Genomic DNA, 288358 nt, shown 5'->3' with positions numbered 1-288358 from the left:
CAGAGATAATAAAAAGTGTTGGTGAGAATGTTGAGAAAAGGAAACCCTCACACACTATTGTAAAGAATGGAAATTAGTGTAATCAAAATAGAAACTTTATGGACATTTCTCAAAACATAAAAATAAGATAGGATTACTCTATGATCTAGTTATTTCATTTTAGGTGTCTGACATAAAAATATTCAAAACTAATTAAAAATATGTATAAATCCATATACATTTATTGCAATATTTACCATAGTCAACCTAAATACACATAGATAAATGAATGAAGAAACAGGATATGTACACAATGGAATACAACTCAGCTATTAAAAAGAATCTTCTGGCTCAGTCTCTAGCCCTCATTCAGCCCGCAACTCCCTTCCCCCACATGGCCTTCGACTACAATGTAGTTGGTGATCGCTTCTCTGAGTTGACCTTTCCCCGGAACGTGAGGCCAGCCTCGAAGCCATGGAGTCAACCTCCTGGTACTTATTTCTACAGTTCTTGAGTGTTAGTCTCCCACTCTGTTATTCTATATACCATAGATGAGTGCAATCTTTCTATGTCTGTCTCTCTCTTTCTGACTCATTTCACTCAGCATGAAACTTTTCATGCCCATCCACTTGACTACAAAATTCTTGACCTCCTTTTTTCTAACAGCTGCATAGTATTCCATTGTATAGATGTACCAAAGTTTCCTCAACCAGTCATCCGTTCTGGGGCATTCGGGTTTTTTCCAGATTCTGGCTATTGTAAACAGTGCTGCGATGAACATACATGTGCAGATGTTGTTTCGATTGTACTTTTTTGCCTCTCTGGGATATATTCCCAGCAGTGGTATTGCTGAGCACAGCGGCCACTCAACACCTTTATTGCAAACCACAACAGCTAATTAGAGAGAGAAAACAGAAGGGAATGCCTTGCCACAGTGGCAGGGTGGGGTGGGGGGGAGATGGGATTGGGGAGGGTGGGAGGGACACTGGGTTTACGGGTGGTGGAGAATGGGCACTGGTGAAGGGATGGGTTCCAAACTTTGTATGAGGGAAGTATAAGCACAAAAGTGTATAAATCTGTAACTGTACCCTCACGGTGATTCTCTAATTAAAAATAAATAAATTTAAAAAAAAAAAAGAAAAAAATAAGAATTTAAGTTTATGGAAGAAAGATCAAATAAGAAGGTATTTATCAACCACAATGCCAAAAATGAAGGAGGGAGAAAGAAGGGGAGAGAGAGAGTGAGAGAGAGAGAGTGAGAAGCACCTGACATGGAGGTAGGCTGGGGCAGGGGTAATGGTGATGTAAGGGAAAACGGGGACACTGGTGCTGGGAAATGTACACTGGTGGCGGGATTGGTGTTGGAACACTGTATGACTAAAACATAATCATGAACAGCTTTGTAAGGGTCTATTTCACAATGATTCAATTAAATAAATAAATAAATGTTTTAAAAGAGGCGCTTTATCAATGGGAAAAACTTTTCAGTTATACAAGATAAGTGCTCGAGAACCACTGTACAACACTGTACCTACAGCTGATAATACTTTATTGCACATTTAAAGTTTTATTAAGCTGCATCTCATGTCAAGTAGTCTTACCACATTAAAATAAAGAATTTAAAAAAAAAAAAAAGAATCTTCTGGGGCTAGAGCCATAGCACAGCAGGTAGGGTGTTTGTCCTGCACGCGGCCACCCCGGGTTCGATTCCCAGCATCCCATATGGTCTCCCGAGCACCGCCAGGAGTAATTCCTGAGTGTATGAGCCAGGAGTAACCCCTGTGCATCGCCGGGTGTGACCCAAAAAGAAAAAAAAACAATAAAAAAGAATCTTCCCCTCCCAGTATCCCGTAGCACCTGCACCCCACTCCAGGCCGCCACCCCTCCAGCAAAGTCCCAACTTTCCCCACAGGTCTGTGGACAGACCTGGTAGGTGACCCATTCCCCAGGCATGTGCCCCAGCCCGGCTCCCAGATATCAACCCCTCCCAGCATCCCGCGGCACCTGCAGCCTGCTCCCAGACGCCGCCCGTCCAGTGCCACCCCAACTTCCCCCATCAGGTGTGTGGGCCACCCTGGCCATTGACCCATCCCCCGTACGTGTGCCCCAGCCCTGAACCCTGACACCAACTCCTCCCAGCATCCCAGCAGAAATTAATGACATGGAAACCCCGTTCCCAGCCACCACCGCCGCTATCCAGCACCACCCCAACTTACCCCACCAGGTGTTGGTCCCCTATCATCGCTCCGGCATGGACTCATCCAGAATGCCTTCTAAACCCCTAACCACATAACTACGTGGACACATGAGAACTTATTTTTTCTGCACCCCACATTTGAGGTACTAGTGATCCCAAGTCTCGCACGTACCTATCAATAAGTCACGGCAATGCTTGAAGATAGCCTGATTACAGGGGCCATAGCATACAAAAACAGGAGAAAAAAACTCTAAAACACAAAGGTCACTGTGGTAAAACAACGCAGAAACTCACCAAGCCTAATGATTGAAGTTGCTAGCCCAGATAAATCAAACAGTAGCAAAGAAATTGTATCAACGATCTTGTCAGACCATGATACTCTGAAAATCAAAGTAAATCACACCCAGAAGCAGAAATTCAAACCAAGCACCTGGAAATTAAACAGCTTGCTACTGAATAGAAAGGAAATCAAAGAGGAAATCAAAAGATTCTTGGAAATGAACCATAATGAAGACACAAGTTACCAGAACTTATGGGACACAGCAAAAGCAGTGTTAAGAGGAAAGTTTATAGCTCTACAAGCATTCCTCAGGAAGGAAGATCGAGCCCACATAAATAATTTAACCTCACAGTTTAAGGTCTTGAAGAATGACCTGCTAAAGTAGTCCAAACCAGGCAGGAGGAAAGAAATAATAAAACTTAGAGCAGAAATTAATGACATGGAAACCCAAAAAAAAATCCGAAAGATCAATGAAACCAAGATCTGGTTCTTTGAGAAAATAAACAAGATCAATAAACCACTAGCAAGACTGACAAGGAATGAGAAAGAGAGACCCCTAATAAACAGAATCAGAAATGAAAAGGTAGATATCACAAAGGAACCCACAAAAGTTCAGAGGATAATCAGAGATTACTTTATGCTATGAAACTAGACAACCTCAAAGACATGGATACATTCCTGGACTCCTATTTTCTCCCAAAGCTGACCCAAGAAGACTTGGCATACCTGAACAGATCTATCACTATCAAGGGAATCCAAATAGTAATCAAAAGCCTCCCAAAAAAAGTCCTGGCCCAGAAATATTCACTAGTGAATTCTTCCAAACCTTCAAAGAGGACCTCCTCCCAATCCTGTTCAAGCTTTTCCAAGAAATTGAAAAAACAGGAACACTTCCCAACAGTTTCTATGAGGCAAATATCACCTAATACCAAAAGCAGACAAAGAAACCACAAAATAAGAGAATTACAGACCAATATCCTGAATGAATATAGATGCAAAGATCCTCGACAAAATACTAGCACTAGAATCCAATGACTAATCAAAAATATCATGCACCATCACCAAGTATGATTCATTCTGGGGATTCAAGGATGGTTTAACATTTGCAAATCAATCAACATAATACATATCAATAAAAGGAAAGATACAAAACCATGTGATCATATCAATAGATGCAGAGAAGACATTTGACAAGATCCAGCACCCATTTATGATAAAAACTTTCAGCAAAATGGGAGTCAAAGGAACTTTCCTCAATATAGTCAAAGCCATCTATCACAAGCCCACAGCAAGCATTATTCTCAATGGGGAAGAACCAAGAGCCTTCCCTCTAAGATCTTAAAAAACCCTAAAGGCTCTACAAAAAGCTCCTAGAAATAATATGTTTGTATAGCAGAGTGCAGGTTACAAAACCAATACCCAAAAGTCCATGGCCTTCCTATACACAAATAATGAAAAAGAAGAAAGAGATATTTAAAACACAATCCTGTTCACAATAGTGCCTCAGAAAATTAAGTACCTTAGAATCAGCTTAACTAAAAGAGGTGAAGGGCCTATACAAAGAAACTACAAAACACTACTTCAAGAAATAAGAGGACACTAGGAAATGGATACAAATCCCCTACTCATGGATTGGGAGGAGTAACATCGTCAAAATGGTTATATTCCCCAAAGCATTAAACAGATTCAATGCAGACCCTATAAGGATACCCATGACATTTTTCAAAGAAATAGACAAAACATTCCCGAAATGCATATGGATTAATAAACCCCCATGATTAGCCAAAGCAACCCTTGGGAAAAAGAAAATGGGTGGCATCACCTTTCCCAATCTCAAACTGTACTAGAAAGCAGTAGTAGTTTAAGCATCCTGATACTGGAATAGAAACAAACCCTCAGACGAATGGAACAGAATATTTTCTGACACAGCCTCTCAAGTATACAATCACTTAATCTTTGATAAAGGAGAAAGAAAAGTGAAGTGGAGCAAGGAAAGCCTCTTCAACAAGTGATGCTGGGAAAACTGGACAGCTGCATGCAAAAACATGAATTCAGACCTCTGTCTAATGCCAAGCACAAATGTCAGATTAAGATGGGTTTTAGATATCAATATCAGGCCTTAATCCATAAGGTACATGGAGGAAAATGTAGGTCAAACCCTCCATGACATTGAAGCTAAAAGCATCTTCAAGGATGAAACACCACCGACCAAGCAAGTGGAAACGAATATAAACAAATGAGACTACATTAAACTAAGAAGCTTCTGCACCTAAAAAAAACAGTTAATAAAATACAGAAAGAGCCCATGGAATGGGAAAAAAATATTTACCCAATACTCATCTGATAGGGGCTTAATATCCAGGATATACAAGACACTGATAGAACTTTACAAGAAAAAAACTTCTAACCTCATCAAAAAATGGAGAGAAGAAATAAACAGAAACTTTCACATGAAAAAATGCTCTGCATTGCTAATCATCAGGGAGATGCAAATCAAAACAACAATAAGGTATCATCATACACCACAGAAATGGGAACATATCAATAAGAACAAGAAAGCCAGTGCTAGCGCAGATGCGTGGAGAAAGGGACTCTCATTCATTGTTGGTGGGAATGCCAACTGGTCCAGCTATTTTGGAAAACAATATGGGCATCCCTCCAAAAACTAGAAACTGAGATGCCATATGACCCAACAATACCACTCCTGGGAATATATCCCAGAGATGCAAAAATATATGGTAGAAATTATATCTGCAGTTGTATGTTTATTGCAACACAGTTTACAATATCCAGAATCGGGAAAAAACTCAAGTGCCTGAGAACAGATGACTGGTTAAAGAAACTCTGATACATCTACACAACGAAATACAATGCAGTTGTTAGGAGAGATGAAGTCATAAAATTCGCATATAAGTGGATGAACATGGAGAGTATCATGCTAAGTGAAATGAGTCAGAAAGAAAGGGACAGACATAGAAAGACATAGAATGACTGCACTCGTTTGTGGAATATAAAGTAGCATAATATGAGACTAACACCTAGGAACATTAGCGATAAAGGCCAGGAGGATCATCCCATGGTTTAGAAGCAGGCCCCCCGAGCTAGGGAAAAAAAGGCAGTTGGAATGGAGAAGGAACCACTAACTAAGTGATGATTGGAGGAATCACCCGGGGTGAAAGATGTGTGCTAAAAGTAAACCAAGGACCAAACATGATGACCTCTTAGTATCTGTATTGCAAATTATAATGCCCAAGATTAGAGACAGATAAGAAGGGTTGTACCTACCATAGAGGCAGGGAGTGGTGTGGGTTGGGGATGGCAGGTGCATGCGACACTAGAAACAATGGTGGTGGAAAGTGTGCACTGGTGGGGAATGGGTGCTTGAGCATTGTGTGACTGAAACGTAACCATGCAAGTTTGTAACTGTATCTCACGGTGATCCAATAAAACTTGTTTAAAAAATTCTTCCCATTTCAGCAACATTAATGATCCTTGGGAAGTTTATTTTAAGCGAAACAAAACAGAGAAAGACAAATACTATATGATTTCATTCATATGTGGAAGATAATCAAAACAAATTAAATGTAAGCTCTTATATTCTGATAACTGAGTAGTGGTCACCAGGGATAACACAGGATGAGGAGAGGTAGGATGGACAAAGTAGGTCGATTGTATAATAGTTAGTGAAAACCAGACTCTGGATGCTGATATAATGCAATGTATACAGGTATCAAGCTATAAAGATGTGCAGCTTGAACTTATGCAATCTTAGAAATCAAAGTTGTACTTATTAGGATAAATAAATAATTACACTTTTGTGATCTTGGAAGATGAAAGCTGTCCCAGTTACTTCTGCCTTGGAACAAACCACCTGGGACATCAGGTTATAAAACAAGCAGCCTTTTTTCCCCCACAGATTGTTTTTTAAATCAAGAAGTCAGACTGTGCACAGTAGAGATGCTTCTCTCGTCCCCAGTCAAGAGTGACTCAATCAGTGGGGGTTGGGAGGGGTGAATCATATGGAGGCATCTTCACTCACACGTATGACTCAAAGACATCCCCAGCTGGTACTGTCAACTGGGGCACCCACCATGGCCCCCCTAGGTAGTTTGCTCTTCTCACAGCATGGTGGCTGGATTCCAAGAAGCGCCTCCAGAATCAGCATTTGGAGGAAAACTAATCAAAAACAAGATCTTATCCAATTCAGATATGTAAGTGCCATAACCTTTCTGCTGAAAACCCCTGTTCATCCGAGACTCCCACAAGCCTGTGCTTGCTTACCCCAGAAGCAGGAACACAGACCACCACTGCCCCCACCTCTCAGTGGAAGAGTAAAAATCACCAGAAATCAAGCAACACTGCAGTGAAGCAAAATGGAAATTTCATTTTACATAATTTTATTCTTAAAAGTGTTTGGGTTTCCCTACTCTTGTACATATTTTTCACTGGACACTTCTCTCTCTACAGGTTCCTTTCTACCCCCTTGCCATTCCCATTAACCACAAATTCCCTTTCTCTTTTTAAAGTTCAGGTATCTCTAAGTTTGTTCTTTCTTTTGAGATGGGGGTGGTACAACTGGAGATGATCTGGGGTTACTCTGGGTCTGTAGTCAGGAATCACTCCTGGTAGTGCTCTAGGGACTATATATGAAGCTGGGGATCAAACCCAGGTCAGCCACATGCAAGGCAAGTGTCTTAGCCTCTGTACTATGACTCCAACTCCTTCTAAGTTTATTCTTGCATTGCACAAATCTTTACTGAGGATCTGTATTTGCCAGGCACTTATTAAGTGCTTGGAGTGCATCAGTGAACAATATAAGTATTATTTTACTTTTGAACTTTATAATCTAGGTAGTATATTTGTAAAGATCTGAATCAGCCCAGATAGAATAATGAAGAAACCCAAATGGTAAACCTCTAATTTAGACACCAAGAATTGACAGGAATAAAAATTCAGAGGTAACCACAGGAATAAAAACTCGTCTATGAAGAAGAGTACAGGTATCTAGAAATTGGCAGAAAATGTGGGGAATTTAGGCTGCACAGATTGCATGGTAGAGGTCTGAAGTAATTCATGGTTGGTGACTTTGACGCAAGTTTTGCTGGAAAGTAGAGAGCCTTTACATGGTGATTATGATTGTAATTTGGTTATCAACTAGAATTCAATGCATAAGATGTCAGATAGTCACTTCCTAAATCACAAATTATCTTAGTATTATAAATCATGGATGCCTAAAATGAAATTTCATGAAAAGTGAACTGTATCTACCAATTATATTTACCTTAAACTTCAAACCAGTGATCTGGGATTTTTCCTGGTTATTCTTTCTTCCTCACACTTACATCTGATACAGAAAGACAAAAGGACAGAAATAAATCAGGTCTACAAAAACTCACAGTATTTTCCTGAGCACTATAAATGTTTTTGAAATCATTTGTTTATGTGGTAGTAACAGAATCATGTCATTGTTTTATACAAACAGAGCTGTTACACCACGCTCACCAGAGTGCCTGAGTCCCCATACCTGTATCCCAAAATATTCTCTCTCATCCCTTTCCCAGTATATCTTTATACCACAGAGCTATTGACTGTATCTCAGGGAACTGTTTAATCTATTGTTTTGGTTTTTTATATTGTGTGAGTTAATATGTTAAAAAAAAAAATGGGGGTATGGTGCCACCAACAGGTCAACTTGTACGGGCAAGCTTCAGCATCCTGATGGTGACTTCAGGCTTCCTGTTACCACAAAATTGCCCCTGTGCCTTTGGTCCCTAACAACTTGGGACCAAGTTTACCAATAAATTAAACGGCCAAAGCTAGCTATGTGGGAGCCACACCCACAAACCACCTCTGGCACAGCTATACAAGCTCATTTATTGGCTTTATTTCAGAGACCCCTAAATAAATCTCGAAAGAGATCAAAAGCCGCAGTTAAGCTCGGACCCATGCATGGCTGAACAGACCGGGGTGAACTGACAGAGGCAAGTTGGTCTGTGCCCACCCAAGCAGAGCCCCTGGCAGCTACCTGCTTCCACAATCCAAAATTTCCGCCATACCCCCAGCCTGACTCCACTGTCTCAGAATGGTCCTATCCAAGATATAATCTGAAAATTTTGTAATGTGGATCTTAGTGCACCAACAGCCCTGACTCAGAGACACTGCAGCAAGACCTGGAAGACGCCACAGTGCTGGAGATCTCTCCGGGCCGCCCCATACTGAGACAGTTACACTGGGGTACCCCAGATGGAATAAGTGCAGTCTCCCCACCTACTCCAGATGGAATCCTGGTGGCCAAGAGCTTCCACAAGCAAGTCCTCCTCCCCCCATATGCAGACTAAATCTCCGAGCTGACCCTCCCTGGGTCTCTGCCCTCCCAGCAGACTGGCTGTCATGCCCACAATTGGCTTCCAGGTACCATCTTAGTGCACCAACAGCCCTTGCCCAGAGACTCCCAATTGAATCCCAAAATGCTTTAGTTCCAGAGAGATGTGGAACCATCCATTTACAATGTAGAAATTTACATTTACAATCATGGCCATGTAAGCTCTCATGATATTCAAAATGAGCAATGGAAAATAAATTACCTGGCAGGTAGGCTTGAATGGTGGTGGGGAAACGCGAGTAAAATATAATGCCCACAATTAGAGAGAGAGAGAGAGAGAGAGAGAGAGAGAGTATTGGGGAAATTGTCTGCCATAGAAGCAGGGTGAGGACTGGGTGTGTGTGTGGAGGGGAGGGGGGAATACTGGGGACATTGGTAGTGGAAAATGTGCACTGGTGGAGGGATGGGTGTTCCATCATTATATGGCTGAATCTCAAGCATGAAAGCTTTGTAACTCTATCTCATGGTGATACAATAAAATAAAAAAAAAGTAATGAGGAGTTCATGCCAAATTCAATCAGCGTAATCAGTGGCTGAACAAATAGCAGTAGTCCTACATTATTTAAAAGAAAAAACCACTTTCATCAATGTCCAGTACACAATAATTTACAGTACATACTACCTTCTCACTTAATCAGTGATAACCTTCCACTAAATATGTTTATTTCATATTGTAGGCAGTGATTTTCAATACCGTTAATAATAAGATTTAATGCATAAAACTTCACACTATAATATTTACCAACATTATCTCAGAGTCCCCTTTACACGCCCCCTCCCCCATACCCCAATCACATCTCCCCACCATGGGTAAGCTCAGTTTAGTAGATTTTTCCTCAGGTTCTGTTGCCTTTAACTATTTGTTACTCCCCTCTGTGCTTCTTTCTTTCTCACATAGGAGAGATATCATACTGTGTCTGTCCTTCTCCTCTGATTACTTTCCTCAGCTTTATAAGCCTTTGTCACATACATGTGGCAGCAACTTGAATGATTTCATCTTTTCATGTAACTGAGCACTATTCTACTGCATATGTAAACCATAACTTCTTTATCCATTTGTCCTTGGGGTTTTTTTTTTTTTGATACTTGAGTTGTTTCCAGATTTTGGTTATTGTGAATCCTGCTGCAGTGAAAATAGAAATGCAATTATTTTTTCCTAAAGAGAGTTCTGAGGCCCTTGGGGTAGATGTCTAGAATTAAAATTCCTGGATCATATGGAATCTCAAATTTCTAACTTTTGAGACCTGTCCAAATTGTTTGCCCCAAAATATCCTAAAACAATTAACTTGTACGGTAAGATGTCAGACTAAAAATCAACATGGAGACATACTTGTCATTCTTATATGAAAACTCATGTGAAAGGAGAAAAGTTTTTCAAAAATTCTCTTCGCAATTGTGTCTCAAAAAAGTCAAATATGGAAATAAGTTTTAACAAAAGAGGTAAAAGATTTTTATTAAAATATTATATAAATCTCTGCTTGAAAGACATAAAAGAAGATACTCGGAAATAGAAATGCATTCTCTTCATAGATTTGTGATTAATATTCTCATAATAATAATCCTACCCAAAGCACTTTAGAGATTCAATATAGTTCCTATGAACATGATTACAACACTTTAAAAAGTTATAGACTAAATACGCTGAATATTTAAGAGATAATAGAACTCCCAAATAGCTAAAAAATAAAATCCTCATAAAAACAAAATGAGAGGCTTTATCTTCCCTTTAAATTGTATAACTTTAAATTATACTCTAAAGTTATAGAAATCAAGTCAATGCTGTACTAAAGCATAGAATTGAGAACTCGAAGGAAATCATTAACAAAAGAGCTAAAATTCTAAAAATGGTGTAGGGAAAAGTTCTCAGTCAGATATAAAAATAAACTCAGACCCCAATCTCACACTTTGCACAGATGTCAATTCAAAGTAGATTAAAGACCATACCTCAGACCTGAGCCCATAAATATATTGAGAAAAACAGGCAGAACACTTCATAACATTTAAATCTAGAAGCAGTTTCAATGATTCAATGTTGACATTATATTCCAGTGTCATAAGAGGATCAGCTTGTTTTCCTCAAAATTAATGGATTCAGGAGAGGGCATGAAAGAAAATTCATATCAATAAGCTAGTTTATATGTAATTACTTAAAACTGTTTCTGATCAGTACTAGGGAGACCATATAGGGAGCAAGGAACATGCCTTGCATGCACACAACCCCATTCAATCCCCAGCACCATGTGGTCCCATAAGCATCACAAGACAGATCTAGGGGACAGGAAGGGGAACTGGGGTACTCCCAGGCATTGCAGGAACCAGCAGTATCACAGCATCTCTGGGCTCTGGCATTGACGTGTCCATCCCACTTGGCTGAGAATCAGCCCGTGGAAATGGCCTCTGGACTCCTGAGCACTGCTCAGAAGCCACCTTTCAAAAGTTGATTTCTTATCATGTAAGTAATACTTATTAGGAAAATTTTCAATGCTCTTTGGTATTTATCAGAAATAAGCATCCTACATAGCTTTCTTGAAATTGTTTCTAGGTATGTTACATCTATATGTCAATGTATATTTGCATATACTACTAAATAGTTAAATAGACACTATAGAATACTCTCTTGGGCTGGTACTACAGTATACATGCCTTCAAGAAGCAGAATTGTGTATAAGAATAATAGACTTGTGCTCTCTGACTCCTTATTGATTTGCTGAACAGCCATGATCCCAGAGATTCAGAAACAAATACCAGAACCCAGCAGCTTTGGGCAGAAATGCATCCGGACTCTGAATTAAGTTTTCGGCACCGGGCCTCCCCAGGTTGGAAAAGGTGCCAATCCACCGCCTTTTCCCCCTGGCGACTCGAAGGGCTTCCATCTTCCAGAGGCCAATGGACAGACAGGTTTGGGCCCACAGTGAGGAGGTGTGTGTGGGGGGGGGAGGGAAAACCTCACGGGATGAGGGTGGGGCCATCCATTTCCTACCTGCCCCAACGAGACCCCCAGTCGCCCCCACAAATGGCCTCGTTGACTCCTGATTGAGTTGCTTAATGGCCATGATCCCAGAGACTCAGAAGCAAATACTGGAACCCAGTGGCTTTTGGCATAAATCCCTCCAGGTTTAATTATTAAAATTCCAGAATTCCAAAATTGTGACATCCTATGTTATTCATAATCAGGAATAGAAAACGTAGTGCCTAATGTTTCCTTTTCGGCAGATCTAAGTGTTGGGGAAAATCTCAAATGACAATGGTGGGCCCGGTGTCGAAATATTGGATGTAATCAAAGTAGAGAGACAGTAATGTGGACATCATCTGTCACACAGGTAGGGGGAGGGTGTGGGATGGGGGGTATACTGGGGTTGGTGGAGGTGGAAAATGCGCACTGGTGAAGGGATGATGTTTCATTATTGTATAACCGAGTCTTAAACCCAAAAGCTTTGTAACTGCTCTCACGGTGATTCAATAAATAAATTTTTTAAAAAAGAATAGACTTGTAGCTGAATTTTCTGTGTTTGAATCCCAGCTCTGCCACCTACTGGCCATGTAACTTGGGTGAGTTAGTAATCCCTCTGAGTTTGTATCTTTATAAGGCTGTTAGGTATAAAATCTAAAGTTTATATAGTATAAAGCTTCCAATGGCTATAAGAACAAATTACCACAAGCTGCAGATTAAAACAATGATATTAATTTTGTCACAATTATAAAGATTAGAAGTTCAACAATCAAAATGTCTGTAAAAAACTGACTTCTTTTGGAGGATCTGATGGATAATCTGTTCCTAGATTCTGGGGGCCTATTCAGAGTTGACGTTCAGCAAGTTGTTTTGAATAAGGGATTTTTCTGGTCCTTCTTCAAGAGCAGTTTATGTTGAGACTAGGCTCCTGTAGGGTTGATAACTCCTCTTTACCTCTTTTAAACTCTCAGCACATAGCAATGGAGAAAACTTTCTTTTGTAGCTTAACAACTACAAGTTCCTCTTAACAATTACAACTTTCTCTCAAATCAAATCAGAAAAAAAGGAGAATTCATTCAACAGAATGAATCATGATAATAAGCAAAATGCAACTGTCTGTTTGTCATTTCTATCCTTAGCTCCTTTACTCCTGTCCAAGTAACACCCTAACATGGAATGTGATCATTCTCTACGAAACTGTTTATGCTGTTTATGGTCTAAACCCTTCCTCCCACCAATAAATAGAAAACCCTTGTGATTTAGTTATTTTTAACTCCGTATTTTATGTAGTATATAGAATAGTGGCAACAGAGTATCTTCTCGAGAATTATTTGATGTATTAATGAATGAAACACTTAAAGGATAAAAGAAGTTCACTAAACTTGCAATAGTGGAAATGCTACTAGTCCCTTAGTATACCATCTCAAACCAGGAACTAAATATTAAATGATGTATGGATGGATGATGGATGGATAGATAGCACAGCGGGTAGGGTGTTTGCCTTGCATGCGGCCAACCCAGGTTTGATTCCTCCATCCATCTCGGAGAGCCCGGCAAGCTACTGAGAGTATCTTGCCCACACAGCAGAGCCTGGTAAGCTACCTGTGTCATATTTGATATGCCAAAAATAGTAACAAGTCTCACAATGGAGACGTTACTAGGGCCCACTCAAGCAAATTGATGAACAATGGAACGGCAGTGCTACAGTGCTACTGAAAAGTGACACTCCTGGAAGATTTGGAGTAGGGTTGGGCTGTGGGAGAAGTCTCGAAATGAATCACAAGGATGCTAGAAATTTTTGATAAATTTGAGAAAAGCTATAGGAAGAATAAAATAGGGTATAATGTAGGACAGAAATCGATAATTACAGACCCAAATTTCATAAAATTAGAGAGTTGGGGCTAGAGTGATAGGGCACTTGCCTGGTATATGACTGACCAGGTCCAATCTCCCACACCCATATGGTCTCTGAGCCCACCAATAGTGATTTCTGAGCACAGAACCAGTAGTCGTCCCTGAGTACAGTTGGGTGCTGCCAAAAGCAAAACAAAACGTGACAGAAACTTATCAGCATAAAAGTGGCAAAAAAAATTTTAGTAACAAGAAGTTATATTAAAACTGAACATAATCTCCATGTCCTGATGAAAAGAATGGGAGCACCACAGGGTATCTCGTGTAGAGGAAGACGCTTTGTCCTCGAAGACAAGATGAACAAACCACGAAGGATTTAGGAGGCCGATCTTGGAACGAGCACTGCAGAAGCAGAGGACTGATACTCACCAGTGTCCGTGTTAAGAGGAACAGAGGAACAGTGCCACCCAGTGTTCAGAAACCTCTTACGTAATGTTGAACATGTTTCCTCCTAGGAAGAATTTGAGAATATTTGAGACTAAAGGCTAAACAATTGATTCATTTCCCTTATAAAGATATCATCATTCATTTTATGTTTTAAGAGAGAGAAAGAATGTATCTGGAAAGGAAAAAAAAGAGGGTGTTGAGGTTTTCAGTAACAGGGTAAATTACAGCCCTCTAGATACTGAAAAGGGAGACGATTAAAACAAGAGTCTCCGAGTCTTCCAACATTGCAGAGGGCTGTTTTCCCTCCCCTTCCCTCCTCAACCTCCTCTCCACTTCTCTTCTCTCTCTTTCCCTTCCCTTCCTCCCCATCACACCTCTCACTGCTCAGGATTTACCTCTAGCTCGATGTGATCACTCCTGGCCAGTTCAGAAGGCCATATGGGGCGTTGGGGATTAAATCCAGATCTGCATTTTGTCCTTCCATAAGTGAGGATAAAAATAAAGAATGCACTAAGCTATCAGTTGTTTTGTATCACAGACGGGATGGGGATGGGGTGGCAAGCTAGGTAACAAGCCCATTCAAGGTCTATGTGAACAGAGCAATTAACTTGAACTGTATAAATCATGAATAAGACATGAGCAACTGCCATCCTGATCTCAGTTCTATAGTTTCCCCATTGTGGGTCCTAAAATAAATTATATTTAGTATCTCTAAGCCTCAAATGCTTTTTCCAAAATGAAGGTAACAAAAATAAACACATCAAAAACATTGATTAATAGCAATATATTTTAAAGCACCTAACACTACATACACCTACAAATATTCACTGGGTTTTTTTTCATAAAAGAGTCTTCAAGGACAACTTCATTGGAACATAACTATTGAACTAGAACTCAAAAAAAAAAAAAATAGGGGTTCCATTTCCTTGGTTGAAGAATTCCTGTGATCCTAAATTAAGGAATAGTTGAAAATGGACATACATAGAGTGGGCCTGGATTGCTGTTCCTCTGGTCAACCAGATAAAGACACGATTGTAAGAGCCCAGTGGACATTGGTGTAGGAAGGTCACCGGACCTTCTAGAGAATGTAATTCTCCCCCACCTCCCCACCTATCACAGGAGCAATGAATTCCCTGTTCCCCCCAAACAACCTTCTCTGCAGAACTGACATGAATTGGGAGTCTGGAGCCTGAGGCTGTAGTTTTTAAAACTTTTTAAAAAGCGCATCTTGAATGTGTTTGTTACAAACAGCAAGAAGGGTGATTCGTGCACGTCGGGGCTGCTCTGCCTCTAACGGATTCAGACGTTGTTAGACTCCCTCTCTCTCTCTCTAAGAGACTACGTTCCCAAATGCCAATTTTCCTGGCTGGTGGGCAACACATATTTAAATACTTCTTAGCTCTAACCCCGGAATTAGCGTATTCTTCCTGTTGAGTAACCACAAGGACGCTACAAAGCTCAGAAGGAACAGGTAGGTTCCCTTCCCTCCCTACACGCAGCCCAGTGGAGGAAACCAGTCGACTCTTCTTTACGCTTCGCTTACAGCGCCACCTAGTGTTCTAAGGCGAGTACTTTCCCAGGTAAGAGTTTCCTTTTAAGGAGACTTCCCTAACTGGTGCTTATTTGGAAATAGAGATCAGTACCCAACTAGACATCAAAATCTAACCAAAATATATAGCAAAAGAAGGGAGAATAGCATTTAGTCTAAAAATCATTTTTCTAAGTAGAAAGGCAAGGAGAAACGTAGTCGAAAGAAAGAAACGTGAGGTCAGGGAAAGAGCTCAAAGGGCTGGTGCTTAATGTCTTGCATGCAAGCGGATGTGAGGGCGATCTGGCTGCGACATCTGTCACCCACTGATCACCTCAGGGTTGATTCGGCTGATCTGGCTGGCCAGGCGGTGTCCCCTTCCTCCCTGACTGCTCCATGTGCGTCCCTCCAGAAGCTGCGAGCTCGGTCGGAGAGGACGAGGACGGCCTTCCCGGAATGTTTTGCATGCAAGGGCCAGGGTGGGATTCCTCCAATCCCATGGTCCCTGAGCACCACTCGCGAGTGAGCCCCGAGGAATGCACTAAGAACAATAGGCTGGGACCCAAAAACACACACAAAAAAGAATAAAATAAAGAAATCCTCGCACCATACTTGGTCTCTGAGCACTGCCAAGAGTGAGCACTGGGCACTGAGCAAAGAGCAAGATGTGGCCCCAAAATGAAGAGGGGAAAGATGGAGCGAGGGAAGAAGGAAGGAAGGAAGGAAGGAAGGAAGGAAGGAAGGAAGGAAGGAAGGAAGGAAGGAAGGAAGGAAGGAAGGAAGGAAGGAAGGAAAGAAGGAAAGAAGGAAGGAACTATTTCAAAATTATATTTAATTCTCTATGAAAATAATAACAGTCTGAATATGAAATATATTGTTTTGGTTGTATTTTGGGACAGGGATTGGGGTTTGGGATGGAAACATCCCAAATTTGGTGGTGGGAAGGTGTAATGGTGATGGGATTGATGTTTGAATATTAAATGTAATCAAACACTGTAAACTAACTTATCACTGTATCACTGTCATACTGTTTTTGGCATATCATATATATATATATATATATATATATATATATGCCTGTGCTGGTGAGATACTCTCTGTAGCTTGCTGGGCTCTCTGAGCAGGGTGGAGGAATCAAACCCTGGTGGGCTGCATGAGGAGGAATCGAACCAGGGTTGGCCACATGCAAGGCAAACGCCCTACCCGCTGTGCTATTGCTCCAGCCCGGGGAATACCATTATATCTTTGATCTCGCCTCCTGGCTCTGTGCTCCTGGCTCTGCGCTCAGGGATCACTCCTGGGGGGGCTTTGGGTACCATATGGGGTTCCAGAGATTGAAATTGGATCAGCCCATGCAAGGCAAACACCCTATCTGCTGTACTATTGCTCCGGTGCTCCAGTACATTTTTATCATAGCCCTGTCAGATTAATACACATCTCCGTCTTTTCTCCTTGCTTTTATACACTCCTACAATGTAACTATAAATAATCATAAATTCTGTTTGTTTTGTGAAATTTATATTATACTCATTATTTTGAAATCTGGCTTTTTTTAAGTGTGGAAACTTTATTTATTTTAAAATTTGTCCTAAGATATTAACTTCCAAACTAAATAACTGAGGGACTGAAGAGATAATATGGTAAGGTGTTTGCCTTTCATCTGCAATCTGTTTTTGTCATCAAAAAGAAAAAGCATGCATATTGCTAAAGGTTGAGAACAATCTATTTATAATTATTTTCTATTTTTAATGATGTTCATAAATATAATTTTATTTGAATGTAATCTTATACAAACTGGGACTGGGATCAAGAAATTTTTTGATAATAAATTGGATGGTCGCTCAGTTGACTTGGTTGAGTTAGGTTTTTGGGTGCCTTTTACTTTCATTGCATTGCGGTATTATCTAACTTCCTCTTCCCTCATATCCAACAGGGCAAAATTAACAACACCCATGCTTCTGTCTGATCAATGAAATCTCTTGTTACCTAAGTTTTATCATCCCAACTCATATACATACTAAGAACTGCTAGATGTACATTAATGGTAAATGTTAGATCCCATCATTTTCAAGGGTTCAGAGGTTAAAATAAAGCATGGCATTTAGTACTGTTGAAAGCAAGGACTTAGGGGGAAAATGATACCATGTAACCATTTGGATTAGTTTTGCTTTCAGGGAGGTGCTCAACAGTGCTCAGAAGCTACTCCCAAAAGAGAGCTTGGAAGAAGGGTCAGACTCCACAATTTGTGTTCAGGGGACATCATAAAGCGCCAGGAATCAAACCTGAGCCTCTTACTTACAAAGAATCTCTCTTTCTCTCTCCCTCTCCCTCTCCCTCTCCCTGTCTCTCCCCCTTCCCTCTCTCTCTCTCTCTCTCTCTCTCTCTCCTCCTCCCTCCCTCCTCCCTCCCCCACCATGTGGTCTCTGAATGATCACTGAGCATACATAAGACACCTAGAGACTCACAAATGGAAAATGAAATTGTGCTGTGGCCACTCATTACCTTGCAATAATTGCTAAGCTCTGCTAGGAATTTTTGCTTTTCCATATTTTATGCTTCCTGTTCCATAATTACAGTTAAATAATGATACAGGAACTAGGTAACTAGACAAGATGCAGGTTATGTGCATTGATAGCAATCACTTGGAAGTATGTGAGTGTGTTTGTGCGTGTGGGTAAAAGCATGGTTTAATCTCTATTGAGAGCAAAACCACAAATTCAAGAATATGTTACCCAATAAACAGTAAAATCTAAGAATAAGATAAGCAGTTTTTATTTACCTTCCCATTAAAGGGATGAGGTATTGAACCAGTTCTGCTTTAATTTTGCTCAAGATGATCCATCTTCCACAGAACAAAATGGACCAGATAGAGTTCAGATCCTGCAAAGTACTGCGAAGCAAAAAGAAAGAGGAAAGGAATTCATTCATTCATTCAACGTTTGGTTTTTGTCCACAGGGATCATGCATGATAGCCTTTCAGTAACAGTAGTGCAAATTACAGTGCCAAAAAGGAAAATAGGAGAGAAAGAGACAGACAGAGAGACAAACTGAGACAGACAAACAGGGAGTAGGCGGAGGGACAACATCTTTTCCCTTTTGGGGTGGCCCGGCAAAGGGCCTAATGCAAAATCTGGAGGCATTTCTGCCAAGAGCTGCTGGGTTATGAGACTCGTTTGTGTGTCTCTGGGATTATGACCCTTACAAAGCTTAATAAGTAGCCAGGAGGGCCATCCGTGGGCGGCCTGCACTCAGTGTTTTTAAACTCTTCTCTGACCTTTATCACCTCCCTAAACTTTACCTCTTCTCCAATTACCAGTATTTGACTCTGGTTCAAAATACTTAATGAAAGAATACCTGCATTGACAAAAAAGAACTTCATATATAGCATGGCAGCATACTTGCCTTGAATGCTGCTGAACTGGGTTTGGTCCCCAGCAAAACCTTTATTTACCTTAAGTAAAACATTTATTTTTAAGACCGAAGACACGTTACAATGTAGGGAGGTTATTCCTTTCCTTTTCCTTTTCTTACTATTCATATTTTATTGCTATAGTACCTATTAGTACATGAAATTGTCTTACATATTTTGGTAACACATCTGTCACCAATCACATGTTTTCTTTTTTTTCCACATCTGTTTCCTTTACTCCTATATATCTAATAACTTAGAAAAGTGTCTAGAATATACTTAGACACTTGTCAAAGAGAAAATACTTGGTTAGCCTGAATCAGAAAGGACCACATATACGAAAAATAATTGGGTTGCTGAATGCCTATTAAAAACCTGAAAATACGCTTTTCTGAAAATTTATTGACTGCTAGGAGTACATTAAAATCCTAACTTTTATTATAAGCAATTGATTCTAACACTGGATGATATGATCACTTTGTTCCAGTAATTTCACACAACCACCAAGTCTCCCTCTAAAGAATAAAAATACACATTTAAAACCAGGTATGATTTTACTTTTGGGGTCATACTAGGCGATGCACAGGGGTTACTCCTGGCTCTGCACTCAGGAATCACTCCTGGCGGTACTCAGGGGACCATAAGGGATGCTGGGAATGGAACCCGGGTCAGCTGCATGCAAGGCAAACACCCTACCCGGGTGTTATTGCTCCAGCCCCAAAACCAGGTATGATTTTAAAATGAAACATGGCCAAGTTCTATTTTTGTTGTTTGTAATACTATAATAGTGTAGCAGTATCTACAAAAAAAGAACCTAGAAGTATTTTGCACATAACTTGAAGAGATACCTTCAAGAGTATTCTTTTACTCTTTTACTCTGAGTATCCTAAGAGTACAGGTGCTACGGGGCTGTGTTCTCATTAATGTGGTTTTATTCATTATTCATAGTCACACAACAAGTGAGAACATATTGATGACAAAGATGCCCTGAGGTTTTGTGTTTTTACAAAGATGCTTCCTATGAGTTTAAGAACTCTTAGAAATCATCAAAGGCAAACTATTGTTTAACTTCTACCAGTATGCTAGGATGATAAAGGATTTTTCATGCCTTTTCAATATTCTAACATCACATAATGTATGAAAGCAGCATTTAGAGGAATACAGAAAAAAGTCTCTGATTCATGTAAACATTTTAAGAAGAAAATCAGTAGAAGTGAGGAAGAGACAAAAATTGCTTAATTCTCCCTTGATTATATTCTGTTTTAACCAGACACAATTCTGTTGAGCATGGTCTAGAAAGAGAATAATGAGCTTCTATTTTTGAAGCCTATGATAATCAGAAATTCTGACAAATCTAATATACTGCAAAGTCTAAGAAAGACATGGCCTCAGGTGGCAAGGTTGAAGTGCATCTAGTTTCAATCTCTTTGAAAAAGAGATTAGGTGCTTGACTAATAAACTGCATCTCTGTTCAGGAACTCACGAAATGTGCAGTCTACAGGAACACAAGTGGGAAGGATCTTTTTTGCTTTTGTTAGAATAACAAAATTAGTTATGAAAGTATTCTCTTTCTTTTAATCAAATTCTACCGCCCTACTCAATAAACGCGTTTGGTGTAGGAAAAAACTGTAACAGAAATAAGAAGGGTGGCTATTTTCCATAGATTTATGGTGAAATAGGGAGAAAGGGAGAGAAGACCTCTCTCCAGAATTCCTTGGTTCTTATCTACTCAAAGCAAAAGAAAAAAAAATGTCCAGAGGGGACACACTTATCACAACAGTCCCTGACCTCAACACAGACTGAGAGAAGATTCATTAGGAGTAGAAAAGGAAAAATAAAACTTTAGGCCAGAGAAATAATTTGATGACCGAGCACATGCTTTGCACACAGAAGGTTTTGGTTCAATTCCCAAAACCACATGGTCCCCCCTGTTCACAGTGTTCAGTGACACTGTTCACAGTGACCCCTGAGCACAGATTCAGGAAAAATACCCAAGTACCATTGAGTGCAGCCAGATAAAATAAGAACAAAGACACGAGAAAGTTTATTTTAAAAATAGAACACTCACAGGTAAAGGTGAATTGGCCTTGAATCAAAGATGTCCTTTATTTAAGGTTATACACCTTCACTGGATATGAAAGCATCCATTGTATCTACACTGTGCCCCACCCTGGGGGCCATTCTCAAACCATGAATACTGCCCAAAGTTGAGAGTCCAAGTTTACCTGATTATTCTCTGAAGCTATGGGCATATATTAATTTAGACATTTTCGTTAAGACTTCCATACCTAACTCACTGTTCCTGAAAATTTGGCTTATCCACTTGATTATTTTGCTTTCTTAATAAATCTCTCCTACCTGTTCATTATACTTTTATTTTCAAACAAGTTAGAATGGTATGGCATGGTATGGTATGGTATGGTATAGATAAGCTGTACAGTATGGTATTTTATGGTATAGTATGGTATAAAATAGTATGGTTTGGTATGGTATGGTATGGTATGGTATGGTATGGTATGGTATGGTATGGTATGGTATGGTATAGTATGGTATAGATAAGCTGTACAGTATGGTATTTTATGGTATAGTATGGTATAAAATAGTATGGTTTGGTATGGTATGGTATGGTATGGTATGGTATGGTATGGTATGGTATGGTATGGTATAGATAAGCTGTACAGTATGGTATTTTATGGTATAGTATGGTATAAAATAGTATGGTTTGGTATGGTATGGTATGGTATGGTATGGTATGGTATGGTATGGTATGGTATGGTATGGTATGGTATGGTATGGTATGGTATGGTATGGTACAGTATGGTAAGTTACAGTACGTTATGGTACGGTATGGTATAATATGATACAGTACTGCATGGTATGATTTGACAAGGTAAGATATTGTCCAAAATGTGACACGTCTAGAAACTTCAACTCCTAGATTTTATGGACTCTCCCTGTGACTTACACTACAGAAAGTAGTGGAATTCGATGAGTGACTTGCAAAGTTAAATGACAAAAATCCTTGTAGCTTCTGCCTACACTTCCTGGAGTACTTGCTCCTGGGAAGTTCAGCTTTAAAATCTCATTGTCATGTGTTGAGAAGCCTAAACACATGGAAGTTCTAAGTAGCATAGGAACCAATCAAATTTAAAAGAAGAGATTTAATTCTCTCTTCTGAAAACAAGGAGATTTCTCTCCCCTTCTCTTTCTCAGAACAGTACTTTTGTTTATGTACTTTTTCGCCCTTTGACATGTATGTGAAACCTTGGGAAACTTGTTAGCTCTTTGGTCAGCTTTGGGAGTCACTCAAGAACATGGAACTATTTCTCTTAGAAAGAAACAAAAAGAGAGTGCTCCCCTCTCCCAGTTTCTCTGAGAAGACAGAAGCTTAGCTTTAAGTGGGTACTTTGCTCCAAGTTACCAAGCAAACTCTTATACAAATACTAAAATTGCTTTTCTCTAGGAAAACAAAAATATGCCAATAAGTCAGACATATAGTCAGTCTAACAGGGAATGCTGTGAACTTTGTGTGGCAATAGTGATGTTTAATCCTCTCCCCTGAGGCCTAGTATTATGCATCTCGAAAACACAAATATGTAATGGATTGCATGCTTTACTACAGAAGAGAGTCTTCTATCCCCTTTGTAACTCCTTAACAGGTTGCCTATGATGTGCATAATATTTAGTAAAAATAATTTTTTTTTATTTAATACTAAAACTGTCTTCCTCTACTTACTACCTTGTGGAGAGGTTTTCTGAGAGAGGGCTTACTTGGTGTTCAGTTGTATTTTAAAGAGCAGGCACAGTGGTTCTCAGCCTCAGCTATGGTCCCAATCAGAGTTGGTATTAACTCCCAACTTCAAGGATAAATGCTTAGACTTTCAGCACATTAAGCCCTTCAGTTGACCATAGCCCTGAATAATACCTGACCACATTATATGCATAACAGACCTCAAACTAGAGCCACCTAACTAGCCTAATTACCCCATAACCATAAGATGTGACAATAAATAGGTTTTAATCTGCAGAGTTTGGGAAGTGGTTTAAAACAAAGGAGATCCAAGAAAAATTAGCAACTGACTCCTTTCAGTAGCTGCATTGCAAGCCATAAAGCCCAAAAGGAAAAAGAGAGGAAGACAGACAGACAGAGAGATAGAGATAGACAGAGAGAGACAGAGAGAGAGACAGAGAGAGACAGAGAGAGACAGAGAGAGAGAGAGACAGAGAGAGACAGAGAGAGAGACAGAGAGAGACAGAGAGAGACAGAGAGAGACAGAGAGAAGAAAACTGCCACAGAGGCAGGCTGGGGACATCGAGGCTTAGGGAGGGAAGCTGCAGACATTGGTGGTGGGAAATGCACACTGGTGAAGGGAAGGGTGTTGGAACATTCAATTGTGAACAACTTTGTAACTGTGCATCTTGTAGTGATTCAATAAAAAAATTAAATTAAAAATATTTTTAATTAGCTACTGACTTTTGCTCTTAAAGAAAGAACTCTGACCCATATAACCTCCTCTTTCCTTCTAGGCTATTAGTACCTTGAGATTTAGGGTACATTCTATCTCTGAACTCTTCTGTTGAAAATGGTGCTATTTTTATCAGGGAGCAATCATTTATTCATTTTCCAAAATAAATCACCTTTTGGACAGATTGTGTTTTAAATAAAGTATGAATTGGATGCAATAGTTATTTCTCAAATTGAATTGAATACTTTTGTTGAACAACAGCTTCTGAAAAGTATTTGTTTCAGTTTGTTTACACATTCCACAGATAATTACCCTATAGTCTAAAGGCAATACATACGAAATTATGTTCAATAAGTACCATGACTATTTCACTTTTTTCCCAAACTATTTCCTTTTTATTATTATTTTTATTCATTTATTTTTTTTCAATAATGTAGGACTACTGCTATTTGTTCAGCCATTGATTAAGCTGATTGAATTGGGCATGAACTCCACATTCACTGTCACTGTCGTTATCATGACAGTGAATGTCACTACCACTGTCGTCCCATTGCTCATAGATTTGCTCAAGCAGGCACCAGTAACGTTCCATTTCAAGACTTGTTACTGTTTTTGGCATATCCAATATGCCATGGGTAGTTTACCAGGCTTACCTGCCATGTGGGCAGGATACTCTTGGTAGCTTGGCGGGCTCTCCGAGAGGGGCGGAGGAATCAAATCCAGGTCAGCTGCATGTAAGGCAAATGCCCTACCCACTGTGCTATCGCTCCAGTCCAATTACTTTTTTTTTTCTTGTATCACCGTGAAATAGAGTTACAAAGCTTTTATGTTTGAGATTCAGCCTTACAATGATGGAACACCCATCCCTCCACCCATGCACATTTTCCACCACCCACATCCCAGCCCTCACCCTGCCTCTAGGGCAGACAATTTCCCCAATACACTCTCTCTAATTTGGGGCATTATATTTTGCTCAAAATTTCCCACCACCATTCAAGCTTACCTGCCAGGGGCAGATGCTAAATAATTTATTTTCCATTGTCATTTTGAGTATCATGAGCGCTCACACAACCATGATTGTGAGTGCTAATTTCTAGAATGTAAATGGTTGGGTTCCAGAGACATATCTTTATGGCACTAATCCATTTTGGGATTCAATCAGAAGTCTCTGGGCCAAGGCTGTTGGTGCACTAAGATGAAGCCCAGAGGCAAATTGTGGGCCTGACAGCCTGTCCGCTGGGCAGGCAGAGACCTGGGGAGGGACAGCCTGGGTCCTCTGCCATGATATGGCCTGCAGATTCAGTCCTAGAACCTGCATACTGAGGGCCTTGCTTGTGGAAGTTCTTGGTCACTTAGGTTCCATCTGGAGTAGGTGGGATACTGCATCTGCTCCATCTTGGGTGCCCCAGTGATATTGGCCCGGTATGGGGCCCAGAAAGATCTCCAGTGCTGTGGTATCTTTCGGGACTCACTGCTGTGTCTCTGTACCAGGGCTGTTGGTACACTAAGATGGTGCTCGGAGACAAATTGTGGCATGACAGCCAGTCTGCTGGGTGGCTGGGGACCCAGGCAGGAACAACCTGGGTCCTCTGCCACTATGCGGCCTGGAGATTTGGTCCTGGATCCCGCATACCTGGGTCTTGCTTGTGGAAGCTCTTGGTCACCAGGATTCCATCTGGAGTAGGTGGGCAGAGCGCACCTGCTCCATCTGGGGTGCCCCGGTGGAATTGGCTCAGTATAGGTCCCAGAGAGATCTCCAGCAATGTGTTGTCTTCTGGGACTTGCTGCTGTATCTCTGGGCCAGGGCTGTTGGTGTGCTAAGATCCACATTACAAAATTTTCAGCAGATTATATCTTGGTGAGGTCCATCCTGAGATGGTGGAGTCAGGCTGGGGGTATGACGGCAAATTTGGATTGTGGAAGGAAGTGGCTGCCAGGGGCTCTGCTTGGGCGGGCACAGGTCAACCCACCCCCTTCCAATTTACCTCGGTCTGTTCAGCCATGCACGGGTCCGAATTTTTATGCGGCTTTTGATCTCTTTTCGAGATTTATTTAGAGGTCTCTGAAGCATGGCCGCCATGGCTGCCAAACTCTGAAGGGTGGCGCTGGAGCTGGTTCGTGGGGGTGACTCCGGTGCTTCCATGTGTATTGGGGAGTGGGAGGAGGTAACCCACCCCAACTCTGAAAAAGCTTAGAGATTTCAGTCACAGAACCCACATACCAGAATTTTCAGCAGATTATATCTTGGTGAGGTCCCTCCTGAGACCGTGGAGTCCAGCCAGGGATGTGGCAGCGATTTTGGATTGTGGAAGCAAGCAGCAGCTGGGGGGCTCTGCTTGGGCGGGCCACCGGGCCAACCCGCCCCACCACCCTCTGATTTATCCCAGACTGTCTAGCCATGCATGGGTCAGAGATTAATTGTGGCTTTGGATCTCTTTCGAGATTTATCTATGGCCAATAAATGAGCTTGTATAGCTGAGCTGGAGGTGGTTTGTGGGTGTGACTCCCATATATCCTAACTTTTGGCCGTCTAATTTCTTGATAAACTTGATCCCAAGTTGTTGGGGTCTTGCCAAATGCACAGCAGCAATTTTGGGGTATCAGAAAGCCTGAAGGCACCATCAGGCTGCTGATGCACTCACCCCGCAGGTAAGGTTGACCTGCTGGTGGCACCATATTCTCCAAACTATTTTTGAGCTGTGCACTCAATTCACTGGGTATTTCATTCCAATGTTCAGTTGAGGTGAAACCACATTGTGTTCTGTGTTACTTTTCCTCCTTTAGGAACTTTCTATTTGTTGAGCACATAGACCTCTTTCACAAGCCTCTACCGAATATTGTCAAGACAGGGACTATTTTAGGGAACCAGATCCTTCAGTTTATAGAAATAGAAATTAAGTCTCAAAGTCAGTTTTTAAGGAAGAATGTGGTAGAACACTTGGGGCTGAGCAAAGGGTGGCAGCACAGGACAGATGACATGGCTGGACCCCAACGTAATTAGTTGTAGTTTCACTCTCACACTCAGGATTTTAAAGCACCCTTTCAACCTAGGGACTCTTTAGTCTGTTGCCAAGAGATGCTGCGTGCTTCTTCAAAAAACTGCTGCATGGACCACTGGTTTAATTGGAGCCTGCTATGGGACAAGGCATGATAGGTAGCCCATGTCTAATGAGGATCAATGGCACTTGCCGAAGTGTCAAGATGGCAGAGTTGCACATCGCCTCCACTCTATGAGTAAACAGGTGACTTGATACTGCACAATCCCAGAACTAGGAATCCTCTCCTCTCTTACTAATGAGAAAGTTTATAATCAAAAAGCCTGATCAGCTTTTGGTGAAGGAATTGATTTGGGTGGTGAAGTAGTTTACCTTGAGACATCACATTGAAAATTGTAAGTTGGACCTCTTGATTGGGGTGAGGGATCAAGTCCTGTCCTTATTCTATCTCAAAACCAACGATTAGGCACAAAGAATATATTATCAGGAGGAACTATTATTTGGAGAAATTACTTCACCATTGAAGTCTTAAATGCTTCTCTGTAAAATGGGAATACAAAGAATGCCTAACTCATAGGGGCCAACTATCAAGAATAAGCAATACAATGCACGTAAAATAATCCTACTGTTGCTAGTGATAGTTGTAAAGGGAATTCAAAAATTAAAGGAGTCATAAAGAGAGAAAGCTACTTCATACCTGCCTGGCATGCCAAGCATCTTTCCAGTTAAGGTAACTTCCCAGGAAGGTCAGGACTTGTAAAAGTCTACACAAACTTACACATTTCAGCTTCTGCTGAGATGCTCTTGATCCAAGTGGTGTGAAAACAGGTTCCAATCATCCAAATTTTTAGGTATCCATACTTTTCAGAGAAGTATCCATACTTCTCTTGCCGGCACTTCTGGCTGTCTTCCCCGGGGGCCCCTCGGGGGGGACGTGCTCCAGCTTCCCTCCCCACCCCAAGCAGAGCTCCCAGCAGCCGAAGACCACCCGAACCTAGCTACAGCTATGTTCGAGGCCCCTCTCCACACGTTCGGACAGGCCTCACGCATGAAGGTACTGGCAGAGGATCCCAGGTGTGTGTAATCCCATCAACGGCCAACATCCAGAGACTTAAAAGCAAGCTCCCAGAAGATATCTTGTAGCCTACTTCTCCCTCTGGGAGAAACTGGCAAGCTTCTGAGAGTTTCCTGCCCACATGGGACAGCCTTGTAAGCTTCCCATGGTGTATTCATATGCTAAATCCATTAACAAGCTGGATCCCATTCCCCTGACCCTGAAAGAGCCTCCAGTGCGACATCATTGGGAGGGCTGAGTCGAGAGAGACTTCTAAGATCTCAGGGAAAGCATGAATGGAGAGGTTACTAAGCCTGCTCGAGAAATCGATGATTATCGGGATTTCCTGATCTGTGATTCGTGATAATTCTCAGACTGGAGCAAAGTTATGCTCTCTTCAGATGAAAAAGGTACCACTATTTACTTGAGCTCATTTTTGTTACAGGAAAAAATTTCCAGGGAAGACAATGAAGCAAAGAGTTTTATTAAAGAAATATCACAGAAGAGAGAGAGTCAGAGACAGAGACAGAGAGACAGAGAAAGAGAAGAGTCTCCAAAAGAAAAGTAAAGGAACAATGCTGTTCAACTGAAGATATGCTAGTGACGCCAGCAAAGAGCACACTAAGTTGTTCAAGAAAGCTTATTTCATTGATCTTCCCAAACTTCCTTCACCTGGACACTATACAGATGAGAGTCCATTGCTAGGACTAAGGATACAGTACAGGGGGTAAGAAACTTGACTTGCATGCAACTGATCCTCACTCAATTTCAGCAAGGCATATGGTCCTTGGAACATGGCCAGGGCTCACTTTTGAGCACATAAGCCAGGAATAAGCTTGGACCACAAATAAACTAACATTCACAGTGTCTGTTGTTACTGTGTTGTCAAGAACCTTCAACCTTATTTCTCATCATTCAGAGTCCTACCAGGGCCTTTCCTCTTGCTAAATTTTCTCATGAGATTGGGATGGCAGTACAGGGGTTAGTAGGCATGTGCCCAACCCTGGTTGGAAATCCAATCACCATATTATCCCTACCCTGGCACTGCAAGATGTCACCTTATAGGCCCCCGAGCACCCCTAGATAGCCCCAACACCACAGGGCTTGAGTGCGCAGCATCCTTGGGCACTCTCATTGACTTACCTGCCAGGGTGGCTGAGAATCACTGGGAGTAGCTCCTGGATTCCTGAACACTGTGTGGGAGCCCCTCCACCCACATCAAAATTAATTAGTAAAATGAAAAAATAAATGTTTCCGTGCTAGAGTCCAGCCTTAGGTTTGGGATGGATTATCCTGGTTCTGGAGCCTGAAATTGTGGCAGGGTAATTCCTTTTCAGTTTATTTCTTGGTATGATAGCTTCCTGAAATTTATTTCTGAGTATCCTACCTGCCCCTAACTTACTGTGACTTTGCTCTCACAATACAGCACTCTGTAATCAAGATTTATTTTCACTCTGTAGGTAAAATAAATGTATTCCTGGTCACTCCAAAGCCCTCCTTCCTAAATCCTCTTCCTTGAAAGCTGGTTAATGGAACTTCTTTTATCTTCATACTTTGTTCAGCAAATATCTGTCTAATTCTTCATGCCTTCAAAAATTTACAGTATAGGGGCTGGAGCGATAGCACAGTAGGTAGGGCATTTGCCTTGCATGTGGTCAACACAGGTTCAATTCCCAGCATCCCATATGGTCCCCCGAGCACCATCAGGAGTAATTCCTGAGTGCATGAGCCAGGAGTAACCCCTGTGCAATGCCGGGAGTGACCCAAAAAGAAAAAAGAAAGAAAGTAAGAAAAAATTTACAGTATAGCAGAGGGAAAAAAATGAACAAATAGCCCCATTCTATCCCCTTTCAATCAGCAAAGAACAGTAATTGACTATGGGTTCACAGGTTGCTGCAAATGTCTAACCTAAATTATTCCCCAAAGTTAACATAATTCTACCTACTTCATTCATCCTGGTGGTATCTATAAGACCATGGAGTTAGAGTGTGGAACCATTATCTTTCCTGGTCCAGGGACTCAAAAACCTTCCTTTCTCCTACAACCCAGGTTCATTCTCTCCTCTATGTATCTTTTGTCTACTACTACAAATACCTTTGTCAAAATACCTCCCTGAGTCTCCTTAAAGTAAACCTTGTTGCACACAGTTGATCACTTCAAGTAACTATTTATTTCAATTCTAAGGTATTCTCTCATCTTAATATCCCTAATATGAGAATTTTATATAACCAGAGCAACTAGAGTGGCATCTTCCTCAAACTCTGGCTCCTGCCCATTTCCCAGGTCTTGTATCCAACTTCCTACCTCACTTTCTTTGCACTTTCTTTGCACTGGTCTCTCTCAGTCTTGATTCCTACTGAAGTCCACAAGCCAGTTGCTCTACTGGGCCTTCAAACTTGCAATTCCCTGTGCATGCAACACCCTTTTCTAGGTTTCCACAAACTCAATTTTTAACTTCATTTGATTTCTAGGTCCATTGAGAACATTCCAAAGATTTCTTTAACCACTGCATTTAGCAGTGGTTAAAGTTTCTCCATTAATACTGTTTGGGTTTTTCCAGGAAAGGAGGCAAGGCACTCCCAACAATGCTCAAGACTCATTTTTGATGGTGTCTGAGGACTTTATGAGGTACCTGGAATCAAACCTGGGTCAGCCACGCTCAAGTCAAGCACATTTCTCACTATACTATGCTCTAGGCCCTCCATTATTATTTTTTGATCTTCTGTTCTGGACTAGGTTGAGCCCAAGTAGTAGATAATTCATAAACATATAAGGCAAATGGCATAAACACCTAGAAAATCTTGCTAACTGCTGTGGACATAGTGTTAGAAAAACTGTAATTTTAGGCAAGTGGGTAGATGTAGGGTAACAATGGTTTGTCCTTTCTCCCTTGCCGCTGGTAACTTAGGTGGTGCACAGTGGGTGGGGCGTTTGCCTTGCACAGGCCAACCGGGGTTTGATTCCTTTGTCCCTCTCGGAAAGCCTGGCAAGCTACCAAGAGTATCCAGCCCACAGGGCAGAGCCTGGCAAGCCACCCGTGGTATATTCGATATGCCAAAAACAGTAACAAGTCTCACAATGAAGATGTTACTGGTGCCTGCGTGAGCAAATCCATGAACAATGGGATGACGATGCTACAGTGCTACCCACCACAGTGCTCCCGAGTCACTCCCATTCATCTGTGTTTATCTTTAACTTCTCTTCTGTGCTCTCTTTACCAACCTTTAGTCACCTATATCCCCAAATCAGACTCTGACTTGTAAGGTTAGATCCTTCTTAAACTATGCGAAGGACATAAGGGACTCCAGATTTTGTATTTGTAAGTGAAATATGGCTTTTCTCCTTCCCTTATGTCCTTTGCATAGTTTACTTCAGAATAATGTCTTTTTTATATAGACACAGGAAGACTATGTTATGCTTTGTAACTTGGGAGTTAACTGACTTCAAATAATATTTACTCCTGGGCATCTGTCATATGTAGTCAACTCATGCCTCAATTGCCCTTAATTTCCAGCACCCCAGAAGCAGGGTCCCAAGGAAGGGACTGGATGGATGCAGGGGAAGCTGTGAGCTACCCTGGCATCGAAACGGGACAGGCCACGCACCATATTACTTAACTATAAATTAAGAGCACAGTTGTGGACAAATTCTGTCATGACCCAAAGAGAAGAGACTGGACAAGGACCCTGCTAGGGTAAGGTAGGGCTCATCTGGCTGAGAAGTGTAGTCTGGGATCTATAGGGAGATGTCCCCAGTAGAGCCACCCTATAAGATTAATATATTTCTTACTGTGTCTATACAAAATGACTAGAAAGATAATTAAGAAGTAAGTCAATCTAAGATTGTTTATGGACTAAGGAAAGAAGAAGTATGTCCTTAGATAAAAACACGCCCTTGGGCAGATCTCCTAGCTGGAGGAGATCTTTGTCTTAGAAGAGCTTCCCCCAAGAAGGAAGGGCTTTCATGTGTTGATTATGCTCTCTGACCTAGGTGTAGTTGCTTGGAGATGGGGCTCTAGCAGAAGGCTGGAGCTCAGAGAGATTAGTGTGGGGCCTGGAGGAGACAGGAATGAGGGGCAGTTTGAGACTGAAATGGGGCGCTGAGACTGGAACAGGTATGTGGGGAGAATGGAATAAACGAAAACTGATCACCAACCAGCCCTAGTGGCCCTGTTCCATCCTTCATGTTTCTGCTGGAGGAACAGCAGGCTGGGGTGGAGAAGCGGCTCATGGCCACTGAACGCACACGGTGGGAGAGAGACCATGCCTCTCTGTGTAAAACTAAAGCTCGCCAGGGGGGCGCACGAACTCGATGGCTCTCTGGGCGGCTCTGTCTCACCGCCCACGTTTGGTACCCCGGAACCGCTGTGTGTGCCATCGGTCAAGGGCAGGCGATGGAAGGAAGAAGGCCAAACTGGTTGCTTGATCGGTTTATTTTATTCTCTCTCCCTCTGCCTCTCTCCTTGCTCTCGGTCTCTCTCTCGATCTGTGGATCTGGCCCTCAAACCACTCTTACAGCCTAGTTAAATCTCCACAGCATGAGGGGGCTGGGGCGTGCACATAGGTGTGGTCAGCAATAGGGTAAGGTTCCTTTCCCTCAGGGGATGCTTCTCCTAGAACTTAATTCTCTTTCAGTAGGAGGATCCACCCAACAGTGGAGTCCCATGAATGTGTTTCTCTTCTCTTCAGCCAGCAAACATATAAGAATTCATAATATTAATCATTTTGTATGGACACAATAAGAGATGCATTAAAGCTTATAGAATTGCTCTCCTGGGGCCATCTCAATCTCACACTACAGTGCTCAGGCCAGAACAGTCTTTCCTATCCCTAGCAGGGTCCTAGTCTCATCATTACTTTTGGATCATGACAGCATTTGTCTATGATCAAGCTCTTAACTTATAGTTAAGAATTAGGCACTTTGGCCAGGCCCATCTCGATGCCAGGGTAGCACATAACTCACCGCTTGCCCTGGATCCTTCCTGTCCCTCGTCGGGACCCTGCTTTTGGGGTGCTAGGAACTGAGGGCAACTGAGGCTTAAGTGGAGAAAGCAGATGCCCGGGAGGGAATAATATTCGAGGCCAATTAAGTCCCAAGTTACAAAAACATAATATTGTCTTCTTGTGTCTATACAAAAAAGACATAGCTTTAAAGTAAATTATTCAAAAGGCATAAAGAGGAGAGAAAGGCAATGTTATAATATTCAGTGTCCTAGGAAGTTCTGACCTTACAAATTAGCAGAGTCAGATTAGGGGAAGAGCAGATAAACTGGTAGAAGTGGTTACAGATAAACAAAGGAATGGGAGTGACTCGGGAGCACTTTGATGGGCATGACTGATAAACCTAAGCTCCTTGTGGCAAGGGGAGCAGGACAAACCAATGATATCGAACACCTCTCCTTAACTTTGTGATTTTATACAGGTTGATAGACAGATACTGTTTGACAATAACACTTCTTTGATGACAGCAAATTGCAGTAATAGCCCATATTTGAAAACTTCATGCACTGTTGTGAGGACCATTCTATAGCTGAGTAGAAAAGAGAAATGCAGCAAAAGTGGGATATAGTAACCAATATCCAAATACCATTAAGATATCAACTAACCCTCATCCATCATTCCCCCGCTGGCATAATAGGAAGAAAGAATAGCAAGTGTTAAGCAACACATGATGATAATAGAGCCCCTCTTCCATGACATTTTCTGTCTGGCCCAGTGGATCAGGAACAGCCACAGTTTGGGAGAAGACATGTAGCACCATTTAGTGATTAGCTCTCTAGTATCATTTGGGTCTATGTTATAGCCTGGCAAAGTGAATATGATGCTTAATTTGTATCTGTCAATTTAACTGGGTCACGAGGTGCTCAGAAATCTGGTCAAACATTTTGTAGTGTCAGCAATGGTGTTTTCATATTAGTTTAACAAGGGCTTTGAGAGACTGAGGAAAGCTTATTGAGCCTCTCTCATGAAGGCGGGCGAAAACCTGAATAGAACAAAAGACTGAATAAGAGGAACCTCTTGTTCAGATGTGCTGGACCAACAATCTTCTTGCCCTTTGGTTTCCTCTGGACTTACAGTGAGCGTGGGATTTGGCCAATCGTCTGTGGCTTCCTTGGCCTGTGTTCCAAGAGGGATACAGGTGACTGACTGGGATGAGTCTATGAGGCTGCATGGAGATATGCAAGAACTGCTGAGAGCCCCACTAGCCACCACTGACAGACACAACAGTAAAACACAGCAGCCAGTCACTTCATGAGCTGTTTCTCATGGCTTGGTATGAAGCTGGAATATTATCCAACACTTAATACTTGTATCCGATCTGAGGCAAAGCCTCTAATCACATTTCATTGAAGTCATTCCAGGAACATGTCCAATGTGACAGGTACATCCCTTGGACAAACTAACACCACTGAGTGCCCTGATGCACTTGTTATCCTCCTGTGCTTTAGTGAGGGACTCAGCCTGGTGGCAATGATCCGATTAAACTTCCTACATCTTTTGTCAGTGACTCAAAGGAAATGAGGTGTCTTAGTTTCAAAATTGGGAAATTTCACAGGAAATTTATATTTCCAGATTTTTGAGGGCAAAAAAAAAAAAAAAAAAACAGAAAAATCTGGCAATTCTGCTCCCACAGTCCCATATGGTGACAGTTGGCTGGAACTAAGTTACAGCTGCACTTCTGGGAAGTTTCTGCCCTTCAGTTGGTCACAGCACCAACATCCTCCCTTGCCATGTGTGTTACCTGTATGGCTCCGCAGGTTTCTCAATAGACGATCCTCCAGTTTTATTTCAGCAAAACTGTAAGATTTGCATTTTCTTCCTAATCTCAGAGTTTTTGTGCTTCCCTCCCCCTACCCCCCTGCCCTTGCCCTGCCAACCCCATTTTTTCTTTCCAATTGGAAAAGGAAGAATCATTGTACTCTTTTCAATGTTGGATTTTTATTATGTTCCAAATATGGAAGTATTTACCTGGACAGTCAAATAACACCATGTACATTATCTTCAGGGCAATTAGTCTGTTCATTCAAAAGAGGAAAAAATGGTCTTACTATTGTTAAAAGAGGAACATTTTTGTTCTGCATCTACTGTCTTCATCCACATGCAGGATGCTATCACAGGAACACATCTGATTTCTCTGAATCTTCACCCACTCTTCCCATGGGAAGAGAATATTTGGGTGAGTGTGAAAGAAAGAATTAAAAATTCACAGTCCAACAGTTTTTGTTTATTATTTTCCACTATGTACTAGTTTGATGACAAAGAGAATAATTTTGTTTTACCTGTGTTAAAAAAGAAATGTGCCATAAAAAGGGGAAATTGTATGTTCCAGATCCCAATTAAATGCAGATGGGCATACGTATAGTAGACTATTTTAAAAAATCATGGTCACAATTATGACTTGCCCTGTATCTAGTCCTGCTAAATAATCCATACATGAACAGAGAGGGTTGGGAGAGTCCTAATGAAAAAGTAGACCTGGGAGGGGAGAGAGCTCATAATTGCAAACCTCCTTTATTTCTAAACCAGTTTGCATTTTCAATGTTCCACATTTTAAATGAAGAGGAAGAGAAGCAAAGGGAGCAGTTAGGAAAAGGTGGTCTGAAGGTAACAAATGGGCAATGGTCAGGAGCTTTGGACATATAGGTGGTGTAAAAGCAAGGCATCTGTATAAATCAAAACCACCAGAATCAGCTGCTGTAAGCTTGGGACCCAAAACACATGAATTAAACCTAAAGCTGTGCCTATCAACATGGTGGGGGTGGGAGTGAGAGAGAATCTAGAGGAATATGGACAACTGTTGATGGGATTGAAAGTGGGACATTGTGTGCCTAAGACTTAGTTATCAACTTTGTAACCCGCAGTGCTTAAATTTAAAAAAATTTTAAAGTTTCTCATCCTATAGAATATGGTCTTCAATCTTTGTCCATTTGACCTCTACTCATTGGGACAGAATCAGTTTCCAACTCTGGAATCTGAAAAGTTAGATGCTTTTTCTACATTCTACCTTACAGAGAGCATCTCCTCTCCTCACCACAAGAGGGGCCACCTCTGGAGATTCACTAGGGAAGCTGAAATAAAAATTTCCCTAAACACAAAGGTTCTACCAGAAGATCCGTGGGTTTTATAAATACTGTATTGAGCATCTGAGTTACATACAGCATTGCTTCTAAACAAGGACATCATTATGCAGGAAGAAGAGAGCTTTAACACCATGGAGTTTACCAATCCTATCATATGTGCCATAATGAGAAGACTTACAGAACAGTGGGAAGGCTCTGAAAACCCAAATTATCAGCTACAGTGTCTCTTCACACTGGATGATGAGAATACATATGAAATGATATGTATTGCAAGATAATAATGCAAAGCAGTTTCTTCTATACATGAATACAATACTTTCTATTTCTAAGAAAATTTAGTGTCAAAGAGAAGAATGTTTCCTTTAGAATGTGTGGCACTATTTTCTTTCATTGAATTGTAAAGCCACTGCCTCCACACAGGCTTTTCTCCAGTAGAATAATAGGGAGGGAGAGCGCGAAGTATTGGCTAGAAAAATCCATTCTGGTTGATAGGAGAAGTTGCATTTTTTTCCCCCCACAATGGATCAGAGAAAGTTATGTCTGCATCCCGAGAGATCTCCTATAATGCCTTTAAGTATTCTTTTTGTTGTTGTTGTTATCTTTTAAAATTTTCATACAGTTGTTCACAGTAATTGATTACATTCAATATTTCAACACCAATTCCACCCCCATTAAACCATCCCATCACCATTATTTTGAATTTTACCACCACCACCACCCAAGCCTGCCCAAAAGCAGATGCTAAATAATGTATTTTGTATTTCTTATTTTTTCTTTTTGGGTCACACCTGGTGATGCTCAGGGGTTACTCCTGGCTCGTGTACTCAGGAATTACTCCTGGCGGTGCTCAGGGGACCATATGGGATGCTGGGAATTAAACCCGGGTTGGCCACGTGCAAGGCAAACGCCCTACCCGCTGTGCTATCGCTCCAGCCCATATTTTGTATTTCTTATTATGAATAATTGACTAAAAATGATCTAAAAAAGCTTTCCTTAGAGTAAAGTGTATGGAAATTGGAAATTATTATATCTCATCTTGGAGCCACTAAACCTTTATATAAGAGATCACAAACATATTGTTAGAGTTTGAGCCTTGTATGCTAATATATATATATATATATATAATCATCATACCATTGATCATTGATTTTTTCGAGCAGTCTAAGTACCATCTCCATTCATCCTAGCCCTGAGATTTTAGAAGCCTCTCTTTACTCATCCTTCCCAACGATGCCTCCAATGCGGCTAATATATATATTTGACAAAGATTGCTTTTCTTCTACCTTACACCCCATCAAAGTGTGCTACTCTTAGTATATCGGTGTCATAAAGTATGAAATGTGGCACAGCTGCAAAATCAGCCGTGCACTTCTGGAATTCTAAAATTTTAAATATGGTGCTAGATCTGGAGTTAAATTTTTTAATTGGATGGTGATTTTGAGGTCTGGAAGCATCTCTGCAGCATGTTGCTCTCTTCCAAGATTCATTTGTGAGTCTCTGGATAACGGCCATTAATGTGCTTAAGTGGCACCCAGAGGCAGTTCATGTATGTGACTGCCAGGAAACTGGAAGCACAGAGAGATGGGAGGAGAAGCCCATTCCTGATTCCATGTGAGTCTGGTCATTTCAGTCACAAGTCTCACAATAACTGGGTTTTTCAGCAGATTCATTCTCTTGTGTGTGGGGCTCAGGATGAGACTGTGAAGGTCGGCTATAAGCCTGGTGGAGATTGGGTTCTGGAGGTTTGAAACTGCTGGGATCCATTGGGTGCAGACAAAGGGACACACCTGTCCTCCGAGGTGCCCAGATGAGATCAGCCCGGTGCAGGGTGAGGAGACATCTTGCAGTGTGTTGCTCTCTTTCGAGATTCATTTGTCAGTCTTAGTATTATTCTTATCTGTAATGAAAAGAGTTCTCCTCAGGAATAAAAATGTGGGCCATTACACTAGGAACTGATTTCTAAACAGCTGAAGACCTGGAGTCAAAAGTAACAAAAAAATGTGTATGTAGAAATAACAAATGCATAAATGCCCAAAGAACCTGACATATAATTACAGTACTCAGCATGCGTTGGCACTTTCTTTCTTATTGTCTTGCATGTACACAAAAGTGTTGATAAGCGCTCTTCTTTCCTCTATATCTTGCAATATTTTAGAAGGTGTGTTGGTATTAATTAATATAATCTTTTAATAGAATATATAATATTGAAATGGATTTGTGTCCATTCTAGGACAGGCATGGAAAGCATTTGGCCACCCCACACCTAGAGTTAGACCCTTTCTGTTGTATTATTTGTGGGTGGAAATAAAAATAGTTTTTTTCATGAGGAATACTAATATTCACAGTAGAATACATTTTACTGATTTATCTAGTATTGGCACATATATGTGTGGCGTGCATGAGTTGATAGTACAGATGTGGTGGACTAACAGGGGGAAATATAGAAATGAACATAAAGTTTAGCAACTAAATGGTGAGGTTTGCCATGAGTTTGGGTCTCCCAGCATCTAAACTCCTTTTTGATATGTGGCAAGTCTACCTCTGGTAAAACCTTTCATCCTTGAAGGTGGGAATGAAATCTATTTTATCCCCCCCCGCCCACTTTGTGATGTGGTACTTGACCTACCTTACTTGTGGCTAGGTATACCCACACCAAACTTTGAGTTTTTTAATATGGTGATAGAAAAGAAATATAAGGGGAGAATCTCATTAAAAAAAAAAACTCTTGGGATGGCAACAGAACAGAGCAGCCACTCTGAGATGTCAGAAACAAAAGTTTCATTGCCTAAAATCAGTAAGCAGTACTAGTGAAGTACCGGTCCCAGTACCAGTGGTACTAACAGCGGAATGACTTGAGATGATGCTTCTAAGTATAAACTGTGAGTTGAAAGTTCAGACTATTCTGGATGTCCCGTGAGACACAAAGTTCTCTTTTTCTCTAAGTCTCTCTGTCCATCTCTGTCTGTCTCTATCTCTCCATCTCTGTCTGTCTCTATCTCTCCATCTCTGTCTGTTTGTCTGTCTGTCTGTCTGTCTCTCTCCTCTTTCAGTGTTATACTTGGTAATGCTTGAGAGTATCTACTGGTGGTGCTCAGGAAATCTTCAATGCCAGAGAGAGAATCTCATCCTCCTGCATGCAAATTATGTGCTCCAGGACTCCAAGCTATTCCCCTGGCACGTCTATCTTGTAATGAGATATTGTTTTCCTGATTAAATACTGTCTGAGGTGATTTGTGATGACTGACACTTTGAATTCTTACTGATCTTTTATGTCATTGGTTCAATAGATATTAATTAAAGTTTTATAATGTATTTGACCCTGACCTAAAGCTGTTAGATACCACAAAATCAATAGTGAGCACATTTAGGTATGGTTCCATTAATTAATTTATGTTTTTTTTCCCCTTCCCTCCCCTCCATTGGTATTGCTGCAGTGGCATCGGGTCACACATACTCTTGATTGTGGTGCTTGCACATTTAGTAGCAGTGCTCTCCAGAGGCCACTCTTCTTTTAGCTGTAGTGCTCGAGCACCTATTTATAGTATGATCAGAAATAGCCTGAGGTACTGGATCTCACACAGCAGCCTATCTCATACTTCCAGACACAAACAAGGAGACTGGCAGAATCTTGCTCGGGTACATAGCGAGTTACTTGGAATTGAACTCAAGGCCTCGGAATAGCAATGGTTCTTTATCCACTGAGACATCTTCCAGTGCTCTCTCTATCCTGCCCCTGCTTAACTCCCCCCCACTCTTGTGGTTTTTATGCCTCATAGTATTTACCTTCTAGAAAGGTGACTCAAATAACAAAAATATATTTGACATTTATTCTATTATTTTCCAAAGTATTATCTCATGACATCCATGATAGATCCCTCTCCTGGTATGAACACAAAGTGTTGCTATGAGCAAGAGCAATATGAATTAGACATGCCTGGTATTTTCTTGTTAATTCTTCTCAGCATTTTCTAGATTCTCTGTAATTGTCATCCATGGATTTTCGAAAAATTTTTTTCATTCGACATTTTGTACTGTGTTTTCTAGCTAGATTCCTTGAAACCTGAAAAGATTTGTGGTTAATATAATAATAAAAAAAACCCTGTTTTGACTACACTGCATCATTATACAAATATTTGGAAAGTGCAGTTGGTTTACATGGAACTATTAAATTTATTAGTATAATAAGTCCCACTATGGTTAGATGATGTGCATTATTTTTGTAGCACGATTATAAAACAAGCAAATCAGATCAAATTATGTTAACAACAACTTTATTAGTATCAAAATAAATAACCATGAAAAGAAATCTTTCTTAAGAGACTTCTTATTAAATTAGGCAATTTTAAAATGTACTGCTGAATCTATGAACTCTGGCATCTGTCTAGTTACATATTCAAGTACAAATTCCAGGGCTTCTACAGTGAATGAGCAGCTTTATCAATCAAAAATTAATTTTTTTTCAGGGATGGAGCGATACTACATCAGGAAGCGTGCTTGTTTTGCATGTGGCCAATCTGGAGTCAATTCCCAGCACTTTCTCAGTCCCCCAAACCCCTCAGGAGTAACCACTGATCTCAGAGCCAGAGAATAGACATGCGCAATGCCAGATCTGGTGATTTTAATTCCAAGGTAGGACCTAGAAGGTCACCCAAAGAACTCCACATTGGGACCCACAGCCTAGAATGGAATGAACAGGGTGAGAGACTGTCTGAGTTCATCATGTTGACCAAGACCATCCATGGTAACTGAAGTTCCAGAAGGCCGAATCTAAAACTTTGGACATGGGAATCTCGCGTTGTACAGTTCCACAATGAAATTGACCACATCATATTCAATTGACAGTTTTGCTTGACTGATGTGGCTGTTGTCCCAAAATTCCAAATGGGATCAGACTACCGTCTCTTTCATGAGAAATTCTACTTCACAGAGCCGGGGGGAGGGGGAAGGCTGCAAGTTTTAAGAAGAGAACTCCCAGAACGACCACCAACTGGGAGTTCTTTGGCACTATTGCAGCAATGTGAGAAGATGCTATCATTGATAGCATTGAAGAGGAATACGATCGACTGGCTCAGCAGCTCCATGATTGTGCAAGGAAAGTGCGCGAGAGAAAGCCATAAAAAGACACCTGCCTTCAGAAACTCTCAAGCTCATTCGGCAACGTGGTTTGGTGCAAGCTTCAGGCAATCACAAGCTAAGGTCAGACCTCACAAAGCTGGGCAGAGAAGCGATAAAGGAAAGCCTCAAAGAGAGAAGAGCAGCAGTGTTGGCTGATGTGGCAGAAGCCAGGAAATATATTCACAATGCCTGCCTGTCTTTTGCCAACTATAAGACCAAGATGACTGCCCTCGAACGTCCTGATGGATCTATCACATCTTCCAGAAGGGCAATGGAGAAGGTTATCCATGACTTCTACTAGGATCTCTTCAATAGCCACATCCACCTGCCCACATACCAAATTCCGAAGGATGGATATGTTGTTCCCAGCGTTCTGCCTTCCAAAATCCGACACACCATTTCATTGGTAAAGAAGCGTACAGCACCCGGTCCAGATAAGGTCAGACCCAAGCACCTGAAGAATCTGCCGCCAGTACTCGTCAATACACTGGCGTGGCTCTTCACATGCTACCTATCTGAATGCAAGGTTCCATCCCAATGGAAAACCAGCAGGACCGTCCTGTTGTACAAGAAGGGAGACATCCACGACATCAGCAAGTATCTACTGATGTGCCTGTTGTCTATCGTCTACAAGTTGTTCACTCAAGTCATCCTGAATAGGATTGGCAGAACACTAGATGAAGGACAACCACGTGAGCAAGCCAGGTTCCGAAAAGGTTTCAGCATGATTGACCATATCCACATGGTGACCCAGTTCATTGAGGTTTCGTGAGAGTTCAAGATGCTATTCTGTCTAACGTTCATTGATTTAAAGAAGGCCTTTGATTCTGTTGAGACTGAAGAGGTCATTGAAGCCCTAGTCATACAGGACATTAAAACTCAGTACATCAGGATTCTCCATGAGCTGTATTATGGATTCACCACCAGGATCTCACCATTCTATAAGGAAGTAATCATTGACGTGAAGAGAGGGGTTTGGCAGGGCGACACCATTTCACAAAAACTCTTCAGTGTTACCCTTGAGAATGTCATGCAATGACTGGAATTCGAAGGAATGGGAATGAAGATAGATAGATGGTTGGCAATTACACAATCTCCTCATTGCTGATGACATCATTCTAATAACACCAAACATTAGCCAAGCAGCATGAATGCTGGCTGACTTCTACCATGAGCGTGGAAAGGTCAGAATATAGCTGAGTCTCATGAAAACAATGTTCACGAGAAACAGACAAGTTCCTGACATACCATTTGCCCTCAATGGAATGAACATCTCTGAATGTAGCAGTTTATGTAGCTAGGTTGAGTACTCAACATGAGGAATGATCTGGCACCTGAGCTGCACAGGAGGAAGAGAGTGGCATGGAATGCCTTCAAGATCATCAAAGAAGTGGTTAAGAGGATGAAGAACCTCTGGCTCTGGGCACATCTTTCCGACTCCACCGTTCTTCCTGCACTAACATATGACTCAGAGACCTGGGCAATACGAAAACAGGATAAGAATGCTATTTGGGTCTGCCAAAGAGGAATAGAAAGAGCTATGGAATATCATGCTTCACTCAAGTGAGAGAAGGAATCCAAAGTTCTGACCTCCATCAACAATTGAAAATCAGGGACACTGTCTTGGCTGGACATGTAATGCGATGTGGAGATGACCACTGGACTAGAGCTGTTACCCACTGGATTCTATGGGATGTCAAAAGAATGCTTGGCCACCCACCTATAAGATGGTCAGACTTCTTCGTCAAAACCCTAAATGAATGGTTTGAAACTCTTCATGTTCCTGGAGTGAGCAGACGCCATTGGGCTACACTAGCACACAACAGGGATGAATGGAGACCTTACTGGCAGAACAGAAATAAATAGGTCCGTTTGAAAGCAAGTAAAGGGATATACCTGATAACCTTTCATTATCCGTATTGAAAACCAGAAGGCCCAAAAGGAGAGAGGGAGGGGGAAAGGGAAAGGTAGAGAGAGAGGTAGAGAGAGAGAGAGAGAATAAAAGTAGAGAGAGAGAGAATAAAAGTGTCTGACATAGAATCGAAGGGGGGAGGGAACTGGGATGATTGATGGTGGGAAATGTACACTTGTGAAGGCATGGGTTTGGAACATTATATGACTAAAACTCAATCGTGAAAAACTTTGTAACTGTGTATATCACTGTGATTCAATAAAAAATTAATGAATATGTAAAGAAAGAAAGAAATTTAAATAGAACTGGTCCTGTGCCCAGTTTACACTGCAGACCAAACTCTCAGAATCTTTGGAGTGGATCTGGATCTGGGCCTGTTTTTTTTTTTTCTTTTGTTTTGTTTTTTTAAAGCTTTCTTTCTTTCTTTTTTTTTTTTTTTTTTGGTGATCTCATCTCCCTTAAGTATGAGAACAATTTGAGGAGACATACAGAACCTTACAGCACACAGAACTTGCTCGAATTTTTTTTTTTTTTTTGCTTTTTGGGTCACACCCAGCGATGCTCAGGGGTTACTCCTGGCTTTGCACTCAGGAACTACTCCTGGCAGTGCTTGGGGGACCATATGGGATGCCGGGGATCGAACCCGGGTCGGCCGCGTGCAAGGCAGACGCCCTACCCGCTGTGCTATCGCTCCGGCCCCTTGCTCGAATTTTTAATGGGGGAAAATTAAGTACAGAGAGAGCAAAGACTGTCAAAAGGTTAAGTAAGAAGAAAAGCAGGATTCAAACCCGGATTTTCAAAGACATGGGTCTGTCTATTTTCAACCTTATTAAACCTGGAAAGCTCCAAGCCACTAGTAAGCAATTGCACAAATAAAACAGAATGAAATAAAACTAAAAGAGCTTTTTTATTTATGTACCCATTTATTGAGAAAGAAACTGAAGGAATGAGAACATCAAATTGGATCATGATGACCTTTGGGAAGATTTTTGGAAGAAGTCAATGACTTTATACTTATTTCCTATATACTTTCAAATTGGCTGGCAGTTTCCTTTGAACACTAAATGTGTGCTAATTAAAAGTGAATCATCTTAGGGCCTGATTTAGAAATTGGAACAAATACTGTACTAAACTGGAAACAGAGCTATTTCAGGCAATTGGGGCTAAAAGCTAATGCTTTGGGAGCAGGAGAGCTAATAAAGTGGTTAAGGTATATATGGGTTACCCCAGGTTCAATCCTTGGCATCACGTAGTTCCCTGTTATCATTTGTTGCAGCTTTGTAGGCTCCTGAGCACCTCTAGTTGTGTGTGTGTGTGGGGGGCAGGGTGTGGAGGATAATCCTCCATAACAAAGTACCCAGACAGCATTACATTCTTGGGTACTTGCATTGAACCACTTTCTCAGCTGCTCAAGAATCAGCTGGTTCCTGACAACCAAGAAAAAAATAAGTCCTACTTGGACTGGTAGGAATTGGGTTTTATTCATCTCCCTAGGACCACACACTGTCAAGTTCTTATTTTTCTTTGTTCATCCAGAAAAAAATAAATTAATAAGTGAAAGTAATCAAAATTAATGCTTTATGATATTGACAATGATTTTTCTAATATTTTTAACTGGCAATATGTAGGCATCTTTTCTCAAGAGGGACCTAATGGTCCATTTTCATGACAGTTTTTGCTGTTTTCTTGGCTCTATCTTACTGTGCTCAGGGTTTATTCCTGACTCTGTGCCCAGGAATCATTCTCAGAGGTTCTTGCAGGGATACATATGTGGTGGTGGGGATCAAACTGAATCAAGTTCAAGGCAAGTGTCTTAACTCTCTGTCATCTCTCTGGCCCCTATCTGCAAGTCAATAACAAAGAGTGAACAAAGACAAAAACTTGACAGTGTATGATCTTAGGGACAGGGTATGGCTGAGCAGATTTAAGAGAGGAGTTCTTGAACAGAGAAGATCAGGAATAGCTGCGAACAGGAACTGGGGTGGTCCAGGCAAGCTAACATACTCAGACCAGATTTCAAAGGAGATGGTGGCAAAATCAGCCCTCTCTGATTATGGTAGCTGTGGTGGCAATGTGCAGGCAATATGTGATGCAGAGGATTTAATAGATAGTGGGGGCTGGGTTCTATATGATTAACTGTGATAAAAGCTCCCCGGACAAACTAGGAAAACACGGGAAGGTGCTATGTGTGATCCAATAGCAAAGATATTACAATTCAGACTTTCAGCTACCCTTCCTCAGACTCTTAGATGATTTCATTTCTGGCAACAATGCAAAACCAAGAGACATAGAGGACTAAAATAAGAATCTAAACTCATGATGGCCCAAACTACCTCAAGGCTTTGAGATTTTCAATTTTTATTTTATTTTTTTTTTTGGTCTAATGTAAGCAGAGCTGCCTGTCCTTTGGAATCTTAGCTTCCTCTGCCTTCCAGGGGAACTGTGTCCTCTGGCTCTCCTTTATGTCTGTAGGTTTGGCTCGATACCCTTCCCCAGCAGGCTTCCTCTGACTAGTCAGCATCTGGGCCTCAGTTCCAAAATCCCAAATCTCCCCCCTTCACCCTCTACCTGCCCTCAACCTGCTATGCCCTTCAGAGTTCTTCAGTTGGATGACTCCCTTGAATGTCTCCTCAAGCTCAGCACGTCAAAGAGTAACTCACATCCTCTCTTCACACCCCCTCCTGAAAACAGCATCCCTTCCCAATTTGTCTATTGCTCTCCCAGCATCACCGGTTCCTTATTCCAAACTTGCAGTTACATAACCAGCAGATGCCGTTCCTTTGCTCTCGGGTTAGCAGCCAGCAAATTCCCAGGATTCTTCTTCTTCTGCAGGAAGTCAGTTCTTTGCATTTCGACAGCCAGCACGGAAACTAGTTACCTAACGCAGCCACCTAACACTCCCTTGTCATCAGTCTTCTCTTCACCGTTTCTGGTTATGCCCTCCACTCTGCAGAGAACGGCTTCTGATCATTTAATGAGACCTAGATGGGTTCTTAAAGGAAAGCCCCAAGCTTATTTGCAAAACTGTTTATAATCACACTATTTAATCTGTTTTGGTTTTGTAATGAATGAATACCTATTTCAGTGGTAACGGAAGTAATATGGTCTTGTTGCCCACTAGGAACCAGGAAGAGATACACACAGATGAGAAAAAAAAAATCAGTTTTAAACATTTGCTGGCATGCAGACAGTACTTAGGGAAATTTAGTGAGGATTCAGAGGGCTACAGCAGCAGCAAATCAAGACACTCTAAAAGTCTTGGGAGCAGAAAAATTTTACCAATGATAAAATTATATAACAGTGCATTGAAGGATAGTATTGGCCAAGTACTTGGTAGTTTGACCTTGATCCGTAGCCGCTATTCATGAGCCTCCCTGCAGAGCAGTCCCAAGGCTCCTCTCGCCAGCTTCTGTGACTCACTCTACAATGGCCTCCACCCTCTCCCTACCCTTCATCCCAAGGGCTACCTCAGGGTTTTCCTAGTTCTAAAAACTCAGACAAGATTCGTTCCATTTCCTGAGAATCCCTTCCTGGCTCTTATCTTTTTTTTTTTTTTTTTTTGGCTTTTTAGGTCACACCCAGTGGTTCTCAGGGGTTACTCCTGGCTTTGAACTCAGAATTACTCCTGGAGGTGCTTGGGGGACCATATGGGATCCCGGGGATCGAACCCGGGCCGGCTGCATGCAAGGCAAACGCCCTACCCGCTTTTGATTTTGTAATGTGCTGTGCTATCCCTCTGGCCCCTCCTTTGTCATCTCTTGCTGGTATAGCGCTATTGGGGTCCAGTGTCCAAAAGACCACACAAAGCAATGAGCTCCACACTTTAAGATTTTATTTGGCACAAGAGTAGTAAGCTGACTGGTCAGGGCCATCCCCTTGTAGGGAAGGGACCCCTCCCCTTGTTTCCAGGGTCCTTTTTCACTCTAGAAATGCAAGGGGCTTTCCTGACCATTTTGTGCCACTCCCTGGTGACCTTTTCTTAGATTGATTTGGTGTTTCTCTCTACTGACTTTATGCAGGAGTAGTTCTGTCTTTTCGGCTGACTCCCATAAATGGATGTTATCTGGTTCAACTGACAGTGACTGGCAAAAGCCGTGCTTTTCCGAAATGGCTTGTGCTGATGCTAAGTAAGGTTAAGCAAGGCTAAGTATCATAGGAGGGAAATAGGCCTTCACAAGTACTATATCACTTATTAACAAGAATATTTACACTGTTCTCTAGGACAAAGGCTTTCAAATTTTAAGTTGTACTTGAATTATCCTCAAGTGAGATTTAGAGGATTCTTGCTACGAACCCCTGAGGATTGTGGTTTAACAGGTTCCTAAGGTCTCTGGAGCACACAAGTATCTCTGGGAGGAATTGAACAACACTGCTTTAGATCTCTTCCTGCTTTGTCACACAGGCTGCCCCGAGTTTACAGTGTCTAGCGACGTGTACCTGTCTCGGGAGTGCCCTAAGCTCTAAGTGTCCATTCAGCTAGGTGACTAACAATGACTAATGACACTCAGAGAAAAGAGGAATGTCCCAGGCAAGGGAAAAACCACCTTCTCTTCTTAAAGTCACAGAGCTAAAAAAAAAAAAAAAAGAAAGGGAGAGAGAGACAGAGAGAGAGACAGAGAGAGAGAGAGAGAGAGAGAGAGAGAGAGAGAGAGAGAGAGAGAGAGAGAGAGAGAGAGAGAGAGAGAGAGAGAGAGAGAGAGAAGAGCAGGCTCCAGATTACCTCGAATGACCCCAGCGCCTCTGAAATGCAGCCCTGTTATTAGAGAGGACGGTGGTGCTGTGAGTTCTAGAGCTTAGAAAAAGGACATAGGGCTGGGCACTTGCCTTGCAAGGGGTGGGGGGTTCGAGAACAGGCATCCGCTCCCCAGCCCTCCACGAGTGATTCCTCCACTCAGAGCCAGGAGTAAGCCCTTCAGTACCACTTGGTGTGACAGCCCCCCACCCGCACCCCACCCCCCGAAACCAACACAACTAAACAAAACCCAGAGCGTGTGGGCAAGATGATGTGCAAACCCCCTCCACCCTCCCCCTGCCCCCAGGCTCTCGGAAGCCACACCCCCTTTACCCTCCCCCAACATCAAGCCGTGCCAGCGGGTAAGAGACACCTAGACCTGCACCCTCCGGGGAAGGGGGTGGGTGCGAGGCGCCCCGCTGGGACGCCCGGCGAGCCCCGTGCCGCCGCCGGGGGCGGGTCCCGGCCGGCCGGCCGGGAGGGACGTGCTGACGTCAGGGCGTGGGGACGCCCAGCGCGTCGTCGGGCGCGGAGCGGGGCGGGTGGCGGCCGCTGTCGCCGGCCGGGCTGCGGGAGCCGCCGCGAGGTCGCGGCGTCCAGTTCCCCCCCCCCACCCCGCCCCCGCCCGCCCTTCGCCCTTCGCCGCGGCCCGTGGCCATGGGGCCGTGGGCGCGCCTCGGGCTGCCCCGCTGAGCCGGGCTGCGCGGCGGCGGGCGCGCCTCGGGGTCACCGCCATGCCTACCCGTGAGTGACCGGCCGCGGGCGGGGGGGGGGGCGGCGTTGGGAGGCGGCGGTGTCGCAGGCGCGCAGCCCCCGCGGAGGGAGGGGTGGAGGTGGGCGGGGGGGGCTAGTTCCCCGGCGGGTACCGGCGGGGACGGACGCGGAGCCCCCACCCCGGGGTCGGCGAGAGCCCGGAAGTTGCTCCGAGTTACTTTCGTTTCGGCGGCGTCGCTGTCCCGGGCCGGGCCGGGCCGAGCCGCGCCGCGCCGCGCCGCCAGCCCGTGGCGCGGATGGGGACACTGAGGCCCGAGCGTTGGGAGACGCACGAGAATGTGGCCGAGAGTGGGGGAGTGGGGGGGTGGGGGGGAGGAGGGAGGGCGAGGGCGGGGGCGGGAGGTCCACTAAAGCCCTCCGGGACTCGAGACTCCCAACTTGTTTCCCTCGTCCTGCACTGGCACGGCGGGACCTTGACGCTGACGCTGGGAATAACTGCTTGCCCCCTCAGCCCCTTGCCGGGGGGAGGGTCGCTTCTCCCGGGGGACCCTGGTGGGGGACACAGCGGGGGCCCAGGCCCTTCCCTGGGGCGCCCGATGCTCCTGCAGCCGTGCCTTCGGGTCTGTAATAAGTTCCGGGGTGCTCAAGCAGAGGCTCTTGGCCCGAGAGGGGGGGTGTTATTATAAGCCCGGGGGAGGGTTTATTATAAGGCAAAGAAGCCGCAGAGACTTGGTCATTTGGGACCGCCTCCGTCCGGCTCACCTGGCAGGGGGCTGAAAATACCGCATTTGGGGTACGTCTTTGACACAGTGACCAGGAGTCTGCAGGGTTAGCAAACGCCTGGCCGAGGCTCTAGGGGGGTGTTGTTGGGAACCAGCAGGGTAGTGCTGTGCCACTGACGACCCCTCCCCAAAAGGCCACTCGAGAAGGCGATGCGGCTTTGACTCCAGGTGCCCTGCGGGCGGGCGGGCGCGTTTGGGGACATTGATCTTGGAAGGAGGGGACTCAGGACGGTGGTAGCTTGGAGGTCCTTTCCGCACGGGGCCCTGGGGAGCGGAGTGCACCGCAACTCGGTAATCTTACATTCCCAGTTACATTCTTGCATTTCCAGTTAGCTCTTATTTCTAAACATTCACAACTTCCCCTAATTGGCCCCTCTCCCGTGTCTCCCTCCGATGCATGCTCCGATCGGTTGTTTATTGATGTTAGAAAGATTTGTTTAATCCTGTGGCAGATCTTTAATCTTGGGGTCAAGATTACTTTCATTTCTGTAGGTGTGTGGATCCCTCGATTTTATTTTCTTAACACAGCACTCTGTGTGTGTGTGTGTCTGTGTGTGTGTAACTCCTGCGTTGGAATTTTTAATCCAGTAAATACAGCAGCAGTTATTTTAGGACATATGTGTGTGTTTAAAGTTGTGTTAACATTTGCCTGCCCTATCCCTCCAGCCGTTTATGTTTTAATTTTTTTCTGTTAGACTGGAATAATATCATTACCATCGTCATTACTGCCTTTATTATCTGAAATTCATGTTCCTGCTACTTAGTGGATATTAAGATTATCCACTCTGGCTGATCTTTTGCTTTCTGAGAAAGCAAAGGGGAATGAAATAAATCCTGCTCTTGAAAATTTAGGTTCCAGGTGAAGTTTATTGGAAAATTGTCAATCTAAACAGTGTGAAATTAGACATCTTAGTTATGTCTAGTTTCTCTAACGTCAGAGGGTGGATATAGAAATGTTATTAAAATTCATGATTTTCAATGCAGAATGGTGTTAAGGATGAGCCATGGTGTATTTTTGCATAGCGAAGAGTGTAGGTTTCATGACTAGACTGGAAGGCAAGTGAAATGCCTGTATAGCTATCGTGTTAATATTTGTTATAATCCATTTTCTCTGATCGAGAGCAACTTGGGTACTAATTGGCAATACCCAGGTGAAGTCAGTAATTGTTCACTCATAGCTAGAACTTCCAGCATTATTTGGTAAAGTGGAGAATAGGACTTCATAGAAATTCTGTTTGTAGAGTAAAATTTCGTTCATTAAATGCATAAGCAGAGAATTTCAACTTATTCTTATTATTATTATTTTAGCTCTGTTTGCTGAAGTAAAATTCTCCAAATAAGCTCTGTGTGTATGTGTGTGTGTATGTGTGTGTAAGTGTCAAGTGAGCTTCAAGTCTTAGAATTATTATAATATTGCTATTGCTTATTTGGAACATTGAAACTGGTGTTGGTAAGTAGAAATAAATGGAGCATAGTATACCCCAAAGGCTGAGCAATTGCATATCTCATTAATATACTATTAACAGCTTCTTTACTTTGTAGTTTCTTTGAAATTCTTAGTGTTTTTTTTGTTGTTGTTGTTGTTGTTTTTGCTTTTTGGGTCACACCCGGTGATGCTCAGGGGTTGCTCCTGGCTCTGCACTCAGGAATTACTCCTGGCGGTGCTCAGGGGACCATATGGGATGCTGGGAATTGAACCCGGATCGGCCACGTGCAAGGCAAACGCCCTCCCCGCTGTGCTATCGCCAGACCCCGTTTGAAGTTCTTTAGATTCTTTTTTGAGAGTGCTGTCACCTGGAAGGGTGCCTGAGCAGAAACTGATGTGACAAAGGAACCATTCTGTGGTCCGGTCCAGTAGCTCTGTGTATAGCTACTAGTTAGTGTACAACAGTGATTGAGCACAGGTGGCAAGATGGTTTCAGTAAATGATCTTTACAAACCTACACTCCTATAATTTGATATGGAATCTCTTAAAGGCCTTCATTTCATCCTTCTCCATTTCAAGGACTGTTAAGAAACATTTTGATCTTGAAACTCTGAATCAGAATTCTAGTGGAAAAACCATGAAAGTTTCTTAGTCCAGTATTTTTACTTAGTTGTGTGTATTAGGAGACTGAGAATCGGTGTTCAAATGGAGTAGATTCAGGATTTGAACACAGATCTGGCCTCCTATTCTCAAGAACCGCAGTGGACATAGATATATTTATTTCCCCTGACCTTCCATTGCTAAGAATTTACCTCTTCCCCACCCCCACGCTCCCTTCCCTGGACTTTTACTATACACATATAAACTTAGCCAGAATTTAAAAAGTGCTCACAAGAAAGTTTAGTATTTTTTTCTTTCATCCTCTTTGTTCCAGGAATTTGTGCCAAGCCTGCGTGTTTCTCTGTGTATTTCACTGCTATGTAAGTAGATGTTTGGTAGATACCCACGTAGACAAAGACTTAGACGTTTTAGTACTAGATGGTTGATATAAAAGGAACTTCCTGATTTACAGATAAATTGCCTTCATGAGGTGTGAATAGTCCTGAGCACAATGAACTTTGTTCTTTTATAGTTTATGAAAAGCGCAGGGAAAAGGAAACCCTTACCCATTGTTTGTCTGTATGTTTACAGTGATTATTTGTGGTTAATATGTTGTTTTATTTAGATTTTGGCACTGCTCTCTGGACAGATTTGTTAGGCCTATGGTTCTGTGGTCCCTCATTTTCTTTCCATGGATGAGAGGGGATTATTCCGCAGGCTATTCAGAAGGAAGAAGTGTAGCATATGAAAGCAATATGAAGTATGGATGCTGGTTAAAGTGTTTCCCTTTGGAAGTGCGTTACAATTAAGTTGTACCTATACATAAATAATAGTGACTTGTGAGACTTTGTGCTCATTCATATTCATCCTCTTCCTCCTTTAGGCCTCTTCCTCCCCAATCCCACCAGAATTCTATTACTAGAGCATACAGATACACTGTCAGAATTATGGTCGAATAATTTTCTTTCTCACAGTGGCTTTAGGTTTGACACTCTTAGTTAGTTTCTGTTCTTTTCCCTCATCCCTCAAGCTCCTTACAGGGACATAGGCTGTATAAAGATGGTGTGGGGGATAAGGCTGGAGAAGGAGGTAAGCAACTGAATTTTTTTTTTTTTTTGCTTTTTGGGTTACACCTGGTGATGCTCAGGGGTTGCTTCTGGCTCTGCACTCAGGAATTACTCCTGGCGGTGCTTGGGGGACCATATGGAATGCTGGGAATTGAACCCGGGTTGGCCGCATGCAAGGCAAACGCCCTACCTGCTGTGCTCTCGCTCCAGTCCCCCATGAAGTTATTGTTTTGAAGGCATACTAGTTCCTAACTTACCAGCTATTTTATAAGTATTATTAATGGTTATTCCTAATAACCAATAGTATTAGGAATTAATGATTAAATACTGATTGGCATCTAGTGTACTTTGTACATTTTGTGAATTATTTCTCTTCCACTTTAAGAGAGGGCCTACTTGACCCATTACAGAAATGGAGTGTACAAGGACTAAGAAGTATGCCTGATGGAGCCAGAGCGATAGCACAGTGGAGAGGGTGTTTGCCTTGTACGCAGCCAACCTGGGTTCAATCCCAAACATCCCATATGGTCCCCTGAGCACCGCTGGGAATCATTCCTTAGTGCAGAGCCAGGAGCAGCCCCTGAGCATTGCTGCCTGTGACTCAAAAAGCAAATAAATAAATAAATAAATAAATAAATAAATGGAGGACATACGCCTGATATGTAAATGAAATATAGGTGAGAATTCAAACTAAGCAGGTCTGACTCCAAAGCCCCAATTCTTTATTCATAGTGGATGCTGAAAGCCAGGCAAGAGAATATACAGATGTCAGTTCCTCTTGCTGTTTTTTGACATTGTCTCTTTTGCTTAGCACTTTGTCTGATTATATAATAGGTGCTCGGTAAACATGGAAAAAAAAAAGGATTATCTTAGCAGGACAGAAATTCATTTTTTATATATTTAGCTTAAATACCCTCCCCTCCAAATAAAAAGATTATTACTTAAGTATGTATTTTAGGATTAAATCTAAGAGACATCTGTGATATTTATAAGCCTTGAGATGAGACTAGAAGTGGAGGCCTGAAAATTAGAATCTAAATGGGGTTTTTCTACTTACGCACTATTGGTGTCTTGGACAGGAATAATTTTTTTGCTTGAGAGGTGTGGAGCTTTGTCCTTTGTTTTATAGGATGTTTTAACATCATCTTTGGTATCAACCACTAGTGATAGTCAACCACTAGTGACTGACTAGTAGTAAATCTCCTTTCCCCCAAAATTGTGATTGTCAAATTTGTCTTGAGGCATTCCTGAATGTGCCTTGGTGAGCAAATTGCCCCTGGGTTGAGAATTATTGGTGTAAATGTTTAAATGTCCTAGAGCAAGCTGGATGGTGTCTGTCCCACTTTTCCACTCAGTGTGCTTATAACCTGCGATTCTGTTCTGAATGCAGAGCACTCAGGCCTGGAGGCCTGATCCAATGAGCTCTGAGCAATTTATGAAGCCAGGATAGGGTCTTGCTTATGCCGAGACCGGAATATTTCAGGCCGTCTCCTTCAGGAGGACAGGATGGGCAGTTTCTCACATAATCCTACATTTTTATCTCGGGATTTCCAGACACAGATATTTCTAAATACTTCCCAAAATTATTTTTCAAAATAAACCCTGAAAAGAGGGTCAGGTGGGAGGAGGAAACTTGCTTGGGGCAAACTAGGTATACCTGAGTTTCTTCTTTGGATGATTTGGAATGTTCGATTTTATTTTATTTTATTTTATTTTTTGGGGGGGTCACACCCAGCGATGCTCAGGGGTTACTCCTGGCTCTGCACTCAGGAATCACCCCTGGTGGTGCTCTGGGACCATATGGGATGCTGGGAATCGAACCTGGGTCGGCCGTGTGCAAGGCAAACGCCCTACCCTCTGTGCTATGGCTGCAGCCCCCTGGAGTGTTCAATTTTAAAGAAGAAGCTGCAGTCATCTTACTTGGTTTTTAGAAGATGATTTTCAGTATCTCCACTTTGTCCCTTCCCTTGCCTACACATTCCTATAAAAGTAAAATCCCTTGTATTTCGGGAGGCAGAGGCATTTTCCTGTGAGTCAAGTGACTGTATTAACTGTTGGAATAAAACAGTATTTCCCCCAGCACAGGATCCAGTTCTGGTTTGGAATAAGCCTGTTGCCATTCATAGTGTCTGTCGTAGTGAGATGCAGTTGACAAGCCTAAATCCACGGAGACTATCATATTCTCCCTTTGACATCTTTATTTTCAACTCCCTAATTTTAGATATTATTAGCATGATTCTGAGTTTTATACCTCTGAGTCATCGTGTTTCTGTATGAACACCCCTGATGCTTGTTCTTAAAAAAACTCCATTTGTATGTCAGTAACTATGTCTCCTCTAAATGAGCCCCTGGTTGGAAGGGAGCACCCCTTTATGCTAGCCCGGTGGGCGAAAGATTTGATGATGTCACTGAAGGAAATTGGCTCCTGATGTCTCCAGAATTGAGTTCAGCACAGGAAAGTCAAGTATGATCCCCACGGTTTTAAGAAGAGAAGAGAAGACTTGAGCTTTTTAAACACTTTTGTTGTGGGCGGGGAAGGGGAGGTGTCTTAAGTGTTTTTATAAGGATAAACTCTGTTGAGAATTTGATGAGAGCCCTCCATGCGGCTCCTGTTCTCCCAGGACATAACAGGCCTGTGAGCATCTGGTGCAGCACAGCCAACGGTGCCTGAGCACTGCAGCAAGGACAGCAAAATCATATTACTAAGAACTTAATTACAGAAGAGGTAAACAACTAAGACTTATGTGCTTGGGTGTCTGTGTGTGGGTTCAGTGGGCTGGGTAGGTTTTGGAGGGAATGATTCACTGTATCAATTGTCATCCCGTTGTTCGTTGATTTACCCAAGCGGGCACCAATAATGTCTCTATTACACTGAGTCCTGAGATTTTAGCAGCCTCTTCTTACTCGTCTTTCCCAACGATTGGAGGCTCTTTCAGGGTCAGGGGAATGAAACCCATTGTTAGTGTTTTTGGCATATCGAATACGCACGAGGAGCTTGCCAGGCTCTGCCGTGTGGGCGGGATACTCTTGGTACCCTGCTGGGCTCTCTGAGAGGTATGTATATATCTGTTACTGTATTTGGGATATGAATAAGCCACGGGGAGCTTGCCAGGCTTCCTGAGCGGGTAATAGACTCTCAGTAGCTTGTCAGGTTCTCCAAGAGGGAGAACTAGGCTATGATTATGATGATTATGTGTTGGGGAGAATGATTATGTGTTGTAAAATGCACACGTTTCTAGGGAAGTATCACAAATTAGTGAAGATCCTGAAATTTCATCTCAGGATGTGGTGTAAATTGGATCTAGACTGTCCTTACAACAAAAATATCAAAGCTGCTGTGATTATGAACTCTCCCTCCCCCCATCCCCCTTTAGTTAGTTTTTCAGATATTTTAGTGACATTTATTCTGTTATCAGAAAAAGGTGCTTAAAGTGTTGTTTTTGTTTGTTTGTTTTTTTTTAAATAGCTTTAACTTTTTTTTGTTGTTTGGGGGCCTCACCCAGCCATGATCAGGGCTTACTTCTGGCTCTGTATCTTACTCAGATACAGCATCCAGGCGTCCTTAGGATGCTGGGATAAAGCCTCGGGTAGGCTGAGTGCCAGGCAAGGGCCTTCCTCACTGTATTATCTCCCTGATAGCTTTTACTTCAATCTGAAGTGAAACATTGATGCTTTCTTGAACTGATTTCCAGATAATTTTGAGTAACTGAGAAAGTAGTTTGAAACTATCCATTATTTAACTAAGAGGTACATTATATTGTAGGGAATGTAGAATTCTGTGAACGACTCTGAGCAAGGTAGACCACATTATTTCTAACAGGAAGTGAAATTAATGGGACATCTGTTCTTGTATTATTGATATTTTATCTTGAAAGGAAGGAATTCTTTTCGATTCATTAAGTGATGGTTTCAGTCATGAAAACTTGAAAGGTTCAGATGATTCATTATGTGTGGGTTCAATTGACTGGGTAGGCTTTTGGGGGAATGATTATGTGTTGTAAAATGAACACGTTTCTAGGGAAGTATCACAAAATGAATGTTGGCAATTCTTCCTGTGATTAATATGTCAAACCTGTCAAAATTCACTCATCATTTGTATTTGCCAGGTTTATTCAGTTTTTGAAGTGAGCTCTCACATATGTTCTAGAGCAAGTATGAGCTGCTATTATTTTTCCTTATTCTGTTCTATTTCTTTCCTTTTGGGGGGCCAGGGGACACACAGCTGACAGTGCTTATGACAGGGCTTATGCAGTGCTCAGAGCTTATGGCTCTGTGCTCAGGGGTCACTTCCTCTGGTACTTAGTGGATCATTTGTGATGCTAGGAATCTAACTGGTGTCAACTGTATCCTCTTTGCCCATCCTGCTGCCCACCCTCCCCCCCATTCTGTATCTCATTGTCATTCCTAATTCTTCCTTTCTCATGTTTACTTATTGTTTTCTAACTTAAGGAATTATTAGATGGAGTTATTCTGATTGGGGGGTGTGTGTGTGTGTGTGTGTGTGTGTGTGTGTGTGTGTGTGTGTGTGTGTTAATTGCTACCTTCCCCCACTCTTTTTGTAACTTTGTATTCTAAGACTTTCATTAGAACTTTTTCTCTGTAGTCTCCAGGAGGAATTCTTTCTTCCTAAATGCCATTATTCCATTTTTATTCTGGGCAAGTTGTTCAACTGCACTACTTTCTTCTTTATTACCTGAACTCTAGGGTATTTCTGCTTGCAATAGTTTTCTGGATAATGGGACATGTTCTTCACACCCCTTCTGTTTAATTAGCTTTTAGAACAGCTGTCTTGGCAATCTGCTGCAAAGTTCTTGGTTGCGTTTAACTTTAAATGGATCTTATTCCTGCTGGGCAGAGAAAATGAAATAAAGTGTATTCATCTACCAGCGTCAGTTTCTGGGATCTAAGAAACTTTGTAGAAGGTTCTGCACTAATTTGAAAGAATTGGTCTGGAAATTGACAAGAGTAATCTACTTAGGGCATCTGACTGACTGAAGTCAACTTCATGTATTTTTACCAGTGACTTCATTCATTGAGTGGAAATTGATAATACTACTCAAAGGTTTTTAGATGCAATAGAGTTTAATAGTGCTTTAAAGGCTGAAGTACTTGATAATATGTTATTAGGACCAGTATGTTTTAAGATTGTCACCGTCTACAGAGAGGATAGTTGCAAACACTTGTTTGAGGTTTTTGGTTCTTCTAAGTTGACCGGTTTTGGTTCTTCACAGTTGAGCGGTTTTTGGTTCTTCTAAGCCTCTAAGGCTCTCCTCTACTGTCTTGTCTGTTCTGGATTTCCTACGCTTCAGAGGTCTAGTTTCTTCAGTTCAGACTGGATAAGATATAACCTTAACTTACTCGTCTACTCAGTTTGATGGAGGAGACAGTTGCTGAGCACATTATTATTACAGTGAGTAGCTGAGAAAATTAGAAAAGATTTGTTTCCCCCGGTGCTGTAAATGTAGCTACTAATACAGTGCTTGACCCATGGTGTTCAGTGTGATTGTATAGAATGACTCAGATTATTAGAAGATAAATAAAAATTGCTGTACAGCTGACCCAGGTTTGAGTCTGAGCATCCCATATGGTTCCCGAAGTCCACCAGCAATGAAACCTGAGCATGGGGCCAGGAGTAAGCCCTGGGCACCACTGGGTGGACCCAAAACAAAACAAATAAACACAAATCTAAAAAGAAAAGAAACCCCGTTGTTTGAGGGCAGATCATGGATTTGGATGGATGGTAATTGCAGTGGACAAAGTCTGTAATGTTTTAGAAGGACAGTTGCTAGGATCAGTTGAATGAGGCACCAGAGAAAAGAAGTTAGGATTTATTTCCTGTTTTTCAACCTTGTTTGTTTAATAATAGGGATTTTGATAACAAGGGCAGTTTCGAATCATTGAAATAGAAGGTGAGTCCATATTAGGGTATATAAGTCCATATTAGTCCATATAAGTGCTGCCCGAGTACTTTCAAGGTATGTTTGTGGGAGCCTGAGTATTTTCAAGGCGGTTTTGATGTCTGAGTTTACTAAAGTATAGATAATATATAGAGAGAATAAAGTAACTGATGACATATCATCAAAGACCCCTGTCCTTTTAAGGACTGAATGGGTGGGGTGGGGGAACATGTAAAAATTTTTTTTAATAATACAGGTTTATCATTGCATCAAATACTTGCATGGCAAAAACTATGAGAGACTCATGACAGCCGATTCCTTGGAATTAACCTTTGAAGCATTTCAGTACAGCCAGAGAAAGGGGGAAAATACTGAACAGTCTCTTGTTCTTTGATCCTGTAACAGTGACAGTTTAGAAGTGTTTTTAAAATTTTATTTTAAAGATTGGATGACTTAAAGGTGATCACTGTGTCTTAACTTTGGTGTTGCTGTCTTGAATTTATCTGTCTTGTCACTGCTTCCTACCAGTAATTATCAAATGATACTTGGTTGACAGGCAGTAGCAAGGAATATGTCATGTTATAACTTCTGATTTAGCGTGCTTAGCAGTGCAGTTTGCAAATGGAAGTTAGGGAACCTAAGTATAATATTTCATACAGAACTAAAACTGTTAGTCTTCATCTATTGCTGTCTTGTATGACTCTCATTCTGAAGTATATTTGTGAAAGAACTGAATGATTTGCTGGGGCAGATGCAATGCTTACATAAAAGTGCTGAAGAAGTATTTTATTTAAAGGACTGAGGAGCATTTAAGAGAGTTGGGATGTCACCTGAGATCATCAGTCAACTTTTGAATTTTTTCCCCTTCTACAGTTAATATTATTTTTTTTCTTCCCTGCCTATTGTGTTTTTTTCCCCATTTCCTGTGTATAAGGCAGTTAACAGGCTCTATTTTCTCTCTTAAGCCACATAGAAATGCTGCTCTTCTTTGTCACCAGCCCTGATGGGGTAAAGCATCGTGCAGGCTAAGTGCTGAGCAGCAGTAATGGGTAATGTGTTTGTGTGGGGGGAGAGGAGGTGATGGAACCCAAGGCCGTACCCATTTAAGGCATGTACCAGTGAGCCATGAGCTAAACACTTTGAAAAGCTCTCTAACCCAAGAACCTAAGAGAGAGGTGAATATCATTTAATGATTTTTTAAAAACTTTTTTTTTTAAAATTGAATCACCGGGGTATAGACCATTATAAAGCTATTCATGAATAGATTTCAGACATAGAGTATTTCAACACCCATCCCTCCACCAGTGTACATTTCCCACATTTCCCAGCACCAGTGTCCCCAGGTTCCCTCCCATCACCCCTCAATCCCTACAGCCTGCCTGCCTTGATATTAACCCCTTGACAGAAGGGATTTGGGTGAATATCCTTTCCCATTCTATAGGTTGTCTTTGTATCCTGGTCACTGTTTCTTTTGAGGTGCAGAAGCTTCTTAGTTTAAGATAGTCCCATTGGACTGTATTGAACTAAGAAGCTTCTGCACCTCAAAAGAAACTGACCAAAATACAGAGAGAGCCCACGGAATGGGAAAGAATATTTACCCAAGACCCTTCTGATAAGGGATTAATATCCAGGATATACAAATCACTAGTAGAATTGTACAAGGAAAAAAAACTGCCAGCCTCATCAAAAAATGGGGAAAAGAAATGAACAGAAGCTTCCATAAAAAAGAAATAGGAATGGCCAAAAGGCACATGAAAAACTGCTCCACATCACTAATTGTGTAAAAACACAAAAAAGAAAAAGAAAGGGGCGAGGAGAGGGCACGGCACTGCCCATGGGCACCACCGCACCGGGCACAGGGCACAGGGCAACGACGCTGTCTCTCCCGCCGCCCGAGTTCGGTAGTCTCCAGCCGCTTCCCTAACCCTGGGGAGGTTAATGGCATTGACGAGGCAGGCAAAGGAAGGAATGGAGCCAAACTAGTTGGTCTCAATCGCAGTTTATTCCAATCTCCTCTCTATACACTCCTGTCTCTCTCTCTGCTTCTTCCCTGAACCCCCTCATACAGCCACCTTAAATCCCCCCGCATCAGGGGCCAGGGCTTACACATAGGTGTGGTTACAAGCAATAGGGGGTAAAGTTCTATCCCTTAGGGGATGCTTCTACTAGGACAGAATCTCTTTCAGCAGGACACCCACCCAAGAGCGGAATCCCATGGGTGTGTTTCTCCTCTCCTTGTCCAACTAACATATAAGTATCCATATTATAAATCATTTTGTATGGACATAGCGAGAGATGCATTAAGCTTATAGAATTGCTCTCTTGGGGTCACCTCGATCTCAGACTACAGTGCTCAGGCCAGACCAGTCTTTCCTATCCCTAGCAGGGTCCTAGTCTCATCATTGCTTTTGGATCATGACATGACATGTCTATGACCAAGCTCTTAACATATAGTTAAGATTAGGCGCTTTGGCCAGGCCCATCTCGATGCCAGGGTAGCACATAACTCACCACTTGCCCTGGGTCCGTTCCGTCCCTCATCGGGACCCTGCTTTGGGGGATGCTAGGAAGTAAGGGCAGCTGAGGCTTAAGTCAAGAAAGCAGATGCCCAGGAGTGAATAATATTTGAAGCCAATTAAATCCCATGCTACCAAAACATATTAACAACTGTCTTTCTTTGTCCATAGAAAAAGGACATTGTTAGAAAGTAAACTATTCAAAAGACATAAGAGAGGAGAAAGACAATATTAATTTACAATACAAGTTCATTGTCCTAGCAAGGTCTGACCTTACAAATTAACAGAGTCTGATTAGGGGAAGAGCTAATTAACTAGTTGGGGAAGGGAGCATAGAAGTGATTACAGAGGAATGGGAGTGACTCTGGAGCACCTTGATAGGCGTGACTGATATACCTAAGCTCCTAGTGGCAAGGGGAGCAGGACATACCAGTGTAGTCTAGAATTGTTTAAAGATTATTACCAGATAAAGCCAAAGTCTTTATAGCAAGGGAGAAAGGACAAACCAAAGTCAGGCCTAAAATATTTAGAGCTATATTCCAACAGCTAATCACCAGGCAGATGCAAATCAAAACAACAATGAGATATCATCTCACACCACAGAGACTGGAAAACATTCAAAAGAACAAAAGCAATCAGTGCTGGCGTGGATGGGGGAGAGCGGGGGAGGAGGGACTCCCATTCACTGTTGGTGGGAATGCCGACTGGTCCAGCCTTTTTTGGAAAACAATATGGACAGTCCTTCAAAAACTAGAAATTGAACTTCTATATGACTTCGAAATACCCCTTCTAGGAATATATCCCGAGGGTGCAAAAAAGCACAGTAGAAATGACATCTGCACCTGTGTGTTCATTGCAGCACTGTTCACAATAGCCAGAATCTGAAAACAACCCAAGTGCCCGAGAACAGACGACTGGTTAAAAAAACTTTGGTACATCTACACAGTGGAATACGATGCAGCTGTTTGGAGAGATGAAATCATTACATTTGCTTATAAGTGGACGGACATGGAGAGTACCATGCGAAGTGCATGAGTCAGAGAGAGACATAGAATGACTGCACTCATTTGTGGAATATTGAAAAAAAGACATAACATGAGACTGATACCCAAGGACGGTAGACACAAAGGCCAGGAATATTGCCCCGTAGTTGGAAGCCTGTCTCATGAGCTAGGGGAGAAGGCAGGTGGAATAGAGGAGGGATCACTGAGACAATGATGGTTGGAGGAATCATTTGGGATGGGAGATGTGCACTGAAAGTAGATAAAGGACCATAAGTGATAACTTCTCAGTATCTGTATTGCAAACTATAATGTCCAAAAGTAGAGAGAGAGTCTGGGGAAATTGTCCAACATAAAGGCAGGGGGAGTGTTGGCAGGGGGATACACTGGGGACATTGGTGGTGGAGAATTTGCATTGGTGGAGGGATGAGTGATCATTGTATGACTGAAACTAAAACATGGAAACTTTATAACTATCTCATGGTGATTCAATTAAAAATAAAAAGATAGTCCCATTTGTTTATCTTTGCTTTCACTTGCTTTGTCAGTGGCATTTAATCTTTGATGACACCTTTAAATGTCAATAGCGTAGTTTTGCTTCAGTGTACTTTATGGATTCTGGTCTGATGTTGAGGTCTTTAATCCATTTTGATCTGACTTTTGTGCATGGTGTTAGGTAGAAATCTAAGCTAGTTTCCTTTCATTTAGCTTTACAGTATTGCCAGCACCATTTGTTAAAGAGGTTTTCCTTCCTTCACTTCACATTTCTTGCTCTCTTTTCAAAGATCAGATGATCATATATTTGAGGGTATGTGTATGGATATTCAATACTGTTCCATTGGTCTGTGGCTCTGCCTTTGTTTCAATACCATGCTGTTTTATTTATGACCATTTTGTAGTAGAGTTTGAAATTGTGGAAGGTGATGCCTCCCATCTTTTTTCTTCCAAGAATTGCTTTAGTTATTTGTGGGGGGGAGTTGTTTTTTCCATATGAGTTTCAGGAGTGTTTGACCAATTTCTTTGAAGAATGTCATGGGTACCCTTATAGGGATTGCACTGAAACTGTATAATGCTTTGGGGAGTATTGTCATTTTGTCATTGTTAATTCTCCCAATCCATGAGCAGGGGATATGTTCCCATTTCCTTGTGTCCTCTTATATTTCTTGGAAGTATCGTTTTGTAGTTTTTTTTGTACAGGTCCTTTACTTCCTTAGGTAAGCTGATTCTGAGGTACTTGATTTTCTGAGAAATGAATGTGAATGGGATTTTTTCTTTTCATATCCCTTTCTTCTTTCTCATTATTTGCATATAGCAAAGTCAGGGACTTTTGGGTATTGATTTTATAACCTGCGACTTTACTATAAAAGTATATGGTTTCTAGGAGCTTTTGGTAGAGGCTTTAGGGTTTTCTAAGCGTAGTATCATGTCATCTGCAAATAGTGAGAGCTTGATTTCTTCCTTTCCTGTATGGGTGCCCTAAATATCTTTTTCTTGCCTAACTGCTCTGTTAAGTACTTCCTCGTACAATATTGAATAAAAGTGGTGAGAGTGGGCATCCTTGTCTTGTCCCTGATTTTAGAGGAAAGGCTTTTAGTTTTTCCCCAAGAGAATAATGCTTGCTGTGGGCTTGTGGTAGATGGCTTTGACTGTATTGAGGAAAGTTCCTTCAATTACCATTTTGGTGAGTTTTCTTTATAAATGCATGCTGGATCTTGTCAAATGCTTTCTCTGCATCTGTTTTTATGGTCAAATGGTTTTTATCTTTTTTCATTGATATGATGGATTATTGATTGATTTGCAAATACTAAATCATCCTTGCATCCCAAGATGAATCCTACTTGGTTGTGGTGCATGACCTTTTTGATGCATCGTTGGATTGTATTTGCTAATATTTTGTTGAGGATCTTTGCATCCATATTCATCAGAGATATCGGCCTTTAATTTTCTTTTTTTTTGTGGTGTCTTTGTTTGCTTTTGGTATTAGGGTGATATGTGCCTCAGAGAAACTGTTTGGGAGAATTTCTGTTTCTTCAATTTCCTGGAAAAGCTTGGAAAAGACTGGCAATAGGTTCTTTTTAAATGTTGGGAGGAATTTGTTAATGAATCCTTCTGAACCTGGGTTTTGTTTTGGGGAAGACTTTGTATTAATGTTTCAATTTCCTTGACAGTGATAGGTTTATTAAGATATCACAAATCTTCTTGGTTCAGCCTTGGGAGCTTATAGGAATCCAGCAATGTATCCATTTCTTCTAGTTTGTTTTTGGCATAGACTTTCAAAGTAATCTCTGATGATCTTTTGAATTTCTTTGCTTTCTGTTATGATGTCCCCTTTTCATTTCTGATTCAGTTTATTAGGGTTCTCTCTCTCTCTCTTCTCTCTCTCTCTTCTCTCTCTCTGTCTTTCTTTGTGATTCTTGCTAGTGGTTTATCAATCTTGTTTATTTTTTCAAAGAACCAGCTCTTGGTTTCATTGACCTTTTGGATTGTTTTTTGGGTTCCATGTCATTAATTTCTGCTCTGAATTTTGTAATTTCTTTCCTTCTACCTGGTTTGGGCTCCTTTTGTTGGCCCTTTTCTAAGGTCTTGAGCTGTGAAGTCTGATTATTTATGTGGACCCTTTCTTCCTTCCTGAGCAATGCTTGCAGAGCTATAAATTTTCCCCTTAACACGGCTTTAGCTGTGTCCCACAGGTACTGGTAACTCGTGTCTTAGTTCTCAATTGTTTCCAGGTATCTTTTGATTTCTTCCTTGATTTCCTCCCTGACCCACTCGTTGTTCCACATTGAGTTGTTTGATTTGATTCTCTGAGTCTGTGTGTTATTAACTTCTATCTTCAGTGCATCGTGGTCTGCAAAATTAGTTGATACAATTTCTATCTACCTTATTCTATTGAGGGATGTTTTGTAACTTAGCACATGGTCTATCTTGATATTAGGTTGGTATGTCTTGGAAAATTTTCTGTGTACACTGGAAAAGAATCTGTTTTTTTTTTTTCCCCCCGATGGAAGGCCCTGTATACATCTACTAGCCCTCACTCTTCTATTTCTTCCTTCAAATCCAGTACATCCTTGCTGAGTTTTAATCTTGCTGATCTGTCCCGAGGTGATAAGGCGGTGTTGACGTCTACAACTACTATTATGGATTCAGTTTTTCAATCTTTTTTGCCACTCTGTGTCTCTTAATTGGTACATTTAGACCATTGACATTGAGAGAGATTATTTTCATGGGGTTTTGTGCCATCTTTCTGAAGAAGTTTATTGTGCTTGTATGGTTTGTCTTGTCTTACAGTACCCCTGTCAGTCCTTCTTTTAAGATTGGTTTGAGTCTGAAGTTGCTGAGCTGTTCTGATTATGATACCGTATTCTGATTATGGTATTCATCGTTCTTATTATGATATGTTTTGAAGTCTTTTATTAGGGTCTTTTTTAGTTGATACCTTTCGGGCTTCTTAGATCTGGATGCCTGCATTCTCTAGCTTTGCAAACATCTCAGCAATGATATCTTTAACTGTTACTACTTCATTGGGGTTGCCTCCCTTCTGATTCTCCAGAGTCTTATATTGGTCCTCTTGAATTCATCCCGTAGATCTGCTATTCACCCTTGAGCTACTTTGAGGTCTTTTTCCATTGTTTGTTATTGCCTGTATGTTTTCTGCAGCTCATCTTCAAGCTCATTGATTCTGCCTTCGGCTGTTGCCTTTCTACTGTTGAGGGCATCCACTGAGTTTTAATTTCATCTGCCGAATCCTTTATTAGTGACACTTCTGTTTGTAGCTTTCTTATTTCTGCTCTCACTTCTTCCTGTATTTTCTTGGCTGTCTGTTCCACTGTTTCTTTCATTCCCTCCTTTAATTTGCCGGATGTCTGTCCCACCATTTCTTTGAGCTCAGTGAACATCCTCAGCATTTCATCTCTGAATTCTTTATCGGAGAGATTATATGTGTGGTTATTCCCCGTTAAGGCTTCTGGCTCTTTTCTTCATCCTCCCCATGGTGGGGATTGGTGCTGTTTCTCCCTGTTCGAGCAGGCACCAGTAACGTCTCTCATTGAGAGACTTATTGTTACTGTTTTTGGCATATCCAATACGCACGGGTAGCTTGCCAGGCTCTGCCGTGTGGGCTCCATACTCTCGGTAGCTTGCCGGGCTCTGGAGGAATCAAACACGGGTCGGCCGCGTGAAAGGCGAACGCCCAAAAGCTGTGATATGGAGGTGGATCCCCCAGCTCACTATCAGTGTCCCCCTCTGCTAGTGAGGATTCCGGATGAGCTTGATTTATGGTGGTCTCCTTTTCCCCTTCAGAAGTACTGTCTTCCTTTGGGGAGTATTTTGATAGGAGTAGGCTTGTGGAGACTATTGGCCTAATGTATTTGGGATAGCCAGGCTGTCCCCATAAGAATTACGAGGCTGAGATTGGGGTCCACTGTGCTGGACAAGGGGAATATAGCTTCCACTGCCCTGGAGGCCATGCCCCCCGCAGCCGCTGTACCTGTGTAGGAAGGGCCACGTTGGTGCAGGTGCAGAAGCTCCACTTCTAGAGCACTTCTAAGACTGCAGGGGTCTCACCTGGCCGAGGTGCTCCATGGGCATCTTAGGTGAGAAGGGGTCTTCCAGTTCCCTTGTGGCTGCTGGCTGGCACACCACTCCTGAGGCTCAGTGATGTTTGGATGCTGAACTTCTGTTGGAATAGTGATTGATGATACCGCTTCTGATTTTGCTGGGAGAGTGGGGTCCCAAGAGCCATGCCCAGTTATACTTGGTCTCTGTTCTGGCCTAAATGTTTTATGCTGTGACTCTAAACCATTCTTAATTTTAAGAAAAATTAAAGTTGCATGCAGTTTGTTCTTGCTAAAAGCCTAAGTAGTTGCTAAGTACATTTCAATTCCTAATTTACAAGAGTTTGTATTTAATAGTTAGTATGCTAGAATGAAGGCTGCAAATGTGTGCGCATGTGTATCCATTGCCACAGAGTTGTTTTTTTTTTCCTCCCAGACTATCATAAACTTGAAAAATTAAGTAATATGTCAAAATCTTATCATAGTATCTAATGTTGTTTTATGATATATTTAATAATGCTAATTAGAAATCTTGTTATCATTTTGTTAGAATTTTGGTTATGTATTTAACTGACCATAGTTTATATACTACATTAAAGTAATACATGAAAATTTGGAGATCTTTCATTTTGTTTCACCCAACTCTTACAAAGGGAGTAAATGGACCTGTGTTTATTGTAGTATAAGGATTTGGAAGGAACTAAAGTGCCGAAAAACTGATGAGTGGGTAAAGAAGCTGGGTTTATAGACACAACTACTCAGCTATTTTTTAAAAAAGGAAAAGATAAAAATCTTATAATTCACTGCACGGATGGAACTAGAGGGTTCTATCCATGTAGGAATGTTGCTCAGTGAAGTTAGATAGATGCAGAGACAAATAATAGAATTATCACCCCCACGTGTGGAATATAAAGAAACATAGTAAGGGACTAATAATTGGCCAATGGTAACAAACCCTGAGAATTGCCCTGTAGAACTGAGTTTGCCAGGGACAAGGAGTTTAGGCCAGAACAGAGACCAAGTATAACTGGGCATGGTCTTGGGACCCCACTCCCCCGGCAAAATCAGAAGTGGTGTCATCAATCACTATTCCAACAGAAATTCAGGGGGCTGGAGCTATAGCACAGCAGGTAGGGCGTTTGCCTTGCACGCGGCTGAACTGGGTTCGATTCCCAGCATCCCATATGGTCCCCTGAGTATCACCAGGGGTAATTCCTGAGTGCAGAGCCAGGAGTAACCCCTGTGTATCGCCGGGTGTGACCCAAAAAGAAAAAAAAAAACCAACAGAAGTTCAGCATCCAGACATCATTGAGCCTCAGGAGTGGTGTGCCACGCAAGCGCCCACAGGGGAACTGGAAGACCCCTTCTCGTCTAAAGTGCCCAATGAGCACCTCGGCCAGGTGAGACCCCTGCAGTCTTAGAAGTGCACTAGAAGGAACCTTGAGCCATTGATGGAGCGACACTGGACACTGGTGATTAATGTGGTGATGGGACACTGTGCTTCTGGAACCCTGTTACTAACAGTATTGCAACTTACGGTGCCTGAATAAACATTGAAGGGAAAAAAGGTACAAAATAATTGTTGAGTAAACATGGAATGTGTCTTTAATTTGAATTTTTTTAAGGCACTGATATTCCAAATCACAGAATAATACTGATATTACTTAGTTTTCCTATGCTCCCTCTCTGTCTCTCATGTTATTCTGACCTCTTTCTTCACCTAAAGTGTCAATTCCAAAATGTTAGGAACTGTGCCTTGTATTTTTCATGCATACCTTTGCCCAATAATAATCTGAGGAATAAATATCTGATGCTACGAGTTTTACTCCTGGGGGAAAAAAATTACAACAACATATGTAATGGGTAAATCTTGAACTTTTTACATAGCTTTTTTTTCCTCAGAAAATTCTGTGTATTACTTTGCTATCTTCAAGTACTGGGTAGAGAAATTGCTTAAAATTTTTATTCTGTTCAAATCCATGATGAGAATGATACCTATTTTTTCCCATCTTGTTTAATCTGAGAGTTTAATAACCTCAATTCATATTAAAATCTTTAGCATATGGCAGACACCCTGGGTGTTATGAAATCTATAAGAAGAATCAATGCTGTTGGTATACTTAATCTATTTTTAATTTTAATTTAAAATAATTTTGGAAGTTATTAATAACCTCCACAGATGTGACACTTTTGTTATTCTCTGACAAATGAGGAAATACAAATTGGTTAAATTTAATGTTGGTCGTTCCAGTGCTGTTTTGAGTTTCATCTTAAATAGCTTGTATCTTGTGATGGAGTCATAATTTTAAGATAAAAATAACTGAAACCAACTGGTTAGATGAAAAAGATCTAGCCTAGCCATTGTCTATGGTAGGTACTTATATCTTCAAAATGTTGACAGGTTACTTGTTTATTTAATGGTTTAATTTCTATAGTGGGCTGGAGCGATAGCACAGCGGTTGGGCTTTTGCCTTTCACTCGGCCAACCCTTGTTCGATTCCTCCGCCCCTCTCAGAGAGCCCAGCAAGCTACTGAGAGTATGGAGCCCGCACAGCAGAGCCTGGCAAGCTACCCGTGCATATTGGATATGCCAAAAACAGTAACAATGAGTCTTTTAATGAGAGATGTTACTGGTGCCCACTCAAACAAATCAATGAGCAACGGGATGACAGACAGACAGAATTTCTGTAGTATAGTGTATTAGTCTTCTATTTAACCAGAAGTTATATACATTGGTGCCTTTTTCGTTGTTCTTAAAGATCTTAAAGAACAGCAGAAAACCTTAGTCTTATCTTAAAAAAATTTTTTTTAAGTTTCTGATTGACCAGATCTCAGGCTTCTACTTTGTAAAAATTATAATTTGAATTATACATTGAATTATTCTATGTCTGGATTTTTGCTTGTTAAGTATATTTTTAAGTCAAGAGTTATACAGTTGGGGCTGGAGAAACAGTACAGCAGGTAGAGTACATGCCTTACAAGCGACTAATCCAGATTTGATTCCCAGCATCCCATATGGTGGCCTGAGCCGGCCACGAGTGATTCCTTAGTGCAGAGTCAGGACTGACCCCTGACTACTGCTGGGTGTAGCCTAGAAACAAGCAAAAGAAATTATAAAATCATTCATTATTAGAGTACCATAATTTAAGTACAAGCATTGTAATATTTTACAGTATATTTATTCTCATACATAGCTTTTTCCTCCATCTCTCTCGGAGAGCCTGGCAAGCTACCGAGAGTATCCCGCCCGCCTGGCAGAGCCTGGCAAGCTACCTGTGGTGTATTTGATATGCCAAAAACAGTAACAACAGATCTCACAGTGGAGACGTCATTGGTGCCCACTCGAGCTGGACGACAGTGCTACAGTGCTACAGAAATGGATATCAATAGGGAAGAGCATAAAATGCGCTTTGAGAACAACACCATTGTGTTTGCCTCTACATTGTCTTATTTTAGTCTTCCCAGATTTCCAAATCCACATGTGAAAGCATGAAGACTTATATGGTCAAACCCCTTTGATATGACCTACCTCTTGTGAGAAGCAGAGATAGGACTGGAATCCACGATTCTCTGATCTCTCTCTCTTACCCCAACTGATTGTCTTTCAAGGGACATTTTAATAGATTGTTTTGGTTTTTAATTTGTTTAATACTGATTTATTATAATACGGAATTTCAGGGTATTATATGTGTTATATATTTATAACCTCTTATTGTCTAGTTCTCCCTCTCGGAGAACCTGGCAAGCTACCGAGAGTATCCCGCCCACACAGCAGAGCCTGGCAATCTCCCAGGTGTATTCATATGCCAAAAACAGTAACAATGATGGGTCTCATTCCCCTGACCCTGAAAAAACCTCCAATGAGAAGGGAAGGACGAGTAAAGAGAGACTGCTAAAATTTCAGGGCTAGGATGAATGGAGACATTACAGGCACCCACTCGAGCAAATTGATGAACAAGTGGATGACAGTGACAATGATACAGTGTTGAAGGAGAGAATTAAGTGGATTCTTTTCTTCTACATCTTATGTATAATAAAACAAAGGATTCCCACCTGACTTCAGTATGAAGATGGACACTAACTTTGGAACTGGAACTTGGGACTGGAGAGGTTCAAGTCATAAGGTGCTTACTTTGCACTCATTTGACCTGTCTTCGATTCCTAGCACCACATAATGGCCCCTGGAGTGATCCCTGAGTGCAGAACCAGGAGTAAACCAAACCAGAATACTGGGAACTTGCTTAATTTAAATTTTACTGCTAGAAATTTGTGAGAGGTTGTATCAAAAGGCTACCATTATTTTCTTTGGGGATACTTTTGACAGCACTAATTTCATTTTTGTAAGTTGTCACAGCTTACAGCAGCTGGGAAATCTTTAGGATATCCTAGATGGAAGTGGCATTTTCCCTGTGGGCTTGTGAAGTTGCAAGTATCGCTCTCCCCCTTTTCCAGAGCCTGCGTATCCAGTACAGCCCTTCCTGTCAGCTGTGTTTGGAGTCTGCAGTAATGTTTCTGTGGCGCCATTCTAGCAGGAATGCTGCTTTCTTGTCTTTCTTCCCTCGTGCATATTGTATTCCTAGGGAAATTTTAGAGCTCAGAGTAACTATAATAGGAAAAGAAAATCATTTGTGTAAGTGGGAGGTTTTGTAATATGACAAATCCTCCGACAGGGTGCCACGTTTTTATTCTCTACCATCTGACTTTAATTTTGTGCCTCTGAAAGGCTGAGCTTAATAATAGTGTAATCTCTTGGCAGCTGCATAATATTTTGTCTTTGTTGCATAAGTCTCCAAATTAAACAGTTCAAATTAGTTTTTAAAAAATCTGTTAGGAAATGCAGTATGGTATTTTTTTTTTAAAAAAAGAGTACTTGGTTTTTATACTTTTTGAAAAATCTGTTAGAAAGTACATTGTTGTGTAAAAAACAGTGAGATAAAATCTGGAGTATGAAAGATATTCAGATATTTGTTGACTGCCTTCTGGGAGAATGTGACTGATAGGAAGTAGCTGCAAGGAGGGAATTCTTACTGTAGACGAGACCCTGTAGCTGCCCTCTGGGTGGCTTCCTGGTTTACTCAGTAGGTACAGAGCTCTCTAGCCATCGAGAGTTGTTTGAAGGTATTTGTGCTATATGGAGCTAGCATGCAATTTTTTTTTGTTTGTCTGGGACCACATCCAAGCAGTGCTCAGGGCTTATTTCTGGCTCTGCTCAGGGATATCTCCTGGGAGGTATGCTGGGGACCATATATGAGGTGCCAGGAATAGAATCCGTGTGCAAAGCAAGCACCCCATCTTACCCACTGCACTATTGCTCTCCCCCTGCGTGCGATTTTTGATATTATACCCACTTGCCGGGCTGCTGTAATAAATGATTTCAAAATGAGTGCCTTTAACAAAAGGAAGTTCCTGGCAGTGTTCTGGAGGTCAGAAGTCTGAAAGCAAGCCTTTGGCAGGCTTGGGTCTTTCCAAGGACTATGAGGAAGAGTGGACCAGGCCTCTGCCTGATAATTCACCTCGCATTCTCTCTGTATAAGTGTCTGACTCTGAATCTGCCCTGTATATGAGGGTACCAGTTGTAATGGAGTTGATTGTGCTCTAAGGACTTTATCTTAAGAGTGAATTACCTCTTTAAGGACCTGGTCATATATGGAAACCTTCTGAGGCACTGGAATTGGGAATTCGGACTTCCCATCTGTGGAGGATGGGGATGGGGTCGGGGGAGGGTCATCCCATATAATTTGAGATATAAATGTGAAATAGGATTATGGTAGGTTTGGGGTTTTTTTTTCCCCACATCCAACATAAGTGTTTTGTTTGGGACCATACTTGTTGGAGCTCCAGGTTTACTCCTGGTTTTGTCTTCAGGGCTCATTTCTGGCGATATCCATGGTAACGGTTCAATAGGAATAAACCTGGACTGCTCCCCCCTCCCCTCCCTAAAAAAGCAACCCCTGTGCTATACCTCTCTGGCCCTTTCCTTACATAAATTGATGACCTAGTCACATTTATTTTTACTAAGACCAAATTAAATTAACCCAAACTTAAATATGTCTAGCACTTGAAACAAATTGGTAGAATTCAGCAAAAATTCTTCCCATGTCTCATTTATTTTTGTGTGCCACTGTTGAGATGGGAAGGAGTGAATAGATTTGTGTGCAGTGCACCCTTCCCTACTGCCCGGCCCTGGAGCTCGGCTTGCTCACTGTGGGAAACCCTGGAGGACTGAAAAAAGTCATTTGCCACTTGAATCGATCTGATCTGTCATGGTACACTTAATAAATACAATTCATTTGTCTACTGCTATCTTGTATTTCCAAACACAGTACAGTCTGATTTTACCATTCCAAAATCTAGGAACCTGAAATCAAAAAAGGACTGGGCAATGCCACGACAATTTTAAGGAAGAATTCTTCTTTTGTTTTCTGTGTTCTTATAGTTGCTGGCATGCGTAGGCTTCCTGGGCTTGTGCAAACATAACTGATCTCCTTTGTGTCTCTCTGTGACCTTCTTCCCTGTGATCTTCTTTCCTGTCAGTGTCTCCTTAACTTTTTATAAGGATATGAGTCACTGGATTAAGGGCCTAACCTAATCCACGGTGACCTTGTCTTAGTTGACTATATGTGCAAAAAGAGTTTCCAAGTGAGGTCTCATTCACAGATACTGGAGTTGGGACTCCTTTTCTTTTGGGGTACCACAATTCAATCCACAACTGTGGTTCAATAAACTTAAAGATCACTTTAAGTTTATTTCTTTAATCCGTCAAGTATGCCTCCAAGTATTAATCCTCTAAGTCCTTGCAAGTGTTATCTTCCAAGTATTAATTAGTAAACAGACAACTTTATTATAAACAAATATACTTGAGTCTGACCACACAGAACTGTTAGTTGTCTGAATACAGAATTATACTGCATTTTGGGGGGAGGGCCCACTGGTGATAATCAGGGGTTACTGCTAGTTCTACGCTCAAGGATCACTTGTGTGGTGCTCAGGGGAGCAAGAGGGTACCAGGGATCGATCCTGTTCAGCTGGGCAAGGTAAATGCCCTTCCTGCTGTACTATCTTTCTGGCCTCAAGAATTATGCTTCATTTTTTACTAAGCACCGTTCTGCTTTAACAACTTTCTTTTGCAAATTTATTTTAATCTTCCTTTTGTGTCTTGCTTTCATTACCAACCCAGTGTTATGAGTTTTACTTGAATTTGTTGAACCTACTGTTTTATAACATTTGTTAGATTTTACTTCCAGAAACTTTTTGTAATTGGATTGCAATGATGTCACTACTGAGTACATAGCATGCATACACCACTTTTTAATGTTTCTGTTACTGAATAAAACATTCAACTAAAATTAATGATGTACCATTTTTAAAAATTCTATACTGGTAGAATCATATGAGAAAATGATTGGAGATGAAAAATTTGGTGCTGGGGCCAGAATGATAGTACAGCAGATGGGGCCTTCTTTGCCTTCCTTGCATGCACGGGCAATCCAGGTTCAATCCCAGGCATCCTAGACAGTCCTCTAATCACTGCCAAGAGTGATTTGTGAGAAATAAGCCAATTAAAAATAAATATAAAAGTAAATGAATAAATTTGCAAAATAATTAGGATTTTTAAATAGGTAAATTTAAGAATGTCTTATAAATGTCTAATGAGGTGTATTGTAACACTCATCTTCTGTTTCAGTACGTCTGACATAACAGTGCAATGTTTCCTGTACATAGTCTGTTCATTTATATCCTGCGATAAACTTCACAGCCTTTTCAAAGGCATCAGCAAATGTCAGTCCTTTTTTTTAATATTATTTTCACAAATTTGAAATGCCGCATTCAAACAACTTCTGAGTAAGAATTAAAGCTATTATGAGTGTAGGTTTGAACTATAAATGTTTGTCTGATTTTGGTATTTTTGTTTACCAAGAACTTCAGTAGATTTGTTACCTGCATAGCAAATTATTTTAGAAGGAAAATGTTTAAAACATGCAAAGGAATAAAAAACGACAGTCTGCTCTCACTGATCTCATGGTCCCCAGCATGACTTCCTTGCCAAATGCGTCCTTGGATGAACTGCTGTCCAAATCCCCAGTGTCTCAGGCTTTCCTTTCGAAGCTTGTACTGAAATCGGGAATGGTAGTGTAGATGACAAAAAGTTTGAAATTGTCATTTGTAGATGTAGTAGGAGGATTCCTTCTTGAGTATCCTTGAGTAATTAAAAGTATAAAAGCTTGGAGCACAGTGATTGGCATTTTGACTTTCAACTTGTGCTCTAATTTCCTGTTGGCTTCTTTCCCTATAATTAATGATGGCAGCTGCTCTTCCATTTTCTTGTCTAGGAACGTAGAATCTTAGTTCAATTATTTCTCTTGAGAATTCAGGAGCAGTGTAGAGATTAAATATTATGTGACTTTTAGATTTTTATACCATAGTAATCAGTTCTACATGTTGCTCTCAATATTCTGAAATAGCATCAGCATACATCTAGTTAAGTAAATTTAGGCTATTTCAAAAGGAATCGGAAAAAATGTTATTCTATTACTAAAACTTTATGCTGTTAAGTGCATTAAATGCTTTTAGATATAGTTGTTTAAAACAGACTAATTAAAAGATCTCCATGTTTGGTCTTTAATTGTTTTTTTACTTTGTGGTGGGTGGAGCAATAGCACAGTGGGGAGGGCGTTTGTCTTACACGCAGCCAACCCATGTTTGATTCCTCTGTCCCTCTCGGAGAGCCTGGCAAGCTACTGAGAGTGTCCTGCCCACACAGCAGAGCCTGGCAAACTCCATGGCGTATTCGATATGCCAAAAACAGTAACAAGTCTCACAATGGAGATGTTACTGGTGCCCGCTTGAGCAAATAAATGAACAACGGGATGGCAGTGCTACGACATTGCTACATGTGTTTGGTGTACCAGATAGTAAAAATAAATGGACTGTAATATTGTGTTAAAATTTTGGTAGAGGTTATAGACCAAGCATGATGGCCACTCAGTACCTCTTTTGCAAACTACAACACCCAACAGGAGAGAGAACAAAAGGGAATGCCCTGCCACAGAGGCAGGGTGGGGTGGTGGGGGTGGGGGTGGGGGTGGTGGGAGGGATACTGGGAACGTTGGTGGAGGAGAATGGGCACTGGTGGAGGGATGTAAATAAACCAAATGCAAACATGAACGTTCATAAGTTTTTAACTGTACCTCACGGTAATTCACTAATAAAAATTAAAAAACAAATTTTAATATTGTGTATTATAAACACATGGATCACATAAAAAATAATGACATTTATGAAAGATATGCCTCAATTTTGTATGATCATGGAATTAAAGTCTCAGAGTCATGCTATTACATGGTTATAAGTTTCTGCAAATACTTATCCAAAATGAAATGGTCTTAGTAGAGTGTTTCCTTAGGAACTAGAGTAGATTTATAGGAAATAACACAGTTCATTTCTTCTGTAATTTTATTAATGGTTGCAGTGTTTTTGATCTTACCTTTTGTGTCTTCACTTACTGGAAATTGAATTATCATTTATTATTTTCATTAAAATAAAAATGTTAGATGAGTGGGACAGTGGAAATGGTAGTCCTACTTTTTGCTGTGAAACACAGACTACCAGTTCATCCTTGGAAATAAGTGGAAGAAAGATATAGATGTGATATTGTAAATCTGTCAAAGCCTTGTAAATTCTCAGCCTTTTGGAACTTTCTGTTTATCTTAATTTTGCAGATATCACTGACAGTAATTATGCAGCCATATGTATGTATATTTTTAATATTTTTTCTCCCATTTTCTTTCCTTCTCGTTATTTCCATGATGGTTGGGTTTCTCGCACACACTGTATCCAAATGACTTTTGCAGCCATAATCTTAAACTTGTCTCAGATAATAAAAAATACAATGAATTGATAGTTTTTTTTTTGTTTTTTTTTTTTCAAAAATTCTACCTAGCTGGGAACTTCTTGGAGATGCAAATCTTGTTTATCTACTGAAACTTCATGTGTAGCAGGTACTCTATAAAACTAGATTGGTGGACTAATCATTTGAAAATAGGACCTTTTTAGAATATCTGTTTTGAAAGATCTCTTTTAATGTGGAGTTTCTGTTAAACTGCATCTATTATTAGAACAAGATCAGAGCTCCATTCTTCATCTTATTAGAAAAAGGTCTTTGCCTTTATCATAAGCTCAATACCAAATGCTTAAGGATGGGGATTCTGAAGATACTGTAAAATAAAGATTCTTCTAATCTTAAAATAAAGATTCTCCTAATCTTTATTTTAGTAGGACTTTTATTATTGTCTCATTCTAATATATTATTTTTTAAATTTAAATCTATAAGTGGAAGACTTACTGAGAACTAAAATAGTGATAAAATATATTAGCAGTTTTTTAATGGGATATATTATCCATTGTATTTATTATTGCTCTTATATTTTGTGTTAGGGTCCACATGCTGGGAATTAAATTCAGGGCCTCACACATCTAAGGAATGTTTTTTGCAGCTTGAACTACATACCAGCTCCCTAGTATTTTATGTGTTTTAGTTTTGGAGTCACACATGGCTGAGCTTTAAACTTTCTTCTGGATCTGCACTCGGGGATCACTCCTGGCAGTGCTCAGGGGACTGCAGGTTGGCCACATACTGTAAGACAAGCACCCTCCCTACTGTACTTACACTCCAGACCCACTGTTCCTGTATCTTTTTTTAAGCTTTTTGGGTCACACCCAGCGATGCACAGGGGTTACTCCTGGCTCTTGCACTCAGGAATCACTCCTGGTGGTGCTTGGGGGACCATATGGGATGCTGGGAATCGAACCCGGGTTGGCCGCGTGCAAGTCAAACACCCTACCGGCTGTGCTATCGCTTCAGCCCCAGTTCCTGTATTTTTATTAAGAACCTGCTGTGATTTTAAACAGTCATCGGTCCTTTGCCTGTCTTTAAATATTCAATCTATAGAGTAGTAATTTTCACTCTGTTATAATGGCCACCTCTTTGATGTATTTTTGGTCAAAATATTTAATACAATTTGAAATTTTAATTCCATTGCTGTGAAGTCTAAGTCATATTTACAATTCTCTTTGAGCTTTTTCTGCTTTTCCTCATGGAGTATTTTTTCAAGTCCTTATTTCTACAAAAGTATAATTAATTGGTACTTTTGTAGAAATTATAGCACTTAGAACAATTCTTTGTTTTCTTAAACAGGATTTTTGCATAGGCTTTTTTCTGTTTCTTTAGATGTCTTCTCTTTCACTTCCTTATTTGTTGCTCAAGCTTTAAATATTTGCTTTGCTCAGCATTCTTTTCCTAGTTTCTTCACATTTTCCTTTGATGACTGACCACTGCTACTCCAAGGAGTTATATTTTGCTATTACTTTAAATGCTTTGTTTCTTAAATTTTTATTTCTAATCTTGAACACTTATGGTAAGATGTTCCATATTTGGGTTTGTTACTTCAGACTAAATAGCGCAAAACAGTGCTCACATTTTTAAAAAAATTTTCACATGCAGCCCCTAAATTTATATATTTTTTGTACTTTTAGTCGTTTGCAGGAAGCAAAGGTTGTAGGTGACTTTGAGTGTTGATTTTTGTTTTTAACAGAAGTTGAGGGTAATACTAATTGTTCCTTGGAGATATGTTAGTATTAAGAATGTGGAAGGAAAAAAAAATGTGGAAGAGGAAGCTGGAGGGATTGTATAGGAAGTAGAGCCTTTGCCTTGCATATGGACAACACAGGTTCAATCCTCGGCATCCCATACAGTCCCCTGAGCCTACTAAGAGTGATTTGTGAGCGCAGAGCTAGGACTAAGCCAGAACAGTACTGGGTATGATCCCAAAACAAAAAGAATGTGGAAGGAAAATTGGCATGTAAAATTTTAGGAAGAAACAATTTTATTGATCATTATTAGTTTGTTTCTTTTAAGTAAAAAAAAAAGTTATCTTGTTCTCTGTAATCTTGATTTCTTGTATTTGTACTGTGTTTTTACTTACTGGTCGAAGACCACAATGGGTATTGATTGTATTGCCACTGTTTGTGCTGGGAAAGGACTCTGGGACTGTTTTAACAAACAGTTTGCAAAGACTTTTTTTTTTTTTTTGCAAGCACAAAATTGCTTTATTTCCTGCTGGTTATACTTAACATATATATATATATATATATTTTAAATTATTTATTTTTAATTAGAGAATCACCGTGAGGGTACAGTTACAGATTTATACACTTTTGTGCTTATACTTCCCTCATACAAAGTTCGGGAACCCATCCCTTCACCAGTGCCCATTCTCCACCACCCGTAAACCCAGTGTCCCTCCCACCCTCCCCAATCCCATCTCCCCCCCACCCCACCCTGCCACTGTGGCAAGGCATTCCCTTCTGTTCTCTCTCTCTAATTAGCTGTTGTGGTTTGCAATAAAGGTGTTGAGTGGCCGCTGTGCTCTTTTGCTGGCCCCCAGAGAGCCATCAGGGGTCTCCCTACTTGTCTTCTGTTGTGTGTATTGTCAATGTTTATTTCAGTATTTTGTTTTCCAGCCTGAGCATTCCTGGAGTCCCAAGTTTTGGTTTCCTCTAACAAGTAGTACTTGTAGCATCTTTATTTTGAATGAGAATTTTTGTTTCTTCATGTACAATTTAAAATTCATTTTAATTTTATTTTCAACATTATTGGCCACTTTAAAACGGATGCAGCTTTTTAGAACATTATCTTAAGTCTAGGCATTTATATAACAAAAACACAATTACTAAAGGATAAATAAGAGAATTCCATATTATTGTATGAAAGTTTGTATATATTGTGAATTCATTACTAGGGAGTCTAATTAATTGTAGAATCATAAGTTCACTTGCCTTTATGATATCCCAAATTAAAGAGAAGTATAACTACTAATTTGGAAATACATTGGCCTCAACTTTTATCTTCGGACAGTTTCTTTTCCTCTAAAAGTGAAAAAATACTCTTGGAATAGCCTGGTTATAATTCTCTGATTTTTTTCTGAGAGAGTTGTAAAGTAAATTTTTGTAGAATGCTCCAAAGATTGATTTGTCAAAATATATTTCAGAAACAGAAACTGTCAGACCACTTAAATGATTTGTCAAAGCTTTTTTTTAATAGGACTTAAATCTCTTTTTGAGGATCACAGTATTTTAAATTATACATTTGTTTTTCCAGGGACTGTTTTTTTTAGGCACTCATACATTAATATTTAGTTTTTATTTTTCAGTTTTATTATAAATCCTATAATCAAACTTGCTTTCTGTCTTCCCTCCATTTCCTTCCTCTTAATCATGAACCTTAATTTTTTCTTGGACCACTACACAATCCTCTTTTCAAAACATGTTAATCGTGCAAAGTAAATATTAATATGTTCCATGATTTGGATCCAAGAGGGAATTTGTTCAATAATTAAAAAAACAAAAAGCAGTTACAGTAAAAATATGATCCGTTTTAGTACTAAACAGCTGGCATTACTATGTAGAACACTTAATCTTTTTTTTTAATTTAAAAAGGAAATTACTGTTTCCGTTTTGAATTATCATATTCGCGACTTACCTCTGGTGATTGGGACGCAGGACTGATGTATCCCTCCGCCAAGAGTGCCACCTGAGCACATTTGCACACGGTCCGTGGCAGGAAGGCTGCAGAGCCACGCACTGTCTCCTAATGGCGGCGAATGGTCTCAGGCACATTAGCGACGAGCCACGGGCTTCTAGTGACGGGAGCGTCTGCGCCTGAGCATTTGTGCTGCCTGCTTGCAGCTCTGGTTTCTGCGTTTTCCAATAGATTGTTTCTTATTTGTTCCACAAACGTCAGATTAATGAGTATAGGATCAAACTTTCTGATTTTAATCTTGATGGTATTCCATATGATTCAGAATCTTTTCAGACGCAGCTTTTTATTATTATATTTTCTGAAAGTGCTCATATGCTTGAGTCTGTTTGGTGAATGATATTTAATTATTTCAGCCAAGAATAGTAGGAACATAGTGAAGTTCAATCTAGGTATAAACAAACCTATATGGATTAATTGTGAGTAGAAAGGAAAAACCTGATGCTTATTTTGCTATTAAAAATTGTCATCATGGATGGCCACTCAATACCTTTATTGCAAACTACAGCATCCAATAGGAGAGAGAACAAAAGGGAATGCCCTGCTGCAGAGGCAGGGTGGGGTGGTGGGGGTTGGGGTGGGGGTGGTGGGAGGGATCCTGGGAACATTGGTGGAGGAGAATGGGCACTGGTGGAGGGATGTAAATGAAATGCAAACATGAAAGTTCATAAGTCTGTAACTGTACCTCACGGTGATTCACTAATAAAAATTAAAAAAAATTGTCATCATGGAGCTGAAAAGTTGTTGCACATAGATTGTTAACAGACACAGGGGAAAAAGAAAAACAGTTTGTTGTTTTTTTTTCTCTGTGCAGACAGTGTGTAACAGAGGGTAGTTTGGGGGAAAAATACCAAAAGTTTGTGTTATGACTATTGTGGAGCCAAGTATTGCAAGGCATTGAAGACCATCTTTTAAAACCGAACTGAAATTTGAATTCCACATACTACGTTTGCTGTCCTGTTTTTCCATATGATTTGTGTGCCTGGGAATACAGAACCGTAGTGAAATGGAGAATGAAAGGAAAGAATGTATAGCATTACATGTGGAAATAATCATGTAATGAAATACTCCTCTAATGGATTAAAATCCTTTTAAAAGGAGCACTTTATTGAAGATAAGACCTATTTTGTTCTCATTTCTTTGACCCCCATATCTAGTTAGTCACCAAACCCTTTTGACACTTCCTTTGTGCCAGCTCTTTTTCCCTTTTAAACTCTGGGTCAGGAGAAAGTGCACTTTTGTTTTCCATGTGCCATTGTATCCTCCATGGTGGTGTGTGCATTCTTTCCTGACTGTCCCCTCCCATTCATTCCCTTCGTTAAGTCCCTCTGTTGAAGGAAGCTCTGAGTCATATCCCACCCCCCTTCAAAAAATTTCTCATCCCTTGTACTGGAAATTCTTTTTTCTCTCTTCTCCGAACTCTTGTGGGCCTTACGTTGTGTTGTCCATTTGACACTGGCTGTCTCTTGTCTTCAAATATATTCTAAATCTTGTTCGTCTTTTCAAATAGATGGTCTCCTTTTTAATCCTCTCTAGTTCTTTTGTTTGTTTGGGGCCACACCTGGGGGTGCTCAGAACTTACCTCTGGCTCTGAGTTCAAGGATCACTCTTGGTGGGGCCTGGGGGATCCTGTGAGATGAGAGGATCAGACCTGGGTAGGAAAGCCATGTGCAAGGCAAGCAAGTCTCTTTCCACTGTACCATCATTCTGGCTCCATAATCTTCAGTAGTTTGGGCCTGCACATATGTGATCTCTACATGTGAATGTACATACCCTTATTCTAAAACATGTATAGCATATGTATACACGCATTCATATATTGTGTTTGGTGTTTGTAAGGGATGTGTGTGATGGGGCTATAATATTACTTGGTCATTTTAGTCCTACGAGTTGAATATTCTGTTTTAACACTTGAGTGGCAATTTGACTTTTTTGGTTTTGGCTTACACCTAGCAATGCTCAGGGCTTACTGCTGGTTTCTTATGCTCAGGAACTGCAGTGGTGGTGCTCAAGGAATCATGGGAGGCTAGGGATTGAACCTGCAGCAGCCATGGGCAAGAGAAACACTCTACCTGGTGGGCAAGACAAATACTATGTACCCATTAAAAAGATAGCTTTATCCCACATTACTATCTCTTAGCCCCGACTTAATTTTAACCTTGAAGGAAATAAACATATACGATGTAGGCTTTCAGAAAGGGTTTGGACACCATAGAGGTAGAATCTGTGAAGTGAAATATTTTTAAAATCTCCTAAAAGAGAAGCAGTCTGTCTCTTTTCACCTTGATTACCAATGATCTTCACTAGGCCTAAAGATAAAACCTAAATTATTTAAGACAACTCAGTTGACATTGTCGTCTGTTTTTTGGAGAAACCACACTCTTCTAGTAATTAGTATTCTGTCACCAACTGTGCACTTTCTTTATCATTTCATTGAACTTCCATTGCACACTGCACATATCAGGAATGTATTCAGTTTATTTTAACAATTAGTGAAGTTGAAATCTTCATGTATTTAGTAAAGAAATTGTTTTCTGCAGGTGTCTACTACATTCCAGACTTGCCTAGTAATAAGTAATTTACATGGCCTTGTGTTGGGGGAATGAATATTGTGGTGGTAAAGAGGGCATGCACAATACAGAATAAATTGCTACAGGTACCCTGATGCAGGGGCTGGAGTGATAGCACAGTGGGTAGGGCGTTTGCCTTGCACGCGGCCGACCTGGGTTCGATTCCTCCGTCCCTCTCAGAGAGCCTGGCAAGCTACCGAGAGTATCCTGCCCTCATGGCCGAGCCTGGCAAGCTACCCGTGGCATATTCGATATGCCAAAAACAGTAACAAGTCTCACAATGGAGACGTTACTGGTGCCCGCTCGAACAAATAGGTGAGCAATGGGATGACAGTGACTATGATGCAGATACGTGGTGATGGCATAAAGGACTGCAATCCAGTAGTCACAACCAGCCCATTTCAAAATATGAAATTTAATAAGCCCTAAATATGCTAGTGAATTCCATTATATTGAGTGTAAGAATTCATTGAAATGGCAGAATTGCTATGTAGAAGGCATGGATATTTGTGTCTTCTGTTTTATCAGATTATGAAACAAATCTGAGAGTCATACAGTTGGATCCATGATACAATCTATTCTTTAGTCCTTAACCAGTGATAGTATTAGGGGACTTCTTTTTTGTTCTGGAGGAGATAGCTTTATCCCACATATCCAGTGCAGTGGTAAGTGTTTAATAGTAAAGGCATTAATAGTTTAATCATTAATTGCTTATGGAGGTTTTCCTGTTCCCAGTTAGATTAAAACATTGGGTATTGTTTGTTGAAAATACTAGTAACTTCTTTTAAAAATGGAACTTAGCAGTTATACAGTTATACTACTATAACACACTGATCAGTCAATAGCTTAGAAACTGATGACATGGCTCCTCCTTGTAAGATTATGATGAAGTATGATTCTGTTTTTCACTGTGGACTGATTTCTCTTTACCCGCTTGAATTAAATTTAAGTGAAGCATTCGTGTTGTTCAGACTTGCCATTTGTTTTAAGCATTGCCGTGATAGACTTAGTCCATTTTTTCTATGGAAAAGAGAAAGTTGAGAACGAGAGATTGAAAAGTGAATGTTTGAGGGGGCCAGAGAGATAGTATAGTAAGGTGCCCGCCTTGCATGCAGCCGACAAGGCACTCCTTATGTTCCTTTGAGCCCCCTGTGTTGATTCCTGAGCACAGAACCCGAAGTAAACCTTGAGCACCACTGGGTGTGACCCTAAACCAAAAAACATGATAGGAATGATCTTGGGATTCACGTGCAGATATTGGAAGAGATCAGAGGCTTGGATAAACCTATGTCAAAGGATACTACTCTTCCGATAAAAATAAATAAATAAAAAAGTTGAAATGATGTCTTTTGGTGCACTGTGAATGAAACTTGAAGTGATGATGCTGATGAAGGAAGTGGAAAACCATTATCAGATGATTTCACTCATCTGGGGAATATACTTAACTAGAGCAAGTGAACTAACTCCTAGACCAGTGAAACTGGATAGTAGAGGGAATGGGTTTAGGGTACGAGGATTAGCAGAGAGGAGTATAGTAGAATGGGTAATGGTTGTGGTGGGATGGAAGTGGAACATTGGTGATAAGCTCCTTGAACATATTGGGAGCACAGAGAGTCAGATGGAGTGGAAAGCTAGACCTCTGATTTTCTACATGTAGTCAGCTAAGATAGAGTGGGCAGCATGGGCCACGCCCAGCAGTGCTGGGGGCTCAGGCATTGCTCCTCATGGTGGTCAGGGACTCATATGTGATGCCTGGTGAAAAATTGGGTCAGTTTTGTGCAGGCAAGGCCTTGATCTTACATCATCTTTTGGCCCTGATGAGCATTTTTGTTTTTAAAAAGGAGCACACAGCTTAATTTATTTTGTTGTCTGAAACTCTCCCTTTATTGAACTAGTAATCTCAATATTTTCATGATATTTTGTATAAGCTACTTGGTCTTGCTAAGCAGAATTTGATATGGATATTATCGAGTTCTGGGTAGCTTTATATTTGAGGTCAACAAGTTAGATAAGTTACAGTCCATTAGTATCCTTTGCTAATTAAGTGAGAGTGAAATAAATGAGGTACTTCTTCCTGGGCAGTAGGTAAAGGGCTCTAGAAGCAGGAACATCATCTAGAAAATAGTTTCTCTTAAACCATGAAAGACTATACCCAGGTGCCAGTTGCTGACCTCGAAAAACCTTATGAATTGACTTCAACGGGAGAGTCGTCCTTATTTTTGTGCCTGAGTAGGTCCAATGGTTCTTTTCTTATTGTTGTCATTTTTGTAAGGTTGTAAGTATAGTATTTTTCTTACTTAAAATCGTTGATAGTTTCTTATGTGACTGCAATTATCTCAGTAATTTTAACCTTACTCTATCTTTAGTATGTTATTTCATGTAAACTTGAGTAAACTGAAAAGTCTAAACTTCATTTTATGTTCCTTTATATAGTTGGTAATTTTACATTTAGATTATGTGGTCAAGAAGGTGTTTTGTTTTTGTTTCATTTTAGGTCTTTTGAAGAAATTTCACTAGATAATTTCTGTTTGTGGTGGTGCATTCCTTATCTGCTAGATTCATTCCTGCAGTCATGTTCATTGGCCATGGTCTGTAGAAAACAATCATGATAAAGTAATTTAGAAATTGTCAGATACTAATTACCTAGTGGGACAGTAGCGTCCCTGTGAAATGATTAGCTCTAGATTGGAATCTCAGTCTCGTAACTGTGTGATATTAGACAAATATGCCTCCTGAAGTCAGTTTTCCCACTTATCAAAGGGAAATGATAATAGCTATATCAGTTAGTTACTGTAGGAGGAAGTGAGTAATGATGGAAAATAGAGTGCCGCACCTACCATGCTCAGAAAATGACAGTTACTCTCACTGGTACAGATAATCATTACTGAGAGTTTGTGGTGTGTCATGTAAAATTTGTTGTGATTTTTAGATGATTAGTCTGTAGCAAAGATACACTGTTGGCATATCAAGGAGTGTCATGCATCTTCTGCTTGTTCCTGTTGTAATTCTAGAACTTAGCTGTATTGCTAATAATAATTGCTCTTTTATTGAAAATTTTGGGCTGGAGCAGTAGCACGGCGGGTAGGACATTTGCCTTGCACGCGGCCGACCTGGGTTCGATTCCTCCACCCCTCTCGGAGAGCCAGGCAAGCTACTGAGAATACCTTACCCACATGGCAGAGCCTGGCAAGCTACCTGTGGCATATTCGATATCCCAAAAACGGTAACAACAAGTCTCATGATGGAGACGTTACTGATGCCTGCTCAAGCAAATTGATGAGCAACAGGATGACAGTGACAGTGACAGTGACCGAAAATTTACTATAGTTTATAGCCTTAATTTGAACCTCACATACAATTTTATTACCAATAAATCATTTGCCAACACTTTTTCTAATGAATAAGAAAAGCTCTATGGCTACTCGGCTGCGACTGATGATAGTAACAATGATGGTGGAGGAATATAAGGAAATAAGGGAAAATATTAATTGTCTACCCAGCTAGCAGGTGGGAGACCAGAGACTCACAAACCCGTCTGTCAGATTCCAAAGGCCCTGCCCTGTAACTTCATGTAGCTCTTAAGTTCCCACTCCCCAAGTTGTTTGAAGGGAGGAACTAACTACTGTATGTATTGAAAGTTTGCAATTTGGAGAAATTTCTTTAAGCCTTAAATAGGACATCATCTCAGAAAGTGTCACCGAAAGGGAAACCTACTAGCTTATTAAATAAAATGCTTTCCAGTGGGTCCAGGGACGTGGCTCACTGGTAGGGTCATGCCTTTTTTTTTTTAATATAATTATTTCAATTATTATTTTTTTTTTAATTTTATTGAATCACCATGTGGAGGGTTACATAGTTCTCAGGATTATGTCGGTTATACAATTCTCAAACACCCTTCCCTTCACCAGTGCCCATCTTCCATCACCAACCCCCCCAGTATACCTGCCGCCCCCTCCCACCTCCCCAGTCCCCACCCTTGTAAATGATGTTTCGCTTCATTTACGCCTTATCACGATTACATTCCATGTTTCAACACATAACTCACTACCGTTGTTGGGGTTTCCCCCAAAAAAGAAAAGCAGTCCTATTGCCAAGGAGGCATTTGATAGTTCTCCACTGCTAAGAATATAGAGATATTAAGTCCCGCTGTTTGTTACCTAACTTTTCTTTTTCCCCTTGCCCCGCGCCACTGAGTTCACGCCTGTTTAGTAATCGCCACGCTGCCTGACAAGGGAAAAAAAAACCGAAAAGGGTGGTTATTTCCCGTCATCAGCAGGCGTGGGGCTCTGGCTTAGTTGATAGACTAGTAGAGTGTCTGCAAGCAGTTTCTGGAACCCAAGGGTCCTGCGCTGGTATCGGCTCCGGCTCGAGATTCCACCAGCGTCCCACTGTTCCATGTACATAATTTTCCCCTTATATCCCATTTCCACGCCACCAGGTCTATTTGCTTAATGGACATCACACTATGTTTGACACCACGCCAGATTTCTTCCCGAGAAAGAAGGGTATTTCTTCTCAGCCGGCGTGGGGATATAGCTTAGTTCAGTCTAGAGAGATGGCTACCACTTTGATTGCCTTCAATATTTCAGCAACAGACTATTCTTGATAGGATCTCCCACAAAAGTCCGACCTGTTAAGGAGGAACCATTACATATTGCTGATGCTAAGATGACATTAGGTCGCGCGGCCGTGCCAGCGGCCGCGCGGTTTTGGGTTTGTGTATAAAGTCCAGGGAAAGTACAACCAGAAATAACATCACTACAAACTTTTACCCTTATATGGTGCTCATAAGATGGAGAAACCTAGAGAGAGACTCGGAGTTGAGAGAGAGAGAGGTTAGAGGAATTGGGGGATGCCCGGCTCCCACTGTTTCAGCGCCGTGAGGTCTCTGGTCCCGTGCCGGAATTAGTTCAGTGGGCAGCTTAGAGTCCAAGGGCGCTTCCTTGGGCTCTTCCATCGTGCTGGCTCCGCAGCAGGTTCCAAAAGGAGGGTCATGCCTTTGATTTGTAAGACCATGGATTTGATCCCTCGCATCACCACAGCAAACAAAAAAACCTTTCTCACCTACTGAAAAGTTTGCCGTTCTGGTTTAAACTCGTACCACTGAGACGTGGTGTTCAGTCCCATCGGCAGACTCTACCTTGGTAGTGGTTTGGATTTACTCTATTTCACTTCTCGTTAGTGTTTGCAGAGCAGTCGTCAAAATGTTCCGTTCATCATTGTAGTATGTCCCTTTTTAAAAATATTTTTATTTATTTTTTATTTTGGGGTTTTTGGGTCACACCCGGCTATGCACAGGGGTTACTCCTGGCTCTGCACTCAGGAATTACTCTTGGCGGTGCTCTGGGGACCATATGGGATGCTGGGAATCAAACCGGGTCGGCCGAGTGCAGGGCAAATGCTCTACCCGCTGTGCTATCACTCCAGCCCCTATAATATGTCCCTTACATAGTGTACTGTATAAATTGACCACTCAGTGCATCTTTGTTTTAATTTGTTCCCGTGTTTTTATATTTAGCTGGATATTTTTATCTTAGGTATAGTAGGCTCAGAAATAGTGCATTCACTTACTGCATTGTTACACCCCTGCCTCCCTTTTGTTTTCTCTTAACAATCAGTTTTGCAGTTTGCTTTTCATGATAATCTGAAAAAAAAATCCCCTAAAGAACTCTTTGGAATATTTTTCTATTTAAGTACTACAAATGCTGAACGGTGGGTGACATTTCGTGTTATCAGTACAAGCTATCTATGTATCCTGCTGAATTTATCTCCTGTCATTTTTAGTAACTGATTACATACTCCAAAAAGGAGGTATCTTATTTCTTTTATATTTTTGTGTGTCTTTGGCATCTAGCATGGTGTTAGATACATGCAGGTAAAAGTATTTGGGTGTTAATTAACTGGGTCACTAATAACTGGTCTTGTCGAGAGAGCTTAGGGTCTTATCATTAGACACTGGATTCTTACCTCAACTCTGTGGTTGAATAAGTTGTGTGGTAGTGTGCTAAGATTTCTTTTCTTGCAGAGTGACAGTGTTCATAATACCTTAGTAGTTAGCTAGGAATGTTAGCTAATATAGGAATATTTGTGGCCATCAACTGTATAATATAAGTCTCTTTCTATTGCAACTTTTAAAATTCATCCTTTCTTTCACCTCCCCACCTTCACTCATTTCTGTATGTGGTAGTGATGACTGGTGATTCACTTTTCGAGGCACATGCGTGGGGCACCTCACTCGGGACTTTGTTAGGATGCTTGGTAGGGCTTGTGCATCCTGTTGAAGCACTGAGGATCCCAAACAGCAGTGCTGTCCAGTGTTCTTGGTCACAAGTGGGAGCTGCGCCTAGGATTGAATTTCTGGTTTTTGTTTTTTTTTTTTGCTTGCTTTTTGAGTCACGCCCGGAGATGCACAGGGGTTAATCCTGGCTTACCCTGGGACTGGAGCCTACTGAATAGGGCTAGGCAGGGAGAGACAGATGGGCCTGATTCTAGTGAGTAGTAGGAGATGAGGTCAGGGAGGAGATAAAAGGTGTGGATTATTGTAGAATGAATTTGATAGGCTTTGGGGGCTGGGGCTTGCATGCACGCATGCGCGCGCACACACACACACACGCACAATTTGGTTTGGAGATTTGGAATAATTTGTTATATTCATTTTTGACCTGATACCTTTGGGGAGAAAACACCTGGAACCTTTGGGCTTTTTCGTTTCTTCATGAGTAATTAAATTTACCTTTTCCTGCTGTGTCAGCTTGGACAGTTTATGAAGAGGATCCATGTAAACCTGTTCGTGTTTAGCAGTTTGCATTGGCGGGTGGGTTTCCAGCCCCAGTAACCGGTGTCTGTGCTTGGTGCTCCACAGGAGTGTGCTGCTGCTGCTCTGCTCTGCGCCCTCGCTACAAGCGCCTGGTGGACAACATATTCCCGGAGGACCCAAAAGTAATTTGATCCACATCTACTGATCCTTCTCTTTGCTGACCCATCCTTAGCCCCTGCTGAGCACCCTCAGGTTTTCCTCATTTCATTTCTCTTCTTTTACTCCTAAATCTCATCTTGAACATAACAATTTTTTATACTTCCCTCCTTTTGTTCTAACTTTGAAATGACCCGTGCTTGCTTACTTTTCAGTCCCTTTCATTGGATTAGGCAAAGTGATGGGCAGATGGTGTTTTTTCAGTCTATACAGTTCCCAGAGTTGATGAATTGGCCATAAATCTATGCCAGATTATTTGTACAAAGTGCTAAGAATGTTACTATGAATGAAAATGTAGCTTAAAGCCTAAAAAAGGAAGGAAGGAAGGAAGGAAGGAAGGAAGGAAGGAAGGAAGGAAGGAAGGAAGGAAGGAAGGAAGGAAGGGAGAAAGAAAAAGAAAGAAAGAAAGAAAGAAAGAAAGAAAGAAAGAAAGAAAGAAAGAAAGAAAGAAAGAAAGAGAGAAAGAGAGAAAGGAAGAAGGAAAATGTGGCACTATGTTTTCACCAAGTACATAGAGAAGTAAATTGGTGATTACAGTAATTGTGTGGATACTGCCGTGATAGAGAAATCAAGCACAGGGTGCTGCTAGAGAGCAGAGCGGGATCTACATTGGATTTAGGAGGCCTTGAGGAAATGAGAAGCAAGCTAGGATCCAAAGAGTTTAATGCAGTGACCACAAATAGAAAATTGAGAAGTAATAGAAGAATATTCCAGGCAGAGTTTTCTTTGAAGTTCTTTTAGAAGAACTATTTACTTTACATAGTTAGAAAAATTTCATTGAAACTTGCGGAACATTACTGGCTTTAATGCAGCTGGATTTGCGTAATTTTGTTTGATTCGGTCTTAAATTTTCTAGCAATACTTTATAGTCTACTGTTAAATATATCTGAACAAAAAAAAGTCACATGGATTTGATTTAAAGAATTTGCTATGTCTCAGTATGCTCTGTCTCTGCTAGATATAACATTTTTAAACTTATATCAATGTCTGTCTCATAATTTTTTAATAAGATTTCAGCTATTTAAACGAGGCTGATCAGTTAAGTATACTTCACTTCCCAAAATCCTGACTAGTTTGTGGCATATTAAAAATTTATATGGTACCTGCCTTTTAAGCACTTCCAACCCATTGACATAAAACAAAAAGGATAATAAGTATTAGATCATTATATATAAAACAGTAAAATGTTAAGTATACAGATAGTACAGTTTTTGCCTCTAAGCAGAGAGTTATAGGGGTTGTCAATTCTGGGAACGTTTTTAGAGGAAATGTGTTTTCTGAGCTTTGAAGGGCGTATACCACCTGGAGCAGTGGAGATTTGTCTCTTTATTTAAGAGGTGGCAAGAGAAAAAGTTATGTGAAAGTAAGAGAGATTACATTTGAAATCAAGATCTTTCAAGTAAATATTCCTGCAGCCTAATTAATTGTAAAATATAATGGGTTGTAATTATTTTGACTGTGATTTTACATTTGAATTTTGAAGTATATTATTTGGGCGGAGGGTGGGGGGGGGGACACTGGAGCCATGGCATAGCAGATAGGGCATTTGCCGTGCACTCGGCCGACCAGGGTTTGATTCCTCCTTTCCTCTGGGAGAGCCCAGCAAGCTACTGAGAGTATCCCGCCTGCTCAGCAAAGCCTGGCAAGCTACCCATGGTGTATTGGATATGCCAAAAACAGTAACAAGTCTCACAATGGAGACGTTACTGGTGCCCGCTCCAGCGAATCAGTGAGCAATGGGATGGCAGTGACACAGTGACAGTGATCATTTAGGGGATTACATATTCAAATCATTTATCAGAGGAATAAGGGGTGTAGCACTACTGAATACAAGGTAAAGAGGAAATTCTGGAGGGATCTTAATGACACACAGGTAAACTATTTTAAAGGCAGTGAGGGAACTTTGAACTCCATTAATACTGGAATTAATGAAAGGTGAATTGGAGTGTGGTTATAGACAGAGTCTAGTTTTGCCATGTATTTAGATGGGGTTTATATAAATGGCGTAAGATTTTTTTTGTTCAAAAGGTAAAGACTTATATGAACTTGATGTATATATGGCAGCCATATCTCATAGGAGTGGCACATTTAAAATGAGACAATGAGTAGTCAGAGTGCAGAGATCTAAGGGCCGTGAGCCCTAAGAGCACAGAGTAAAGGACAAAGAGCCAGAACCATGACAGTTTATCTTAGGCGCCTTTTAAAAAATATCAGGCATGTTCAACATTGATTTAGCCATCAGTGCAAAAGGGAAATTTGAATCAAATAACTCTTAATAATCTACCCCCCTAACAAACACGGTGAAGATGGAGATGTAAATACTACCAACTTAGCTCATCTTTCTTATTCTAGGATGGCCTTGTTAAAGCTGATATGGAGAAATTGACATTCTATGCAGTATCTGCTCCAGAGAAACTAGATCGAATTGGTGCTTACCTGGCGGAAAGGTTGAGCAGGGATGTTGTCAGACATCGCTCTGGGTAAGGAGGAGTCTAATTGCTCTAAACATGTGGTATCTTTGAGAAATTTTGTCTAGGCCAAGACATTCTATAAATTATTTTGGCATCTTAGCTGGCAAAGCTCTTGAATGGAACATAGACTATTTTAGTGTTTAATGAGGGAATGTGTAACACCATAGAGGTACTGTAGCTTTCACTCTTCATTGGTGGTTAGCATTTAAGATGGAATCTACATAAATATTGCTTTTAAGCACCTGTCAAGTTTTGAAACTTTCATAATGAAAATAGTGATCAATTGACGCCTTTATCCTACTACTGTAGTACTGTAATTTAAAAACCAGTCTCCAAATTGGAAACAGTTGAATTCTATTAACCAACTGATTTTTCACTTTTGCTTATCAGAGGAGTAATAAAACAGACATATATTAAGGTTTAGAAGGTGCAAATGCAGGGGCTGGAGCAATAGATGCACAGCGGGTAGGGCATTTGCCTTGCACGCGGCCAACCCAGGTTCGATTCCCAGCATTCCGTATGGTTCCCTGAGCACTGCCAGGAGTAACCCCTGTGCATTGCCAGGTGTGACCCAAAAAGCAAAAAAAAAAACACAAAAAAACGGTGCATATGTGTGCTTTTCGGAACTCTTCTAGCTAGCCTATTATAAGTAAAGGCCTACCATAGTTCCCTGTTTTGCTTGAGCAGTAATAATTTGCAGTTTTGAATTATGCATACTTTATGTATTGGTAATTTATAACTAGTATAATTTCAAAATTTTTTATTATAGTCTAGGTAATACAGTTATAATATTGTTAAAGTTTATGGCTTTACTATACAGGAGTTTCTTAAAAATATTCCATTCTCTAAGTGGCTTTCTCTATTAACACATTGTTAGCACTTAAAACATGAATGAGTCTTTTTTATTTTATTGAATCACTGTGAGATAGTTACAAGCTTTCATGTTTGGGTTACAATCTCACAATGATCAAACACCCATCCCTCCACCAGTGCACGTTCCCCACCACCAGTATCCTAGGTATACCCCCCCTTTCCCACCCTCCCCCTGCCTCTATGGCAGACAATATTTCCCATACTTTCTCTCCACTTTTGGGTATTATGGCTTGCAGCACAGGAATGAGTCTTGATAGGGGTGATTATGTGTATAGTTGATTGTTGAAGCTAAGAAATGTATGGCATAAAAATTAAACATTTTAATATTTAATGCATGTTTCAAGATATGAATCAAACAGTTTATTTTTGAGGGTTACACCCAGGGAAGGTACTGGCTTTGTGCTCAGGGATCACTTTCACTGGGACTTAAGGGACCATATGTAGTTCCAGGGAGATTAAAACTGGATTGGCCACATGCAAGGTGAGCTTTTTACCTGCTATACTATCTGTCTCTCCCCTAATAAGGTTGATTTTTAAATTTACTTCTTCAAATTATTTAGGTGCTCATGTATATAATGTATAAATATATGACAGATTAGGTTGGAAATTCTAGGTATGTATCATATATTGCTTACAATAATAGCATTTTGGGGTCAGAAACATAAATAAAGTTAAAAGTCTGGAAAATAGAAATATGGAAACTGTTCATGCTTTTACAGAGCAGCACACACACTACACATAGACACATACACGTAATGTTTGTAAAAAAAAAAAGGAGTAAATGGAGTAGTGTTGTATAGTGTTTGCATGCATCAACACGAGCATGCTGTTGCATTTTGCCGAGCTGAGGGCTCCTCTCAGCTTGGTTATAGTTTGCTGCTGACAGAGCTGGGGAGTCCCTCCACTTCTGAGATACAACCTGGGCTTCCTCCGTGTGAATCCTGAATTCTAGCACATTGAGCTTTCCCTGGCCTGTGAGGGTTGTTCTGTACAAATCCTTAGTGCTCTATGAGAATAAAGATTTCATTTAGAGTTTACTAAATTTGCTTTTCTGTGCCCTCCACATTAAAGGAAACATGCTAATTCCAGTGAAAAGCCCTTAGGAGAATTAAGGGAGGTGCAACTGTCTTGATGTGATTTTCCTTCTACCCGTAGGTATGTTTTAATTGCTATGGAGGCCTTGGACCAGCTTCTCATGGCTTGCCATTCTCAGAGCATCAAGCCGTTTGTCGAAAGCTTCCTTCATATGGTAGCCAAGCTCCTGGAGTCAGGGGAACCAAAACTTCAAGTTCTTGGAACAAATTCAGTGAGTAAAATTATTTTCTAATTTTAAGTTTAATTAAGAAAGTTAGAATTAATCTCCCAGAGATTGCCTTACCTGGTAAAGGCAGATGTTCTCTTGGGATATTTGGAAAGTCAGTAAAGATATGAATTAATGGAAGGGCACTTTGTTTCTAGCTTTTTCTATTGCTTCTTGTGATATTTGCATTGTTAAGAAGAGCAGAAATCGAGTTGGCCATAAAGTAATATTTTCCCCTCATGTTATCTTTTACCGCTTAAGCATTTCTGTTTACCAGACTCCAGATTTCTGTGAATAGCTAACAATCACTTATCACCTGCCTATGCTTTTAGGTAATTATTTTTAGACATAGGGGAAGGAAGTATAGATGGTAACTGATGGTATTAATTCTCTGGTCAGACTTCTCTGTTCACTGCACCATTTTCTAGGGAAAGCCAGACCTAAATTCCCCTAAATTTTTCATCTGTCACATGAGGACAAATCCGTACAAATCTTACAGGATTTCTATGTCCTGTGAGCTAATGTTTAGGAATGTCTTAGACCAGATCATGGCATTATTATTGGTTGTAAGAGAATGTTAAAAATGAAAATAGAAATACAAGAAGGCTGGGATATAGCTCAGTGGTAGAGCTATGAGCACCTTTTATAAGCACTACTAACGACACAAACCACACATTTAAATAAACACAAAAATATAAGAGGGTATGAATAAAATCATCTTTAAGATTCTCTGCATTTGTTTCAGAGAGAAAATAGTGGATTTTCTAAATACAGTTAGATGTAGTGATAGGGACAGTTTTAGGTTTTGTAGCTACTAGGGCTTTCCTATTTCTAATTAGAGGAAAAGTTAAGAAAAAATGATGTAATAGCTGTCATTAGGAGTTTTAGTGTGTATCCCCAGAAGTGTCTTTACTTGCATCCTACAGTGCCATTAATGTTGTTTTAATGAGTCATTTGGGCAGAAGAACACATTCCCCAGATAACTAGTTTGATTTAAATGAATGGTACTAAATAAAAACTATATTATTTGCACCAGCTTTATTTTTCTATCATTCTCTGGAAGTCTGATTTCTGTTTCTTACTGGTGCTAAGTTATTAGAAATTGAAAAAAAACATATTGTAAAATGTAGCTGGTTGCTCATTTAAAATTTTTGTATTAAATCATCTTTATACATTTTATTTGAATGTGTAATGTGTCTGTACAGATGCTGAATATGAAAGTAGTTTATTTAGGTTCTCCTTTGCATTACAAATTGGGCAGGACACATTTAATTTTTATCCTTAATTGTGAGCTATTTCAAGTACAGAAAAGAGCATAACATGGCAAGCTATATACCTAGACTTTTGATCTAGAAAATATTTAAGCTACTATGTCAATAAATTATATATAATGATCATTATGATTAATAGCATATAATGGTAATAAGTATTAATAGTGCAGCCTTGGCTCAGGGTTTTTAAAAGAAATAATACAGTTTGTTCTAGATGCTCCTGTATATGATATCATTTTAATTTTCTCTTTATTTTTTTGCTTTTTGGGTAATACCCAGCAATGCTCAGGGGTTACTTCTGGCTGTGCACTCAGGAATTACTCCTGGCTGTGCTTGGAGGACCATAGGACTTGCCGGGGATTGAACCCTGGTGGCTGCATGCAAGGCAAACACGCTATCCACTGTATCATTTAATTTTTTTTTAAATTTTATTGAATCATCTTGAGATAGTTACAAGCTTTCATGTTTGAGTTACAATCTCACAATGATCAAACACCCATCCCTCCACCAGTGCACATTCCCCACCACCAATATTCCCAGTATACACCCCTTTTCCCACCTTTCTCCTGCCTCCATGGCAGACAATATTCCCCATACTCTCTACTTTTGGGCATTATGGCTTGCAACACAGACACTGAGAGGTCATCATGTTTGTTCCATTATCTACTTTCGGCATGCATCTCTCCTATCCCAACTGGTTCCTCCAGCCATCATTTTCTTAGTGATCCCTTCTCTATTCCATCTGCCTTCTCCCCTGCGCTCATGAAGCAGTTTTCCCGCTATGGGGTAGTCCTCCTGGCCCTTGTATCTATCTACTGTCCTTGGGTGTCAGCCTCATGTGCTGTTATTCTATACTCCACAAATGAGTGCAGTCCCTCTATGTCTGTCCCTCCTTTTCTGACTCATTTCACTTAGCATGATACTCTCCATGTCTATCCATTTATAAGCAAATTTCATGACTTCATCTCTTCTAACAGCTGCATAGTATTCCATTGTGTAGATGTACCAAAGTTTCTTTAACCACTGATCTGTTCTAGGGTGCTTGTGTTGTTTCTAGATTTTGGCTATTGTGAACAGTGCTGCAGTGAACATATAGGTACAGATGTCATTTCTACTTGTTCTTTTACATCCTCAGGATATATTCCCAGAAGTGGTATTGCGGGGTCATATGGAATCTCAATTTCTAGTTTTTTCAGGGCTGTCCATATTGTTTTCCAGAGAGGCTGGGCCAGTCGGCATTCCCACCAACAGTGAAAGAGCATCCCTTTTTCCCTACATTGATACCAGCACTGGTTGCTATTGTTCTTTTGAATGTGTGCCAGTCTCTGTGGTGTGAGATGATCTCTCATTGTTGTTTTGATTTGCATCTCCCTGATGACTAGTGATCTGGAGCATTTTTTCATGTGCCTTTTGGCCATTTGTATTTCTTTTTTGAGGAAACTTCTGTTCATTTCTTCTCCCCATTTTTTGATGGGGTTGAAGGTGTTTTTCTTGTACAATTTTGCTAATGTCTTGTATATCCTGGATATTAATCCCTTATCAGATGGGTATTGGGTAAATATTTTTTCCCATTCTGTGGGCTCTTTCTGTATTTTGGTCACTGTTTCTTTTGAAGTGCAGAAGCTTCATAGTTTGATGTAGTCCCATTTGTTTATGTTTGCTTCCACTTGCTTGGTCAGTGCTGTTTCATACTTACAGATGCTTTTGTATCATTTAATTTTCACAAAGTCCTTTCAAGTTTAGGATTGTTATTTCCACTCTACTAATGAGAAATTGAAGTTAAATAACTTGTTCTCGGGTGTGATGTAGTACTTTATATCACAGGCGTCAGTCCTAAGTCTGTCTTATTCCAAAGCATTTGTTATTTGCAGTGTACAATACACAGTTGCTAATTGTGAATTGAACTCTAGAGAAATCATTGATCACCCTCTGCTCACGTGTGTGTGTGTGTGTGTGTATGTTTGTGTGTGTGTGTATGTTTGTCTGTGTGTGTTTGTGTGTGTATGTACTTTCATGCTGTGCTCAAATAGTCCTGCGCCCCTCACGGCAATATGAGGCTGGCCTGGCTGGATGACTGTGTGCGAGGGCCTTAGAATGTGGTGTTGCTTGGGGCTCGGCTCCCTCAAGGACTGCCAGGGACCATCAGATCCAAATCAGTCATCGGGGGGTCAGGGTGAGGCACCACATAGCACAGTAGGTGGTGCTACAGAGTGATCAGGGGCATATGTGCCCCTGGCCCCTGTGCAGTCTCCTGGACCTGTACTTGACTGCTGCCCGGTAAAGCTGTCCATCCTGCTCATCTCACTGTGGCTCTTTTTCTTTAACTCTCGAGGACCTGTCATTGAGACAATTTTTATACTCAGGTGTTGATTCTCAGTGAGGAGTGATCCCTCCTACTCTTCCCTTCCCATCTAAACACTGGAAAATGTCTTTTGATTTTCTCAATTGGGGCGGGGAGTGCCAGTAATACCCTTGATGCTTGGGACGCCGCTCAGCGTTCTGCCGGTGGAAAAGCGCAACAGTCCCTAGAATAAAGAGTATCCTAAAAGATGAAGTTTCATCATCTGCTGCAGCTTGGATGGAGTCGGAGGTGTTAATGCCAAGTGAAGTGAGTCAGAAAGTAAAATATAAATACCAGATGATCTTGCACATATGTAGAATATAAAGGAACAAAGAAAGGAACTAAACAGCTCCGGATGCAAACAGGGCGCTGAGACATGATTGGAGAACTAGAAGCTGAGGTGGCTGGGGCAGGGCTGAGGGTGGGACCTGGAGATAATAATGGGGAGATCTGGGGTCACTAGAGGGGTGATTGGTGGAGTCCTCTGCAATGTCAGATAATGGCCTCCATCACTGTGTGAATGAGAACCCTCAGTAAAGTAAATGAAGACTACTAGAGAAGAGTGTCCAGGAGCTGGATTAACATGCAGCCGTGCCTGCAGCCAGCCTTCATTTGAACCTCTGTACCACGTGCCCCCGAGTATTAGCGGGGACAGCTATGGAGGCCCCAAAAGCCCTTAACAGTGATGCCTGCATAATCCCTGGCACCACCGCAAAGGTCCCACGCAGCATTGCATCGTTGGACCCGATCACTGAACTCTGTGCCTGGTTGGGTGAGTCAGAGGGCCTGATGAGCACTGTTTTGGGTGCTCTCCTCTTGCTTCCTTTCAAAGAGCGTCCAGAATTTCAGTTTTGCTGCAGGTGCGAAGAAGCTGTCTTTCATGTATCTTTTGAAACGTACTCTACAGTTAACATTTTAGGTGATGAAATGGGTACAAGGTGTATGCTTCCCGGGGTTGAGCGTTTGCCTAGCAGGTACAAAGTTTGATCCCCAGCGCCACGTACTTCCCCCATCTGTGCCCCATATTTTCTGGCTGTGACCCTGGTGAACCCCAAGCAGTGCACATTCCCAGGCAGAGAACTCAACTGTTAGGGCCCCACTTCCTCTGTTTTGTATTCTATTACCAGGAAGGACTCTTTCTTTGGGGGCTAAGAGAGTTTGGGGCCACACTCCGCAATGTCCAGGGGTTACTCCTGGCCCTGCATTCAGGAATTACCCCTGGCAGTTCTTGGGGGACCTTATGGGATGCTGGGGATGGAACCCAGGTTGGCCGTGTGCAAGGCAAATGCCCTCCCTGCTGTACTGTTTGTTGCTCTGGTCTCAAGCTGTGTTGCTCTCACCCCCACTGGGTGGGGAAAAAGAAAAAGAACTAGGGCAACTTTTACTTAAATGTATATGTGCAAGCTTTGTACTCGTTTGTTTTTCATTTGAAAACCCCAGCAATCCCATGTTAAATACTTCATTTCATATGCAGTGGCTTGTAAATAGATCCAAGGAGTAAAATCCCAGTTCCCCATTGAGACTTTTAAAACATCTCTGTAATGTACTTACCTCATTTTTCTCAATTTGTGTATGTGGTAAGATGTCTCCATACTTTTTATTGTTATGCTTTTATGGCGAGTGTGTAACTTTAGAATTTGTTCGTGAGCTCTTAGAGTCAACGATATCACGTGGACCATTCTATAAATTCAAAACGGAAGATGCGCTTTCTCATCCCGGGGAAAGCTGATCACTTTTTATTCTGTGTTTATAGTCAACATGAGTATCTGTAACTAACCATTCAGGTTGATGGCTTTCAATAGATTAATAGGTTTCTCCTTATAAATTTTTCTAGAACCTTTTACATTGTAATGGCCAGAATTTTTTATTATCCTCTTCCAAATTTTGAAAGTAGCATATTCGAAATACATGAAGATAAGAAACATGTTGTTTCTGCATTTTTGTATATTTCTTAAACTGTTAAAGGTTTGTTTTATTTTATTTTAATTTGGGGCCCACTCAGCAGTGCTCAGGACTTATTCCTGGCTCTGTGCTCAGAGATCACTCTTGGAGGGCTCTGGGGACCAGAGAGGGTGCGGGGATTGAACCTGGGTTCAGTTGCTACCTCTCAAGCCTCTCGAGGTTTATTTTAATGAATAGTGTGATCTTTTTTTATTTTCTGGAACTATTCTATAGTTAGCGTGCAGTGTAGTAGTAGCCAAACTACACTAAAGGATAAAGCAAATACCCAGGCATTATGCACCTTGACTTTAAAGTATGCTACAAATTATAATGTTAATCAAGGTAGTATGGTATGTGAATAAAAACACTCAGGTTAAGGGAAAACAACTGAGCATTCAGAAATAAGTATCTACATATATGGACAAGTCCTTCCGGTAAATGATGTTGGGAAAACTAAATCACTGTATCACTGTCATCCTGTTGCTCATCAATTTGCTTGAGCGGGCACCAGTAACGTCTCCATTATGAGACTTGTTGTTACTATTTTTGGCATTTTGAATACATACCACTGATAGCTTGCCAGGCTCTGCCGTGTGGGTGGGATACTCTTGGTAGCTTGCTGGGCTCTCCGAGAGGGATGGAAAAATTGAACCTGGGTTGGCCGCATGCAAGACAAACGCCCTACCTGCTATGCTATCACGGCTCCAGTCCTTGCTATTGCTCCAGTCCTGGGGACACTAAAGAGCCCGTGCAAATGAATAAAACTGGACTAGCAGCTTTCAGTATATACAAAAATTGAACCAGAATGTCTTAAAGACGTAAATGTAAGACTTGAAATCATAGAATAAAACATCAAAGATAAACTTCTTTATGTTGGGGCATGTAGTGTTTCATGTTTATTTGTATACAAATGTAACATGGACCTAAATGAATGAGAAAATTAATAAGAAATACATATTAAGGTATCTTAAGGGCCAGCTTTGTCAGATAGTTAAAATTTCATAAATGTAGATACTTATGTTGTTTTTGTTTTTTATTAAAAAGCAGTAGAATAATTCTTGCCATATCAGTATATTGTTGTTTTACTGTGTTTCATTCATTCCATGTCCCCTTTTATTTACGTTTTATATAGTTATGTAAGAGCTATTTATGTAGTTATATAAGAACTGTAAAAGATTTTCTGTCCACAGCTACAAAATAAAATTCCCAAGAGGTTTGGGCCCAACTTAGGTATCAGTGAAACATAGACACAGTCTCGGAAATGTTTGAGTTTTATAATAACCTTATAGAAAGTGGCTTCACTGAAAAGGAACTGAAGCAAAAAGCTTCATTTGGTGTTTTTCCTCTTATATACTTGAGTTCTGAGTTCCCTATTCGATCATCCTACGTAATGATTCTTTGCTTTTCACTTGGGCATTTCTTGTTAACTGAAACAAATGATTAAATCAAATGTGTTCCACACTTTCAAAGATTGATAATTGTTCATTTTGCTTTCCAGTTCGTTAAATTCGCCAATATTGAAGAAGATACACCGTCTTACCACAGACGTTACGACTTTTTTGTATCTCGCTTCAGTGCCATGTGTCATTCCTGTCACAGTGACCCGGAAATAAGAACAGAGTATGTACTTCTTTACTTTATGGTTCATAATTGCAGAGTAATCTGCCAGCGCTTGCCATATTATTTATTGTGTGATGACTCGCAAAGGAATTAGGAAAGTATGTCCCTAGGTTTTCATGCGTGACTACCACTTCTGTTATAACGAAGTTGTGATAACTATTTGTGGTGCTTTGGCTGGGCCACAGCAGGCGGTGCTCAGGACTTCCTCCTGGCTCTGTGCTCAGGAATTGCTCCAGGTGGAACCAGGGGACTCAGTGGGGTACCGGGGATTGAATCTGGGTTGGTCACATGTAGGGCAATAGCCCTGCCTACCTTATTATCCCTCCAGCTCCAGAAGTTTTAAGACTTGACATTGGAACATTGAGAACAGTTTTCCCAACCACTCAAAATAAAGTAAATTTTTTACTGTAACCTAGATGCTAGTGTTCTTTCAGCCCCGGTTTTGTGTCTTCTCATTCTATCCTGTCTTCCTCCATTTATTCCAGCCAGGTGCGTCTTTTCCTATTCTTGAGCAGTTTGGATTCAGTTCTTGGGGCCTTTGTACAAAGCGATGTCTCTGTCTTGAATAAATCTACAAATACTCACGTGGCGTATTCATCACTTTGGTCAGACGTCTGCTCAGATACCATCTTCCCAGGAGCATTGTCCTCCAGCCACCTTCCGATCCCAACCCAAGTTGCTCTTCATCCTTTTTTCATGTGTCTGTATCTGTGTCTCACTCTTCTGGAATTTAGACCCCAGGAGGGTGAGGCATTTCTACTAAGCACTATTGTATTCCTTGAAGAGACCTGTAAGAAGGTGTTTTTTTGTTTTTTACAGTATCTCTTTTTAATTGAGGTGAGGTACACAGTTACGAAGTTGTTCGTGATCAGGTTTCACTCATACAGTGTTCAATATTCTAACACCCTTCCCTTCACCAATATACATTTCCTAATACTTATGTCCCCAGTTTCCTTCCTGCCACTCCCTCTCCCCGCCAAGTATTTTTTAAAATAAAATACATAGATAAATTGAATGAACAAAAGTTTTACTGAATCGTTGTTGATCTGAGACAAGAGATTGAGGATATTCTAGTAAGTTGTAAACACCATCTACAGGTAGAGACCTATATAAAAATGTGAAATTTAAAATTAAAAATTAAAGTCAGAGAGACCTGGTCAGTACAGAAAAGTAGTAGTTTGAGCGTTAACTGCAGTGCACCTAACAGCAAAAAATTACAACTTGAAATCTGAGGGGTGTTGTGGGAGCTCATGGAGCCAAAATGTTGCATGTTTTGTCTCCCAGGCATGTTGCGGGGGCCAAGGCATCCCTACCGGCTATTCTTGGCCAGCGGGGCCAGCTTTTCAGTGTAAGGTCCTGAGGGTGCCAGGGATTACCCGGCTAGCCCAGTCCTGTTTGGGGGCTTCTGAGTCTGCACCTGGCAGTGCTTGGAGGACCACGTGGTACTAGAGATCAAGCCAAACCCATGAAATACATGCACCTGCCTTATTTCTCTGGTGATTTTTCACTTTTCAAATAAATTTGGAGATGTATAGAAATATATTTAGTGTTGGTATGCGAGTACCAGTGTCGGTTCTAGGTGTGGTGATCATTTTTCTGCCAAGGGCTATATAGTGCAGGCAGGTGGGCCATGGGCGGCTGCTGAGAGCCAAACATGACAGTCTTGTCTCATACCAATCCCAAGCTACTTGATTTTGTCGGCCTTACACACTGGATCTTGTGTACCAAATACGGCCGCCCCTGTACAAAGGTGTCAAATGTCTTCTAATGTGGAGAAAGCTAAGTGACTTAAATGTTTGCAGTTACTCTCTAAAATGAGTTTCTAAGATCCATTTAGGATTTTTATTAAATTCCTATTAGTTTCTCTTAGAATAGCAAAGAACATTGAACAGTCTGCTCTTGGCACAGAGAGGTGTTACAGGGGCTAAACCTGTAGCTCGTACCCTGCATACTGCTGACCCCAGGGGGGCCCCCTGTGCCCCAGAGCCCCATGAGCATCCCTGGGTACAGCCCCGAAGGCCCCTTAGCACCTTTGCTGTGACTTTGGACGCCCCTATTACAGACCACATCACCCAAAAGGAGAGAGAGAACAAAAGGGAATGCCCTGCCACAGAGGCGGGTCGGGGGGTGATGGGATACTGGGATCATCGGTGGTGGAGAATGGGCACTGGTGGAGGGATGGGCACTCATTGTATGACTGAAACACAAGCATGAAAATATGTAAGTCCGTAACTACCCTCATGGTGATTCACCAATTAAAAAAAAATTAAGAAGGAAAAAAGTTATGGATGACTGTGATACAACTTTCATCTCGATCACCACTGAAGTCTTTCCCCCCTTATAGACATTTAAACTTTATACAATTTTTTCCATTTTCAGAGACTGACTTTACTTAGTTAATGGACAAAGGGATTAAAATATGCCCAAAGAAAATAGCTATTTTTAAAACATAGACTAATATAGTATAAAAAGTATATTTTTGTATAGTATTTTAAGGATTTATAAATTACATGTACTTTTAAAAGATACTGGGTTTGACTATTTTTACATCTAAAGCAGTGTAGATTTAAAGTGTCCATTTAAAACATTTTTTTATGAATTTAAATGATTTATTACATACTTGTCTTACTTTTAGGCAGTTAGCTCCCCCTAGTGGACAAGCACATGAACATATATTTTCATGACCTTTTTCACTCGTTTACCAAAAAATACTTTAAATTTTCGATAAACACATGGAAAAAAACTTCCTTTTTCCTGATTATAGTTATTTCTAATATCATATGAAATTTAAAATTCTGTATTGTCAACATTCCATTTTAGACACTGTAGAACAAATGCAGAACTAATACGTTTGGGGTCAGGGAGATAGCACAGGGGCTAGGGGCTCATGACCCAAACTCTTCTCCTGGCACTTCAGGGACCCTTCCCGTTCCTCTTGCGCCTCAGGCTCTAGTGTTTAGGCTCCTCCAGTCCTGCTGGCTGACCCTGATGATTCCTGGGCTCGAGGACAGAATAACACTGTATGCTTAGGCATGACCTTCTATTATTATCTGACTTCTATTAACTAAATTGATGCTTTGATAAGACTCAATTCTTTCTCTCTCTCTCCCCCTTTCCTGGCAGTATTCGAATTGCTGGGATCAGGGGAATACAAGGTGTGGTTCGAAAGACAGTCAATGATGAACTTCGGGCTACCATTTGGGAACCCCAGCATATGGATAAAATTGTTCCATCTCTACTGTTCAACATGCAGAAGATAGAAGAGGTTGACAGGTAATAAATAAAATTGTTAGGGCTCTGATTGTATTGATTTTGTATGTGTGGATGTGTGCTTGCTTGCTTGGACCAAAAACTCTGGTCTTTTTTGGTATGTGCATGGCAGCCTCAACAAAAGTCTGAGTTTGAAGATGTGCCGTGGAGACAGACTTACTCATCATTAGTGGTCACATTAGGCTCAGGAGAGCACAGACTCTTACTCAAGACACCTAAGGTTTTATTTCTTTTAGAATAGATTTATACATAGCAGCTGTGCTGAGCACGCGGATCAGATGGCTTTGTAAATTACACTCAATAGTTGTATGAGAAAGATGATGGCTGAACTTCTCTGGTTCTTTAGATAGCTTCGCTTTTAGTAATGAAATTGAACTAATCACAACGGTGATAAAATTGACATGAGAATTATTGTTAATCACCTTTTTTAGCAGAAATGTTATTTATTTTTCTAAGATTTTATTTTTTGGAATGGAATATTACTTTGGAATATAGACTGATATTGTCATCTGCTTTTTTATACCTACTTTCCAAATGACTTAAGCAAGTTTTTCTTCTACACTTGTGTTTTTATACACAGAAAAATTGTACAATTAAGTTTCAGACCCAGTGCATTTCAGTTTGGCTTAGTTCCCTGATCATCCTTACTCTTAGAGTTTGAAGATAAAACTTTTACCCACATGTCTGAGATATTTTGTTTTTCTAAAATTTAAACTTTCACATTTTTTCCAGTTGTACTAATGACAAAAATTGTATTAATTTCCTAAGTGTGACTCTCTAGTTTTGGAAACTTTCTAAAGTGTGAAATGACATATTTTAGCACTTTTTATATTTTTTTCCTGCTTTTGGCACTATAGTTGAGATAAAAGCTTCTCTTCCAAATAGTTTAAATATTTTCTCTTCTAAAGATCACTTGAGAAGCTGTTCCCCATGATCATTGCTATTAAGGTCCAAGATAAGAAGCAGAGAATGTTGATTGCTGAATCATAAATCTTGATGGCTAAATCTTAAATTTTATTTTGTGGTGTTAACATAGTACTAGACAGAAGCATTTTTTTTCTTTGCACATGAATGTCATAATTTTATGTCATAATTTTAAAGTGTGAATAATGTGATAAACACATCTACTTATATAAGTGTTCTAATTAACTTTTAAATTTGTATTTTTTTAATTCACAGATTGGCATAGTTTTTTTCCGTTGTGTTTTCCCTACTTAATAGTGAGTGAAGTCAGAATGTCTAAAGATGATCTTTGGTGATTGTTATAATTAGGATTTTGTCATAAATGTGGAGTAGTTGTAGAAACTGAACAAGATTGCAGATGCTGAGTATTTTGCCTGGGGAAAGGACATTAATTAGAAATAGTGACACTTGGGCCTGAGAGACAGTCCAGTGGTTAGGGCACTTGCCTTGCATGCAGCTGACCTGAGTTCAATCTCTGGCACCTTACACCTGCCAGGAGTGATTCCCTAAGCACAGAACCAGGAGTCGGCCCTGAGTACCACTAGATATGGCCCAAAAAACCAAATGAACAACAACAAAAGATGTCCCTTCAGCGCAGATTCTACTTACTCAACTGAATTTAGTTTTTCTCTTTTGAGCGAGCCTGTGACTCACTTTGTTGCCATTGGATTCGTAAGCTAAAGTTAATGTTTAAAGTTACAGTGGGTTAAAATGACAACGCCATTTTAGCCTTCCTGAGGTGAGAACTCTTCTGTGTAACTGTGAGAACTAGTGCTCCACGTCTTGCCCTGCTCGGCTGGCTCCGTCCCCGCTTCTGCACAGTCTCCCCCCGTAGCACTGGGTGTGCCTCCCTGCTCCCCCTGCCCACACCAGCAAAAAACCCAAGGAGTGATTCTTGCATTTGATTTTCTTTATTGCTCTTCTTTTTCAGTCGCATAGGCCCTCCGTCTTCTCCTTCTGCAGCTGACAAGGAGGAAAATCCTGCCATGTTGGCTGAAAACTGTTTCAGAGAACTGCTGGGACGAGCAACTTTTGGGAACATGAATAACGCTGTTAGACCAGTTTTTGCGTATGTGGTTTCAACTGCTATATTAATCTTGTGAATCTGCTTACTGTGGACAAATGCTTTTTTACTTGTATGAAGTATTTATGGAAGCAGGATCCAGTCAGATACATGCTTGACGGCTTGCCAGTTTTCCCCCCTCTAAATATGAAATAGAGTGAAGTATATCATTGAACTTGAATTTCTCATCTAACCTTGAAAGGCAGGAGAATACTGAGACAATGCTTGATGCATTATGTTTATTTTGCCTTTCATGGCCAGGTCCTGTCTCCTGGCATCTGTTTCTTACTTTTTTTTTTTTTTTTTTCCTGTCACTGGGCTGCCTTCGATTGCTTTCAGTTCTCAGAATAAATTTTGTCTAATACCACTGACAATCAGAGATGGAATGTGAAAGATTGCACTGATACAGGTACTTTCCCCTAGATTAGGTTTGTGATCTCTGGGTTTCTGCACAGAGACATTCATTATCTCTTAAGTCCTGGCATTCAGATTCAATCATCAGGTGATGGACTTACTAATTTATTATAGAAGTTTATGTTATTTTGGACGTTTTGCAAATCTTTTGTTTATCACGTGTCTTTCTTTCCCCTTTTTAACTGCAGTAATATCTTTGCAGCATACGTGAAATCATCTGAATTCAACATCTCAAATTCTTTAACTAGGGCAAATGATTGGTTTCAATTTTCAACTTTAGTTATAAGAATCTGAAAGTCACAAAATTAAATCAAAGGGGGAAAAAACTAAATCAGAGAATTGTTAAAGTTTTCAAATGGATGAACATCTGTGTTGTGACTGTAAGCATAAGAAAATACTAAGAAATAATAATAAAAATTATGTCAAGTTTAAAGGCACAGTGATTTTTTCATACCATTATGCTGATTTGATTTTTCATTTTTTATCCTAATACTCAACCTAGGAATAATCTCTGAAACCCTAAAAGAATTAGAAATTTGTGGGCTGGAGAGGAAATAGAGTGGATAGGGCACTCTCTTTGTATGTGGTCTACCCGGGTTAAATCTTTGGAAACTCTGGTAGTTCCCCAAGCCCTGCCTGGAGTGATCCCTGAGCACAGAGCCAGGGGTAAGCCCTGAGCACTGCTGCATTTATCACTTGTATCACTTGTCATCCCGTTGCTCACCGATTTGGTCCAGCAGTGCTAGTGATGTCTCCATTCGTCCCTGTCATGTGCTAGTGTAGCCCAATGGCGTCTGCTCGCTCCAGGAACACGAAGAGCCTCAAACCGAGCATGTACCCCCAAACAGTAAATTTTAGAAACCTAGTCTGAAAGAAGCTATTTAGTTTTCTGTACTTGAGTAACTTGAAGCAGTATTCTTTTCTATATAGAAATTAATGGGATTAAATTCTGACTGCATCAATTTATTTTTGGTGCTATCTATTAGAAATGTAATTACTTAGATACTAATCAGCATCTCTAAGATAACAGATATTTCGAAGAATATATACGCAGATAAAGCTGCTAGTTCCTAATAAGATGTGGCTAATTGGTAGCATGCTGGTTGTTATATGTTGGGACCATTGCCGCCAGCGCTTGGAGCACCATGTGCAGTGCCAGAGGTCACACCGAGTCTGGAAAATACATGCAGTATATCTGGAAGTGGAAAGGCCAGCTTTCTTTTTGATAATATGATTTTTGACCATCAATCTTTACATACTATTGAGGAATCTAAGAGGAAGAAAGTATAAAAATAAGGAATGCTTAATGTAATTCTCTATCGTTAATTACAGGCATTTAGATCATCACAAACTGTGGGATCCCAATGAATTTGCAGTTCACTGCTTTAAAATTATTATGTATTCCATCCAGGTAAGATTTGCTCAGTTACTAATAAGCAGCTTTGATAGAGCTGTCCATGTTTTTGTTTCGGCACTGTGATTTATAGTACTGGTAGTGTCAGGATATTTAAGTGTCATGTGATCTTTCAAGTGCTGTGAATTCTGCCAGGATTCATTTAATTGCTTGTACATCTCTATGCCGTGTTTTGTTTCAGGCCCAGTATTCTCACCATGTGATTCAGGAGATTCTAGGACACCTTGATGCTCGTAAAAAGGATTCTCCCCGGGTCCGAGCAGGTATTATTCAGGTTCTGCTAGAGGCTGTTGCCATCGCTGCCAAAGGCTCCATAGGTGAGAGCTGGTGGGGGCGGAGGGACGGGGGGCAGTTCTGTTTCAAAATGTATTTTTTAGCCTATGGAAAGCATATGAAAATATTTGCAATGCATGAGAATATTTCTAAGATTACAAAAATGCTATAATTTCCTCTGAAATTTTAGCTTGATGTCATTCTTTAGTTCACAGCTCACTGGCTTTCTGTAGTCTTTGCTTCTGTTCTTTCCTCTCATAAAGCTTTCAAAATACCAGCTGTATGCAGAATGCTTCTGAGAATATAGATACAGAAAAAAGTTGTGTTTGTCTAAGAGTTTTGCAATTTCAACTAATTTGTAATGCAGAACAGAAAAATCACAGTTCAGAAAAGGGGCAAAGTAGAGTGTCATGATTATGTAACCTGATTGGCTGGAATGTACGGTGCAGTATGAAGACAAAAAGTAGCCAACGTCAGATGGTTCAGTGGTAGAACACCTGCTTACAGGCAGGGGACCTTGACTCTGATCCCCAGCATTGCCCGACATGCTGTGTGTGATCCCAGAGGCATTGCATATGTGGTCCCCTGTGCCACAACAATGTGTGCAGTCTCCACACACACCACAGCCGTGTGTGTACAAAAGCATGTTGACTAACATGTACAACTCCTCCAGCAAGTACCACAGCTAAGTGTTAGAGCACCAGAAGCCAGCGTGTGACCTCCCTGGTCATTGGAACAAAAATAACGGGAAAGGCAAAGGGGAACAGGGATTGCTGTTGCTTTTTTAAAAGCAAAAGTCGGGTTTCAACTAAAGGTTTATGGATTCTACGTGAATATACATAGATTATACAAATCAGGTGTAATCTCTAAGGTGTGCTCTAATCTTTATCAGAGGTAGCCCTGTGGTAATATATCAGGCATCTGTCATAGAAATGTTACGTGTGTGTGTGTGTGTGTGTGTGTGTGTGTGTGTGTGTGTGTGTTTGGTTTTGTAGGTATAAGAGAATGGGCTGTAAAGTCACCAAGATTTGATAGCTGAATGACTGTAATCATTATTACACTTATTTAAATCAAATGGAAAGTCTTTTAAATAAAATCAAGGATTTATTAGTAAAAGAAGAATGTTTATGGTTTCTTCAAAATCAGAGTAAATATGAATGAATGAAATATTCTAATACACAGTGTCACAAGAAAAGGAGGCATTTTTTAAGGTCCAAAGAGATAGTTCAGAGGACTCATGCACATGCTTTGTTTGTATGTGGGAGGCGGCATTTATCTCCTACACCACATGGCCCCTTGAGTACCACTGGAAGATCCCCTAGTAACATGCTGGGTGTGGCCCCCAAAAACAAAACAGTGGGGTTTTATGGTACAGCAACTCATGTCTCAAAGGTGAAGATAAATTATTGATTTAGAAAATTATTTAATTTGAAATATGAAGTAAAACAGAAAATACAGCCGTCTGTCACATTCACGAGTGTTTGTGTTAGCTACTGTGTAGACTCTACATTCAAAACAGGCATCCACATGGCCGCTTGTCCTAGAGAGAGTTGAGGGTGGAGGTAGAGGGCATAAGTAAAACACTGATTGAAGTATAGAGTGATGGGTATGGAGGCAGAAATACGGACTGAGCATAGAATGAAAAGCAGAGAACAAGACTTACCTGAATCTTAAAGGTTGAATTCTGTGTCATAATTGGAGACTTTTTTTTTTTCTTTTTTGGTCACACCCAGCGATGCTCAGGGATTACTCCTGGCTCATGCACTCAGGAATTACTCCTGGTGGTGCTCAGGGGACCATATGGGATGCTGGGAATCGAACCCAGGTCGGCCGAGTGCAAGTCAAATGCCCTACCTGCTGTGCTTTCGCTCCAGCCCTTTGTGTCATAATTGAAGCAACAAATTCTTCCTTTAAACTCAAGAGAACTTCCTATACTTATACTTTGAGTTGTATTTTCATGACATGAATTCTTACAAAACAGTCAGTTACTTTTCCTAATACATGTTGTTTTGAATAGGAAAGATTAGGTTGGTTGAAAAAATTTTGGTAAACTAATGCATTAATACAAATGACGTACCCTGTCATCTGTAGCATAGATTCAAATAGCAAGTTACTTACAGCTGCTAGTAAATGTGTGTTGGAATAACCAGGAGACTGCCTTGTTTTTAAATATGAGCTATATTGGTTACCTCATTGTTTCAAGCTACTGAGAAAATGTCTGAAATATCTGTGGAGAATTGTGAGAACTGATTTGCGTATATAGCACTTGTGAAGTGTGCACGATTACATCTGCGCTTCTCTGCAGGACCCACAGTGCTGGAAGTCTTTAACACTCTGCTGAAGCATTTGCGCCTCAGTGTTGAATTTGAAGCCGATGACTTACAGGAGGGAGCAGTGGGCAGAGCCAATGTAAGCACGAGTTCCAGAGATAACGATGAAAAGATTGTGCAGAATGCTATTATCCAGACAATCGGTGAGTCCTTTTGACTTTGCAAAACTGTCATTTAAAAGTAGTGATTAAAAATGCTCTACAGAGTGGAGTTCATGCCAATTCTGTCAGCATAATCAATGGCTGAATAAATAGCAGTACTCCTACATTTAAAAAAAATGCTTTACAGAAAGTCCGTAATTCTTTCGGAACATTAATCAAAGCTGAATGATTGCTTCGGCATTTTAAAAGTTTCTGTGTGGGAGCCTGAATGCCAATATAGCAGGTGTGGTGCTTGCCTTGAGTGCGGCCAATCTGAGTCTCCCAGCACCCCATATACTCCCCCAAATCTGCCACCAGTGTTACCTGAAACCCCAAGGCAAGGAGTAAACCCTGAACACTGCCAGGTGTAGCCCAAAAAGAACAGATTTTTAAAAGTTTGTATTTGAGAACATGTATCAGAGACTATGACACAGAATACTGTATACTCTTTACCCAGGTTCATCTATTGTTAATATTGTATGCTTTGTATTTTCTTATTATTGTGAATCCTTGTGTTCTCCCCTTTTGTGTATATGCATGTATTGGTATATTTACATATAGGCATGGACTGGAGCGATAGCGCAGCGGGTAGGGCATTTGCCTTGCATGCCGCCAACCCGGGCTCGATTCCTTCATCCCTCTGGGAGAGAGCCCAGCAAGCTACAGAGAGTATCCCTGCCCGCACAGCAGAGCCTGGCAAGCTATCTGGGGCATATTCGATATGTCAAAAACAGTAACAACAAGCCTCACAATGGAGATGTTACTGGTGCCCGCTCGAGCAAATCGATGAACAACGGGACAACAGTGCTATAGTGCAGTGCTACATACATGCATATATATGTACATATACATTTATCTCAAACCATAGGATAGTAAATGCACATATACATTATGGTTCTTTGCCATGGTATATTTTTCCAAAGAATGAATTTTTTTTTATGTGACCAGAGTAGTTATTATCAGTAGCAGAAAATTTTAAAATTATATAGTACCTTTATAAATTCATCCCCTATATCAGTTTTCTCATTATCTCTAGTATTATCATTAATGGCATGCTTTTCACTAGGTTCAGAATTCAGTCTGGGATCATGTATATATAAAGTCATAATATTTTCTGCTTCCTTTTTCTGAATCTTAACTATTATAAAAGATCATTCCCCCCCCCTTTTTTGACTAGTAAACACCTTCTCCACTTTTATTTAATAGAAATGTCCTCATTTGGGTATTTTGTATGGCATTTTCTTTGTGGCTTAACTTATGTTGTGCATAATATATATGTATATATGTAGGAATGCGAGTATTATTTTTTATGGGTCTGAGCTTATACATAATATTTTATGCTTTGTAATCTTTCTATCTCCTTTATTAAATATTGCTACTATTGCTAATACTCAAATTGTCCTACATTCGGTTAATGGCAGTGTTCTCCATAGTCCGTGTTTTGGTAGTATCCTCTCACCTTTGAGTAGTGCCTTACTAGTACAAGCTGTGGCAATCATTTCTCCTAAGGAGCTGCAGTTAGTTCTGTTTAAAATTCGTTCGACGAACATTTGGGCACCGATGCCTTGGGCTTTAATTCTCATATTCTATCTTGAGTTATAGCCCAATGATTGAACACAGAAGGTAAAGCACCTCCATTAAAATGCAAGCATTCTCTAGAATGATGAATTTCATGTGGATTGAGTCATGTTAAGATCAAGAGATTATTGATTGCTGATTATGTGATAATGGGAAATCACTTTGATTCAATCAAAATGACAGGCAATTTGAATTTATATAAATATTTTTAAATTTTAATAATAGAACAAAATAGTTAATTTGACAGAGTAATTTACTCTTAAATATTTAAAATCTAGGTTTCTGTAATGATTATGTTGCATTTTAAGAGATGTGCAAAATTGCCAGACTTTGATATCATTCAGATAGAGTAAGCGATAATTAAGTACTGTGAGGCTTCTAAAACCAGAAATTCAATAATCAGGGTCTACCGCATATAAATTTAATATATATACACAAAACCCAAGATTTGTGAGGAATAAAGGTTACTTTTTATATCAAGTGAGTCAAGTGTAAATTATGTGTATGTGTGTACACAGATATATATATATATAAAATTAACTCACAGGATTAGGTTATAAAACCTGATTTATTTTAATGACATTTAAAACATTCCAGCTATCAGAGAAACCAAAGTAGTAGCCTAATTATTGATTTCTTTATTAGATAGAGTAAGTATGGCTAATTATTGACTTTCTTACTAAAATTAGAATTTAAGTCCATAAAATCTGATTTTGTAATTGAAATACTACCAAAGAAGTTTTGCACCTTGCCTGAAATTCTAGTCAATTAAAATTAATGCTAGTTTGCCACCTAAATATCTTTTAAAATGCAGATAATTATTATTTTATATAAATATTTTGTATTTGTATCATTTTATACACTTTTGCACATCTTATTGTATATGATTGAATCATTTTAACAAATGAAACTACATTTAATTCTTTAGATGTAATTTTTTACATGTAATTCTAAAGAATTGTACGTAGTTTAAACACCACATTGGTTGCCACATATTGAAAACTGTGGTTAAAAATAAAATTTTATGTTAGAAAAGTAGGCTTTTCAGTTTGTACAGGTTATCATTTTTTTGTCTTAATATTTCAATAGGATTTTTTGGCAGCAACCTACCAGACTACCAGAGGTCAGAAATCATGATGTTCATTATGGGCAAAGTACCTGTTTTTGGAACAACGACCCATACTTTGGATATCAGCCAACTAGGGTATGCGTATATAATTTCGGTTTTGCAGATTTAAAGTTTGAATCTTATTTTGGGTTAACCTTTACGTTTTGGTGGAATCTGAAAATCTAGCAAATATTTTTCAAAACTGTTGGCACGTAGTTTGTATTTTGTTTCATGGCATTAGGCTGCTGAACAATAGTGTCAGCATTATATACTTTGAGAGTAAATTTCCTGATTATCAAAGCTTCATATTTTCTGTCTTACATTTATTTACTAAGTAGCAATTTTGTTTAATCTAGAGGCATTGTTTGTACAGATACGCAAAAAACATTCTTTCAAATTGTAAACCCTATATTTATTTACATTTATTGCTCAAGGTTCTTTGTTTCATAGTACTGTCAGTGATGGTTTTTCATGCACCTAATTCCAGCCTGGGGCTCGTGATGTGGACCAGTAGCACCTCCCTCTCTCCCCTTAAGTATACTCTGCTGGCCTTTCCTTTCCCACACACCCCTCCCTCATCCTGCTCCCACCTTAGTCAAGTGGATCAGTTCTCCTTTTGCACAAACATATTTTGGTTAACACTTCATCCTCTACATAAATTTTTTAACTTATGCTGTTATAGAATTCTGGAACTAAAAGTTTTTTAAAGATTTTTATTTTGATCTTTATTTTATTGATTTGATTTGCTTTGATAACATCCTGGAGCTCCAGTTTGTATTTTTGTTGTTAATTGAACAAGGAAATAGTCTTCTTTGATGTAAATGTATTTCATGTAAATTAAATGAGTTTTTTCATGTGTTCTTTTTTCAGTCATTTTTGCTTATTGATGTATATTAAATAGGTACCAGTTTTATATGTATTGAATATATTCCCCAACTGATAGTGTCTATAGTATTTGTTTTTGTATTGATGTTTTAATTTTCATGTCATATTAATACATTTTTTATTATCAGTTTTTAAAATTTTTTCACATAACTCTTTAATTCATTTGAAATTTACTAGGAAGTTTAAAATGAGCCATTACCTTAGCTAGTTTAAAAATAAAATTTACTTAGTCCATATTTAAAGGGTTATAGAATTAGTAATTGAGTGAGTGAGATAATAATCTTTAATTACTATTAAGTGAATATTAACTTTGTGTATTTTAGGGACTTGGGAACCAGACGGATTCAGATAATGTTGCTGAGATCATTACTTATGGTAAGATATTTTAGATGGGTGAAGAATACACTCAAATTATTGAAAAGATAAAGAGAGTTACTTTGTATTAGAATCTGCTTTTTTTATATTGTAAGATACAATTTTTTATGATTTTTTGGTATATATTTAAACATTATGCTTTTAATACATTGTCATTTTTACTTCCATCATTCTTAATTTTTCTTTCTTATTTGACCTTCACAATGATGAAATGGAGTACAGGCAGAATATATCGTTTCATAGATGAAGGTGTAAGTCTCAGAAACTTTTAAGTGGTATAAGTTTATTTGAGCAAAAGAAACAAATGTGAACTTAAAACTGTGCTTTCTATATTTCATGCAGTTTTGTTCATATGCTAACCAAGTACTGATTTATTTTGAAACAATATATAGCTGAACAGAAAGAACACAGCTAAAATACAAGGTCCTGTGATTACTTTGTAATAATGTAGTCATTATTGATTGAAACGCATCTCACATAATTTCGAGAACAGAATCAGAGGGATTTAGTTGGAATATGTGTCCCTTTCCACGTCATTGTTTTCAGATTTATTCTTATCTTCATTGCACATTTTTGTACATATTGTACATTTGATCTTTTTAAAAACAAATAGTTTGGAGGATAATTGCAGAAATACTTCAGTTTTTGTTGTGGTGCTTGTCAGAAGTTTTAAATGCTATCATACCTAGATTTATCAATTCTTCCCTGTGTGCTTTCTGCATTTTTATATCTTCCTTAAGAACTACTTCCCTATTTTGGTGATAGAAGCACATTTGTTATATTTCCTTCAAAATCTTGTAATATTTTGCTATTCACATTTAGAGTCTCGTTCTGAAGTTTATTTTTGTATATAGTATGAGAAATAGATATATTTTTGGACTAGTAAGGTAGATCATCCCATCAATTACCCATCAGTTATAAAATCATAAAGGTGAAAATCACACTTATAAGATCATCTCTACTTTTTAAATTCCCAAATATAAATGTCAGATGTTCTTCATAGGCTTATAATCTTGAATTAACCTCCTGAAATGTTATTGGGTCCTAAACCCTTTTTCTAAAGTTCCTTGAGCAAACCATCTTGCTTCTGGACCTATACCACATAATCAACTGAATGGATGTCTATGTGGTATGGTTAGTGTTAATTAGTATTTAAGTCATCATCATCATCATCATCATCATCATCATCCCGTTGATCGTCGATTTTCTTGAGCGATCTCAGTAATGTCTCCATTCGTCCTAGCCCTGAGATTTTAGAAGCCTCTCTTTGCTCGTCCTTCCCAGCGGTGCTGCATGGAGGCTCTCTCAGGGTCAGGGGAATGAGACCCATCATTGTTACTGTTTTTGGCATATGAATACGCCACAGGGAGTTCGCCAGGCTCTCCCATGTGGGCAGGAAACTCTCAGTAGCTTGCCAGGTTTTCCGAGAGGGAGAACTAGGTTATAAGATGTCGACAGCTTCCAGGAGCTTGGTTTATAGTCTCTGAATATTAGCTATTGATGGGATTACACGGAGCTGGGGACAGTTTCTGGGTGTGACCGCTTAGCTACTGGAAAATGGGGGATCTGGGTGGAAGAGACCAGTATTTAAGTATATATTTTGAATCTTTAAATTTAGAGGAAAGGGATGCAGTCTTAGTAAAGTAGCAAAGAACAGCTTTCCAAAATGAATATGTATTCCAGTTATCTTAAACTGCTACCTAATCCTTGTATCCACTTGGTAATAATTACATGTCCCATAAATTTTGAATCTCTAAGTCTCTTTCTCTTATAAAGTGGGAATATGCTGATGCCTACTGTACAGGGTAAATGGTGCACTTGTAGTGTTTCAGGACATGTCTGGCATGTGGTAATTGTCTGCAATAATTACTTTTGTTCTCTCTGTGAATGAATTTTTTTTTGTAAATTTGGTAAAATCCACATCACCTTAAAAATCTCTTGTTTATGCTTCAGTCTTGTGTTCATACTGGCTGTTTCCTTAAGTTTATGACTAGTCTATAACAATTTGAGGATTTTACCAAATAATTCCTTTAAAGGTTTTTTTGTTGTTATTTTCTCTTTTCTGGCGGCAGGTAACCTCTGGATATAAAGCAAAAACAATTGTTACTGCGTTGCCTGGGTCTTTTCTGGATCCTTTGTTATCACAGTCACTTATGGAAGACTATGAACTAAGACAGTTGGTATTGGAAGTGATGCACAATCTCATGGATCGCCATGACAACAGAGCAAAGCTTCGCGGGATCAGGTACTTGCTGTTTTAACATAGGCAGAATGACAATATTTTTAAAGTTCTATATGATATATTATATAAGTGTAATTTTTTTTTTTTTGGTCGCACCCAGCGATGCACAGGGGTTACTCGTGGCTCATGCACTCAGGAATTACTCCTGGCAGTGCTCAGGGGACCATATAGGATGCTGGGAATCGAACCTGGGTTGGCCGCCTGCAAGGCAAATGCCCTACCCGCTGTGCTATTGCTCCAGCCCCTATAAGTGTAATAATAACTGTGTAATAAGTGTAATAAATAACTGTGGATTGTCAAGCTTTGTTAATCCAGTGTTTCATTTAAATTTTCTCAATTAATTATAAATGCATTTAGAAAGAGCAGTGTATGAAGGTCCTGTGATGTACTTTTAAAGATCATTTAATAATCACTAGTTACATAAGTTTTACTTAGATTTTTGTTTAAGTTTAGGAATGACATTAGAAGTTAAGATTATTTTATTTTATGCAGTTTAAGCTCTGTGATTCAGTACCATTATTACCTCCACAGGTTTATTTAAAATGCTTGTGGAAGTGAGTTTGAAGTAACTCCTAAATGTAAATAGTATTTACCTTTTAAGATGTGAAATTATAAGTAAATGTGTTATTTAAAACTATTATTGATTATCTCTAGGATAATACCTGATGTAGCTGACCTAAAGATAAAAAGAGAAAAAATTTGTAGACAAGATACGAGTTTCATGAAAAAGGTAAGATTGTTTTGTAAATAAGGTCTGACTTGAATTGTTAGATAATTTCACTTTGAGCTGTGGTCTGAAAAATAAAGCCACGATATTTTGGAGCATCAGTCCTTAGAGTACCGCTTTCAGCTTCGCCCACCTTCCCGCATCAGCCAAAATGATTTCTCCTCTAGCCTGTGTACTTAAGCAGTGACTTAAGATTTTTGGACTGCTTTGGTATTCTGAATTCCATCATTTAAGTAAAATGCTCTTCCTATCATTTATGTCTTTTTAAATTATTATTATTTGAAGTTCTAAGGAAGAGAGGGAAAGAGAGAGACACGCACTCAAGAGAGAACATGCTGCGTTCTTTTTTAATCCCAAACACATGCTGATTCTGTATTTAATGGCTTTAATAGCTCCACTTTTATTTCTTTTTTCAGACTATGTATTAACAATGAATAAATATAATGCGTGCTCACTTTGTCTGAGGCATTGTTACATGCCGTACTGGGATGTAAAGATGAGAGAGGCAGACCAAGTAAAATGTAGTGGGAGGACCCTTGTGGGATGGGAGAGGCGTGCTCAGAGCAGACTATAGACCGAACACATTGGCCACCCAAGACCTCCATTGCTAACCACAACACCCAAAGGGAGAGGGAACAGAGGGGAATGCCCTGCCAAAGAGGTGGGGTGGGGAGGGGGGTAAGGTGGGAGTGGGTGGGAGGGAGGGATGATGGGGTCATCAGCGGAGGACGGGCACTGATGGAGGGATAGATACTCGAGCTGTATATGACTGAAGCACAAGCACGAGAATATGTAAACCTGTATCTGTACCCCCCAGTGATTCATTAATAAAAGAAAAAAAAAAGATGAGAGAGGCAGTCGGGATCTCAGTTTCTTTAAGACCTGCTTAACTAAATCCGTTTCCCAAAGTGGGCAATGACTTGACGTCCTGCCTCCTGCTCTTCCTAGGGGCTTACTGCAGTGGTCCAGGGGGGAGGGTATAGCTTCAGGTCCAATTGACAGGGGAGTAGGGATGCTTTCTGTTTGTTTGCTTAATAAAGGAAGATTGCTAGAGAGATGTTGAGTAATTTTTTTTTTCCATTTTCAGAATGGGCAACAACTCTATCGGCATATATATTTGGGATGTAAAGAAGAAGACAACATTCAAAAAAACTATGAGTTACTGTACACTTCTCTTGCTCTTATAACCATTGAATTAGCCAATGAGGAAGTGGTTATTGATCTGATTCGATTGGCCATAGCTTTACAGGTATACTTTCATAGCTTCATTTAAGAAAAAAAAATATTAATTAGGCACTGTCAGTATTGTAAACTTTATCAAAGAATGTTCATTTTTAAAGGGGGTTATCTAATATTAAATCTAAAATACTTAAGACAGGAATCAGATTAGTTCATTCTTTCTAACAGGTGTTCAATGAGCATTGACTTTGCTAGAAATTGTTTGGGGCCATAGAATGCTGAGGTAACAAGAAAATGGGGTGCAGTCCCATTACTTTAAACTTAGTGGGAATGATAGACGGAAAGTACATAGTTTAGTAGGAATGTAAGCATTCTTGACTGAGTACAGTGCAGGCTGTTACATACTGTGTGTGTGCACACTGGCGCATGGCACATGTTCATCCTGAGGATAGACTTTCTAACAGAGAAGCTGTTTAGGCTCAGAAATGTTTCTGCTGTTCCTCTCAGGTGACCTGTCTGGTTGCTTTCAACGTTCTAGTATCATCATTGAGAAAATGCTAAGTGCTAGTGGAATATCCAACCTTGATTTATCAGCTGTGTTTGTTTTTCATTGAAGGACAGTGCAATTATCAATGAGGATAATTTATCGATGTTCCATCGATGTGGAATCATGGCACTGGTCGCAGCATACCTCAACTTTGTTAGTCAGATGATAGCAGTCCCTGCCTTCTGCCAGCATGTTAGCAAGGTGACGTATTTAGAAAGTCTTTCGACTTGGCTTTTATACCGAAAGAACTTATTTTCTCCCACTTACAATTTTAGTTTTGATAACTGCATATTAAGATAATGTTAAAATAATACTGTAAAGTTGTACTGTGACTAATTTGAAATTTGCTTACATTTCCTTTGGTATCTTTTTTGTAACTAAGTATTTTTAATATAGTTGAGTGGAATATATGGTTTTCTTAAAATGCTTTGTGTGATTTTTAATAAAAATTTCTTTTTAAGTCATTATGAATTTAGCATCTAAATTTTATTAAATCATGCTTCTTTATTGATGCTGCTGTTGTTTTTAAATAATTTATTTGAGTCAGATCTTTTTTGTGGGGAGGTTGGTCTAACCTGTGTTCAGGGGTCCTGTACGCTATTTGGCTGATGGCAGGGCTAGAGGCTGCAATGCTGCTAGGGTCTTGAGGAACCCCCAAGGGCACCCCGACCACCCTCAAAAATCCATGTGCTCTCTTCCCCTGGCTTTTTTCTGGGATCACACCTAGCAATGCTCTCAGGGGTTACTCCTGGCTCTGCACTAAGAAATTACTCCTGGAATGCCAGGGATCGAACATGAGTCGGCTGTGTGCAAGGCAAACGCCCTACATGCTGTACTATCACTCTAGCTCTTGGCCTTGTTTGGGGGACCTCCGGAAGGACCATTGACACTTGGGGAGGGAATCCCACGTGGACAGAGCAAAACATGGGCCTTAAATCCTGCACTGTCTCTCTGTCCCCTTGAACCAGATCTTGAATGTTGAATAATTATTTCGTCTCTGAAAGGATTAGTCCTGTATCCATTATTAGCCCTCTGCAGAGGAAATTCATCACCTAGTTAGTTACTTGCTTGACTTAATAACATTCTAAAACCCAATTTCCTTGGTAGTAAAAGTACACTGAGAGCCACATTTTTATGAAATTGGAAGTACATCTTTGACCTTGCTAAAACATAGGGGTGTGTGTGTGTGTGTGTGTACATACACAGACATGTATATGTGTGTGTATTTCTTTTTTAGTGTGGTTTTATTTCACATGCATTAAACAAGTGTTGGAGTAACTGTTGAGCATTTATTTCTGTTCTTAATAGCTTTCAGAATTTTTGTAGCAAGATCCTAAGAGGTGAGGCTATTGATTTTTGTTTTGTTTTTGGATAATTTTCAGGTTATTGAAATTCGAACGATGGAAGCTCCTTATTTTCTCCCAGAGCATATTTTCAGAGATAAATGCATGTATGTTAATTCTTTACATTTTAGTTCTTTACATTCTTTACTGAATTAAGCAATCAATTCATTATAATAAAGAATATTAGATGAACTTTCTGGTTTTTCATAAAATGCAATTTTATGTTTCACCTTTCCTTTGCCATAAAATTGCTAGTATGTTGTAAATGTATAAAATCAATTTTTCATGAAAAAAAATCTTTAAAAAAACATGGAGGTGATATTGTTAAATATAGCATGTTCTCATATGCCAGTGACACGCCTTTAGAAGAATACAATATCTGTTCTAAACTTTGAACTACAGATATTACTCATAAAGTTGTAGGAGCAGAAATGTTCTAAGGAAAGCAATATTACATACCGCATTTTTCCTTCTGTTGAAACAAAAATATATATGGACAATACTTTATTAAAAAATTTTTTATTGGCTTTTTGGGTCACACCTGGTGATGCTCAGTGGTTACTCCTGGCTCTGTGCTCAGGAATCACTCCTGGCAGTGCTCAAGGGGACCATACAGGATGCCCTCATGGGCCTCTTGCAAAAACCTTTTTTGCGTTTTAAAAGCAGTCTAATATTGAGATAATATTTAACTAATGAGATAATATTTAACAATTTGAAAGGAGGGTAAACTCTTTTGTGGTTGAGCAAGTATTTTCTACATCACTTAGCTGACATATATCTTCTATTAACAGTAATGAGTTGTTGTTTTTGTTGTTTTTGGTTTTGGCTTTTTTTTGGTCTGGGTGACTTATGTATGGGACCACATACCAAGTGACTTTAAAGAGCTCAACTTAATGACTAAAATATACTGATTTTTCTGTCACTAAGTACCCTTTTAAATTTTATGATATATAGTCTTTGATCTTGATAGTTTGCATGTTAACCATTCACTAATGTGAAACAGTACTTACTGAATGAAATTTGTTTTGACCATCATGACAGGCTTCCAAAGTCTTTAGAGAAGCATGAAAAAAGTTTGTACTTCCTAACCAACAAGATCGCAGAGTCACTAGGTGGAAGTGGCTATAGTGTTGAGAGACTCTCGGTACCATACGTACCACAAGTAACAGGTAAGAGGAGAGAAATCATTAAATCTTTAATCGAGTGATGATGTGGCGGTGATTTTATTTTTCACTACCCTAGTTAGTAATGTTGCAGGGTTTTTTTCCACGTACTTAAGGACAGTGTTCTTCTGTTTAATTTCAAAGAATTTATTAAAATTTATTGTAAGTCTCCAATACTTGTATATGATTTTTCATAATCAAATTGAGCTTTGATTAATCCTCAAACATTATGATATATTATATGTCATACTTATTAATATACCTTAAATACTAGTAAGGAGATACTTTCTTATAAACAAATGTTTAGTTGTAAAAATTGTTGAAGATTATTTAATTAGTAATCTGTGGTTATTGCACTTAAAAAGTTCTAGACATCGGGGGCTGGAGCAATAGCACAGCAGGTAGGGCATTTGCCTTGCACACGGCTGACCCGGGTTTGATTCCCAGCATCCTGTATAGCCCCCTGAGCACTGCCAGTGGTAATTCCTGAGTGTACAGCCAAGAGTGACCCCTGAACATCACCAGGTTGGACCCAAAAAACAAGAAAACAAAACAAACGTTCTAGGCATGTTAAGAGTCCAATATTTGCTTTTTTAGAATTCACTTTGGAATTTGGGCCACACCTGTTTGTACTCAGGACTCACTCCTGCCTCTGCACTCAGGGTTCACTCCTAGCTGGCCCAGCCATGTTGGTGCTAAGGATCAAACTCAGGTGAACAGGGTGCAAGGCAAGCACCCTACCTAACATATTGATGCTCTGGCCCAGTCTGTTTAGTTTTTAAAGTGACTTGAGAACTACAGTAAATATGTTTTTCTCTGTACACTAGGTATTTCTTTTGGTTCTTTTCATTGCTGGAAATAATTCTGTGTGTTTTGAGTCCATGCCGCCTTGTTTAATGATTTGATAGAACTGTTCTTTTGTAGTACCTCTGTTCTGTATGATTCCTATTTGACTGTAGCTTGGTAGTTTTTTGAATTAACTATTAAAAGTGGAGTAAAAATCACAGTATGGGGTTAGAGAGGTGGTGTATTGCCATATTACAAAGATTCTAATGTGATGTTAAGTTGAAATTCTATGCCTGAGTTTTCCATTTGTTGTCGAGAATATTGCAGGTGTGTCTCTGCATTTTAATCTTAGCTCCTAAAATGGCTGGGTCACACATCCAGCAGTCAGTCTCTCTCTCTTTCTTTCTTTCTTTCTTTCTTTCTTTCTTTCTTTCTTTCTTTCTTTCTTTCTTTCTTTCTTTCTTTCTTTCTTTCTTTCTTTCTTTCTTTCTTTCTTTCTCTCTCTTTCTTTCTTTTCTTTTCTTTTCTTTCCTTCTTTCTCTTTTTGGGTCACACCAAGCGATGCTCAGGGGTTACTCCTGGCTTTGCACTCAGGAATTGCTCCTGGCAGTGCTTGGGGGACCATATGGGATGCTGTGGATCGAACCCGGGTAGGCCGCGTGCAAGGCAAACGCCCTACCCGCTGTGCTATCACTCCGGCCCCGCAGTCTCTTCCTTTAGTTTCCATGTGCCTTGCAAGTATAGGTTTCTGTAAGCACAGTGATGTGAAAACACGTGGGAAGCTCTGTGTTAGTCACACAGTTTAAAAATGTTTACTTTCAAACCACCATTAAAACTAATATTCACTTTATAACCAACTATATTGGTTAAATAGTGTATTTGACTAGTCAGGAAGTTTTACTCAAAATTTAGGTAAGAAAAGATAAAATTTTGTAACAGTAACACCCTTGGAAACTAGAAGAGTAGCATCAAGATGAAAAATGACTTATTAGAGATGTTAGCATTCAAACTGGGTTTGGAACGTCTTAAAGAAAACTGACCACGAGGAAATAGAAAATGACCTTAAGCCAAAAGAAGAAACAAAGTGTTGGAATTCTCCTGCTGGTTAGTCAGATGCTCGTCGAGTGCCGATTAAATCTCAGTACTGGAGAGCTTTCCAGGAGAATTGGAAGACCAAAACCAATATGACTGAAGTGAGCATCTCCCTTTTAGGGATAAAAGCAGAAAAGGAGCCAAGGTAGAGTGAGTACAGAGGGCCACTTGGCATCATGGCCACCCTTCTTGACTCTCTTATGTCACAGACCAAAAACTTGGAAACTATGTTACCTAGGTTTATCTTGCTCATATAGTTCAGAGTTAGGGGTGGACAGCGAAATGAACATGGAGGAAGAGAGATTTATCAGCACTTAACGGCTGTAAACATGCATCCTGGCCGCACATTTGAAATTTCTAGATATTTTCTTGAGAATTACTGATTTTAGTGCTGTAGACTTTTATGGCTCTTCTTTCACTCACCCTCTCTGAGTAAGCCTGTAAGTACTGTAAAACGCAAAGTGGCTTCTCTTTTTCTTATATGGCCAGTGATTGTTAGCTATTCCCCAGGGCCAGAGGGATACTACGGCCTGTAAGGCTCTTTTACCTTACACACAGCTGACCTGGGTTCAATTCCTGGTACCACATAAGGTCCCTCAAGCCCACCGAAAGTTACCCCGTAAAGTAGAGTCAGGAGTGAGCCCTGTGCACCACAGTTACCCAAAAATAGCCCCTCACACACAAACACACACACAAAATAGTTACTCCCCAGCGTGTTTTTATTCATCATTATACTTTATTGTTTGTCTAATTATTTTCTGTTTAGACTATAAGCTCTAAGAGGATACAGACTATATCCAGCCATCTTCCCCTGACACTTGAGACACAGCCTCAGTCCATTAATAGTTTTGTTTGAATGTTGAAAGCTGGAGCAGAAAAGAATGTATACTGGATCTTAATTAAGAAAAATCCAATTTCCGTGAAGTAGTTAAGCAGAAAATGAAGTGTGTAATAGCTCTTGAATTCAGTGGTGAGGAAAACAGTGGAGTCATATGAAAAAACTCTCTGAGAATAGTGTTCGAGGTAGAATCATAACCTTGCTTTAAAATGTATAAGTAGTGAAAGATCAGAAGGGATAGATTGTGTGACTGAAATCCAATCATGAACAACTTTGTAACTATTTCAATTAAAAAAAAATTTAAGCAGAAGAAAAGAAAGATCAGAACAGTTAGTTGAAACCAAACAACTAAACAAGTTTGCAGAAGTGGAGAACAGTAGGTTAGCCTAGAGCATTGAAGTGAACAAAATGATTTTCTGTAATAGTTGAGGTACAAAGCAAAAGATCAGGAGTTAGTCAATTGAATAATTAGAAGTGATAGAGAAGGAGTGATCACTGAAGCAGCAAATTCTTTCAGTTCCCAACTTTTAATTCATGGTAAGTGTTTGTAGTTATCAGTTCCCAACTTATCACTCTAGAACTAGGGCTAAGTGACACTTTTCACTGTTTTGGAAAATTTTGAGATAAAACGGTATTGCGAGCTTTGATGTAAATCAATACTTACAACTTATTTCTCTTGATATTATGTTGACTTTTTAAATAGTTAATGTTAACATTTTTGATGTTGTAAATGCCACATTTTGGAAATTAAATTATTGATTTTATTTTAGTTTACCCTGTCAATTTAGTTTTTTAAGTTTGCTTCATGGAATTTACAAATATGAAAGCACTCTGCTTATACATTTTAGAACAAGGAAAACATTAACAGACTCTTTATTTTCTGTAAGTTTTTGAAATTTGAAAGATCAAGGATAACCTCTTCTAACTTATAAGTAATACAGAAGAACTATTTTTATTTTAGATGAAGATCGACTTTCTAGAAGAAAAAGTATTGTGGACACTGTATCCATTCAGGTGGATATTTTACCCAACAGCATTCCTTCTGATGATGTGGTAAGTGTTGAAAGTTTATGATAGAATACATTGTGTTTAGACAGAAATTTAAAATAATTTTTCTCCCTTCATACTTTGAAAGAAAAGTTATGTTTTTACTTCAAATGATCCTCAAGTCAGTTTTCTTTTAATAGGTACTACTCTGATTTAGCCTTGAATTTCTTTGTAATTGTATTTGAATTCATTTCAGCTATTTATAAAAACATGCTTAATTTTATGTGTTATAATATCATTAGATCACACATTGTAACAAAAGAAACTAAAATAATAGTAATTTTTTGTAATTAAGAAGTGTAAGTTAGAGAAGACCTATTATTAAATCAGTCGTCTTTAGAGCTCATTTATTTTTAGGGATATGTGAAATACGAATTAAGAATAAGTGAAATTGTACGCTCATAATAGTGACCTTTTTTTCCAGTCAAGTGTTAGATTTCGTTTAGTTACAAATAATTGACTAGGGCTGGAGCAATAGCACAGTGGGTAGGACATTTGCCTGCACGTGGCCGACCTAGGTTCGATTCCTTCATCACTCTCGGAGAGCCCAGCAAGCTACCAAGAGTATCCTGCCTGCATGGCAGAGCCTGGCAAGCTACCCAAAATATGTCAAAAATAGTAACAACAAATCTCACGATGGAGACGTTAACTGGTGCCTGCTCGAGCAAATCGATGAACAGCAGGACAGCAGTGCAGCAGTGCTATAGTGACGAGACAGAGTCTGAGGATTTATATGTATCCTTCAGATCTAGAACACGGCAACTTAAAATGCCTAAGTTTGGGCCCTGAGTAGGTCGGGTGCTTGCTCTGCACATAGTCAACCTGGGCGTCTGCACCACAAAAGCCGTTTGGAGCAAGCCCTGAGGACTACCAGGCATGGCCACAGGGTAGTGGGGAGCACACTGGCACACAGAAAATAAGATTCCTAAATTTTATCTGCCTCTAGATCAGCTCGATCCGGAAGCTAATGCCTTTGTATTACAAAGGAACTAAGGGGAAAACATGAAGTCTGTTGCTTTCAGTGGTGGTATTGCCTTGCACTTAGACAAAGAAGCTCATGAGTTAAAAAATTAGGGATGACCAGAGTCCCAGGGAAGTACTCATATATCATCTCTTAATTTTTATTCAGAGAAACTATAGTAGCTATTATTTCCTCTGAAAATAAGTGCTGGTGTCATAAAAAGTAGTATGAATGCCTTTTTGTTGTTTAAACAATATATATTACACCCTTTACATATCTGAGAGCAAGTGAGGACTTAAAAGCCTTAAATTCGGGGGCACTTTTGATACGTGAGACTTGACAGTAGATTTCAGAAGATCTGAAAATGATTACCTTAAGATGTTAACTCTTCTCATTCAACACTTCCAACACTAGCAGGGACATGCTTTTAAACTATTTAAATATTTTATTTTGTTTTTGTAAGCTGTGTGTGGTACCGTGGTTCTAGAATCTAAAGTACATAGTTTCATTAATACTTAGAGTACTGTATTTTTTTTAATGGCTGAAACTGTATATGTAATCTCTGCATTGAATATGTCAAAGCATTGTTCAACTTAAAAAGCATGTATCAAGAAAGAAAGTCAGTAAAAATGTAAGTCAGTAAAAATGTAAGAGCCCTAGATGAAGAATTGAAAAACTAGAGATAATTAGCATAATAGGACCTACACCCCCCAAAGGATGAATACACATCTACACATCGTTCTTCATTGCTCATAGGACACTCTCGAGGTTAGACTACATATTCGGGCATAACTGAAAGCATACATACATCTACAAATAAAGAAATTAAGCATCCTCTCAGACTACAGTGTCATGAAGGTAGACATTAACTATAACAAGAAATTGGGGGATAAAGCTACAACACTTTTTTGTTGTTGAAAACTGAACAAAATGCTGCAGAGTAGCAACATCTGGATCAAAGAGAAAAACAAAGACTGGTCCTCGAAGCAAATGGGAATGAAGAACCTTTGGGACACAGCAGGAAGAGTAATACAGAGGGACTTAATGGTAATGTAGACTCGCATCAGGATAGAAGAAAAGGGTCAGAGCTGTGACCTAACCACACAGCAGGAAAACCAGAAAAAGAATAGCCAACAGATCCCAAAGTCAGTAGAAGAAAGGAAATTATTTTAAAAATGAGAGCAGAAATTCAGGCTGTTTCATTCAGGTTGCCCCGGAGTGTGTGTGTGTGTGTGTGGGGGGGGGGGTGTTGGGGGGTGATGTGGCGGGTGAGGCCCCTCCCCACACCAAGAGACCCAGCCCCAGCAGCCAAAATCCTCCAGAATCCAGCCGCCACCATGCTCACCTCTGCTGTCCACATGCTCGGGCTGAGCCTCACCTACAAGTAAAGCTATCCCGGGACCATGTGGCCGCAAATGAGGCGGTTCCACATCTCATACCTCACACCACTCATACTCCAAGAGTAACGCATCACATTTGATGGGGCTTAAAGTAGAAGGCAACCAATCTTAGGTGGAGATATATACATATACATATATATATATACACACACACATATTTATTTAACACATAAATATATATTATATATCAGTATGTATAGTATGTATTTATATGTATAAATATATATGTAACTATATATTTATACATTAAACTTATATATGTAAATAAATAATATATAAATAATATACATGGCATGTTATGTATGTATAAATATATATTTATATTAATATATGTGTCATATATATGTATATATGCACACTAAGCTCAACCCTTAACAACATATTAGTAATCTTATAGAAGGGCTTAATGCCCCCGGGTTAAATATAACAATCTTCACACACTGTCCTCTAAGAATAGGCTTTTTGGAGCATTTTCAGTTGTTTATTCATAACAAACAATGCAAAATAAATTATTTCGGTTCTGCTTTCAGGCAGGGGCTGGGGTTCGGGATGGGAATCAAAATTATAGTGGTGGGAGGGTGTAATGGTAGTGACATTGGTATTCAAATATTAAATGTAATCAAATATTATAAACTACTTTATAAAAATAATGTAGAAATAAAAGTGGAGCAGAAATTAGTGATAAAGAAAACTGGGGTAGGGGTTGGAGTTGGTAGGGCACTTGTCTTGCACGCACTTGACAAGGTTTTGATTCCTGGCACCCTATATGGTCTCCCCAACCTGCCTAAGGAGCACTGACCCCTGAGCAAACATCCAGGAGTAAGTTCTGAGGACAGATGGGGGTGCCTCCCCACCAACCTTCCACAAATGAAAACTCAAGAAAATAGTGCAAGAGACTCATGAAACTAGAATCTGGTTCTTGGAAAGAATGAACAAGATAGACAAACTCTTGCCTTGACTCGTGAGGGAAAAAGAAAATTTTATCAGAGATGAAAGAGGAGAGATTACAAAAGATCTCAGAAATTAAAAGATGATGACAGGTTATTAGGAGGAACTCTACGCTGATAGCTGGAGGATTTAGGAAACATGGATGGAATTTCAGAATCAAAACCAAATGAGGAGGAATTGAAAAACCTGAACAGGCCAATCACAAATGGGACATTCAGACTAATTTTAGGTCTTCCCTAAGATCACAAGCTCTCATCCAGACAGATTCACAGGTGACTTCTCTCAGACTTTCAAAAACTTTCAAAAAACTACCTGAATATCCAGGAAGCAAGTTCCTAATAAAGCTAATGTCATAGCTTCTGTGGAACCAGTATTATCAAATTAATCCGCAAAGCAAACAGCTGCTGCTTTAAAATACGTAAAGCAGACCAGTTTCCCTGATGAACATCAGTGCAAAAATCCTCAAAATCCTGGAGAACTAAATCCTGCAGCATGCCAGAGTAACCGTACTCTTGGACCAACAGTGAAGTGGGAATCATACCAGGGGCAAGGACAAGGGTGGACACATGGACGCTAGTAGAGAAACAAGGTATTTGTGTTTGTGTAAGACACTGGGACCAATACAATTCGTCGAGCTGACAGCAGGGAAAGGAGGTGAGGTGGCTAGTGGACAGCACTGAGCATTGGTGGGTGGATGCTCACTCTGGTGGTGGGCTTGGAATTAGAACAACACTGTACACCTGAAATTCTATTTTTGGCAGTTTGGTGTATCAGAGTGCCAAAAATTCCAGAGAAGCAGCATGATTCAGCCAGTCAGTTCCAGTATTCATGTCGTACCACAAGAAATGATCGAGTTCTGCCATTCGCTGGTGGTTATGCAATAGAGCTGGGATCCTTAAGCTTCGCCACTCACGACCCCTCCCCCACTGAAAAATAGAACCTAGGAGAGAGCTGTCAGGCCAGAAGCTCCTCGGGTTCATTCTGTGTTTGAGTTTTAATTGCTTTTTGGTTGTTGAGCTTCCAGAAATTCTTGCTGCCCTCTTTTCTGTTATGTGACTGGCGGTTCAAGCAGCAAGGTTGTGTAGGATGCTAATTCAGCCGGCCCAGCATTCTGTATACTTGACTGGGGAAGCACCGCTGTGCGTCTTCTGGCGCTAGCAGTGAAAAAGTGGATATGGCATTTGACAGGACAGAATATACTCACAGATTGAAGTAACTCAAGAAAAAAATTTATGAAAGATTTTATTACTAATAGAAGGTACTGTGTGTCTTTTGCTGCTCTTGCTGTTCCTTATTGTACTTAAAATCCATTTTCATTTTAGGTGAGTAATACTGAAGAAATAACCTTTGAAGCATTAAAGAAAGCAATTGGTGAGTTTTTTGAATTCTTTGACAACTCCTAATTTTTGCTAGCTTATCTTTTTCTTAGTATTTGTTTAAATGCCAGAATAGATTCAGTAAACTGCTTCTTACCAAAAAAAAGTAAAAGAGGGAAATAGACTTTTATATGTAGTTATACTGTTTATTTCAATATATAGTTGTTCTTTTAGCTACGTTGCTTGGGTTTTTCTAGTGTCATAGGTAATTCCTTTATATATAAGTGGATTTTTCTGGATTTATAAAAACACTTCAGTGTCCTTTAAAAAATCTCACCCTTGTTTGGTGGTGTAAATTTAAGAAAGAATAGTGAATATATTTCGTTTTGTCCATACAGGGATGAAAAATCTGAAAAAAAAAAAGATAGTGAATTAAAAATGTGTAAAAGTATAAGAAAGAAGTTGGCTGGAATTGTTAGCAAGCATAATGGTGTATCACAGTATCCTTGCCATCCTGATTGGTGAGAACATTGAGGCAGAGAAGTGAACAGATTTCTATAACTAATAAATTACATAGCTAACTTATATACCCAAGTCTGATTGACTGTAAATTACTTTGCATTAAATGCTACTCTCATTTGGAGCAAGAGCAGTCGTACAGCAGGTGTGATGCTTGCTTTTGTGTGGCTACCCAAGTTAGATCCCTGGAATCCCATATGGTCCACTAAGCCAGGGGTGATCCCAGAGTGCTGAGCTAGGAGTAAGCCATGAGCACTACCAGGTGTGGCCCAAAAACAAAAAAAAGAAAATGCAACTCTCCTTTGCTTATAATTATGAAAATTAACTGATCCAATACCTTATTTTTAAATAGTTCCTTTAATTACTCACAATAATTACACTAGATTAATGATTCCTGGACACTGTTTCTGATTGTAAAAGAAATACAAGGACCTCTTATTTTTTTGGAAATACTAGAATTAAGAAAAATTATGTCAAGGGCAGTAGGAAGTACCCATCACACATGAAATAAAGCTGAACTATTTCATGTTAGTCCATGAGAGGGCTTATTTCTGAATAGACCAAATTTACCTAAATAAAATGAGTTTGATCTGGTAAGCAATATGTGCAAATGTTTAAATTTGAATTAGTTAAAAATAGTAATAAGGCATAGTGAAGTCTCCTGTAGCTTAGGATATAACATTTCTCATATTACACTTTGAGAATTCCAGTAGGCACGGAAGGAGACTCTTAAAAGGGATTCAAGAAGTCATAAAAGTATTTTCTTCAGAGAAGCAAGAATTTTCTTCAGAATGAATACTCAAGACTGGAGAGATAGATCCAGGCTTTAGGCACTTAACTTGCCATAGGTGTGGCTCCTTTTGGTTCCATCTCTCGTATCACATTTGATCCCATAGGCACTACCAGGAGTGACCCCTGAGCACAGAGCCCAGACTTGGCATTAGCACCACCAAGTATGGCACAAAAACCTCAGAAAAGTTCCCTTGACAAATCAGTATAAATAGTTTATTTATATTATTTTAAACCATGAGCATATGTGCTTGGGAAGAGCGTATCACATAAAGTACGTCTTTGATTGCATTGAGTAGCAAACTGTTAACTAGCCTCTCACTGCCCCTCCCCCAATGCACAGTATTATTATTCTGGAAGTGGGGTGGGGTGTTAGGCCACACCTGACATTGTTTTGGGATTGCTACCTGACTCTGTGCTTGAGGTGCCGTGCAGTGCAGGGGATTGCACTGGGGTCAGCCACCTGTAAGGCCTTAACCCTGTACTAATCACCCTGGCTAGTCCTAGAGCACCAGTCTTCATTGGCCAAAAAATGAAAGAGGGCCTGGAGCAATGGACAGCGGATGGGGCACTTGCCTTGCATGTGGGTCACAAGGGCTCAATACAGGTACCTCCCATACAGTCCCCCTGAGCCCCACCAGGAGTGAGCCCTGAGTGCAGAGAGCCAGGAGTAAGCCTGAGCACCACTGGATATGGCCCAAAAAAGTAAAATACAGTTTTTAAAAAAGCTTATGTTATTTGGCAGTTTGGGGAAAAGAAATGGAGTGAAACTGGTACTTCAAGGGGCACGGGGGCCACTCTGACAGCACTGTTCCAAGTGTTCAAATTAGCATGGTTTATTTTGAAACGTGGAGATAGCAAGTAGAAAACAGGCATATTTCCCCTTTGAAGCCGTGGCAGGTTTAACAAAATTGAAGAACATATGTTCTGAATTATAATACAGAATTATGATCACCCCTCTCTTGTTTGTTCACCAGACCAAAGTCACAGTTCACATGTGTCCTGGACTAGATAAGAAACATGAATATTTAAATCGGGTTAGGTAAAAGCAGTTTCTTAAATGTAAATGCTAATAAAGAATTTTTGGTGGGGTTGCAGTACTAGGGATCAAACCCAGGCACTCATACATAGGAAGCATGTGTGTTACTGCTGAGTTATACCACCAACCCCTTTATATACTAAAATAATGGATATCAGTATACTTGACATTTAAAGAGGTGGTTTGGTTTTTGTAATAAATTTTTAAGAGTGTCAAAGAGCCTCAAAACCAGAAAGTTTGAGAACTGCTAGAAACAAACATTAGTGCCTATAATCAAATTTAGGTTTGAATTACCTTTATTTATTAAGGGTTTTACCTGCTTTTACTGTCAGTGGCCAACTTCTGTGAAATTCTGTGTTCTTTTTAATGTTTTTTAAAATAAATATTTTATAGATACCAGTGGAATAGAAGAACAGGAAAAGGAAAAGAGGCGTCTTGTGATAGAGAAATTCCAGAAAGCACCTTTTGAAGAAATAGCAGCACAGTGTGAATCCAAAGTAAGTGAGTGATTAATGAAGGTAGTGGAAGCAGAGTTTGAGTTTGTGGAAACTCTAGTTAATTGGTTTTGGCAGATCAACAGAATATAAAGTATCAGTTAACTTGAAGCCACATTTAACTCTGAAATAATTTTTTTGGTGTGTAAAATATGCCAATGGAAAGGGCAGATCTCAAACTGAATGTTAATGATTGTTGTTTGTTGCCTTTGTTTATATCCAGTGATTTTGCTCTGGGTATTTTATATTTTTGGTTTTGTTTTTGTTTTTAGCAGTGAGACTAGGAAAAGAATAAAGAGAAACTTTATGTTACATTTCAATATGTGAGACAAATAAAAACACATTGTTACTATCAGCTTGTTAATTAAATATTTTCTTTTAAATTTTATTTGTTATCTACATGCATTTGGAAAACAGTTCATTTATTTCTGAATTTTTCTTCTTTGTAGGCAAATCTGCTTCATGATAGACTAGCTCAAATATTGGAACTCACTATACGGTAAGAATTTTGTTACTACAAAAGCATTCAAACAATAAGGAAGCTATTAGGCCTCTGTAACTCTGAAGCTAATTATATTACAGTAATTGTGCTTTCCGTTTAGTATAAACAAAAGATCATACAAGTACCTTTATCTTGGTGATCACTCTTTTTATTGGATCACTGTCACTGTCATCCCATTGTTCATCGATTTACTCAAGCAGGCATCAGTTACGTCTCCATTCGTCCCAGCACTGAGATTTTAGCAGCCTCTCGAGGTTACTCATCTTTCCCAATGATTAGATGCTCTTTCAGGGTCAGGAGAATGAGACCTGTTATTGTTACTGTTTTTGGCATATCGAATACGCCACGGGGAGCTTGCCAAGTGTGGGCGGACACTCTAGGTAGCTTGCCGGCCTCTCCAAGAGGCATATATATATATATATATATATATATATATATGCAAGTATATATATATATTTGCCTCTTTATGTATATATAAATTAATATATATGCCTACATATATATAGTCATATATGTATTAATTTGATTAATAGGGATATTAATCAAATTAATATTAGAGGAACCATAGATAGACATTGTATTTTATTGGATAGAGTCGTATTATTTCTAGATTCCTTCTGGTATTTTATTTATTTATTGGTTTGGGGACTACACCCACAATGCTCAGAATTTACTCCTGGCTCTGTGCTCAGGATCACTCTGGTGGGCTCGAGGGATCATGTGGGGTGTCATTTATGAAACCCAGTGAGCCACAAGCAAGGCAAGTACCCTACTACCTCTATAGTGCCCCCTCGGAGCTTTTTGCCTCCCTTTTTAGTTCATTCATTTTTATTAGTGGCAGAATAAGCATATATGGGTAATTTGGAAGACTCAGGTTCAAATTAAGTAGGTACTTTCTTACATTTACTCATTTTGATTTGCAAAAATAAGATTTTGTGTTATTCGGTGTCATAGTTCTTTCCAGGGCAGTTTTGACACCAGAGGTTCCCAAACATATTTGGCCTACTGACTCCTTTCCAGAAAGAAATCACTTAGCACCTACCTCAAAATCTGCCTTCTTTAAGAAACAAACATCCGCTCCCCCTACAATTGCAGCAGGAGCTAGTACCATCGCCCCCTGTATCATTCCAGTGTCCCCCTGTGGTAGTATCCTTTGGGGGAAATGCTAAATTTTCCTCTTTCTTAAGCTGCTAATATTTTATGCTCCCAAACACATGATATCCAACATGTTTTTGTTACTGTACCTGTGTGTTATAAAGTAATAAAGCACAGAGTAGTGGGAAGGATAGACTCGGGATTCACGAAGAGGAGACGTCTGCATGTTTTTCTGTTGACTTCATCAGCAGAGGAACCATTGATAGAAGCTGTATTTCTAGAGTTTTCTATAGCAGCGGTACCTTTTATATACATAGCTAGATTAACACATACACACACATATTTATCTGTAAAAGTACATATATACATATGTATTATACCTATATAAGACATATATACATATATACACCTATGTGCATATATATACAAATGTACATATTTGTGTGTGTGTATATATAGACATACATATGTCCATATATATATTTACTTATGTAGTCTTTTGGGGTCACACCTGGCAGTGTTCAGGGCTTCCTCATGGCTCTTCACTCAGGACTTACTCCTGGCAGTGTTTTTGGGGACCATATGAGATGTTGGGGATTAAACCGGATCAGCCACATGCAAGACAAACTCCCTAACCTCTGTACTGTAACCACTACCTTTTCTATTTTTAACTTTTTTAATTTTTCAATTCCCATCCTATGAATTATTCTATAAGTTAATTTTTCTTCAGTCCACATCCTATTGTTAGAGGAAAGGAGGAGAGAGGTCAGTGCACAAGTCCTTGTGCATTATTGTTGTGCTTTTTTAAAATCTTCATATACAAGTTACACTTTTATCAGTATCATATCTTAAATTCTGTGTGTTTTTCTGCCATTTCAAATACCACTATAAGTTTAGGCTCTCTCACTTGCAAGATTTCAGAACAAAAATAATCATTTTCCAGTATACCTTAGATTCAGAGAAAGTTGCTGGAGCATAGTATTCACTTCTCACATGCCTTATTGTAACAAGTTTGACTGTGTACTCGATGTTATGCTGTGTAGTTTTTATCTGTCATTTCTGCTGATCCTCACTACAGCCTGGAAAGGTAGGTAGATGCTGATTTTTTTTCGTTTTCCAGGTGAAGAAACTGAAGCTTAGAGAAAGTAACTTGCTGAATGTCATACAGCTAGTGAGTGGCAAAGTGAAAATTTAAATCATGTTTTGAAGAGGGATATTGCTAAAGAACAACATGTTATATTTAATTTCACTCTATGGCTGATATAAGGGAACAACCTAAAAATCTAGTGCAAAGGGGCTTTCGAATAATGAGGATCTATAAAGACATTCTCAGAGATACTACATTTATAGCAGGCCTATGTATTAAAGTTTCAAAGGGTTATTTTTTTTCTCAGGCTGAAGAAAAATTAATACTTGGACATAATTTCTCAGTTTTTAAATAATATACTTAAGGTATATGTATCTTACGCTAACAGTTATCTCTAACTTAAAAAATAAAGAGCTGTTTAAATACTGGAGTGGTGATTGCAAAAATCATTTTTAGTTTTCAACAATAGGGTACCAGGAAATGTGCAAGTTTGATGGATAACTTTATGGAAAAATAATTTAAAATAATTTAAAATAAATATAATACATCATTTCTATATAGATTATTAATTGACTGCTTTTGCAATAATTTATACTAGGAAACAATAAGAATAGAGGAGATTTGTAAGTAGGAGTATCTGTGATAAAGATACATTTTTCAGGTTTTTAAAGAACAGATATTTAATAAATCTTATTTGTGCAACTGCTGAAGAATATGGAGGCAAGGAGGAAGAAAGAAGCGGTTATTTCATGTCTTCACTCAAAATAGAAAATATTAGCTATTTGTTTAAAAAGTACATAGAAATACTAAAATTGTTATGAAAATGGTTTTGTAATATTAGTCTAGAGATATTTATCTTAGCATAACACAGAAACTAGAAACATAATTTTTGGGTAAGGTTTTTACATTTGGCAAAAATATATAACTATAAACCTTATAAGGCTGAGATATAATAAATTGAGGGAAAGTACTAAAAAAAAAAACAGAAAAACAGTAGTGTAAAAATATGGGTGATGGACTCAAATAGACTCATATTTAAACATAAAATGGTTCTAAGCAACAAGTATATTTAGATTAGTAATAACCAAAAAAGTTGAAGAGAAGACAGTAATTCTCTTTCACCTTCAATATAAGAAAATATTAACTATATAAAATATATATATTATACACATATACATACATATTAAAGATTGATTTTACAAATTATTGAGTGGTCTAAATGGTTTACTCAAATACTAAATTTATTGCTGGTATTGTGGCAATATGTATCAAAGTAAAACTTGTGAATCTACTTTGATCCAAAAACACAGTAAGATTTATCAAGGAGATGGGACAAAATTATGTATGTATAAGAATAGACATATATATCACACAGTTATATATGTGTAATAAGAATATTATGTATAATAATGAAAAATGAAAATGAACCTGCATTTGACTGCTAAATCAAATCAATTACAGTGCATTCATATAATGAAATTCTTTGCTATCAAAAATATTATAGAATGGAAATTTAGATACATGGACAAAATTTCACTAGTGAAACAAAGCAAGTTTGCAAAAATAAATATATTGTAATTCCAGTATAAAAAGCTATGTGCAGTGTCTGTGTTCAAAAAACTTACATCAAAACAACTTGAAATGAGCAGGAACTATTTTCCATTAGTCTTACAGCTTGCCAGATAACACCACCTTGACCTCTGCTACCAAGGAGAGGCGTCTTCTGATGTCATTTTCGGGTGGAAGTCAGAATGCTTTCTCTAATGAGCATCTCTTAAATACATTTGTTGACCATTGCTCCTTTTTTTCCAGTCCTCCTCCCAGTCCATCAGGAACACTGACCATTACTTCTGGGCATGCCCAATACCAGTCTGTTCCAGTTTATGAAATGAAGTTTCCAGACCTGTGTGTGTACTGAGTGACTCGCGAAGACCTCAGCATAGGATTTTAAGCCTGAAAATTATAAATCCAATTCAAGTTTTGAGGGCTTATTAATATGTGTCAGCAGATTTCTGAAAATAATAATGCAATTTGTCTTTAACCAAGTGCTTGGCTGTACCATGTTAGAAAATTTGAAATAATATAATATTTAGAATACTTTTGTAGATAGTTTTATGCCATGTTCATTTCTTCTAAGATTCCTGTTGGCTCTTAAAATTGAGCATATATATGTCCCAAATCATTCCTTTGTTAAACTGTGTATTTCACAAAGATTAGTAACAGCAACAAAATAATCCTACAGAGGGTTGAATATGTATGAAATGTATGAAAATGTATAAACTGTATTTCTTAAACTTTTACACTGCTGCTTAGAAATAGAACCGCTTTTGGTTTTGTTTATGTGATAAATCAAATATGTATTCATCTATTCTCTCCTGGGGCTGCACAACTGTTGTGATCAGCATCCCACTATTTATTACTGTAATACTACAGGATAGGCATTCCTCAGTTTGTTTATGATAGTGATACCTATTGAGTACTATATCTAGAAACCAACCCTAAAGGTCGCCATATTTTAAAATGTCTTGTTCTTGAATACTGTGTTTTTTCCCAGGAGTTTTACCGTGATACTTGAGAGGCTGAGAGTTTTCTCTTAGAGTACCAAACTGTGCAATACTTTTTTACATCTTAAGATGTATTAGTTTACAGACTATGCTTTGAAATTATAGTAGTATTTTGCTGTGACTCCATTTATAAAATGATATATATTAGTGTAGGGGAAAGGACATTTTAAACAGCTATTAGTTTACTTGTGAAGAGTGTATACATTTTGATTTCTATTAAGAGCACATTAATTTATGTTGTGCATTGTTTGAAATCCTCATAGTAAAAAAAAAAAAATCCCCAAATGAACCTTTAATTAGTTTGCAGTATTTGAATCATAACTTACATGTAGCTCAGTTTGAGTTTTGTTTTAATCCATTTGGAAAGAGTGCCTATGGTTTTAGCAATCAGGTGTGCTACGGATCTTCAGTTTAGATGTCTGTTGGTTTAAGTCAGTGGCTCACGGGATTCCATGTACAGTCTGCATGTGCTGGCAGAAGCCGTACCGTTTTCTTCAATTATGTACATCTTAATGAATTCCATCACATGGCAGCAATGAACTTTTTTTTTCCAACTCTTAACAAAATTCTCATAGGAAACTTTACTAAAATTACTTGTTTAAAAATTCCACTACCTTTTCAGATTTTATTTCTTTTTACGCAGCACAATATACATCCAAAAAATTTAGCTCTAAAAATATTCAGGTTTTCAGTTTTTATCTGAAAAATTGCAGTGATGGATGGAGTCACTCTGATTAATTTGGGCACTGTGAGTAGACACACAGAAGGGAGGAAGTGTAACAGAACAAGCATATTCAAAAATGTTTGAATCCTATACATTTGATCTATAAATCAATACTCCAGCCGCCCAGGAAGTAATAATAATCAAGCATAGGTACAGCAGGCCTGTTTTCAGAGTGATGGAGCAGTCAGTGTTGGCTTCGCCCTGGCCAGTTTGCTGGCAGTTACTCTTTGTCACGGTAATTTTTTTCTCTTGATTATTTAAAATGGTTCCCCAGTTGGTGGCCAAGTTTTATGGGTTTTGTTTGGTTTTTTTCCCCCCATTTTTTCTGTATTTTTAAAAGGAGAGTATTCACTTTGCACTCTGTATTAAAAAATTTAAGCAGGGGGACATGCAAAAAACAATCATCATCCACTTGGATGTCATTTTATAGATTAACACTGTGTGCTTTTGTATGAAAAAATATAATTTAATAGTATGAGAAAGAGTATATATATTCATTTGCACTCATGCAAAACAAACTTTGCTCTACAGGAATTTTTATGTTACTCTGTGATTCAGAAATGCATGTATTGCATGTAAAGGAAAACCAGTTTAATTACTGTGTGTCACATCTTTCTTGTGTCTGTAAACCGTTGATTTGGATTTTGTGGGAGTTTTCTTTGTTTTTAAATCATAGTAGACTTCTGTATATCCTAGATTACTGAACTGGTCTTGTTAACAATGATTCTCAAGAAATGGATCTTTTCTTTGCCTTGTTCCTTTCAGGAGAGTGCCGGAGATCCTGCTGGTAATAGGTATGTATACTGTATTATGTAACCAGTTTGGAGACAAGGTTTAGGGTTTGTTGAAGTTCTCTGTATTGCTATATTTTTGTAGATATTTCAAACTCAATAAATTGTTAATCATTCTTCTTGTGGTATATACTTTATATCATTCTTTTCTTTAAACATTGAATAGTTAGTATTTAAATGTTCTTCCTATCTATGTTGTCTTTGCCTGTTTATATAGTTTTATTGGAATGTATCTAAGTATCTGTGTACACACACACACAAACACACACAAACACACACACTTCCTTAATACTTTGAATTCAATATCTGTTAGACTAGTGTTATTGAGCCAAAGTGATAGCTCAGTAGACTAAATGAATGTGTTGCATGTGGGAGACCAGGGCTCAATTCCTGGCACCCCATGGTCTCCTGAGCACAAAGCTTGTAGTAGCCCCAAATACCGCTGGGTGTGTCCTCCAAACAAACAGAAATAAAATAAAGTTGTACTATATCAGCAACTAATTTCCTCTATTCAAAATGCTGTCTTCTTGTCTGAAATTGAACTCATTTGCCTTATTCATTTCAATATATGTTATAATTGTAATGAAGTAATTTTGGGGAATGTAAAGTTCTTTGTGCAATTCCTATGTAAACAATAAAAAAGTCAAAATTATTTTGGTATAAGTAAATTTTTATAATGGCTATTACATTTATTAATTTTTCCCAGTGTTTTGCTTTAGTTTAAAAATTAAGAACTCTAGTGAAAGCAAAGTTGCTCAGTGAACTCCTCCACACACACAAACATACAGACACACACACACATGTGTGCGTGCGTCTCAGAACTGCAGTTGCTGGTTATAGCAAACAGTAAGCATAGTACAAGCTCAGTGTGTGCTCGTGAAAGCGCAGTTGCCATATCAACATCAATTTGAATGTTTGTATTTTCAACCTTACCTCCTTACTATATAAATTGTATGAGGTCTCTTAAAAAAAACAAATAAAAGCACTCCCACCTTCTCTCATTCTGGTTTGCTTGTCCTAGCACTTGTACACATCAGACACGGTGGGTTTCAAAGACTTTCTTTAGACAGGGCAGCAAAGCAGCTGTAGGTTCAAATCCAAAACTATTACCTTCTGAGCACGCCTGCAGAAAGCAGTGTACCAGGCAACACTTGAAGCTGTAACTTTGGCCTTTGAAAGTTAGCTGTGAGGAATAATTAATTGAACCGTTTCAAAGAGGTTCACTCTGCCAAGCCTGCAGGACACCAAATAGGCAGTCAATATTATTATTAAAAATCGTCATTGCATTCACAGTACTGGAGCTTCTGGAATATGACTGTGCTGTTCCTTAGTCTTAAACCAGTCACCCCACAGCTCTGAACCTGTTTCCTTATAATGGAAAGAGCCGTTTGAATGATGTGCTACCAAATGCTTGCTTGCCAACTCTTAACTTGTATCTTGTTTTCTCGTCTGACAAATTACTCATCTTAGGCATACCATGAATAAGAGAATAGGTAGGGCATCAAACATGGCTCTAAAGTTTTCTGTATCTGCCTTTTACTTACACTACACTTTGGTACAACGTATAGGCAGTCTCTCCTAAAGTTCTGAAAACAGGTTGACATACAAGGATCTTGACTTTGGGAGTAATCACACTCCAGCTGGGACAAGGAAGTGACAGATAAAAAGTTAATGAAGAAGCAATTTTTAAAAATTGACCATCACGGGGCCGGAGCGATAGCACATTGGGTAGGGCGTTTGCCTTGCATGTGGCCGACCCGGGTTCAATCCCCGGCATCCCATATGGTCCCCCAAGCACCACCAGGAGTAATTCCTGAGTATAAAGCCAGGAGTAACCCCTGAGCATCGCTGGGTTGTGACCCAAAAAGCAAAAAAAAAAAAAAAATTGACCATCACATACACGGTTTTCTCAAGATAGTCTCAAGATTTCATTTCTAGATAATGAAAGTCAGGGAAGCATCCTCTGGCTTCTGTTTATGGTCGGGGTGGGAGTGGGGGGGGTGCTGTAATTCACTCCCCAACATTTTTATTTCCCACTCATGCTCTGAGAAGGCCCATGTCAGGATGCAGGATAACTGGAAGTTCACAAAGCAGGCGTGCTCAGAACCTGTCCTGTAAATGAGGCAGGCTGAAGCTTCATGAGAGAAATCTTAAAAGATGGGTGATTTTTAAAGCATGGGTACATGCTGTTTAGAACGATTCCAAAGAAAACAGGAATTAGCAACATAGAATAATGAGAGATTTATGTACATCACACCTTGGAGAAGACACAAAAGCGTTGGACCTAGGTCACAGCTGAGAGATTGGCATTTGATGTGGCTAAGGAACACTTCCTCATAACAAGAAGAAAGAGAAAGTTTGTGCAGGTAAATTTTGTAGTTTTGCGGGCTTAAAGTGAAGAAGGATATTTCACTTGGAAAAACTGTTTTCCCAGTAGAGTTTTAGGTGAGATATTTTTGCTAGAGTGTTCATGAGTGCCTTGCATTTTTTGCATGTCTCTGAGCCAAGTCCTTCATTCTGGACTTGAAGCATTCCGTATGGCAAACCGACTTCAAAGACAGAGACGGGTCTCCCTTTGCAGCCAAAGTAGACATGCTTGCTTCCTGGACAATAAGACTTGTGTCTGCTACAGTTTGAGGTAGGCTTTCAGCCAGTTACACAAAGTCTGTATTTTCCCAAACGGAGGTTTCTGTGTAATCGCACCATGTGCAGTTGTCATCTGGTCTTTGCATTGCCTTGAAGCCTGAGGAACCATCAAAATGCTGATATGTATTCCAACTGTAGCTGTTACTCTATTAGTTTTTTGTCTCTAGCCCTAGTGTCTCCTGTGAGCACCCCTGAAAAAGACACTTCACCTTTCAGTTGCAAATAAGGTGAAACCATGGCTCCTTCATGGTTCTTGACGGTCATTAGTTGAGAATGAGGAAGTGTCTTTAGTTGAGAATGAGGGAGTGGTGGGAGGTTTGGAGAGAAGAGAGAAGGTACTGAACAATTAGCTTGAAGCCAATAAATACCAATTTTGGATGTGTGAAATTATGTGATCATGAAGTGAAGTATGTCGGTGGAGTTGATCCTTTCCTCCAGCAATTCTGAATTCCTGTGGGCTATGTGTATGTTATGGGTTTATCTTCAGAAGAGTTTGTCTTCGGTCATTGTCAACCATGGTGAGGTTATTGATGACCTGAGACTAATCTGAGACTGATCAAATATACTTGCATGGGATGAGGAAGGGAGTTTGGGGGGACCCACCTGGTAGTACTCAGGGGTCAATTCTGGTGAGCTTGGAGAACCACACGGGATACCAGGGATGGAACCCTGGTTGTGTGTAAGGCAAGCTCCTTAACTGTTGTACTGTCACTTTGGCCACACATTTTTTTTATCTCTTCATGATCATCTCACTTTTGCAGTCTACCTCACACACCAGATTGTACAGTACTTTTTGAAGAAGAGACTGGGAGACAACTCAGTGAGGTGCAGTTTATTATGTTCTGCACGTGCAAGTCATCTGGTGACCCCTAAGCACCAACACCACTGGGCCCAACTCAAACCACCATGCCCGCCCCATGGGGCTGAGGATCTTGGAGAGTGACCCTCTGTTCCCCAGGAGGCACCTCCTCATCTCCCCCCCAAAAAAGAAAACCAAAAAAGTACTGATCAGAATATTTTATTGAGCTCCCATAGTGCAGGAAGATGGAAACCAGCCCTTGCCATCCCCAAATGCACAGTCCAGTGTGATCTAGAACCAGGTCACAGTGGACACGTGCAGACATCTCTGTTCCCTCTCGGCCTCTGCTAAGGACAGAAGCACAGGCACCGTGGGGGCTCAAACAGGCTACGGGAAGGGGAGGAACAGAACTGCAGGAACAGAACGGCTTATCTGTGGATCTGCCCAGGACCGTATTGTGGTCTGGTCCCCTTGAGACCAAGTGAGTTGCCCAGAAATCTTCTCGTTCTTCTCAGGCCCTCCGCCTGGGGCCTCTCTTCTTCACTGACCTCCTCAGAGCTGGAGCCCAAGAAGGGCACAGAAGCCCCTCCGTGCACGCTGTCTGCACAGGAGAGCTGGTGGCCCTGGCACTGTTGGCGGCCCGACGACTTGAGGCTTTGGTTGAAGAAGGCAGAGGCCATGCACTGGGCCGCTGTCTCATCGCAGGCACAAAGCAGCTTCGCGCACAGGCTCTGCCCCACACCTTTGGGGGTGAGAGCAGAGTAGAGCTGAGCTGTGGCACAGTGCACGGAGGCCAGCATGGCTCTGAGGCCCCTCCATCTCTTCCCTCCCACTCTTGTCTTGGAACCACTTTCCCTCTACTGGAAATACTCAACTTTTCTCCTTCTGTGTGAGCTCCTACGTGTATCAAGATTCCACTGGGTGTCCCATCCTCGAAGCTTCACTAAGCACCCAGGCCAGAGACCCATCTTATAACACTACTCACACAGGTTCTGATCAAACCTGCCTCGCTGGCTCTTGTTTATCACTTGTGGGTTTTATATTAGTGTAATTGTACAGTAATGTTCCCGCCTTCTCTCCTGCTAGATAGAAGAATCTTGCTTGCACATAACTCAACCCCTGACAAACATCTCTTGAATTAGCCCATCAAGGAATATTTGTTGGACAGATCCACATTTACTTCTCTGAGTCAGTATTTCCCCATTTGTCAGATTAAGTAATTCTGGTCCACTCAGTTAATAGGGCCAGTTACATATGGGATTCCAAATTAACTGAATTTCACACAAAGAGGACCCAGTAAGAAGTATATTTCTTTGGGGATGTATCTTTAGTAAACTCATTTATCTGAAATTTGATACATGTACCTTTTCTTATTTCTGTCATATTTCAGTGTATTGCAGTGCAATGGGGATGGATATTATATGTGTGATTCACAAAATAATACATCCGAAGATGTTTAGACATTAATTCGCATTCTCTAAAGAGTATCTTTGTTATTTGTGGTTTTCATCTACGCTAAAGACATAGTTTGGTCTGTTCTGACCTTCAAGTATTAATCAACCAGTCTTCCTTGCCACATGCCCTTTCCCCTCTAAATCTATATTGGCCTCCACTTTAGTTTCAAATACACTTTTCTGACTTTGAGCAGCAGAAAGCAGAGAGCAGAGAGGAATTGCGGAAGAGCAGAGTCAACACTTGCATGAGCCTGATACTCAGTGCTGAGAACATGCAGAACTAGCCCCGAGATGCTCTCGTATCTCACTGCCCCAACATAGTACCCAGCACAGGGCACTGTGCTTCGGGCTCACAAAGGGTGACACTGGTTCAGACTACAAGTGCAGAGCCCCAGCATTCTATGAGTTGGAGGGGTGGGAGAGGAGCAGGCCAGGCCTGCAGGTGGGACTGAAGGATGCCAACAGTGAGCTTCTGACTCCGTGTCTCTGCCTTGGGAGAACAGAAGCTAAGTGTTTTATTTGGTTTGGGTTTTGCTTGGGGACCACACCTGCTGGTACTCAGGACTTACTCCTGACTCTGTACTCAGAGATCACTCCTGTATGTGCTCAGGGCTTGAACTTGGGGACCGCTTGTAAGACATGTAAGGCAGGTGCCATACCTCAGCAGCATCCGCATACTCTCCTTGCCATCATGATGTATCTCTCCCTCCTCACCTTGTACCTTGTACCTCGTACATTCTGGCCTCCCCTCCCTGCTCTGATGAGAACCACTAGGGCTCCTAGCCTGCCGGCAGTTCCTGTGATTGTCTTTTCTCTTTCTAGAAATACCCACTTTTGTTAATGGGGGTTTTCACAAGTCACTGGGGAGAAGGTTGCTGCTTCTTAGAAGACAGTCACTGGCAAACGGAGGCTCAGTTCTAAGTCCAAGACAACCCACTTTTCCAGGCCCAGGACCAGCGTTCTACCTTATTTATCTTTGTGCCATCTGGGGCTCCGACTTCCTCCTCTATCTCTCAGGCGAGCACATCCTTACAGGGTTGATGTTAAGAGGAACCCCTGGCCACACCCCAGGCAGACTGGCTGTGCTGACCCCGGGCTGTTTCTGTTCTTCTGTCTGCTCTCACTTTAGGCAACTGGTTAGAACTCTTGGGGAACTCCGTGGCAGCAACAGGGGTCCCACTATGTGTCTCCAAGTTACAGGAGATGAAAGGGTGCTTAGAAAAGTTGCCACCAGCACATGCTGGAGTCCCGAGGCCCACTGGTGGAAGGACTAGTGACTCACTTGCACCCCCACCACACTTACACTTGGGCGTGCTGTCCTCACACACTACCCGTGATGGAGGAAGCCTCTCTGGCAGGCATCCCAGCCTCCTCACCTGCTTCAGGCAGCAGTGGTGGGAAAAGCAGCATCTGAAAGAAAAAAAAGCCCTTCACTTGACTGATGCTCAACAACCCCGGACACTCCCTCAAGGTTTGCTTCCTTCGTGTTCCCTGGAGGCACCAGAACCTCCTTTCAGGGTACTTGGACCAGGATCATATGTGTATCAAAGACCACCACTATGGTGATTTGGGTTGTGTGCTACATACAGGGGCTGCATCAAAGATAACACATTTAAACACTGAAACACACGGCATCTTTAAAAAAGAAAAGTTAGGGGCTGGAGTGATAGCACAGCGGGTAGGGCGTTTGCCTTGCACGCGGTCAACCCGGGTTCGAATCCCAGCATCCCATATGGTCCCCTGAGCACTGCCAGGGGTAATTCCTGAGTGCAGAGCCAGGAGTAACCCCTGTGCATCGCCAGGTGTGACCCAAAAAGCAAAAAAAAAAAAAAAAAAAAAAAGTTAGGGGCCAGAGCAATAGTGCAGCAGGTAGGGTGCTTGCCTTGCACACGGTGACCTGAGTTTGATCTAGGGCATTGCACATAGTCCCTGAACATTACCAGAAGTAACCCCAGAGCATCACCAGGTGTGGTCCAGACCTCCCCGTCCCCCAAAATAAAAGAAAGAAAAATTGGGGGCCAGAGAAAGAGTACAGGAGTTAAGGTTCTTGCTTTCCACAACATCATCACCCCACTTTAATCCCTGGTACCATATTTGGTCCCTGAAGCAGTGCCAAAAGTCTGAGCACAGAGACAGGAGCAAGCCCTGAGCATAGTCAAGTGTGGACTCAAAGCAATTTAAAAGATTGTTGACAGCTAAAGTATACAATGTGTATATTCATTATTGAAAATTATTAAAGGTGGGAGCAACAGTAGAGGGTGTTGGGCATTTGCCTTGCACAGACCCAACCTGGGTTTGATTCCTGGCATCCTAAGTCCCGCCAGGAGTGACCCCTGAGCACAAATCCAGGAGTAAACAATGAGCAGTTATGGTGTGGCCATAAAGCCAAAAGGTGGGAGAATGAAAATTATTAAGATTAGTTAAATGATTTGTAAAAATCAATTTAAATTATTAAAATTATTTCCTCACATATAAAAGATAATGTGTTGAGTAAGGGATGCTATTTTTTGTTTACAGAAAAGTATCATATGAGATGAGGTGACCCCACTCCCTCCTCCTTTTGGCAAAATAGAATAGTTAATAGCTCGTCCACAGGATCCTCTCTTGGTCGTAGCCTTAGCAGAGAGCAGAGTGACTATCAAGTATAAATGTAGAACTGCATCTAGAAAGCTCCCAGCATGGAGGAAAAACTTTAGTTAAGTGAATGGAAATCAATTGATACTTTTCTTTTAATAAAATATGTCCATCTAGCCTAATAAGAGTAGTAAAATCTCTGTGTTCCCCTGTCCCACACAGGTAGACAGCCCCAAGATACATCTGACAGCGACAGCCCTAAGGATTGCTCCCTAACCCTCCCTTTATCACTCTTCTCTGTCTTTTAATGACTCACTCAGTCGTGGATACCATAGCCAGAGCAGCTCTTCGCCATCAATGGGAAGTTTGGGATAGAACGCTTGTGCTCAGCCTAGCATCTGCTTCACCGGCATTTATCAGCCTGGTTGGTGGTTCTGGGGGCCAACAGGGCTACATCCTGCAGTCATGGGGTTAGGAGTGGAGGTGTGGAGACATAGGGGAGGGATAGGCGCTACCATTTGAACTCTGTCCCCAACCTGAGCTGGTCTCTTGAACGCAGAGCTCTCCCTTATGGGGGGACTCAAATTTGGGCCACACCCAGCAGTGGCAATTCTTGGTCCAGAGCTTGGGGGTTGCTCCAGTGGTGCTCGGGGTTCACGCAGTGCTAGGAATCAAAGGCAGGACTCTCACATGCAACACCTGCAATCAGCCCTTGGAGTGCCCTCTCTCCTGGACCATGCCTGCAACATCTTCCCAGTGTCTCAACTCTCTTCTCTAAGTACTCCTCAAACTCATCTCCAAGTGGAGTTCTCGCCTTCCCTCTGATCCTTCTGCCATACAGACTCTGTTGAGTGACAGTTTTGCTGACTTGTCCAGTCTTTCACCAAACAAGTTCCTGTTAGGCTTAGGCAATTTGTTCTACGCTATTTTGTTTTGGTTTCATTTTAGTCTCAATGACTGAATCGGTAGCACAGCGGGTAGGGCGTTTGCCTTGCACGTGGCCGACTCGGGTTGGATTCCTCTGTCCCTCTCGGAGAGCCTGGAAAGCTACCGAGAGTATCCCGCCCGCACATCAGAGCCTGGCAAGCTCCCTGTGACATATTTGATATGCCAAAAACAGTAACAACAAGTCTCACAATGGAGATGTTACTGGTGCCCGCTCGAGCAAATCGATGAACAACGGGACAACAGTGCTACTGTACCCAGCGCAGCTCTCAGCACAGAGCAAAAGAACTCAGGAAATGTGGGTTGAATACATGCATGCATGAATAAGTGAATGAGGTCAATAAAAAATTTTCCCAGAGCAGCACATGGAAAGTTTAGCAGTTTCATTTTCTTGTTAATAAGCCCCTTTTCATGTGGTCTCCTGCAGGGCAACACAACTAGAAACCCCAGGTGTAGACCTGCTCACTGCAAAAGAGGCAGAATTGGGGACTTCTGAAGTGCTACCACAGATTGCTCCTCTCTGGGCAGCTGGGAAGGGGGTTATGAGGGCTAGAGAGCCAAGTCCAAAGATCAAGATTTGCTTGGCCTTATCCTTTGCATCTGGATGACTTAGATACAACAGCCTTAGTGCCTCCTCAGTTGACAAAATGGACCACTGATGACAATGAGCCCTCTTGGGAGATAAAGCTTCAACTGCTCCCTGTGAAACCTCTCTCTGGGGGCAGCATCTTCTACATCCCCGCCCCCACCCTGTACTTACCTGTCCAGAGCATCCCTGGGCTCTCCTCGTCCTTCTTGCCCACAGTAGCAGCCATAAGACTCAAATTCCTCCGGGCACCGGGACGTCAGGCAAAAGAGCATCTCTCCCAGTCGAGGGGACCCCTGCATGTTGCCCCCATTTTCCTGCTGCAGGAAGGTGAGTCGGTCACAGGCTGGTTAGAAACGAAACCGAGAAGGTGAGGACAGATTCACAGTGGACTGAGGACAGCCCTGTCCTGAGCCAGCCCTCGCTACCTTCCTAGCTGTGCCCCTGTCTGCTCCAACTGTCTTTTAAAGCCTCTCTGCCTTTCCTGAATGCACCTGCTGTGCAGCCTCCTTGTACTCACCCCCTGAGAGATGGGTGCAGGTCATGGTGAGAGATGCTCTTCGGCCCAGAAAAAAAATTCCATTTTATGAAGAGGTGCTCAAGTGCAGTGTTCAGGAGTCACTCCCAGCGAAAAGTGGTCAACTGGGTCACAGGGCTCAGTGATAGGCCCTGAGGGTATAGTGCTACTTAGCCTTGGGGTGCTAAGGACCACCAGAACCCACCTTAGGGGTGCTTAGAGGGCCATCGAATTGACAAATCCTGTCAGGGTTTGAACTCAGGTCCCAACACAAGCAGAGCATGGAACTCTGAACTGCTGAACCATCTCCCCAGATAACTCATCTAATTTCTCTTGTGTTTTGCTTTGTTTTTTGGGGTGTTTTTTTGGGGGGTCACACCTGGCGATGCTCAAGGGTTACTCCTGGCTCTGCACTCATGAATTACTCCTGGTGGTGCTTGTGGGACCATATGGGATGCCGGGGTTTAAACCCAGGTAGGCTGCATGCAAGGCAAATGCCCTACCCACTGTATTATCGCTCCAGTCTTCCCTCTTATTTCTGAGTAGAGAAACTGTGTTCCCCCCCCCTCAGGCCAGGGAGTGCCCAGCATCCTTGAGGAGTCCTTGCTGACCTCTTCAACTTCCTGGCCATCTGCAGCTTTGGTAGAATGAATCCACCATTTGTGTGAATCCACCATCATAAGTCTGGGTGAAGTGGAACCAAGGAAACGACAGAGGGCTCTAGGCACAGCCTCCCTCTCCGGGGCCCCGTATGCCATGGCTCTGCAGTGTCCACACTCCATGCTTGCTCAGTGTGAATGTGAAAGAGGAGGAAGAAGAGGATCGTGATAGCCAGTGTCTCTCCAACAAACGGTGCTGTGGACAGGGCCTGACTCTTGGCATCTGAGCCTATCAGAGGGCAAGAAAGCAAGCAACGGGGTTCTGGCCCAACATCGGAGAAGCTCCAGGCAAACCATGGACCCTGTGCACCCCCCACATGCTCATCCAGCAAGGGGACAGACAGCACCTTCTAGTAACAACCTTGGCAAAGGACATGGTGGGATGTGGTGGCCCCAGGGCTTCCTTCCTGACCCCCTGGGGGGAAAAGACAGGCATTCCCACTGCCTACCTCTGCTCACCTCTTCCAGTAGTCTTCCCAGGGCCACCTTTGACAGAAGACACGGCTGAACTCAAAGACTGGGTGCTGGTGGGGACATCAGAGACCCCTTGAACTGTGACCACAATCTCTGCTGATCCTGAAAATACACAGCATTAGAGCCTGCTTTCAAATATCAGTTCAAGAAGAAACTTGCCCATCAAGATAGGTTCAAGGCCAAAGGCACACAGATAACAACAACAACAACAAAAAAAACCACGTGGGTGTTAGTCCCCCATTCTATTACTTTATATTCCACAAATGAGTGCAATCCTTCTAACACCCAAGGATAGTAGAGATAAGGACCAGGAGGATTGCTCCATGGCTTGGAAGCCGGCCTCACATGCTGGGGGAAAAGGCAGCTCAGATAGAGAAGGGACCACCAAGTAAAGGGTGCTTAGAGGGCCCAATTCGGATGGAAGATGGGTGCTGAAAGTAGACTACAGACAGAACATGATGGCCACTTAATACCTGCATTGCAGACCACAACACCCTAAACGAGAGAGAAAGTAAAAGGGAATGTGCCTGCCACAGTGGCGGGGAGGGGGTAGGGAATGGGGTAGGGGTGGTGGGAGGGATACTGGGAACACTGGTATTGGAGAATGGGCACTGGTGGAGGGATGGGTACTCGATCATTGTATGACTGGAAGGTAAGCACGAAAGCTTTTAAGTCTGTAATTGTACCTCATGGTGATTCATTAAAAACAACAACAACAAAACAACCCAAACACTGAGTGAGATCTGCCAAAGGGAGGCGGCAGACCTCCGGGCAGAGTCTCAGGGAGCCAGGAATTCCCAAAGTATTGAATAATCACCACATTTTCTGAGATAGCCTCAAGACTGACATAAGTTGGTCAGAATATCTGAATGCCGCATGAACAGAAGTGATTACAGTCTCTCAGTCCTCTGCATGACATTTAACTCCTAGGTACTGTCGGGAGATGGCCCTTCAGGGGCTTGCAATGAAGAGACGGAGGGCATAGGGGAGAAACTAAGTCAAATCATGGTTCGTAATCAGCTAGCAAAACTCCATCCCATAGTCCGCAACAAACCACTGCAATAATTTCTGTGTTCTGGGCCCACCCTCAGCTGTGCTCAGGATTTACTCCTGGCTCTCCATTCAGGCATCGCACCCAGCAGCCTCAGGGGGCCATCTGGGGTGCAGGGAATCAAACCTGGGTCTGCCACATGAAAGGCAAACATCTCACCCACTGGCTCCCTGCTATAGTCTAGGATCTCAGGGTCAGTCTCATCTGCCCTCTTAGCCAGAGGCTGTCAAGTCTCCAGACCGAGTCCCAGCCTCCAACCCAGCCTGGTCCATACAAGGACCATTCAGTAGGTCCAAGATCTCCCTGCCACGGCTACACCACTCAACTCCCAGAGCACTCCCTGCCTGATGCCTCTGACCCATTTGCTCGCAATCTTTCCCTTCTATTGGTTTGCTAATGACCCAGGAGCAAGGCTGGAAGAATCATGCACCACTCTCCCAGCCCTGCCTTGAATATTCTGCTCATGTTCTAGGTAAACAGAAACCTGGTCTCTCTCTCCCAGGGCTCAACTGACCGAGACACTCCTTGACTCTATTTTTCTCAGCTTTTGCCTAGTCCTCATTTCAACGTGACCTCAGACTTGCCCCATGAGAATTGCAAGCTCATGCACAAACAGCCTTATCCACCCACAAATTTGTCTTCCCTCCCCACACACATATTCCTGAGATTTAAACCCTCACTTGGTTTTTTCCAGTCCGAGGGATGACCCGGCTTCTCCGGCCTCTGCAAAAGTCCTGCTTGAGAGAATGCCCATGGTAGATAGATAGAAGGAATTCCTGCTGGAGGCTTACTCTACCCTAACACCGCTTTGCATATCCCGAGCTCAGAAAACAACCCCCACTTGCTCTTTGCAATTTTCAAATCCCAGCCCTGCCAGTTGCCCCTCCCTCGGCCCCTTTTGAAAACGCCCAGTGAAGATAAAACTTAGATTCGAGGTTCAGTTTAGACCAGTTCTGCTCTACAGAAAACCAGAACAAAATCTGTCTTGCTTTCTTTAACAAATACCTGGCCATTCCTTTTGACAAAACCAGCCAAGTCCAGGTTGCAGAGCAGAAAGGACAGTGTTGGAGGGAAAGAAATCTGAGTTTAAATTTCAGCTCTGCTCCCTGCTGGAAGGATGACTCTTGGGTAAGTGTTGATCTCTAGTTTGGGGACATTAAACCACTGATACAGTTTGCGTGCTCATTGAGAGGCCTTTCTGCAAAGTGTCTGGTGATGAGGAGGCAGAGACACCATTAAAACCTTTCACATCTAGGGATGCGAAAGGGGTGTTTGTTCTCTCTTTGGGTTTGAGGTTCTGGGATAGAATGTTCTGTGAGTGCTGGTGTCCCCCAGAAGCCTACTTAGTGTCTGCTCCATGAAGTCCCTACTCCTCCTGCTAGAAGCCAGCATGCCCCGAGTAAGAACTTTCTGGATTGTTGGTGCTCATTAAACCTATGCCCCTGATGTGAGGCCACTTGAGATTGAATCCCCTGCCTACACCAGCCACTACTGGGGAAATAGATTCTTCTGGGGACAATTTCTTGCCCCTTTTCCTCCCACGTTGAGGTCACTAACCATTTGAGGGCAAAGTCAGCACCGTGTCAGCATTCTGTGCCTGACATCCAGTACCCACTTCTGCTAAGGTTCGGAAATGCTCTGCTACCAGATCCAGAGTGCAAGGCCAGCCCAGCACAGTTTCTGAACACAGGATTTTTTGGTTTTGTTTCATTTTTCTTAGAGAAGAGAAAGGAAACACTGAGCTACGCTCTTTGTCCACTTCTCTTAAAATGGAGGTTTTTTGTTCTTTGGACTGGATTGATAGCACAGCAGGTAGGGAGTTTGCCCTGCACGTAGTCGACCCAGGTTCGATTCCTCCTTCCCTCTCTGAGAGCCTGGCCAGCTACCAAGAGTATCCCGCCCACAAGGCAGAGCCTGGCAAGCTACCCATGGCATATTCGATATGCCAAAAACAGTAACAACAAGTCCCATAATGGAGACGTTACTGGTGCCTGCTCGAGCAAATCAATGAGTAATGGGATGACGGTGTAGACAGTGTTATTAAATAACAGTACCTAAGATCAGCTATAGGAATGGATAGACAAATGTTAATTGGTTCCATTTTTCTCTAAAGCAATTTGGCTACCTATTGAGAACCTTAGTCTCACAACATAGACTTTACTGGTGCCTGCTTGAGAAAATCGATGAACAATGGGATGACAGTGTGACAGTGCAGTGCAACAGATTCACTGTCACTGTCACTGTCATCCCGTTGTTCGTTGATTTACTCAAGTGGGTACGAGTAATGTCTCTGTCACACTCAGACCTGAGATTTTAACAGCCTCTCCTTACTTGTTTTTCCCAGTGATTGGAGGCTTTTACAGGGTTAGGGGAATAAGACCTATTGTTACTATTTTTGGCATATTGAATACACCACAGGTAGTTTGCCAGGGTCTGCCGTGCATGCAGGATACTCTTGTGCAACAGATTGAAAACCTTAAAATTATGATGCCCTTTATCTAGTAATTCACTTTAGAGGCATTTTTTTCTGATAAATTAATTATAAATGGAAAGGCATGAGCAAAGTACAAACCTATTATTTATAAAAACAAATGTTGGAACTAATTGATTAAATAAGTCATGGGTTCCATTATGAGAAACAGTTATCAGAAGAAATCACATTACATAAAAATATTTCATATAAAGCAACTATGAACATATGATATTAAATGATGCAGATCAGACTGAAAAATCAGGACTGCTAAGTAGTCTTAGCCATTTTATTTACATTCGTAAATGTGTGAGGGGAAGATGAGAAGTATTCAGATAGCCTAAGTGTCCGTCTTCAGCATGTGAAACTTTTAGTGGTTTAAACAGAAAATGGAGTCTACCTTTCTGTATTCTATTAATTAAGTGTGAAGTGTGTCTCTTTATTAAGGATGTTTCTTCCCCACCCCCAATTTTCAGTTTCCCACCCTCACCCCACCCTCGGAGCTATTCCTTTAAATAAAATTCCCTAATATTTGCTTTGGCACCATAAGTTGTACCCTGATTAATGACAGGATTTAACACTTACCATGTTCCAGCACCAAACCCTCCACCAGAATGTCCACTTCCCTTCGCCATAGTCCTAAGGTTCCCCCCCCCCCCGACTTGCCCGCTCAAGCTCCCTTGCACGTGGCTAACCCGGGTTCAATATCTCCATCCCTCTCGGAAAGCCCAGCAAGCTACCGAGAGTATCCCGCCCGCACAGCAAAGCCTGGTAAGCTACCCGTGGTGTATTTTATATGCCAAAAACAGTAACAACAAGTCTCACAATGGAGACGTTATTGGTGCCTACTCAAGCAAATCGATGAGCAACAGGATGCCAGTGCTACAGTGCTATCTAGGGCACAAGAGTATATACAAAGGTGGAAAGCAAATGTGCTTACCTGGAGGGGTTGTGGTCGTAGTAACTTCTGCACTTTCCCTGTCTTGGCCTGTTTCTTGTGCCAAAAAGAAGAGACAAGAGTGTGTTTGTCAACCATGGGCATCCCGCCTTGGTTTCCACAAGCTGCTTCCTTCCTACTGGGTATTGAAGGCGAGTGTGCTTAGCTCTTGGCCCTGATCATGTCCCAGGAGAAGGGGGAGGGTAGGATCACAGCTGGGCCAAAAAAGACAACCCCCGTCCCACCCCAAAATATGGGTTTGCTGACAATGCAGCTGCAACTTAGGTGGGAAGCAGCTGAATTTGTGAAATACTTTGGCATAGCGGACTTTAGAATCTGAATGAATAACAAATAAATCTTTTTAAATTTTTATTATTTTTTTGAGAGAGAAAAGAATGAGGCAACAAAATTATGTGATTGCAGTAGCTTTAGATTTGGATCAAGGCAGCCTGCTGAGTGCTGGTTTTTCAGTACCATGAATTTCTTGCTATTGTGAGATAGACTTTAAGCTCCTACTATACTACTGGCTGAATGGGTCTCCTCCCAAAGGCTTGTATGTTAAAACGCAGTCCCCAATATAATGGATTTTGGAAATAGAGCCTTTAAGGAGTGACTCAGTTCCACCCTCAGGAATGGGATTAGTGCCCCAAACAAAAGGAGACTTTAGAGAGCTGCTACTCTCTTACTACCAGGTGTGATTTTAGCAAAAAAAAAATTAAAATAAATAAATTAATTAAATAATAAAAAAATACAAATCCTTATATCTGGCTGGAGCAGTAGTACTGTCGGGAGAGCACTTACCAGTACTCAGCTAACCTGGGTTAAATTCCTCTTACCCAATATGGTCCCCTGAGCAAAGCCAGGAGAAATTCCTGAATATTGATGGATGTGACCCCACCTCCACCACCACCAAATTCATAAATCAGAGAAAGGAAAACTGAGAGAGAAACTTGACCATACAGGTCCATTATTATTGAGCTTTAAGTCTTCTGTAGACTTAAGAAATAAACTTCTGCTTACGCAGGACTTCTGCAGGAGCTGTAGAAGCTGAGTCATCCCTCGGGCTGAACAAACCAAGTGAGGGTTTAAATCTCAGGAATATGTGTGTGGAGTGGGGAGACAAATCTGTGGGTGGATAAAGTTGGTTGTGCAAGAGCTTGCAGTTCTTGTGGGGCAAGTCTGAGGTCACATTGAAATGAGGGCTAGGAAGAAGCTGAGAAAAATTGAGTCAAGGTGTGTCTTGGTCAGTTGAGCCCAGGGTGGAAAGAGACTAAGTTTCTGTTGACCTAGAGCACAAGCAGAATTCAAGTCTTCTGAAGACTTAAGAAATAAACTGCTGCTTATTATAAGCCTTTAGTCTGGGAACTTGTTATAGGAACCAGAACAGAACATTATGTGCTACTACATGGTGCTAAGTATGGTGCTAAGTACCTTATTTGTCTTAGTAGCACCCCTGTGGATTAGTGCTCTGCTCAGCCTCATTTAGAGATGAGATGATGGCACACAAAAATCTAGGTCCCTGTGCCACATCATGGAGCTTGGAAGGGGCACAGTGATAACCCAGGCCACCTGGCTGAGCTAACCACTAGACTTCTGTGCCATTTCTATTCTAAGACAGAGAAGTGGCTTTAAAATGCTTTCCAGTTTTTTAAAGGAAGGAACTTTAAGGAAGGAACTTTCTTAAACTCTATGTGTCCAAAATTAAGATTATGAAGTTTTTCTGTGAAATTCAGGTTTTTGAATATCATGTTCCAGCCAAGAGAAAAATCAGAAAAGCCTAACTTGGGACAGGTAGTTCTCTTCAAAGACACAGTGTGTAGGTTAAGAACGCACACAGTGTGTAAGTTACTGTACTATGCTACCTGAACAAAGCTCTTCCTTGGAGCTTCTCTTTTATCTATAGGATGGGAGTGAAAGGTGCTTCCAAGCCCTTGGATGAATAGCTCACACTATGATTGCAGGGTCCCAGGAACATACCAGTACATCAATTTTCTAGTCTTATGTTGGATGTAAGAACTGTGACTTCAGAGGACTGTGTGAGCATTTACTGAGATGATACATCTTAAGAAAGCCTCCCAGTTTCCTGTTTGTGATCTGATGGTAGGTACTATATTTTAACCAAAATATAGTAGATCATGTTAACAAAAGAAGTTTGGTTTACTTTTCAATCCTAGTCCTTAGCAAAGAGTCACTATGATTCATGCCTAGTAGTAAAGGAACTGTGTACCTAAATCCCCACAAGCAAAGTAAATGGCTCCTTCTAATGACATACTGACCTAGCAATTTTTAGGTGAATAGATGCTCTTCATGAATATGTTATATCATAGAAATAAAGTACATCTTTCCACTCAGTCTGGAGTTAAAGACCCTTGCAAAAAGTCAAGGAACTTTCAGCTCTTCAGAACCCTTATTCCTCAGGTAATCAGCAAAATGACTGGTATCATGAGAACAAAGTAGAGGATTTTTTATGATATTTCTACCCGGGACTCCATGCTGGCCTCCTCCACCTCCCTCTCAGGCTTACTTGTCCTGGGGGGTGTGGTCTGTCCATCAGTGCTCGTCTTAGCAAACACTGTGAAAACAAATAAACAAATAAACCCATTTCAGTTCTCCAAGCTAGCTCAGTGCCTGAAGACAGGTAGGAGTCACAAACAAACAACAGAGACCAAAGAGATCTGGGAAAATATATGCACATTGCGTCATAATTAGGTCCTGATTCAGTGGACCAGGGACAACTGGTTATGATCAGTTTTGTGTTTAGACAAAGAAACCCGAAAATGACCCCCCTTGGGAGAAATGGGCATTATTTCCCCTGCCTGCAACCGAGTGAAGCCTGAGAGCAAATCTAATTTCAATGTAAGGACAGATACATTCCAGGTATCAAATTCTAGTCCTACACCCACACTCTGGATCTTGCGCAGCCTTTCTCTTCATCTCGATTTTCCAGTCTTATGTTGGATATAAGAACTGTGATATCAGAGGGCATTGTGAGCATTTACTGAGATGATACATCTTAAGAAGGCCTCCCAGTTTCCTGTTTGTGATCTGATGGTAGGTACTATATTTTAGAGCCATACCAAAATTCCTGGAAGTTCTTTTATCTAACCCTTCTGCCACGGTATCAGATAGGCATCCTCATCCCTCTCCAGGAAATGAGATTTTATTGGCAGACAGTTCTCCCATCCAGCTGGGGTCAGCTACAGCTGTTTTCCTGCTACTTTAACAGAGGTAAGTAGTTGTTAACAGAGATCCTGTGGACCCCAAAGCAGATCCTGTGAACCCCAAAGCTTAAAAGACTTAATCTTTTCCTTAGCATAGAGCACTGCTTTATGCAAATATAGGCACTGAAGCTTAAAGGGGTTAAAAAAAAAAGCAGTATCATGCCAAATCATATAGCCAAGGGCTGGGGATGTGACCCAGAGGTAGTGCCTTGCATAAGAAGACCTGAGTTTGTGTCCCAGCACTAAAAAAAAAAATGCCACTTAAAGATATTAGGACTGGGGAGATAGCTCAAGGGACTAGAATGTGTGTCTAGTATGCATAGGACCTGGGTTCAATCCCTGGCACCCCCAGTTTCCTTAGCACTGCCTGGAAACAACTGCACTGTCAGATGGTTCCCTAGTGACTCTTGGCACTGATGGGAAGACTACCTGAAAAGATATTCAAGATCACACAACTGAGACAAGGGAGGATATGACCCCAATATCTTGTTTGATCGAGACACACACCTATTCCATCTCCTGATGATAAAAACACTACTCTATAACTTGTGTGTGATAGACAGATTTGACCCTGCTGACTGCCTCCACCTTCAGGGAAGCATTTGTATGTGTTGCTGCCCAGATGGTGGCTGTGTGTGAGTGCATGTGCGTGTGCATGTGTGTGTGTGTGTGTGTGTGTGTGTGTATGTTCTAGGAATGAAAGTATGAGTTTATCTGTTCTCTCTCATAAGGCTCATGGGAGACCGTTGGGGAACCTGATTTCCTTTGCTTGCCACCTAAGGTCAGGTCATGAGGTGATGAGAATTCAAGCTGAAGGAAAGTGGGAATGTACCAATTCAGATCATTTTGTGATTGTCTGGTAGAACATGCATTTTATCCTAAACTTAAAGTGGCAGTCACAGCTGTATTCATGCTCAGGGTGTTTGTAGCTTGGGTAGGGTTCCTGGTGGAGCTTTGGCTGCCTGTGGATTCTGTTTTCTCTTTTCTTTAACATGAACCCCACAGCACAGTCTGTCCAGAGCTGTTGGGGGTAAAGTGTTCTTGAATGTGGAAGATAACCAGGGATGAGCTACACAATGCTCCACAAAATCAGTAGAAAGAAATAATGATGATTTGGGGGGGAGGGGGTAGTATTAGTATGGAATGTACCTCTGTTCTGAGGTGTAGGGTTGCAGGTTTAGCATAAAAAAAGACAGGATTTCCAGTTAATTTTGTTTTCCACATGAGCTACTAGGAAGGAAACTCTAAGCTTAAGAATGGCTCAGGAGATAGCTGTAAGGGCTTGAGAATTGAGTGTCATGCTATAGGCAGGAAGCCCCTCCAAGCACAGCTAGGGTGATCTTGGTGGCCCCAAAACTGCTGGGCCCAGCATCACCTGGTCAGAGCATGGAACTATTCTGCCTAGTTGGTCAAGTGTTGTTCACAGTGACCCCCAGACTCCTGAGCACTGCTTGGGAGGAACACTATCCCCCCCACCCTCCACACACAAATCCCATGGAGAAAATTTCTGAGACATGTTAATATACACCTAAAAAATTATTTGTTGTTTATCTAGAGTTCACCTTCAGGGGATGGAAGGAATGAGTGGAGAAAGTCACTGTCGTAGTAAGAGGACACTGATCTTTGATATTGGATTAGGTGACTTTAGTACTCCCACACAGATGTGTGAGGGTGGACCCCAGAAACATGATCATATCATGCCACAATGACATTTGACAATGACAAAAAATGACAGTGACAAATCAACACAAATCTTATTTTCAAATAATTGAATAAAATCAATTAAATATTCTCGATGAAAAAAATATTATCGATGACAGGCTGTTGGCTGGAGCAATAGCACAGCGGGTAGGGCGTTTACCTTGCATGCGGCTGACCTGGGTTCGATTCCTCCGCCTCTCTGGGAGAGCCCAGCAAGATACCGAGAGTTTCTAGCCCGCAGGACAGAGCCTAGCAAGCTACCCGTGGCATATTCAATATGCCAAAAACAGTAACAACAAGTCTCAGAATAAAGACATTACTGGTGCCCACTTGAGCAAATCGATGAGCAATGCGATGACAGTGACAGTGACAGGCAGTTGAGGATGGGCATCCTACATTTTATCTGCCAGAGCTAGACAGGTGGGAGATGGAATGTGGGAGAAATCTGAGCAAGGAGGGGCTCAAGAAAACTTAGGAGTGACACATGAGGCAATTCTACCGCACGCAGGTAGGGGGATTTTAGGGACAAATCCCAGCAAGTAGGATGATGGCCCAAGTAAATGCGAACATGTGGGTTCAGTTCAAGTTCCCTTCTACTTACCTTCTCCTGAGAGCGCCACCAGGCTGGTGTCTGTAGGCTCCAGAGGAACCCCTGGAAGAGAGAACCCCCTGAAAGCAATGACGGAATAGTGCCCACAGTGTCATATGTGTTGGGGTAGCACAGGATGGAGACAGCTAAGCCAGCAGAGGAGTTGCTGGAGGTGTGTTGGCAGGGAAGAGCAGAGCAGATTTTGAGTCTAAGCCTCCTCTGCCTCACTCATGCCTCTAAGAACATAGTGCTTCCCCCCAGAGAGGGCCCCACTCAGGATGTACCTCAGCAATGGGCGGGGGGGGGGGAGGACAGAAGAGCACCATCAACTAGTGCAGATGAGGATGGCTGTCATACTTTGAGAAGAGCCCTGTTCAAATGGGAAGCAGGGTGAAGATTTTTAGATTTTTTTAAAAGCACAGGACTACCATAGCCCAAATCACCACTCTATCACTGATTCACTGTCCTGTTGTTTTTCGATTTACTCGAGCGGGAGCCAGTAAAGTCTCCATTCGTCCCAGCCCTGAAATGTGCCAAGCGGTACATCATAAGACACTTGATACCCATTTTCCAAAATTACCGCACCATATTTGTTGGGGTTCAAATATGATGTGAACCATGGGAACACCTGTAAGGGCAATTAGAGGCCACCCTAAAAGCCTCCATCCCTCTCGGAGAGCCTGACAAGCTACTGAGAGTACCCTGCTTGCATGGCAGAGAGTGGCAAACTACCCGTGGTGTATTCGATATGACAAAAACAGTAACAACGATGGGCCTCATTTGCCTGACACTGAAAGAGCCCCCAATATGGCAGTGTTAAGAAGGATGAGCAAGGAGAGACTTATAAAATCTCAGGAACAAACTAAAGAGCCAAAACCATACTGAAAAATAATAAACTGGAAGGCATCATTCTACCTAACTTGAATATATATTATAAAGTCACAGTGATCAAAGCAGCATGGAATAACGAAAGGTTCTCTGATCAATGGGTCAGAATAGAATATCCAAGATAACCCCCCATATATATATGGTAAGATAATTTTTGACAAAGGAACTGAGAACATGAAATGGAATAAAATTAGTCTTTTAAACAAATGGTGCTGGAAGAATTATATAACCATATGCAAGAAATTTAACCAGGATCCATATATCATACCTTACAAAAAATTCAAAGTGCACAAAGACCTTGAGAGAAAAACTAAATCTACAAAGCACACTGAAGAAAATATAGGCAGAATGCTTTAAGACCCAGACCTCAAAGTTGTCTTCAAAGGTATGATGCCATTAACAAGGGCTGAAGAATCAAAACTAAACAAATAGACTACATCAGACTAAAACATTTCTGCGTGACAAAAGAACACAGGAAAAAAATAAATAACAGTTAACTCATTAGGAGAAAATATTTGCACTAAACATATCAGATAAAGGATTGATATCCAGGATCTATAAAAAAATAACAAAGATAAAACAAAACAAAACTAAACTAATAGCCCCATAAAAAAGGGGAGGAGAGAAAATGAACAAATGCTTCTCTGAGAAAGACCACCTGATAAGTCAATAGGCACATGAAAGAATGCTCATCAACACTTTTTATTAGGGAAGTCGAAAAAAAGGACAACAATGAGATATTATTATCTGTCACCAGTGAGAATGGCATGTGTCAAAAATACTGGGAACAATCTCTATTGCGGGAATGTGGTGAAAAAGGAACCCTCATCCAATGCTGGTGGGAATGCTATATGGTCGAACCTCTGTGGAATACAGTATAAAGAGAACTTAGTAAACTAGGAACTGATTCTAAACTAATTGATTATCATTAATTCCATTTTTGTGTATCTATCCCCAGAACAGGAAAACATTTGTTCAAAAGAATGTGTGCACACCATTATTCATTGCAGCACTCAATACAATAGCTAAGATTTAGAGTCAACTTGATATTCAATGATAGACAAGCGGATTATGAAGATAGTATACATATACACAATGGAATACTACACAGCTGTAAGGAATGATGAAATCATGCAATTCATGGCATCATGGATGGAACTGGAAGATATCATGTTAAATGAAGTTAGCCAGAAGAAGAAGGATAAACTGCATGATATCACTTATATGTGGATAAGGAAATGCAATATTTTATTTTTTTAATTTTTTTTTGCTTTCTGGGTCACACCCGGCGATGCACAAGGGTTATTCCTGGCTCTGCACTCAGGAATTACCCCTGGTGGTGCTCAGGGTACCATATGGGATGTTGGGAATCGAACCCGAGTCGGTCACGTGCAAGGCAAACACCCTACCCACTGTGCTATCGCTCCAGCCCCGGAAATGCAATATTTTAAAGGGGGATGTCCTGATCAACCTTAGCCCCAGAGTATAGGGAGGAGAAGGAAAGAAAGAGTGTAGAGGAGGCGGAGAAGAGACAGATGAGAAGCAATGGGGGTCAGATCAGGTATTCGGGTATGGAATGACAGAACCAAGTGTCCAAACCAGAGAGTCAACAATACTAAAATCAAGAGACCTGAGCCTTAAGAACTAAGTTTAGAAAGGTGCCTATCAAGAGGGTAGGCATGGTGGGAGGTGGGGGGAATACTGGAGGAACACAGGAACATTGTTGGAAGGAAGTTGACACTGGTGGTGGTGCTACAAAATTGTATGTCTAAAATTCAACTATGAATAACTTTGTAAATAACAGTTCTTTAATTGAAAAAGTGTGAATAATTAATCTTTTAAAAAGCACAGGATAGTGCAAGAGATAAAGCACCACAGCCACAAAAACACATGTACACACATACTTATACCAATGCATGCTCACATCCATACACCCATAACTCATCCAGGAATTTTCACATTTATATGCTCACATTCAAACACATATATGCATCCTTATACTCACATACACATGCACATGCCCATGGGTGCTCAACCTACCACATTATGCACTATTCATGTATGCCCACATGCATATCACATCTCCATATCCACTCAGTTTAACAAATACGTTAGGTTAGTTCTAGCTCTTATCCCAGAAGGGTGCTCTGCTGAGGTGCTGGCCCCACTCCAGTCCTCAAGGTGTTAAAAGAGATTCTGGGGACTTTGTTGAACTAGGAGTGACAGGCATATACTAAGCACTTGCATTTTTCACAGGATGCACTTTTCTTTGTTTTGCTTTTGGACCACACTCAGTGGTGCTCAGGGCTTACTCCTCACTCTGTGCTCAGGAATCATTCCCAGTTGTACTTAGTGACCCCTATAAAGTGTCAGGAATCAAACCCTGGTCAGCTTCATGAACGGCAAGTGCCCTATACACTGTACTATCGATACTCCCACCCAAGGCTGCATGCTCTAGAGCAAGAGTAATACTTGCTTGGCTCAGTAGACAGATATAACAGCCTGTATTGCCCTGAAAAGAGAAAAAAGTCCAGCCTTGATCTTGAGAGATACTACAGCTGACTAGGTGCTTGCCATGCACGTGGCTCACCCAGGTTCGATCCACAAAGCATCCCATACGGTCCCCCGAGCACCATCAGGAGTAATTCCTAAGTGCAGACCTGGGAGTAAATCCTGACTACCACTGGGTGTGGCTTCAAAGCAAAAAAAAAAGTTATTCTCTTTTTAAGAGTCTCCATCTGGATCCAGGCTGTACTTTTTACTACAGTCTCTGGATGGTGAGTGGGAAAAGGAGGAGAAGCAGGAGGAAAGGTAGTAAATGTGTTTCCGGGAGGCCTTAATCACCAGGAGCTCAGCCAAATGGAAGGGGTCTTGCTCAATCTGAACATTTAACCCTGTCCTGGGCACCCTGCATACTGGACAGCTGACTCGAGAGTTAAGAGAGAGACAGACATAGAAAGATCATACTCATCTATGGAATATAAAGTAACAGAGTGGGAGACTAACCCACAAGAGTAGTAGAGGTAAGGACCAAAAGGTCTTATCCACAGCTTGGAAACTGGCCTCACATGCTGAGGGAAAAGGCAGCTGAGATAGAGAAGGGAACACCAAGTAGAAGATGTTGGGAGGACCCATTTGGGTTGAAAGATGCATGCTTAAAGTAGACCCTAGACCGAACATGATGGCCACTCAGTATCTTTATTGCAAACTACAACACCCCAAAGGAGAGAGAACAAAAGGGAATGCCCTGCCACAGAGGCAGGGTGGGGTGGTGGGGGATGGGGTGGGGTGGTGGGTGGGAAACTGGGAACATTGGTGGAGGAGAATGGGCACTGGTGGAAGGATGTAAACAATCACTGTATGACTGAGATGCAAAAGTGAAAGTTCATAAGTTTGTAACTGTACCTCATGGTGATTCACTGATAAAAAATTTTTAAAAAAGAAAGGAGAGCAACAATTTGAACCTTATGCCCACATGGGTAAGCACCACTCCTATACATGTAGTGGAGAAGCAGTGTATATGCACTCAGGTCTTTTAATGTTGGGTTTATCAGAAGGAATGGTATCTCCTGGCCAGTGGAGGGAATATGACATCTCCAGTGCCAAGGGTTACTAAGATTCTATGAGGAAAGCTGGGTGGAGGAGGCAGTGCTGTGGGCTCTTCTTTGTAACAACCATAAACCATCAGTAGAGTCCAGTGGTGCTCCATAATTTCTCAGTCAGTCATGGAGCACATGTATGATGGGTGGCCCAGTAGGCTATACCCTGCAGCCTAGGTATACAGTAGTCCATACTTTCTAGATTTGTATAATCACATTATTATATTTGCACAATGGGGGGAAAAAGTCCCCTGACAATGCTTTCCTCAGAAAATAGCCCTGCTGGTAAGAGAGGCATGAGTGTTGTTTGACCCCTGTAGTCTGAAGAAGAGCCATCTTCACCTAGACGGCCTTACCTTTGGACAGAAGTGTGGTCAATTCTTTGCTGCTAGTTGTCTCTGGGAACAAAAACACATATGAGTCTGTCTAACTCAATGATTTGGAAGAATGTTAGAAGGTACAAGGCTTGACAAGTGAATAGCTCATTGGTTCCATGCCAATATGATCATCAACCCCACCACCTGTGTGCGACCCCATTCTTCCTACCTGGAGGCTGAAGCAGACAAAGAGAGGTGTCCAGAAGATTCAGGGAAGCATTGACATTGGACTGAGCCAAGCACTCGATGGCAGCTTTGTCACAGGTACAGAGCAAACGTTCACAAGGGTCCTTGGACTCTGCACAGAATCAGGCCAGAATGGGTTGGAAGACCTTACTGATATCTTAGGAGGTAATGCCAACTCTACAATCCTGTCCCCATCTCTGACAGACTTCTTCATTCCAATCCTATCAAATCTATCATTTCCTCTGAATTTACCCAGCCTGGGAGACATACCCACTATTTTTTTTTCCCACCCAACCCAACCCATCAGGCCAACTGCTTGGCTCTATAACCCCCCCCCCCCCGACTATGTTAGAATCTTATTGTATCTTCCTATTTCCTTTCTATTCCAGAGCTAAGCCCCATTCACCTCCCCTCCCCCGATCATATTTTCATTACTAATACCGGGGTCCTCCTGACCAATCTCCTTGGTTCTTCCCCTGCTTCCTACTCTATTCTCATTGAAGAACCAGAATAATCCTTTTAAACTTAAAGTAATTCATGTCTTTTTGTCTGTTTAGAATACTCCTATAACTTCCTAATTTAGTAAAATCTTGATGGCCTACACACAGTTCCCTCTCAGATCTCTTCCCCTTCTATTTCTCTCTCATCACCTCATCTCTGATTCATTGCTCCCCATTCACTAGCACTCCAGGCTCCGAGAGCCTTTTTTTTTTTTTTTTTTTTGCTTTTTGGGTCACACCCGGCGATGCACAGGGGTCATTCCTGGCTCATGCACTCAGGAATTACCCCTGGCGGTGCTCAGGGGACCATATGGGATGCTGGGATTCGAACCCGGGTTGGCCGCGTGCAAGGCAAATGCCCTACCCGCTGTGCTATCACTCCAGCCCTCCATGAGCCTTGTTCTGTGTCCTCCACCATCTACACCAGTCTTCAACTGAGCCTTGGGCTCACTTCTCAACATAGTGTTTACGTCACTGATATCTCTTCTTAAAAGTTCCTCCTGAGGGGCTGGAGCGATAGCACAGCGGGTAGGGCGTTTGCCTTGCATGCGGCCAACCCAGGTTCGAATCCCAGCATCCCATATGGTCCCCTGAGCACCGCCAGGGGTAATTCCTGAGTGCAGAGCCAGGAGTAACCCCTGTGCATCACCGGGTGTGACCCAAAAAGCAAAAAAAAAAAAAAAGTTCCTCCTGACCTTTTCCCCCACCAAGTGCTCCTTCTGCCTTTTTTTTTCTCTAGAGTTTTTTTTTTTCTTTTTTCTTTTTTCTTTTTGGGTCATACCTGACAATGCACAGAGGTTTCTCCTGGCTCATGCACTCAGGAGTTACTCCTGGCAGTGTTTGGGGGACCAGATGGGATGCTGAAAATCTTACCCGGGTTGGTCGCGTGCAAGGCAAATGCCCTATTCGCTGTACTATGGCTCCAGCCCTCCTCTAGAGTGTTTGACCTTAACTAACTTACAACATCACTTGTTTTTCATAGATACATTGTCTGGCAATCATAAGGTAATTTTAGAAAGCTAGGATAGACTCGACCCTGGATGATCATCTTACACCTATTTTGTCTCTGTTGAGTGAATGAAAGAGTTAATGGAATTTAGTGAGTTCACCATGTATCTCACCTAGTGACCTATGTCATTCCTCTATTTACAGGGCATAAATCTACACATTTGAGAAAGCTTGACTCTTACTTGGCATCTATATGACTTAGGCAAGTTACTCAATCTCTGAGTTTCCTTCTCTGAAAACTTTTATTAAACACTATCATTTTATAGGGGTTGTTAGGAAGACCAGAGTTTCTGTGGATCAAATCTATGATACAGAGTATGCACTCATAAAGAATGACTCCTTTATCCCCAAATAACACATTCCTCTTTCCACTGTGATGTTCTATAATCTGAGTCTTCTCAGACACATCAGGTGAAAGTCCTGGAGTGATGTAATGTGCAAGCTGGAGAAGTGAGATTTGAAATGACATATATTTGATTCTGATAAACACCAACAATCACACACGCAGCCCTCTACATCTACCTCCACTTCCATCATTGTAGTCTTAGCCAATTTCACTCATTAAGCGAATCATAATCTCTGAGGCAGAATTTATTCTGCCTTTGGTGTTCTGAAAAAGTAATCACTTTAATGTCACCAAATGCACAACTCGCAAACAATTTGCCCTTCTTAAGCTCTGGTCATTGCTACAAATAAAAGAAACAAAAACAGATTAAATAATATGCTGACCAGCTATTACTTCAATATAAAGTAATATTCATTCAATATATTCAATATTCAATATATTTAATATTCAATATAAATAAAAATCACTGTCACTGTCACTGTCATCCCGTTGCTCAAGCGGGCACCAGTAATGTCTCCACTGTGAGATTTGTTATTACTGTGTTTGGCACATCAGATAAACCACAGGTAGCTTGCCAGGCTTTACCGTGTGGGTGAGATACTCTCGGTAGCTTGCTGGGCTCTCTGAGAGGGGCGAAGAAATCAAACCTGGGTCAGCTGGTGCAAGGCAAACACCTTATCCGCTGTGCTATCGCTCATATAATATAAATATATAAATAAATATAAATATATTCAATATAAAGAAATATATCTGGAAGTTCAGAGATGAGGGTTCATTTCTTGATCCTCAACCCGCTACAAAATATCAATGCTGCCTGTGCAGGGTTCTATTATTTTGATGACGCTTCCCATGACCATGGTGAACCCTAGAAGTTGTCAGTCTGAACTGACTCTTATTTCTCAGCAGCCTTCAGGACCTCGGGGAAAGGCTCACCACATGTGATCGTCTTGCTGATGCAGTTGACATTTGTGCGGAGCTTGGCAGACTCTTGGAGACAATCCATCTCAGCAGCCTCCTCATAACACCTGCGGTGCTGGAAGCAACATCTGTGCAGGATGTGGAAGAGTCAGGGTGAGAAGGAAGCTTAGAGGAGAGGCAGGTAGACTGTGATAATTCTATGTCTCTGAAGAGTTTCTGTCAGTGCTCTGATTATAATACCTGGCATGCATGTCATATTTAAATCACTTATATATGCAGCAGTGCCATTATTATCATGAGAGTTTACATTTGTGGAGGCACTCACACAGGCTGTATAACTCATCAAGTTTTAGTTAGTCATACAAGGCTGTATAACTCATCAAGTTTTAGTTATCAAGTTATGCTCATCAAATGACACTAGATGTCATTTACCAAACCCAGTAACTGATGGATTTAGGTAAGCTATGAGATTTCATACACTATCTAACTCATAATTTGGGGGATTCAACTAAAGATTTGTATAGATTCTCCTAAAAGGTAGACACTCAATACAGGTCAGCAATTATCCTTGAGATCTAGCTGTGCAAACTCGAGATGAAAATCACGTGTTCTCCAAAAGTCTAAAAATTCACAGCTTCATGTGCTGAACTGTGTAAAATAGTGAAGTAGGCTTGGAGTGCCCAAACACTCAGCCATAGGTGTTTCAAGGATTCCTTTGGGATTGGAACCAGTGATGAACTACCATTGTGTTTCTTTGATTTCTAGATTTACAAGGTGTTTTAATAATAAAAGGAAGTAGTTAGGGAGTACCTGAAAGAAAAACACATCCCAAGAATCGATACTGGAACATGTATTGTATAGAACTAGCTTCTTCCTTTCTGAATGTCGATGATCTGGTTCCTGGGCTGGGAAATGGCCAACTTCCCACTTGGTCCATAGGCAGTTACAAATTTTATTTTGGATATCTGGAGATAATATCCCATTTGCTGTTAAATTCCAAAGCTATTATTCCCTGAGTATCAAGGAAAATAACCTATTAATTAGTTAATTTATAATCACTAAAAAGCAAATGGAGTTTGGTCACCTAGAAAATGAGTTCATTTACTTAGTTCTTTTATGTTCCAGCTGGTGTGGGCTACCCCAGGTCTGTGATGGAAAAGAAAGAAATGATATGGTGCAAAGCCTCCCTGGGGATATTGAATAGAGCAGGGATATTGTGTCTTGAGTCTGCCACAGACTGTCTCATGTGGCAGGTTCAAGATAGGAAAGCAGATGTTTGGGGAACACAGAGGTTACCCTGGCAATTATAAGGTAAGGCATTTAAAGAGAGAGCTTTCAGAAAGAGATGCTGTGCAGCAATAATGTCCCCCATATTTCAGAAGGGAATCCTTCTCTCTTTCCCATCGGTCTTTGAAAGCAAATTCCTTCACGCTGAATCTAGGCACAGGTATAATCTTAGTGGGATGGGGAGATGTGCTCAGTTTCCTGCTTCCAGATCATTGCTGCTGCTGCTGCTACTGTCCTAGCAGTCCTAGTTGTAGCAGTATTGATACTCTAATTGCTATTAACAATTATAAAATTGTTACCACTAAAACTACTACAATAATTAAGTCTACTATTACTATTGTTGCAACTACCACTGTAACAACTACTACTGTCACACTACCATGGCACCCCACCATGACAAAAACTCTACTGCTCTAATCATGTAACGATGATTGCTATCACTGCTACTCCTAGAAGTAGAGTCATACTTCTATTATTGATAGCAATGTCTAATACTCTTGAATACTTAATAATCCATACAGTATTTCAGTCACCTTAACTTAAATTTGGTCATTTAATTTTTTTTTTTTTTTGGTTTTTGGGTCACACCTGGCGATGCACAGGGGTTACTCCTGGCTCTGCACTCAGGAATTACTCCTGGCGGTGCTCAGGGGACCATATGGGATGCTGGGATTTGAACCGGGGTCGGCCGCGTGCAAGGCAAAGGCCCTACCCGCTGTGCTATCGCTCCAGCCCCTGGTCATTTAATTTTTTTTTTTCATTTTCAATTACAGCTGTTTTATTTTATTTTTTTTTGGTCATTTAATTTTTAAAAAAGTTTATGAACCTCCATTTTATACATGAAGAAAGAAAGTGTAACACAAACCATGCAATACAAGTTTCCCAATAGCCCAAAAGCCCCAAGTCCACAAGGAGGTGAGAATTAGAATGACTGTGTCCTAGATTATATGACACAACTCTAAGAGATATTAAGTAATGTTTCTCCCTGATACTGTTATTGATAACTGTTTGTCATATTTTTATATAAATTGATGCTTCTAGGTCACTAATGCCAATCTGGCAAGTAGAAGTTGGTGTCATGTTTTAACTTGCACTTCCAGTTGAAGGAGTAGCTTTGTATCAATAACTTGAACTTTCTTTAAATTCTGCATTTGACATTTGTCTTTTTGAGCACAAATTGTATTTTATTGATATGAATCATAGTGCTCATAAGAGTACTGGTATTTGGTGCACATTTGCTGAAAATTGGACAGAAATGGCTGTCATTGCTTGACCTCTCATGGTTAGGACTGTTTCAAATTAAAAATAACTCAAATGTTTTCCTGCTAAAGAGTAACCTGGGAAGGCCTTATTAAAAATATATTGTAGGTTTTTACCTAATAGTAATTGAAATCAATAAGTCTAGAGTGGGTTCCAGGAATTTGTATTTTATAAGCATCTAAGTTGTTGTGGTACAAAATGGTTTTGGAGAGAAACTTTGAGAACCACTACAGTGAAGTTACCTGTGGGGCATAGAGGATCTTGATAACATCCTAAACACATCACAGATTACATAGCAAATCAAAGGTGAGGAAAACAGTCACCTCACTGCTTAGTAAAATTAAGGCACCTTTTGAGACAACATTCCAGGAGACTCAGGTTCTACGCTCTGCACACGTGGCAGGCAGGACTCACCTGTCAGTCTCATCCACGGGCAACCCTTCCATCTCAAACCTGCAGGCACAGCCATAGTCCTCGAAGTCTCTGGGGCAGAGACCAGCCACACACCTCATGCCATTCACAAACTGTAGCAGCACGGGAAAGTTGGTGAAGACAGCCTGCAGCCAGGTGAAGTGGGAGCCCAGGCAGTCTAGAGGGAGGGAAGGCAGGTGGACAGTGGGAGCCCCAGCTGAAGCAGCTCTCATTCCCGAGACTTCAGACTTGGAGCTGGGGCTGCCTCCTCAACCTGCTGTCCACTCAGAATTGCCCTAGGTAGTTGAAAGGAGTCAGGATTACAAGTCATGGTCCCTGTGGATTGCCCAATACCTGAGTGGTCTTGTTGTGATCTTTTTCCTTACAAACAAAACAGAAACATATCCCAGGCAAGTGAACCTTCTCCACAAGTCCTGGGGATATTCCAGATTCATTTTCAGCTGGTCAAGATGATTCCATGTTTCTATGACAGTTGGTTGATCTAGGGCCAAGCCTCCCCAAAATAACTGATCCTTTGTTTGAAGCTTTTGGGAAATACTTTTTTTCTAATAAAAAGCATGTCAGAGATCCCTTTGATCTACACTTTTCTCCTTCTTTGGATGTAGATGAGGATGTGCTGACTGTAACTGCAGTGAGCATCTCATAACTGTGATACCCTCAAGTCGAAAGCTGAAAACCAAGATTCCTGTTGTAGCAGTGGAGAGAAATAGAATGAAACTACCTGTGTTGAGTTACTGTACCCATCCTGATGCCTTTAGATAGCTGATATGTGATAGTGAGTGTCTACTATTTTAAGGTCACTATTAGTTTGCTAAAGGTATCCCAGCTAATAAAGTCCTAGGCATTTGAGAACCATAGACTGGTACAGATAAGGGTTCAAACCCTTCTAATTTTGGAATACCTGTTGTATAGCAGAACTTGTCATCTTAAGTGGACAAGTGTTACAATGATAGAATGAAATATGCTTTAGAAAACATTCACTTGATCTGTTATCCCATAAAACTCATGTTCATTTTGCAAGGCAGGTGATAGTCACCTTAGTTCTATAAATTGAAGGGAAGACACATGACCAGACTATCAAACAGTGATTTGCACTAAACAAAATGCTCTTGCACAAAAAATTGTCAGGAAAACAATGGCCAGCTTTTCACTCACCTCTTTTACTTTCTGCCTTTCTGAGTGAGTGCTGTGAGTGCTAAATGAAATGATTTCCAGAGCACTCACATAAGTGTAGAAGGTCAGAGGAGGGAACTGAGGGAGGTTAAATGTTGTTTGCATTTCTATGCAAAAGAAAGGGTCAGTCAAAGAATTGTATGTCTGTGCTTAAATAAATATGTATTTTTTCATTCAGAAACTAATAATATAGACACATTATAATATAATATAGTCATAGACATTTTAGGGCAGTCCCCCAGGTCATTGGTATCTAACTCCCACTTAACTGAAAACTTTAAGGGGCTGGAGTGATAGAATAGCAAGTAGAGTGCTTGCACAATTGACCTGGATTTAATACCTGGTATCTCATACTATTTCCTGAGCACCACTGCTAGGAGTAACTTCTGAGTGCAGAACCTGAAGTAACTCCTGAGCACTGCTGGGTGTGGCCCCAAAACATACAAGAAAACTTGAGGGAATCAAGTGACTTCTTCAGCTCATTGGTACCTAATCCAGTGGAAATCCAGAGTTTTCTTGCTCGTGTCAATCATATTACATTCTTATTTGGGGGATAATCTTTCTAATTAATGACAGAAATCATAATGTTCAGCTGCTAATAGTTACATAATTATATAGTTGGTAAGTAAAATTTTGACATCCTCTGAAATGCATAATCTTTGTATATATTTATTAATCATGGGAAACTATAGAACAATGTGTTCTAAGGGCTCTAAGCTATGAACTCCAATGAAAGCTTCTCCCCTTTGACTGTAGACTTAGGCAAGTCACTTCACTCCCTCAGGCTATTTCCTCACCTATAAAATGGGACTGTCATTCCTGGCCAGAGTGTGGTCAGGACTTACGAAGTGCAGGCTGTAAAGGCTCTTGATAAACCAATGACTCACCTTGAAATAAAAGTCACCTGTACTCTGGTTAGAACCCAGATCACAAGTTTTTGGAGCTTACTAGGGGAGATCACAGAAGTCCAGGGGGTAGAGATCAAGGTCTTGATAATTCCTTGGATTTTGCACACATACCCCATGCCCTAACAACTGGTGAGTAAAGCAATTTTAGATTTATTTTACTTACCAAAAATTTCAGCCACACTCTCCACATTTTTAAACACCCCATTGAAGAATGTGACATCTACATGGAGAAAGAGCAAGTAAGTTAGCATACCGTCTCTCTTCTCCCTTTCAGTTCATCCCCCAGGTAAAGTGTAAGTTCAACCCTTTCTCTAAAGACAGGTTTGATCCTGGGACAATGTTCTTATAATATTCGTTTCTGATTCAATGATAGGGGCACTGTGTTACTATGCAAAATCGTTCATGTTTCTGAAAGACCCTAGGAGCTATGTATATGGCTCAAAAGTGGTAGAGCACAAGTCTAACATTGGGAGCCCCTGAGTTACATTCCTGGTCCTGCATGCCCTTATCTCTGGCCAGCACAACCACATCTCACTGGTGGATTCCAAATACCCTTGAATCGAAGCACTTAACCATCAGCCTTTCATTTCTGGGAGTATACCATGAGACCACTTCCCCAACAGCTGACCGTGCTCCTCCTATGTCTTATTCTCTGTATCACTGTTATCACTGTTATCCCGTTGATCATCAATTTGCTCCAGCAGGCACCAGTAACATTGCCATTTGTCCTAGCCCTAAGATTTTAGCAGCCTCTCTTTACTTGTTCTTCTAGCAGTGCCACACTAGAGGCTCTTTCATGCTAAGGGGAATGAGACCCATCATTGTTAGTGTATTTGACATATCGAATACACCACAGAGAGCTTGCCAGGCTCTGCTGTGCAGGCAGGATGCTCTCGGTACCTTGCCAGGTTCTCCGAGAGGGAGAACTAGGCTATAAGCACTATATAATAATCAAATATAAATAAAACTAACAGGGCCAGAGAGACAGCACAGGGGTTAAGGAAGTTGCCTCATAAGCAGCTGACCAGCTGAAGATTGAATCCCTGATTTTACTCTCTATTCCCCAACCCCCAAAAAAGGATTCATGAATAATCTAGTATCTGGAACTGCACATGTATTTTAAATATTTAGTGAAAGTCATTATTTTGTGTCTCCCTAGTGTGAAGAATCTTGCAATTGGGCATATCTCTCTGGTGTTCCTTATGATTTCCCCTTTCAGCTAACCTTTGTCTTGTGATGGGCAGTTTCAGTACATTGTCTCAAAGGATAGACCAATGGAGAGCTAGACATCAGGGGAGACTCCAAACAAGAAACCATTGAGTCTCACTTGAGTTCATAACCTGAAAATATTAGAGCAATGAGTTTTGTGTGTTTATTGAAAGGGGACATTTTCTGCCAATCTCTTGATAATTCACATATGTCTCCGAAGAATGTTTTTTTTTTTAAAAAAAAATCCTTACTGATATCTTTTGAGAATCCCGGCGACAGCTCCCTTGGTAGTTGGGGGGTGTCCAGAGTGTGGCCCCCTATAATTGAGGAAGAGAGAAGAGTTAGAATAAAAACCACTGCTGGTACTTGCTAGGCTAATTCTGCATGCTGTGAGGTGGTAACTAGGGAGGCAACTTGCTGGATGAAATTCAATTTTGTGCATACGTTTCTAGTACCTGCTGTGTGCCAAATCTCTGTGGAAGCTGTTAAAGGAAGAATAGAGTAGCCCACTGTTCTACATATTGGCTAAGAATATATAATAATAGTCTTTTGTTGAGGAAAATTCTGGAGATTTATTCTAAAGTTGCTTTTGCCTATGAAGTGTATTATTGCAACTTAGATCACATGCATTTTAGGGGTTTCTGGATTAGTGAAAATAGGTACAGACATGGAAAGGATGCCAATCCCTCAAGGGGGTTTTAATTGCTGACTGAGATTTCCCAGAGTCCTAGCATGAAATTAACCTGGGATGCAAGTGCAATCAAGATTCTGATTCCTATGCCCTCACTCAGGGCTGATCTAGCAGACCGGAGTAGGACTCATGAAAATATATCTTAATAATTTTCCTAGGTGCTTTTGAAGCTGATGATTTAGAAGTGCATTTTGAGGGGCTGGAGTGATAGCACAGTGGGTAGTGTATTTGCCTTGCACTCGGCAGACCCAGGTTTGATCTGCGGCATCCCATATGGTCCCCAGCATGCCAGGAGTAATTCCTGAGTGCAGAGCCAGAGTAACCCCTGAGCATCGCCGGGTGTGACCCAAAAAGCAAAGCAAAAAAAAAAGTGCATTTTGAGATGTTAATCAGGAAGAGAATGAGGATAGAATGGAGATTCTATACTAGTGCCCAAATACTGCTTCCACTTTCAGACATTTCATCATGGAAGAAACATGAGGATATTGCCTCACGGGCAGACACTGGGAGTGGGGAATTAAGTTCACCAGAGACCTACTCCCTAGAGATTCAGAGAGCTCAGAGAATTACCCATCCTTACTTCTCCCTACTGTACCTCCAGTTAGAAATACTCAGCATGTGACGAGTCTGGTTTGAAAGATTTCAGTGATCACATGGTCAATTTCACACAGTGGTCGAATAATGAATAACCAAAGACAATGGAAACAAAGAACATGAGACCGATGGGTCTTCAGTGGGAAATGTATCACTTGAGAGAGCTGGGTGACAGAAAAGGGAGGAGTTAAACAGTTCCTTCTGGTGGGAGGAGAAGGCGGGGTTGAAATTGGGTCAAGTGTTATGTATGGAAACCCTAACAGTTAGCAGTATGTAAGTCACATTACAAAAACATATAATAAATGTAGAAAGAGAGCAAGAGAGATTCTGCTTCTCTCACTGAAGCAGACTGATGGGAGGGGGAAGCAAATGGGTGGACATTGGTGGAAGGAAGTGGACACTGGTGAAGGGACTGATGTTAAAACTTTGTATGCTTGAAACCAATCATCAATAACTTTGTGATTTCACTGTGACTAAATGAAAACAAAACAAAGTAGTCACTTTCATATGGTCAATTCCTTTAACATTATCCCCCCAAATCTAAAAATCACAATGATTGGCCTTCATAGAAACATGTGAGAAGAAATCTGTTCGGGAAAGTGCTCCGTACAGATGTCTGTACCAGTCTAGCTAAACTCAGAGCAGTTTCCTTAACTGAAGAATATTGCATGTGGGCTTGGGCAAATTTATGTAAGTTGATTTTCCCGCTCGTGTATCAGAAGGCTGCATAGCAGCACCCCTGGTTTCTGACGAGACAAAATCACCTGCAGTAAGAACTGGCTCTCAGAGATAAAGAACCTACATGTAGAGCTGAAGCATCCTGGCAAAAAGAGTGACCATCTGCCTGACCTTTTTCTCTTGTGTTATTCTTTAATCTGCCAATCTCTTGATAATTCACATATGTCTCCTAAGAATGTGAGTGCAGAAAGTGCCACATTTTCTTTCTTTTGATAAAAACACTTTCTACTAATATTTTCAAGATACCCCACAAGGTACCGCGCGCTAACCGATTGCGCCACTGCAGCTCCAGCGATAGCACAGCGGTTGGGCGTTCGCCTTTCACGCGGCCGACCCGAGTTCTATTCCTCCGCCCCTCTCGGAGAGCCCGGCAAGCTACCGAGAGTATCGAGCCCCTCGAGGCAGAGCCTGGCAAGCTACCCATGTGTATTGGATATGCTAAAAACAATAACAATAAGTCTCTCAATGAGACACGTTACTGGTGCCCGCTCGAACAAATCGATGAGGAACAGGATGACAGTGACCCCACAAGGAAGAAAGGGATGGGATGGTGCTGACACCACTCTAGTGGTGAGTTAAGTCACAATGACTGGAAGCAACAATGTTGGTCGTTGTACAGTACTGACGAGCATTATGAGTATACCATTCCTACAAGTACTATATTCACCATTACGACACACTTACTATTTTATCTATATATAGATTTTTAAGTTTCCTAATTGTTTAATAAAAACGGATTTGATTCATTTTCCAATTACTGAACATTTTATCTAGGAGTGCCAGCAATGTTAAATTTGATTTACCAATGGAAAAATTATTATAAATTGCTATCATAATAGTTAGAAAAAATGTAAAAATTGCTCAAGTTAAAATAAGATTGAAATTTAAACAAGTGGGACTAGATTAAACTAAGAAGCTTCTGTACCTCAAAAGAAACAGTGACCAAAATACAGAGAGAGCCCATGGAATGAGGAATGAGAAAGAATATTTTCCCAATACCCATCTAATAAAGGGTTAATGTGCAGGATATACAAGACCCTAGTAGAATTGTACAAGAATAAAAACTTCAACCCCATCAAAAAATGGGGAGAAGAAATGAACAGAAGCTTCCTCAATAAAGAACTACAAATGGCCAAAAAGCACATAAAAAAGTGCTCTACATTGTTAATCAACAAAGAGACGCAAATCAAAACAATGAGATATCATCTCACATTACAAAGACTGGCACATATCAAAAAGAACAAGAACAACCAGTGCTGGTGTGGGTGTAGGGAGAAAGGGACTCTCTTTAATTGTTGGTAGAATGCCAACTGGTTCAGCCTTTTTGGAAAAAATTTTGGGCATTCCTTCAAAAACTAGAAATTGAGCTTCCATATGACCCTTCAATACCACTTCTGGGAATATATCCTGAGAGTGCAAAAAAGCACAGTAGAAATGACATCTGCACCTGTATGTTCATTGCAGCACTGTTCACAATAGCCAGAATCTGGAAACCCAACTGCCCAAGAACATGACTGGTTAAAGAAACTTTGGTACATCAAAGAAACATTGATGTTTGGTACATGTTTGGTACATGTAAAGAAACATTGGAATAGTATGCAGCTGTTAAGAGAGATGAAGTCATGAAATTTGCTTATAAGTGGATAGACATGGAGAGTATCATGCTATGTCAAATGAGTCAGAAAGAGAAGGACAGATATAGAAGGACTGCACTCATTTGTGGAATATAAAATAACATAATATGAGACTAACACCCAAGGACAGTAGAGACAAGGGCCAGGAAAATTGCTCCACAGTTGGAAGCCTATTTCATGAGCTGGGATAGAAGGCAGCTGGGATAGAGAAGGGATCACTAAGTCAATGATAGTTGGAGGGATCATTCAAAATGGGAGATGTGTGCTGAAAGTAGATAAAGGATCAAACATGATGGCCTCTCAGTATCTATATTGCAAACCAAAATGCCCCAAAGTAGAGAGAGAGTAGCACTGTAGCACTGTTTTTCCATAGTTCATCAATTTGCTCACGCGGGCACCAGTAATGTCTCCATTGTGAAACTTGTTACTGATTTTGGCATATCGAATACGCCATGGGTAGCTTGCCAGGCCTTGTCGTGCGGGTGGGATACTCTTGGTAGCTTGCTGGGCTCTCTGAGAGGGATGGAAGAATCGAACCTGGGTCAGCCAAGTGCAAGGCAAATGCCCTACCTGCTGTGCTCTAGCTCCAATCCAGAGAGAGAGAATATGTGGGAAATTGTCTGCCGTAAAGGAAGGGGGAGGGTTGAGATAGGGGGGGTGATACTGGGGACATTGGTGATGGAAAATGTGCATTGATGGAGGGATGGGTGTTTGATTATCATATGATGGAAATTCAAACATGAAAGCTTTGTATCTGTATCTCATGGTGATACAATAAAAATAATAAAAAAATTTAAAGACATGTAATTTGCACATTATTCACTCTTTCAATGTTGCTATGTCCTGCGCAGTCAATGTTTGCATGTGGAGGTTTTCCTAGGCTAATGAGCAATTTGGGGACACACTATGCGGTCTGATAATATAACCCAATTCTCATGCTATCAACCTAGAAACAGAGTTGGCTTCCACAGTCTCTTAAGAAGCTTATCCCTCATCCCCAAACACAAACATTTCAAACTAGCCACAAATACCAGATTCCCAATTGATAAATTCCACTTCTAGTTCCTGGGCCAAGTTGGACTTCAAATTCAGGTACTCCAAAGCCCTCCATGTCAGACACCATGAGAAGATGGTTTGGAGGGAGGTGGAGCTGGAACCAGACCTTTCATTGGAGGAAGTCAGTCCAGCACAAGCCCTTCCTTCCAGCCTGAGATGCTCTGTGTTATGACCAGATACCGTCCTTCTAGACCTCTAAGGTCTATAAAATGAGGGACTGACTGGAAACTAAAGAGCTACTTCTGGGTTTTCATATCCAAGGATAAAGACCTAGTTTGTCAGCTGTTTCTTCCATTGCAGACAGCTGATCTCTCCTAGCTCTGCTTTTCCTGGTTGATATCCCACTTCCCCCCAGGGATTGTTGTACACTAAATCTGCAAATTTGCTGGTTAGGCAATCTATTCTTTGTGGTGATCACATACTCATTCCTGTGAAATTGGGGTACCGGTTTGATACCATTAACTATGTGCATAAATGTATATTTTGCCCTTAAAATTTCTGTTGCTTTGTTTTGAACTCTAGGCATTTATGTTTGAGAGTAAAATTTCTCAGCACTAACATAAAAATGTCTAACAATTTACAATATGAGGACATGCCATTTTTATCATCATACTAGAGTAACAAACTAAGGGCACAAGAGATTGATTAAGAATGTTGAGTAGAAAGCTAATGGCTTCAATTTTATGAGAAATAAAACCATAGTTGGGGGGAGCAAAATGGTGTGATTTTGATAGAGAAATTATTGGTAAAGAAAATAAGTTACAACATTTGCAAAATGAGTTTTGCTAAGTGACATTTCACTTGAAAGAAAAAAAATCAGAAAGTGACTGGGAAACAGCATATTGCACAGTTATGTCACCAAAACTGAGGAGTCAATGTCGTAACTGGGCTTTGATCCAGTGGAGTTGAGGTCGTGGATTTGAACAGATGACCGTCTTCATTTAGGACCACAGTCACTGAAAGCATTTAATAAATTAAAAAAAAAACCACCTACAAATGAAATAAATGAGCAGTAAAAACCCAGTAATGATCTATTGATCCATGCCCTGAAGGCAAGTGGTGTTTCAATGGATGTGGACTTGCAGGAAAGACTGAATCTTGGGTAATCATAGGTTGTACTTCAGACAAGCTTCTGGGTAACATCTAAAAGTACTTTATTATCTACCAACTCAGCTCATAGTCAAGATAAATTATCAGTAATGCTTATGGATCCACTCTATTCTTGTACTCACTTGTACTCACACGATTCTACTGGAAGGGAACATGTGAGGAAGGATGTCAATGAGTTGGCCCACATTTTACATGTGAGAAAATTGCTTAGATCAATCAGTTTATTGGTCACCACAGTATCACTACAGTACCCTATCAGAAAGAGAAGAAGTTGAATGTGGTTTTTTGAAAGCTGAACAGATAATCAAATTTAAAAGAAAAAAGGACTGAGACATAAGCCTGAGAACTTTGTAACTTTCCACATGGTGATTCAATAAAATAAATTTAAAAAATAAAAGAAAAATAAAAGAAAACAGGAAGTATCCAGAAGTTTCAGCTTCATAACCAAGACTCCAGGTGAATTTGACATTACTACCCCCAATTTGGAAGATGTTGCTTTGATCACATTTAGCCTGGGGGGATATGGATTAGTAGTAGAAGTGTTTGCCCTTCTCACTGGACACTTTCCACAAAAGAGTAAAGAGAACTTCTGGAGGTCATGATAGCCAGTGCATCCGATGGAAATGAGCAGAGCAAGATCTCTTTGTAAAAAGAAGATTGCTCAAGTCTCGGGCCAGGGCCGATACTGGCTCGAGCTCTCCCGAGATTTGACCTGGGTGGCCACACTCTTGTGCAGCCACTTTGCTGCTGATCGTCCACGATCCCGAGGCCAGCTAGACTACTTTTGGTCCCAGCAACTATTTGCAGCCATGTCTCTAGACTGTGAACTAAGCCATTGCCCCATACTGCCCCAGGAAGGGAAATGAATCAATTTCTAACATAAATCTCCCTGGACTTAATTACTAAAATACAGAAATCCTAAACCGAGCAGCTGGCATATCTCTTCATTCTCAGCAAAGGAAAACTAATTATCAAATGCTTCCTTGGCAGTAGGGCTGGTTTTTTTTGGGGGGGGGGGGAACTCCAACAACAATAGTGAGTTTTGTGTTGAAATATGGAAGTAATCAAGGTAAAGAGAAAATGAAGTGAAATTTGTCAGTTACGCAGGTGGGGGTGAGGGGTTGGGGGGTGGGAGGTATACTGGGTTTTTTGGTGGTGGAATATGGGCACTGGTGAAGGGATCGGTTTTTGAGCATTGTATAACTGAGACATAAGTGTGAGAACTTTGTAACTTTCCACATAGTGATTCAATAAAATAAATAATTTAAATGAAAAAAATCAAAATAAAAAAAAAGATTGCTCACTGACCACCTTGCCCTTTGATCTTTCTATTTACCCTCCTCTCTCATATCACACAATTCCAGGCACTACCCAGTGTGCCACAAAATATCAATTAAAGGTAATTTAGATTATATTGCTAATGGTTGGTTTGTCTCCTTCCTTAAGTAAGAGGATGAATGTCAATAAGCAAATCCAATAACATTTGACACTATGTTCTCTGGTTCAAAGTAATTATAGACTAAACCAGAAATACGATGTAAATTACCTTTACTTACCAGCACGTGGGGCAGTCAGGATACTCAGGAAGAGAAGGGCAATCATAGCAGGAGAACAAAGGATGGGGAAATCCTGTCCACTGGAGCAGCTTTCTAGGGGAAAATGGTGGAAAGTAACAAGTCTTCTTTCAGCTAACCCACCATTGAGGAAACCATTGAGCCCTTTGAGCATAAGGTAAAAGACAAAGCCTTGAAAAGTTTTCTGCCCCAGGCTTGGCACTAATTAACACTATGGCATTAAGGAGAACATGTCTTTGAAACTCATTTATGCATCCTAAGGCAGAAACTGAGCTTCTTGAGAACATTTTTGGGTATCATTTGCACATTCATTTATTTTATAGTCATTGATTTGATGTTAAGCATCTGATCAATGACCATAAATATTGTAAGACTCCAAGAATGCAGAGTGAGGCAAACCCACCGATTACTTTCTGGCAGCCGGGAAGAGAGGCAATTTAACAAGTCTGATCTGTTTACTCTAGTTAATTGCATTTTAAATAACACATACTTTGTAACACACCAGCATTCCTTTTACACCCACATACTTAACATATAACTATGTTTGACAATGGCTTGATGGTGCTGCCAATTAGTAACCAATGCTTTTCCTGCTGGGGCTCCATCTTTTTTCCCCTTTTTGGCTTTTGAGCAAGTTGAATACTTTTACAATCCTATGAGTTGGAAAGAGACAGTTTAGAGGCCAATGCCAGAAGTAGCAAGGAAGATGGAGTTAGCCCTGTGCTCAGATCTTGAAATCCTTAGCTTTAAAGACACCAATGATATTGAAGCAGTAAATCAACTTGGGAAGGAGAAAAAAATAAATTTTAGAAGGATTTAGAAAACTTTTAGCTGACTGGAAATATAATACTCTAAAAACCATTAGATGGGTGGCTGTGCTTAGTCTGCTTCAGTGTGTTTTTAGGACATATTCAAATGCAATCCAGTGTCACCAATATAGTGTACCAATACCAATGGTACCACAGTCCCATCCCCGTGGGTATGTGCACATGTTATATACTCAGCAAACATGTTTTACTGAGGTGGTAAATGGGGCCAAAACATACCCAGTGTTGTACCTGTGGATTGGTGGAAGATGCATCCCAAAAGAAAATATGTTGGACTTTTAGAGTACTCCAGGAACCTGCTGTTCTTTGGAGGTTCAGATCTAAACAGCTCATTGTCAAGGGTTAGATCGAGACAGGAAATGAAGAGAGATCTCCAGATCTCCTGTGTAATCTCCAGATAGATGTGGTATGCCCTGGAAACTTAGGGGAACACCAAAGGCATTTCTGAGGTCTCTATTACTTTTTATTACTGGCTCTTAAAAGTCAGTCTCTATTAATCTTACTAAAACAGGGCTCACTTTCCAAGGAGAAATCTGTGGGTCACAAAGGTCCAGGAGTTGCCAAGGCTGCCTTTGTTAAAAGACACCACTAGAGGCCATCGTGGCAACCCGAGGCAACCCTGCAGGAAACAGTGAGACCAGCTGGTTCTTCTTAGGTCTTTGTTCCGTGTGTCTTACACTAAACCGCTATGTAGATCATTATATCCAAAGCAAGCAATGTGGGGGCTGGAGCGATAGCACAGTGGGTAGGGTGTTTGCCTTCTACGCAGCCAACCCGGGTTTGATTCCCAGCATCCCGTATGGTCTCCCGAGCACCACCAGGAGTAATTCCTGAGTGCACGAGGCAGGAGTAACCCCTGTGCTTGCCGGGTGTGACCCCAAAAGCAAAAAAACAAAAACAAAGCAAGCAATGTAACCACTATATAATGATGGTGATTTGGACTCAAACTTTTGGAAAGAGGCCCTCGGGAATGGTCAATCCCTTACTAGGGGAGAATGTCAGGGCAGTTAACTCTCACCAGTTAAGAGCCAAGAAAAAGGAAATCCAGTGTTGCCCAGTGAGTGGCAGCATTGTTCAGGCCTGAGCAATGCTGAGGGAGACCCAAATCTGGGGGACATGGATGTCAGGGGTAGGGGGGGAATAGTACAAGGCTGCGACTGAGACAGCATCCTATCGGTCATGCCAGGTGACCTTGGGTGTGGAGCTTCTACAACCTGAAGGAATTACTGACCTTTCCTAATTTCCCCAGGGAAGCCTCGCGCTGAGAGAGACCCTGGAGGAACAGAGAAACGGTCCTTTGGCTTCTCCTTGGCATGCATACTCTGTTTGGAGTCTGGCTTCATCGACTGTGCTGACAACCGATTCTACTCTACGTAGGAATTGCCAGACATCAGGGTTTTTCTACCACTCTGACTTGGGCAGAATTTGGATCGGGGGTAGTCTTTCACTTCTTGAGTTAAGCTCTTACGTTGAGTGTAACTCTGGTCAGTGAAATAATGATGGTTTCTCATTGGGTGTCATGAGAATTCAATGGGATAAGACTTGAAAAGGTGAGCACCGTGACTGGCAGGTACTTAGTGCTCAGGAAGGCTACCCTAGAGTAATAATTATTATATTTCCCTGCCAGCTGGAAGTATATTTCTCTTATTCTACATAATAATGGGGAGAATTAGTGACACCTTGCCCCCAGGTCTGCAGGACTGCATGGATACTGGAGGTGAATTTTTCCCCAGGCAAGTTTACCTACTGTTGTTTCTCTATCACTGCATTCCTTTACACAACGGCTCAGATTACTTTTGGCTTCCAGCTATGTCCTCAGATAGTGTACGGGTCTTGGACCCCTTCTTGAAAGCATCCTCCTCCTCTTCCCTCCTTCTCTTCCTTCATCCGTATCTCCCTCCATATATCCACCATGTCCTTTGTCCCTATTTCCTTTGTTCATTCTCTCCCATTCTTCTTTCTCCATTTCCCCACCCCCATTTTTCTTCCTTCCCAATATACTCCCTCCTTCTGGCTCCCCACCATCAGGAAAAGGACCACCTACCGTGACGGTCCCACTTCAAAGCAGGTGGATGGACACAGCTCGGCTTTGAACAAGATGGAGAGTGAGTTTTTATACCCCCGGGGACAGACCCTTGGTCACATGTTCTTCCTCCCCCTCTCCTCAAAAGTTCAGTCTTTCACAAAGGCTGTTAGGGGTGGGGGGCTGCCTCTGAAGGGGAGGAGGCGGCTTCATGCTATGGCTAGATGCAGGGGAGACCCCATATGAAGAGGCTCCACCTTGAGCTTCAAAGGAGACCCAGGCTTTAATTAGAGAACAATGGCTTCTTTATTCCATGCCCACCAAGTCACCTCAGATCCTCAGAGGCCCAGGGATTATGTCTCAGGTCATGGGGTAGGGAGTGGGGGTTACTCTGGGGATGAAAGACTGATGAAAGCGGGGGTGGGGGGCTCCGACAAGGAAAAGGGCTGGCTTTGTCTGGTCCAATTAATTCTTTAGCAAGGGAATTTCTAGAGTATCCTTCTTATATGTATCTGGCCTCAGGTCTTGGAATGTGATACCTCTTTCCTTTATGGGCTTCCACCCAAGCTATGAGGTAGCCTCCCTTGAATATCAGATATCCTGGACTCTGGTGCCAGGCCAGCTGACCATCAGCAAGGAGACTTGGAGCCTGTCACTGTTTCACCGTGACTCCTGCATCCATCCACTGAGGATGATACCTGGACCGTGAGTGAGCCCAGTAAAGGGTGTGGTACGACGGCAGAGGCTCCTCATATCCTCATAGTTTTGCTTTACTTTATTTGCTCTTGATGATTTGTTTCCGGTGCCTATTTTAACCAGGAAAAATAACATTTATTGACACCTCTGAGGTACCACAAAGGATTTCATAGGATTGTGTGCCTTCCTTCATGGTTGCTCTTGCCAGGATGCAAGATGGAGCACGGCTTCATTTTTCAGATGAGACAAATAATATCTTGAGATTGAGACATTTTTCTATCTCATGTGGAGTGGGGGACTGGAGCGATAGCGCAGCGGGTCCGGCGTCTGCCTTGCATGCGGCCGACCCGGGTTCAATTCTTCCGCCCTTCTCGGAGAGCCCAGCAAGCTGCTGAGAGTATCTCACCCACACAGCAGAGCCTAGCAAGCTACCTGTGGCATATTCAATATGCCAAAAATAGTAACAACAAGTCTCACAATGGAGACATTACTGGTGCCCGCTCAAGCAAATCAATGAGCAACGGGATGACAATGACAGTGACAGTAAATGTGGAGTGAGACTGTTGTTGGTTTTCAGTTTAGTCTATGAACTTAGGCTGTGGACTTACTTCTTTATTTGCCATGTGATACATCTTGTCAAATGATGGCATCTGGAGAGATCTGAACCCCTACAGAATTCAGGGTAGGGGCTTCTTAAATACATCTGGTGCCTGGAAGTTTTTGTTTACACATCATTGCTTGTTGTTCAGCATCTCATATGTGTATATGAATGAAACCCATATTTTTTCTCTATTATTAAAAATTACTGGGTTAACAGGGATGTGTGATTGTGTGACTCAGGTGGTAACATTTCCCCCTTTGCAAATCTCCGGACCACAACTCCTGCTTAATGCTAAGGCCCCCAGAAAAACCTTTGCAGTATATATTTCTGGCCATATCATGGTGACTAAAAAAAGTTAATTTTCTTCTCAAAGTCTACATCTAGATATCTCAACCTCGACTCTCTAGATATTTGGGGCTAACTGTTTCCCCCCACCACCACCATTTACCCGCGCCTTTGTAGTTTTTGTTGATGATTTTGTTGTAATAACTGGGAGTCACTCACACTCCTGACTTGGTCCTAGCACATTTAGTCACAATCATTGTTACAGATCATACATTAGGTTGTTCTGCTTGCACAGCTAAAAGGTAGCTTTTCTCCTCCATTTGGGTTGGGAGGTGGGAGGGATACTGGGAACATTGGTGGAGGAAAATGGGCACTGGTGGAGGGATGTAAACAAAATGCAAACACGAAAGTTCATAAGTTTGTAACTGTACCTCATGGTGATTCACTAATAAAAATTAAAAAAAAATCTCTCCCTTTAGCCCCCCACTTTCCATTTTATTTTTACCTACTGCTAATCCTATTGTCATTAGTTTCACTGCTTGGTACTTATTTGAACTTATATTGTTTTAAACATATAGAAAATGCCTCTCTTTCTCCTCTGTTTATAGGACTGACTTAGATACCCCTTGTTTATCAGATAAGTTCATTTTTTGCTTAATCAAACACAAATTTTTATTTTTTGGGAATTTTAATTTTTTGTTTAGTACTAGAAGGAACTGTAAATTTGAACTATTTCCAGTTATGTTGCAAAGTCTGGCTATGTATCTCAGTTTATGAAGAAAATTAAAGAACTTATTTCCTCTGTTTGGGATAAAATAAATAAAAAGTAGCTTTTTATTGTGAGGAATGTTATGTGCATTACAGGGTATTTATCAGCAGCTATTTCTTCAAGCAGCAGAGGTAAGTAGCCGGCCCCTCCCCACTACTGTAATAAACAAAAATTCTAGGCATTGCCTCATATCCCTAGAGAGGGTTCATATCTCACAGACTGAGAAACACTGGTCTATACTATGCCCAGAACTTTGGACTTTTCCTTCTGTGTTATTAGAATAGGAAGAGGTAAAATTTCATGAGAACTCAGGCATAATGGGGGGAAAAGAGGGATTGTGTGAGAGTTTAAAATTACAGGTTACATTATGATAGCTCTAGGTTCCCTCACACACACACAAACTCACAACACATGCACCTGTTCAAAAGTAATTCACATGCACACACAAGGTCATGGAAGTGAATAATGGGACTAGAAATATAAACACAAAGCCCCCCTCCAAACATTATCTCCCACTCTTGTCTTTGTCCCCTTCCTCTTTTTCTTCCTGATATCTCTTTATTTCTCTCCCCTCCCCCTCCATCCTCTCACCTTCCCTTCTCTCCCCTACCAATTTGTCTTGACTTGTATTAAATAGAAAGATGCACACTGTGTATTGAAGTCTCAAGAATATCCTGTTTAATAATGTCATATGTGTTAGTTGCCTTCATCAGCTGGGAGCAACAACAGTCCTTCTTTTTGACTATGAACAATGGTGGTTACAGATGCACAAATTAGTAGGAACTCCAGTGTCAGGGTATCCCCGGGGCTTCCTCACTGCCCAGAATAGGGCTTACTCTGCTTAGAGGGGGCAAAACTTTCCTTAATCTTCAGAAGACCATGGACTTCAGGCTCTGGTCAACTTAAACTTGGATTCCATTTTCTTTTGGCCAATGCTGCTCTTGAGGCAGCTGATGTGACCCCTGATAATTGGTCCCGTATTGTCTCTGAGCTTTTGTCCTTGCTGTGAGGTCAGACCCCCACATGGATTTCAGAGGTCTTTGTGGAAGTTACAGTTGTGCTCAGTCATTATTCCTACATCATGGGGTCGCTGATTCCCATGGGTTTTTCCCACCTGCAGAGAACTAGGGTGCTAGGACCAAATTTCCAGTCCATTCTCAGAGTGTTTTACTTGTGGGGGCATCTGAAGGATTCTCTCCTGCTCAGAGATTCTTGTTACCAATGTCATGCATCAGAAAGGGCTTAGTCAGGGTAACCTAAAAGCAAGTGAATCTTCTTTTAAAAAGACTCCTAGAGAGATACATCTCTCCTTGCCCTAGAAAGTTTATTGTATCCTTCTCAGCTTGGCAAATTAGAGATTTCTATGCATTTGCCCCCAAACCATAGCAACAGATATTTATGACCTTGATGTTTGCATAGATTTTGAAGTTTAGGCCACACCCAACAATGCTCAGGGACTGTCCATCACTATGGTTGAATAAGCTATATAGAGAAATAGGATGTGACTTTCTTTTGGTTATGGATTCAGTTTGTTGTTTCCCTAAAGTTCCAAGTTTAATCTTTCAGGGGCTGACAAGGTTTTAGTGCCTGCACTGGGCTGTTCATGTTAGTGTACCCTTTCGCATTCTCTCATCTCATAAATGCTACAGATATGACAGCAGTTTCACAAACACATATATCAGTTTCTGTGACATTATAGCAACCTCTGTCATTTGGTCTTCTATGTTCAATACTGACACAGATTCACAGGAGAGCAAGAAATGATGTTTCCAAAAAGAATTACTTTCAACCAATTGATGATCTAGCCATATTCTGGTGAATTCTGAAAATGCAGCATACTCGGACCAAGAATCAGAATGGTTATGTCACCCTACTTTTTGTTAGGGTACCATTGCATACCAGGGCCTCAAACAGACTTGCAGATATTCTCAAGGCACTTTTGTTTTAAGGCTGAAAAAGAAAGGAAAGTAAACTGAAGGAACCAAGAACTTTTAAGAAAACAGGCCCTATATGGAGTAATTACTAAACTGATACTTAATATAGTTAAGTTCAGTTTCTACTCTACTTAAACTGGTTACCTGATTATAACTAGTTAGGTGACCTACCTAGTAAACCTTTGTTATTCCCTGGAGGAAAGTTAGTATGAAATAATCAATAATCACTTGGTTTTTGATCTAGTATAACTTTCTTGTTCTAACTCCTCTTTGCTACAAACGTTGGCATTTTGCACAGTTTCTCATAGTTTCTTTATATCTGCTAGATGAGATAATGTCACTGCCCAATTCAAATAAAATTTTGCTCAAATAAACTTAAAATTTCCATATGTCTCTGTTTATCTTTTAGCAGAAGGGAACATTTTAGAGACATAAACTGACTGATGACTGAGCATTGGGTCCGTGGATTCCAGATGGCAAATATGTGGCACTGCACTGGATAGGGAGTCATCAGGGTCAATGAGGATTAAAACTAATCTAAACTCGCAATATATTGCTCAATAATGCAATATATGATTTGTGCAGAGACTTAATTATATTGTTACATTCAATTATAGGTAGTTTGTAAGATTTTCTATTAAATTTGCTCAACCCATTGCAATTTAGAGAAATTTCTATCTTTGGTGTCTGAACTTTCCGTGACACCACTCCAAATATTTATCTTTTGTGATACAGAGGCAATGATAAAAAGGGAAGACAGAAGTGTGTGGTACATTTGTGTAAGAAATAAGGAAGTTGCGTTTGAGAGGAAAAGCATAGAGGCAAAGGAAAAGCAGCAGAGTAGGTTGAGAGAAAGAAAATATGTGCAGAATGACTTTGCAGAGTTATTGAGGGGGAAAACACAGAGACTGTGAGATGCCAGTGTTTTGAGAGTAATAGATAATAGAGAAAAAACAGTTAAAAGGGTTTCTAAGAAATATTCTCATGGATTCCATACAATGTCCCTTGGGATCCACAAGAAAAGATGGTGGTTAACCTGTTGTATAAATGTAAAATATTTCCAAGTCTGGGCCAAACAACTACATAACTTAATTTTGGACTACACTACAAAGGAATTTTTACAGAGTTCATAATAATTCCATGATTTGCAGAAGATCTGAGTGCCTTGGCCAAACAGACTAAGTAGGTAGCATAATAAAATTGGGCAAACTGTTAGCTTTGGCATGGAACAGACTGGATCAGCTACTGTTGCCTGCAGGTGTGGGAGACAAAGAAAGATATCTGGCATCAAATAGCAAATGGGTTCAAGCAAATGGAAAAAAATACACACACTCTCCTGGCCCCTGTTGCCTTCTTTTTCTTCAATAATCTGAAAATAAGTTGCTTTGGTCAGGAATTTGAGTAAATTTGTCTTTGATTTAATTGGTTTTTAGGGTATTTTATAGGGACTCAGAAAGTATTGATACTTGCTGGACATTTTATTGTAAGCAATTGTGCTCAGTCAGGCTGAATCCAGCCTTTCCCCCACCAGTGCATCTCATCTTAAATATTAAACTTTTAAGTAAAGTGTAATAGATATATTCTACACTCTTTGGAATTAATTATGATTCAGTGATCTATCCCTGAATCATAACTGTATAATTATAAAAGTGTACCTGTAGTCCTCTTGGTAGGAAGCAAAATCATTCAGCGTTCTAGATCCCTGTCCGAAAATGCACCAATTTCCAAATCCCAGCACGGGAGGCCATATATACTTACTGCGAGAGTGGGGCAACCTTTGGACTTTCTGACAGACATGTGTTGCATTCTTCAGGAACCAGGAATAGTATTCAAGACAGTATCTACAGTTTTAAGTCAGAGTTGAGAACACATGTTACCCTGTGATGGCTATTAAAAGACAAATAGAAGATTTAAAGTCACAATAGTCAGTGATTCATAGAAAGATACCCCATCTCCATGGTTACCTGATGGAGGGAGTTAGAAGGTGAGGATGAGTAGGAGACAACCCAGGCTTTGGAGTCAGGAGGGCTTAGTTTTTTAATCCTAAAATCATTTTTCGGTAAGCTGTATGAATTCAGGTTGGCAACTTAATCATGGGTCTTTTTTGTTTTCATATGTAAACACAATATAGAAATAGAACCTTAGGTTATTGTGATGATTCAGTGAGAAGATTATAATAGGTGTTCAACAAATGATAATGTATACATTTATTAATTGTGTGTGTAGGAACCAGTGAGAGTTCAATTTTGTTATAGTTGGTATCGTAGCACCAACTAGTGCACTGCACTATAGCACTGTTGTCCCGTTGTTCATCGATTTGCTTGAGCGGGCAGTAATAACATCTCCATTGTGAGACTTGTTATTACTGTTTTTGGCATATCTAGTATGCCACGGGTAGCACCGACTACGTAAAACATTGTTCTGCTGTTGACTAGTGGCTTCAGGGACTACTTCAAAGGTCTGCTGTGAAAAACACAGTGTTCAGAGTGGGTGCCACAGGTTCTGTTGGGACTCTGGGAATTTACTTTCCTTTCAAGCCCACACTGCATACATAAGGAGACATGACTAAACACTCTCTGATTTCTCTTCTATTTTCATTATTCAATGATTCTGGCAAGTGCTGGGTGCTTTCACTGCTCAAGTACAGATAGATATTGAGATATCTGTTCTATGACCTCTAATTTTTAGGACACTACAAAAATAGAAGAGACTGAAACTCAAAGAGGAGCTGATTTTCCCAAGAATACACTGCTTTCTGGTGAAAGGATTGATCCAGGTGATCCAGTGATCCACTGGTGATCCACTCTATGCCAGAACACAGTCATCTACATTAGCAATTGTGCCAAAATGAGTCAGGAAACAGTTAAGCAAACAAGACCTGGGTATTTCTAAAGGACATTAAAAATTGGAAATTGTAGTGGCCAGAGAGATAGTTCAGGGGTTCATGAGCATACCTTATATGGGGTGAGTCCTGGATTCAAATCCCAGTACCACATGGTCCTGAGTAGTCTGGAGATTCAGTCTTAGAGGTCCTCAGACCACCAGGTAGGGTATAACTCTGCAAGATGTTGAGCACTGCTGGTGTAGCCAGGTGATCCCCAATATTGCAAAACCTAAGCAGCACCACATCCTTGGGCTTTAGCACTGAACTGCTGACCCAGTTAGCCACTGCTGTGGCTCCTGGACTTCCTGAGCACAGCAGGAAACCCATAGGTACATAAATGTAAAAGAAAATATCAGGGGAAATACTGCTCAAAGTAGGAAGAAAAGGAGAAAATCCTTGATTCTATCCTTGACCTCTAAATAAGCTCCTGCTAACATCTTCCGGTGGATAGTCTAGTAGGAAACTGGCTGGCAAAATTTTCTGGGATAGGTGGAGGGATGGACCTGCCAGCTTCAGTGCCCTCTAGAGAAAGAGCAGGGAGTAGGTCTGAGGGTGGCGTGGAGTAACGAGCCAACAAGGCAGCATCTGCTGTGGAGCATACTCTCCAAGCAAATCTCAAATCACACCCAAAAAAAGATGATGTTAAGTCTGATCAGTCACTGACATAGCCACTTATAAAGGTTTGGTTGTCACTGTTACAAAATGTCAAAGATGGTGAAGATGGGAGTCATATTTAGCTGTGAGAATGGGTGAGAAACCATTGCACTAACATCCACCACTGTACATGTACCAGAAACTATTGAATGTGGTTTTATAGGCATCATTATGCAGAATAATTAGATACAATATTCCATTTGCTTTCAGTTTACTCTCACAAAATTATAGTAGTAAGGCAAGACAGCTGTCACCCTTCTTCATTGATCCTGGGATTGAGTAATGTGTGGCCTGTTATTTAGACAGAATTATATCCATTTCGCAGGTAATCAAACTGAAGTTCAGAGACTTTTTTTTTAAATACCAAGTCCATGTAGCTTGCAAAGGAGGAACTTAAAGTTAAATCCCATTCTCCTTAGTTTCAACCTTACTTTCCATAGTAGGACATTAGCTATCTACTATTTTAGAACATTTCTGTTTTATGACCTAATCCAAATACTCCTCAACTCGCTTGACAATGTACCTTTTCCTAACAAGAAAACTGTTTAGAAAATTTTCAGTCACTAAGGATATCAAACTAATCTGGGATTCAATGTGTTCTGAATAAGGAGGGAATGGAAAGATGAGTGAACAGCTAAAACCCTATGGGAAAAGTCAACATTCATATGCAAGAGGTAACTGGGTGGTTGAAAAATAGGTTTCCTTGCATAGAAAGCTGCCTTTTTCACTGCCATAATAAACACTTCAGAGGTCTTAAAGTGTTTCAGGCCACATCCTGAGTCACAGAATTTTGCCTTGTAGAGTCTTTTTCTGGACTGGAGAGGTAGCACAGCAGGTAGGGCATTTGCTTTGCATGTGGCTGACCCGGGTTCGATTCCTCTGTCCCTCTTGGAGAGCCCGGCAAGCTACCGAGAGTATCCTGACCATACAGCAGAGACTGGCAAGTTACCTGTGGCGTATTGGAGACGTTACTGGTGCCTGCTCGAGCAAATTGATGAGCAACAGGAAGACAGTGCTACCATGTTACCAACAGGAGTCTCTTCCATTTTCTACCTGGAAAACTCCTTTTCCCTCCATGAAACCCTACTGGTTATTTCCTCTGGGGTCTCAGAGGACCTGATACTCAGGGTTTGATAAAGCATTTGCCAGTCTATTTTGTATTTATCTCTTTACCTGACCAAGTTTTCTACTAAATCCTCTTCTTTGTGATTCTCTTTTGTTTCTTTGTTTGGGGGGTCATACTCAGTGGTGCTCAGGCCATACTATTGGCTCAGCACTCAGGGATCACTCCTGGTGGGCTAGGGGAACCATATCAATTGCCACATGCAATGCAAGTTCCTTACTAGCTATATTATCTCTTCAGCACCATTCCCTTATGTTCGTTTGTTTTAATAACAGAGCTGTCTTAGTCAACAAATCTGTTTAGTAATACCAGATTTGCAATCTGCTAAGCGTACCCTATATTCAAATTTTCCTATATTCAATTTTTAAAGTGTAATTATGAAACATTTTAGCATTAAGTTAAAATGCGAGGAAAAGAAGGGGTAAGGTCATAATTACAATGTCTAATTTCTCTAAACTTAAACTTAAAACACTTTTTTTTCTGGAGACGTCTGCCTTGATATTGATTTTTCCAGTCAATATTTGAAATGTAGATTTTTAAATGGCATTTTCCTTCCAAATCTATAAGACTCTAAGAGTTTGCCTGCATGCATAAATTAGTTCTGTCACATTATATTTTTCATTTGCATGTGTGACCATTTATTCTACCTAACTCTGAAATCAGCTCAGTATAGCCAATACATAACTGAAGCTCAACACTTGTTTAAGTAAAGAATTCATAAGTAAATGAGTCAGAGATCTAAATGTTTACTGATTCTGCAAGAAAGAACTGTGACAAACATTTTCCTTTTCTCCTAATCATGTTCTGTCATGGAGATATGCCCTTCCTTCTTTGCTAATGCCTGGTTTGCTGGTTTTAGTGTTTTTTTCCTCCTCTGAGTTGAGGGGACATCACAATACTGAGAATATGAAACCAATCCCCCAAAGTAGTAATGATAAAAAACTGAAAACCAAATTTGAAGCTTAGAACCAATAGATAATGGATATATGAAAAACTGAATGATCATTTGTAGACTCTGAAAGCAGCATCGAAGATCTGAGACCACTTGAACGAAAGTACTCATCACTGTTGTTTGGCTCTGGCTTATAGACTATATTAAATTTTAGAAGAAAAGAAAGCATGTGAGCACTCAGGTCAAAAAAATGTCTATGTCTAGCCCTACTTAAAAGAAAACTGGGTCTGCCCTCTAATTTTCTTTTCACAACCTTCTCATTTTGCAAGAAAATAACTCTTAGGGATTTATGAAAGAACTGGAATTTAAATTGATAGACCCGTTGATTATTGTCTTCTAAAAAACCTCACCGTATTAAGGACATCTGGATTCAGGATCCATTCCAACTCCTAATACTAATGACCCTCGATGTGATATCACTCAGTTCAACTCAACTCAGTTTCACTCAGTTGCACTCACTGAGTTAGACCTTGCACTTGGTTCTGGGAATCCAGAAATGAATAAAAAACCAAACTGGCTCTGAAGAATATAAGGACACATAGAAAGCCCATTGAAGAGTTCATTCCTCAAAGACCCCTGTCACCAGTCTGTGGACACAAGATCCATCTCATTTGTATCTTGAAGACAAGCCTTTCAAAATAAAAAATGTGCAAATACTTTGCAGAAAATAAAAGTCGTAATTCACCATAGTTACCTCATGGCCGCCATTCTAGTGCTCCCCTTGTGCTTCATGCAGAGGCATTGCTGAAAATAGCGGCACAGTTCCATCAGGCAGGGTTTGAGCTTCTGAATGGCCAGGGGAAGAGGAGAAGCTGTCACAGTCCCTTCTTTGAGAAGAGGCTGAGGACACCCTAGAAGAGGTAATATCAGACCATTCAAAAACCACTGTGCTTGCCTGGTGCAGTTCTGCGTGTAGTCTAGCTGATTCAGTGGGTATTATCTAGTTTCAGAGGGTTGCACCTTTATTTGTTTTACTAACTATGTGGTACTGGAGCGATAGCACAGTGGGTAGGGTGTTTGCCTTGCATGTGGCCAACCCAGGTTTGATTCTTCTGTCCCTCTCGGAGAGCCCAGCAAGCTACCAAGAGTATCCTGCCTGCACGGCAGAGCCTGGAAAGCTGCCTGTGGTGTATTCGATATGCCAAAAACCATAACAACAAGTCTCATAATGGAGATGTTACTGGTGCCTGCTCGAGCAAATCTGATGAACAATGGACGACAGTGCTACAGTGCTACTGACTATGTGATTTTACAATTCTGAAAGGCTGGGGTCTAACTACAAGTAATATAACTGGTTTTTATTTTATTCATAAACTATATACTCTGCATAAATATACATTCCCCAAGGAATAGAAATGAAGTTGGGGCCAGAGAGAAAGGACAGGGGTTAAGATGTTTGCCATGTATAATGCCAACTCTGGTCCCATCCCTGGCTCTGCATATAATCCCCTGAGCACTTGATAGAGTGATCCCTGAGTACAGAGCCAGGGTATCCCTGAGAAATGTCAGATGTAGCACACAAAAAAGCAAACAAACCAAAGAATAGTAGTGGAACTTAAAGTTTTGAATGATACCATTGGCTTTCTAAGTCTTTTTTGGGTGGTGATATGGTTTTGGACTGGAAATTTTGCTCCTGGGAATAGTAATATGAAATGATATTGACTAAGAACAATGCAGACAATGCAGTTTGTCTAACAAAGGTGTGCAAATGATCTCTGTTCAATAGATGGGAAGAGGTTTGTGCTGTAGGGTATCAAATAGAAGATTCATTTCCAAATCTATATGACAAACTATATACAAATGCTTTCTTAAATTCCCCATTGCACCAGTCTTAATACTTTTCTAGTTTCTTCATAAATTAAATTTTCTGAGTAAATTCTTTGATATGTTTATTTCATATTTTGAGAGTTTCTATCACCCAAGATAATGATATCTATATATTTATATATATTTATTTATGAAAGGGTAAAAACGGTCCCCTAATGCTAGAGGAAGATACATAAAGATCCATAGAAATAAAAAATATTTTAAATTTTATTTTGCACCAACTACAGCAGCAACCGCCCCTAGAGTATTCATCAAGTTTTATAACTATAACTATGCATGACCTTTCCCCTTTAATGTTTGTATTGAGCACTTGCTCCATATCAGGCACTTTCTTAAGTTCTTCTCTTCCATTTTTTATTCAGTCCTCATAAAATCACATGCAGTAGATATCCAAGGTGTTATTTTATAGAAGAGCATACGGAGGGTCTGTGAATTAATGAGTTATACATAGGCAGTAAATCATCACACTTCACTTTGTTACTGACTGCAAGTAATATTCTTAATGTAACCACATTAGGAATCCACACTCTCTTCCTTTCCCAACTTCCCCAGGCTTCTCGACCTTAGTTCACTCAGCTGATCAAAGCTGGGCATTATGTTTAGTTCCCTCTTGGGCCTCACTTCACCATCATCACAATCTGTTAGCCTGTCTTGCAAATACCGTTTGTTTCCTATTTATGCACCCATCTCCTAGTTTCTGGCTATCACTAGTATAATAGTCTTTACTTTAATTGTCTGTTCCCAATCTTATTCTTGTCTTTTATGTGCAGCCAAAATAAACTGTCTGCAACACAAATTTAATGACATTGTTCCTACATCTCAAAGAGATTCATACCCCTTGATGTGGAGTTCAGTCCCTTGATCACTCTCCTTTCTGTACCAGATTCCAGCCCTAAGGACTATTTCTTAGTCATTGAGAAACAGTTTTCTGATGCCCCAGTGTCTTGGTTGAATTTGTGCCTTTGTTGGGAATTTATATTTCTAAAGGCAAACATTCACCTGCCACTTTCTCAGCCAGTAATGTCCTCTTGAGTGATGCCTGAGATGTGTCATCTCTTCCTCTCTGCATGCACATAGCATGTACTGGTTTCGTTCTTAATAACATTACCACATTTTCCTTCAAATTACAATTATTTTATACATATGAATATTCATGTGGCAGTAACATGGAAAAGTGGGATAAGCACAGATTCTGAAATTAGATGGATCTGGATTTAAAATTTACTTTTATTTTTCCTGCATGACTCATTAAAATTGTTTAATAAAGATGGCATTACCTACATAGCAGAAGGTATTGTGAAGATAACATAAAAATAAATACAAAGCAGCACCTGGAACATATTTGGAGCTGAATAAATATCCATGGAGTATATGAATGAGTGAACATTGAAGATTTTGAACTACGATATTTTTGGTGAATGTAAAAAATCTTTTACTGATATATAGCACTGTTGTCCCATTGTTCATCAATTTGCTCTAGCGGGTACCAGTAACGTCTCCATTGTGAGACTTGTTGTTACTGTTTTTGGCATATCAAATATGCCACAGGTAGCTTGCCAGGCTCTTCCATACAGGTAGGATACTCTTGGTAGCTTGCCAGGCTCTGTGAGAGGGAACGAGGAATCGAACCTGGGTTGGCTGCATGCAAGGCAAACGTCCTACCCACTGTGCAATTGCTTCAGCCCTTACTGGTATATATGAGAATTATTTTATTTTGCTATAATATTTCTTATTGGATGGGTGGATGGGTGATGGAGGTGTATAGATATAAATAGAGTTTGATATAAATATCAATTAAAGTATAGACTCAAGTTGGTTTTTAGAGCTCAGTCTGACAATTGCCCATTTGCACCACCAGTGTTTCTTCAGAATCCTTGGTGCAGGGTTTGGGTGGGGCTAGGTTTATAATTTCCTTTCCTAGAATAATCATATCTTTGTGTCTTAAAAGCCATTCACCATTCAAAGCTGAGGCAAATCTTAGTTCATATGAAAAAGAAAACTGTGCAGGTTCCAGGAATTTAATCATGTCTGTTGATATATGATTGGATGGCTTGGGAACATTCAGAAAAACGAGTATAGAATGGCATCCAAGAGTTGGAGGAGCCTGAAGTCTGATCCATATTTGAAGGATTCACTTTATATCAGCTTCTTCTTTATGGAAACTGGTTCAGCAGAAATAAGGAGAGTGAGTCATACAGAACTTGGGGAAGTTTCTCCTTACAGAAACGTGAAGTGCTGAAAATTATTCAGCATTTCTAAAGAGTCAGCGACATGCCCAGAAAATTTTCTGCCCAAGAATTCCTTAAGCATGAAATCTGCAGAGTAGGAAGGCGATGTCCTCAAAAAAAAAAAAAAAAAAAAAAGAACAAAAGTAGAGCACTCAGTGGATAAGGATTGAATTTTGTTGAATTTTATAAGCATCCTTTTTTTTCTTCCTGTGTCTCTGCTAGCAAAAATGCTCAGTATGAAAATAGAGTAAATTGACAAGATGAGGCTTATTAATAAAGAGAATATCACTCAGCTACAAAAAAGGTGAAATCTTACCATTCAGGACATGAAAGAATCTTTCACTTATGCTAAGTGAAATTTTTCAGATGCAGACTGACAGACTGGATGTGTTCATATATATGTAGAAGATGAAGAAGCAAAACAAACGAACAAAGAAACACTTTTGCACTATGTAAACACAAATGGTAGTGACCATGAGAGAAGGAAACGGGGTGGGTAAAGGATGACAGATGAAAACCAGTTGTTGATAGTATACTATAATGTATACTCACCATCAATGAATGTTGAACTACAAAGCTGCATACCTAAAACATGCAATGTTTTAATCTGACATGCAAATATCAAAACCTCATGGAAAGGTGAGTAAAGACATCTAGGTGTCCAAATAATGTATTTTACTCTAATTTTGCTTTATAGTGAAGAAACTGAATTCTGGTTGTTAAATGCTGGAGTAGTGAATAGAACTAAACGTTGAGTTCCAGCAGTTATGAATCTAAATTTCCTCAGCAATCCTCTATATGTTTCACATACAAAGACCACACTAGTGACAAGTCATTGATACCTACGTGAAACTTGGTGGGGCACTGGGACTTGGGCTGCCTCTTCTTCGGGGTTATAGGGCCAACCTGCAGGAAGGTCACATGCAAGGGGCAAGAATGGTCACTCAAAAGCAAAAAAAAAAAAAAAAACAACTTGTGTACAGATTAGATAAGTGTAGGACAAAAAGAACAAGTAGTTCTTGGAAAACTAGAGAGCTATGGGAAACTGTGTAGCCAAGAGAGAAGTGATTTAAGCACAATCCCCAGGCAAATTAAGCAGATAGCTATCTCTGGCTTTTTCCTGCTTGAACCAGTAGTGCACATCAATTAACTTAGTCGGCCTACAACGCACCCCCTCCCCCCCACCCCCGCCCCAACCAGGCCCCACTCCCAGCCCCTGCAGCATACTTTCTGCCTGTGGCATTGGGATTCTCTTTCCAATGCCCAATCTTACCTGTTTGTGAAGATTTGGGGGCTGGTGCTTTGGTTGGACTGAGTGTCTGTGTGCTGGCAGTGAAAGTCCCTGGAATGAGATAAGAGGTGTGTGAGTTCGAGTCCTCAGTTTGCCTGATTCCGTGCAGGGAACCAATGTACCAAGCTTTCTGTATCATCTGATGTTAGCTTTTAAGTTTTTAATTAATTTTTTATTTTCTCTCTCTCTCCCTCTCTCTCTGTTGTTAATGTGATGACTTTGAGGGGTCATACAGTTGTAGTGCTCTCTGCGGTCTCACTGTACACTTCCACTGAATATCTCCTAAATGTGTTCAGTGAATATTTTTACTGAATTTCACAGGAACCAGAGAATAATACAGACCCGTGAGGATAACATGGTCCTGAGGGAAGGAAGGTCAATTTCATGGACACGATGATAAGTGGTGCTATCCACAGATCTGAGTATGGACACAGCCTCTAGTTGCAGGGATTGGGGCAAATGGTTTTAAAAACAAGTTCTTTAATTTTCATTGTCTCATATTCTGTGTATATTTTTCACACACACCAATACAAATACACACATCACACATACAGTTGGAATCACACTTGTCAATTTTTCTCCTGCCTCTAAGAGCTCAGGCTTTCTTTATGTCACGGCATTGTAGACACATAATGCATCGTGTGATCAATGTCATGTGTAGTGAGTAAAATCATGATAATACTGTGCCAAACAAAAAAGAAGTGGAACTATCTAGAGTGAGTGAGAAATGTCTGCTTGGAAGAGTCACCAGCTTTTAACATTCAGTGAAGGGAAAAACGGGGACACTGTAAAGGGATTTCATAAAAGTGACAGGTGATGAGGGGTTTGTTCATTCAGTTATTCATCCAAAGGTGGGGAGACAAAGGGGAGAGTAAAGAAGAGGAGAAATAGGGGTTTCTTTGCAATCACCAAGCAGATTTTATTGTATTTATGTCTGCGATTTTATATTCCGAAACCCAGGAAAGGTTTGCAAACAGACAACACAATATCCAGTTATCCTGAGGGATGTGATGTGAGGGTGAGCACCCTCTCTCTTACCTGAGACTGAGCGGGGCTGGGCTGAGTTGTCAGGCATGGCCACCGTCACAGCCGGAGGTTCAGAAATGGTCCTGGTGCTGGAGGTTTCCTCAGCCTCTGCAGAAGATGTTAGTATGGAGGGTCCCAGAAAGATTGCTAGGAAGGTTCTCAAGGTCTTTTCTCCTGGTATGAGCCTAGGGCCCAGGTAATGCCTACTGGCTGTCACCTGTGGAGATCTAGTCACCTTTTGGTGGGTGTGCAAGTGATTAATTACAACAGAGCATATACTGCTTACAAGTTTTGACTCAGACACAGAACTGCCCAGACACTGAAATCTAAGCAAGAGCCAGTCCTAATGATGATTGACTAACTCCTCAGATGTATCAGTGCTAGGGTCTGGTGATGAAGAGCTGCGTGGTTACAGTGGTGCTCAGAATCACCAGTCACATCCAGCAGTGTTTGTGGGATCATTCAGTGCTAGGGAGAATTCAGGGAGAATTCAAGTCCTATTCATGCAAGACACTCACCCTGACCACTGAGGAATTATCCCTGACCATCAATTGTAGTTTACTTCCAAATAAGATAGGCATATCTTTGGCATCATTAGTGACAACATGACTGATGGTGACCAAAAAAATAGTGAGGATAAAGAAACCCTTCACTATGCCACTAACCTAGCATTAAGCCATTACTCTTTGTATCATTCTCTAGTCAGGTACAAATTAATTTTACCCTGCCATAAAACATGGACTTTATTTCACCATTCAGTGTGCATCTTAGGAGAGATGGGAATTAAGAGGGCCAGAAGTCAATGGTCTCAGGAACATAGGTGGAGTAGAGGTGTGGTATATGTATATACTTTTCTTTTTTTGGGGGGGTAACACCTGGCGATGCTCAGGGTTTACTCCTGGCTCTGCACTCGGGAATCACTCCTGGTGGTGCTTGGGGACTATATGGGATGTTCAGAATCGAACCCGGGTTGGCCGCATGCAAGGCAAACGCCCTACCCGCTGTGCTATCACTCCAGCCTCAGTATATGTATATATTTAAACCCAAGCACTAACAACACTGAAGGAATGAGACCCTATTACAACAACCAAACTGAAAAAAATGTGCCTATCAAGGAAGTAGGCTGGTGGGATGGAAAAGGAGACACTGGAGGAGGGAAGGTGACATTGATGGGTTGATTCTGAAGCACTGCATGTCTAAAACTCAGCTCTGAATTACTTTTTAAAATCGCAGTGCCTTATTAAAAACATCCTTATCATAAGGAACCCTCCTCTACTATTGTTATGATTGTTAACGATTTAACTTCTTTGGAAAACAATATGTATATTTCTCAAAAATCTAAGGCTTGAACTTCCATATGATCCAGAAATTGCAAGTGCCCAAAAACTATTTTGAAAAGATGTATGTGTCCCTATATTCTATACTTACTACAACACTGCACAAAAGCCAAGATCTGCAAACAACCCAAGGGCCCAAGAATAAATGACTGGATTAATAAACTCTGGTGCAGATGCACAATAGGGTACTACTTGACTACAAAAGAAGATGAAATCATGCAATTTGTAGTTACATGGATGGAACTAGTGAGTGTCTTGCTGAGGGAAGTCAGTCAGTAGGAGTGGGACATACACAGAACAATTTATTTCATATAAAGATATAGTAGGGGAAAAACAAAGGCAACAGAACTTGAGCGTTGGTCAACAGAACTGATTTTACCTAAGAGGATGAGGGGGAAAGGAGGGCCATTGGTAATTGGCAGAGGGGAGTGAGCGCTCTTGTGGTAGGTGTGGTATTAGAATGATGAACACACGAATCTATCATTGACAGTATTGTAAATCACAGTGCCTCAATAAAAAGGAGGAAAATTAAGAATGTTATAATGGTGCTGGGTGGAGAGGCTCAGGAAACCCTGTGCTGCTATTTTTGCAATTTCTTGTGAGTCTTAAGCTTTCAATATTTTGTAAAAACATTATAAAAGTAAGTCTTAGTAGATACAAGGGCCAGAAGGATTGCCCCATAGGTGGAAGCCTGCTTCATGAGGGGACGGGAGACGGCAGATGGAATAGAGAAGGAATCACTAAGAAAATGATGGCTGGAGGAACCAGTTGGGATGGGAGATGCATGCCGAAAGTAGATAATGGACCAAACATAATGACTTCTCAGTGTCTGTGTTGCAAGCTATAATGCCCAAAAGAGAGAGAGAATATGGGGAATATTGTCTGTTATGGAGGCAGGGGGAGGGTGGGAAAGGGGGGGGGTATACCAGGGATATAGTGGTGGGGAGTGTGCACTGGTGGAGGGATGGGTGTTTGATCATTGTGAGATAGTAACCCAAACATGAAAGCTTGTAGCTATCTCACAGTGATTCAATAAAATTTTTTTTAAAAAGTAAGCCTTAGAAACACATTATGTGGGGCCAGAGTGATAGCACAGCGGGTAGGGCGTTTACCTTGCATGTGGCCGACCCGGGTTCAATCTCCAGCATCCCATATGGTCCCCCAAGCACCATCAGGAGTAATTCCTGAGTGCAAAGCCAGGAGTAACCCCTGAGCATTGCTGGGTGTGACCCAAAAAGAAAAAAACGCATTATGCTGATGTCATTTGCGCCTAATCTTCCCTGTATGGAATCCATACTGGCTCTTACTAATGTGTATTTCAAGTTGACTAAAGAAGGTAAGGGTGAAAGGGAGAAAGAAGAAAGAGGGAAATTTCACTTATGCACGGGAAGTTGGAGGAAGAAACAAAAATGACGAGAGAAAAGAATTGATAAAGTTTCTTACCCAATGGTGGGCTCCAGGAGTAGGAGCTGCTTGACCTGGTGGTAGGCTGGGGAAGGTGCTTGGGGTCAGTGTGCAGGGTCCACTCTCCTTCTGAAGGAGGAGCTGTCTTTGTCCAAGAAGTGGTCCCTGGAGTAGATGTTCCAGGGCTCTGGGCTCCATGGGGGAGTCTGGTCCTTGGGAGTGTGTCTTTGCTTTGGGGGCTGAGCTTTGAAGTGCTGTCTGTTCCCCTGAGAGCTGCACCTGGAAGGTGACACTCAGTAGCAGCTTTCAGATACGTGACACTTTAAATACAAAGAAGAGTCAATCTACTGAAAGGTCATCATCAGCCAATACACAGACTCCCAAGAGTCATCCCTTACACAGAACAGTCCCATGGTTCCTAATATAGCACAGCAGGTGGGGCGTTTGCCTTGCACGTGACTGACCCAAGTTTGATTCCTCTGTCCCTCTCCGAGAGCCCAGCAAGCTACCAAGAGTATCTCGCCCGCATGGCAGAGCCTGGCAAGCTACCCACGGTGTATTCGATATGCCAAAAACAGTAACAACAAGTCTCACAATGGAGATATTACTGGTGCCCACTCCAGCAAATCAATGAGCAATGGGATGACAGTGACAAAAAATTCATAGTGACAGTGACATATTAAGTTAAAATATCAGTCTCTGAAAATGATGCTGGAAAGAAGCACTGTGAACAGAATACACAAGCTGTCAGACCTAAACGCATCTTATGTTGTCCTGTTTCCTCCTCAGATCCTGGATCCCATCAGCATCCTTGTCCTATTTGAGAGCCCTCATCACCTCTATCACTCTGGCAGTGGTCTCAGGAACAGTGTTGGTTAGATTGGCAGGACGAGATCTGCGAGTGTCTTAAGGGACCAGACCTGAAACTGGAAGGCTGGAGCTGCCAGGCGGAAGCTGCCTGAATGACAGGACCCTACTGAAAGACCAAGAAGCCTCGGTTCAGAGTAAACCGACTACTGCTCTGTCTTAGGTGTTCCACAAACATGTCTAGGAAGAGGCCCAAGTGTTAATTTTGTCCCGTCTCTCCTTATGAAGGTTTAAAAGGTGGGAGCTGGGTTTTCAGATGACGGGCTCCAGTGACCCATAGCACCCCTCCCTCTGCAAGGATGGAGACCTTCATGGCTGCTGGCAGATAGGCAGAATCCGCGTTGGGTTTTGGCCTCTGCTTGCCCCCTTGGCAGACACGGTGTGTAGAAAACAAGTCATACAACTGCAGAAAGTGGACCTGTGGCCTTGCTTCTCTCTCTTGCCTTACCTATGGTCTTATGGACAACCTACATGCTCCATTAAACCAGACATGAAATTAGGTGCCTCCTAAATCAAACTCTCAGTCAATTTATTGAGTAACAAACATATAACCTTGGTGCTACCTTGTAAATATCTTCTCTTTTCTTGAGTGTTTATACTTTTTTGAGAAGATACTTAATTGCGACTGGGGATAAAAAAAGGTTCCTTATAAGATTGACTCAGCTTTCATATTTGTTCTCAGACTTGAGTAGAGAATGAGATTCCACCAAATACCCATTTATTCCTGTCAAATATATGTGCATACATATGCAGAGGCAGAAGTGTGATACCCACAGTACAGTCACGAATTCAAATACCTACATAAGCTGGATATTTAATACAATAGAGGGAAGTCCAAGCCAAGAGGGAAGAGAGAGGGGTGTAGGAAATATGAGAGAAATATTGATCCTAGTAGGAAGAATGCGGGCAGGAATAACTTAACTCCAATAGCTTAACTCTCACCTGCCAAGGGTGAGAGGGAGAATACTGGAATAAAAGATCATTTTGGAGGGTGGGGTGAGAGAACTCAGCAATTAAAATTTTTTACACGGTTAAATCATTTTATTTTAACATAGTATAGATGAATGAAACAGCCCAAAGTAGCATTAGTTTATTAGGGCATCTTTGGTCTAGAGATTGTACAGAGAAGTTTGAGATAGCTGCACTCACCCAAAACACCAGACATGCTGCTGGTGAATGTGTAATTGATAACTGGAGATTTCTCTGCTAATTCCCAGAAGTCTGAAATATTCCTTCCTGAAAAAAATCACACGTGTGGAATCAAATCTTGGGCTCACAGACTCCTGTGAGCTGTGTTTAATTCTCAGCTCAGACACTTGTCAAAGTATCGCGGGGGGGATCACCTGCCTTTCCTGTCATGACACAGATGAAGATGCAGTCTGATTCATCCGTCTGACTCACTACAAGACAAGCAGAATACAAGATTTAACACTGGAGCTAAAGTTGGTCTGTTGGAAATAACACTTAAGATGGACATTCCTAGTTCAGGGTGCTATAGGAAAATTAGACTAACTCCTTACTTTCAGGGATCCCTCATTTTCTATTGTATCTGTTTTTGAGAAATGCAGGATGATGTAATTACTAATGGCACAGCCCATGGGATTAGTTTTCAGATTTATAGAATTATTTCTGCCAAATCTAGCTAAGTGGACGGAAGTTACTGCTTGGACTTTCTAGGATACAGATTATATATCTTTTAAATGATGACAATTTACATCCTATAGTCTCTTCTTGCATTTTCTAAGCCCACAAATATTTATAAGACAAAATATATTATTATGTGACACTTGATAACAACAGCCCATTGGTGGTAAAATATGGCTTTTCATCAGCGAGGATATTTATTATCTCTAGCCTCTGTTTTGTTCAGTAACTTTAGAACATCAGTGTGTTTGATCACAACAAACTGCCCTGGACAGTGCGAAAGGTGCTGTCTCATGTAGGGTTGTCCCTCGAGATGTTGCCAATAAATGTGTCATGGCAAGACCCTGGAAGGTCATGACATATCTGTGAAGTGCCAAGTACAGTGCCTTGGCAGATCCAATATCAAAATTCAGATCCAATATCGAATTTTCAGTTAATATTTGGAACATATTCATTACTTTAGATCTATTTGTAGATTAAAGTGGGTCCAGAGTTACATTTTCATTACTTTTACAAAGGAACGTGTGAATTGCTTGGGGATCAGATAAGCAAGACTTTTATTTCTTTTTTCCTATTGAGGCCATACCTGGGCTGGAGCGATAGTGCAGCGGGTAGCACGTTCGCCTTGAAGGCAGCTGACCCAGATTAGATTCCTCCGCCCCAGCAAGTTCCTAAGAGTATCTGGAGAGTATGCCCATACCCGCACGGCAGAGCCTGGCAAGCTACCCGTGGGGTATTCGATATGCCAGAAACAGTAACGACGAGTCTCACAATGGAGACGTTACTGGTGTCCGCTTGAGCAAATCATGAGCAAGGGGATGACAGTGGTACAGTGATACACAGTGAGGCCCTACCTAGCAGTGCCCATGCTGTGCTGGGCTTCGCACCTGCAGCTCCTGCTTGTAAAACTAAACTCCAGCCCTTTGTACAATCAACCTGGGCACAGGGGTTTTCTCTTTAATTGTGTATCAGGTATGGATTTGGATTCCATATCAATCTAAATATGAGCTCTGAATAAACCTTGATCAAAATATTCAACATCTCTGAATCTCAGTTTTCTCATCTTTAAAATGCTCTACTGGTGTACAGTATAAATAACAGAAACTATTTTCTTCAATCTGCCTGGTTTCCCCATCTTCGAGCCTTGGATTCTTTCTTCTTCTTTTTTTGGACACCAGGAAGATCTCTACTGGGCAGATGTAGTCCTCAATTACTGGCAGTTGAAACTAGAATCATGCTGATATTATAAAAAATTATGTGAAAAATTCCTGGCACTCTGGCCTTAGGAGGGAATCCAGGGGGTCTTCTAGGCCTGATTATATTCTATTACAAATATCAAATATCAAAGTTGCCAAACATTCTCAAGATGAACAGACCTGAGAGAATAGAGGTTGACTTAAAAATTTCTGTGAGGTAGCTAGTAGAATTTCCAATAATGTCCACCAGGAGAGCTGTGAAATCTGCAAAATAGATTGGAGGAATTTTAAATTTCTGACTTAGAAATGTATACTATGTGTAGAGCTTTCTGAGGACATTTTATACTTTTTATTTAGGTCAATGTTTTAAGAGATAATAACAATAACATAGAAGAATATTAATTATGAAAATTTATAATTTCAGGTATGCAAGAAACCTGATAATTTATATTTACAATTTTCTTTCTCCTCTTATTGCCTTTCCTGCCAAATCATCTCTGCCAACCCCCAAAGAACTGAGAAAGGCCACATTTCTGTGTAATGGTTTTGCTGATTTGTTTTTCTAATGATCTCTTCTGCTTTAGAGTATAGAATATCAGCTGATAGTCTTATAAACATGTAAAAGATTTACAGAATTTAGATTTTTCAAAATGGATGCCAGTTTTAACAGAGTCATAAACAATGCAATACATAAAGGACATCAATCCTATTAGAATTAGAAACTTTTACTCCTAATCCTCCTTGTTAAGAACTACTGAGAGGAGAAAGTGAGAATTCCATAATTCATACTATAATGTCCTCATGGAGTTTCTTTTTACATAGGATTTGAATAGAGCATTTGCTAAACATGGTGACCACGACTGAACCAACAAAGTTCATTAATATATTTCTAGAACAAAACTAACACCAGCCCTTTCTCTTTGGTATTCCAGATCCAACAAGTTCTTGGCGTATAAAACAAGGGGTATCTGTCAGAGGAGTCCAAAATAGTAACTTTTTTTTCCAGGCTGGAGCAATAGCACAGTGGGTAGGCATTTGCCTTGAATGCAGCTGACCCGGGTTTGATTCCTCCACCCCTTTCGGAGAGCCCCACAAGCTACCCAGAATATCTCGCCCACACGCCAGAACCTGGCAAGCTACCCGTGGCGTATTCAATATGCCAAAACCAGTAGCAACAAATCTCACAATGGAGACATTACTCTTGCCCACTTGAACAAATCAATGACAATGGGATGACAGTGACAGTGATATAGTGATACACTGGAAAATTCTCTCAGGTCTTGTGAAGATACTTTGTTCACTCATTAATGGTTCGTGACTTTGAGAAGAGTGAAGCTAACCCAGAAAGGTAGAAAATGTAACTAGTAAAATGGGCAGCATATGAGGTGAGCAGGAATTGGAAACTGCACTTTGACTTAGAGCCATAGATTTTATATATCTATGCAGATATGGGAATTTGCCCATTTTGCAGGTAGGCAAATGGGATTTTGCCTTTCTCAGGAGTGCTCCTTTCTATGTCTCATTACACACTCTGTTCTTAGTTTCAGTCACATTGTGGAAACTAAGGAGGAATACTATTTCATTACTTATTCTATCATCTTCCTTCTTACTACTCAAATATCTTCATTTATTCATTCATCTAGCAAACTTTCAGTGAAAGTTTGACGTGTGCCAAATAGCTATTCCACACTGGAAGCCTGGGTGAGACAACATCTCGACCCATAAGATATTTAGATTAGTGAGAAAGAGACACACACAGAACCCAAAACTTCAATTTGTTGCTGATAATGCATAAAATTGTAGTATGACAGCAGCATCAGAAAAAAGAAATGGAGTCCAGACTCCCCCCACAATTCAGAGAGATGGATATAGCAGAGCTTGCATCGGGGTAGAGATTTGTATTTTACTTCTTTCAATTCTCCACCGGTGCTTATCCAGCTGAGCAGCAATTTTACTCAAACTGACTCGATAAATTTTGTCAACTGTCCTTTACTTGAACAATCTGTCTACTATTCTTAGAAGAAAATTGGATATTCTTTGTCATGATGAAAATTTTATCTTACTTACTGGCTTATAGGGGAATGATTGCCTTTTACCTACATATATAAGAAGAAAGAAGGAAATATTTTACCTGTCCAATTAGTAATGCTGTAAGAATGTCTCTGGGTATACAGTGTTGACAAGAGCTTGGGAAAAGCATACACTTCCCAACACTGGTATTAAAAGCATTCATTCATGCAATATTTATACAAAATTAATAATTTTTATCACTACACAAATTATTTTCCTGCCAGCCAACATTTCAAGGATTTTATTCCACAGTGATAATTAGACAACTTTTTCAAGAGATTGTACAGGCAAATGCAAAAATATGCTTCATGTAGGTGTGATATGTAATTGTACAAAAATCATTAGAAATAAACTAGATTTTATCAAATGGCAACAAATTAAACTACAGTACATCCTTTCAATAAAAAAATCACAGAAAGAATGAAACATTTATAACTATTGTAGTGGGATGTTATCTAAATTTTACTTATATGTTTAAACACGGCATAAAACTGCATGAAAAATTATGAAAGATACAGAGGATTATCTCCCAGTTTTCATTCTGCCTTCTTTCTTTGGTAAATATGTTTTGTGTTTTGATTGAGCACATGGTGGTTTCCCATAAAGACTATAATTTAAAACCTGCTCTGCATGGAAGAGCAGCCATATGACTAAAATCTGACTGACAAGAATGTGAAAAGAAGCTAATCAATGGTTTCCAGTCTGGCACTTTAGGGTGCATGGGCATGCCTGCTAGTTGCTTTCTCCCCTTCCTGGTAGCCTCTTTGTGGATTTAGGAACCCAGTCCTGTTTCATCCTGAACTAGGAGTGCTATGGCAACATTTAATGAAAGTCATCTTAGCAGACTAGAAGTAGCCTTGAGTTCCCAAACCATCAGACCTTTGTCCAGATTGTCACACAGGAAACTAATTATCTTCTACCTCTTTAAGCTATCTTATTTTGGGCTCATTTGTTATAATGCCCTGGCTACACTGTGTTGGTAAGTATTGCATCTACGTTAAATAATAAAGAAAATGTTTATGAAGAAAATGTGGAGGAGGATGTGGATATAAGTGAGGGAGAGGGTTAGGTTCCATAAGTCATTTTGATCAGCAGCTTTCAACTTTTTTTCAACGTTGACTTCCTTTCAATCCTGTTTCTTTCTTGCGATCCCTCCTACCATGTCTTATCTGATGGCCCACTAGTCTATTTTTGTGGTACCCCGTTTATGTGAGTTCCACAGGGCCTCCAGTTGTGAAGCTCTGTTTCAGATGAAGGTAACTGCGTAGATGAATTAGAGAGGTGCATTGTCTGTGGACATTGAAATATCAGGTAATTTCCAACTTTTTATTTGTTTAGTTTGTTTAATGTCTCTGTGTTTTATAATTTTTGACAACACAGGATGTTACTTATTTTAGAAAGAGCAAACTGAAGATATTTCCATTTAGAAACATATGCAAATGCACCCTTGAAGGAAGAAACTAAGCTAGAGTTGAAGATTTTGAAATGACTTTTGAAGGTCTGAAGATTACCACCAACACCTCTCCCTCAAAAGTTTTTTTCTTTATTTGTTTTAGGGCCACACCCCACGGTGTTCAGGGCTTACTCTGACTCTGTGCTCAGGGATCACTCCTTCTGAGGACCATATATAGGGCCAGGTTCAAACCTTGCTCAACCATGTGCAAAGCAAGCACTCTGTAGTATCACTCTAGGCTCCTGCCCCAAAGGTTTTGTTCAAGCTGTAAAAAGATGTTGGCCTATGTGTGAAATCTTATAGGATGTGACTGGAGGGGACATACATCAGGCAAGAATGTTCATCCTTATGAGAATCTCTGAGACTGACAAAAAAAGGCATTTAATCCTGCGTCAGGGTTATCAACACATAAGTTCTTTAAAACTAATAATTTTAAATATGTAGAAATATGTTTGGGTTCACCAACTGAAATTATGAACATTTTTCTTCATCACATGTACTCCATTTAAAAATGTTTTATTTATCTCCTCCACAGTTAGGGCAAAGACTCCATGTCAAGCATAAAAATAACCCTCCAGGAGGAGCTAATAAGATAACGAACAAGGTGTGATTATGAAGAACGTTTTCTTCCCAAATATAATTTGGTGATAAAATTTAAAGGGTGAGTTAAATTAGGGTAGTAAATATTAAGTATCTATTACAGAACCTGGCATATAGACCTCGGTAGTTAAATATTCTCTTTTAAATATTTACAATAAATTTTAGAAATTCTACTTTGAGGAATCTGTCCACACAAAGTAACCTAAAATGGAAAAGATTTATGAACAATAACACCCAATGCAGTTTAAATAAAAGTAATAATTGAGATTTTTTACAGTATAAGTTTTTTAAAAAGCCTAGAATCTATCCAAAAGTGAAACACTACTGTTAGGAAAATACTTAACAGGGACTAGAGAGATAACACAGGGATATATAGGCACTTGCCCTGTATTTAGGCACTTGCCCTGCATGTGGTGAACCCTGGTTTTATCTCTGGCACTGTACTGTCTCCTGAGCAACTCCAGGATTAACCCCTGAGCACAGAGCCAGGAATAAGCTCCCAGCAACATTGTTACCCCACCCTTAACCCCTCAAATTAAAATGTTTACACATACAGGCTATGCAGCATATATGAATATAAATGTTGTTTTTAGTATATGGAAAAATATTTCTATGATTATTTTAAATGGCATAAAGAGAAGGAGGCTGTCTCCAACAGTCCTGCTTTCCTTATTCTTTCTTTCTTTCTTTCTTTCTTTCTTTCCTTCTTTCTTTCTTTCTTTCTTTCTTTCTTTCTTTCTTTCTTTCTTTCTTTCTTTCTTTCTTTCTTTCTTTCTTTCTTTCTTTCTTTCTTTCTTTCTTTCTTTCTTTCTTTCTTTCTTTCTTTCTTTCTTTCTTTCTTTCTTTCTTTCTTTCCTTCTTTTCTGGGTCACACCCAGCAATGCTCAGGGATTACTCCTGGCTCTGCACTCAGGAATTACTCCTGGTGGTGCCCGAAGAACCATATGGGATGCTGGGAATCAAACCCGGGTCGACCTTGTGCAAGGCAAATGCCCTATCCTCTGTGCTATCTCTCCAGCCCCCCTTAATTTTTCTTTTCTTTTCTTTTTCTTTTTTCTTTTTGGATTAGACCAGACAATGAACAGGGATTACTCATGGATCATGCACTCTGGAATTACTCCTGGCGGTGCTCAGGGGACCATATGGGATGCTGGGAATCGAACCTGGGTCAGTCGCATGCAAGGCAAATGCCCTACCTGCTGTGCTATCACTCTAGCCCCCTAACCCCCCACCTTATTGTTTCTTGAACAAATTCTTAGAGAATCCTTTTAAAATATAAGTCAGAACTTGTGGCTTCTCTGGGTGAACAATCATGCTGCCTACTTTCTTATTCAGAGTCAGAAAATAAATTCTCGCGGTAAACTATAAACCTAAGTATGATCTGCTGCATTCTCCCTGCCCTGCTCTCAATTCTGAGCCCATTTCTCGGGACTCTCTGGCTTTATCTTTTGAAGACATTCTTTAAGCATCACCTCCTAAATCAAAGACTTCTCTGATCAGCTGCCCACCCCCCGCAGCCTTTCCTACCAGCAATTCTTTTCTCAGCCTAATTTATTGTCCTCACAGTCTCCTATTTATCCAGCATGCTGTATATTCTTAGCTTTGTTTTTGTTTTCTTGTTTTGAAAACACATCTGGCTGTGTTCAGGGCCTACTGACTCTGTGATTTGATATATCTCCAATTCTTAGGGCACCATATGTGGTTCTTGGGATCAAATCTGGTCAGACACATGAAGGGCAAGTGTCTTACTGACTGTACCAGAACTTATAGCGCACAATCTCTGCTGCCTGCTTCCCAGTCTGTGATGTGTACTTTCTCTCTCTTACCTTACACTTTCCTAAACGAAACTATTTTACTTTATAGACACAAAAATAATATCGTCATACACTTTAGAATTGAAGGGGGATTGAATTCATCTTCTCATTTTAAAAAAGATTAATTCAAGAAACTCTTAATCAACACTGTTCCTTTTCAAAACACATACCCATTTTCTTTGCAGAAGTAAACCTCCCCAGCATCCATTTATATGTGCATTTTCTCACCAGTGACACTTTTTATCTACAGATTTTTTAATCTACACATTTTATTGAAAGTTTCATTTCATGGCTGAAAAATATCTCAGAGATTTTCTATGTGTTTAAACTAAATCTGCCCATTCCTATTTATGTACTTACTCTTGCTGTTTCCCAGTATTTTTAGACAGTAGACTATTCAACCATATTCTTAAATATGTCTGTTTAGGTTAGTCTCAGATTTTGCTACTAAAACACTCCATGAACATCTATTCTTTAACTTATCTAAAAAGAAACAAACAATAGAAAACTGTATGCCTTGTAGTTATTCCCACGCACCTGATAAATCGTTGGTTCTATTGTTTAAACAGTAGCAGTACCGGGAGGGGAATTTGACTGGGTCCACCGTCTTCAGGTTGGAAACTGTGGAGAGACACGATGCCATGGTAGTTCTAACAGAACCTGGTCCTGCCAGTCCATGCCCATTATCAGTTCCCAGAATACCCAGTTTCACTTACTGTTGTAAATGGCCACGGAAAACTTGTGGAAGGCAAAGGAACTGTAAGATGTGATGCTCAGCAAGGAGAAGAAAGTCCTGCTCTCTGCCAGACACACCAACATAAAGAGACAGATGCTTACTAATGATAAGAAACCAAGGGTAGTACAAATTAGTATTCATGATGGAGATTAGAAATATTGAGAACAAATATGGGCCAGAGAAATGCTTCCCACAGAAAAGTTCAATCTCCAGCTCCTTCTGTTCTCCTGAGCTCGACCAGGAGTAGTCCCCAAACACTGAGCCTGGAGTAAACCCTGAGTACCACAGGGATGGAGATGGGGGTGGGGGGTGGGAACAACTTAAACTCAGGAAACATATAAAATAAATAAATAACAGAAATGAATGACAAAAATTAGAAAACGATTGCTATACGAAAGAACAAACTCCAAATTGCGAAAGGTTAGATCACTTGTCTATTTCTAGTCTGTCCTTATGACTAGAAACATGCTTTCAAACCTTCTGCAATCTAAATGATTGCCCCCAGGTTCATCATGAGTGAGGAAGAACAATATTCTACTCTTTCAGTAGAGAGAAGCTTGGATACAGATATGACCTGCTAGCTCAGCTCAGGATGAGACCTAATCGTGGAGCTTGGACAAGACAAAAATGGAATTGGAGTGCCCTTTCAAAATAGAATAGATTACCATTTAAAGCTTTGCTCAGCATCCCATTCACGAGTTCTGTCAGGTTAAGTGCAGACAGATCAACCGACCTTGCAGGCAGTTCTGAAACGGATTAGAAGATACTGTCACTCTAGACTTGGCAAGGAACAAAGCTCATTTCCAACATTCAGGCAGTTGTGGACATTCACTGAGCATGTACCCAGTGCCTGGCACCAGGGTTCAAAGATAAGAAGTGGTAGCCTCTGACAGCATGACAAGTTAGAGAGAGGTCCAGGGAAGCATAGACAACATTTCTATTAGGTATTCTCTGCAACAAGAGAAGTAAGGAATTGGCAAGGAAAGTTCTTATACCATGGGAAGTCAAAGAACGCACAGGAGTCCTCAAAGTGCCGTCTATGGAAATACAGAAATAATTGCAATATATAGTGGAATATATGTAGGAGTTGAAAGGGAATGTTTATATATCATGGGAAATCTAACACATTTTATTTGTTCATATCTGTATTTACCTTGATTAGACCCCAACCTCAGATTTACTAGGTATGGGGTTTGCTGCAAGCAGCATCAAGAGCGAACTCAATGTGTGAGTTAATCCCCACTTGATGATAGTGTATATCTCAATTCCACTAAGCGAAAACCCCACCTCTCTTCTGAAGATTTGGAGAAAACAGTTGTGAAAAATGGCATAAGAATTTATAATCCATTTTGTATATATAAACATATATTTATATACACCATTTAAAGCCTTAAATGGTATATAATATATATAACATATATATATATATAATGCTTTTTGGGTCACACCCGGCAATGCACAGGGGTTACTCCTGGCTCTGCACTCAGGAATTACCCCTGGCGGTACTCAGGGGACCATATGGGGTGCTGGGAATCGAACCTGGGTCGGCTGCATCCAAGGCAAACGCCCTACCCGCTGTGCTATTGCTCCAGCCCCAATCCATTTTATATTTTTATAAACACTGCCTGTTTTTACTGTTGCTTGCAGAAATTTAAATCTTCTTTCCTCTGTTGATATTTCACTGAGTGTGGGTCATACTTCTGCTTGAAGGTGGGCTAGAACATGGGTCTGCAGTCCTTGCCTGGGATAGAATATCAGGTCAGATTATGAGACTTGTACACTGGATCATGGTGCTCACAGGGGGTTGCACCCGTTAGTTATAACTTATACACACCTGACTATAGTGCAGCTAGGAACAATGGTTCAGTGCTAAGACTCTTAGACAGCAGAGCTGCCAGGCACAAACTGCAAGGCTGCAAGGATTTTTCTGGATCCTTGTGAGTAAAACTGGAGATCAAACTCAGGGATGTAATGCTTATGAGACAGGTGCACTAACCACTGGATAATCTCCCAGCCCCTTAACTTTTACTTAATGTTTAGGTAGTTGTGCAGATCAAACAATATGGAGATTGCCAAAATGAACTCTGTGTTGTGTATTGGGAATGTGTTTGGTCTAGAAAAGGGAGAGAGGTCTCTCCCAGACCACCCATGGAGCACTGGGATGGGAGTATTGAGAAATGCCATCCCTTTCCTTTCTCTCTTCTGTAAGGCCAGACACTGGGGAACAAAATAGGACATTGCAATAGGATAGGAGTCTCCACTCTGACACCACATTCCTGGAGAAGGGTCAGAGGACTTTGTACTGTAGTGACCTTCTGCCTAAGTAAACGTGAGGATTATGGGGAACATCATAAAAGGGAAGACTTTTGATACCTCCCCTATAGTAGGCTCCTTGGGTTGGAAATGTATAGAAATTTTAATAAATAATCATGGTGATTCTTTGTGCAGTGGGTCTAACCCATCTCACACCTTTATTGTCATGAATCTGAGACTCTGAGAGAAGAAACTTACCTAAATGGAGACAATGAGCCCTGGTAATGAAAGAGTCAGAAACAACTTCCTAGAGTATCAGAAAACTGCTCTTCCAGTGTGGCAGGCCCCTTCTATTGGACAAAGTTCATACTATCGAGGGAGAAAATGTCAGAAGAAAACTTTGAATGTTAAAGGAATATATTCTTCAGTCACTAAAGGCCAAGCAATATGTTAGGTGTCAGGGACCTGGAGGTTTCCATCTCGATGGAGCTTATTGTCTGCGTCTTGGGTAGGAGGAAAGGACTCGTGCACACACATGCTGGCAAAGAACAGAAACAGGAACACATAGAGCTGTGAACACTTCTATTAGGGCGCCCAACCTGGGCAAAGGGAGAGGGGAAGTCTTCCTTGAGGAAGTGGCATAAAACTGAGACCCGGGAGATCCATTGTGTGGATGAATTACTTCTCTCATGTGATACTACATTATTGCTACTAATGTTGCAATGATTATTATTCATATTAGATTTTGAAAAGAGAAGTTGTTTTGTGTCAATTTTATAACAAAGGGAAAAAAAGGCCAAATACAAGAACAAGGGTCCATATTGTATCTATTGTTAACAAGCCCTGCATGCTAGAGTTTAAAAAGAGATCATCAGATTAAGAGGAGTAGGTAGACTGGAGGTGACTCAGGGGCATGGCTAAAGGCAGGGGCAGGCATCAAAATTGCCCTTTGATGGTGGTGAAGTTAGGTAATTCTGTGTTACAAAGACAATAACTCTGAATGTCTGACAAGCTTTCAAACACATAGCCTAAACTAGAAGTTTTTTTTTTTTTTTTAAAGATGTTGTTTTGTTTTCTTGCAGGTATCTATCCAGTTTTCCCAGCTCCACTTGTTGAAGAGGCTTTCCTTGTTCCACTTCACATTTCCTGCTCCTTTGTTAAAGATTAAGTGGGGGATATTGGTGGTGGGGAATGTGCACTGGTGGAGGGATGGGTGTTTGATCATTGTGTGATTGTAACCCAAATATGAAAGCTTGTAATTATCTCATGGTGATTCAATAAAATTAAAAAAAAGATGTTTTGTTTTGAAGTCTACATCCAGCAGTGCTCAGGGCTTACTCCTGTCTCTGTACTCAGTGATCAATTCTGGCAATGCTCTGAGAATCACATATAGTGCATGGATCAAATTATGGCTGTTCACATGCAAGGTAAGTGTCTTAATTGCCTTACAATCTTATCTTACCTGTAGTAAAAAAATTTTCATAATGGAAACAAATAAAAGGCCACAAGGAGGTTGAAAAACATATTACCAGAATATGATATAATAAGGTAAGTGAGGGTTAGGACTAGTCCAATTACCTGTTGCACCGAGAAAAACCCCATCTTTTTCTTTCTTCACTTCTTTATTTTCAGACACTGAAATAAAATTTTTCATAAATGATGTAGTATCATAGAATTATATGACTTTCTAGGACTTTTAATATCCTTAACACACGTCTTATATAATGGGCAGATAAAGAAATTTGTGTTATACACACACACACATTGCAGTACTACACATCTATAAGAAAAGGTAAATCCTTACCTATTGCAACAAGAATAGAATCTAGTGAAATAGGTAAGAAGGAAAGAGTCAAATACCCAGTGATCTGACTCATATAGTGGGCTATAGAGAAGCAAATAAGGGGAAAAATCAAATCCTCGGACTCTGACTATGGAAATGATGTTGCCAGCATGAAACTGGGAAGACGGTAGGAGTGGGCACGTTGGAGAGTGGGGATACAAATACTTGGTAGTAGGTATAACTAGGTTACATATTTTAAAGAAGCTTAAAATTATACCTTTAAAGCATACAACATCTTGTAAAACATGACCTACTTGAGGGACAGAAAGAAACACAGGAGGAAGTCACAAAAGGCCCAAGACAACAGAGTCTATCAGCTTCAGCTGATTTACAGAATTGAGCTTACCGTGGTGGAGGACAGGTAGGCTGATGGGGTGGAGTAGAGGAAAACCCTAGTGGAGGTTGTGGTGTTGGAACCCTATCACTAATAGTATTGCAAATCATGGTGCCTAACATAAAAACTTTAAAAATATGAAATTTCTCCATGGCTGCTCTCTGTACTGCTGTCCCAGAGAAGTGAGTCTGCCTCACTAAATGCATTGCCCACATCTACAATCGATGATGCCTGTAAATATTTGGACACAAAGTTTGTTTTACTTCCTCTTGTTTTCGCCAATTTATAATTCAACCTACACAGCTAGAATACAAGGCAATAAATATGAAAATAATCACTTATCACAATAATCATTTTCCAATAAAGTTTGGCAATGTTACATTTTTTAGAAAATATTAAGAGTTCTGGACTAAAAAATAATTTGGATGTAAAGAAAACTTTTACTATTTAAATTTTATCTCATCACCAAAAGCCTCCTTTTCATCCATCCCTATTTCCCCTTTCTTTCTCATCAGCACAATTTTTATCTCAATTTCTAAAAGTTGTTTTTAAAGCTCACTAGTATTACAGTGCATGTTTATTATACTTTTCTTTATTCATCTCTGGATGGATATTGAAATAGCTTTGCTTTTTGAACACCTGGTTAAAACTGAAATTCAGGAAGCCGTTGCTTCCATAAGTCTATTTGGTTATTTTTACTGTGATCACGCTATGAAATGAAACATTGAGGTTATCTGTAGAGTCAGTGAATCTCATCCTTATTTATAACATGGCTCCTGGTGAGACATTCAAGGGAACGATAAGCAAGTAGACATTTATTATTAATTATTCCCAAAGCTGACAAACTACTTGGTCTCTGGCTCCCTCAGGGCAAATGAATGGCTGTTTACAGGAAAATCCCACTTTGAAACAGTCACAATGGGACCTATGGAAAATGCCCAAGATCTTGCCTCTCACTTGTCCAGGAAGCAAAGACACCCCATGAGAAAGAGAGGCAAGAATTTCTAGGATCAAGGAAGATTACGGGCTTCAAGATTCCGAAAACTCTGAGCCAGAGCCATTATTGAACACCCTAGCATCTCATATGTTCCTCTGAGCACTGCCAGAAGTGATCCCCATGCACAGAACCAGGAGGCAGAACTGAGTACCACAGGTGTGGCCCAAAAATAAAACAAAAAAAGATTCTTCTTTTATATCAAAAAGTTAGGAAGAGACCTCGGGCTCTGGAATCTTAAATGCCCTTTGCGTTTCAATGCATTCATGATTTTGCTGCAGGCAGCATTTCATACCCTCAAAAGTAAACAGGCAAAGTGATTCTCAAGTGATAATGGTGAGTAGAAATACTTCCCGTTATTAAATTTATATTAACAGAAAGTCACAGTATTTGTGGATTTAATAAAAATCATGGTAATTCATAGGGTCCATGAACTATGAATCAATGAACACCTCAAAGAAGCTATAATTGTGATTTAACGCTTGCAGTTGACACAACCTCTATTTTGCAAAAGAAAAAGAAAGGTTTCTAGATGCCCAGGAATTTGCTCAAGATAGAGTGAGTTGTGGAAAGCACTTGCCAATTTACCTGTTGTAGGTAGAAACATCATATCCTTTTCCTTCTTGTTCTCCCCTTTATTGGCAGATGGTAAAGGGAAAAAGTTTTCATCAGAGAAGTTATTACCTAGATATAGATAGCATCAGAGAGAAATTCAATCCAAAACTTCCATTTTATGAAGGGGAAAATTAGTATCTGCAATGTTGAAATATCAAATGTAGGTTCATCATTCTGTTGTCTTTTAGATGATTACTAATCCACTATAATAATGTTGATAATTGATGATATTATTTTTAGACATTAATTGACAATATATGTTTTATATTCTGGAAATGATCTGATAAATGAATAAAGGCAGAATCCATTCTTCTGGAGACTATCATATGATTAGAAAAGCAGATTTAAAAGATATGAAGACCCAGGAATATTGTCATGAATGAACCCAGTTTTTTGGATGGAATTTTGAGACTGTGTAGCATATATGAGACTAATCTCATATGTGAGATCTGAATACTTGGGAAGTGTTGTTAATCTGAAAGCTGAAGGATGAATATCATAAATAGGGTAACTGACTGAGGGGCATTCAGTGTAAGGATGCCAGTATGGGTGCAGAGTAGGATGTGGGCATGAGCTCTACCTGAAATAACCTGGAAGAAGGCCAAGAGAGATGCAGATAGAGAATGAAGGATAGGGAGAACTACAGAACCTGGTGATAGTTGGTGGACAATAGCATGTTACGGTTACAAAGGATTTCTCCAAAGCCGTAGCAAGTCAGTCGTTGAACAATTTTGAGAAGAGGAGAAATGAGGAGAAAAGTAAGAACAATACTAATTTGTAAAGAGATCTTTCAGGCGGTGAAGAATGGGTCCTGAAGACAGAAGAGAGGCAGAAAATTAATTTAGAAAGCTCTCTTAGGGGCCCAGCAAAAAAGAAGATATAGTTCAAATGAAGATGGTAGTTGGGGGAACCGGTTAATTCAGTAGCATAAATAGAACTTGAGTGCAAAAAATTAAGGGACAAAACAGTGGATAGGAGGTTTATTATTGCCATTTCTGTCAAACTCATTTAGGAATCCTGCCTGAAACATCAGCTACTGTGATTCTCTAAGTGCAGCTGCTACTTCAGCCCAGTCTATTGGACAGATAGTTCTTGAACAGACTCACCTGTATTCCAAAGAGATAGGAGACACACGAGGCCCAGGCAGAGCCTCACTGGAGATCTGTAAGGCAGCAAACCCGACATGCTTGTGCCACCCTGGGACACTTGGAAATACCTGAGAAAATAGACCGTGTTACTGACATTACTAACATGCAGAATGTTTTCAAGAATAACCATGACAGGGGCTGGAGGGAAAGCACAGCGGGTAGGGCGTTTGCCTTGCACGAGGCCGACCCGGGTTCGAATCCCAGCATCCCATATGGTCCCCTGAGCACCGCCAGGGGTGATTCCTGAGTGCATGAGCCAGGAGTGACCCCTGTGCATCACCGGGTGTGACCCAAAAAGCAAAAAAAAAAAGAGAATAACCATGACAAACAGTTGGTACTAGGTTGCAGAACTGGTGAACAGAAAGGGAAGATGTAGAGGTGATATAAGGACAGTGGTGAGGCTCATGATACATTGTTGGTGGTGGGTGCAGTGACTTTGTACAGCAATACCATAAATAAATTTTATTTATTTTTTTTTGGTTTGGGGATACACCTGGAAGTATACCTGGCTCTGTCCTCAAAGATCCCTCCTAGCAGTGCTTGGGGGAACCAGAGATCCAGTGGGGTTGGCTGTATTTATGACAAGTGACTTACTTGTGACTTCTGAAATATCTCTTTGACACCAATATCAAAAACTCTAATACCATAACTTTATTGCCTAAGCTATAATTATGTATATCCAAAACAAAAATAGATATAACAAATTAAAAAGAGAAATACAATTTATGAAGTAGAACTAGGAAGTTAGACTAGGTTAGCTAATGCTATGGTTCAAATTGATTCTACCAACTCATTGCATTAATTCCATAATGAAACTTGAATTATTTGTTTACAGTCCACATTCACTGCAAATTGGTGAGGAATTCCGTTTATCACAGCCCTTTGGGGACTGTGTTAAGGGAGTCCCCACTGTCTTGTGGTTCTCTGTCTGGCCCCTCTGGCCACTTTGACATCACTTTAAAGGAGAGAGCTGGAGATTTATGCCCCAAATTCATAATTCTTTGAATTATCAAGGGAAGGAAGTGTCAATGCTCACTTTCATTTGCAGCCCATGCCAAATGATTCATGTGCCCTTATATCATTACAGGAAATCTGGGAATAATATAGAAAGAGAGGTGTATGTCAGAGCCAAGGAGCTTGAATGTCTCCTTTATAGTATCTCTGTTGTTTTTGATGGGAATTCTCTTCAAATTTAGCATAAGTGCTATTTATAAATAGGAAAATAATATTATTCTGTGAGAGAATAAGAAGACTCTGCTCTCTCTCCAGTCTGCTCAGTGTGTTGGATTTTCCCCTGGACAACTGAGTGCAGACTCAGCCTAAGATTAAAAGCTACAAAACTGGGGCTGGAGAGATAGCACAGCGGGTAGGGCATTTGCCTTGCATGCGGCCGACCCAGGTTCGATTCGCAGCATCCCGTATGGTCCCCTGAGCACTGCCAGGTGTAATTCCTGAGTGCAGAGCCAGGAGTAATCCCTGCGCATCGCCAGGTGTGACCCCCCCAAAAAAAATCGACAAAACTGAGACTACAGATAGTGGTGAAAATTTGCTAAGTGCTTTCTCTATGTCTGAAACCAGGGGGAACATTGTCTGGCACAGATTTTCACTTAGCAGCCACACAATATCTATGAGTAGAAATTAATGCCATGGCCATTACACATACCTGATTTGGAAAAAGAAGACATGACTTAGAGGTAAAGTATAGGCTTTACATATGTGTGGGCCTGGCGTCTATGCAGCATTGCAACGAAATGAAAGAATAAAAATTCTCATTGGTAGATGATGTAATAGATTTGGAAGAAAATGTGGAAGAGAAGTAAAGTGAAGACAAATGGACTGGAGTTGGCTACAAGAACTCTAAGCAACTGAGCATCTCTGTAGTCAATCTGAGACAGAATTACTTTTGGAGTTAGGAGAAAAGGCAGATTCTAGTAAGCACTTAAGTTGCTTTCCTATAGTCTTATAAGAAAGCAAAGCAACTTAAGTGCTTACTAGAATCTGCCTTTTTTGCTTTATAGGACTGCAGCGATAGCACAGCAGGTAGGGCATTTGCCTTGCACGTGGCCGATCCAGGTTTGATTCCTCTGTCCCTCTCAGAGAGCCTGGCAAGCTACCAAGAGTATCCAGCCCACAAGGCAGAACCTGGCAAGCTACCTGTGGCATATTTGATAGGCCAAAAACAATAACAATGAGCTTCACAATGGAGACATTACTGGTGCCCGCTCGAGCAAATCAATAAACGATGGGGCAACAGTGCTACTTAAGTTGCTTTATTTGTTTTTATTTTGGGGCTACACCTGACTGTGTTCAGTAAGCATCACTACTGGCAGGAATCAGAGAACCAATTCAATATGGGGAATTGAATGCTGGTTAACTGCATGCAAGGCAAAACATCCTAACAATTGTACTATTGTCTTGTACTATTTATCTGACCCTTGTTTCTCTTTAATTACATGTAGATGGATATGGAACAGTGCATCTTCTGGGTTCCACCCTGAGTAGAGACAAGAACACTCTACAGGAACACAAGAACTGGAATTTCATGTAGTTTGGTATATATTTTTTAAATATGCATACTCTCTGAATTTATTTTTGTCCCATGCAAAGTAGGTATAAGAGATCATAGATTACAGGTTCTTTGTGAGGATTTAAGACAATGAATTAAAAGTACTTCACCCAGTGTTTGACACACAGTAAATGCTCAATATCTCTATATTGGTCTGTATTTATAGATTAAAGTCAATGTATGTCTTTTTTGTGAAGGTTGATGACAAAAGACAAATTAGATATTTATTAGCTCCCTTTTAAGATACATGTACATATATGCATGTGTATGTGTGTGTGTATATATATATACATATATATATGTATGATAACATTAGTTTGTCCTTTCTGCCTTGCCACGGCAGCTTAGGTTTACTGGGTTACTCCCATCACAGTGCTCCTATTCCTCTGAGTTTATTTGTAACTTCTTTATTTGTGCCCTGTTAACTTGTAAATTTTGCTTTCTCTTCTTGTTAAGCTTTTTGCATAGTTATTTCAGAGCAATGTCCTTTTTATATAGACACAAGAGGATAGTTAATGCTCGGCTTTTATAACTTGGGAGTTAATTGACTCCAGATAATATTACCTCCTGGACATCTGTTCTCTTGACTTAAACCTTAATTGCCCTTACTTCCTAGATCTCCAAAAGCAGGGTCCCATTGAGGGACTGGATGGATCCAGGGCAAGCGGTGAACTACCTTGGTATTGAAATGGGCCTGGCCAAAGTGCCATATGCTTAACTCTAAGTTAAGAGCATGGTCATGGACAAATTCTGTCACGATCCAAAAAGTAATAACTAGATTTGAACCCTGCTAGGGTTAGGAATAATTAATCTGGCCTGAGCACTGTAGTCTGAGTCTTTGGTGAGATGTCCCCAGGAGAGCCACCCTACAAACTCAATTTATCTCTTACTGTGTCCATACAAAATACCTAATATTAAGAAGTAGAACTAAGATGTTAATTAAGATGTTAATTAAGTTATCAGACTAAGGAGCGGAGAAATGAGCCTAGCCTAGGTTGCATTTTCCTCCCTTGAGTCTGTTGGGCAATCAAGAAGGACTTTCATATGTTGATTGTGCATGCAATCAATGAGGTGTGGATGAGGTGTGGTGGCTACTCTCAATGTGAGGGAATTGGTGAGAGAAGAGAGAGAGAGAGAGAGAGAGAAAGAGAGAGAGAGAGAGAGAGAGAGAGAGACAGAGACAGAGACAGAGACAGAGACCGAGACCAGGGCAGCATGATAGAGTATAGAAAGACTAGCAAGGGGGACAGAGAGGGAGAAGAACATAGGGGAAGAATGCAGGAGCAGAGATGCAACTGTGAGAGGGAGCACGGAGCACGGTGAGATGAGCAGAGAGACAGGAGGAGACAGGAATGAGGGCAGTGTGAGAGTAGAATGGGCAGCTCAGTGAGACTGGAACAGACTCCTGGAGAGAATGGAATAAACAGCAACTCACCATCAACCAGCCTGGCCCTCGTTTCCTCCTTCATTTGCCCATAAATAACATGGGCTGCCAGGGGAAGGGGAGCAGCCCGAGTCCACCGAACTCAGACAGCGAAAGAGAGAGCCATGGGGCTCCCTAGCTTCCCAGTGATTACACACACACACACAAACACACACACACACACACACACACAGAGAGAAAGACAGACAGAGAGACAGGTAGAGAGATGGTGGTCCTATGGCTTCTATCTTCATAGAAAAATTTATAAAAGAGAAGCTTGTAGCATGAAGGGGAGAGAGAGATGATTCAGTACTGCCTAAAGGGGTAAAGGGTGTGGGTGGGTAACGTGACAAATAATGGGAGGACTCTTTCCCCTGTCACCTTTACACAGTAGAAAGATGATCTCACCTTTATGAGAATTACATGAGAAAGAGTCACAGCTGCCCTAAAAAATGTTTGTAAAGATGAAATGAGGTCACAAAAATGGAAACTAATATAATCTTTGAAATATTGTATTATGTATGTATATGTGTGTGCAATATATATGCATATGTATATTATATTTTCTGTATCCTCTCTCATCTTCATATCCAGGCCCAGCATCGGATCAAAGGCATAAGGAATGAGCAGAAATAAACTTAGGACAGAAAAATATTATCTATATAAGAATAGATGCACATTTCTCTCTCTTGATTCTTCATGTTAGTCCCTTCCATTTTCTAAAATTAAGCATGCTAACAGGGCTGGAGTGATAGCACAGTGGTAGGGCATTTGCCTTGCATGCGGCCGACCCAGGTTTGATTCCCAGCATCCCATATGGTCCCCTGAGCACTGCTAGGAGTAATTCCTGAGTGCATATCCAGGAGTAACCCTTGAGCATCGCCAGGTGGGACCCAAAAAAGGCCAAAAAAAAGCATGCTAACATTTATTATTTGAAAACCATAATTTTAACTTTTTGTTTCTATAGAGAAATACATTTTTTTTTACTTTCTTGGGTCACATCTGGTGATGCTCAGAGGTTACTCCTGGCTCTGCACTCAGGAATTACTCCTGGTGGTGCTCAGGGGACAATATGGGAGGCTGGGAATCGAACCCGGGTCGGCCGTGTGCAAGGCAAATGCCCTACCCGCCGTGCTATTGTGCTATTGCTCCAGCCCCAGAAATACATTTTTTTACTATCGTTTTTTGTGTGTGTCATTGGCCTAATCTACTATGTATTTGAAATAACATTGCCCAGATTCACAAATAATTCAGGACTACCAGTACAAATTTGAGGCAAACAATGACTAATGTTTTGGTATATCTCCGGCAATATCTGGAACTACCCTCATTGAGGTTTTTGAGGAAGAGACTTAAGAAACAGTTTTAAGAGAGTTGTGCTTGCTGCGGGTTTGAGGCAGAATTGGTATTGAAGTAGACACACAGTGAATTCTCTATTGAGCTAAGTAAAATGTCTGGACTCAGAACATGAGTTTAGGGACTATGAACATTTCAGAATAGCTCTTTCCTTTTGTCCTTGTTAAGCATTTATGCATTGCCCAGGGTCATAGTTCAGCATCCCCATTCTCACTCCCAGTCCCATTCAGTCTCTCAGGAAATCAAACTCATCTGTGGAATATAAAGTAACAGAATGGCAGACTAACACTCAAGAGCAGTAGAGATAAGGACCAGGAGGTCTTCCCCACAGCTTGGAAACCGGCCTCATGTGCTGGGGGAAAAGACAGCTCAGATAGAGAAGGGAACACCAAGTAGAGGATGTTGGGAGGACCTATTCGGGTTGAAAGATGAGTGCCAAAAGTAAACTACAGACGGAACATGATGGCCACTCAATACCTCTATTGCAAACTACAACACCCAAAAGGAAAGAGAACAAAAGGGAATGCCCTGCCACAGAGGCAGGGTGGGGTGGTGGGGGTTGGAGTGGGGGTGGTAGGAGGGATACTGGGATCGTTGGTGGAGGTGAATGGGCACTGATGGAGGGATGGGTAAACGATCATTGTATGTCTGAAATGCAAATATAAAAGTTCATAAGTTTGTAACTGTACCCACGGTGATTCACTAATAATTTTTTTAAAAAAAGAGGAGGAAGTACAGAGTTTGTGGACTGGAAGGCTCTTGGCAGTTTATTCAAGGAAACTTACTGGAATTTTGCTCCACAGCAGACTAAGAAGACTATGATTAGGCCTCCCTGCTCTCCCCTTTGATTTTGGGCCAGGTAGCATAGTCCAGGGCAGGTACGGATGGAAGGAACTGGGTTTAAGGTCAGGCAGACTTGCCTTGAATATTGATGGTTTCACTGCCTTGTGTTATTTGGTCAAGTTACTAAATATTCACTCACAATTGTGGAGTTCATGGCATTGTTGTTACCGGTAGGGCACTGGAGTCCAAATAAATGCCTGGGTTTGCTTCTACCCTGACTCTGCAAGTAACCAAACCTAAACAAAATAGATCCTTTCTACAAGAACCAAGCATGGAGCAGGAGAGGTAGCTCAGGTTCTTGTCTTGCATGCAGTCAACCCAGGTTTGTCCCATGTGGCTCCCCCGCAGCTGGTCCCCTGAGCATTGCCAGGATTGATCCCGAGTGCAGAACCAGGAATAAACCCTGAGTATTAATGGGTATGCCTCCTCAAAAAAAAATTCCACATAGACAAAATTACAATCTAGAAACCTGTTCCAGGAAGAGGAACGCAAGCCGGGAGGAGAAAGGGAGAGACGGGCGGCGCCGGAGCTGGTGGTGTTAGAAGCGCGCTTCTCCCAGACCTGCCAAGCCAGGGGCCAAGGATGCTGCTGCACCAAGTGGTTCTCGCCCGCGCTGCCTCACTGTCTCCTCTCGCTAAGTCCCAGAGAGGCATGGCATGGAGGCGTCCCCGCAGCCGGAGCACCAAGACGGCGGGACCTTTAGTTCGGGCAAGATGATTACAGCAAAGCCAGGGGAAACCACAATTCAAGTCTTGCATGAACACGGCAGGAAGACCAAGAGCATCCCGGTTTATGAGTGCAGAAGGTCTGATGTGCAGAGACACGTGCCCACGTTCACCTTCAGTGTCAGCGTGGGTGACATAACTTGCACAGATGTCAAGAAAATCTCGGATATCTAACTTAGGATTTTCCTAGGTTTCTTCCAAGGACTAGGGAGAAGAGGAAAGGTGAAGGTACAAGTAAGAAGTTAAGGGAAACAGAGCTGCAGAGGCTGCCATAAACATTTTGAAAGCCAGTACAAGTATTTGGTGAGCTAGGATTCTTTTATCCTGCAACTCAAAAATATGGCCGAGTTTTGTAGCTCCTGATCCCTCAATGCCTGGCCCTCCCAAGCAACCAAAAAACCAGCTTAATCCTCTTGGTCATTATGGAAATTGGCTATTCATCATGGTTGGAGACTTCCTGAATATATACTTTCCCAGGAGGGAGGACCTGCACCTAAGAGGGAATATACCACAATTTGCAGGTTCGAGTCATCTATAGAAACTGGAAAGGGAGCATCAAAAAAGCAAGTCAAGAGGCATGCCGCTGAGAAATTGCTTGCTAAATTCAGTACTATTTCTCCAGAGATCACTTTCCTTTAACAAATGCAGTGTGACATTCGTTAGGATGTACTTGGCATTCCTTAAGGAATTCTCGTGGTGAAAAGAGCAACTTACTGAAAAGAAGTCTCCTCAGTAGTCCAGATACAGATAATATCCAGCTTCTTAGCGAAATCACCAAGGAAGAAGGTTTTATCATCACATATTTGGATGTAGAAGAACCAAGTGCCGAGTGTCAATGCACAGTATCAGTGTCTCGCTGAACTGTCTGCTAGTCCCAGCAGAGTCTGTCAGGGCTTAGGAATCTCCTGTGGCAATGCACAGAGTGATGCAGCTCCCACTGTCACTGTCACTGTCATCCTATTGCTCATCGATTTGCTCAAGTGGGCACCAGTAATGTCTCCATCGTGACTTGTTACTGTTTTTGGCACATCAAATACGCCACGGGTTAGCTTGCCAGGCTCTGCCGTGTGTGCGGGATACTCTCGGTAGCTTGCTGAGCTCTCAGAGAGGGGTGGAGGAATCGAACCGGGGTTGGCCCCGTGCAAGGCAAATGCCCTGCCACCGTGCTATCGCTCCAGCCCAGAGTGCTTTGTATATTTAAAGATAATAGTAGGGAGAAAGTAAATGGGGAGCCGTGTGGAAAACCTGTCAGTAGCCTGCAGCAAGCTCCTCTTTTGCCCCTTCTCCAGAAAAACACTCAATGTTTCCATCTGTATATTGCTGCTAAGTCTCTTTATAGAGTCTATCCACACACCACATTCGGGTTATCCTATAGTAGTTATTAATCTTTTATTTTTTTAAAAAATGACACAACTTTGTACTGGTATACTGTATTTGTAAACTTTTTTAAAATGCCCACTACAAACTGTAGTGGGCATTTTACAATGTCACGTACATAGAAGAAAGAAACTGAAAGTTTGATGTTGGTGATGAAGAGAGTGAAGAAATAAAACCTGTTGCTAGCAAAAGTCTTACTGGTTCTTACCCTCTCTTTGCAAGCTTTGTAAAAAGGAATTCTAAGAAATCAGTACTAAAGAGAACATTCACGGACTTTTCTTGAACATGATTGTTAAATTTCAAAGGTCATGAGTGTTGTGCTGTGTATTCCAATCATTTAATAAAAGCTGTTGTAAAGAAAAAAAATAAAGGAAGAAACCTGTTATAACCAGGATTATACTTGCTGTTCAAAAATTGATCTGCATTTCCCATGGTGATTAGTGTGTAGTTATTCAATTATTGGATAAAAACAATGAATCATTTTTTCCTCAGTGATACTGGATAAAAGAAAACCATGTAATTTTATGACAGCAATAATTGAAGTACTGAGGGAAAACAGAATATTGCATTCTACAATATGTCACTTTGGTATCTTTGGCACCAAACATCATTTTTTATAACTTTATTATTGTTAAGGGAATATTGCTGACAATGGCTTTACTATTTATAGTTTTGGCATACAAAGTTTGGAGCATAGAGATAGTACATTGGAGAGGGAGCTTGCCTCACATATGAAGCTGACTTGGGTTTGATCCCTGGTAGTCTTTTAGTTCCCCTAGCTTTGCTGTTGTGATTCCTGAGCTCAGACCCAGGAGGCAAACCCCAAGCACTACTAGATGTGGCTCCAAACTAAAAAAAAACAACAATGTCACTGCAATTCCTCTACCACCAAATTGCCCCAAACTATACCACTGTTCTGAGTCTACTTAAAGCCACCCCACCTGAGTCCACTTTCCCATCTTATTAACCTTAGTTCTTTGTCAGAGTCCAAGAAATTGGGCATTATCCATTACCTTGCTTCTTTATGTACCAACTAACAGAGAGATTATCCTGCATTTGACTTTCTCCCCCCTTATTTACTTCATTTATCTTGATAGTCTTTCTTTACCTGGACTGTAGCAAAAGGGCATACTTGACCTTTTCTTATAGCTGAATAGTATTCTATTCTGTATGTTTTTCACAACTCTTTGTCGAGTTTTTGGTAATTGGGTATTTGAGTTACTACCAGATTTGAGTCAGAGTTTTAAAAAACACAATAGATGCAGAAATATTTCCCCTGAGAATGGAGACATAAGAAATGAAATCATAAATTCACTTTCCTGGCAAATGGGGTGTAGGAACCATTAAGAAAATGAGTCTGCACAAACCAACTTGACAGAAATAACTCACCCCCCATCTGTGCCCTTAATGTGTTCATCTTCTCACAACTCAGCACTGTAGATGCCGAAAACCCTTTCCTTTTTCTAATAAGTTCCCTTAAGAAACTGTGTTATCCTTCTTTTATAGTGACAGATAAGTCTCAGGTCTACTTCTTTGAATATAGTACCCCACCCATATATGTTTAAGAAATAAACCTTTTTGTCCTATTCATCTGTCTTTCATGAGTTTAACTTCAGACCCCAGGATATTACAATCTAATTTAGTGAGCCACTTAGTTTGGGATAGCACTTCTGTTATTAACTGTTTCAAGGACCCTTAGTGAAAGGAACAACTGAGATTTGATCACTGGTATCTCAGATACTCAGATATGTTTTCTCAGATACTCAGTTATGTTTTTTTTCACCATGTTCTTTCTACCCTTCTGCCCTTCAAAAAATAATAATGCAACCTAGAATGCCTTGAATGATTAGGCTGCTGAAAACAAACAGATTAAAAGTTTCAAAGCATTCCGGTGGATGAAAAGTATAAATTCAATTACACTTCTAGGAGAGAATCTTAAACATGATGTTGTCACTGATGGACCAAGAATCTAACTACGAATCTGGTGAAACATATTTCTGATAGGTCTATATTTTACTAGCAAAGGCCTTAGGATTGGGCCTGTAAGAGGAGGATGTTAGAGCCTTATAGAAACAATGTGTTACTTTCGATAAGCAAGGATAACTTGACATTAGCTACCAATCTAGGCTAGCTCTTTTACTATTTTTTGCAGGAAACTTCCCAGTTAGATTCAGAATAATTATAGTGCTTAAGGAAGAGGTAAAAACTCAAACTGAGATATCTATGTGGTCTAGCCAGTGAGCAGCACATGTCACGTGCTTCCTACTTACAATGGCTCATTAAATTAATTTCCCTCTGTGCACAAACTCCTTCTTGCTCCAGGGGACCCAAAGGCTTGGAAGTGCAGGACAACCTACCCAAAGCCCTTTGACAGGAGCTCTGGACTCCACCCAGTGTCTGGGAGGACAATCTTGTCTTACAAGAATATTTAGTGCAGAACGAGAAGCAAAAACTAAAATTTGTTGATCACCAGATGTTACAAAAATTTTACTTATGGTAATTCGTTGATCCTAAAAGCAATCCTGATCATTGTTATTATTTGCATTTTACAGTTTGATGGTATTAAGCTTCTGAATGGAGCAAAGAGAATATAACCAGGGCTAGAGTCCTTGTTCATTGAATACAAACATCCATGATTGATTGACCCCTGACTTAGGAAGTACAATATTTTACCTGCTGCCTGGCTGCCAGCAATTTTTATGGCATTTTTTCTTTTTCAAAAATTTCACTCTAATACTTTGGCTTACGGTCATGTTTCTTTTATCAAAGATACAAGGACAAGTAAAACACCCATCTGATGACTGCATTAAGATTCTAATTTTAAAAAGATTCTAATCAGGGGCTGGAGAGATAGCACAGCGGGTAGGGCGTTTGCCTTGCACGCGGCCGACCCGGGTTCGAATCCCAGCATCCCATATGGTCCCCTGAGCACGGCCAGGGATAATTCCTGAGTGCAGAGCCAGGAGTAACCCCTGTGCATCGCCGGGTGTGACCCAAAAAAAAAAAAAGATTCTAATCAATCAATTAGGGAACAAGGACTGAAAGATACCAGCTGTGATGAAGGGAGAAATCTTAGCTTATGTGCAATAAAGATATTGGAAAATAGAAACTCCTCTCTTGTCATTCAACTCCAGAAAGCCAGAGTTGGGGAATCATAGAGGATGCATTCTTGAGCTAGCTTCATGCTTTTGGAAGGAGCAGGAACCAAAGGAGCTTTAAAATATCTGCAGAATATGGCTTACCTGTCTCCCAAGCAGAAAAAAATGACTTCAAAGAAGTTAAACAGCCAGGAAGATTAACAGCTAAGACAGAGCTGTAGGGGTTTATATGAGTTCTTAGTGACAGATACAGAGGGTGGGGAGAGAGAAAGACTTGATAACTTTGCTTTGAATCTTCCGGGGTGGGGGGGCAGGGAATGGAATAATAATCCTACTAAGAAGTCAGATCCATGAAACAGGATCAACCCATCAGAGAAAAATGCCAGTGCTATGGACTGAAAAGTAATCCATGAGCAGAATGACAAAGCTTCAATTCAGGATGAGATGGGAAACTTCTGATGGTAATTATAAGTATTGAAGGAGTAGAATGAAATCACTAGGTGATGATTTCCCTTTCCTGCATTAATATGTGTGAGCCCAGCATCGCCCGGCAGACAGGTCACCAGAAGACTTCTGAAAAATGGCAAGGAGTGCGTGTCCATTGTCACAGCAGGGCCTGCAGCCAGAAAGGCAACTGGACCAGTGACCTGTTTTTATATGACTTTTACACTTTTATACTTCTTCTATTTGGGGTCGGGGTATCTTGATTTATCTCAATATGATGATATCCATATTAATGTTTTAGGCACACAAGTATTACTAGACTATTCCCATCACCACTGTCACTATACCATCACCACTGTCCCCAGATCCCTTTTTCTCTACTGTTTCTCATCCCTTCCAATCCTACCTCACCCCAACTTGGCAGACTCAATTCTGTTGGCAGAATTTTATGGCATATTCTCATTGGCCATTGTATATTCTCTTGCTTTGTTTCAATCCAAATTTCTTTATCCACTCATTTGTGGTTGCACACTTGGGTTGTTTCTAGATCATGGCTATTATAAAGAATTTCTTATCAACATTCAGAATTTTATTTATTTATTTATTTTAAATTTATTTTATTGAATCACCATGTGGAAAATTACAAAGTTCTCAGGCTTATGTCTCAGTTACACAACGCTCAAACACCTGTCTTTTCACCTGGCCCATATTCCACCACCAAAAAAAAAAAAACCAGTATACCTCCCACCCCCCACCCCCCCACCTGCATAACTGATAAATTTCACTTCATTTTCTCTTTACCTTGATTACATTCCATATTTCAAAAAGAAATAAGTAGCAGAATTATTTCAGAAAGCAGTGTGTTTTGAGTGTGAAGGTTTGGTGGAGTCTTCAAGAACATTGGTTAACTATCAAGTTTGGGGCCTCTTCCAGAGTTTCAGATTCTGGTTTGCTATAGACAAAGAATATTCAATCTGAACTGGCTCCCAAAAGTTATTTTGTAGGAGCAAAATCAAATACTATGCAAGACCTGAAGCTTTAGAACAGCAGTCCTGGTGCATAAGAAAATCGCAGATACAAGCTATCCAGAACTGTGGGAGGGGAGTGGACAGGGAATTTATGGTGGGAAAGGGAAGTAAAATAGTTTCTATAGGAATAATATGTTCTTTGTGCTCCAGACTTATTCAGGGAGTTGGGAACACAGGCTCTGATAAGCAGATCATGGACTTGGCCCTCCAAGAACTGTTTATTTCAGTCTGGGAAGATCAGCTCACTCACCTTTCTCCTCTGTAAAATGGAAATCACAATAGTAGTTACAATTGAGGTTTGTCATTGAGACTGGATGACCATGGACAAAATGTTTACAAGCTTCTGGTTCATGGTCAACACTTCTTAGTGGCTAATGTCTTATCTATCTAGAAATAAATTACTTCTGAATTTGATTGGCTCCTAAGAACATACACTTTGTGCTGAGAATAGCATTTCCAGATCAGTTAGTAGGAACAAAAGTTAATTTTGAGGTCTGGATGAAGTTGCTTAGCCTTTCTGCGCATCATTTTCCTCTTTAGAAAACTTTATAAAAGGTACAAAGATAGGGACTGAGGATATAGCTCAAATCTCATCCATCTCTCACCTGCTCTTCCCTACACCCTTCCCCCACAGCACTACCAAGAAAGTTCCATCTATATATATCACTGTATCACTCTATCACTGTCATCCCATTGCTCATCGATTTGCTTGAGCGGGCACCAGTAAGTAGTCCATTGTGAGATTTGTTGTTACTGTTTTTGGCATATTGTATACATATATATATACATATATATATACATACATATATATATATACACACACACACACACACACACAAAAGAGAATTATGGCCTGTGGTACAATGATAGAGAGATATTGGCACTGTGGTAGTGAGCAAGGTGTGGTAACATTTAGTGTCCCTAAAACATTTATGTTTTTGAAAACCAATATTACTTTAGTAAATTGCAAAAACTATTTTTTAAAAGACAAATGCTGCATTATTTACTTACATGACTACTACCCAGGGTAGTCAAACTGAAAAATTATAAAGCACAGTGGAGGTTTCCAAGGGCTAGTGAGAGAATGTTATTTAGTGTTCAGAGGGTGTGAAGTATTGGCTTTACAAGAGGAAGAGTTTTGAGATGTAGGAATGGAGCGATAGCATAGCAGATAGGACGTTTGCCTTGCACACAGCCGGCCCAGGTTCAATTCCTCATCCCTCTCAGAGAGCCTAGCAAGCTACCGAGAGTATCCTACCTGCACAGCAGAGCCTGGCAAGCTACCTGTGGCATATTCAATATGCCAAAAACAGCAACAACAAGTCTCACAATGAAGACATTACTGGTGCTCACTGGAGCAAATCGATGAACAAGAGGGCGACAGTGCTACAGTGGTATGATGGTAGTAATAATTGTACAATGTAATTTGTATATTCAACACCATTGACATCTATGTTATTTTAAAGTTACAGATTTTATGTTAGGTATTTTTAACACACACACATACATTAAGGAAGCAGGTAACAGAACCTCAAAACAATTGAGCATTTTTTTTGTTTTTGTTTTTTGGGCCATGCTCAATGGTGCTCAGAGCTTATTCTTACTCTGCCCTCAGAAACCACTAACGGTGGACTCGGGAAACCATATGGGATGCTGGGGTTGAACTGGGATTGGCCACATGCAAGGCAAGTGTCCTACCCACTGTATTATTACTCTGGCCCCACAATTGAAATTCTTTTGATCTTAAAAAGCACAGTGTTGTACCAAGAAATATTTCATGAAATCATGAAATATTAAAAGTGATCACAAATAGGTAAGAAGGTAAGGAAATAAATCATCCTGTTGGAATTGAACTGAATTGTTTATTTAAAAAAAAAAGTAGAAAAAGCACTCAAACAAGCACAGAAAGTGTCTCACCCAGGGACAGTGGGAGCAAGAGAGACACCAATGCTGTATTTGCTTTACCTCTTTTTATGGTTTTGAGCTTCTGCCTTTCATATTCCCTCCCACTGTCCTCTACAGATCAGTGGGAAAATCTGGGGGGTCTAGGATCTTTACCATATTGGTCAGTTTCATGGGTTGTCATGGTAACTATAAATTGTCATGGTGCCACCAGTGGGTCTGATTTTGATAGGTGAATGTACAAGGTTTGTATAATGTTTGTATATAATTGAGTTTGCTCAGTGGTCAGCTGGGCTTGACCTGGCCTTACTGCCCTGGAAGACATTCCTCTATCTCTGGACAGACCTCATTGAGTTAAAAATCTGACAGAAATTTGGGTGTGCGGGTTTTGTGATGTAAAACTCTAGGCTTTCTCAGAGTCAGGGTGGGCTACCTCTACCCACCTCCCTGTACTTTCAGAAGCCCTGGAAGTCATGTCCATACCCCAAAGCTGCCACCCTGTTAAAAAAAGCTACTCCAGCCTTACCTCCCTAGCTTTGTAATGGTCTATTTCATAGTGATTCAATTAAAACACAAACAAATGAACAAACAAAAACGGGGTGCAGTTTTTTCCTCAGAGTAAATCTGTCCTTGGTGTTGTTATGCCAGAAATTTAGTTAGAACACCAGGTAAATCTGTAACCCTAGCTCAGAGTGCTCTAACTTCTCATGTTCTCATGGCCTTACCCGTAATACTAACTACCTGCCTGCCAAATACTGTGATTCAAGCCACTCTTAGTTTTCACTGGCTTATTGCCTGTCAGTATTTCTCAAGAACTTATATCCCTCCTTCTGCTCTTAGACACTTGTCTATATATATGTAATACTGCAGCTACATGTTATGAACCTCTTACGCATAGCCTGGCTGTGGCATATTTTTTGACCAGAATAGAATAGTTATGTTTAAAATGACTCATGAAGACTATCAGGACTGAAGTTCTGTTACTTTCCCAATTCAGTTTCTTAGTCCTCATCTCTCTGGTACTTCCCTTGCCTTCCACTGGAATGAGACTAGAGCTGCTCAGAAGATAAACTAAGGGCATGTTTTCATACTAGTTGTGGAAGCAGGATACAGTGACAATTGGAATATCCACTGGGGAGACACCTTACACTCAAGAGTGAAAAGAACCCACTCAGTCCTAGGATAACTTCAAAGTCAGTTTCATTGTTAGAAGCTGACATTATTGGGAATAATAGGTGGCTCTCAGTCATACCTGGGATAGGAGCTTTGAATGGATTGAGCTCCATTTGTGTAGATGAAAAGGGATTTTTTTTCTCAGGGATATAATTTTTAGGCTCTTTGTCCCACAGTCGCCTGGGATTGGGGTGGATAAGAATTGTTGAGGCAAGAACACATAGCTGAAGAGAGAGTACTCTTTTCATACTCTAAAGTTGGTAATAGCCTTGGGGTTGGATAATGACCCTCTAGCAAAGAGCAGTTACCTACTCTGGTTTCTAGACAAGCTTTGTCTTAACATTGAATCATGCCCACAGGCTACATGTATTTACAAATGCTTAGTACTGTTCTAGCCCCAAGCAAGACTGAGTTGTCTGGGGCACCCAAGAGTGGGGCAGGTGAGCCCGCCACCTGCCCAAACAGAGTCCCAGCAGTAAAAACTTCCACACTCCACAGTCGCCACCAGACTCACTTCTAGACTCCACTGCTCAGGATGAACTTCATCTGGGGTTAAAACACTCAGACATGCTGACTTTGTGACTGAAATCTGGAAGCTCTCACAGAGTCGGGGATGGGTTACCTTCCCCCATATCCCTGTTCTGGAAGCCTGACAGTCATACCAATGAACTGCCTCTGGTACTAAATAAGTTCATTAATTGGCTAAGATCCAGAGACTCATAAAAATCTTGAAAGAGATCAACAAGTTGCAGAGACACTTCTGAACCCTACACCAAGCTCTGTTGTCTAGGGAATCCAAAAATCACCACCTACTTAAAAATTTAACTCCACTCAATTTAAAACCTTTGAGTTCTTGGAGCATGCAGCCACATTCCTGGCTGCACAGAATCACAAGCTCTACACTATTGATAAGTCAGAAGAAGCACATCATGTTGGATCAGATGTAAAGTAGCAGGCAATGAACCTCAATAAGAAAATACAAGTCTTACCTAAAACAATAACCTTTTCTACAAGGGATCCATGGTGAGATACAACAATATTCACACACTTTCTCCTATGGAAATATTTTTGATCATATATAGAATCAAATATAAATAAATATCAATATAAAGGAAGCTATTATGGGCCTACTATTCAGGGGCAGGCTAGCAGGATGAGGTGGTTGGGAAAATTGGAAATGGTGAAGGGAAGGTGCAACGGTGGTAGAATTGGTGTTGGAATATTGAATGTAATAAATCATGAACAACTTTTTAATAAAAAGTAATAATTTTTTAAAATTTAAAGCTTATAAACAAACAAATATGATACTTAGTACTTAGTACTAAAATACTTAGTACTAGTCAACTTTCTGCCTTACAAAGTCAATTATGGCTACCTGGCTTGGTTTTTGTTCATCTTTGTGTCTTTATGCAATTACAAATAGGCATGCATTTTAGATGACAGTAATACCCTAACCTCTATTTCTTCTTCCTGCCTCTGAGACCACCTGCAGTTGCAGTATATAGTTTGCAACATGTTGATATCTCCCCACCTCCATTGTGCGCTTCTCTGCCTTGAGACTTTGGTGCTTGGAGTTTGCCCAGTTATAGCACAGAGAAAAGTGCTGGGAGGGGAGGGGCAACCCACAAGCAGGAAAGAACAAGGGTTAGGTAATAAATGCCCCAGAATACTATGATTTTTTTGGTGCATTTGATCTAGGTTCTCGTAGGATTCCTAGTGAAACTGAACTCAGATACCAAAAAAAAAAAAAAAAAGAGCTATTTTCATGTTAACTGTGCTTTAAACTTCTGGCCATTCTTTTTCCCCACAGCCCTAGGTTTCTAGTAGTTCATTAGAAGACACGTGCTATGTGTTTCTTTGATCCTTGTTTTTGTTTCTTTTTGTTGCCAGGTGACATCTAAGTGTGCTCAAGAGTGAAAAGAACCCACTCAGTCCTATGATGCACATCTAAGTGTGCTCACGAGTGGAAAGAACCCACTCAGACCTTACTCCTGGCTCTGTATTCAGTGATCAGTCCTGGCACGGCTGGGGGATCATCTCTGATGCTGAGGATTGAATCCAGGTGAGTTGCATGCAATGCAAGAAACCCTACCTTAATATACTAACTGGCCCAGTCTTTGATCTTCATGTAAGTGGGATTTTCAAATAGGCATTTATATTAGATGATGGTGATACTTGATCTGTATTACTTTTCTCACCTTTGAGTTCACAGGCAGTTGTAGGAGGTAACTTGTAACACCTTGACATCTATCTCCATTGTCCATTCCTCTGCTTTCTTAAAACATAGTCTTTCAGCAATTCCCCATATTATATAAATTCAGTGGTCTCTTTTATGCCCCTGTCCTGCATTGCTCAACATTGATTACCTTAGTCCTCAAAGTTTCTCATCCCTTTAATTCTGTGGTGTCTTTCTCTCCCTCTACATAATGCTTTAAGACATATCTTCCCATACTTCTGAAAACCGCCTTTCCCTTGGTGGGAAAGGCATACTCACCTTAGAGACATACTCACTTAAGCCATAATTGAATCTGAATGTATTTTTTGTCAAGGTCAGTCTGGCCCAACTTAGTAAGTTTTCACACTCAAGAGAACATGAGTTCACTCATGAGAGTTAAGGGAAGAAAATTATATCTTAATATTTATTTTTTTAGCTTTATTCCTGCTGATTCCCCATGGTTGCCCTCTTCCAAGGCTATAGCTTCTGCCTTGCAAGACCAGGGATGCTAAAGGCACCATGTGGATAAAACCATCTCATTGATTTACATCTCTGTATCTCTACGCAATTCCTTTATTACATCCTCATAATTTTTTTTGGTACAAATATCCTTTTTACTTACTTGAATCCTGAGATTTTTACCCATTATGCTTTTGTGGGAAATGAATGTAAGAATATGACTTAAATGAGTAGGCTTAAAATGTAGTAGATGAGTATATGTATATACTAATATATGTTATATAAAATTATATTAAATATATATTCATATTTATATATAAATCTTAGGTATGTATATAAAATCCCTTATATGTATGTGCATATGGTCTATTAAAAGGATCTCTAGATAATTAACTGGAATTTTTATCTTCAGCACAAGGTTTTAACAAATTGGTAGCTAAGAGTAAGGGATCTGCAATTTGACTTCTAAGTTTGAATACTGACTCCACCACTTACCAGTCCTGTGAACTTGCGCAAGTATCAAAAATTTTCTGAGTATTCCAGTCTACCAAATGGGGATAGTAATAGTTCGGAACTTAGAAGTTTAGTATAAATAAGAAATAAGAGTTCATGACAAGCAGTACTTCACTGTAGCATAGTAGTCAGTAAAATTAGCTATTACTTTTATTGCGCACAAAGAATTAAATGTGGGAGAGGCTTATAAAGGCTATAAAATTTAAGAAATGAGTCAACCACTCCTTTCTGGGAAAATTATTTCAGAATTCAAATTTTCTCCTTTGTAAGTTCTTAGAATAGGACAGATTTCATCTGACTTTGAGAATTTTCTGGTTACCTGATGAAGCAGACCAACTCTAAGACAGTCCTAAAGACCTTTTATTCTTGTAGTCATGCCCCCTTGTTATCCCTCCACTTTGAGAATAATATCTTTAACTTTCTATTAATCAATACTATATGGCAAAGGTGATGGACTGTCAGTGCCACGATTACATTACATAATTGTAACATCATCTTGCCGGCAGACTCTCTCACATGTTTTGATGAAAGAAGCTGCCACTTGTGAGCTGCCCCATGAGTTCACATGTATCTTACCAGAGTGCAAGCCCAGTGATATGTCCAATATCCATGGAGAGAGAGAGGGAACCTCACCCTAACAGTCCTTAAGAAACAGAATTAATCTTTACAATATGAACTTAAAAATTAATTGTACAAGAGTCAAGTTTCAGGTAACACCACAGATTCAGATAACACTATAAATGCTAACTTGGGTACCTCCAAAGAGCAGAGAGGGACCTTTTGATTTGATCTATAAAAATGAAGATGGATATAAATGGAGAAAAAAATTTGCACTGTCTTGACCTGCTAAATGTGTGGCAATATTGTTATTCAGTGCAATAGAGAACAATGCAGGACAAGGTTCTATTCACCTGTTTAATTCTCCACTACTTAGAAGCACTGTGGCAGTTTCTGGGGAAAAAAGATGGGGACTCAATTTTAACCTTCAGGCCAATCAAAGACTAGTGGATGGGGAAGGGAACAAAAGTTGTAAAACTTCACAGAGGTAAGTGAAAAAGATCCCATGATTAAATGTCTCTGTAGTTAAGGCACCAAGTGAAAATAATTTGTTTTACTGAGAGGAGGAAGAATTCAGGAAAGATGTGTTACCTTATAAAACTTATCAAACTCTTCAGAGAGAGTGTTTCCCTAACAGAATTCTATTTATTTATTTGTTTATTTATTTAGTTATTTTTTATTTTTGGGTCTCACCTGGCGATGCACAGGGGTTACTCCTGGCTCTGCACTCAGGAATTACCCCTGGCCGTGCTCAGGGGACCATATGGGATGCTGGGATTTGAACCCGGGTCGGCTGCGTGCAAGGCAAACGCCCTACCCACTGTGCTATCTCTCCAGCCCCCCTAACAGAATTCTAAACAATCAAGACATTGTTTTTAAAAAACCTGTTGTGTTTCAAAGCAGAGAGCATTTTATCTTGAGTAGAAGCACAGAGAATGGTGGAAGGTAGTGTGTAGTGTTCATAGGTGGGTGGGAGGGGTGACACTGGCTGTAGAGACTATAGTTATGGGAAGTACTTGATCATTGAGGACTCATTGTGCTAAAGAAAACAAAAAAATTGTAAGTGATATGGAGCTATAGAAATATAAACACAGTGAAGTGATATGGTTGGGTTTCTATTTCTAAGTTGGATTTCTGGGTCACAACTGTAGAGGTAGACTAGAAGGGTTAGAAAAAATGAAAAGGGATTAAGTGCGGCTAAAGCATATTGTCCTTGGAATGAGAACAAGGCTCAGAACCCTGGACTGTGCACAGTATGAAGAGGAACGACTCAGTTTTATTTGTAGGCATTTGATATAGATGTCCATGTATGTTGGTGACTGCTGCATATCCCTAAAGTGGGGTCAGGAGAATGGAACAGAATGTATGCAGGGAGACAAGACAGAGGCGATCGCACAGTTTCCTGGTGTTGGCTATGAAGGAAAAAAAGATTAGGATTCTTTACTTTCAAGGTGAAAGATTCTTCTAGGTGGCCTGGAGACTCTTGCCAGTCTCTCAATGTAAGGGGATTCGTTCCCTTGAAGGGAAATTCCAAGATGAACCCGGAAAATGTTGGAATGGGAGGCAGAGGTAGAAAAAAAGGGAACAGTTTCAGACCTTGAAATGAGGTTTGCACATTGCTAAGTACGTTACTTGACTCAGCCCAGAAGTTTCTAAGAGAACCAGTGTACCTCCAGTACTATTTCTTTCCTCCATTTCTGGATTGCAAGCACACAGCCCCTCCCCTCCCACCCTAGCTTTATTTTACAGTCACAGTGATGGTCCATGTCCCAGAGATACAAATACCATTAAGTTGCTTACCCTAGTCAATAGACGTAAGCATAAAAGAATGTAAAAATAGAAGCAATTTTCTTCAAACAGAGCAGACATATTGAGCCTGCCTTTAAACTCATAGTCCTCCGTTGCACTATTTCCAGTGTCTGGAAACCCTTTCTATTCATTGCTAGGCTTCAATAGGCCATCCTTCCATCCTTCGATGCTTTGTTCAGACCTCATTTTCTTCAAGAGGTCTTGTCTGGTACCTCTTCACGGAAGAGCCAGGATCTCTGTATTTCTACAGAACTCCTGCCTGCATCCTTACACTTCCCGCATAATTGACATGATCACAGAGCCAACACATTTGTACCATCAGATAGCTGCATTTTTAATGCTTGGCACAAGGCAGACAAATAATTAACATTTATTTATTTATTTTTTTCTTAATATTTTTGGAGCATACAATTATACTTGTGCTCAAATAGGATGTGTATGTTTTTCTTTAAAACTGTCCTCTTCATTCCTTTTCTGCTGCTGCTGTCGGTAATACAACAACAACGCACACATTTGTTTGTCGTTCCAGCTGGGGGGGGGGTCAGTATATCTAGCTGTGGTGCTCACATATTTCACTGTGGTGCTTGCTGGAGGCTGCACACTTTTAGTTGCAGTACCTGCACAGTGCCCTTGGGCATTGCTCACCTGAATGCAGTGCTTGTACATACTTATTTTGGTGTTCACAGAGATCATGCACTTCAGTTGTGGTATTCACATACAACAGGCTGTGATGTGTCAGAGACTGCATACACAGTTGAGTGCTGGGGATCACACACAGCACACCTCTGTAACATGCAGGCACCACAGGGATTAAATGCATGATTTTGCATTTGTGTGGGGATGGGTGCTTTGACACTGAGTTGTTCCAGGACCCTTATTTAAGATTTCTTAAATAAAGAAATGTTTCTTGAATTGAGATGCACAGCATTTTGGAAGAAAAAAGACATAACCAGAGACATAACCAACTCTAAATTGTTGAAGGAGACAGATTTTTAAAACTTACCTATCAATGTATCTCACCAATAATTAAAAATAAAACCATTCAAGTTAGATTTTTGTTTGTGGTATTTGAAGTGTACATCACCAAAAAAAGGGAGGATACTTCCCAACACTGCAATTTACTGCTGCCACATATACTTCTACTGATTTTCACAGGGAGACTTGTATTTGCCAAAGTAAATTTGTCACTATTAAGGCCATGTGTGAAACAATCATAAAAGCCCTGTGGTGAAAAAGCTATATAGTCAATATATTTCTCCAGGTTGGCCATTTGTAAGACTACAATCCCCAGTCTTCCTTGCAATTTGGTAACTACCTTCTGACACAAGAGTGCAAGTGATGAGTCACTTTTGAGTCTTTAAAAGTAAGACACATAGTTTTCCCACATTTTTTCTTTCCTGGCTCTCTGGGCAGAAGAAAAGGACTCCAGCATGTCAGAGCTCTTGATGGAGACATGTCCACAGGCACCGTACTTGAAACTTAGAAAATCCACACTGAACTGTGATAGGAACAAATCTTTGTTGTATTCAGCCATCAATAATGTGATCGAAAAAAAAAATCATCACAACTACAAATGTTAGTTATCCAAAACAACACAATCTCACGAGAATTCTTTTGAAGCAAAAAACATTCTAGCCCATGATCATTAAAATGTCTATTTATTAATAAGTGGTGCAGTATTTATTTAAGATAGAACATAAAAAAATCAGGTAAGAATTGTTTGCATAATATATATGGAAATCAACCTATTAAAGTTGTTCAAATATTGGACATAGCCAGAATATAAATTACACATACAGTTTAAAAATTACAGGAAATCATATTATAAAGAGCACTAAAGGCCACTTGTGGAATAGTTGTGTTCCTGTGTAAGCCAGAATGTGAAGAAAGCCTACTCATAGCACAAAGACAAATTCAGGGAGCAAGGCACCAGAATTCTATGCCACAAAAGGAGTTAAAGAAAACACAATCCCAAATTAAATTCCGTGGGTTCATGTTACTGGAAATCTCAATTAATTCATTCCTAAGACATTGTTTTTTTTTCTACCATTGCTACTTTGGAAAGAGAAAATAGAATAGCCATATTTCATTGAAAGCAATGACTAGCAATGGGGCGCCATATGGAGAGATTTTCCTCATTAGAACAAGGAAGGAAAATGACAATGAAGTTGCTCTCTAAAGTGGTTCTCAAGATGGGGCAAGAATGTTTTGCTGTTTGCTCCACCTCTTCAACAGAAAAATCTCTGCTTTGAGAAAATGCCTTTTGCCAGTCTAGAGACTGGGATTCTCTCTCGCACTTTGAACCCTCATGGGAATTTTGGAGGCTGCATCTCTGCTTTCCCTCCTTTGAGAAAGTATTCTGAGGGGGAGAGAAGGACTCAATGACCAGAGCAGGTTGATTTCCATTGGGAACCTTGGTCTTTTCATTTCATGTTAGAGAAACATGACTGTGTTCAGAATTCGGCCTCCCAGAGGATGTTTTTGAATACTCACCTGTTTCTGCAAGATTTCAAAGTTTAGAAATGAAAGTAAAGTCTAGAGACAAATGATCGAAATCAGGAGGGGCATTTGAACTTGCTTGGTTAAAACAATCACGGGAGATAGTTAGGGGCAAGAGAACACGGGGCTCTGTGGGATTATCTGCAACCACACCAAATTCAAAGAGCTAATCAATTCCAACATGAACTAGAAAGAAAAAAAATAATGTGGCATCATTTTCTGCCTCCAACAACTGGATTATGAAACCATTTAAAGGAACAGGCAGGACTCACTAAATAGCCATGTGGAGCAGTCCATACAGAAACTACTCTTTTTATTTTTCTTTAGTGAATCAATGGGTGTGTGATTGTTTTACTCTAATATAACTGGGGAAAGGAGTTAAAGGCAAGGCAAAGGGCACTGGACATGGTTTGGGGATATTCTCATTTGAGTTGGAAGACCAGGGCATGGAAAGAATGAGTTTTGGAAGTACACAAGACTTGATTAAGATCCCATCTCTCCTTCTTCATAATGTATAACCTTTGCCAAGGTAGTTTTCCCAAAGCCTGTTTCCACATCTATAAGATGGAGAAAACAACATCTCCCTCATAGGATTATGAGAAGGGTTCCGTGTAGTGAGAAAAAAATCTCGTGCCACTCGTAAAGAGAGTGTGGGTGAAGCTTCCTTGCTCTTCTCTGGCCTCAGTCTTGTGGGCAAAAGAGAAGAAAACTCTGCAAGAGAGCATGAACTCATGTTTCATCACTCACAGGAAGCAAATGGTATTCCACTGTACAAGTATAAGAGGAATTAGAAATATATAATTAAGTACTGGTCTACACATTTCACCAGTATTATTATGAGTTGCACTGACATAGAGCTCATACTGTGCCTATTAATCTCTGAAATTATTTTATCCTCCAGACAGTGCTATTTGGAGGCTAAGAATAATTTGGTATAAGGGCAGTTTGTAAAATCTCTCAGTCAGAGATTACAATTTAAGAACTTGACTTTTCTGTTAGTACTTTCTCATTTGGCCTGACTCAAGATGACTGAAACATTTCTATCTGATTTAACAGTTTGGGGGAGCCCGATGATCAAATTCTAGCAAATATACCCCAAGTACAACATAAATATAAGTCCTTATTTGAATGAATAAAGATTCATTCACTTCCTTAAGTAACTTCCCAGTTAGACAAACATTTCTTAAGTTGAAACCTATTGGGATATTTTTAGTTTTGGATAAAGATGCTAGAATACCTAGTTGTGACCTGACTAAAAACTGCATTCTCTGTAACAAATCAGGAGGAACCAGGCTATACTCACGTGAGACCAAGAGCTCAGCACAAATGGACACTTTAGTAGTGTTGACAACATAAGTCATATAGATCCTAGAGAAAATCACATCCATTTCCTAAAATCAATCTCTTAGACATTTTTCTTCCAAGGGGAATTCCTGCTCAATTTCTGTGTAGAGCTGAATGTATTCAAGTGATGGGCCAAAGAGGACATCCATGATTGTCAAGGCAAAAAAGAGATAAAGTAGACTTAAGGAGACAAGTGCTTACAAAATCATACCATCATTTGTCTTTCCTTTTCTTAATCATGCAGAGCAGCAATCTTTTTAGTAGTTTCTTAAAATTTGAAAATAACAAGGCTTTAGGGGAAAGTAATCTGTCATCTATCAAAGCATGAGATTCTTGACAATATATTTAAAATGAGAAATCTGGGGCTGGAGTGATAGCCCTATGGGTAGGGCATTTACCTTGCACGTGGCCGACCCGGGTTTGATTCCCAGCATCCCATATAGTCCCCCAGGCACCACCAGGAGTAATTCCTGAGTGCATGAGCCAGGAGTAACCCCTGTGCATTGCTGGGTGTGACCCAAAAAGCAAAAGAAACAAAAAAGAGAAATACCACCCCCCATGTGTCTAGCTTAGCAGTTTCCTAAAGGGTCCAGGAAGTTCTAATTCATTTATTTCTGAGTACAGAAGTAGTTTTTGTTTTTCCTCATGATTTTTAGGTTTGGATCTCTGGCACCAGGATCAGGAATTAAAGTTTACAGGTAATACTAACGACAAGCATTGAGTCCACAATACTATAAGGAACATGAATTTCATTCTTAAAAATTATTTTCATGTGTTCCTTCCTGATGTATTGCAGTCTGCAACTAGGGGCCTGATGTATATAATTATGGTCTCATTGGAAAAGCACAACAAATCAGAAAAATCAGACACACTTGAATGATCTAAAGTTCAAATTTATATTTGTGCCATTACTATATCTTTTCTATTTCTTTCATATTTCTACTACTGATTTTTAAAACCACCTACTAAGTCTAGATCACCTGATTCCTAACATGTTCTCAACTGGGCATGGAGCCGGGAAAGAGTATCATGATGCCTTGTTTAGGGGGGTATTGGCTCAGTGTCTGGAATTTTGAATAGCAAATCAGTTAAAAAAAAAAAGAGAAGCTACATAGGAAATCTGGGTCTGCTAGGCAGCACTATCATATGTAGTTGACTTCTTAGATCTCTGAATGCTTTTCATCTTTTTATTTTCAGGATAATTTGATATGTCTGTTCCAACTAGCAAGAGACACCTTTCTTTTTAAGGAAGTACTTTGGTTTGGGCTGTCTGATAAGTCTCTCTTAGTGAACCTGATAAAAACGGAAAAAGCTGCCTCCTTCCCTGGCTCTGCTCTAGGGAGGGATTTGGAAAGAAGGAACACCAAGCTTTCTCTAACAATTTCTTTCTTGCACAGTTGTCTGGAGCTCTAAGGTCCAACGCGTTGAACCAAGCCATTCAACACAGCTTTCTCTAGGGTGTTGGGGTCATCGCCATTTTGATGCAGAATATTGCTCTCCTTTTCTTCCGTATTCAATGCAGATTTTAAACTAGGAAGCATCCCTGTTAAGAATAATCTTAAGGGATTTTTTTTTGCATTTATCGTAGGTTACAGTGATAACTAAAGCAGAGTCCATGGTTATGGCAGCTATGTTTTGGAGATTTTTATGCTATGAACTATAGTTTTCTTATCTCTGAATATCTAATGCATTGCCCAAGTGGTGAGCATGATGCTTTATTAATCTTGTCAAAGGAACAAACACTTTTATTATACTCTGATTATCACAGAATTATGAAAGTTTTGGCAAATTATGAACAGATTCTGTTAAAGTTTTCTATGAATACTTATTCTTATAACTTCCAATAACTAGGAGCTGAATAGGCACGGATAATTAAGACTAACTAGTTTCTCTTGTCTATAGTGAACTGTGAGTTTTCTAGTTGTTTCCATGAAAACTAAAGCAAAAAAAATCAACATCATGTCAAACAAATCTAATATCAGTTCCCATAGCAAAGGGTTAATGAAAAACTCTTAAATAATTTTTTTAATTTTTTTCTAGCATTTTTTTTTTTTAGAATTTTAGTGCTTGCTTGTGTGTTGTCAGTTGATCATCAAATCTCATGCCTGACCTTAGAACTTTCCTCTGAAATTTTCATCTCACACATTTGGAAAAGTAGTTTTAATTTCATTCATTTTGAGCCTGATGTCTTATATTTTTTACATATGACATTATAAAATTATAATAACACAATAATTATGTTAATTATTATAATCAATTATCAATTATTAATACTTATTAATAATTATATTATTATTCAGTGTTTGCACTAAATACATATAGTAAGGTCATTCTTTCACTTCAGAAAATCATTTCTGTTTTAGAGATAAAATTAATTTGTCCTATTTCATTGGATTCTCCCCAAACTATTGCAACCTCTTGGGTGAACTTTGGAACCTAGTCTGTTGGAAATTTATATTGTGTTATTCCTTTGATTGATGAAAAGCTTTGTTCAAGTATACTAGTCTCCACTTATAATTTATTTATACATAACTTGAACACAATGGACTCTTCTGTTCATGGCCTCTGATCCAGCTAGGCAGTTAGATAGACTACCCTTCTACTGCTAGAAAAATAGCACAACTTTCAATCCTTTGTAAGTTACTCAAAGACACTCTAACTTTGGATCCATGGTTTGGCTTGAGGATGAGAAAGTCTCATTCTTTCAAACAAAAACTCCATTAGGCTACAAGAAGATGCATCTAATTTTTGGGGGGGTTGGGGAAGGAACAATTGTGCGGGGTGTGAGAGCACACCCAGCTGTGCTCAGGGCTTACTCTTGGGTCTACACTCAGGAGTCATCCTGGGTGGAAGCTGAGTCAACTGCGTGCAAGGCACCGTAGCCCTCCAGCTCTGCAGATGCATCTATTTGTAAGATGTTGAGGCTATTAGAATCTGAAAGAATATCAGTTGGTGGGAAAACAATGCATGGTGGATGTGTGGAACAGTTGGTTTATTCCTGTTTTGCTTTGGGGTTTGCTTTTGTTTCAAATATCTCATTAGCATGGTAAGTAGCACAAGCACTTCTAGTGAAAAACACCAGGAGTGTCAGAAAGAAGAATGAATGCTAAGAGGCCTGGGCTCCTCAATGGCACTTTCAGTCATATTGAAGGGAGATAGAAGGAGGGAAAAACCATCTATGCCCCTTGTCCTCATTTTGTAAAGCCAACCTGCAAACCTGGTGGGGGGAAGTTTCATGTCTGACATGTGTATCCATTCTGTGAATTTGCCTCCTGGGACTTCAATGTCAATACCCATTCGCTTGTGAGACCCTCTGTGTAAAAATTCCTTTGTATATCTCATAATACTTCAGGTTTGGTTATATATTCCTAACACCAGGGCTAAATCTTCATTATCACCATTCTCTGAGTCTTTTGCACAGTAGCTGTTGACATACAGTTTGAAAGGACTTAATATCTAAGAAACCAGTTTCTCTGTTGAGCTCAAGACCCTGCATTAGGTACTGACAAGACTTTCAATTGGATGTCTGTTTCAACTACTGTGGTTCTACATCAGAGCATGAGGGAGAACAAAAGTGGCATTTTCATGTAGACATTTTGCTTAGGCTGTGTTGATCATCTTGGAAGTCACCCTAAAAACCACACAGAACCAGTGCTTAGATGTGTGAGAATAATAAGACATTAATACTATAGTATAGTCATTTAGTTAATTCAGTTCAGACCCAATAGAAACCTTTTCCATCATATATACCTGAAAGTAGAACATCTTTTAGGAGGCCATAGGATGGCTTGTGCTTAATAATAATTCTTAGACAGTAGGGCAGTGTTGTCCAGGCTTACTGCTTATTCTTTTGCTGGTCTTATGGTTACATGCATTTTTAAAAATCTGGAGGAATGAGGTCAAATGGTTCTGAAAATTTTACTAAACTGCACATTACCAAATGTTGTGGCTTATTTGAATTTTTAATCCTAAATCTAATGCATCAAACAAGCATGTTTTGCAAAAGAGCAGACAGCCCCCTCCCGCTAGATAAATTGTACTGTGATTGCTTTCCACAAAACACAGAATATAAGTATCTTGGCATGATTTATATTGACCCTGTCAATAACAGTGATATGGCAGGAAACCAACAATGGAGCAAGTCAGTTGACTGGGTTTGGTTCAGTCTCTGTGGGGACAATAGAGAGACCCCAGGCATATATCTTCACTTGAGTTGAAGGGTTCTAACTTTTATAGAGAAGGATTTGAGCCAGATAATTCATGTGCCCTTAGGATACCATACTACATTTGAAACGGATATTGTACAGAAGTGTTATAAAGAGAAATGTAGGTTGGAACCCCATTTTGAAGGCACTGAACTTAGCTCCTGCCCAGAGGGGTACCTGTCGTATGATAAATTACACTTATTTAGATGCATAAGTCGGGAGTTATTTTAAATGTAGGTGTGAATGTCTCTTCTCCATCAATTAGAATGAATTTAGAATTACTATCATCTTCTGCATTGAGGAAACTCAGGCAATGACACTGGAAATGGCAGACCACAATCAGAATTTTCAGATAGTGCTGTCAGTTGCTCCATAAAGATTTTTCTAATTTTAGGTTTTAGAGATGCATTGACTATGTTATTTCTTTCCTGACAGTCTTAGCTCAGTAGTCAACATCCTTGATTACTATGAAATACGTTTTCTGTTGGGAAAATGGTTTGCTTGTTTTGGAAAAGAGTCAATCACTGGACTCTTCTAGACCATGGGACAGTGGTTGGAATAATAACTTAAATTTCTTTCCATACTTACCTAACCAAAACCCATACCAGCCAACCAAATGGACAATTAACATAGATTATCAGTAATTTCTCCCTGTACTGGTCCAATCATGATTAAAATTAAGAACTGCAGATAAGTGTGTATCCTAGAGAGATTAGCAGTACCATTTATATAGTGTAAAGTCATGCAAACCATGCTTAAAAGGAAGCGGCTTCATTGTGGTGACATGGGGAAGAAAAAGGCCATGACAAGCCCCTGCCCAGGTGGGGTGCCACCACACACATGCATGCGTTTGATGCAGCCATTGGTGATCTGACTGGTGTCAGGTGTGAGCCATGAGCTATACAAAGTCTGTCTACATTACAAGGTGGAGTCAGTCCATGACCCCTTTAAATGGGCTTGTTAGAAGGAGTCCATATTGAATCAGAAATTCCATCCCCTGTGGACGACAGAGGCATGGAGCCACTGGGTGTGAAGGGGTCTGTGTCTGTATCTGTCTCACCCTCGGCGAGGTACCTTTTCTCCCTCATCCAGCTTGACCCACCGCTTGGGCCAAACATGTAATCATCTCTATCCTGGGAGATGCTGAAGCCACTGGGAGACCGCTCCAGCTCCTCGTGGTTGACAGACATCAGGGACAAGGGTGTGTCACTGTCCCGGGTGATGCTGCGTCTCTGCTGGGGGGAGGCCCAGTCTGGGAAAGGGCCACGCAGTTCAGCCTGGGAGTGGTAACTCACTCTGGAGTCAAGGAGAGTCAAAATAGGCAAGACAGTGGGCCTTTCTGTGTGTGTGTTTGTTGAGGTCTTTTGACCTTTTACAGAACTGGCTCCCCCATGGGGCACAGTCACAGGATCATGGGCGAAAAATCCATAGGGGCCGACCTTGTCAATGGACACCTGGTGGAAGCTGTAGGGGGCCTCTAGGAGACCTGTTTCAGAATAGTTGCACATGATGGCTTTCAGATCAGACTCCCTTTTCTCTTTGTTCTCCAATTCAGCTGGTGACAAGGTCCCCTTGGTCGGGTAGTACTCCGTAACGTGCACCTGCAACCTCTCCATGTGCTGCATGTGCATATCCACGAGAAAATCCAGTTTCTTCCCCATGTCATGAACCTAGAAGATAGAAGAAAGCAGGAATCACTACTCAGGGGCTTTGGGTGGTGGTTCTAGGTTAGGAGGAAATGCTTTTGCATTTAGAAAGGACGAGGGTTGTTGCAACAGCAGCACTATGTTGTCCTTCCTAATCTTTAAGCTCTGATCATGTGTGTCTGCGCAACTAGAATCAGCCTAGAAAGGATTTTTCAGAATGTGATGCCTGGAAGCAAAGAGATGCTTGAAAGACAGTGTTTCCAAGAAGGTGGCTTGAGGCTGTCTTCTGGGTCAAGGAGAAGTCTTGGATTTGCAAATATTCCCTTAGATGAGACATGTGGGTTCCCATTTAGTGTGCATTTCTTCTACATGGTGATATAATACCCAAAGATTACCAGGACAGTGGTAACCTAGGAATGAGCTTCTCAGGAGGTTAGAGAAAGCTGCACTGCATCTGCCTGACCCCACAAATTAAGTGAATCTTTGGGAGTACATAATACAAGTGTGCAAGAGTGCAAGCATGTATGTGTTTAACGGTCTTTTCTTGATAATTTATAACACACTGAAAAATGGTGTATGGTGCCGTTACAGACAAAGATAAGAATAGTATTACCAAGCAATGATTTATCCAAGGCTTCTGAAGGAGTAACACTTTGGGGGTAGTTAGTGTGCTTCTGACTGCTCTACAACCTAATAGACAATGATTCATTTCATTTTTATGACAATGCTATTAGGTGAAGCTATACTATTTTATAGATATAGACAGGCTTAGAAAGATGAAGCAATGGAAAAAACCACATAGCTGCTACATACAAGAGTGGATATTATACATTCAACTTTTGTTTTGTCTTGTGTTTTTTTTTTTTTTTTGCTTTTTGGGTCACACCCAGCGATGCTCAGGGGTTACTCCTGGCTTTGCACTCAGGTATTACTCCTGGCAGTGCTTGAAGGACCATATGGGATGCCGGGGATCGAACCCAGGTTGGCCGCGTGCAAGGCAAACACCCTACCCGCTGTGCTATCGCTCCGGCCCCTATACATTCAATTTTTTAATAAAAAACATTATAATGAAAAAAAATCTTCCATACAACAAAATAGTCATCCTGATGTCCTTTCTCCTCTCCTGCACAGATCCCATTTGAGGGTCTCTATATAATAAAGGATTGACAGAAATATGAGGGAAATTCACAACAGCATAGGCAAAAGAGGCTCTAAAATACACAAGGCTATTTCTCAAGTTGTCTGGTTGAACCTCTTCTACAGCTGCCCTCCTTTAGACCACTTCCGACAGGTCCCATGCTGATGTAGACTCAAAGAGAACAGAGACAAAGGACTCAGAATTGTGGGGGAGGAAAGAATCTCATAAAAGAAGCTCTCATTTGTTGAGTATATGCTGTGTGTGGGCCTCTTAAACTTTTCCTACTTGTGATCCCTTTCTCATCCGAGAAACGCTAATTGAGGAAACATGTCAGAAACAGTTCGTATTCATTACATGGTTGATTTTAAAATAATTTTTGGTCATTAGGCATTCAGAAACTTTTGACTGTCGCCAGATTTTCCAGGATTATCACATTCAGATGCATGACTCCCATATGGGGTGACAACCTAAAGTTTACAAAGCTAGGGGCTAGGTGTATCTAATCTCAGAGTCACCTTCTAAGGAACTAAAATGCCATTTTCATAGAGGAGGACATTGAATCACATGACAATTAATTTGTTTTCAGGTGCTTAATTGGGAGTTAATTTCCATTTTCTTTTCTGAAGTGTCTATGTTCATATTCATGATCTCCCTATGAAAACAAGGCACTTGGAAACAATCACTCACAGGTTTGTCTTTGGGTGAGGGAGCAGGAAATACCTACCTGTCTTTCAACTTTCACAAACTTCCCCATCATGCTTTGGTCTTCGATTTCTGATGTGGATGCTCTGGCTACATATGGTTCATTCCTAGAAGGAAAAAGGGGGCAACACTTTCATAAAGTCATTTCATTAATATCTCTTGGCAAGGTGTTTCAGCTCAATGGGCCATGTCCACAACTACCCTTCTCCACATCATGCTCTTATGGTCTTAAAAGGGCAACTTAATTCAATCTTGCCTTCCAGTGTCACAGGGGGGTCTAGCCAGAGTGGCTGAGGGTGGGAAAAGGATGATGTAATCTCTGAAAGTCTATTAAGAGTGTGCCAGTATTTCATTCAGTCTTGTTAAGAGTGTAAACACGGAGGTTTTGAATCTGGAATATGGTACAAAGGCTGGTTGGGAGAGAGCAGAGAGATAGACTGTATTTGCTCTTGGCATGCATGCTTCATGTCTGCAGACGTTAATGCCTGCTGACATTCTAGCATACTTCAACACTGTTAGTGTCTATGTAGTAAAAACCTTCAGGGAGCCCAAATATTGTTCAAAATTGTTCACTTCAGGCATTATCTAGGTCATGCTTTTATTTTTCTCACAATCTTTTCATTGCTGCTAAATTCTTGCCATCAGCAGAATGGTCTTGAATTACAGCAGATCTCAGAAACTGGAAGATCCTGAGTTCAGTAGAGTGTGCTGGTATTTCCCTCATATTGTGCAGGGTTTTACAACATTGGAACCATTTCAGAGATGGGGTTTTTCACATAAAATGTGAGTATTCAGTTCTTATTGAAAGAAAGTAGTCTATCTGGAGGCAGAAGGTGTTCATTCTTCAAACTGCAGCATCAGAACAAAGTAGGGATTGACATCACCTTTGGAAGACAAACTTTCTCTGTGTTTCCAGTCTCTCTTCCCTGAATACATTTTGAATGCTTAAGTTAGAATAGGTGTCTTATGGCATCATACTTTTATTATAAGGAATCTTAATTTATGTAGGTGCATTATGACTCCTTTCACTCTTTACTTAACTTGGAATAAAGAAAGATGAATTCAGGCAGTGTACCACTTAATGGATGGCTCTCCCATCACCAGGACCTATAAATGGAATAGTTTTAGACATTTGGGACATGGTGGAAGTGTGTAGATGCTCTGTTATGGGACAGAGTTCCACATGTGACATTGTAGGGAGGGGCCTGATATCTGATTCATGCCCTTATCTGGGGAGAAAAATAAATCACAAGTGACTATTTACAAAGGCTAAAGAACTATTTGGGCTTACTGAAAAGATGTTTCTGTGCCAACCCCCCCCCCCCCCCCCCCGAAATCTCATCTTCTTTTCCATTTAGGAAATGGTTGCTTTCATTTGCAGCATCCATAAAAGGGGGGGCTTCCCACATGGTCTATGAAGTGGGGTGGTACATCCCTCATTGTAGGATAACATAGCCTCAGGTAGTTTTAGTTTATTTGGAACTTTCCTCTGTGTTTATTTGTAACTGCTTTCTTTGTGTTCTGTTAACTTGTAAATATTGTTTTTCTCTTCTCCTTGAGTCCTTTGCATAGTTTATTTAGAGCCATGTCCTTTTGTATGGACACAGGAAGACTTAGCAAATGCTATGTTTTTGCAACCTGGGAGTCCTTTGACTCTAAGTGTTACTTTCCTTCTGGGCATCTGTTCTCTTTTGACTTAAGCCTCAGCTGCCCTTACTTCCTAGCACCCCCCAAAGCAGGGTCCCGAGGAGGGACTGGACAGACCCAGAGCAAGTGGTGAGTTATGTGCTACCCTGGCATCGAGACGGGCCTGGTCAAAATGCCTAATGCTTAACTATAAGTTAAGAGCTTGGTCATAGACAAATGCTGTCATGATCCAAAAACTAATAACCCTGTTAGGGTTAGGAATGATTAATCTGGCCTGAACACTGTAGTCTGAGTATGCAAGATATTCCCAGGAGAGCTTTACTGCAAGCTTCAATGTATCTCTTACTGTGTCCAATCTCTTACTGTGTCCATACAAAAATAACTAGTATTAAGATGTTGATGGAGTTTTTGGACTGAGGAAAGGAGAAAAACACCTTAAGAGGTATTTTGCCTGTGGGCCTTCAAGAAGGGCTTTGGGTGGTGGGTGGTGTTTCCTCTGAATCTGGCAGCCCTCAGGAAGGGCTTTCTTTTTCTTTCTTTCTTTCTTTCTTTCTTTCTTTCTTTCTTTCTTTCTTTCTTTCTTTCTTTCTTTCTTTCTTTCTTTCTTTCTTTCTTTCTTTCTTTCTTTCTTTCTTTCTTTCTTTCTTTCTTTCTTTCTTTCTTTCTTTCTTTCTTTCTTTCTTTCTTTCTTTCTTTTTTTTTTGCTTTTTGGGTCACACCCGGCAATGCACAGGGGTTACCTCTGTTTTTTGCAGTCAGGAGTTACTCCTGGCGGTGCTCAGGGGACCATATGGGATGCTGAGAATCCACTGAGTGCAAGGCAGACGCCCTACCTGCTGTGCTATTGCTCCAGCCCCTAGGAAGGGCTTTCTTATGTTGATTTTGCTACTTGACTTGCCTAGAGGGCAAGTTGGAGAGAGATAAGTAGGAGGAGAGACTAGTGGAAGAAGAGAATCCAGAGAGAGGGGATGGAGGAGTGAGGAGCTAGGAAGGAAGAGTGCAGGAGATGAGAGACAGAAGATTGAATAAACGGTAACTAATCAGCAACCAGCTTGGTCCTCGTTCTTCCCTCGCCAGTCCTCGGCCAACAGCTGTCCCAATCCAGCTCATACACAGCGACTCCACGAGCACACACCCTTTGGCATGTGTAGTTTTTTACACCTCATATATAGTATCTCAAATGCCCATAAAACAGAAGAGATATCTCCTGTCATTTTATTTCCAGAAATGGCAACTTCACCTAACTAGAAAGGCATCAATTTCAAATTTAAGATGAACGTGGTTGAACCTGGCCCCCCATCTCCTGCCGATCCGATCCCTGCCCTGAGTCACACCTGGGAGACTGCTGGGATGGGTATGTGAATGCTGCTCCTTTCTGAGACTTCTTATGTTTTGGTGTTGATGGAGGTCCTGGGGTGAAAATCATGTCTATTCTGGAAAAGGAGACACAAAGGGGAGAATGACATTATCAACAAGTTTATATGGAAATAGAAGAAATCAATTCATTCTATTTCCTTTCAGATATGTTATGGGTTTGTAATATATGAAAAGAGAAGAAGACCAAAGAAATGTGGATGGGGTAGTGATGAGGGGGCAAAAGTAGTGACAGGGATTGACGGACATAAAGAGATAATTTGTAATCTCAACACTTTCTTCTTCTTTGATCCATTGGTATGAAGAACATCTTCCTGCCCCGTGTGGGTAGAGAAAAGGGATCAAACCGCAGACAAATCCAAGATGGCATGTATTACTTCATGAAAACTATTCTGGAAATTATAATTCTGTCTGGTCTTCCAGATCTTTTATTCCCACACCCTCCCCCCCCTAATTACACACACACTAAATATTCTAGTTAAGAGCTTTTTCTGCAAAACACTAGAATCCATTTTTTGTTGTTGTTTGTACATTATGGGCTACCCAGTAATGCTCAGGGCTTACTCCTGGCTCTGTACTCAGATCACTCCTGTCAGGCTCAGGGACAATACTGGTGCCAGGAATCAAACCCAGGTTCGTCACATGAGGGCAAAAGCCTTAACCATTGTTCTATATCTCTGGCCCCTTAGGATCCATTATTAGTTGTGAAATATCTCTATAAGTCGATCTGGCCATTATAGAAGTGGATCTACCACAAACTCCTGCATATGGCTTTACTATGTGCTCCCTCCCCTCCAGAGTACAACAGGAACAAATGCCTTCTTTGTGCAGCAGAGCTGGTGCTGGGCTGGGACGTAGTCGTGAAGGCTCAATAGAAGCTCAGAAGCTCAGGATTTCTATGACCCAATAGGGCTGTGCATATAGTATAGAGTTTTGGGTAACTAGGGCACACAAGTACTCAGTAAAAATAGTGGTGATGATGAAATGAACATTGATGCTAGTTCCATATTTTCACCATCATAATTATAACATGAATTTATAAAGGTTGGTGAAAAATGTTTAGAGGGACAGGAGATAACACAGTAGTGAGATCGTTTGCCTTGCATGTGGCTGACCCGGGTTCGATCCCCGGCATCCCATGTGGTCCCCTGAGCACCTTCAGCAGTGATTCCTGATTACAGAGCCAAGAGGAACCCCTAAGCATCACCAGATGTGACCCCCAAAAAACAAAAATAAAATAAAATAAAATAGAACAGTGACATGTGGTGTCCAGGAGTGAGCAAACAGCACCAGGAAAAAAAAAAAAAGAAAAATATTTAGAATCTGCTAAGTGATCTCAATAGCAATGAATTCAGTTCTCTGTCAGCAGCTAGTCTAATATCTTCCCTTTGTCCAGGAGGCCTGATCAGGGATCTGACTTTGGCTTTGCCACTATAACAGAGTTTCTGATCTGATGTTCGTTGGCCTTGACATCTGTAATTATTTGCTATATTTGTCAGCCTTTAATACATCATATTACATTTACATTTCTCCTCAGCTCTGAAGTCTATCTGAATTTGCTCTCTTAGCATTTACAGGAGTTAAGTGCTGCAGATGTGACCATCTCACCTGGTCTGAAGGTACTTTATCCTGGAGAGCATGTCGAGGTGGCCTGCAGAGTATTGCTCAATCACATCCTTCACATCATAAGGCCTCAGAGTCTCCTTGAATTTTTTTTTATAGAGACGGAATTGTAGAATTCTGCAAGGGAAAGCTCAGATATGAATACAGAATGCAGGGAATTATGACACAAGGCAAAACCAGGGGTGAGAAGAGGAAAGAACCAAGGAGAGCATAACTTGATATAGGGTTCCAACTTTTGCTCCTTGTTCTACCCCTTCCAATGACATAGGGTTGGGCTGGCTACTCTATTTTGGCATGACTGAGTCTATTCAACACTAGAATCAGAAAATCATTGTTAATGCAGCTGTTAGGAGAGATGAAGTCATGAAATTTGCTTATAAATGGATAAACACGGAGAGTATCATGCTAAGTGAAATGAGTCAGAAAGAGAGGGACAGATATAGAGGGACTGCACTCATTTGTGGAGTATAAAATAACATCACATGAGACTGACACCAAAGGACAGTAGATACAAGGGCCAGGGGGATTGCCCCATAGCTGGAAGACTGTTTCATGAGCGGAGGGGAGAAGGCAGATGGAATAGAGAAGGGATCACTAAGAAAATGATGGCTGGAGGAACCAGTTGGGATAGGAGAGATGCATGCCTAAAGTAGATAATGGGCCAAGCATGATGACCTCTCAGTCTGTGCTGCAAGCTATAATACCCAAAAATAGAGAGAGAGTATGGGGAATATTGTCTGCAATGGAGGCAGGGGGAGGGTTGGAAAGGAGGGGTATACCCAGGATATTGGTGGTGGGGAATGTGCAATGGTGGAGGGATGGGTGTTTGATCATTGTGTGATTGTAATCCAAACATGAAATCTTGTAACTATCTCACAGTAATTCAATAAAATTTAAAAAATTTTAAAAAATAAATAAAAGATACAACATTTTTGAAAAAAAAAGGAAATCATAGTTATGGTAAGAGCTAACCATTACTGAGCATTCATTGCAGGTCAGATGTTAAGATAATTGATTTTTTGAAAAATTTGCATAGATAACCTCATGAGAACTGGGTAGGGCGTCTGCCTTGCACTCGGCCGACCTGGATTCTATTTCTCTGTCCCTCTTGGAGAGCCCGGCAAGCTACCAAAAGTATACCGCCTGCACAGCAGAGCCTGGAAAGCTACCCGTGCCATATTCGATATGCAAAAAGCAGTAACAAGTCTCACAATGGAGACGTTACTGGTGCCCACTTGAGCAAATCGATGAATAACAGGACGACAGTGCTACAGTGTAGGTAACTCATAGATGATCCAACTGTGACTCACAAGGCTTTATCTTAGGATTGAATAACTAATAAAATCAAAATTTTCCTCAAACTCAATTTTGTATGTGAAGACCCATATTACTAATCACAGTGTCACAGTGTCACCCTGCTCTGTTTGACAGCTGTTTGAGGAATTCTTTGCTTTGTTAATTCCCAGGGAAAACTATAACTTCTAATCACCCAATTTTCTCAGTTTCCCAGTAAAATGGAATATCTAGGACTCAGAAATTCATGACTCTTGGGCTTCATTTTTCTGGATGGAGCTCATTAAATCCATCATGGTTTAATCTCTGAACACAAATTCTGTTAAACCTCCAATTATAGACCAATGGCAGGAAATAGACTACCCCAGGCCTTCCCATTTCCTTCTCACAGTTATCTTTTAAAAATGATACATTTGAGGCTTTCTCTTTCAAGCCTGTGTTCTCCCTTGAACACATCTCTCTCTCTTTCGACTTTTACCACTTTGGAGAAAGTGGTGTTCTCTCTTGAACATCTATTCATCTCTTTCACTGCCCTTATGTCTTTCCAAGTAAGTTTTGTTTGGTAAAAACTACCATGCTTCATTAAGTAATAAAATAAAATAATAAAATAATGCATTGAGGTTCATACGACTGGATTTAGCCAATGAAAAACTATTATTTTTTCAAATATGATACAATGTAATTTATTTGTCAGCCTTTAATACATTATATTACAAACCAATTCCTTTTCTGTGGTTTGTGGGCCAAACCCAGATATACTCAGGGGTTCCTTCTGGCTCTGTACTCAGAGAAACTCCTGGCAGAACTCAGGTGACCATATGGGATGTTGGGAATCAAACCTTGGTTTACTGCGGCAGGCCAACACTACCTGCTGTGGTGTCTTTCCAGCTCCCAAGTCTACTCTTTTAATAGCTCTATTCATGGTAGGAATTAGCAATCCTGGCCAATAGGCCAAATCTTGCCTCTGCTATAGTGAGCTCAGCAGAGATCTCCCTAGAGGCTGACACATTCATTAGTTTTCTTTGAATAAGACCATTGGACCAGTGATGGGTCCAGATAGTTGTGTTTTCGTTCAACCATATTTTTGTGACATTTGGGTTAATGGTGTTGTCAGAAACCAAGTAAATGGCTTTGAGAAGGTCCACAAATTACAATCACTTTCTGCTCCTGTGATGTATTGTTCTGGGAATCTTACTGAAAATACTATGTACTTTGAGAATCATACTTAGTGTTTAAGCAATACATAATGCCCACAATGTTCACATCCTAATCAAATTTCTTTTGAGTTAGAAATTACAGCACATTTTTTATTTCCTTGTATAAATCTACAGCAAAACAGAAATAGCCAGGCTGGATTACAGTCCTGTATGATATAGACAATATATTCTATGATGCATTACCTTGTTGAGAATACTATTCAACAAAAACTAGATGGATAAATACTATCAAAATTAAAAAGCTAATTTGAGAAAGAACATGAACAGGAAGAAATCCCATGCTAGTATGTGTAAATAGCAGTCAAAACAAGTACATGGCAGCTGTAAATACTCTCAGGAATCTGTTGGGGCAAAAGCCATCCATGACTTGCTAGGATAGCAATCATTCTTTAAGCAGCACACTTCAGGATGACTGACATGCTGTTAGTCCTAACACAGTCCTGAGTAACTCCGAGGGATCTTCCCTTCCACATTCCTAAAGCCTGAGAGCTCTTTACGAAGCCACATGCTGTGGGAGTTAAAGTGAAAGCCCACAGGTAGGATAGAGGGGTCTCACCTTACAGCTCGGATGGCAGCCTTCAGGGTGGGGATCATGTCTTCAATGAGGAACTCATTCCCGTAGCCCCTGTCCTCTGCCATGGGATCAGCTGTCCCAGCATCTGACAGGGAGACACACATATCAAAGGCAGGTCACAGTGCTTGGAAAGACTAAAGGATGCCTGTGGACAGAGCTTTCCAAATTTAAATGCCAGAATATTAATTTTCATGCTGGGAAAACCAACAGTACCATCTAGATCTTTCCTAGAATCCTCCCAACCTAGCACCAGAAATCCGAGTCAGAAGGACCTGTGGTTCAGAAAATATAGTTACGAGAGAAAGCTAGGATGGAAGTGATGTGAGTTCTTGGATTCTGGAGGGTCATTTGTACATGTGTGTACATGTGGGCCTTATGGAAGCACTCCTGCAGTCACTATCCTGTAGGGACTGGAGGGGCATTGCTTTCTGAGCCCTGCTCCTTAGTTCCTAGGTGAAAGGGGTGAAAGATTTTTCTCTTACAGCCAATTCAGGATGTTTACAGAACACCCCTTCCGATCTCTGGGGCACTGAGTCTCCAAGGTCTCTAGATCACTTTGTTCTGGGTTTCTCTTTCCTGCAGGTTTCTCACCATGACAATACACTCTTCATGCACTCCTTAGGAACCCTGGCAACAGGTTCCAAGGCTTCTAGGCAGACATCTGTGGAAATTCTGGCACAGGAACGCATGGAACTTGATAGGGGAGAGATCCTCAGGTCTATCAATTTTAGGTTGTGGGGCTATAGCAGTTTCCTCTAATCTACAAAGGATACTTCCCAAGTCCCCAACAGGTAACCTAAAAGATAATATTAAACCCTACATGTGCTCTGTTTTCACCTTTATATACATATCTCTGGGGATCTTTAATTTATAATTTAGTCACAGTAACAGATACTAATGACAACAAACACTAAAATAGAATTATTATGATTGTATACAATAATAAAAGTCGTGTACACGTGGTCTTTCTCAAAAAAACTTATTTTACATACTATCTTGATACCACAGTTGACTGGGAATAACAAGAATGATAGAATATGAAAGTGTACCTGGGGCTGGGGAGATTATTGTAGATCACAGATGCTTGGGGTTCATTTGGTTAAGATGGTACAAGCAAAAGTTGGTTCAGGGATGGTAGGAAATGAGTTGTTTCAGAGACTAGAGAGTTCTTCAGTATGGAAGTGGGTGGAGGTATAAGGAAGGAAGGCGGACTTGGAAGAGGGAGCAGGGGGAATAGAGGCGTTACCTTCGGAACTCTGCCAGAAAGCGTAGGCTTTCATGCGGAAGGCGGTGCGGAAGCGTTCTTTATTGTTTAAGCCAACAGGCTTTGGTTCTTTAGGAGGATTTTCTTCTATAGCATCTACATTCAGAGGGGTAAATAGCTTTCCTTTAGAATTGCTACCACGAGGATTAGAAAGGCGAACCCGATCCAAGAGACCCATCTTTTGGCTACAAAATAAGCAAAAGTGAACAATTTTTGTCCTTCATTTCAGACTCTTATAATTTCCCATCCCTCTCCATAAAGACTCACACATTTTCCAACACATGTGAATGGGAAAGGCATAACTCACAATGCTAATAGAATTTAACAGTTTGGAAGGGGCCAGGTTTGGTTGGGACACAGCCAACCAAACACAGCCAACCCCACAAAATGTTGTGGGACAACATTCTTAGCATCTTTGGATTTAGTTTCCTTATTTCAATTTCCTTAATTCAATTTCCTTAAAATTCAGGGGAGGAGAAATGATCTCTGGTGCTGGACCAAATGAAAATGTTATCTTTTATTTTCTGACTTCTACTGAAAATTGTGCCTTTCATATTATTGTTGAAAAACCCCAACAATATTTTCAATGCCCTAGAGTCCGACTTTTCACCACAGAAACCACAGATTATTGCATATTATTTTATCTCCAGGTACTTCTGGGCTCATTACACTGAAAAATCATGAGAGTGTACAGCCCACCACTACATCTTATCATTAGTGTCTATGCTTAGAAGCATATACATGATTTCGGTTCAGAGGTTTAAGAATTATGATAATTATATTTCAACATAGTTTCTTTTGTAACTGCACATTTTTGATGGATTTAAACCCGTTATTCTAAGAAGGGGCACCTGTTGGGGCTGGACTGAGCTACCAGGATGAGCCCAGTGGTTTAGATGAGGTTGAACATCTTCTTTTGGCTGCCTTAGTAAATAATTTGCAAAATTATAACAAAATTGTCAGTTTTCCTTTTCTCACAGATCCGGTTCTGCTTAAGCCTATTTGTTGTCAGTATGCAGATCCTAGGTACAAAGCCTGTTTGTTGTCAGTATGTAGATCCTACATTGTTTGTTTTTCTGTATGCAGAAGAACTTTGCATCATCTTCCCATAACTCCTTTGGTGACTGTATTGCGCTCTTAATTGGTGACTGTATTGCGCCCTTAAGAGTTTCCATGATCAATAAAAGGAGATTACCGGGCTCTCTACCTTTGTCTAAGAGTCAGAGAGAACCTAGACCCTCCATGACATACATTTCTTTGGCATTCCTGTCTCAGCGCCTCTGACCGCATGAACGTTCATGCAACAAGCACCCTTCCTTACAGTACTACCTAACATGTTTTTGACATAAGAAATGATTAACACGCCGGGCGAAATATTGAATGTAATCAAAGTAAAGTGAAAGTAAAGTGAGATTTATCAGTTACACAGGCGGGGGGGAGGGGCTAGGGACGGGGTGGAGGCAGGGTGGAGCTATATTGTGATTCTTGGTGGTGGAATATGTGCACTGGTGAAGGGATGGGTGTTCGAGCATTGTATAACTGAGACTTAAACCTGAAAACTTTGTAACTTTCCATATGGTGACTCAATAAAAAAAATTTTAAAAAAAGAAATGATTAACAGGTCCATTAGAAATTGGTCCTTCATACAAAGCCATATTCTCACTGACTTGAAATTCTGCTCCATCCCTTCCACCTAGGTGACTCTTCTTAACTCAGGTGTCTCTTCTCTACAGAGAAAAACACCACCTGCTTCAAGTGGTCACAATGAAATGATATTGTCAAGGATCTGGCATAGAGCAAGGCACAGAGCAGGGGCTTAATCAATATCGATAGCCATTATCACCTTCTGCACCTCATCCTTCTGGGCAAAAGAATGCAACCTTTTATGTGATACATGCGCAAGAGCCTCTGTGTGCATTTTTGAACACTGTGTTTTGCATATTGTGATTACGTGGAACATACACTCAGGTGAGAGGGCTTCTCTCCATCCATCACCTTTTGCAGAGTTTGACATTAAGTAATAATGCTTACTCTCCTGGGATAAGTGAATGAATTCATTTGAGTTCAGCTCTGTATCCAGAGGAGACAGATTAGGATTTCTGAAGATTGATTCTGAACCCGGTGCCCAAAGCTGCTGAAATTTTGGGTTTGGTACAGTGTGGTCAAGGGTGTTAGAGATGGAGAGTAGGTTGGCCCAGGTGTCCTATGTTCTCTGGATACTTGGTTCTGCCAGGACAAGGAACTCTTGCAACAGTTGGGAGCATCTCAAATGATAAAATAATCATAATGTTTCTTGCCTTCCAGCCTGAACTAGTGACAGCACCAAAATGTATTCAATGAATAATGAATTAATGAACAGTTAGAAAAGCAGTCAGCATTCCTGATCACATGGACCTGTTTTCTATCATTCAGCACTACCCCATTAATAATCTATGTAGGGTCACTTTAGAAAATTTAGAAATACTCATAATACTCAATTTTCCCTAAGCCAAGACAAATTTTTCCTAGTGGCTTTCCTAACTGGTATTAGATGAAAGACTTAACTATCAGGGTTCATGGGCTAAATACACTGGACAAGGCAGAAAAGTCAAAGACAAAGTCTGAACACATATAGAGGCCATGAGCTCAGTGTAAGGGAGACTTTAAGGAGTAACTTCTAGGCCCTTCCTTTTTGATGACACTTACCTATCTCACCACATAACAAAAGAGATTCATCAATCCAATCACACTAAAATCCCTTACACTTCTCCATCTCTCAGTGGGATAGGTATTCAGTAAAACATTGGCTGTCATCATTATCTTGGTAAACAGTCCTCTACCCCAGAAGCAAATATGTATACACACACACAGACACACACACAATATGTAAAAAATAGATAAAATTTCCTAGGCCATTAAAATACATACTGTTTTTCTTGGGATGTATATATTATTTTACACTTAGAATTTCTTAATGTTACATTAAACACTCACCATTGACACTGAACTTGCACTCATCAAAAGATAAGTATATGAGTGTATATCTAAGCAAGACTAATGGCAGTTATATTGTCTTCACTGAAACCTCAGTCTAACAACTGACTTTTACAAAGATATGAGAGCTCTCTTGTTTCTCTTTAGTCTGGAAGTTAGGAATCAATTGTGTGGCATTTAAATGCTTCATTGCAAACTCTAATGGCCAGAATTGCTTCAGCTCTATTCACTTAAAACCCTACAACTCACAGTTTATAAGAAATAGAATTGTAACACCATCAGATGCACTGAATACAAGTCAGAAACCTCAACTGTGAATTACAGTCACTGCACTTCAGAGGCTTATAGAATTCTTCCTCTCCACCAAGTGGGAGATTGATTTACTTCTTAATCGTCTTGCCTGAAATCCAAGACCTCAAAGGATAATTAAAAGCAAAGCAAAAATTCATCCTTGAAACTCAAAACCCATGTGTGTCCTTCTCCATATAGATTTGTAGTGAATAATTTAGACCTTTTTTTCCCCATTGAGGATATTGTAGGCTCTCGCAAGAAAATGCCTCATTGGAGCTGACAGTTGGTTTCCGTATAAAATTAAAATTCCTGATTTGTTAATTACAGACAACTATTTCCAAACATAAATTGAAAAAAATTCTAGGAGATGGACTAGAAATGGGAAAGTAAAATTAGAGTTGTTCTGTTCTGGTAGATATAGCATTGACCCTGGATTCCTGACTCTGGTTTCAGTCACTTATTTTATTAAATTCCATGCAGTATCTCAAGTTCCAGACTTCCCAATATTTGCAGTACTGTGACTAATGCATCTTCATTATTTATTTCCTCTTTATACTCTTCTGGCCTAAATCTTTGTTCAAACATCAGCTCCAAGTCTCATTTCCACTCTTAGTCCAGTTAGGTATCTATGCCACGTGTCCTTAGGTTATTTTAGGTGACACTTGACCATTGTAATAAAATCTCTTCTTGGGAAGTGGGGGCTATACCTAGGGATGCTTAGGGTTTATCCTGTGCTTTCCACTCAGCAATTACTCCTAATAAATAATATTACTCATATTAGTCCTTCGCTCATGTGAAGTCCCACTAAACCCAGGTAATGTGGAACTTTGTGATCTTAGACGCTGGGCTCAATGGGACCTGGGACCAGAGATTCTCTGCCTGCTTCTCCCAGTCTCCAGCCACCCAGGGGTCACACCCATAAGCCACCTCCTGCTGGCCCCAGATAATCTTCTCATCGGTCACCCTCCAGAACTCATGGCTGCTTCTCCTGGAAGGGAGCATAAATTGAGGCTCCCATAACCATGCCACCGAACTCCATGCCAGAGGCTGTTTCCAGTTGTGGTGCCCCAGAGGGGGGGCGGGTGAGAGCCCTCCCCACCCCAAGGGACCCAGCCCTGGCAGCCGACCTCCACTACCCAACCACCATCATGCTCCAGGCCGCTTTCCACACACTTGGGCCGAGCCTCACGCATGAGTGAACATATTCCTGGACCATGTGTCATAAGACATTTTCCATAAAATCATATATATGCCTCTTGGAGAGTCCAAAAAGCTACTGAGAGTATCCTGCCCACATGGCAGAGCCTGGCAAACTCCCTGTGGTGTATTTGATATGCCAAAACCAGTAACAATAACAGGTCTCATTCCCCTGACCCTGAAAGAGCCTCCAATCGTTGGGAAAGATGAGTAAGGAGAGACTGCTAAAATCCCAGGGCTGGGACGAATGGAGATGTTACTGGTGCCTGCTTGAGTAAATTTATGAAGAATGGGATGACACTGATACAGTGATATTAGTCCTGGTAATTCATATGTCTAAGGGAACATACGGGGTGCAGAGAATTGAACTCAAGTTAGCTGCATGCAAGGCACGTGCCTTACTGCTGGCCTATCTCTTTGGCCCCCTGTAACAAAATCTTTGATATCCTAGGGACTTTCTCCCTAAAGAAATGATTCTCAGTCATAAATAATTTTCCCTCCACCAAACATTTGTCAGTGTTTGGACACAAATTGTGTAGGATGCTGCTGGCATCTAGTGGATGGAGGCCAGGGATGCTACTCAAATATTCCACACTGCAGAGTAATGCCTCAACAGCAAACCTCTAAAATACCACTCAAATTATCTTTCTGGCTGCTTTTTTCACTTGTAATATATATCTAATCTTATTTATTCAACAAAAATTCATTGCTTATCTTGCAAATGCAAGGCTCTTGGCATAATCGAATAATCACAACTCTTTGCAACGTTGGGCTCTTTCTTCCTCAAAATTTCGGACTTTCTTGAATTAAGTAAGCAAAAACAGACTAGCCTGAGACTTCTTGGTAGTTCAGAAGATATAATAACCCTACTATGGTAGAACCCACCTTATTACGTTCTTTTGACATTGATTGGCCAGATCAAGTCCTATTTATCCCTTTGAATTATAAGAAGCCTAACTTTCTGGCTTGGGCTGGAGTGACAGCACAATGTGTAGGGTGTTTGCCTTGCATGCAGCCGACTCGGGTTCAATTCCTCCATCCCTCTCGGAAAGCCCGGCAAGCTACCAAGTGTATCTCACCTGCACGGCAGAGGCTGGCAAGCTACCCGTGGTGTATTCAATATGCCAAAACCAGTAACAAGTCTCACAATGGAGACATTACTGATGCCCGCTCGAGCAAATCGATGAGCAATGGGATGACAGTGACAATGACAGTGATAGATTTCTGGCTCAGCAAAGCCAGTGAGTGGAAACTGAAGTGTAGCCCTTCTTGACACACCATCACCTTTCTGATTGTCAGGTTAAAAAACCTATCACTAAGGACTTTTTCTTCACTATTTTTATACATGAGATATGTGTCCATTGCTACTCACTTGAGCATGCCTGTCAGTTCTCCTCATAGTTATGCACAAGTCTTCTTGAAAATTCACTGAATATGTATATCTATAAATAGATTACATCACCCTAACTCTACCTGGTATAATACTAGCAATCTTCAATCTTGCTCCCACTTCACTACCCACCCACTTTTTAAAATTTGCTCTATGGTCTGAATTCGGAGACATGACTCCCAATTTAAGCTGCTTACTTTCTGTTTTTTTTTTCTTTTTGGGTCACACCCAGCGATGCACAGGGGTTACTTTTGGCTTTGCAGTCAGGAATTACTCCTGGCAGTGCTCAAGGGATGCTGGGAATCAAATCCAGATCGGCCACGTGCAAGGCAAATGCCCTACCCGCTGTGCTATTGCTCCAGTCCCTATGCTGTTTTCTTGACAATAACATTTTCTTCCCTATTCAGTTGTTCCAATAATTTTTTGGGATGACACACTAACATATCTGGGCATAGAGTGGTGTTTGAAATAATTATTTTTTCCAAACTCCAGCGAACTTACTAGGTAGAAAAAAAAAAGACAATAAGCAAACAGATACATGTGTCAATGGAAATTTGATTAAAAAATAAGTGTTGTAATGGAAGTTCATAGGAGATTGATACAGATTGTTCATAGGAAATTTGATTTAAAAATTAGTGTTATAATGGAATTTCATAGGAGATTGACATAGGTTGGGTATATCAACCTATGGGCTGGAGCGATACACAGCAGTAGGGCATTCGCCTTTCACGCTGCCGACCCGTGTTCGATTCCTCCGCCCCTCTCGGAGAGCCCGGCTAGCTACCGAGAGTATCACGCCCACACGGGAGAGCCTGGCAAGCTACCCATGGTGTATTGGATATGCCAAAAACAGTAACAATAAGTCTCACAATGAGAGATGTTATTGGTGCCCGCTCAAACAAATCGGATGAGCAATGGGATGACAGTGACAGTGACAGTGATATCAACCTATATGGGACAGCCTCTATAGTTTTCTGATTTGAAAGCCTATCAAGAAGTCTACTGCAGTAGTTCAGAACCAAATGAGGTGGTTTATGATATTGAAGATGAGAAATGAAGGTGAGAAGAATAGGAATGAGATTTCTGCAGGTAAAGGAATCATATTTGAGAATAAGGAAAATCAAGAATTAATTCATGCAACTGAAGGAAATCTTGGAGACTAAAACATTGTGAATGAGGGCAAAATGGTACAAGATAAGAATTAGATCAGTTACCCAGAGATTTTAGAAATGGAAGTTAAATTAAAAATGTGAATTTCTACTCTATTCCAGTGTACCTGGAAGGTATAATTTTTTTTGAAAAGTATATTGTTTTTCACAGCAGCACTATATAGGCAGAGAAGTGGAAATAACCTAAACATTGGTTAAATGGAAAAGCAAAATGTCTACATGTATACTGGCATATTTTTTTCAACAAAATAAAAGAAAGTAAACTGTGTAATATGGTACAATATGGGTAAATCTTGAATATATTCTCTCTATGTATATATATAGTGAGAGGGACAGAATAAGAGGATGAATGGATAGATGGATGGAAAGCATAAAGAGTGTATCACTAGCTAAATGGATAGATGAATGATAGATAAATGATGGCTAGAAAGAAAACAGATGACAGAAGGTGGCTTATGGTGACTGGTTGGATAAACAGATCCATGGATAGATGGATGGATCTCTATAGAAACTAAGAGTGCCCTCACTGCAGCCAAGAGAAGGTTGCTTAGAAATGTCTAAGAACATTTCTTGTGATAACTTAAAATGAGTATAGACTGACTAAATGGTCAATATGCATCAGCCTACAGAGGTTAGTCCTCATTTGTTCCTTCCCTGCTTCATTCTTTATCTTTCCTTCTTTGCACATAGAAATGTTTGGCCTTATGCAAGAAGTTCAGACATCCGTGTAGAGGATTTCTCATGTATCACTGCCAATCCCAAGAAAGACAATGACAACAAAAACTATCAACAGTCATTCAAACCTTTGTTGTTTTCAATAAAATGGTAATTTTTAACTGAAAGTTAATAGCTTTCCATATTTGACATCAATGTTGAAGAAAATAATGATCATTTTTTTTCATGTTCATCAATGTTCACAGGCTGGAGCAATAGTACAGCGGGTAGGGCATTTGCTTTGCACGCGGCCGACCTTGCATGCAGCCGACCTGGGTTTGATTCCTCCGTCCCTCTCAGAGAGCCTGGCAAGCTACCAAGAGTGTTCCGCCCGCACGGCAGAGCCTGGCAAGCTACCCATGGTGTATTTGATATGCCAAAAACAGTAACAAGTCTCAAAATGGAGACATTACTGTTGCCCACTCGAGCAAATTGATGAACAACGGGATGACAGTGACAGTGATAATGTTCACAGGAAAGGTAGAAATAAAACAACTAATATTTTGTTTCTAGCTACAACGTAAAATTCCATTGTAGAAAAATGGAAACTGTTTATTTAGAGAGTTTAAAAATTTTCCTTGAAACTTTACTGATCTAAGAAGCTGGCATTTCTAAAGATTTGTCATACAGAAGTAGATGTTTTATGGAGAGAGCTTTGGAACTCAATGCTTCTTAGCTTGAAGTTTGAAAGTGAGAAAGAGATCAAAAGAGGTCCTTAATGACCTCCTTAAGCCTTAATTGTCAGGTCAAAGGAAAGTTCTTCAGTGGCTCCTCTTTTGACCTTTCATTCCAGGTAGAACTTAAAGTAATTTTTATTTTGTTCATATATTCTTTTAAAATAAAAAAATTCAAGGCATTATGATTTACATAGTTATTCACAAAGGAGTTACAGCAGTACAGTTTCCAACACTGGTCCCACCACCAGCATCAACTTCCCTTCATCAATGTTCCCATGTCTTCTACTATCCAGTCTACCTCCTTCACAGGTACATTTTTAAGTTTGGTTATTGTAGTTTGGATCTCATGATTGTAGTATTGTTGGCTCTGTAGAACATAGCACACCTCTACACAGACAATGTGTCTGAGGCCCTGACACCTATATGTTACCTCTTATTCTCTTTTAAGTATCCCCTCAATTTCTTTCCTCTCCTGTCCTCGTTTCTATAATCACATATCCCCCCTTTTGACATCTTGCATTCCCTCTTCCTACTATTCTTCTATATGCAACAGAAATGTGTTAGCATCTGGTATTTGTCTTTCTTCTTTTGACTCACTTCACTTAACATGGTATACTCTTATCTCCATCTAAGTTGTATGATTTCATCCTTCCATGAAACTGCATAGTATTCCATTGTGCATATACCACACTTTCATTATCCACTCATCTATTATTGGGTACCAGATTGATTTCATATCCTAGCTATTGGGCTGAGTATTGCAATGAATAATGGTATGCTTATACTTTTGAATGATCATTTTTGTGTCCTAAGGATAAATCACAAAGGAGTGGAATTGCTGTGTCAGATGGATGATCTATTCTTAATTTTCTGAGAAATTTCTATACATTTTTCCATTAGGAGTTGAACCGGGCAACATTCCCACAAGCAGTGAATGAGAACTCCATCTCTCTACATCTTTGCCAGTACAAAGACATTCCCCAATATTTCTGCTATGTGCAATTATCACTGGTGTGTGTTGGGGAACAGTATTTCCCCAACAAGCTCAGTCACGTTGCATAATGGGCAGATGTAGGGCAAAGGATGATTGGCATGCAGAGAAACCACTCAGGGAGAGAGCCGATGCCCATTCACTTTATTGCCAAATATACACACTTTTTACAGAAGATCTTGACTTAAGAGGATGGTTCAATCATATAAAGTTTAGCATTACTGAACTATCACCTTTCCAACTCTGCTTTGAACTGGCCCAATCCCAATTTGGGTTAGATGTTGCAGTTAGGAATGACTCACCAAAAGTAGGTGACAATTCTTGGGGGGTGCTGGGTGAGACTCAAGGCCGGATATGTGGTGCTTGTAAATGCACCCAAACACTCTCTACTGGGTTGCTATGCAAGGACAGGTCTTATCTGCTATGCAGGGACAGATCTTATCTGCTATGGCATCTGTTGTATGCTCCACAGGTGTGAGATGATATATCATTGTTGTCTTGATTTTGAGACTTATTTCTCTGATAATAAGTGATGATGGCCATCCACCTGTCTTCTTCAAATCATGTGTGTTCATTTCTTCTGACTATCCCTTCACCTTTTGTTGTTGTTGTTGTTGTTAGTGGTGGTGGTGATGCTCAGGAATTACTCCTGGCTCTGCACTCACTGATTACTCCTGGTAGAGCTTTAGGAACCATACGGGGTGCCAGGGATGGAATCTGACAGCATGTATGAGGTAAGTTCCATATCCACTGTACTATCTCTCCAGCCCCCACCCCAGTTATTTCCCATTTTTGATAGATTTTTCAGATTTTTGTTATTATTTTGATCTTTATGTATTTAGAATATCAGTCCTTTATTTGATGCATTGAATGCAAATATTATCTTCCATTCAGTTGGCTGTCTTTTAGTTGCAGCATATTTAGCCACAAAGAAATTTTTTAAATTTGATGTAGTGCCATTTTGTTTATTTTGTTTCAGCCCCTGTATTCAGTGATTGTAATATCCTTGAACCAGCAGCCTCCACTCCCACAATTCTTTAGTTGTTGGCATTTCTACCTCCTCCATCATACTATGCTTCTCCCATTTCTTGCTTTAGGTTTAGTTCGAGTTCGCAAGAAATCTCCAAGCCTGAGATTAAGCAAGTCTAACAATTCTCAGTAAATGAATAAGAAAATTAGTGAAGAAGATGAGAGGAGGGAGGGTGGGAAGGGCAGAGGGAGGGATAGAAGGATGAAGCAAGCAATAAAGGGAAACTGGGAGGAAGAGCAAAGAGAAGTGTTGCAACACTAAAAGTAAGACCTAGGTAGATCTGATTTCTAAGCCAGACCTATACTGTAGGATAACATTGCCACAGGAAGCTTAGGTTTATTTGGGTTACTTCCATCACAGCGCTGCCATTTCACTGTGTTTATTTGTAACTTTTTTCTTTGTGCTCAGTTGACTTGTAAATATTGTTTTTCTCTTCCCCTTAAGTCCTTTGCATAGTTTATTCAGAGAAATGTTCTTTTTGTATGGGCACAGGAAGACAGTAAATGCTGTGCTTTTGTAATGTGGGAATGGGAATCAATTGACTCTAAATGATATTTTCCTCCTGGACATCTGTTCTCTTGATCTAAGCCTCAGCTGCACTTACTTTCTAGCACCCTCAAAAGCAGGGTCCCAGTGAGGGATGGGATGAACCCAGGGCAAGCAGTGAGCTATGTGCTACCCTGGCATCGAGATGGACCTGGCCAAAGTGTCTAATGCTTAACTCTAAGTTAAAAGCTTGGTCATGGAGAGATGCTGTCATGATCCAAAAAGGAATAACTCAATTCGGACCCTGCTAGGATTAGGAATGATTAATCTGGCCGGAGAACTGTAGTCTGAGCAATAGCACAGCAGTTGGGCGTTCGCCTTTCACGTGACTGACCCGAGTTCGATTCCTCCACCCCTCTCTGAGAGCCCGGCAAGCTACTGAGAGTATGGAGCCCGCACAGCAGAGCCTGGCAAGCTACCCGTGCATATTGTGGATATGCCAAAAACAGTAACAATAAGTCTTTCAATGAGAGACATTACTGGTGCCTGCTTGAACAAATCGATGAGCAATGGGATGACAGTGACATGACAGTGATATCACTTTTAAGCATCCAATTCTTATTGTAGTCCTAGAAGGTAGATTCTCTTACTATAACCATTTTGAGAAAAATAACTGAATGATAGAAGTTTGGCAATATGTCCAATATTGCATAGTCATTTTTTTTCCTTTTTTCTTTTTTTGGTATTTTGGACCATACCCAGTAGTGCTCAGGACTTACTCCTGGACCTGTCACCAGGGGTCACTACTGGTGGTGCTCAAGAAACCATATGCAGTGCCAGAAATCAAACCAGTGTCAGCCTTATGCAAGGCAAGCACCATATCTGCCATATCTGTCGTACTGTCTCTCCCCCCAGTTCTGCACTGTAATCACATTGTTCATTGATTTGTCAAGCAGGCACCAGTGACATCTCCATTGTGAGGCTTGTTGTTAGTGTTTTTGGCATATCAAATACGCCACAGGTAGCTTGCCAACCTCTGCTGTGCGGGCAGGATATTCTTGGTATCTTGATGGGAGAGGGACGGAGGAATCGAACCCGGGTCTACCACGTGCAAGGCAAACGCCCTACCCGTTGTGCTATTGCTCCAGTCCATTTTTTAAAAAAAATGACCTATAACTCACACTATCTGATGAGTCAAAATAACAGAATAAATTATGTTGCTGTGGCTACAATCTGAAATAATCTTGAAGTTCCTCAGTCCAAACCTGGACTTCTAACAAAAGAAGCAGAGACAGGGGGCTGTAACTAAGGCAGTGTTTAGTGAAGGAAAGGAAAAGAGCCCAGAAAGCAGAGATAAGGAAGCAGGAAGTGACAGGACTGAGTGAGGAGTTGTAAGATTAGCAGCATGACTTGAAATAACCCTGATGTATTAATCTGATTTTATCTCATGTGGATATGTTTGCAACGTTAACTGAGCTAACAGTATATTCAGTTTCCTCTGATTCAGCAAATCTATGACTCTATAGCATGATCCCAGGATATGTTCAGCCTGGTGCTGCAGTGGCAGATTCATGGATTGATATGAAAGTAATAACCGGTTATTCATGGTATTCTAAAAGTTATTTATCCCATGTATCTAATTTTCATGTACAAACAGTCAACCTATTGACCTGCACACATCTCTACTGTGAATGTTAAACACCTGGCTACAGATGCTACTCTGGTTAGGTTGACTCTATTGTTACTCCCTCTTCAGAGGGAGGGATATCAGAATACAGAGAGGCGCTGTGAGGTGCTCTAAATAACACAGCTAGTGCATGGATTGGTCAGGGTATACTGTGAGGTCTGAGAGCCTCTAGTCTAGAGTTTGTTCTCATCCTCTATTTCTATGATTCTCTCTTAATTCTATGGTTATTTTCAGTTTATTGCTAAAGAAAATACCATGAAATACCATGTATCTGCAGATAACTAAGCAGACACAAGTTTAAACCCCAACTTCTCTATGAGCAATTTCACCATCTTGATTATAGAAGAGTAAAATATAACTCTCTTAAAAGTCCATCCATCCCAAGAACACACAATCCAGACCTATTCACAGAGCCTCCACCTTGTGCAAGCCCATCATTCAGGGAGGGTTCAGTGTAGTCCCCCAAAGACACTTGTTACAGCCCCAAACCAGTGCCTATGAATACGATCTTATTTACTAGGATGTAAGATATGTCTTTACAAGAGCAAAGACAGGGAAGTTAAGGATATAGAGACAGAAACACATAGAAGGAAGGCGCTGTGTGCTAGAGGCATAATTATATCAAGGATTACCATCAATCACTACACCCTAGGAAAATGCAGGGAAAGATTCTTCCTTAGAGCTTTTGAAGGACACAATTCTGAGGATGCCTTGTCCCTAAGGATGTACAGTCAATGGAAGAGCAAGAGAATCAATTGCTATTGTCTTAACATTTTCCAATTTATAATGATTTGATATGGCAGCCCCAGTTCAGGTAATAATGAGAATGGTGGTGCATACATATTGCTTTTATTTTTATTTATTTATTTATTTATTTATTTATTTATTGGGTCACACCCGGCGATGCTCAGGGGTTACTCCTGGCTCGCATACTCAGGAATTACTCCTGGCGGTGCTTGGGGGACCATATGGGATGCTGGGAATTGAACCCGGGTTGGCCGCGTGTAAGGCAAATGCCCTACCCGCTGTGCTATTGCTCCAGCCCCACATATTGCTTTTATACTCATGGAAATAAATCAAAGATTACCACAGTTTAAGGAATAAGGTACTCCCAAGTAAAAAGGAAGCTGCATGAAGGATAGTCCCTTCTCATATTTTTGCAAAGTCGTAAAAATACAACTCCCAAACTCAGAAAAATTGAGAAGAAAACCCGTAGCCCTCTCCTGTCTTTTAGCTGTGGGAGGAGGTGAACTTGCATGGCTCATCAGGATGTGACCGACTGGGGAGTGGGGATTCCACAGTAAAGTTAGTTCTGTGTTCTCTCTCCCTAGGGCTCCCAGGAACCTTTAAGGTCAGACAGGCCAGACCCTATGTGGTGGCACTATTCTGTCTATAAACCAGTTCCAAAGGGAAACTAGTGGGACGTGTGATGAAGATCACTGTTGCTTTCTGAGTCAAATATTTTTTTTCCTAATAAATGTGGCCCATATTTTGATTCCCTCTATCTTTTTCTATTTAACAATAATTTCAAAATTCAGAGGCACAGGTTACTACAAGTAGGCAAAAAACCTACCCCCCCCTACATACATGCACACTCCAAAAGAAAAATAGAAACTAATCTCTCAGAATATGTTGGAGATCGATGTGGGTTTAAAAAAAATTAGTCCAAACTGCAGTTACTCCGTAGTCTGGGAGCAGTGTCACAGGGTCTGTGTGGCTGGAGAAATTACAAATAGCTATGGGATTGTGACTGGGGCTGCTAGACAGCTCTGAGCAATATTTTTCTCATCAGTAAAATTAAATTCCTGCACACTTTTAAAAGCCATTGATTCTAAGACATGGGGGAAATTCACTGCCAGTACTATTCATCACCCTGTGAAAAGATGTAGCTAAGAACACAAAGAGAAGAGAGCTAATGAATTACAACATCTGATCATAAAAAATCCTGTCAATTTCTCTGTTTCCACAAACTCATTTTACTGTAGGGATTATAACTACATGAACCAAGAAAAGATAGATGCAAACAAAAGAAAGAGAAATGAATGAGGTTGACTTACAGGGACTGATTAGATCCCCAACAACTCAGAGAACTAACAGAGTGGCTGGAACCATGCACGAAGGAACTAGATTATGAAGATACTAGTCCTGGTCTTGTCACTTTTTAAATTAAATAGCCACATGCAATTAACCTCTTTAAACCTCACCTTCATCATCTTCAAAACAGTGATAAAAATAGCACCTATTACATAGGGTATTTAAGAGGGCTAGATGTTCGGAACTATACCCATAGGTGTCTCTGAACCCCCTTTCCTGTGAGCCCCCAAAATAAATGAAACTATGGTTCATGGGAATAACATTCAGAACCTGAGTTTAAAAGTTGGTTTTGCTATTCACTCAAGTTGTGTGGCCCAGGGAGAATAACTCAGGGTTTCTGAACCCCAATCACCTCAATTCTCAAAAAAGAGAGATGGGCCTATATTAAATTGTGGTTGTGAGGACAAACTGGGATGAAATTTGCAGGACTCCTGGCCCAATGTACTGCTGAGAGGAAAAACATTGTTTTCTGTCATGACCCCTATTTGGGGGATCATAAAAAGGGCATAGGGATATACACATACACACACATATATATATATACACATTTATATGTGTGTATACATATACATATACAAATATGTTATTCACTAATATAATGAGTCCCTAAACTCTCTTGTGCTTCCCATGAACTGCCAGGGACCCTTCACCATGTAGAACTGAACACCTTGTTCCTGACAGTGTGGTAGAAAGAAATGGATTCATAACCAGAGACATTACGTACCTGGCTGCTGTCTCCAGTTGGTCTTTCCTATAATGGGATGAGAGCAGGAAGAAAATAAATTTATTAAAATTTTCACAGAACAGCTCCCCCTTCCCCAAAATTTGCCCCAAACTTCTCTTTGATAGAGATGAAAGAGCAACTTAGAGCTCTGGGACAAAGTAGCCAGTGAGGAAACTGAGTGTCCCAAGGCCCTATTGCTATAGTTTGACTTTCAGCAACCAAGGTTCTTCTTAGACTGAATTCACTTATTCATCCAGGAATTGCATCCAGCACCCACTCTGCTTCAGATCTTGTGCTGGGTTTACAGTGGGACAGACCAGGGAACCAGGAATTTCATTATGCAGCAGCCATACACTCCATCATTCTATGAATACCGTTATCATCATGGTCAACATCATCATCAACACTAACACTTCTTGAAGAATAATTACTAGACAGATACTACTTTAAGCACTTTTTACAGAGAGACATACTTAATTCTCATAGCAAACCTATTAGATCATTGGTAATATAATCCTCATTTTTCTGATGAGGAAACTGAGCCACAGAGCAGGATTAAACCACTAACATTACACAGTTAGAAATGTTACAGAATTAGGACATAAACTCAAGCTAGTGATCTAGCTTTAGGGATCCACACTATTAATCAGAGAACTACATGTGCTATGAATGATCACATGGTTCTGAATCTTTGTTAAAACTCTATTAGAATAAACTCTTTTTTGTCCTGCCTAATACAATATTATTCACCCTTTGAGTCTCAGTTGACTCAGTCATTCCCCAGAATGACTTCCCATTTATGTTTTTCATCTAAGAGTCAAGACTGAGCTAATTTTTTTCATGTGGGATTATTTTCAGATCACATTGTCTTAGAATTAAATGCTGGTCCATGATCTGCTTGGGGTTTGATATCTTGAGGTTTAGGTTTTATATTGTCTCTAAAACGTAAACACCCCATGGCCTGGCATGTGATAAGTGAGTATGGAGTAAATAACTGGCCTATTACTGGGGCATATGGGTGAGAGAAATAATAAAAGACTTTTCGGGGGGGCTGGAGCAATAGCACAGCAGGTTCAATTCCCAGCATCTCATATGGTCTCCTGAGCACCGCCAGGAGTAATTCCTGAGTGCAGAGCCAGGACTAACCCCTGTGCATTGCCGGGTGTGACCCAAAAAGCAAAAATTAAAAAAAAAATTTAGAAAAAGTGAAAAAAAAAAAGACTTTTTGGGAGAGAAATAGAAGAGCCAGATGGAGAGTTAAAAATGCCTACATCATGATCATCTCAACCTCCCATTTTAGTTTTTTTTTTTTTGTTGTTGTTGTTGTTGTTTTTTGTGGCTTTAAGATAAACACTTTTATGGAACCATTTCTCTTCTAAAGCACAAAAGCAGAGGAAACTCTGGCATTCCAAAACTCCCTGGGTTGGGGCCTGGAGTGATAGTACAGTGGGTAGAGCATTTGCCTTGCACGTGGCCGACCAGAGTTTGATTCCCAGCATCTCATACGGTCCTCTGAGCACCACCAGGAGTAATTCCTGAGTGCATGAGCCAGGAGTAACCTCTGTGCATTGCCGGGTGTGACTGCCCGCCCCCCCCCCCCAAAAAAAGCTCCCTGGGTCTTCAATTCCATGAAAAGAAAAGAAGGCAGGAGGAGAGAAGGAAAGGATGAAAGTACACACTAAAATTAGACACTGTAAAAGAGAAGGGTGGAGAATCAGAGGCCCCACCTCCACTAATTCATCATTCTAAAACAAGGGTTTTTTTTTTGCCTCCTTCTTCCTCCTTCCAACCTTATCACTCCTCTACCATTCTGTTATGGAATTTTGCCCCAGTGATCTGCCAGTAAATGGACAACCTCTAGTACCCAGGCCAACCTCTGAGTCTCCACTTTATGGTAAAAGATGAAGGGACCCAAGGTTAAGGCTAATCCCATACTTGTGCTCTGAAGTCACACCTTCTATCCTGCTATCTCTTCTAGGTCTTCTCTTATTCTTTTGAAATTCAACTTACATTTTTCATTAACTATTAGAATCTTCCCATCAACAAAAACCCTGCCTCCACAGACCACCTTAACCACAGCCATTACACTTAATGTCCCTACTTGCTAATTTCTATGTCACTCTTGAATCTACATAATCTGGCTCACATACTCACCCACATCTACATTGAGATTGCCATCCACTTAGCCCAAAAAATTCCAGGAAAAAACATCCCTGGGCACTTCTCTGTTCTATTTTAAATCAACCATAAGGACAATTAACTGTCATTCTTGTTTACTGGTCTGTGTCTTTTGCCAGGCACAGTATCTTGCAAATAAAAGATGCTTGGTAGTTTCTTGATAAATGAACAGTATAAATAATATAATGCAGGCAAGGAATTGTAATTTTATTGTCACTAGAAATGGTTTCCTAGAACTGTCATTTTTCCTTCCTCTCAGCCCATATTCAACTGTCAGAGACTTAAACACATTCTCTGTACCAGGTACTGTTACAAGTACTTTCACATACTTTTCTTAAATAAACCCTAATGGCAACAATTTTCAAAAATGGGTCTTGCTATTCAATAATATTGACTCATTAATTTATGCAATTTTCTCCCTAAATATCTTTTTGTTCTCAGATAAGTAAGAATTGCAAAATCTTGATTCCAATCATTTTTCTACCACTTACAATCTGGGTGATATCTGGCTATACAATTAATCTCATAAGACTAATACTTTGTTACATGTGGTTACTTTTAGTAAAGAAGAGAACAGAAGGAAAAGAATAGCTTCTTTAATAAGTGATTTTAGATAATTTTTAAATTAATTTTTAAACAATTTCACTCATTGGCTTGAAATATAAAAGTAAACAAAAATAAAATTTTATTTTTATGTGACTTTTTCAAATGAGGCAGAATAGAAACAGAAAGCAATTAGTCATTATAGGGGAAAGTGGGGAGAGTGGAAGTCAGGAGTAACTGCTAATGGATACACAGTTTCTTTTTCATGCAACAAAATGGTTAATAGATAGTGATGACCAATGCCACTTTGTGATCATATTAAAAACCATTCATAAGTGGAATCATGTAGTTCAAGATTTTGGTGTTTTAAGGTCTATTCTGATTTCACACACCATGATTTCACATACCCCTTTAAAATGGACGATTCTACTTTGAGGGATTTTCTTGGAAATAGCACAAACTTGTGGTATCAATAAAAATCACTGTCATCCCATTGCTCATCGATTTGTTCTAGCAGGCACCAATAACATCTCTCATTGAGAGACTTATTGTTATTGTTTTTGGCATATCCAATATTCACGGGTAGCTTGCCAGGCTCTGCTGTGCGGGCGGGATACTCTCAGTAGCTTGCTGGGCTCTCAGAGAGGGGCGGAGGAATCGAACACGGGTTGGCCGCATGAAAGGTGAAAGCCCAACAGCTGTGCTATCTCTCCAGCCAATCAATAAAAATAGTCAAATATTTTATGTATATTTTATCTTCATTATAAATTCCTTAAGTTTGTTTTTTCTAGACTACTTTATTATAAGGACTTTATAGTCCTTATAATATAATCATACATATAAAATGCAAAATATGTGCCGATTAACTACACATATAAAATATGTGCTGATTGAAGGACAGAAAGCTGTTAATAGTTGAAGGAGGAAGAGGAAGTTGAAAGTTATTCACAGATTCTCCTGACCATATGGAGGTAGCGGTAGTGCCCCTAATCCCCATATTTTCAATAGTCAATTGTATATCTTAATAAAGTTAATCTTTTAACTTTATTAAAAATAAATACAGACAAAAGACAAATATCTTATAGGATGTAGTTGATAACACAGTGAGAAATTCACAAATATGGAGTAGGTTGGAATTCAGGGACATTCTTTTTCAAGGGGTTACCCTGTTTCATTCAGAAGGTTGCTAAGTGAATTTCTTTATGTCCTTGAAAAAAAACAGAAAAAAAAGCTCTCTCCTTAGTTTTAAAGCCATTTCCATATCACAGCAACCATCTGTAGCACAATATATTCCTCCAAGTCTCTGACAGCTAGGACAATACCTCATTTAAAAAATAACAGCTCCCAAAAATGGGCCTACTGCCAAGACCTTGGGATGTAGAGTCTCAATTTGATTTTGATGCAGAGCCCTTGCTTTTGAGTTCAAGGTCATGCAGTTATTTTTCAAAAGGAACCACCTGCCTGTTTCAAGAAAATGTTTGCTATTTGAAAGAAGACTGATTCAATCCTACATCCACACTGATTCTAGCAAAAAAGATAATTTTGCATTAAAAAAACCCACAAGTAGGTTAATTTGAAGAAGACATAGTCAATAAATCTAAAACTTTATCATTCATTTATCAGTCTTGTTTCATGTCATTGTCTTCATTTTTAACTCATCACTCTTGAGTTTTTGTTCATTTTTCTTATTCCCTTTCAGACACTTCCTCTATTGTACTTTTTACCTGCCTTCATTTAGGTCGAACTCTTATTTTTTATAGTCCCAAACCCTGAAATTATTTTCTAACTATTCTCATTGTCTAGAACTATGGGTCTGTCCCATCATCCTCCACACTCTTTCTTGACCATACCTTATTTTCTATTTCAGAGGGTTTCACAATAGCTTCAGGATTAGGATTAGACCCTTCACAAGTCATTTATTATCTTTCCTGAACTTGTGAAAGGCTTAGCACATCAAGATTCTCATAAATATTGATGGAAAGAGTGGTTTACATAGAAAGTGGCATATACCACTAGCATTTGTTGAAAAAAGTCAGATGGAGGTGAGGTGTCAATAGTACACAAGAACCTGATCCCTCATAACCCTGTAATCATGGTCAGGTTTGGAATTTACTATCTTTGTTATGATTGCTCAATGGAAGGTTTTAGAGAGGGAAATGTTTCTGTAGACCAGGATCTCCTGAGTTTTTTTAAATTGTTACTATTGCCTTGTGGGTCTAGAGTCTTGTTGAAGGCCCCACAATAAATGTTTGGGAGGATAGAGCAAGCGACCTGTCCTGCATGAGTGATACTAAGGTATCTTGACACCAAAGATACCTGGGCATGTAGACACTCAGTTCTAGCTCCTAGTGTAAGAAAGATTGTCCCTCACTTTGTCTTTCAACTCAATTGTTAATCTTTCTCTCTATTCACTTAAAATATAATCTCAAAGTGTCTCAAAGTACTCTGGAGAACCTGTTCAAGACACTTTTATCACTCCTGTGCCTACAGCTGACTGAAAGTGAAGTGGAATCCATGTTTTCACAATCCCCTCATCCCAAAGGGTTAAAGGCACCTTAACATTTGAGAACTTCTAACTAATTTCATAGAGTGCTCAGGAAAAGTAAAATAAATATAAACTTGAATACTCAGAGCAGATTGAACATCTAAGAAACATTTTCCTATTTCTTCTCAGAACTGTTGACCATGTAAAATGGACTTTATTTTACTAAGGTCTGAAGTTTTTTAAAAAAAATCATCTACTTTATTATTATTTAAAAAATTATGCCACTGTAATTTGAAACCCAGTTAAGATGAATATTTCAACACCAAGCTGCTAAACTACAATTTCCACCAGAGTCTCAGCATTCCTTACTACTACTATCTCTAGGTCCTCTCTCATCCCAGACCCCCTATTAACAAACTTATTTCTATAGACAGAATTTTAGGGTCTATTTTTTTTTTGGCCACTGCTTTTTCTATTACTTTGTTTATACTCTGTGTTTGAGGAGATTGTATCACCTCTTTGAGAGTAACATCACGAGGTCACCAGAGAACTGCTTTTGCCACCTACCCATTCCCAGGATCCTGTGCAGTCCATGGTGAAGTTCATGGCCAGGTGAAAACGTCCGGATTTTCAGGTGACCTCTTACCTTGACTCTCTACCTCCTCAGACACTAATCCTGCTCAGATTCTTCTTATCAGCCTTTCTGTAGGTTCTACCTGGAAACCCTTGGCTACACCCAGAAGTCATCTATAAAGCTTGTTTGGTGTATTGGACCCTAAATATCCTGATTCAATCAGCCAGAGGCATAGCATGGGCACTGCAATTGTTCTATAATGATTCCGTGGTGCAGCCTGGACCTGGAACCATTGCCTTGCAGGATGTCCTCCAGGAAACAGTGAAGATCACAGGCACTGTATAGGACATGGCTGGGGAGGGGTTGCCAAACTGACCATTCAGATGGTCATCACTTGCCTGAAGAATGGAAAAGAGACAACTGATTCATAGAACCTCCATGTTGCCACAAGATCCATCCTGTTGGGATTGGTCGCATAGTACCTCCAGGCAGCCTGAAAAGGAGAAAGGAGAGGTGGGACTGACTTCCACATGGAAACTTCCAACCTGATGAAAGTTTTAGTTAAATCCTTTGGTCTTGAGTTTAAATATGCATTTGATTCACTATCCAGAAAAGCCAGGATCCCTAGCTTTTTCTAAGTCCTTTACGAACGGGCATTTTCTCAGTCCCATTATCTCAGGGTTACATGAGTATGGGGAAGTGAGAGTGACAAGGTGATCTGTGCATGTGAGAGAGAGGTGCTGAATACAAAATTCCTGAAAAGAGCTGGGACCACATTTGCCAAAATGTTCCATTTCCTAAAGTGGAACAAATAGGTGGGGAGACAAACACAATGTTTTGTTTTGTTTTTGACATTTTGAAAATTGACAACTAGGAAGATGAAATATGAATCTACTAGAGCCTGTAGGATGCAGTGATGGTTTGGGGCTATGGGGAATAATGAAGCAGACTGTAAAATGTGGAGAATTATGTTAAAAACTGTACTGTGAAATAAAGAATTACACGCTGTTCTGTGTCAAAGTCACAGGCCCCAGATACATTCACCAGCAGTGGGTCTAGGCCCAAGGGTGGGTGATCAGAGAGACATGCAATCCATATAGCTATTGCTGAATTACCGGAGTATAGTTTCCTGTACACTGTGCTCCCAGTGGCCCCTAAAACCATGAAACAAAAGTTCTTCTGAGTAGAAGGGGGAAATGTAGGCAGAACCTTTCATGATATTGAAGCTAAAAGCTTCAAGGATGAAAACCACTGAGCAAGCAAGTACAAACCAATACAAGCAAATGGGACTACATTAAACTAAGAAGTTTCTGTACCTCAAAAGAAACAGTGACTAAAATACAGAGAGAGCCCACGGAATGGGAAAAACTACCCAATATCCATCAGGTGGGGGCTTAATATCCAGGATATACTGGACACTGGTAGAACTTTACAAGAAAAAACCTCCAACCCCATCAAAAAAAGGGGAGAAGAAATGAACAGAAACTTCCTCAAAAAGGAAATACAAATGGCAAAAGGGCACATAAAAAATGCTCTACGTCACTAGTCATCAGGAAGATACAAATCAAAACAACAATAAGGTATGAGATATCATCTTACACCACAGAAAAGTGCACATATTAAAAAGAACAAGAACAACCAGTGCTGGCATGGATGTGTGGAGAAAGGGACCCTCTTTCATTGCTGGAAATGCTGACTGGTCCAGCCCTTGGGAAACAATATGGACATTCCTTAAAAAACTAGAAATTGAGTTTCCATATGACCCCTCAATACCACTTCTGAAAAGATATCCTGGAGATGCAAAAAAAAATACCGTAGAAATTACATCTGCACTTGTATGTTCATTGCAGCACTGTTTACAATAGCCAGAATATGGAAAAAAAAATAACTGAGTGCCTGAGAACAGATGACTGGTTAAAGAAACTTTGGTACATCTACACAATGGAATACTATGCAGCTGTTAGAAAAGATGAAATCATGAAACCTGCATATAAGTGGATAGACATGGAGAGTATCATGCTAAGTGAAATTAGTCAGAAAGAAAGGGAAAGACATAGAATGACCACACTCATTTGTGGAATATAAAGTAACACAATAGGAGACTAGCACCCAAGGACAGTAGAGATAAGAGCCAGGAGGATTTCACCAAAGCTTGGAGGATGGCCTCATGTGCTGGGGGTAAAGGCAGTTGGGATAAAGAAGGGACCACTAAGATGGGTGGAGGGATCTCTCGGGATGGGAGATGCATGCTGAAAGTAGGTTATGGACCAAACCTGATGGTCTCTTAGCACCTGTATTGCAAACCATATCACACAAAAGGAGAGAGAGAGAGAGAGAGAGTAAGAGAGAATGTGCCTGCCACAGAGGCAGAGGGTGGGAAGGGGTGGGCATGGCAGGAGGGATTCTGGGAACATTGGTGGTGGAGAAGGGGCACTGGTGGAGGGATGGGTGCTCGATCATTGTATGACTGAAATGTAATCAAGAAAGTTGGCAAGTCTATAACACTACCTCATGGTGAATCAGAAAATAAATAGATACATAAATAATAAATTTAAAAAATAGAATGGAACGGTGACAAAGTTGCAATTTTTAGGTCACTATTTCTATACATGAGCTGGAGCGATAGCACAGTAATAGGGCATTTGCTTTGCACTCAGCAGACCAGGGTACAATTCCTCCGCCCCTCTCAGAGAAACAGGCGAGATACCGAGAGTATCTCGCCTGCACAGCAGAACCTGGCAAGCTACCCGTGATGTATTCGATATGCCAAAAACAGTAACAGCAAGTCTCACAATGGAGACGTTACTGGTGCTTGCTCAAGCAAATCGATGATTAACGGGATGACAGTGACAGTGGTTTCTATACATAACTACAAGATACCCATGGGCATCTATCAGCAGCATTGTCCTGCCCTAATGAATCCCCAGTCCAGGAGCCTAGAGTCACCTACATAAGCACAGACACACACACACATGCGAGGAGCTGGTGCTGCCCCATGCACCCTCAAGAAGACAGACCTGAATGAGCTCAGCCGCAGGCTTCCTCCTTTTCTCAAAGTGCTTCTGACGGTGCTGCTCCTGGACCTTGAGTGCCAGCCCTGACCCCAGGATGCCCTAGAAGGAGAAACAAGGCTGAGATCAGTCAGTCCCAGATGGACTCTGGTGCTTCACGCTGACTCCTACTCCTAAAGCCCCCTGTGACAAACACTGACTCCAGGAAGAAGGGTCCGAAGACATTTTCCTTCTCTTTGAGGGAGTAGGGACCTAGGTTAAGTGGAGGCTTGAAATCAGGAAGTTCTATTTCTGATGGCAAGAGCCTGGACAAATATCTTCTGCTGCAGTAGCTTCTCTCCCAGGCAGTGTGAACAAAGTCTCCAGCACAAAATCTTTCTTTTGTTAATAGAAAGATTAGACAACATACAGGAACTATCTCTAATGGTATGACTCCTATTGTGGTTGCTTTCATATTACTTGAGAGCTGTCTTAGCTTCCAGATCAGTCTGGCAAGACAATTAAAAGGCTGGAAACACAGCTTCTTGAAGTGAAAGAGAACATAGAGGCTGGGCAGCAACTCCAGACCCCTTAACAAGCTTTACAGAGAAAGAAACAGAGACTCAGAAAGGTTTAATGTTCAAGGTCAAATAAATTAGATAACTCAGACAGGATAAAGCTGGAGCAATAGTACAGTGTGTAAGGCACTTGATTTGC

At 40.5% G+C, this 288358-nt stretch overlaps 4 protein-coding genes and 1 pseudogene across 5 annotated transcripts in view; 2 read left to right on the top strand and 3 right to left on the bottom strand.

Annotated features, from left to right (window-relative positions):
* The first annotated feature begins 47899 nt into the window (after nt 1–47899).
* EFR3A (EFR3 homolog A) lies at nt 47900–140010 on the top strand. Of its 2 annotated transcripts, none has more exons than XM_055126479.1 (23): nt 47900–48122; nt 88961–89037; nt 91424–91551; nt 93571–93721; nt 100767–100888; nt 104012–104161; nt 106053–106190; nt 107931–108009; nt 108194–108329; nt 110591–110758; nt 113423–113537; nt 114650–114701; nt 116774–116946; nt 117598–117673; nt 118758–118919; nt 119466–119597; nt 120779–120846; nt 121781–121908; nt 125580–125671; nt 130297–130345; nt 133031–133134; nt 133581–133630; nt 137628–140010. In XM_055126479.1, exons 1-23 carry the CDS (start codon nt 48113–48115, stop codon nt 137731–137733), a joined length of 2466 nt encoding a protein of 821 aa, XP_054982454.1. In that variant the 5' UTR covers nt 47900–48112; the 3' UTR covers nt 137734–140010. The 2 variants fall into 2 exon arrangements, with proteins under 2 accessions (XP_054982454.1, XP_054982455.1); XM_055126480.1 differs by having other exon boundaries at nt 88961–89107.
* A 3757-nt stretch (nt 140011–143767) lies between these two features.
* OC90 (otoconin 90) lies at nt 143768–184175 on the bottom strand. The gene is made up of 13 exons (XM_055124468.1): nt 184064–184175; nt 181988–182080; nt 174860–174925; nt 173563–173619; nt 171301–171475; nt 168355–168467; nt 165551–165679; nt 165361–165402; nt 160530–160580; nt 150534–150650; nt 149073–149244; nt 146097–146203; nt 143768–144081 (listed from the first exon to the last, which is right to left on the bottom strand). Exons 1-13 carry the CDS (start codon nt 184173–184175, stop codon nt 143768–143770), a joined length of 1548 nt encoding a protein of 515 aa, XP_054980443.1.
* Nucleotides 184176–189112: 4937 nt separating this feature from the next.
* On the bottom strand, nt 189113–221470 carry HHLA1 (HERV-H LTR-associating 1). Its single transcript, XM_055124467.1, has 16 exons — nt 221392–221470; nt 220259–220318; nt 216404–216463; nt 214912–214992; nt 214227–214310; nt 214048–214131; nt 207754–207837; nt 206077–206133; nt 205883–205969; nt 203906–204145; nt 201138–201233; nt 200077–200150; nt 199655–199724; nt 195448–195604; nt 190899–190981; nt 189113–189156 (listed from the first exon to the last, which is right to left on the bottom strand). Exons 1-16 carry the CDS (start codon nt 221468–221470, stop codon nt 189113–189115), a joined length of 1440 nt encoding a protein of 479 aa, XP_054980442.1.
* A 6819-nt stretch (nt 221471–228289) lies between these two features.
* LOC101555249 (interferon-inducible double-stranded RNA-dependent protein kinase activator A-like) lies at nt 228290–231724 on the top strand (annotated as a pseudogene).
* A 12839-nt stretch (nt 231725–244563) lies between these two features.
* KCNQ3 (potassium voltage-gated channel subfamily Q member 3) overlaps nt 244564–288358 on the bottom strand; it is a 358449-nt gene continuing 314654 nt past the window's right edge. The window contains exons 7-15 of the mRNA XM_004602450.3: nt 287669–287764; nt 285050–285144; nt 278872–278898; nt 263431–263633; nt 262167–262269; nt 259086–259217; nt 257438–257536; nt 254479–254563; nt 244564–252640 (exon numbers count right to left, since the gene is read on the bottom strand). Coding sequence (XP_004602507.2) covers nt 251918–252640; nt 254479–254563; nt 257438–257536; nt 259086–259217; nt 262167–262269; nt 263431–263633; nt 278872–278898; nt 285050–285144; nt 287669–287764 — 1563 coding nt within the window. The 3' untranslated portion in view covers nt 244564–251917. The remainder of the gene's footprint in view (nt 252641–254478; nt 254564–257437; nt 257537–259085; nt 259218–262166; nt 262270–263430; nt 263634–278871; nt 278899–285049; nt 285145–287668; nt 287765–288358) is intronic.

This window comes from Sorex araneus, chromosome 2 (assembly GCF_027595985.1).
Source record: "Sorex araneus isolate mSorAra2 chromosome 2, mSorAra2.pri, whole genome shotgun sequence".
Classification (NCBI taxonomy): domain Eukaryota; kingdom Metazoa; phylum Chordata; class Mammalia; order Eulipotyphla; family Soricidae; genus Sorex; species Sorex araneus.
This window is presented reverse-complemented; position numbering and strand designations above follow the sequence as displayed.

Bases quoted from the DNA above. Each gene is read 5' to 3' on its own strand.
- EFR3A (XM_055126479.1), top strand. The intron at 100,889-104,011 runs GTATGTACTTCT...CTTTCCTGGCAG, and splicing joins GACCCGGAAATAAGAACAGA to TATTCGAATTGCTGGGATCA. The intron at 133,631-137,627 runs GTAAGAATTTTG...CTTTTTTTCCAG, and splicing joins ATATTGGAACTCACTATACG to TCCTCCTCCCAGTCCATCAG.
- OC90 (XM_055124468.1), bottom strand. From the start codon at position 184,175: ATGAAGCCAGACTCCAAACAGAGTATGCATGCCAAGGAGAAGCCAAAG. The intron at 182,081-184,063 runs GTCAGTAATTCC...ATTTTCCCCTAG, and splicing joins CCCTGGGGAAATTAGGAAAG to AAAGCTGCTCCAGTGGACAG. The intron at 165,403-165,550 runs GTAGGAAGAATG...TTTTGTTCCCAG, and splicing joins TTGTCTGCTTCAGCCTCCAG to AGACAACTAGCAGCAAAGAA.
- HHLA1 (XM_055124467.1), bottom strand. From the start codon at position 221,470: ATGTCGGGTTTGCTGCCTTACAGATCTCCAGTGAGGCTCTGCCTGGGC. The intron at 214,311-214,911 runs GTAATCTATTCT...TGTGTCTGGCAG, and splicing joins GCTGAGCAAAGCTTTAAATG to AGAGCAGGACTTTCTTCTCC. The intron at 207,838-214,047 runs GTGCGTGGGAAT...TCTATTTTGCAG, and splicing joins TAGAACCAACGATTTATCAG to ATTTCACAGCTCTCCTGGTG.